Source organism: Pongo abelii, chromosome X (assembly GCF_028885655.2).
Source record: "Pongo abelii isolate AG06213 chromosome X, NHGRI_mPonAbe1-v2.0_pri, whole genome shotgun sequence".
Taxonomy (NCBI): Eukaryota; Metazoa; Chordata; class Mammalia; order Primates; family Hominidae; genus Pongo; species Pongo abelii.
In genome coordinates, this window is record NC_072008.2 from 41,305,447 (window position 1) to 41,593,804 (window position 288,358).

The 288,358-nt window shown below is 41.8% G+C and overlaps 1 protein-coding gene and 1 pseudogene across 12 annotated transcripts; both read left to right on the forward strand.

Moving 5' to 3' along the window:
* The first annotated feature begins 43,032 nt into the window (after positions 1-43,032).
* LOC100445822 (chloride intracellular channel protein 4-like) lies at positions 43,033-43,804 on the forward strand (annotated as a pseudogene).
* A 7,075-nt stretch (positions 43,805-50,879) lies between these two features.
* On the forward strand, positions 50,880-197,829 carry USP9X (ubiquitin specific peptidase 9 X-linked). Of its 12 annotated transcripts, none has more exons than XM_054544479.2 (46): positions 51,504-52,179; positions 84,981-85,172; positions 89,779-90,032; positions 95,279-95,424; positions 96,953-97,032; positions 100,367-100,479; positions 102,449-102,667; positions 106,269-106,384; positions 106,579-106,830; positions 106,906-107,044; positions 108,897-109,049; positions 110,122-110,226; positions 113,978-114,184; positions 116,537-116,673; positions 118,554-118,702; positions 128,549-128,636; positions 131,558-131,900; positions 133,178-133,273; positions 133,696-133,907; positions 135,684-135,924; positions 136,156-136,305; positions 137,530-137,650; positions 149,702-149,832; positions 150,090-150,368; positions 152,192-152,317; positions 153,673-153,798; positions 154,991-155,157; positions 161,937-162,045; positions 162,278-162,424; positions 163,053-163,199; positions 164,214-164,436; positions 166,786-167,006; positions 171,048-171,238; positions 176,276-176,449; positions 179,385-179,526; positions 180,727-181,480; positions 182,026-182,149; positions 183,163-183,388; positions 183,896-184,025; positions 188,179-188,364; positions 189,705-189,925; positions 190,012-190,100; positions 194,231-194,387; positions 194,545-194,805; positions 195,471-195,566; positions 197,457-197,829. In XM_054544479.2, exons 3-46 carry the CDS (start codon positions 89,937-89,939, stop codon positions 197,592-197,594), a joined length of 7,728 nt encoding a protein of 2,575 aa, XP_054400454.1. In that variant the 5' UTR covers positions 51,504-52,179; positions 84,981-85,172; positions 89,779-89,936; the 3' UTR covers positions 197,595-197,829. The 12 variants fall into 12 exon arrangements, with proteins under 12 accessions (XP_054400453.1, XP_054400456.1, XP_063577296.1 ...); XM_063721225.1 differs by having other exon boundaries at positions 118,569-118,702; XM_054544477.1 differs by lacking the exon at positions 84,981-85,172 and adding an exon at positions 53,685-53,733 and having other exon boundaries at positions 51,515-52,179.
* The last annotated feature ends 90,529 nt before the right edge of the window (positions 197,830-288,358 follow it).

Sequence of the window (288,358 nt, forward strand, 5' to 3'; positions counted from 1 at the left end):
TTTCAGCACATAACATCAAAAATATTCAAAGCTCTAGAAAGCTGCCACTGTGACTCATCATGACGCAGTCTGAATAGAACTGGCAAAAAGTACCTCTTATTTTTACAAAAAAAGGATATGTTTATTTCAGAAATACAGCATTGGTGAACAATCTGAAAATAAATGTTACTATCTGCCATATTAACAGAATAAAGGAACAAAATTATATGTGTCTCAAAATGCATTAAAAGTATTTGATACAGCTTCTACTCATGATAAAAATCCTTAGAAAGCTACAAAGAGACATAGGCTTCCTTAAAATGACACCGACAACAAACATACACAATGATAAAATACTGAAAGCTTTGAAATAGAAGCAAGACGAGGTTATCCACTCCACTATTTCATTGCCATTGTAATGTAGCTCCTAGTGAGTACAATGAGGCAAGAAAGAATAAACGAGAATGCATCATGTCTTACAAAGGAGCAATAACTCTCATTCTTTGTTAGAAGCATGATTGTGTATATGGAAAGTTGCATATGTGGAAGGTCACCAAAGTGCAGGATAAAACGTTAGTATACAAAATCAGTTGCATTTTTATATACCATAAAAAAATTAGGAAATGAAAATTTTTTTTTTTTGAGACGGAGTCTCGCTCTGTCGCCCAGGCTGGAGTGCAGTGGCGTGATCTCGGCTCACCGCAAGCTCCGCCTCCCGGGTTCAAGCCATTCTCCCGCCTCAGCCTCCCGAGTAGCTGGGACTACAGGCGCCCGCTACCACGCCTGGCTAATTTTTTTGTATTTTTAGTAGAGATGGGGTTTCACCGTGTTAGCCAGGATGGTCTCGATCTCCTGACCTCGTGATCCGCCCGCCCTGCCTCCCAAAGTGCTGGGATTACAGGCGTGAGCCACTGCGCCTGGTCAGGAAATGAAATTTTAAGAGAAATCATTTATAATAGCACAAAAGAAGCAAATACTTAAATCTATCATAATTGTGCAAGAACTCAACAGAGAAAGCTGTAAAATACTGTTGATATTATTAATAGAAATGCAAAGAAACTTACACCGAAAAACTTTATATTGTGAAAATATCAATTTTCCACAAACCTGCTAGATTTAATCATCTACATATTGTGTCTTTAAGGGGAGATTGGCTAGCTTATTCTTTTTTCTGAATATGAATTTTAATCCATAATCAGTGCCATTATTGAGAATATTAAGATGCTTTCATGTTGAACTGATTAAAACAGCATTTGGAATAGTAAATGACATGTAATGTATGAATAACCTCCAGCTGGCCGGGTGCTGTGGCTCATGCCTGTAATCCCATCACTTTGGGAGGCTGAGGAGGGTGGATCACTTGAGGTCAGGGGTTCGAGACTCGCCTGGGGAACATGGTGAAACCCCCTGTCTCTACTAATAATAAAAAAATTAACTGGGCATGGTGGCACTCGCCTCTAATCCCAGCTACTCGGGAGGCTGAGGCAGGAGAATCACTTGAACCCGGGAGGTGGAGGTTGCAGTGAGCCGAGATCATGCCACTGTGCTTCCACCTGGGTGACAGAGTAAGACTCTGTCTCAAAAAATAAAAATAAAAATTTAAATTAAAAAAAAAAACCTCCAGCTGTCTTTTTTCTTTTTTTTAAGTGTAAAAATTATAATCAACTATAATGAAAAGTCTTCAGAGGTATTCTCTGGGAGACTCAGGATTGAAGAGGCCAGAAGCAGAGAGCCAGCAGGTCCTAGGAGGTGGTCTACTACAAGATCTGGGGGCTCACCGCCTACTTGAAAAGATACAGAACTCCTGCCCTCAATAAATGAAAGGGAAGTTGAACTACTCTGCAAGTCAGTTTTCATCAGTATTCATTTTCTTTCGAATCGTTAAAGACTGAAGATGCCTGTTAAAATAGGTCTCTGTAATAATCCTGTAGGAAAAGTTTGCCAAGGTTTTCTGATTTTGAACCCAAATATTGCTTAAGCATCTGGGGCACAGCTCCAAATGTATTGAACTTGCTTCTCCCCCTTGCCAATGTTGCATGAGGCCCTTTTCAAAGCCATCTTAAGCATAACAGTACCAGTATAAACCAATCCACCAAGGCAAAGTTTTGTGGAAGAGCCTGGCAGGTTCCTCACCCTGTACCCATCCCCAATGCACCCCGTGACTCCACTCCCTCCGCCACTCCCATCAGCCTCTCATCTGCCACCAGAATGATTTTTTTTTCCTGCCTTCCTGTGGGTTGCTTAAACATTTTTTAGAATGCTATTTTGATTTAGCTTTCGTGTTCTTTGGGTGTATCTCTTTAATGGTTGCCCTAAGGATTGCCTTACATATATATAACTTATTCTACGGTTGTCAACATTTTACCAGTTTGAGTGAAGTGTTGAAACTTTACTTCTTTTTATAACTCTCAATCCTCCCCCGTTTATAATATAATTGTCTTAAATATTTCCTCTACATACATTGAGAACTACTGCATAAACCAAGATTATAATTTTGTTTCAATTGTCAAATATAATTTAGAAAACTCAAGAAGAGAACAAAAGTCTATTGTATTTACCCATGCTTTTGGCTTTATCATTCTTTCTTCCTTCCTGATGGGCCAAGATTTCTTTTTCTCTCATTTTCGTTTTGCTTAGAGAATTTCCTTTTGCTATTCATTAGGGCAAGTCAGCTGGCAACAAATTCTTTCAGTTTTTTGTCATCAGAGTATATCTTGATTTCCTTTTCGTTCCTGAAGAATATTTCGGCTATACAACTCTGCATTGAAAGTTCTTTCCAGCACTTGAAAAATGTTTTGCCATTTCCTGCTGGCCTTCATTGTTTCTGGTAAGAAGAAATCCACGTTCGTTCGAATTGTTTTTCCCCTATAGGTAACATGTTGTTTCTGTCTGGCTGCTTTCAAGATTTTTTTCTTTGTCTTAATTTTCAGAAGTTTGACTGTGATAGGCCTTGGCATGGATTTCTTTAGGTTTATCCTGTTTGGGATTTTCTCAGCTTCTTGAGCTGTAGGTTTATGTCTTTTGCCAAATTTCAGAGCTTTTAGCCGTAATTTCTTCAGTTCCACATTTTTCTCCTCTCCTTCTGGAACACCCATGGTCTGAGTATTAGATTTTTTGTTACAGCAGTCTCACATGTCCCTGAAGCCCTGTTCTTTTGTTTGTTTGTTTGTTTGTTTTTTAGTCTATTTTTTTCTCTGTTGTTCAGATTGGGTAAATTCTGTTTCATCCTCAAATTCTGATTCTTTCTTCTGTCTATATTCTGCTGCTGAGCACATGCCTTGAGTATTTTATTTCAGTTATTGCAATTTTTAGTTCAAAAATTTCCCTTTGGTTCTCCCTTATATCTTTGATTTCTTTGCTGAGACTTTCTACTTTTTTTGTTGTTTCAAGCATGTTTGTAGTTGTTCGCCGAAGCATTTTTAGAATGGCTGCTTTAAAACCTTGTCAAATAATTCTAGCAATTCTGTCATCTAGGTTAATTGTCTTTTCTCATTCAAGTTGACATCTTCCTGGTTCTCAGTATAACAAGTGATTTTTTTTTTTTTTTGAAACCAGAACATTTTGGGCATGATGTTGTAAGATTCCAAATATTATTTAAATCCCGTGTTTGAGCAGACCTCTCCTGCCTTACTATTGGCAGATGAAGGTGAAAGTCCAGGTTCTCCCCTCAGGGGGAGTGAGTGTGGGAGGAGTGTTCCTTGTTATTGGCAGGCAAGGGTGGGGATTCAGGCTCCCCATTAGGCTTCCATTGATACCATCCTGGTTAGGAGGGTTGAAGGTGTTTCATTATTACCTCTCTTGATGCCATCGTATCAGGGTGACCTCATTACCATGGAGCAGTGGTGAAAGTTCAAACTCTCCACTCTTCTGACACCACTCGAGAGAGGAGGGGGAGGAGTACTTTGTTACTGCCTGGTGGAGGTGGACGTCCAGGCTGCCCATGTGGTTTCCACTGACACAGGGAGCGAGGAGGCTCCTTACTCCCCAGCAGGGATATTCCTGCTGCCTTCCTACTCAGCCTTCTCTGACCCCACTGGGTGTGGGGAAGGGGTGGTGTGAGGCACATCCTTACAGTCTGGTAAGGGTGAAAGTCTAGGATCCCCATTTGGCTTTTGTCCCACAGGGTGGAGCCAAAATTTTTTTTCTGTCGTGTTTGCTTGCAGCAAAGTGATTATTGTCTAGAAGTTTTCTGTCTTGCTAGGCTGTCCTTTTCCTGGTCCTTTGGCTAGAAAGAGCAGACTTTTCTTGGAGGTTTTATGTTTTGTGTTTTTGTCTGTGGCTGTTGATGTTTCTAGGTTGCTGGCTTCACCAGCACCCAGTCAGGAAGATGTCAGACAAAAAGAAAATTCTGGGAATTCGCAGCCATGTTGTTCCTTGGGTCCCAAGGCCCCTAAATGACTGTGCCTTTTTCTCTCTGCCTTTCAGTCTTCATATGCTTATTTTACATAGAAAATCTAAGGTGTTGGCAGGCGCGGTGGCTCAAGCCTGTAATCCCAGCACTTTGGGAGGCCAAGGCAGGCAGATCATTTTAGGCCAGGAATTCGAGACTAGCCCGGCCAACATGGTGAAACCCTGTCTCTATTAAAAATGTGAAAAATAGCTAGGTGTGGTGGCACATGCCTGTAATCCCAGCTACTTGGGAGGCTGAGGCAGGAGAATCCCTTGAATCTGGGAGGCAGAGGTTGCAGTGAGCCAAGACCGCACCACCACACCCCAGCTTGGGTGACAGAGTGAGATTCTGCCTCAAAAAAACAAACAAACCAACAAACAAATCTAGGATTTTGAGCTGTACTTAGCAGGAGGAATAGTACATTTACTCCATCTTCTCAGAAGCAGAAGTCCCAAAGGCTGCCTTTTCACATTTCATCACAGCCAAGAAAGTATTACTCCACTCTGCTCTATGTTTGGATTTGGAAGGCCTTTCCTACTGTAAGGAGTCTATGTTGGAATGGGGAACTGTCTTAAAAAACAAATTATTGGGCCGGGCGCAGTGGCTCACGCTTGTAATCCCAGCACTTTGGGAGGCCGAGGCGGGCGGATCACGAGGTCAGGAGATCGAGACCACGGTGAAACCCCATCTCTACTAAAAATACAAAAAAAAAAACAAATTAGCCGGGCGTGGTGGCGGGTGCCTGTAGTCCCAGCTACTCGGAGAGGCTGAGGCAGGAGAATGGCGTGAACCGGGAGGCGGAGTTTGCAGTGAGCCGAGATTGCGCCACTGCACTCCAGCCTGGGCGACAGAGCGAGACTCCGTCTCAAAAAAAAAAAAAAAAAATTATTGGGTCTAAAAAAGAACAAACTTGAGGCCAGGCGCGGTGGCTCACGCCTGTAATCCCAGCACTTTGGGAGGCCGAGGCGGGTAGATCACATGAGGTCACGAGTTCAAGACCAGCCTGGCCAACATGGCGAAACACGGTCTCTACTAAAAAATATAAACATTAACCAGGCATTGTGGTGGGCGCCTGTAATCCCAGCTACTCGGGAGGCTGAGGCAGGAGAATCATTTGAACCTGGGAGGCAGAGGTTACAGTGAGCCGAGATCAAGCCATTGCACTCTAGCCTGGTTGACAAGAGCAAAACTCAGTCTCAAAAACAAACAAACAAAAAAGAACAAACATCAAAAACCTAAGCCCCTGCCAAAATTGTCTTGTCTCCCTGCTGTTAAGATTATGTAGGACAACAAATCCACGATTTTGGGGAGGAGATGATGAACCCAAGTCTGGGGGTTTTCTGCATGTTTTTTTTGAGAAGGAGTCTCACCTTGTAGCCCAGGCTGGAGTGCAATGGTGCAACCTCGGCTCACTGCAACCTCCTCCTCCCCGGTTCAAGCAATTCCCCCACCTCAGCCTCCTGAGTAGCTGGGATCACAGGCGTATGCCACCACGCCCAGCTAATTTTTTTGTATTTTTAGTAGAGATGGGGTTTCACTATGTTGGCCAGGCTGGTCTCAAATTCCTGACCTCAAGTGATCCGCCCACCTCGGCCTCCCAAACTGCTGGGATTACAGGCGTGAGCCACCGCACCTGGCTGAAAATGTAGTTCTTAAGTTTATATGGAAATGTAAAGGACCAAGAATATGAAAAAGAACAAAGTTTGAGAACTTACATTACCTGATTTCAAGGATTATTATAAAACTATTATCATCAACAGAGTATGGCATATAAATTAACAAGTAGAATAAAAAGCTAGAAATAGACACACACATATATAGTCATGTGATTTTTTACAAAAGCACCAAAGCAATCTAGTGGGGGAAGGAAAGTTGATGCAACAGATGATGCCATATGGAAAAATACGAATCTCAGCCTGTGCCTCACACCATATACAAAAACTAATCTGAGATGGATCACACACCTAAATGTAAATGGTAAAACCATATGTCTTTCAGAGGAAACCTCAGAAGAGTATCTTCATGATTTGGGATAGGCAAAGTTTGCTTAGCAGGTCACAGAAAACAGTAACAATAAAAGAAAACATTGATTAGAGTTCATCAAAATTTAAAACTTCCGTTCATCAAAAGACAACATTAAGAATATCGAGGCCAGGCGCAGCAGCTCAGATCTGTACTCACAACACTTTGCAAGGCCAAGGCAGGAGGACTGCTTGAGCCCAGGAGTTTGAGACCAGCCTGAGCAATATAGGGAGACTCCATCTCTTAAAAATAAATAAACAATGGCTGGGCGTGGTGGCTCACACTTGTAATCCCAGCATTTTGGGAGGCCGAGGCGGGCTGATCACTTGGGGCCAGGAATTCAAGACTAGCCTGGACAACATGACAAAACCCCGTCTCTACCAAAAATACAAAAATTAACCTGGGCGTGGTGGCTGTGCCTGTAGTTCCAGCTACTCGGGAGGCTGAGGTGGGAGGATCACTTGAACCCTGGAGGTGGAGGTTGCAGTGAGCCAAGATGGCAGCACTGCACTCCAGTCTGGGCAACAGAATGAGACCCAGTCTCCAAAAATAAATAAATAAATAAATAAATAAATAAATAAAATTGAAAGCCAAGCCACAGACTGGGGAAAATATTCATAGAATACATATTTGACAAAGCACTGCTATACAGAAAATATAAAGAACCTGAAAAATCAGTAATACTAAGACAAATGGCCCAACTTAAAATGGGCAAACAATTTGAGTAGACACTTCCTAAAAGAAAATAAACAAATGAACAATAAGCACATGAAAAAGTGACCAAGGTCATTAGTCACTAGAGAGATACATATTAAAACCGCATGAGATACCACTACACACCTATTAAAGTGACTTGACCACCCCAAATGGTGAGGATGTAAAGCAACAGGAACTCTCAAACCCTATTGGTGAAAATGTATAATTGTATAACTACTCTGGAAAAAGATCTGGCAGTTTCTTATAAAACTAAACATTTACTACACTATGACCCAGCAAGTCCATTCCTAGGTATTTACCCAAAAGAAATGAAAATATTTGTCTGTCCAGGCGCGGTGGCTCATGCCTGTAATCCCAGCACTTTGGGAGGCCAAGGCAGGTGGATCACGAGGTCAGGAGTTCAAGACTGGCCTGTCCAATATGGAGAAACCCCATCTCTACTAAAAAATACAAAAATTACCCGGACGTGGTGGCGCATGCCTGTAATCCCAGCTACTAGGGAGGCTGAGGCAGGAGAATCACTTGAACCCGGGAGGCAGAGGTTACAGTGAGCCGAGATCACACCACTGCCCTCCAGTCTCTCCAGCCTGGGTGACAGAGTGAGACTCTGTTTCAAAAAAAAAAAAAAAAAAAGAAAGAAAGAAAGAAAGAAAAGAAAAGATTTCTCTACACAAAGACTTGAATATGAATGCTCAATGAAACTTTATTCATAACAGCTAAGCCCAGGAAAAAACTCAGGTGTCCATCAATAGGAGAATGGATAAACAAGCTCTCATACATTCATACTGTAGGGAAGGCAAAATTTTACTTCTACCTTCTTTGGATCTCCAGCAGGGCCTGAGAATTAATTTGGCATAAGACAGATGAGCAAGAGAAAAGCATACAAATTTATTCGATATAAGTTTTCTGTAATACAGGTGACCTCATAATAAGGAAATGAAGACCCAAAGAACTGGCAAAACTTGGCCGTGTGTGGTAGCTCACGCCTGTAATCCCAGCACTTTGGGAGGCCAAGGCAGGTGGATCACTTGAGGTCAGGAGTTCGAGACCAGCCTGACCAACATGGTGAAACCCCATCTCTACTAAAAAAAAGAAAAAAATTAGCTGGGCGTGGTGGCGGGCACCTGTAATCCCACCTACTCAGGAGGCTGAAGCAGGAGAATCGCTTGAACCTGGGAGGCGGAGGTTGCAGTGAGCCGAGATCCTGCCCTTGCACTCCAGCCTGGTTGACAAGAGCGAAACTCCATCTAAAAAAAAAAAAAAAAAAAGAATTGGCAAAACCAAAATTCTTTTATACTGAGTTGAACAGAGAGGCAACTGTGGAAAAGTAACCAAAATATATGAGAAGATTAAAGAAGATCAGTTTGTACAGAATTCTCTCAGTCTCAACTGCCCATCCTTGATAAGAATGTTTCTATTCTCTTGATATAAAGAAGGCCATGCTCACATAATAATTTTATCTCGTATTTTTTAAAAAGAAAAGGGGGGATCAGAATGTCCTTCTTGCGTTTGCTGTTTTTCAAGTGCCTTTAACCCCAAATAGTCAATATGGCATGGTGACATATTTTAGGGTGACATGTTCTGAACTCCTTCAATACAATGGAATACTACACAGAGGGAATGAATTGCTGATAGAGACCATAACATGAAGAATCTCAAAATCATAATGCTCAGTGGAAGAAGCCTTACATAAAAGACTACATACTGTATGATTACATTTACACGAAATTCCAGAATGACCAAAGTAATCTATAGACGAAAAAAACAGAACAGTGATTGCCTCTGGTAGATGGGATGGGACAATGCTTGGGAAAGAACACGAGGAAATTTTCATGGGTGATGGAATTGTTCTATATCTTCATAGGGCTTTTGATCATATGGCATTTTTCAAAATTCAGTGAATATGCTCTTAAAATTTGTGTCTCTCGTTATAGGTAAATTTTATATAGAAGAAAAACTATAAACAAATTTTCAACTCTTATTAACTATTTGCCTGCGGAAGTATTTAGGGAGATGAGTACTGATGTTAACAATTTACTTTAAATGCATTAAAATAAGATAGACTAATGGATGGATAGAAGGATAGATAAATAAATAGATTAGTAAGAAAACAAATGTAGTGAAATGTGAATGCTAAAATCTAGATGATTTTATGAATGCTTGCTATAAAACTCAATGTTGCCATTATGTTTAAAAATTAAACGAAAATTTTCGACCGGGCGCAGTGGCTCGCGCCTGTAATCCCAGCACTTTGGGAGGCCAAGGTGGGCGGATCACCTGAGGTTGAGAGTTCGAGACCAGCCTGACCAACACGGAGAAACCCGTCTCTACTAAAAATACAAAATTAGCTGGGCATGGTGGCATATGCCTGTAATCCCAGCTACTCGGGAGGCTGAGGCAGGAGAATCGCTTGAACCTGGGAGGCAGAGGTTGTGGTGAGCAGAGATGGTGCCATTGCACTCTAGCCTGGGCAACAAGAGCGAAACTCTGTCTCAAAAAAACAAGCAAGCAAACAAACAAACAAAAAATTAAATGAAAATTTTTATAATAAAACCAGGCATGGTGACTTATGCCTGTAATTACAGCACTTTGGGAGGCCAAGATGGGAGGATTGCTTAAGGTCAGCAGTTCTAGACCAGCCTGGGCAACATAGAAAGACCCTGTCTCCATTTTTTATTAAAATTTTTTTTCATAATAAAATGTTAAGAAAAAAGTAAAAAAATTCAAAAAGAATATGTAGTAAAAAGTAAAGTCCCCCTTTTACTACTCACCCCAACCATTCCCCCCTTCCAGTAGCAACTACTACTAAGAGTTTGGTAGATATTGTTCCAAATCCTTTTCTTTAAATTTGCATATATGTATATGTTGAAATATATAGTGATCTTTTAAAAAACATAAATGGGGGGCCAGGGGCGGTGGCCCACACCTGTAATCCCAGCACTTTGGGAGGCTGAGGTGGGCAGATCACCTGAGGTGGGGAGTTCGAGACCAGCCTGACCAACATAGAGAAACCCTGTCTCTAACAAAAATACAAAAATTAGCCAGGCATGGTGGCGCATGCCTGTGGTTCCGGCTACTCGGGAGGCTGAGGCAGGAGAATCCCTTGAACCCGGGAGGCAGAGGTTGCGGTGAGCCGAGATCACGCCGTTGCACTCCAGCCTGGGCAACAAGAGTGAAACTCCATCTCAAAAATAAATAAATAGGATTATACTATTCACATATTAAGTAACTTGCTTTATTTACTTGACATTTTGTCTTGGAGTTTGTTTCATGCCAGCACATCTACATTGGCTTCTTTGTCTTTAACTTCTGCTTGCTACCCTATTCCCAATAGAAATGTAGGTTGCTTAAAGTTTTTTTGCTATTAAAAATTACTCTTCAAAAAGGCTGGGCCAAATTACCTACAAAATGACTATTTTTTAATATTGTGTGTATCAATGCCTGATTCCCCACACTTTTGCCAACACTAGATACTATCAATCTTTTTCATTTTTGTCTACATGATGGGTGAAAAATGTTTTGCATTTTCCTGAGAGTTGGTGAGATTGAGAGTCTTTTAATGTTTTATTGGCCATGTATGATTTTTCTTTTGTGAATTGCCTTTTCATATTCTTTGCCCTCTTCTCTATTGGATTTGACTTTTTCTCATTGATTCTTTATATATTCTGGATAAAATCACTTGTCAGGTATCATGTTGAAAATATAAAAATATTGTCTCTAGTTTGTGGTTTGTGTTTTTGTCCTTTCATTAACAAAAGTTTTTAATTTAAATTTATTCAAATGTATAAGCCTTTCTTTATGGTTTGCACTACTATGTCTTATTTAAGAAACTTCCCAATATCACAAGATTATAAAAATATTCTCTTGTAATTATCTCCTAAAAAGTTTCCTAGATTTTTTTTCTTTTCTTTTTCTTTCTTTCTTTTTTTTTTTTTTTGAGATGGAGTCTCGCTCCGGGCTGGAGTGCAGCGGAGCAATCTCAGATCTGCCTCCCGGGTTCAAGCAATTCTCCTACCTCAGCCTCCTGAGTAGCTGCAATTACAGGTGCATGCCCCCACACCCAGCTAATTTTTGTATTTTTAGTAGAGGTGGGGTTTCGCCATGTTGGCCAGGCTAATCTCAAACTCCTGACCTCAGGTGATCCACCCACCTCAGCCTCCCAAAGTGCTGGGATTACAGGCATGAGCTACCACACCTGGCCCCCAGATATATTTTCTAGGCCGACCTATAACCTGTATAGTTAAAAAAACAGGATGACATTGTGCATACTGCTTTATAACTTGTTTTGTCATTTAGCTATATATTTTGAACATCTTTTCATTTGAATAAATGTATCAGTAGTGTTGTGGGCGGGGTTTCCCAGGAAACAGACTCTGAGACAGAGATTTGTGTGCAGGAAGTTTATCAGGGAGTGCTTTCAGGATCAACATGTATGGGGGAAGGGAATGAGGTAGGATTAGACAGGAGGAGAGGTTAGACTGTGGTGCAGTACCAACAAGGGCTCCGGCTTTGTTGCTTAGAGGCCCTGCAATGCTGTCACAAATTGAAGAAAGAAGGCTGGGCCTTTATATACCCATGTCGTTTGATGTGAGCTGCCCCTGGGAAGGAGTGGGGGTGACATTGAGCAAGGCAGCTGACTTCAACTGAATTCAATTCCCAGAGGCAGATGAAGCCTGTAGCACTCCCAATAGCTGGGAGTCCTGAAGTGGGATCTGAGCCCTGCATTACAGAATCCACCATAGTTAGGGACACTATTGACTTCAACCAGCAGAAAACCCAACCATCCCTTGTTTCATAAATAGAAGTTAGTCTCAGTTAACAAGCCCTCAGTAGGTGATTGCTAGCATCAATGCTATCTATCCCTTTTATTAGGAAAACAAAAACTTTCTGAGAAATACTCGGTAGATTTATCTTTACATTTCATTGTCCATCCCTAGGTGCAAGGGAGGCTGCGAAAGTAGTATCAGAATTGTCAGGATTTTGTGCCTGGAGCAGTGAACACTGCTGCCCTGAACAGTATCCGGATTGTTAGTATAGAAGAGTATAAAGGATATTAGACATGCAACTAACAAAATAGACTTGTACAAAATTAGTTTGAATAGTTGCATATGGATTTAACTTACTAAAACAGTCTCCATATTGCTGGACACTCGGTAGTCCAACTTTTTGCTAGTATCCACCGTACTGCAATAAACACCCTAGATATTTTTCTCTTCTCATTATTCGTTGGGGATGAAATTGTAAACATATAATTGATGACAACAAAAAAAAAACAGGGGAATGGATCTTTGAAATAATTTTGCTGCAGATTACCAAGAAGTACCTTTGAAAGTCCCTACAAATTCATGTTTTCTCCTACAGTAAAAAAATTTCTTTTTTTTTGAGATGGAGTCTCGCTCTGTCGCCCAGGCTGGAGTACAGTGGTGAGATCTCTGCTCGCTGCAACCTCCACCTCCCGGTTTCAAGCAATTCTCCTGCCTCAGCCTCCTGAGTAGCTGGGATTACAGGTGCGCACCACCACGCCCGGCTAATTTTTGTATTTTAGAGATGGGGTTTCACCATGTTGGTCAGGCTGGTCTCAAACTCATAACCTCGTGATCCCCCTGCCTCAGCCTCCCAAAGTGTTGGGATTACAGGCATGAGCCACCATGCCCGGCAGTCCGGCAGTGAATTAAGAGGTCTATTTTTCCTCACCACATCCTCACTGTAGTCCCAGCTACTCAGAGGCTGAGGCAGGAGGATCACTTTAGCCCAGGAATTGGAGGTTGCAGTGAGCTATGACCACACCACTGCATTCTAGATTGGGCAACAAAAGTGAGACCCTGACAAAAAAAAAAAGAAAAAAAAAAGTATCTTTTTATTGTTTGTTTTTTGAGACGGAGTCTCACTCTGTTGCCCAGTCTGGAGTGCAGTGGCGTGGTCTCAGCTCACTGCAAGCGCCACTTCCCGGGTTCAAGCAGTTCTCTACCTGAGCCTCCTGAGTAGCTGGGATTACAGGCACCCGCCACCATGCCTGGCTAATTTTTTGTTTGTTTGTTTGTTTTTGTTTTTGTTTTTAGTAGAGATGGGGTTTCACTGTCTTGGCCAGGCTGGTCTTGAACTCCTGACCTCGTGATCCACTTGCCTCAGCCTCCCAAAGTGCTGGGATTACAGGCATGAGCCACCTTGCCCGGCCAAAAATATCTGTTTTAAATCTCATTTTGTGTAGACTTTTACTGTCCATATTTGCTAATTTTTGCACTGTAGTCGAAAAATGTGCTCCAGACTGTTTTGGCTTTTTGGAAAATATTGAAATATAGTAGACGTCTTCGTTCTTGTGCTGTGAGTGATAATTCCAACAGGTCTGAGTTGCTTTGCTGGTCAAGGCAAGAAACATACAAATTAATAATGTTTCCTGGCTGAGCGCAGTGGCTCACGCCTGTAATCCCAGCACTTTGGGAGGCCGAGGTGGGCAGATCACCTGAGGTCGGGAGTTCAAGACCAGCCTGACCAACACGGAGAAACCCCGTCTCTACTTAAAAAAATACAAAATTAGCAGGGCGTGGTGGCATGTGCCCGTAATCCCAGCTACTCGGCAGGCTGAGGCAGGAGAATCGCTTGAACCTAGGAGGCAGAGGTTGCAGTGAGCTGAGATCGCCCCATTGCGCTCCAGCCTGGGCAACAAGAGCGAAACTCCGTCTCAAAAAAATAAATAAATAAAAAATAAAAAATAATAATAATTTTCCCTTTTAGCTAGGAACCTCACAGGCTGGAAACATACAAATTAATAATGTTTCCTTTTAGCTAGGAACCTCACAGGCAGGATGGGGGGCGGAGGCGGGGGCCCACGGCAGAAAGATTTTCAGAGCATTTTGACCCAGTTTGATAGAATTGTTTATTGATAACAATTAGGTTAGCCGGCGCGATGGCTCACACCTATAATCCCAGCCCTTTGGGAGACCGAGGCGGGCAGATCACCTGAGGTCAGGAGTTACAGACCAGCCTGGCCAGCATGGCGAAACCTTGTCTCTAGTGAAAATACAAAAATTAGCCGAGTGTGGTGGTGGGAAACTGTAATCCCAGCTACTTGGGAGGTTGAGGCAGAAGAATCACTTGAGTGTATGAGGTGGAGGCAGCAGTGAGGTTGCAATGAGCCGAGATCTCCCTGCACTCCAGCCTGGGCGTCAAGGTGAGACTCTGTCTCAAAACAACAACAACAACAACAACAACCAAAAAGAAAAAACGACCAGGCGCAGTGGCTCGTGCCTGTAATCCCAACACTTTGGGAGTCCAAGGCAGGCGGATCATGAGGTCAGGAGTTCGAGACCAGCCTGGCCAACATAGTAAAACCCTGTCTCTACTAAAAATACAAAAAATTAGCTAGACATGGTGGCATGCGCCTGTAATCCCAGCTACTTGGGAGGCTGAGGCGGGAGAATCACTTGAACCCAGGAGGCGGAGGTTGCAGCTAGTGGAGATCGAGCCACTGCTATAGCCAAGATAAAACTATAATGCTACAAATCCAACAAAATAACTTGAATATTTCACTCTCTCTAAATATATGAATATATTATACTAAAAATGTTTGGAATAATTTTTAGTGAATATTATATGGAATATAATAAAAATCATTGATGTACCTTATCATTTTTGTACACATTATAGTCTTCGTGGAAATGTAAGTACTAAATATTTACTAGCTCAGAAAAATTCTATAAGTCCACATGCAGTTCAGGTTAAATATATAGAAAAATTAAATAGTCAAAAATGGTATTTGAAATATATGTAATACAGTTTTTAAAGTAACAAGTTATCATTGAAATACATAAAGTACACTAACTTAGTACTAAGAATGATGTGAAAATATATGGACACTACAGAAATCCACTTAGGTATATCTGTTAAAATAGTGAAGATTAAAAAGAATTAGGCTACCAAATGCAGATCACAATAGATAGAAAATGAACACTCTCTGCATAGTAGGTGGAAACATAATGCAGTATAACTGTTTTGTAAACCAATTTAGCAACACAAAAGCAGAACATGAAACTTTCCATATCTTTGACTTAACAAATCTCTGTGTGTCTAGCACCCTAAGATAAACCTACATCCAGCAAAACCTTCATACATAAAGATATTCATTGCGGCATTATTTATGATGATGAAAATTATAAGCAACTAATGTCCAAAAATTGGAGAAAGATTGATAAATGATGAAGCCATTACAACATTATGTAAACTACAGGATCACTATATAATGGAGTTGAATGAAGGTATAAAATAGAATAAAGATGTCTATAGGTTGCCATTAGGTGGTCTGTTGGACACGGCGTTAATTGAAGAAAGCAAGGTGCTGAAAAGGTGTATAGTAAGTTATCTTTTGGAACTACAGATATATGTACATATTTTCTGATATTTTTCCAAACAAAACAATGGAAAAATAAAGTAAGTAGTAACAAAAGTGGTTTCCTAAAGGTGGAGGTAAGCAATGTGGAACATACAAAGGTGAAAGCTAGAACTCTCTGAATGTATCTTGCTTTATATTTTTGCTTTGTGTAAAAGATGGCCCCCAAGAACCCCTACGTTGCGGTATTTACACCCTTGTGATGTCCCCTCTGACACTGTACCAGGGTTGATCTGTGAGACCGATAGAATTTGGCAGAAGTTACATCTGTTTTGTGTGTGGGGAAAAAAACAAAAAAACAGAATTTGGCAGAAGTGATGGTATAAAAATTTCCAAGATGAGATTCTAAAAGACAATGTAGCTTCCTTTTTACCCTGTTTCTCTCTCTTGGATCACTTGTTCTGGGAGAACCAGTTGCCTTGTAGAGCAGTCCCATGTGGCAAGGATCCAAAGCCCAACAAAACCATGTGAGTGAGCCCTGGCGGAAGCAGACCCTCCGGCGTTAGTCAAGCCTTACCACATCCCTGGCTGACATCTTGACTGCATTTCAGGAGGAGACCCTGAGCCAGGACCACCCAGCTAAGCCACACCGGATCCCTGATCCACAGAAACTGTGAGATAATAAAGGTTGGTTATTTTAAGCCGCTAAGTTTGGTATAATTTGTTATGCACTAATAGATGTTAGAACAGTAAGATTGTTGTAAATAATTTAACAACTGGGCCAGGCGCAGTGACTCACGCCTGTAATCCCAGCACTTTGGGAGGTCAAGGCGGGTGGATTGCCTGAGGTCAGGAGTTTGAGATCAGCCTGGCCAACATGGTGAAACCCCGTCTCTACAAAAAAATACAAAAAAATTAGCCGGCCTTGGTGGCGTGTGCCTGTAATATCAGCTACTCAGGAGGCTGAGGCAGGAGAATCACTTGAACCCGGGAGGCGGAGGTTGCAGTAAGCCGAGATCGCGCCACTGCACTCCAGCCTGGGCGACAGAGAGAGACTCTGTCTCAAAAATAATAATAATAATAATAATTTAACAACTGAATATAATCCAAAAGAAAAGAGGCAGTCATTAAAAATTGAAGACAAACTGAAACAAATTGAACCTGATTGTATATCAAGTTGGTGGCAAAACTACACATATAATAATGATTTCAAGTGATTCATGAACACAATATTTTTCCTGTACATCCTTAGTGGGCTGGATCCTAAGGACTAAAATAACTGCGAATAAATCTTAAATGGCATTTGGTGATCTAACTGTTAGTAATAACATTGGTATTGTTATCCTGAAACTATTTTATCTATATAGGGGAAGAAAGCAAATAGGTCATTATGTTAATATCATTAGGAACCAAGATTTTACACATGAGAGAAGAGATGCAAACACAAAATCAAAGAAATTAAGTAAAAACCCTTTAATCTTTAATTTAGGTTAGAAATAGCAGTATTTATTTATAATTTATTTTTATTTTGAAAAAAAAAATTCTTAGCTTTGTGGACTGAAAAGACCTGAAAGAAATGACAGCATGATAGCTATAAAGACCCAGCATCCATATCATAGTGAGTAAATATAATTTAAAACAAACAAACAATCAAGCAGAACTCCTTAGGGAAGTGGCTAATTCCAGTTCCCAGGCAGGAAATGTAAAAGATGAACTTGGAATTACTAGAAGTTAAGGGAGAAATTACAGATTCCAAGGGTTGTATGACAGTACTAAGGAGCCGACTTTTTAAGGTCCCTCACTGGTACAAGATGGATAATTTGAGCATCAGAAAGCATAATGAGGCGGGGCACGGTTGCTTATACCTGTAATCCCAGCACTTTGGGAGGCCAAGGCAGGCAGACCACTTGAGGTCTCGGGTTCCAGACCAGCCTGGCCAACATAGTGAAACCTCGTCTCTACTAAAAATACAAAAATTAGCCGGCCATGGTAGTGTGCGCCTGTAATCCCAGCTACTGGAAAGGCTGAGGCAGGAGAATCGCTTGAACCCGGGAAGCAGAGGTTGCAGAGATTCAAGGCCGCACCACTGCACTCCAGCCTGGGTGACAGAGAGAGACTCTGTCACACACACACACACAAAAATGACAGAATTGGAGCATCAGCTTTTATGAAGTATAGTCTAGGTTATGGAAATGCTTTATGTCTTGATGTAAATGGTGGTCACATAGTTGTACAATATGTAAATATTCATCAAGCTATTCACTTAATATTCATACATTATATTTTAGGTAGTTTAATTAATTTAACCTTAATTTAATAATTTTACCTCAATTTTAAAATTACACTTCAATTTTTAAAAATCTCCACTGTGGGGCTGGGCATGGTGGCTCACTCCTGTAATCCCAGCACGTTGGGAGGCCGAGGTGGGCGGATCATGAGGTCAAGAGTTCGAGACCAGCCTGGCCAACATGGTGAAATCCCATCTCTACTAAATACAAAAATTAGCCAGGCATGGTGGCGGGCGCCTGTAATCCCAGCTACTTGGGAGGCTGAGGCAGGAGAATTGCTTGAACCCGGGAGGTGGAGTTTGCAGTAAGCCGAGATCACGCCACTGTACTCTAGCCTGGGTGACAGAGCAAGACTCCATCTCGGGGGGAAAAAATATCCATGTGCCTCCCAATGAGGAAGTACACAGCACCCTATGAAATATGCTTGCCAAAAAATTGAACCTGAATCTAATCGAGTCTCCTAATGTGACTACCAGCTTATAGAAAATAAAGGGAAAAGAAGAACATGTTATATGATACCAACAGGATACAACCAGATAAATTTAAAATATGGGATATTCTATAGGACAAGTGACATGATTTATTCACTAAGTAAATGACATAACAGAGGAAAGGAAGTATGGAAGGAAGGCGTCTTAGCCCCTTTGTGCTGCCACAGTAGAATACTTGAGACACGGTAACTTATAATGAACAGAAATTTATTTCTCACGGTTGTGGAGGCTGGGAAGTCTAAGATCAAGACAGTGTCTTGAGCATCTAGTGAGGGCCTTTGTGCTGTGAAGGGCAGAAAGGCGAGAGAGTAAAAAGAGGACCTAACCCATCTTTTTATAATGAATCCACTCCTGAGATAACAACATTCATCCATTCATGAAGAGAGAGTCCTAATCTGTCTCCTGGACTAATTACATCTCATTAGGCCTCACCTGTCAATACGGTTGTTTTGGGGATTAAGTTTCTAACACATTCTTTTTAGCGGATACATTCAACTCATGGAAGAAGGATTATAGAGTAAAAGAGACTTAAGGGACATATTCACCAAAACAATATGTGGACATTGTTTGGGTCCTGATTCAACTCAGGCCAGTTCGAATTAACCCTCACAACACAAGAGCAAGTGGAGAGCAGAGTGCTCTCCGTCCTTCCCGCATGCTTCCCGCTTCTCTCAGTTTCCCCACCAGGAACATTTCTTCTCTCCACTCCGCCAACGCCCTGCCCGGGTCTACACAGAATCTAGTTAGTGGTTTTCCAGCATCACAGAACCAGCCTTGAGGCAGGCCCATCGGCAGCGCCAGCATGAGGTGAGCAGCACCAGTATTTTCAGTTTATCACATAGGTAGTAAAGCAGACTCCAGCAGGAAAGCAAGCTTCAGTGGCAGAGAAAGTCCTTGGGCAATGTAATGCAGGAGCTATAGCAGTTGGAAGTTGGGCCAGTGTGTGCTAAATTGATGAGAGACAACGGACAGGGGTAGGGGGCATGACAATGTTTTCTACACAGCCAAATGGTCGTTATAAAAAATTAATTTCTTAACTACATAAGCATTCATTATCCTTGAAAGACACTTTGCTCTTAAGCACAGGGCTAAAATTCTCTCAGTCACCATCCCCAATCCTTCTCTTCCTTCTCCCCAGACAGAGTTAACCACTATTATCAGTTATCATTTACATGTGCTTGTGTACATACTCAATGAAATATATATGGCATGGTTTTTTAGATTTTTTTATTTTATTTCATAGTATACATTGTAACTTGCTTTATTCAGTAAACAGTTTGTCTTGGAAGTTGACTATTCTAAATTATGGCATATAGATCCACTTCATTCTTTTTAACTGCTGCATAATATTCCCCAGTATGCATATGCCATGGTTTATTTCACTGTTGACCTGTGTTCCTTATTACAAAAACCCAGTGATTAATATCTCTGTCCCTGTGTCTTTGTCTCTGTTTAGGAGTGTCTCTCTAATGTAGATAGACAGTAGTAGAAATGCTGGGTCAGAGAGAATGTATATTTTGAAATTGCATTAGATGTTAAAAATGCATTCTCTAAGGCCAGGCCCAGTGGCTCACGCCTGTAATCCCAACACTTTGGGAGGCTGAGGCGGGTGGATCACTTGAAGCCAGTAATTCAAGACGAGACTGACCCACATGGTGAATGCCCATCTCTACTGAAAGTACAAATTATTAGCTGGGTGTGGTGGTGCACGTCTGTAGTTCCAGCTACTTGGGAGGCTGACACAGGACAATTGCTTGAACCCGGGAAGCGGAGCTTGCAGAGAGCAGAGATCGCACCACTGCACCCCAGTCTGGGCAACAGAGTGAGATTGTCTCCAAAAAAAAGAAAAAAAAAAAGAAAAGAAAAGAAAGGAAAAGTGTTCTCTAACCAGGCATGGTGGCACATACCTGTAGTCTCAGCTACCTGGTAGGCTGAAGTGGGTGATTTGTGGATGCCAGGAGTTAAGGATGCAGTGAGCTGTGATCAGGCCTGTGAATAGGCACTGCACTCCAGCCTGGCCAATAGAGCAAGACCCTGTCTCTAAAAAAAGAGAAAAAAATGTGTCCTCTGAAATGTGGTTCCAATTTACAAGTGTACCTGGAGAGCATCAGTGCCCTTTTCTTACTACAGTACTTCCGATAGCCGCCTTAGCCTACATTTCCTATCTGGCACCGCCCTGTACTGCTTTAGCAGAAGATAACACGGGGAGAGACCTGTTCGTCCCAACCACCCACAGACCACTGCACACCTTCTGCAGCCCCCTACAGTCCAGGGGGCCACCAGGGCAGAACTATTGCAATCCTGCAGGAAAAACCAACACCCTAACCTAGCCCTTGGAGTGGCAGCAGTGTCTGTGGTATCCAGCTGAGAGCAGAGTCTTACAGAGACTGTTGCAGTGGACTTGTTCCTAAGTATGTGTGACAACCCCTAGCAGCTCCTGGAAATAATTAGGTGCTTTTTGTGGAGATTTCAGGTTCTTTTTTTTTTTTCCTTTTTTGAGATGGGGTCTTGCTGCGTTGCCCAGGCTGGAGTGCAGTGGTGCTATCTCGGCTCACTGCAACCTCTGCCTCCCGGGTTCAAGCGATTCTCCTGCCTCAGCCTCCCAAGTAGTTGGGATTACAGGCGCATGCCACCGCGCCTGGGTAATGTTTGTATTTTTAGTAGAGATGGGGTTTCACCATATTAGCCAGGCTGGTCTCGATCTCCTGTCCTCAGGTGATCCCCCCACCTCAGGCTCTGGGATTATAGGCATGACCCACTGCACCCGGCCTTTTTGAGGTTCTTGCATGACAGGTGGCAGGGCAATTAGGTTTCATTTAGCTTTTGTTTTATGCCAGCAGTGGACATGGATGCCTGTGGGAGTGGCAGCTTGCAGGAAGAAAGCTAGACAGTTTCTATCAATTTCCCCTAAATAGGCCTGGGGCTGGAATCCACAGTGTCCTTTGCCATGTGAACTTCTGAAAAAACATTTTTTCCAGTCAGAGGTAACAGCAAAGGCAAAAGTGGTAGCATGTTTATTGTTAAAGGAATGGTAAGGAGGCTGGCTGGAATGGAGGGAGTGAGGGGGAAAGTAGGAAATGAAGTCAGAGAGATAATGATGGGGATTGGAGACCATGGCAGCCTTCTCAGATCATTTCCTGCCCAAGGGTTGTTTTACACCTTGAAGCGTTTTGAGAGCAGGCTCTTAGTTTTCTTTGGTAATTTGATTCCTTCAAAACCATAGAAGGCTTCAGATCTCTTTGCTTCCAGACGGTTCCATGTGCTGTAACCATGCCCAATGTTCTTTCCTAGACATAGTGGTAAAGTCTCCTTTATGTAGTATTTGCTTCACTGGTCCCGTGCTTCTCTCCCTTTCAAATTAATGGTGGCTACCTTGATGTCATCTCAAGCAACATGCTTTGGTGAGGACACCAACACCCTTGATCAATTTTTCCTTTAGGGCAGGGTCTCTCTGTTTAAGTGAGGGGTCTTATGGGCCATCGTGCCAAGGGGTCAAGCGCTCCCTAAGCAGCAGCAGCATAGTGACTGACACTATTGCAGCTCTTAGGCTGGCTTGCTACACTACTGTAGATTTGGCTGGTAAGAGGTAATGAGGCCATATGGATTTGGAACGGTATATTACTTATGGAGACAACGTAAGCAAGATCAGCATGGTGTCGGCTTCCCATGTCCTTAATCCCACAGGGTGTCATGGAACCTGAGGAGCCAAATGACAGGCCACTGGAGTGGTAGGTCACTCTGCTGCGAATAAGCCAGGTATAAACCATGGTTGATCAGTTTTGTGGAGTGCCTCAGAAACATGCAGCTGCACCCTAGCTCTGAGGTGGGGAAGGTGGAAAGGGTTGCCCTCCCCAAATGAAGGAGATAACAGTCTCCCACAAGATAAGGACAAGAAACTGCCTTGCAGCGGTTCCTTGTTTTCATCTCCCCTTGTTCCAGGAGGAATCAGGGGGCATTCTGCCAACACTCAGGTCAGACTGCAGCCAAGTCTCGCTCGTGTGGCCTACATGAAGATGTGCAGCGTCACCAGCATATCATGACAAAGCCTTTCCTGTACACTTTGTGACACAAAGTCTTTTTCGGCCTCCTCTCTTCTTATACGGGATATAGAAGTTGTGAGCTTTTCTAACCCTGTATCCCCAAATTTCCCAACTCTTTTTAATTTTTAGGTTCAGGGGTACATGTGCAGGTTTGTTTTATAGGTACATTACGTGTCATGGGGGTTTGGTGTACAGATTATTTCACCACCCAGGTAATAAGTGTAGTAACGGATAGGTAGTTTTTTGATGCTCATTCTTGTCCCTCCCTCTACCCTTAAGGAGGTCCAGGTGTCTATTTTCCCTTCTTTATGTCCATATAGACTCAGGGTTTAGCTCCCACTTATAAGTGAGAACATGTAATATTTGGTTTTCTGTTCCTTTGTTAGTTCACTTAGGATAATGGCCTTCAGCTCCATCCATGTTGTTGCAAAGGACGTGATCTGGTTCTTTATGGTTGCACAGTATTCCATGGTGTGTATGTACCACCTTTTCTTTATCCAGTCTACCACAGATGGTCTTTTAGGTTCATTCTATGTGTTTGCTGTTGTGGATCGTGCTGTGATGAACATGTGCATGCATGTGTCTTTATGGTACAATGATTTATATTCCTTTGTATATATACCCAGTGATGGGATTGCTGGGTCGAATGGTAAGTCAGCTTTGAGTTCTTTGAGAAATTGCCATACTGCCTTCCACAGTTGTCAAGTTAATCTATATCTCCACCAGCAGTGTATAAGCATTCCCTTTTCTCCACAACCTTTCAGCATCTGTTTTTTTTCTAACTTTTTAATAATAGCCATTCTGACTAATGTGTGATGGTATCTCATTTTGTGTGTGTGTGTGTTTCAGTGAGACTTAAGACAAGGTGGGCTTTGCTAGCTTTCAGGTCACTGTGGTTTTGATTTGCATTTCTCTAATAATTAGTGATGTTGAGCCTTTTTTCTTTCTTTTTTTTTTTTTTTTTTTTTTTTTTTTTTGAGACAGAGTCTAGCTCTGTCACCCAGGCTGGAGTGCAGTGGCACGATCTCGGCTCACTGCAAGCTCCGCCTCCCGGGTTCACACCATTCTCCTGCCTCAGCCTCCTGAGTAGCTGGGACTACAGGTGCCCGCCACCACACCTGGCTAATTTTTTGTATTTTTAGTAGAGATCGGGTTTCACCATGTTAGCCAGGATGGAGAGCCTTTTTTCATATGCTTGTTGGCCATGTGTATGTCTTCTTCTTCTTTTTTTTTTAATTTATTTTAATTTAAAGTTCCAGGATACATGAGCAGGACGTGCAGGTTTGTTACATAGGTAAATATGTGCCATGATGGTTTGCTGCACCTATCAACCTATCATTTAGGTATTAAGCCCCACATGTATTAGCTATTTATCCTGATGCTCTCCCTCCCCCTGCCTCGCTGTGTATGTGTGTATGTCTTCTTTTGAAGAGTGTCAGTTCATGTCCTTTGCCCTTTTTTGTTTTCTTTTTTTGAGAGGGAGTCTCACTCTGTTGCCCAGGCTGGAGTGCAGTGGCACAATCTCAGCACACTGCAACCTCCGCCTCCCAGGTTCAAGCGATTCTCCTGCCTCAGCATCCCAAGTAGCTGGGATTACAGGCGTGCACCACCATGCTTGACTAATTATTTGTATTGAGTAGAGACGGTTTCACCATGTTGGCCAGGCTGGTCTCAAACTCCTGACCTCAAATGATCTGCCCGCCTCGGCCTCCCAAAGTTCTGGGATTACAGGCGTGAGCCACTGTGCCCAGCCTCCTTTGCCCATTTTTAAATGGGGTTGTTCATTTTTTCTAGTTGATAAATCAACTATTCTTATAGATTATGGATATTAGACCTTTCTCGGATGCACAGTTTGGAAATACTTTCTCCCATTCTAAAGTTGTCTGTTTACTCTGTTGATAGTTTCTTTTGCCTTACAGAAGTTCTTTAGTTCAATTAGTTCCTGCTTGTCAATTTTTGTTTTAGTTGCAATTGCTTTTGGATTCTTTGTCATGAAATCTTTGCTAGGTCCTATGTCCAGAATGGTATTTCCTAGATCATCTTCCAGGGTTTTTATAGTTTTAGGTTGTACATTTACATCTTTAATTCATCTGGGGTTTATTTTTGTGGATGTTGTAAGGAAGGGGTCCTGTTTCAACCTTTTGCATATGGCTAGCCAGATATCCCACCAGCATTTATTGAATAGGAGTGTGGCATTATTTAAATGCTTTAATTTCTGCTTTTTTTTTTTTGAGACAAAGTCTTGCTCTTGCTTCACCCAGGCTGGAGTGCAGTGCCACAATCTTGGTTCCCTGCAACCTCCACCTCCGGGGTCCAGGCGATTTTCCTGTCTCAGACTCCCGAGTAGCTGAATTACAGGTGCCCACCACCTCGTCTGGCTAAATTTTGTATTTATGGTAGAGATGGCATTTCGCCATGTTGGCCAGACTAGTCTCCAACTCCTGACCTCAAGTGATATGCCCACCTCGGCCTCTCAAAGTGCTGGGATTACAGGCGTGAGCCACCACACCAGACCTACAGAATTATTTTGAATAATTGCATATGGATTTAACTTACTAAAACAGTCTCCATATTGCTGGACATTTGGTAGTTTCCAACTTTTTGCTACTATCCACTGAATTGCAGTAAATACTTTAGGAATTTTTCTTTGCCCATTATTTGTTCATGATGAAATGGTAAATATATAATTGTTAGGCAAACGGGATGGATCATGAAAGAATTTTGATGCAGATTATCAAGAAGTCCTTAAAAAAGTTCTACAGTATCCTCACTGTAGTCCCAGTTACACAGAAGGCTGAGGTAGGAGGGTCACTTTAGCCCAGGAGTTGGAGGCTGCAGTGAGCTATGATCACAGCACTGCACTCTAGCCTGGGCGACAGAGCAAGACTCCATCTCAAAAAAAAAAAAAAAAAAAGTGTTTTAAATTTCATTTTGCATTCACTTTTACTGTCCGTATTTGCTAATTTTTGCACTGTAGTCGAAAAATGTGCTCCGGACTGTTTTAGCTTGTTGGAAAATATTGAGATATAGTCAGTGCCTTTGCTCTTATGCTGTGAGGGTTAATTCGAACAGGCCTGAGTTATTTTGCTGGCAAAGGCATGAAACATACTAATTACCAGTGTTTCCTTTTAGCTAGGGCCCCACAGGCTCCAGGGGACCAAGGAATTTCAGAGCATTTTGACCCAGTTTGTTAGGATTATTCATTGAGGACCTTGAGATTGATGATTAGCAGTTGGTCTTGGTGTTACATACGCCATCTCCCACCCTCAGGGAGCTCTGCTGTTGAGTCTTGTTACATATCAGAAAAACAGCTAGGTATTACCAACTCCTAAATATATATTCACAATCAGTATTCACAGTATCAAATGTGATTGATGAAAGCTGCACCTCTCTGAATGTATCTTGCAAAGTACTTTATTACATATACCTTTTATGACCTAAAAATTACACTTTGTATATCTAATAAGTGCCAATTTTTTTTTTTTTTTTTTTTTTAAACGGAGCCTCGCTCTGTCATCCAGGCTGGAGTACAGGGGCGCGATCTCGGGTCACTGCAACCTCCGCCTCCCAGGTTCAAGCAATTCTCCTGCCTCAGCCTACCGAGTAGCTGGGACTACAGGCACGTGCCACCACTACGCCCGGCTAATTTTTTTTTGTATTTTTAGTAGAGACGAGGTTTCACCATGTTAGCCAGGATGGTCTTGATCTCCTGACCTCGTGATCTGCCCACCTCGGCCTCCCAAAGTGCTGGGATTACAGGCGTGAGCCACCGCGACCGGCTGCCAAAAATATTTTTAAAATATCACTCTGAAAAGTAAAAGAAGAAAGAAATCATTTTGCTCATCTAATGAAGAATGATGACACCTGAACTTAGAAACATGTGCCATAGCTATCTTAATAGGAAACATGGCACTGCTGTTTTGAAAACATTTAGGGACTATGTAGTTCATAAATAAAAGATCTGTAACTCTAGTTTATGTTTTCTTAGCAAAAAAGGGTTAACAGCTATTATTATAGCCAAGATAAAACTATAATTCTACAAATCCAACAAAATAACTTGATTTTAGTATCTCTAAATATATGAATATATTGTACTAAAATTTTTTTTGAACATTTTTAGTGAACATTATATGACGTATATAATAATCATTGATGCAATTTATAATTTTTGTACATATTTTAGTCTTGCATGGAAATGTACTAAATATTTACTAGCTCAGAAAAATATTCTATGGCCGGGCACGGTGGCTCACACCTGTAAACCCAGCACTTTGGGAGGCCAAGGTGGGCAGATCACCTGAGGTCAGGAGTTCGAGACCAGCCTGACCAATATGGAGAAACCCTGTCTCTACAAAAAACACAAAATTAGCCAGGTATGGTGGCACATGCCTGTAATCCCGCTACTTGGGAGGCTGAGGAGGAGAATTCCTTGAACCTGGGAGGCGGAGGTTGCCGTGAGCTGAGATCGTACCATTGCACTCAAGCCTGGGCAACGAGAGTGAAACTCCGTCGCAAAAAAAAAAGAAAAATACTATATAAGTCCACATACAGTTCATGTTAAATATATAGAAAAATTAAATAGTAAAAAATGATATTTTTTATATATATATAATATAGTTTTTAAACTAACCAGTTATCATTGAAATACATAAAGTAAACTAACTTAGTACCCAGCATGATGTGAAAATATATGTGGACTAAAAGAATACACTTAGGTATATCTGTTAAAATAGTGAAGATTAAAAAGAATTAGGCTACCAAGGGCCGGGCACGGTGGCTCACACCTGTAATCCCAGCACTTTGGGAGGCCGAGGTGGGCAGATCATCAGGAGATTGAGACCATCCTGGCTAACACGGTGAAACCCCGTCTGCACTAAAAAAAAAATACATAAAATTAGCCGGGCGTGGTGACGGGTGCTTGTAGTCCCAGGTACTCGAGAGGCTGAGGCAGGAGAATGGCATGAACCTGGGAGGTGGAGCTTGCAGTGAGCAGTCAGTGGAGATCGCGCCACTGCACTCCAGCCTGGGCAACAGAGCGAGAACAGATGAACTTGGAATTACTAGAAGTTAAGGGAGAAATTACAGATTCCAAGGGTTGTATGACAGTACTAAGGAGCCGACTTTTTAAGGTCCCTCACTGGTACAAGATGGATAATTTGAGCATCAAAAAGCATAATGAGGCTGGGCACAGTTGCTTACACCTGTAATCCCAGCACTTTGGGAGGCCAAGGCAGGCAGACCACTTGAGGTCTCGGGTTCCAGACCAGCCTGGCCAACATAGTGAAACCTCGTCTCTACTAAAAATACAAAAATTAGCCGGCCATGGTGGTGTGCACCTGTAATCCCAGCTACTGGAGAGGCTGAGGCAGGAGAATCGCTTGAACCCGGGAAGCAGAGGTTGCAGAGATTCAAGGCCGCACCACTGCACTCCAGCCTGGGTGACAGAGAGAGACTCTGTCACACACACACACAAAAATGACAGAATTGGAGCATCAGCTTTTATGAAGTGTAGTCTAGGTTATGGAAATGCTTTATGTCTTGATGTAAATGGTGGTCACATAGTTGTACAATATGTAAATATTCATCAAGCTGTTCACTTAATATTCATACATTATATTTTAGGTAGTTTAATTAATTTAACCTTAATTTAATAATTTTACCTCAATTTTAAAATTACACTTCAATTTTTAAAAATCTCCACTGTGGGGCTGGGCATGGTGGCTCACTCCTGTAATCCCAGCACGTTGGGAGGCCGAGGTGGGCGGATCATGAGGTCAAGAGTTCGAGACCAGCCTCAAAAAAAAAAAAAAAAAAATTAGGCTACCAAATGCAGATCACAACACAGAGAAAATGAACACTCTTTGCATAGTAGGTGGAAATGTAATGCAGTATAACTCTTTTGTGAACCAATTTAGCAATGCATAAGCAGAACATAAAAATTTTCAGCCAGGCGCGGTGGCTCATGCCTGTAATCCCAGCACTTTAGGAGACCGAGGTGGGTGGATCACGAAGTCAGGAGTTCGAGACCAGCCTGGCCAGGATGGTGAAACCCCGTCTCTACTAAAAATACAAAAAATTAGCTGGGCATTGTGGTGAGCGCCTGTAATCCAGCTACTCAGGAGGCTGAGTCAGGAGAATCACTTCAACCCAGGAGGCAGAGATTGCAGTGAACCGATGTCATGCCACTGTACTCCAGCCTGGGCGATAGAGCAAGACTCTGTCTCAAAAAAAAAAAAATTCATATATTTGACTTAATAAATCTGTATCTGTGAGTCTAGTAGTCTAAGATAATTCCACATCCAACAAAACTTTTATACAGAAAGATATCCATTGCAGCATTTTTATGATGATGAAAATTATAAGCAACTATGTCCAAAAATTGGAGAAAAATTGATAAATGATGAAGCCATTACAACATTATGTAAACTACAGGATCACTATATAATGGAGTTGAATGAAGGTATAAAATAGAATAAAGATGTCTATAGGTTGCCATTAGGTGGTCTGTTGGACACGGCGTTAATTGAAGAAAGCAAGGTGCTGAAAACGTGTATAGTAAGTTAATTTTGGAACTACAGATATATGTACATATTTTTTGATACTTTTCCAAACAAAACAATGGAAAAATAAAGCAGGTAGTAAAAAAAAGTGGTTTCCTAAAGGTGGAAGTAGGCAATGTGGAACACACAAAGGTGAAAGCTAGAACTCTCTGAATGTATCTTGCTTTATATTTTTGCTTTGTGTAAAAGATGGCCCCCAAGAATCCCCACGTTGTGGTATTTACACCCTTGTGATGTCCCCTCTGACACTGTACCAGGGTTGATCTGTGAGACCAATAGAATTTGGCAGAAGTTACATCCGTTTTGTGTGTGGAAAAAAAACAACAACAGAATTTGGCAGAAGTGATGGTATAAAAATTTCCAAGATGAGATTCTAAAAGACAATGTAGCTTCCTTTTTACCCTGTTTCTCTCTCTTGGATTACTTGTTCTGGGGGAACCAGTTGCCTTGTAGAGCAGTCCCATGTGGCAAGGATCCAAAGCCCAACAAAGCCATGTGAGTGAGCCCTGGAGGAAGCAGATCCTCCGGCGTTAGTCAAGCCTTACCACATCCCTGGCTGACATCTTGACTGCATTTCAGGAAGAGACCCTGAGCCAGGACCACCCAGCTAAGCCACACCAGATCCCTGATCCACAGAAACTGTGAGATAATAAAAGTTGATTATTTTAAGCTGCTAAGTTTGGTATAATTTGTTATGCACCAATAGGTCACTAATAGATGTTAGAACAGCAAGATTGTTGTAAATACACACCCACATATATATATATATATAAATGGAGTCTTACTCTGTCACCCAGGCTGGAGTGCAGTGGCAGGATCTTGGCTCACTGCAACCTCCGCCTCCCAGGTTCAAGCAATTCTCCAGTCTCAGCCTCCCGATTAGCTGGAATTACAGGCATGCCCCACCACACCTGGCTAATTTTTGTATTTTTAGTAGAGACGGAGTTTCACCATGTTAGTCAGGCTGGTCTCTAACTCATGACCTCGTGATCCGCCCACCTCAGCCTCCCAAAGTGCTAGGATTACGGGCGTGAGCACCACTGCGCCCAGCCAAGTTGTAAGTAATTTAACAACTGAATATAATCAAAAAGAAAACTAGAGGCAGTCGTTAAAAATTGAAGACAAACTGAAACAAATTGAACCTGATTATATATCAAGTTGGTGGCAAAACTATACATATAATAATGATTTCAAGTGATTCATGAACAAAGCATTTTTCTTGTACATCCTTAGTGGGCTGGATCCTAAGGACTAAAATAACTGCGAATAAATCTTAAAAGGCATTCCGTGATCTAACTGTTAGTAATAACATTGATATTGTTATCCTGAAACTATTCTATCTATCCAGTGGAATAAATCAAGTAAGTCATTATGTTAATATCATTAGGAACCAAGATTTTACACATGAGTGAAGAGATGCAAACACAAAATCAAAGAAATTAAGTAAAAACCCTTTAATCTTTAATTTAGATTAGAAATAGCAGTATTTATTCATAATTTATTTTTATTTTGAAAAAAAATTCTTAGCTCTGTGCACTGAAAAGATCTGAAAAGAAATGATAGCAATAAAGACCCAGCATCCAGATTATAGTGAGTAAATATAATTTAAAACAAACAAATATGCAGAACTCCTTAGGGAAGTTGCTAGTTCCAATTCCGAGGCTGGAAATGTAAAAGATGAACTTGGAATATCCTATCTTACCAGAAATTAAGAAAAAAATTAAGGACTCCAAGGGTTGTATGACAAGAATAAGGAGACGGCTTTTTAAGGGCCCTCACTGGTCCAAGATGGGACAATTTGAGCATCAAAAAGCATAATGACTGCAAAGTACTGTAATATTTACACATCAAGTATTTTAAAACTCCATGAGTTCATAATGACATCAATAATAAATACAACCTCACTGGTTACCTTTTGGAGGCTGCTGGAACATCAAGTCACTAATTGTATAATAGGCAAATAAAGGAAAAGAATCACATTTTGTTTTTCCGGGCAAACTATATTCAAGAGCATCCAGAAATGATAGGAAAGTTCTTCATTATGAACTAATTCAAGCTCATAAAAAAATGACAGAATTGGAAAATCACCTTTTATGAAGGATAGTCTGGGTTATGGAAATGTTTTGTGTCTTCATATAAGTGGTGGTTACATGGTTGTGTAAATATGAATATGTAAATATTTATCAAGCTGTTCACTTGATATTTGTTCATTATATTTTAAGTAGTTTAACCTTAATTTAATAATTTTGGCTGGGCACAGTGGCTCACACCTGTAATCCCAGCACTTTGGGAGGCTGAGGCAGGCGGATTTCCTGAGGTCAGGAGTTCAAGACCAGACTGACCAACATGGAGAAACCCTGTCTCTATTAAAAATACAAAATTAGCCAGGCGTAGTGGCACATGCCTGTAATCCCAGCTACTCGGGAGGCTGAGGCAGGAGAATCACTTGAACCTGGTGGCAGAGGTTGCAGTGAGCCGAGATTGTGCCATTGCACTCCAGTCTGGGCAACAAGAGCAAAACTCCGTCTCAAAAAAAAAATTAAAAAAAAAAGATAATAATTTTACCTCAATTTTCAAATTACACTTAAATTATAAAAAAATTTCCACTGTGGCCGGGCCCAGTGGCTCACGCCTGTAATCCCAGTACTTTGGGAGGCCGAGGGAGACAGATCACTTGAGGCCAAGAGTTCGAGAGAAGCCTGGCCAACATGGTGAAACCTTGTCTCTACTAAAAATACAAAAATTAGCCAGGCATGGTGGTGCGTGCCTGTAATCCCAGCTACTCGGGAGGCTGAGGCAGGAGAATCTCTCGATCCTGGGAGGTGGAGGTTGCAGTGAGCCAAGATCGCACCACTGCCTCCAAGCCTCGGTGACAGAGTGAGACTCCATCTCAAAAAAATAAAGAAAATTTAAAAATCTCCATTGTGGCCAGGTACGGTGGCTCACGCCTGTAATCCCAGCACTTGGGGAGGCCAAAGTGGGTGGATCACCTGAGTTCAGGTGTTTGAGACCAGCCTGGGCAACATGGTGAAACCCCGTTTCTACTAAAAATACAAAATTAGCTGGGCATGGTGGTGCGTGCCAGTAGTCCCAGCTACTCGGGAGGCTGAGGCAGGAGAATTGCTTGAACCCTGGAGGTAGAGGTTGCAGTGAGCCAAGATCGTGCCACTGTACTCCAGCCTGGGCAACAGAGTGAGGCTCCGTCTCAAAATTAATTAATTAATTAATTAATTTAAAAAAAAAGGTGGCCGGGCGCGGTGGCTCAAGCCTGTAATCCCAGTACTTTGGGAGGCGGAGGCGGGCAGATCACGAGGTCAGGAGATCGAGACCATCCTGGCTAACACGGTGAAACCCCGTCTCTACTAAAAATACAAAAAAAAAATTAGCTGGGCATGGTGGCAGGCGCCTGTAGTCCTAGCTATCGGGAGGCTGAGGCAGGAGAATGGCATGAATCCGGGAGGCGGAGCTTGCAGTGAGCCGATATCTCGCCACCGCACTCCAGCCTGGGCGACAGAGCGAGACTCTGTCTCAAAAAAAAAAAAAAAAAAAAAGGTCAGGCGCGGTGGCTCACGCCTGTAATCCCAGCACTTTGGGAGGCTGAGGCGGGTGGATCACCTGAGATCAGGAGTTGGAGACCAGCCTGGCCAACATGGTGAAACCCCATCTCTACTAAAAATACAAAAATTAGCTGGGTGTGGTGGGGCATGCCTGTAATTCCAGCTACTCAGGAGGCTGAGACTGGAGAATCGCTTGAACCCAGGAGGCGGAGGTTGCAGTGAGCCAAGATCACACCACTGCACTCTGTCTCGGGTGACAGAGTGAGACTTCATCTCAAACAACAACAACAACAACAACAACAAAAAACAAGTGTTCTCTAACCAGGCATGGTGGTACATGCTTATAGTCTCAGCTACCTGGGAGGCTGAAGTGAGTGAATTGCTTGAGGCAAGGAGTTAAGGCTGCGGTGAGCTGTGATCTCACCTTTGAATAGGCACTGCACTCCAGCCTGAGCAAGAGAGTAATACCCTGTCTGTAAAAAAAAGAGAGAAAAATGTGTACCTGGAGAGCACTAATGCCCTTCTCTTACCACAGACTTCCAATAGCTGCCTTAGCCTATATTTCCATCTGGCACTGCCCTGTACTGCTTTAGCAGAAGATAACAAGGGGGGAGAGCTGTACATCCCAACCACCCACAGACCACCGCACATCTTCTGCAGACCCCTACAGTCCAGGGGGCCACCAGGGCAGAACTATTGCAATCCTGCAGGAAAAACCAACACCCTAACCGAGCCCTTAGAGTGGCAGCAGTGTCTGTGGTATCCAGCTGAGAGTAGAGTCTTACAGAGACTGTTGCAGTGGACTTGTTCCTAAGTATGTGTGACAACCCCCAGCAACTCCTGGAAATAATGAGGTGCTTTTTGTGGGGAGCTGAGGTTCTTGCATGAACAGGTGGCAGGGCAATTAGGTTACACCTAGCTTTTGTTTTACGGCAACAGTGGACCTGGATGTCTGTGGGAGTGGCAGCTTGCAGGAAGAAAGGCAGACTGTTTCACTTTCCCCTAAATAGGTCTGGGGCTGGGATCCACAGTGATCCACTGGGATCCACAGTGATCCACTGGGATCACAGTGTGGGGCTGGGATCCACAGGGCCTGGGATCCACAGGAAAAACAGTTTTTTTCCTGGCAGAGGAATCAGCAAAGGCAAAGGTGGTAGCATGTTTATTGTTAAAGGAATGGTAAGGAGGCTGGCTGGAATGGAGGGAGCGAGGGGGGAAAGTAGGAAATGAAGTCAGAGAGATAATATGGGGATTGGAGACCATGGCAGCCTTCTCTGATCATTTCCTGCCCAAGGGTTTTTTTACACCTCGAAGTGTTTGAGAGCAGGCTCTTGGTTTCTTTGGTAATTTAATTCCTTCAAAACCATAGAAGGCTTCAGATCTCTTTGCTTCCAGACGGTTCCATGTGCTGTAATGTAACTATGTCCAATGTTCTTTCCTAGACATAGTGGTAAAGTCTTCTTTTTGTAGTGTTTGTTTCTTGGTCCTGTGCTTCTTTCTCTTTCAAATTAATGTTGGCTACCTTGATGTCATCTCAAGCAACAGGCTTAGGTGAGGGCACCACCACCCTTAATCTAATTTTTGCTTTAGGGCAGGGTCCCTCTAAGTGAGGGGTCTTTATGGACTACTGTGTCAAGGGGTCAAAAGCTCACAAGATAGGGACATGAAACTGCCTTGCAGCAGTTCCTTGTCCTTATCTCCCCTTGTTCCAGGAAGAATCGGGGGGCATTCTGCCAACACTCAGGTCAGACTGCAGCCAAGCCTCGCTCGTGTGGCCTACATGAAGATGTGCAGCGTCACCAGCATATCATGACGAAGTCTTCCCGTACACTTTGTGACACAAAGTCTTTTTCGGTCTCCTCTCTTCTTATTTGGGATATAGAAGTTGTGAGCTTTCTAACCCTGTATCCCCAAATTTCCCAACTCTTTCTTTTTAACTTTTAGGTTCAGGGGTACATGTGCAGGTTTGTTATATAGGTACATTGTATGTCACAGGGGTTTGGTGTATAGATTATTTCACTGCCCAGGTAATAACCAATAGGTAGTTTTTTGATTCCTCCCCTCCTCCCTCTGTCCACCTTCAAGCAGGGCCTGGTGTCTCTTGTTCCCTTTTTTATGTCCATGTGGAATCAGTGTTAACTCCCACTTATAAGTGAGAACATGAGATATTTGGTTTTCTGTTCCTGTGTTAGTTCACTTAGGATAATGGCCTCCAGCTTCATCCATGTTGCTGGGAAGGACATGATCGTGTTCTTTTTTAATGTTGCATAGTATTCTATGGTGTATATGTACCACCTTTTCTTTATCCATTCTACCATACATGGTCGTTTAGGTTAATTCCACGTATTTGCTATTGTGAATAGTGCTGTAGTCAACATATGCATGCATGGGTCTTTATGGTAGAATGATTTGTATTTTTCAGGGTGTATACCAATAATTGGATTGCTGGGTGGAATGATAAATCTGCTTTGAGCTCTTTGAGAAATTGCCATACTGCTTTCCACAGTGGCTGAACTAATCTACATTTCCATCAGCCGTGTATAAGCATTCCTTTTTCTCCACAACCTTTCCAGCATCAGTTGTTTTTTGCCTTTTTAATAATAGCCATTCTGAGTGGTGTGAGATGGCATCTCATGTTGGCTTTTTTTTTTTTTTTTTTTTTGACATGGAGTCTCGCTCTGTTGCCCAGGCTAAAGTGCAGTGGCGCGATCTCAGCTCACTGCAACCTCCGCTTCCCGGGTTCAAGCGATTCTCCTGCCTCAGCCTCCTGAGTAGCTGGGATTACAGGTGTGTGCCACCATGCCCGGCTAATTTTTTTTTTTTTTTTTTTGTATTTTTAGTAGAGACAGGGTTTCACCACGTTGGTCATGCTGGTCTTGAACTCCTGACCTCGTGATCCGCCCGCCTCAGCCTCCAAAAGTGCTGGGATTATAGGCGTGAGCCACCGCGCCTGGCCGTGTTTTTTTTTAATTTGACTTAAGGGCAGGGGGACTTTGGGGACTTTGGAGTCATTGTGGTTTTGATTTGCATTTCTCTAATAATTAGTGATGTTGAGCCTTTTTTCATGTGCTTGTTGGCCAGGTGTATTTTTTTTTAATTTAATTTAATTTAATTTAATTTGAAGTCCTGGGATACCTGTATAGCACGTGCATGTTTGCTACATAGGTTAACATGTTTCCTGGTGGTTTGCTGTACCTATCAACCCATCACGTAGGTATTAAGCCCCACATGCATTAGCTATTTGTCCTGATGCTCTCTCTCCCCTCACTTCCCTGTGGATGTATCTATGTCTTGTTTTGAAGAGTGTCTGTTCTCGTCCTTTGCCCATTTTTAAATGGGGTCGTTTGTCTTTTTTTCTAGTTGATTTAAGTTCCTTACAGATTCTGGATATTAGACCTTTGTCGGGTTCATAGGTTGTAAATATTTTCTCCCATTCTATAGGTTGTCTGTTTACTCTGTTGATAGTTTCTTTTGCTGTGCAGAAGCTCTTTAATTAGATCCTATTTGTCAATTTTTGGTTTTGGTGCAACTGGTTTTGGCATCTTTGTCATGAAATCTTTGTGAGGTCCTATTCCAGGATGGTATTTCCTAGATTATCTTGTAGGATTTTTATAGTCTTAGGTTTTACATTTAAGCCTTTAATCCATCTTGAATTGATTTTTGTGTATGGTGTAAGGAAGGGGTGGAATTTCAGTCTTCTGCATATGGGTAGCCAGTTATCCCAGCACCATTTATTGAATAGGGAGTCCTTTCCCCATTGCTTGTTTTTGTCAACTTTGTTGAAGATCAGATGATTGTTGGTGTGCGGCATTATTTTAACTCTTTTTTTTTTTTCAAGACGAAGTCTTGCTCTGTTGCCCAGGCTGAAGTGCAGTGGCACGATCTTGGCTCACTGCAACCTCCGCCTCCCGGGTTCAAGCAATTCTCCTGCCTCAGCCTCCCAAGTAGCTGGGACTACAGGCATGCACCACCATGCCTGGCTAATTTTTGTATTTTTAGTAGAGACAGGGTTTCACCATGTTGGCCAGGCTGGTCTCAAACTCTTGACCTCATGATCCCTCCACCTCAGCCTCCCAAAGTGTTGGGATTACAGGCATGAGCCACAGTGCTCGGCCTATTTTAACTCTTTATTTTCTTTCATTTCTGCTATTGAACCAGCCGGTTCTTGAGTCAGCTTTTCTCTTCATGTAATACCTTGCTAAATACAGCAAGTAACCATCAATACATACCTAAAATTGCTTTCTATCTTTTTTTCCCTAGAGTTATAGGCCCAGGAGACATTTGGTCTGACTTCTAATTTATTACAGGTGACATTTTAATCAAGAATTTTGCTGCTTTTTAACATGGCTCTCCATGTTGTATCCTCCAATATCAGTTTCGTCACTGCGCACTGGCTCAAATACAACACGTTTTGTTATTGCTCATCTTAAAGTATTATGTGGGTGAACAGGTCAATGGGGCAGCCTTCCTTCGTGCAATCATTGAGAAACCCAGGGTGACAAGAGCTTTGCTACCTTCAGCACGTGGCCACCAAGGTCATCCTTGGGGGTCGCATGCAGTCATCCCTACTGCAGCAACCTGTCAGAGGAGAAAAACATATAGGAATATGTTTGTGAGTTTTATAGGAGCAGACTAAAAGTGGCACGAGAAATTTGCTCTCATATTTCATTGCTTATAAAGCAATTTCATCATATGACTATATCTAACTGCAAGGGGAGGCTGGGAAACGTGTGCCTAGGAAGAAGAGGAAAGCATGGATCAGGTGAGGAGCTAGCCATCTCTGCCACGGGTGCCTTGGAATAGTGTATTGGCAATGAGAGTAGTGAGAAGTGGTAGGATTTCAGGTTTATATTGAAGGTAGAGACATCAGAATTTGCTGACTCCAAAGCTTTTGGACTAAATAATTGGAAGAATAAAAATGCCATATACTGATATGGTAAAAACTATTGAGAACTCAGTTTTAGGCATTTAATTTTTGAGATGTCTGTTAGCATCCATGTGGAGATGTCAACTAAGCAGTTGGATATGCAGGTCTACAGTTTAAAGAAATGGTCAGTATTGAAAATGTAAATTTGGGGGTCCTTAGTACATGGATGGTATTCAAACCAACTGTATACTAAATGCGAAACTATATATAACAATACTGAATTTCATTCACTCTACAAAGTGCAATTTCCTCACATCTTTGAAATTGGAATGCACTTTAGAACACTCAGCCTTCAGTTATGATTGGCAGTGTTTTCTTTCTTTGTTAGTGGCACATAAAATAATGATGTATCTACAATTGATGGCACCTCAGATTCAATGAAGCATAGTAATAATGGTAAAAAATGATAATGATAATATTGAGCACTTAATATTGTGGATGAGACACTGTGCTAAGCCGCTTCTATGATTATCTTTATATGCAGTTGTAATATAGAAAGGCTAAGAACACAGACACTGGGGCCTGACTGGGTGGGGTCTGTCTGAATTTTAGCTCTGTGCTTACTAATCACATGACTCCAGCCAAATGCTTTATCTATGCCATAGTTTTCCTATCTAAAATAAGATGATAATACCACCTAACTTACAGGTTTATTATAAGGATTAAAGGAATTAATACACATATAGTGCCTAGAACGAGGAATTAATACACATATAGTGCCTAGAACAGTGCTTAGCACATAAGTACTGAAATGATTTAATATTATTGTTAAAATATGTGAAAAGCATATGTAGGTCGGGCACAGTGGCTCAGGCCTATAATCCCAGCACTTTGGGAAACCGAGGGGGGCGGATCACTTGAGGTCAGGAGTTGGAGACCAGCCTGGCCAACATGGTGAAACCCCGTCTCTACTGAAAATGCAAAAAAATTAGCCGGGCATGGTGGCGTGCGCCTGTAATCCCAGCTACTCAGGAGGCTGAGGCAGGAGAATCGCTTGAACCTAGGAGGTGGCCACTGTACTCCGGCCTGGGTGACAGCGAGACTCCATCTCAAAATAAATAAATAAATAAATAAAGAGCATATATGTATGCATGTAAAAATTGACTATACTTATTTTTGTTTTTGTTTGTTTGTTTAAGACAGAGTCTCCCTGTGTCACTCAGGCTGTAGTGCGGTGGAATGATCTTGGCTTCTTCCTCCCGGGCTGAAGCCATCCTCCCACGTCAGCCTCCCAAGTAGCTGGGACTACAGGCATGAGCCACCATGCCCAGCTAACATCTCTTTACTTTTAATCTATGTCTTTATATTTAAAGTTGGTTTCTGTTAGATGACAAGTAGATGGGTGTTGGATTTTTTAATCTCTTCTGACAGTTTCTGTCTTGTAATTGGTGTCTTTTATAATAATTAGACATTGATGTTTAAAGTGACTGTTGATACAGTTGGATTAACGTCTACCATGTTTGTTACTGGTTTCTATTCATTATCCTTGTTCTTTGTTTTTTGTTGTTGTTGTTGTTTTTGTCTTACAATTTTTTCTGCCTTCTCTGGTGTTAGCTGAATGTTTTTTGTTTTTGTTTTTTGTTTGTTTTTCTAAACAGGATTTTGCTTTGTTGTCCAGGCTGGAGTGCAGTGGCATGATCTTGGATCACTGCAGCCTCGACCTCCTGGGCTCAAGTGATCCTCCTACCTCAGCTTCCTGAGTAGCTGGGACTACAGACGTGCACCAGCACACTTGGCTAATTTTTGTATTTTTTTGGTAGAAAGAGGGGTCCACCATGTTGGCCAGGCTGGTCTCGAACTCCTGGGCTCAAGCAATCTGCCCGCCTTGGCCTCCCAAAGTGCTGGGATTATAAGCGTGAGCAACCGTGCCCGGCCAGTTGAACATTTTATATGATTCTAATTTCTCTCCTCTCTTAGCATATCAATTCTACTTCTTGCTTTTCAGAAGTTGCTCTAGAGTTTGCAGTATACGTTTACAACTAATCTAAGTCCACTTTCAAATAACACCACCACTTGACAGGTAATACAAGTATCTTATAACAGAGTATTCTCAGTTCCTCTCTCACACCCCTATAACATTGCTGTCATTCATTTCAGTTATCCATAAGCTATACTGAATACTGCTAATATTGAATCACTGCTATTATTATTTTGAACAAACTGTTATCTATTAGATGTATTAAAAATAAAAATAAAATATTTTATTTTACCTTCATTTTTCCTTCTCTACTCCTCTTCCTTTTTTTTTTTCTTTTGAGACGGAGTCTCACTTTTGTCACCCAGGCTGGAGTGCAGTGGAGCAATCTCGGCTCACTGCAACCTCCGCCTCCCAGGTTCAAGCAATTCTCCTGCCTCAGCCTCCCAAGTAGCTGGGATTATAGGCGCCCACCACCACACCTGGCTAATTTTTGTATTTTTAGTAGATAGGGGGTTTCACCATATTGGTCAGGCTGGTCTCGAACTCCTGACCTCAGGTGGTCCACCCACCTCGGCCTCCCAAAGTGCTGGGATTACAGGCATGAGCCACTGTGTCTGGCCAATTTGAAACTTTTAGTAGCCTGCAGTAGAGTCGTTGGGGGTACCTCTTTAACTTGGCCCTGGCTCTCTTGATTCTAGAAAGCTCTGTGTGGAAACAGGGCCCTTTCACATGCTTTAGAGAAGCTACTTTAATTACTAAAAATGATTTAGAAGTTTAGCATTTTAGCAGATTTTTCTAAAATATTCCAAACAACTCTGTAATAGAGACTAGATTATAAATAATTCTCTTATAATTTTGTTTATACTGTCGATTTGAATATGCTTTCTTTTTTTTCTTTCCCCCGATGATAGGATAAGCATAAAATTCAAGACAGTTGCTGTCTAGAATATCATGTTCTAATTTAGTGAGATCCAAATTAATGATGTTATAGTAGATGAATTGGTAGCAAATGAGCATATTTGCTTATGGGCTTTAAAAGTGTTTACTTTTTCTGAGATAAGTAGTAATATTTCCAAATTAGAGTAGACTTTGAAGAAACTCTAGCAAAAGGAAGAGTTGGTTGAAAATCTCCCTTTTTACAAGACTTCTAGGCTAGTCAAGAAGAAATAACAGTGCTAAGGCAGAAAGCAGGACAGAACTGAAGCTTCTCCAGGCTGCAGTCATGTAGAGAATTTGACTTGATGTCTGACTTGAATTAGCAAATGGTTGGTCTGGGTGACTGTAGTGCAGTTTTGATTGTGAATATGGCTGGAAAATTTGGAATCCTCCAGACGGTATGTAGATATATATCTGAGATATACCACTGCTAAGGAGCAATGGATTTACTAGAACTAGCATAGGGTCAGGAATGAGGCATAATTTGTGCCACAAACTGGTGGTATCTTCTCCTGGGAAAATATGTACTTCTTAAGCCTGGATGAAATAAACACGATTTCGCTAGTAAAAACAAAAGGATCAAATTATTTTGCGCTATGGTGGTTTACATAAAATATATAAGGTACAGCCTTATTTTTTTTTGTTTTTTATTTTTAAAGAGCCCCAAAGATCTAAAAACTCTACAGTAAAAGGAGTGAAATCATACCTAAAACACTGGCTAACAGACTCTGGTGGAATATTAATAGTGATGCCCCCTGGGGTAAGGTAAGGTGGGATGCAGGGAGGCAGGTTGGCCTAGGGTCAGCTCTGGGGTCCCTCCAGCACTTTTCAGGTCTTACTCCTTAAATCTTTATTTTTATTTTTTATTTTGTTATTGTTGTTGTTTGTTTGAGATGGAGTTTCGCTCTTTTGCTCTTGTTGCCCACGCTGGAGTGCAATGGCGTGATCTCGGCTCACTGCAACCTCTGCCCCCTGGGTTCAAGCGATTCTCCTGCCTCAGCCTCCCGAGTAGCTGGGATTACAGGCATGCGCCAACACATCCGGCTAATTTTTGTATTTTTAGTAGAGACGGGGTTTCGCCACGTTGGCCAGGTTGGTCTCAAGCTCCTGACCTCAGGTGATCCACCCGCCTCTGCCTCCCAAAGTGCTAGGATTACAGGCATGAGCCATTGTGCCCGGCCCTGCTTTTTGTTTTCTTTTTTTTTTTTTGAGACAAGGCCTGGTTCTGTTGCTCAGGCTGGAGTGCAGTCGTGTAATTTTGATTCACTACAGCCTCAGCCTCCCTAGTAGCTGGGACTACTGGCACGTGCCACCATTCCTGGCTAATTTATTATTATTTTTTATAGTGATGGAGTCTCCCTATATTGCCTAGACTGGTCTCAAACTCCTGAGCTCAAGTGATCCTCCCACCTCGTCCTTCCAAAGTGGTGGTATTACAGGCCCTGGCTGGTCCTTGCTCTCTCAGCGACCCCTCCTCCTTTTTGCTCCTACCCCAGATTTCTTCTTAGGGTTTCCTGCAAAGCCATCCAGTTTGATGCCCAGGCCCTGGGGGCTCAGCTTCCACTACTTGGGCCTCTCAAGGTTCTTTTGAAAATCAGAATAAGAAAGATTTCATCTCATTGCGTATCTTTATTTCGTTTGGGTTTTTCTTGGCTTTCTAAATTGCTGGGGGGATTTTTAAAAATCTTTTTGTTTTTTAACTAGAGAAACTAACAAAATATACACAGATTCTCAAATGACACTACGGGTACCTTCATGGATTTGCCTTTAATTATTTATTATTACCTTATCCCTCTTCACAGGGGCAAACCCATGCTTTATGAAGCCTGATGCTTACACAATTATGGGAGCCTTCTTTGAAAAAAGAATTCAAAATTGCAAATGCAAAATTAGGTACAAAAGGGAATATTTACAATGAGAAATCACCACAAATGGCAAGATTTAAACAGCTGACAAATTAAACAGCGCAAAATCCAGGAAAAAAAAACCATGGTTGATGAAAATTTCTTTTTTTCTTTTTTTTTTTTTGAGATGGTGTCTTGCTCTGTCGCCCAGGCTGGAGTGCAGTGGTGCCATCTCAGCTCACTGCAACCTCCGCCTCCCAGGTTCAAGCGATTCTCCTTCCTCAGCCTCCTGAGTAGCTGGGACTACAGGCATGTGCCACCAGGCCCGGCTAATTTTTTGTATTTTTAGTACAGACGGGGTTTCACCGTTTAGCCAGTATGGTCTCTATCTCCTGACCTCGTGATCCGACCTCCTTAGCTTCCCAAACTGCTGGGATTACAGGCGCCACCTCGCCTGGCCTTTTCTTATTAATGATTTAGAAATGTTTATTCAGCTTCACAACTTGTTGGTAATATCAAGTACTTTTTGTTTTGTTTTGTTTTTTTTGAGATGGAGTCTTGCTCTGTCCCCCAGTCTGGAGTGCAGTGGTACAATCTCGGCTCACTGCAAGCTCGGCCTCCCGGGTTCAAGTGATTCTCCTGCCTCAGCCTCCTGAGTAGCTGGGATTACAGGCGCCCACGACCACGCCCAGCTAAATTTTTTTTGTGTTTTTAGTAGAGATGGGGTTTCACCATGCTGGCCAGGCTGGTCTCGAACTCCTGACCTTGTGATCCGCCCAACTCGGCCTCCCAAAGTGCTGGGATTACAGGCGTGAGCCACCGCGCCCGGCCAATATCAAGTAAGTTTTTAAGATGATCAACTTTGGTCGTGCGCAGGGCGTGGGGAGGTGCTGAGGAGCCGAGGCCGCGGCCAGTTAGACGCCGTACTGTCCAGCGAGCACTACGGCGGGAGCCGGCAGTCGGAGTAGCCTTGGAGCAGGAGCAGCAGCAGCAGCAGCAGCCGCAGCCGTCGCCGTTTGCGGAGCGCAGCCGAGCCGGCAATGGCGTTGTGGATGCCGCTGAACGGGCTGAAGGAGGAGGACAAAGAGCCCCTCATTGAGCTCCTCGTCAAAGCTGGCAGTGATGGTGAAAGCATAGGAAACTGCCCCTTTTCCCAGAGGTTCTTCATGATTCGTTGACTCAAAGGAGTTGTATTTAGTGTCACAACTGTTGACCTGAAATGGAAGCCTGCAGACCTTCAGAACAGCTCCCAGGACCCACCAACCATTTATAAGTTTCAACAGTGAAGTCAAAACGGATGTAAGTAAGATTGAGGAATTTCTTGAAGAAGTCTTATGCCCTCCCAAGTACTTAAAGCTTTCACCAAAACACCCAGAATCAAATACTGCTGGAATGGACATCTTTGCCAAATTCTCTGCATTTATCAAGAATTGAAGGCGAGAGGCTAATGAAGCACTGGAGAAGGATCTCCTGAAAACCCTGCAGAAACTGGATAAATATCTGAATTCTCCTCTCCCTGATGAAATTGATGAAAATAGTATAGAGGACATTAAGTTTTCTACACGTAAATTTCTGGATGGCAATGAAATGACATTAGCTGATTGCAGCCTGCTGCCCAAACTGCATATTGTCAAGGTGGTGGCCAAAAAATATCACAACTTTGATATTCCAAAAGAGATGACTGGCATCTGGAGATACCTAACTAATGCATACAGTAGGGACGAGTTCATCAATACCTGTCCCAGTGATAAGGAGGTTGAAATAGCATATAGTGATGCCAAAAGACCCACCAAGTAAAATCGCATTTATGAAAGAGATGTCTTCGTGTCCTCCCCTAAGAATATGCTTTTCCTAACAGGCTACTCTTCTTCTTATAGAGTAGAAATTGTATTTTGCACGAACATGTAGTTATTGAGGATTAGGATCAAGGATAGATAAGGTATAGTAGTTATCTTAAAATATACACTCCTTGACCGGGTGCGGTGGCTCATGCCTGTAATCCCAGCACTTTGGGAGGCTGAGGCGGGCAGATCACCTGAGGTCAGGAGTTCAAGACCAGCCTGGCCAACATGGTGAAACCCCATCTCTACTAAAAAAAAAAAAATTAGCAGGGCGCGGTGGTGCGCGCCTGTAATCCCAGCTACTTGGGAGGCTGCAGCTGCAGAATCGCTTGAACCTGGGAGGCAGAGGTTGCAGTGAGCCGAGTTCACGCCACTGCACTCCAGCCTGGGAGACAGAGCGAGATTGCATCTCAAAAAAAAAATATATACACACACACACACACACACACACACACACTCCTAAGCAGTATTATTTTAAAATCCTTTTACCCTGCCTACCTCTGTACCCATGTTCCCCTCTTTTTAATTTGGAGACACTCCACCACAAACTTTTCACTTTAGAGGTAGCTTGCCATCTCTCAGGAGCCCTCACCATTGTGTCCATTCACTGTGTGTAGATGGCAGAATTTTGAGGTGCAATGTCTGTTTAAATAGTAGCTACGACTTTATCAGGCAACCCCAAACTGGTGCATAATGCATGGTATAAGGAATATTTATGTATTTTTTGGATTTTTGTAATATTTAGCGCAGGGTGGAGGGCTAACAGAGGAAAGAGCTCCGTTCTTCAAACTAGAGTGATGAAAATTCACTCTGAAACTCAAAGTATTTTCTTTTCTTTTTTTTTTTTTTTGAGATGGAGTCTCGCTCTGTCGCCCAGGCTGGAGTGCAATGGCACGGTCTTGGCTCACTGCAACCTCCTCTTCCCGGGTTCAAGAGATTCTCCTGCCTCAGCCTCTCGAGTAGCTGGGATTACAGGCACCCACCACCGCGCCCGGCTAATTTTTGTATTTTTAGTAGAGATGGGGTTTCACCATCCTAGGCAGCCTGATCTTGAACTTGTGACCTTGTAATCCACCCTCCTCGTCCTCCCAAAGTGCTAGGATTACAGGCATGAGCCACTGCGTTTGGCCCAACTCAGAGTATTTTCATTTTGGATATTTATTCTCTTGTTTTTTATTAACCCAGTGATTACACTTGGCCACGTTCGAGGAAGGCATGTCCATTGTAATTTTGATGATGACAGAATTATTATTTTTTTTGTAGAAAGACAGATACTACTTTATCAGGGACGTTAGTCAAATCAAATGGAAATCGGTAAATGGACAAAAGCTACCTAGTTAAAAGGATGATCCGACAACATGCTTTAACCCCACTGTATGTGGAAAGAGCATAGCTTAAAATCTTGAGAAATTTGGACCATAAAATTTTCATGGTAGACAGTTCATGCAGTATATAAATTGGCATAATGGAAATAATCTGATTTTATTTTTACAACTAACAAATCATTCCCCTTCATTTAAACACCTTTTGTATTTACTTCAATGAGGAGATTGGAGTCTGAATGGAATGTCTTACTGTTTTCCAGGGGATTCTGAGAAAGTTTTGTATTCAACAGTTGGAAAGTTCTCTACCATTCTAGTTGATAAAACTTCCCTTTTTTGATGTAGATGCAGATTTTCTATACAGTTCTGTTGTCTTCTTTTACTACGATTGTTAACTTTTGTGATAAAATTCAAATAAGATTTTATTTCTTGGTAATTTTGACTTTCACAATTTATCTTTAAATCCTTGAGCAATCTGTTTATAATTAAGAGATTTCTGACATTTATTCTTACACTAAGTGGATCAACTCTAGGATTTAGGCATGTTAACTTTACTTCTGTTGTGTTTTGAATCTCTCCAGAGTTGCATGTAGATAGCATTTATTTCTGTGCACTTAAACCTATTTAGAAAATATCTACAAAGTAAAAATGGAGAGGAAATAGAAATGTATTTTTTCATGAAAATTCTGATGCAAATTTCATCAAGTTTAATGATTCACCAATTTCTTACATTAATTTGAATTAAGCATTTAATTCAAAGAGAGGGGAGCATTCATTATTGATATATATGGGCTTTTAAAAACTCCATCCTTTATAAATAGTCAAAGTTTGGGCCACACAAATTATATTTTCATCATGGAAAAAATTCAACTTCTCAAGCCATAATGTTGAACAGAATTGGAGTATTTTCTTTAGAATTTCTTGAACAGGCAAATGAAAGCTTATTATAGCATGCATGTATTTTCTTTTCTCTTTGGAACATCAACACCAGTATATTGTTGGCAGCTATTGTATTAAAAAAATAAAGTATATTTTCACTATCATAAAGGATTCTTTCCCCCTCTCATGAAAATAAACAACAACTTGGGGTAAAAAAAAAAAAAAAGATGATCAACGTTGAGACAACTGTCAAGTTTCTTTCACACATGGGCTGCAAGTTTTCAAGACTTTTGTGCAGTTACTAGTATGAAATAGTCTTTGAGTTGATGACACTTCTAACTAGCTTATCCTCGATGTTCTCCTTCTAATGTCAGTGGTATTGATTGGTGACTAAGCCCCATGTACCATGACTAAGACCAGGAAGACCAGGTAGCTGGTCCCCTTTGAGTGGGCACATACATGGTAGTTTTGCTTTAGATTCCTTTATGTCCCCAGAACTCAGGGATGATCCAAGGCTGGGGCTACTCTTGCTGTCCTTACAGGACTCTGCATCCAAGTCTTTGGCTGGGAATAGGTCAGTTTCAGAGAGATTCCCACAGAGCAGGAGGGACAGACTACTTCTAAGCAGGTTGTTAGGCACTGGTGTCTAAAATTTGGTCAAATATCCATGAACAATAGCACATTATCAACTGTGATCATTTAATTATCTCTTGTTCTCCCTAGCTACATTTTCTGCCTGTTGTCATAAAGATTAAGTGGGACCACCTACTTAGATTTTTAGTTATCGTATTTTTATATTAAAAATAGTAACTCATTGTGGACTTTGCTCATTCCATTCAATCACAAAGCCTTCTCTAGGGAACATATTATCAAAGGTCCCTCCTCTTCTATTTTAGTTTGGCCATTAGCCCAGAAAGTACTTCCACAGGTATGAAGCATATAACCCCTTGCCTATAGAACTTTAAAATTTGTACCCCTGAAAATATTAAATAATATCAATTTATCCAGGAAAATTTGTCTATGTTGTTTAAGATAAGTGTCCTAGTAAACAATGAGTATACTTATCAGATATTTCTGGGGCAGGGGGAGTGGGGAGAGAGAGCAATGAGAAATTTCAGGAGGAAATGTAATATAATAAGGTTTTGCCCTAATGAAGCAGAACCAGGAAGTTAAAAAAAAATTACAGTTTGAAAACTAAAGGACAGGTGTTAGAAAAGAGAAACCCAAACAAAGGAAGAAGAAAGACCTGGACTATATGGATTTTAATTTAAGGAGTTGCACTGTGATAATAAATTTTAAAAATAAAAATTCTTTTAACTCAAAACTGTTTATTTCCTATCCCATTAACTAAGTGGAAGATCTCAAAAGGGGGCAGTCCTGTAGGCCAAATCTACCCTGGGAGCCAAGGTGCACCCTCTGGGTAGCTCGAGAGAGCACAAGGCATCAGTTGGTGGTGAGCTTGACTTGAGAGTTGAGACTAAAACGGCTGGTGAGAGTGTAATGTGTAGCCTAAACCATATGAAATTGTATTTGGCTGGATTTTCTTTTCTTCATTTTTTTTATTGTAAAATACAGATAACTTAGAATTTACCATTTTAAGAGTACTATTCAGTGGTATTAAGTACATTCGCAATGTTGTGCAACCATCACCACTTTGCATTTCCAGAACCTTTTTCATCATCTCAAACAGAAATTCTGAACCGATAAAACAACTCCCTATTACCCTCCCCCTAGCCCCTGGTAGCCTCTATTCTACTTTCTGTCTCTATGAGTTTGACTACTTTAGGTACCTCATATAAGTGGAACCATACAATATGTGGCCTTTGTGTCCAGCGTCTTTCACTTAGCATAATGTTTTCAAGGTTCATCCATGTTGTAGTATGTATCAGAGTTTCATTCCTTTCTAAGGCTGAATAATATTTCATTGTGTGTATACACCAAATTTTGTTTATCCATTCATTTGTTGATGGACATTTGGGTTGTTCCCACATTTTGGCTATTGTGAATAATGCTGCTATGAACGGTGGTGTTCAAGTGTCTGTTACAGTCCCTGTTTTCCCTTCTTTGGGGTATATACCTAGGAGTGGAATTGCTGGGTCATATGGTAATTTTATGCTTTTTGAGAAACTGCCATGTTGTTTTCCACAGCAGCTGCACCATTTTACATTCCTGCCAGCAATGTAGGAGGGTTCCAATTTCTCCACATCCTGGCTGGACACTGTATTATTATTATTTTTTTGGTTAATAGCCTTTCTAATGGGTGTGAAGTGGTATCTCATTGTGGTTTTGACTTGCATTTCTCTAATGACTATGATGTTAAGTGTCTTTTCATGTGCTTATTGGATATTTACATATATTCTTTGAGGAAATGGCTCTGCAAGTCCTTTGCCCATTTTTGACTTGGGTTTTTCGTTTTGCTGAGTTGAGTTGTAGGAGTTTTTTATAAGTTCTGGATATTAATGCCATATCAAATATATTATTTGCAAATATTTTCTCCCATTCTGTAGGTTGCCTTTTCACTCTGTTGATAGTGTCTTTTGATGCACAAAAGTTTTTAATTTTGTTGAACTCCAATTTATTTTTTCCACCTGTGCTATTGTCATATCCAAGAAATTATTGCCAAATCCAATGTTGTGAAACTTCCCTGTCACGTTTTCTTCTAAGAGTTTTATAGTTTTACCTCTTATGGTTAGGTTTTTGATTCATTTTCAGTCAATTTTTGTATGTTATGTGAGGAAAAGATCCAACTCCATTTTTTTGCATATATATATATCCAGTTTTCCCAGCACCATTTATTGAAAAGACTATCCTTTCCCTCATTGAATGGTCATGGCACCCTCGTGGAAAATCAGTTGATCATATATGTTAAGGGTTATTTATGAGCTCCTTATTCTATCCCATTGGCGTATATACCTGTCCTTATGCAGTATAGTTTCATAGTGAGTTTTGAAATCAGGAAGTAGGAGCCCTCCCAACATTGTTCTCCTTTTTCAAGATTGTTTTGGCTAGTGGCGAGATGGGGGGGAAACTCCTTATCTGTATGAATTTTAGCAACATCTTGTCAATTTCTGCAAAAAAAAAAAAAAAAAAAGCCTGCTGGGATTTTGATACGGATTGCATTGACTCTGTAGATCAATTTGAGGAGTACTGCTATCTTAATATTATGTCTTTTAATCCTTGAATATGGGATTTTTTTTCATTTATTTCAGTCTTTAATGTTTTTCAATGATGTTCTGTAGTTTTCAATGTACAAATCTTGCATTTCTTTTGTTAAATCGATTTTTAACTTTATTGATTTTGATGCTATTGTAAATGGAATTTTAACTTAATTTTCAGATTGTTTATTGCTAGTGTGTAAAACTACAACTGATGTTTAAATATTGATCTTATATCCTGCAGTTTTGCTGAACTTGCTTATTGGCTTTATTTTTTTTTTATAGTGGATTTCCCAAGATTTTCTATATATAAAATCATGTCATGTGAAAGTAGCGATAGTTTAATCGTTCCTTTCTTATCTGGATGCCTTTCATTTCTTTTTCAGGCTAGAACTGCAAGTACAATATTGAATAGAATTGGTGAGAGGGGACATCCTTGTTAAAGGTGCACTTTTGATAGGGTTAAAAGACCAGTGTTCAACACTTTCCAATCCTGACTTTGGGTAAATCATTTACCCTTTCTGTTTCCTTATCTAAAATCGAAGATAACAGCCTACAGTGTACACGGGTGGTCGTGTCTGCTTTTTAGAAGCCCATGAGCTAGTGGGGAAGCAAATGATTCATGGAAATAATTATAAAAACAAGGTAACATATGCTAAGAGTTATTAGGGCTATGAATGATGTATCTTAGATACCCTATTAGATAATTTTGTGGTGAAAAATTTGTAAACAATCTTGTGCTAAATAGAGAAATGGTTTAAAAATTTAAGATACCAGTAACTTGCTTTCACTGTCACCTAAATTAGTTTGGTTCCATTTTTAACAGTCTTTTATTACAAACTGATATAATCATAGCATAACTAAATTCAATCCTCTTCTCTATAAAATAGATCTCGGTTTGTAGGGTTTTACTATGATTTTGCATGCCATTTGATGTCCACAGGTTTTTTTTAAGTCAAAAGGAAATCTGTAAATTAGGAACTGTTAATTTCCTCTTCATTTGGGCATCCTAGGTAGACTGTATAGAATTGTTCCAAGCACCCCATTAATTCGAGATTAGCCTAAGTTTTTCCCATGCCTGCACTTTGGAATATAAACATGTAGAAAATAGTCCATGACACAGCGGATGGGTTCATAAGTTTCTTCCGGGTTCTAACACCGAATCGTGCTGATGATCTGGCAATGGAGGCTAATCTTGCCACATCAAGTGCGGCCTATTCGCTAAGCCGTCTGGGGCACTTTATAATTTTTTTCTTTGCTGGTCTGTTTGAAGGGCTCTTATGGCCAAAAAGGTGGTCAGTCCCGTCAGTTAGGGTGTGAGGACGCCTAAACGCTTTCAGGTAGTGATGCTGCATGATCGTGTGAAAGAGTTTCTCAGAGCACCTCCCTCGCGGGGTGGGGAAAAGGACCTCACTCCCCACGCCCCCTCCTTCCGCTGCAGGAGATAGCCACACCTTCCCCCTATCGGCGCCAAGCAGGTGGCCAGGCCCTCGGGACCTCGCGCCCCCGCAGCCAGTGGCCCGGCCAGCTCGCGCGTCACGTGACGCGGGTCAGCTGCGCCGCCGGGACCTCCAGGCACCGCGGCGGCGACCGCCCAGCGCGTGGTCTCCGGAATCTCATCTTTCCGCGCCCCTCCCCCCACGGTCCCGGAAAAGGGGGAGGCCGGTGACGTCATCATCCGGGTTCTTGTCGGCGGGGCCACGGTTCACAATGGAACAAAAACAAGCGGCCCGAGTCAAACTATGAGCGACGCGGCTGCGGCTCACGCGATTAACCCTGTCGTAGCCACACACCCCGCCAGTCCCTGCCGCCCAGCCCCTCTGGCGTGGTGTGCCAGATCTTTTCGGGCCTCCCTTCCCCAACTTCGGTCCTAGAGCCACGTCTGCCCTCGTTCCGCTCCTGAGCCGAGGGGCATGGAACAGGATTTCTGGCGGTAGCACGACCCTGAAGGGGCCAGCCGGAAGAAACGGTACTGCGCGAACAATCTTTACCGCATTGTCTTCCCCTCCCCCACCCTAGCTCTCCGGGTTCCCGGCGGCTCGCGCCCAAGCCCGGCCCCCTCAGCGGCTTGCGCTGCTTTCCCAGCCTTGACCGCCCGGGGTGGAGGGAGAGAAGAGGGGGCAGCTGAGCGGGAGGGGGCTGGGCAGGAGCAGGGGGAGGGCCGAAAGGAGGGGCCTGAGAGGGGCGGGCCGTGACGGGGGCGGAGAACTTCGGGTCTTGGGCGGCTCTGGGGCTAGTGGGAGTCTGCGCCGCCGCCGCCACCGCTGCTGCCGCCGTAGCCGCTACCGCCGCCGCCACTGGCCGAGCGGTTTTTTTTTTTTTTGGGTTGCCGGATCCGCCATATTGACGAGGACGGGCATCCGCGGCTGCGGACGCTAGTCTCCGCCGCCGCCGGAGCCGCAACCTCCCCGCACCCGGCCCCGTCAGGGCCTCTGTCGCGCCGAGCCCCTCCCCGCCTTACACAGCTCCCGGGCCTCGCGGGAGCCCGCCGCCGCCGCCTCTCTCTCACGGGAGGCGGCCGCCTTAGCGCCCAGTGCTTGGGTCGGCGCCGGGAGCGAGGAGCGAGCTGCTTCAAAGCCACCAGGCCTGGAGCGGGGACAGAGGCGGCGACTAGAGGAAGGTGAAGCCGTCGCTGCAGGAGGAGGAGCAGGAGGAGGTGACGCAGGAGAAACGCACCGCCCGGAGCCCGTCTGAGCTCAGCGAGAGCCCCAGCCTGAGGGGAGAAGGGGGAAGAGGGCTGTCGCCGGCCAAGGAGGAGGAGGAGGCGGGCGCGGCGAGGAGCGAGTTCCGGCGCCGGTGTGCAGCGTTTTGGTTGAGACGCCCGCAGCCCCGAGCCCGGCCGCCACAGCCTTTCGATACACTTTGTTGCCGGTCACCCCCGGGCCTGGGATGCACCCAGGGTAGGTCTCGTCCCGGGACTGAGCCCCACCGTCGCCTGGTGCCTCCCGCCTCCGCGTGCCCTGGTTGTGAGAAGACGTCTGTGTCGTGCGGTGAGTGGCCAGCTGCACTGGGGCGACGCTCCTTCCCGGGGCCAACAGCTGGATGTGGGTGAGGGGAGGAGGGCGAGGGGGGTGTGCGTGTGTGCGAGCCTCTTCCCTCGGCGGCTGCCGGCCAGGCCGGGGCTTCCCCGTTCCCCCTCCTCCGGCCCGGGCTGGGCGGGCGCGCGGGGCCGTGTTGTGTGTGGAGCCGGTGTCCCGAGAGCGTGTCTGTGTGTTTTGGACTGTAAGGGAAAATGGCTGACGGCTCCGTCCCTCCCCCTCCTCCCCCTTCCCGTCCTGTCTGGGGCCGAGTAGGAGGATGGAGTCTCCGGGCGTGGCGGGCAGCCCCCCCGCCGTCCGCACCCGGGGGCCGGGTCGGTTTGGGGGCTGGCCGCCCCCCGCCCGGCGGCCGCTTTCCTACCCAGTCTGGTTCCACTTGACACCAAACGCCATTACTGAGGTGGAGTGATTTGGAGCCGGGGAGCTAGGCCTCGGCTACGCCTGGCTATCAGGCCTGAAGACTTGTCCGCCTCCCCCCACCCTCCCGCGATAACCCGCAGTTTCTCCCCGGCCCTGGACTCCTGGAGTCGGAGCTGGGTTATCGGCCTCCTACACCTCCTTCGCCCCGCTTTATTTGCAGAGGGCCAAAGCCATGAAAGGGGTTTTTGAATGCAGAAATCGCTTCCAAGCTAGCTTGGACCTATTACCTTTCTATTTTTAACTGTTTCTGCAAATACTAGCATGTGCGAGTTTGGTAGTGATCAGATCTTCAGATTCTTGTGACGTGAGGCTTAGGGTTGGATAAATGGCTGATTTTTCATTCATTGTGAAATAAGTTAAAGAGTTATACAGCAGGTGTGTAGATGGCTCCTTAAATTATTTGTGTGGATTTCTGTAGCGACTAGAACTTACACGAGAATTTGCAAAATTTCTAGTAGAACCTGCTTAAATTAAGCATGTTGTTTTTTGGAAGTTCCATAGTTATAACGTTAATTGAATTTACACGGTGCAGTTTACAGGTGTATATAATTGTTTCAGATTGTCTTAATTTAAATAAGCAAGTTGTAGGTATGGGTTAAATATTCATGTTTTATTTTTCGGGGAGAGAAGTATGTGTACTGTTCTTTTACCTGGAAGCCCATGAGTCCCTAAATCTACCTAACGTTTGTATACTTTCACTTTTGAGGAAGAATGATTTGGGGTGCATTGATTAGGAAACTTTCCAACAGGTACTTAACCCTCTCGGAGCTGATTACCCTTAGGTAAGGACTTCTTAACCATGACTAGCTTGGCTGGTTAGTACACTTGAACTTAAAAATAGAGACTACAAACTCTTCTTTAGATCTCGCTCGCCTTCTAATTCGCTGGGCTGCCATTTTGGTTTCAGCAAATGCCTTCAAATTCTTGAAGAGTTATGTATTAAATATAAAAAAGTGTCAACATTCGTTTTCTCAATTTTTAAACTCATGTGCTGTGTCATACATCTAACTTTAACCCTTTAAACTTTATCGTTCCAGCTTTTGGGTGGAGTGAAAGCTTGAAGTATTTGGAATTGGTGTTCCACAGGTGAACTCAAAATGTCTTTGGTATTTTACTGTTTTGTTTTCTCTAATTTAAAAATAGGACGTTTGGACTATATGAATTCTCTCTACCCCTTTTCTTGTATTTTTTTGCGTGAACATGTAACTTGTGATTCTGGTTATCAACGTTCTCATGTTTCTTTTGTTTGCTGACCTTGGTAGTTTCTGAGAATTTCTGGAGGGAGTAATAGCACCAGCCACAGTACATGTGAGAATCTTGTTACTTCAGGAAGGAACTTTGAAAGGCAGATTTTACCTTTCACCAGGTTATTGGGGTCTCTGGTGTTCCATAGTTCTCATGGTTTTTTTTGTTTGTTTGTTTGTTTGTTTTGTCTGGAGTGCAGGCTGGAGTGCAGTGGCACGATCTCGGCTCACTGCAACGTCCACCTCCCGGGTTCAAGGGATTCTCCTGCCTCAGCCTCCCTGGTAGCTGGGACTACAGGCGCGTGCCATCACGCCCGGCTAATTTTTTGTATTTTTAGTAGAGACGGGGTTTCACCGTGTTAGCCAGGATGGCCTCGGTCTCCTGACCTCGTGATCCGTCCGCCTCGGCCTCCCAGTTCTCATGTTTTATCTATGGGATGCTCAAGTAGGATTTACTTTAGATCTTTTTTCTTCCAGAGTCTTGTTTTTAATATCTTAAGGTATGAGATTTCTTTGCTATCTTCTCAGAGATTTTTCTTTGACATGGTGGTAATAATGCAGCTTATGGTTTTGAAATGGATGTTTGTCATGAATTTGCCAATCATCCACTTCTTGATTAGTTCGTCACACAACAAGCGTCTTTGAGCTTATTTTTATTGAATAAGATAAATTTCTAACGTTTTAGTTTCAAAATTTTAGTATTAAAACTAATTTTTGTTTAAAACAGATATAAGAATTAGTTATTTGAAATATCTAGCAGTGTGTGTTAATGGATTAGTGTTCCTGTAAGTCTTTTGGGCAGTGAAGGTGAGGGGGGGGTCTTATCCTGAGATTGAGTTAGTTGATTTTTATTCTGAAAGAACGTATTACTTTTTATGGTAGCCTACGTTATGTTTCCCCTCTTGTAGGTATGTTTTCTGAGTCTTGAATTGTTTTTCTTTTTTTTCAAAAAGGGGAAAAACCGGATTTTAGTTTTCATTTGATTCTTTTAGGAGCTGTGTTTTTGAAAGCCATCCTGTTTATTGCTAAGTTCTTGTATTATTTTAATATAGAGTTTAACGTTAATATTTTGGAAAGAGTTAGTGCATTGGACCTCAACCGTGACTGGACATGAGAGTCACTTGGCGGGGTTAAAAAACAACCACAACAAAAAAACTGATCCCTGGGTTCCACCCCCAGAGACTGATTAATTGGTCTGACAGGGAGCCTGGGCAAAGGTATATTTTAAAAGCATTGTGGATGATTCTTACATGCATTTGGAGTTGAAAACCACTGGGCTATTGTTTTTATCATGTTGTTAGAACTTTCAAGTGGATAAATAAGAAAATGGATTTTTTTCTCAATTGTTTTCAGTTATTAGCATGATTATCATTTAAGCATTAATTGTCTGTCAGCACTGTTAAGCATTTTCCATTTATTGCCTTACGAGATGGGTCTGAGGTCTGTCAGGTTCAACCAGTGGTGCTTCAACTACTGTGCTATGTTGGTGAAATGACACTGATTGCTATTTTTAAAAAAGCATTTAGAGCTTTTGGTTTGTTTCTTGTACCAGAGTAAGTTAAGGTATAGTTTAGTTTTTTAAGACTATCAAGATAGTCTCCAATTTGATAAATATCTTGGTTGCCCAAGGGAGATGTTAAAAGCTATGTGGCAAATAGGTTTCTCCCCTTGCATATATCTTCCAGCGTGCTCAGGGTGATAGTTTAGTTGGTGCGTTTATGACAAAATATTACACAACATTCCTAAAAGGTGTAGAAACTATGCATTTGTCTCCTAGTAATTTATTTAAATGATCCCACAAATTACCATTTAGTATCACATGAAATTCTGTTATCTCAGTTTGAGAATTTAGAGTTTTATTTGTCTTAGTCAAAATCAGTTTGAATTTTGTGTTGTTTTGGGATTGATGTATAATTGTTTTATGGAACGAATGAAATAACGGTAACAGACATTTATTTGGACTTTCTGTCTCTTAATCCTCTTGGTCCATTGGACCAAATTCTGCATGGTGGGGGGATGGCAGCGGGGAAGCCTATAGGAAGGAGTTTAGGATCTATGAGGTTTTTTTGTGTGTGTGGTTTTTTTGTTTTTTTTTTTTTTTTTGGAGACAGATTCTCACTCTGTCACTGAGGCTGGAGTGCTCACGGTTGACTGCAGCCTCGACCTCTCCTGGGCTCAGGTGATCCTCTCACCTTAGCCTCCTGAGTAGCCGGGACTACAGGTGCTCCCATGCCTGGCTATTTGTATTTTTTTTTTCTTTTATGGAGATGGGTTATGCCTTGTTGCCCAAGCTGGTCTTGAACTCCTGGGCTCAAGCTGTCTGCCTACCTGGGCCTCCCAAAGTGTTAGGATTCCCAGCATGAGCGACTGGGCCTGGCCCTATGAGCATTCTTAGTGTGACACGAGATTCCCCAAAGATCTTTTTGTTAAATTATAGAAAATGAGACTCTAAGGATCATGAAAAAAGTTGATGTAATAAGGAAAGAAGACTTAAAACTTCTAACACTTACTTATATTGGGCATTGAATTTATCATTTATTGTAGATTACAAAGTGATGACCATTGTAATATACTTTTAAGGAATAACTTGTGAAAAAGTATATTGTTAGGATGAGATCGCTTACCTAAAATTTATTCTTCAAACATACCCGTGCTAAATCTTGGTGTCTTCAACGTGTTTATACACACATAACCTTATATTTGGCAGCAAATGGATTTTCAATTTTATTCTCAATCACTGCCTAACAAGGATTTTCTACCACCTCTGTGTATCAATCATTTGTGGAGCTTTTTCAAAATACATATTTGCTCTATAGGTGAGTCTGATGTGTAACCAGGGTTTTTTTTTTTTTTGCAGTCTCTTTTAGGGGAAGGGGAGTATTGAGACCCTTTGCATGTCATGTGTTCCACCATTAGGCAGCAGTACTCTTGCTTGAGTTTCGTTTTGTTAGTCACACAGTCAAAAATTCCAGACTGAAACACAAAAATGTAGTGAAAAGCTCAAACACTAGAAGAGACAGGGATTCCACACTCACATGTATTATATACAGTATATGTGCACATATATATCAAATTTATTGTCACTTAGCACCTTCTTGGTGTTACGGTTCCAGCTCTACTATAAACAATATCTGTTAAGACATTTGTTTCCTTTTTAATCCGTTCAACAAATACTTCTGGGGCATCTGCTATGTGCTAGGCACTGTTCTAGAGATTACTGTTGTCTAGAAGCTAACATCAAGTGAGGTGGGCTGGACTAGCTGATCTCTAAAGTCTTTAGTGCTAATTTTCTGGCATTCTTTTATGTACCTCGTAGGAGAGATTGGATTAAGTTGTTATTTAAAAAAACTTTGTTATGGTATATGCCAATTGAATTTTTTTTGTCACTTTAAATAGAATTTCATTCTGAACTCCAGTTTTCTCCAGTGAGCCCAAATGTCAAGTATAGTAGAAATAGGTTCTTTTGGAATTCTTGGCATACTGGCTTTAGGAATAGCTGTACTTCTGATGCTGTTAATTTTTGACCAGAAATTACATACTTTGGTGTCACCCCTTACTCCTGCCATTCCTTTGCTGTATTGATGCTCTGTTATCTCTATACAGTGTGTTTTTCTATTTAATTTACTTTGTTGAGGTGTTTCGATTAATTTTGTCCTCACAATTCTATCTTTAAGGTTAGTGGCTTTCATTCTAAGTCAGTGATAATATCCTTAGCACCTAGAAAGTGCCTGGCATATAGACATTTAGTAACTGTTGGATGAATATAGTTTATCACGTTCTTGCTATTTTACTTATTTTTTGCTAAATCTTTTTACTTCTTGGAGTCACTTGTCTTACTAATCCCATTACAATGAGAAGTCCTGGAAGAGATCTCAATTCTTTCTAGTCAGACCCTTCATTTTTCGGATGAGAAAAATGGCTCAAAGAGGTGAAAGGTGAAGTAACTTGACCAAGATAGCATGCCATAGACTACCTTCTTTATGAAGCTATATCTATATGTGTCAAATCACATTAATTATTAAATTCTCTGTAGTCACTCATAAAATTAACATTAAACTGTCTCCCTGGTAATGGATAATAAGGCCAGGGATTCTGTCCTTTACCTTTGTATATTACAGAGCACCTAGAATAATACTGTTTATAATAACCATTTGATTACCTGAATGGGAAAATCTGGGGCAGTATTTAACTTGCAGTACCTCCAACCTCTTGTACAGATTTGATGCATCTTCATTTTATGGCACCCTACAGTTTATTCTTATTAATCATGTGAGCTTTGAACACCATGTTAGTCAACCATAATCAAAGGAATTGTTTTCCTTGGGATGAGTTTGAGCTGGTGATCTTGGATATTAGATCCCATCTTCTACAGAGCCTGTGAATTGGGTGGAAAGGAAAAAGGGAGTGGGGAAGCCTCCTGTTAGTATCCTTTATGTCCATTTTATTCCTGCTGACTTTGGTGGCTATTGAGAGTTATAAGTTGAGGCTGTTGGTTACATCTCTCATATCTAGTCTTTTCTGTTAACTGGTTACTTAGAACTCCTAAGTAGGGCTGCTCATTATTAACTCGGACCCCAGAGAGCATGGAAGTTATCGTATGGTATTGAACTCACTTCTACCTAACATTTTTTTCTTTCTGGTCGAGGTGTAGTGTACAAAGTTTTGGTTGCTCTGCTTGGTAACATCTCTGGAGTTCAGAGCACAGGGATCAGTAAACTTTTTCTGTAAAGGGCCACATAGTAAATACTTTGGACTTTGTGGGCTAAGAGGCAAAATTGAGGACATTGGGTAAATTTTTTATGGGTGAAATAAAAAATATAATTAAATAGTTATGTATAACTTAGGTCTAATGAGAAAAACAATTTGGTGTGTGTGTGTGGAGGGGAGGTAATACAGTATTTTGCTTTATTGGGTGAAGTTCAGTGTTCCCTGTCATCAAATTGATCGCAGACGTTCTGTGTGAAATCCATTCTTAGCTTGTGAGCTGTACAAAAACAGGAGGCTGGAATTGGTCTGTTACCATAGTTTGCCAGCCTCTAGTTAAGAGCAGTGATTTTTTTTTTAAGCGGGGAGTCTCGCTGTCACTCAGGCTGGAGTGTGGTGACGCAATCATAGCTCATTGTAGCCTGGAATTCCTGGGTTCAAGCCATCCTCGCACCTCAGCCTGCCGAATAAGTAGGACCACAGGCCTATGTCACCTCATCTGGTTAATTTTTCTTAGAGAACAGGGGTTTGGTTGTGTTTCCCAGGCTGGTCTCAAACTCCTGGCCTCAAGCGATCCTCCTGTTTTGGCCTCCCAGTGTTGCTGGGATTATAGGCCTGAGCCACTGTGCTTGACCTGCTATTTGATACACTATATGTTAACAACTCTGAACCTCCTTTCCTTAAGTCAGGTTCAAACTTCTGTACATTAGCTGATGAAAGGGATTTCTTTTTATTGCAAGGTGGTATTGCCTGAGAATAGTTTGGTTTCAGCAGCTTTGCTGTATTTGTACGGCAGTATCTTGTGTTAATGTGCAAGTTCAGATGTATTTTGCCTTTTTATAAGAATGAGCGGAAAACAAAAAAGTAAATGGCGCGATCTCGGCTCACCACAACCTCCGCCTCCTGGATTCAAGTGATTCTCCTGCCTCGGCCTCCTGAGTAGCTGGGATTACAGGCATATGCGGCACCACACCCGGCTAATTTTGTATTTTTAGTAGAGTCGGGGTTTCTCCATGTTGGTCAGGCTGGTCTTGAACTCCTGACCTCAGGTGATCCGCCTGCCTCGGCCTCCCAAAGTGCTGGGATTACAGGCGTGAGCCATGATACCTGGCCTACGTGGAGGTCTTAAATATCCTTGAGACAGAGGAAACTGGTTAGGGATATGAATCTTAAACTTTACTGGATTAGGTTGTGCTCATTGGTTAGGTTAGTTGGCTTTGTTCAAATAGTGAAATAATTAGAATGAAATAGGAATTAAGTGAGGCAAATGTATGATGAAGTTTATATTTGAAAGGTGAGGGTGTAATTAGAAATAAAATTTTCTGTACTCTGTGAATGGGAAAAAACCCCTAAAAACATGTGACTGTTGTTTTTGAAATTTTTGACTTCTCTCACATTTTCGGGAATATGAAAGGAGGATACTGGCCATGTACAGCATTTGTCCAGACTTTTGAAAATATAGAAAATCTCATTTACTCATTTAATTAGTGTGTATATTATCTGTTTACTGTGTTCTTTGTAGATACAATTAATTACCCAGGATTCTTAAGAGTTGACTTGGAGCATGCTGAGCTGAGGCAAGAGGGATTGTGGGGCCAGACTGAGTGTTGGAGGAGGAACCTACTGTAGTGACTACAGGTGTATTTCTTTTTTCTTTTTTTTTTTTTTTTGAAATGGAGTTTCACTCTTGTTGCCCAGGCTAGAGTACAATGGCGTGATCTCGGCTCACTGCAACCTCCGCCTCCTGGGTTCAAGTGATTCTCCAGCCTCAACCTCCTGAGTAGCTGGGATTACAGGTGGGTGCCAGTATACCCGGCTAATTTTATATTTTTAGTAGAGATGGGGTTTCACCATATTGGCCAGGCTGGTCTTGAACTCCTGACCTCAGGTGATCCACCTGCCTCGTCCTCCCAGAGTGCTGGGATTACAGGTGTGAGCCACCGTGCCCGGCGTGTTTCTTGTCTGATGTCAGTGCATGTCGTTATCTGAGCCATATCAATGCCAGCTGAGGATTGCTTTGTTATCCTTGGTGCATTATGGGAAGGAGAATCATGTCAGTGATACCTTACTGTGATTGAGTTGAATTCATTGATTTAATATAGATTCAGTTAGTATGCCTTATCCATAATGTTTGGGATCAGAAGTGTTTCCGACTTTGTAATTTTTTCCCCATATTTTGGAATATTTGGAATATTACTTGCGGGCGAGTGAAAATTCAAAATCCAAAATTTGGGGCCAGGCGCGGTGGCTCACCCCTGTAATCCCAGCACTTTAGGAGGCTGAGGCGGGCAGATCACTTGAGGTCAGGAGTTTGAGACCAGCCTGGCCAACATGGTGAGACCCCGTCTCTACTAAAAATACGAAAATTAGCCAGGCATGGTGGTGTGCACCTATAATCCCAGCTACTCAGGAGGCTGAGGCTGGAGAATCCCTTGAACCTGGGAGGTGGAGGTTGCAGTGAGCCTAGATCGCGTTACTGCACTCCGTCTAGCCTGGGTGACAGAGCGAGACTCCGTATCAAAAAAAAAGTTCAGATTTTGGAGCGTTTTGGATTCCAGATTTTTCAGATAAGGGATGCTCAACCTGTGCCATTTTAGGCACCAGAGGGTATATGAAGATGATTCTCTACTTTCAAGGCTCTGAAGTATGGGGAGCCAGACAATTATACAGTGCAATTACAGCTGTATTAAATGGAGGTGTGAAAAGTGTAGTAGGAGAGATGGAGAAATCATTGTCTGGCATTGGGTGAGGTCTTCAAAGATGCACTATTTTCATGGCCCTATTAATTAGAGCAGGGACTTCCGGGCAGAGGGATCAACTTGAGATCAGGCAGGGTTTTTTAACCCTATTGACAGTTTGGGCCAGATAAGTCTTTGTTGTGAGGTGCTGTCCTACTCAGCCCTGGTTTCTACCCACAAGATGCCAGTGATATAGCCCCTACCCCACTCATATGTCTTCAGACATTGCCAGTTGTGCCCTGGGGGCAAAATTGAGAACCATTATTTGAAATGGAGCAATGCAAGTGTGAAAGTATAGTGTTTTCAGAGTAAGAACTAGGAGGAGAGTGTGCAAGGAACACTAGAGATACTGGGAGGGGAGGGGTTATGGGAGGTGGGACTGAAAGGTAGTTTGAGTGAAGCTAAAATTACAAGGGGTGACCTTGAGTGCCATGTTAGGACATTTGCCTTTTACTGTTAAGGTAATGAGAGATGTACTTTCAAGTTTAAGTGAAAGGAGACATTAGATTTGTGTTTGTTTTTGAAAGACAATTCTGATGGCATTCATGGCAGATGTGTTGGAGAGTTGGGTCTCGGGGGATTGAGATGGTATTTTAACTGTTCTTCTGAAAGATAAGAAATAATGATTAGGGAATGGAATAAAGGAAGGAGATCAGTGGGGTGCTCCCATGGTATGAGGGAGGTGCTGCTAATTTGAGTTTGGCTTTTCTGCCACAGAAAAGCTAAAAAGCAAAACACCTCTATTGTCTTCCCTTTCAACTTTTCCTGCCACCTCCAATTCCCTTTCCTCACTGAGAGCTGCTGTCTGTTGAGGTCTTGTTGAAAGGTCATTGAGAGAAAGGAATCTGGGTTACAGAATGACTACTCTCTCAATGTGGTTCCTTAAACAGTGGATTATCAAAGCACAAGTGTCATCTTCCTCCCACCCCCACCAAGGGGTTAGACTGGCATCCAGAGAGCATTAATTGTAGCCTCTCCTTGGTTTGTGTAGATGTTATTTTGCCTTAAAATACTTTGATATACAAACATAGGTGAATAATCTGATCGTTTAATTGTAATTATTTCATTGCTTCCTATTTTGGAGGTTAGCTTTACTATTTTAAGTGAGAATGTAGTCAGTGGAAGGGTACTGGACTTGGAGTCACAAGATCTGTGTTTTATTTTTTTATTTTATTGATTTTTTGAGACAGAGTCTCGCTGTGCCGCCCAGGCTGGAGTGTAGTGGTGCGATCTCAGCTCACTGCAACGTCTGCCTCCCGGGTTAAAGTGATTCTCCTGCCTCTGCCTCTCAAGTAGCTTAGGATTACAGGCACCATCACCCACGGCTAATTTTTGTATTTTTTGTAGAGATGGGATTTCACTGTGTTGGCCAGGCTGGTCTCAAACTCCTGACCTCAGTTGATCAGCCTGCCTTGGTCCCCCAAAGTGCTGGAATTACAGGCATGAGCCACCGCGCCTGGTCAAGAGCTGTGCTTTAGTTCCAGTTACCCAACTCCCTGTGTTAAATCACTTAGCTAACCTCTTGGGTCTTCATGACTCTGTAAAACCAAGATGTTGGGCAAGAGGTGAGTTAAACTACTACTTTTTTAAGTTCTTAAATTTTATCTTTATTCCTAGAGATGTGGAAAAATCTATAGAGAAGAGAAATTGTCAAGTAAAGGAAAATAGAGAAGGTAAACACTTCAATGGGTTTAGAAGTTGGTTATATTCCTCCATTTACTTGTCAATCCAACAACTTGAATGTCTCCTCCCCCTTGTTTCTCCTGTGTGTGGTCTGAAGGGCTTTATTTTATTTAGAATCCTGTGGGTTAATTGTGCTTGGCCCACAGCTTGTACTGTGAATTTAGGGACCATAGACTTTGTAGCCAGGGGTATAATTTCTTTGTTGGCAGAGCAACTTAAAGTTTGGTTAAGTTTTCATCTGCAGTCTAGTGCTTTAATAACATAACTTGCTAAAAAGTGATATAGCCTGCTAGGGGAAATAGTATTTAGGGGGAAATTATTTTTTCCGAATTGAAGATGAAAATACACAGATAAATACAGTAACGGTGATTATTATCTGGCACAGATGGTTTCAGAGAAAATGTTGATACCTCATTTCTTATTTTACTGTAAGACAACTAGCAAAAGAAGCTTATTTTGTTTCTTAGGTGAGTCATTCTCAAACTTCTTGGTCTCAGGATGCTTTTATACTCTTAAATTATTGAGGATCCCAAAGAGCTTTTTTTATGTGGGGTTACAGCCATTGATTATTTACTGTATTAGAAATGAAAACAGACATTTAATAAAGTTATGTATGCTTTCAAAAGCAACAAAACCCCACTGCATGTCAATGTAGTTATTTTTATGAAAAATAACTTCCAGAACAAAAATTAGTGAGAAGAGAGGCATTGTTTTACATGTTTTACAAATCTCATATCTGGCTTAATAGAAGACAACTGGATTCTCTGCCTCCTTCTGCCTTCAATCTATTGCGATATAATACATCATATAGCCTTTGGAAGAACTCCATAGTACACTTGAGAAAGAATGACAGTGAAAGTGGCAAGTAAAGTCTTACGAAAACAATTTTGACCTCTCTGACCTCTTGAAAGGATCTCAGGGATCTTTGAGAACCAGTGTCTTGGACTGCCAAGAGAAGATGTGATGTTATCTTTTGAGTGGCTTATCTACTGTAAATTTTATTTTAACTGAGATATATAACTTACAGTAAAATGCACAAATATTAGATTGTATAGCTTGATAAATTTTTAGAAAATATATACATCTGTGTAGTCAGTCAGATCAAGATACAGAATATTTCCAGCACCCTGGAAGGTTCCCTTATGCCTCTACCTCCTCCCCGTAAAACCCCAAATACCCTGACCTCTTTTATTTTTTTTTTTTCTTGAGATGGAGTCTCACTCGGTTGCCCAGGCTGGAGTGCAGTGGCGCGATCTTGGCTCACTGCAGCCTCCACCTCCTGGGTTCAAGCGATTCTCCTGCGTCAGCCTCCCAAGTAGCTGGAATTACAGGCACACACCACCACACCTGGCTAATTTTGTATTTTTAGTAGAGATGGGGTTTCGCCGTGTTGGCCAGGCTGGTCTCGAACTGCTGACCTCAAGTGATCTGTTCACCTTGGCTTCCCAAAGTGCAGGGATTACAGGCGTGAGCCACCGTGCACAGCCTGACCTCTGTCTTTTAATGAATATAAGTTATGCCTATTTTTGAACTTCAGATAAATGGAGTAATACACTATATACTCCTGTATCTGGCTGCTGTTGCTCAACACATGATCACTAACTGTCTTTTTCTTTATTGTTTTTTTGAGATGGAGTCTTGCTCTGTTGCCCAGGCTGGAGTGCAGTGGCGTGAGCTTGGCTCACTGCAACCTCCGCCTCCCAGGTTCAAATGATTCTCTTGTTTCAGCCTCCCGAGTAGCTGGGATTACAGGCGCCTGCCACCACACCCGGCTAATTTTTGTATTTTTAGTAGAGATGGGGTTTCGCCACATTGGCCAGGCTGGTCTCGAACTGCTGACCTCAGGTGATCCGCCTGCCTCAGCCTCCCACAGTGCTGGGATTACAGGCGTGAGCCACTGTGCCCAGCCAACTTCGTCTTTTTCATTACTGTATAGTATTGTATTAAATACATGATTTATTTATCCATTCTGTTGGATTGAGGTGGGTTTTTTTTGTTTGTTTTGAAACAGGGTCTTGCTCTATCACTCAGGCTGGAGTGCAGTGGTGTGATCACAGCTCATTGCAGCCTTGTCCTTCCAGGCTCTAGCGATTCCTCCCATCTCTGCCTCTCGAGTAGCTGGGATCACGGCCACATGCCACAATGCCCAGATAATTGTTTTTGTTTTTTTTTTTTATAGAGATGGAGTCTCACTATGTTGCTCAGGCTGGTCTTGAGCTCCTGGGCTCCAGCAATCCTCCTGCCTCAGCCTCCCAGAGTGCTGGGATTACAGGTGTGAGCCACTGTGTCTGGCTGACATTTGAGATTGTTCACAGTGTTTTCACCAATATAAAGAATGTTGCCATGAACACTTTTGTATGTCTTTTGGTGGTCTTTTGCTGCATATCCAGGATTGGAATTGCTGGTTTATAGGATACATATGTGTTTAGCTTTAGTCAATACTGCCAAACAGATTTCCCAAGTAGTTGTACCAGTTTAAACTCCTGCTAGCAGTAGGTCGTGTTGCTCTTCCTTATCAATACTTAGTATTATTATCAGTGAGTGTTTCTAATTTTAGCCATCTTGGTGGAAGTTTAGGAATATCTGGTGGCTTAAATTTGTATTTGTGTCTAGTGTTTAGAATACTTTCACATGCTCACTAGTCATTTTACTGTTTAACTCTTGCTTACCTATAAAATTTGAAGCTTGGCTAATAACATCTTTTGTAGCTCAAAATCACTAGTTGAATGAATTTTCTGAAATGAGGCTTTTAAAAATAAACTTAATTGGCTGGTCATGGTGGCTCACGCCTGTAATCCCAGCACTTTGGGAGGCCGAGGCAGGTGGATCACGAGGTCAGGAGATCTCCTGACCAACATAGAGACCATCCTGACCAACATAGTGAAACCCTGTCGCTACTAAAAATACAAAAATTAGCTAGGCTTGGTGGCACATGCTTGTAATCCCTCTTCTGAGAAGTCTTTAATAGATACTCTCTACCCGCTTCTAATTTACTCCCTTTCCAAGCTTTTTATTAAGGAAAAATCAAACATACACAGATGTAGATAAACTTCCATTTGCCCATCAATCAGCTTCAACTCATGGCTAGTCTTTTTTACCTACCCCCTTCCATTTTGATGCAAAACCCAGACAGCATTTCATCTTACATATTTCAGTATATCCCATTCTAATTTAGATGTTTTTTCCTTGGTGCTCACATTGTGCTGCTCTATTGTAAATTATAAGTTCAATGTAGTTCTTACATATTCTCTTATTCTGCTTTGTAAACTTCTCACAGGTAACAGTCACTAACACTTAACACCTGAGTGTGAGGATCTATAAATTGCTTCAGCTGCATAAATTCTTTATATTGTTACAACAGCTCTAAAAGGTAGATATTACTGTCTGTGTTGTATATATAAGGAAACCAAGGCACAGAGGTTGAATAACTTGTCCAGCTTGTACACCTAGTTAAGTGGTAGAACAGGAATTGAAACTAAGGCAGTTTATCTTCAGTCTTTAGTGTTAACTACTGCATTACATAATGTCTGAGTAAATGAGCACTCTACTGCATGTAAGTTCCTTCAGTCGTCCTTTTTAATTAGCATTTTTTCCTTGTTAATTTTGCCTACTGTCTTGCATTTGCCAACGGCAAACAGGTATTATTTGCCCTTTCATAAAATCTAGCTAAAAGGGCCCTTAGCATGCAACTCTCTTACTTTTTATTTATTTAAAAAAAATTTTTTTTTTGAAATGGAGCTTTGCTCTTGTCACCTGGGCTGGAGTGCAATGGCGCGATCTCAGCTCACTGCAACCTCTGCCTCCTGGGTTGAAGCGATTCTCCTACCTCAGCCTCCTGAGTAGCTGGGATTACGGGTGCCCACCACCACTCCCAGCTAATTTTTGTATTTTTAGTAGAGATGGGGGTTTCACCATGTTGGCCAGGCAGGTCTCGAACTTCTGACCTCAGGTGATCCACCCGCCTCAGCCTCCCAAAGTGCTGGGATTGCAGATGTGGCCAACTCCCCTGTTTTAAAGATGATCATCCCTTGCTTTTAGCTGTTCTGCTTCTAATTTTATATGTGATATTCTATCAAAAAATTGCTGACCTCTGGTCTTTTTGTTTAATAATAGTGTCTCTATAATTATGGGGAGAAGGTACCACATACTGAATTTAAATATTTTCGTGTTTTATATACTATATTTTAAATTTTTAATGTTTTTATTTTTGCTTTAACACTGTATTTGAAAATTTCATTTGCAGTAACTCGATACAGCTTTTCACTTTAGATTTTTCTGTTTTGAGTATTAGCCCTTATGGTGTTATTTTGAGTGTTCAAATCTTTAGGATTAATTGTGCAAAGATATAAAGACTTTAGAGGAGCCAGCCAGGTACGGTGGCTCACACCTGTAATTTCAGCACTTTGGGAGGCCTAGGCAGGCAGATCACGAGGTCAGGAGTTCAAGAGCAGCCTGGCCAATATGGTGAAACCCAGTCTCTACCAAAAATACAAAAAAAAAAAAAAAAAATTACCCGGGTGTGGTGGCACATGCCCGTAGTCCCAGCTACTTAGGAGGCTGAGGTAGGAGAATCGCTTGGACCCAGAAGGTTGGCTCACTGCAACCTCCACCTCCTGGGTTCAAACAGTCCTCCTGCTTCAGCCTCCCTAGTAGCTGGGATTATAGGCGTCCCCCACCACGCCTATAGCAAAGATCACACCACTGCACTCCAGCCTGGGCGACTGAGCAAGGCTCCGTCTCAAAAAAAAAAAAAAATAAATAAATAATGACTTTAGAGGATACTACTTCTCAGATCTTTCTTAATGGAATTTGTGTATGTAAAAGTATTACAGAAACAACCCAAATGTCCATTGTCCATCAAGTGATGAATACATAAATAAAATATATAATGGAATATTATCTGTCAATGAAAAGAAATGAAGTAGTGATACATGTTACAACTTGGATGAACTTTGAAAATGTTATGCTTAAGTGAAAGAAACCAGTCACAAAAGACCTCATATCACATGATGCCATTTATATGAAAATAGATTAGCATGGGACTGAGGGGAGGTTGGAGGGAAGGGAGAATGCTATTAATGTTATGAAGTTTCTTTTTGGGGGTGATGAAAAAATAATCTGAGATCAATTTTGGTGATAATTGTGCAACTCTGAATATACTGAAAACCTTTGACTTGTACACTTTAAATGGATGATTTGTATGGCATGTGAATTAGATCTCAAGGGTGTTATTTAAAAAAAGTTAAATATAATTTATAATGATAATCTCATTGATCAAACATAATTTGAAATTCTTTGGTGTACTTTTTCAGATTCTTTACATTTATGACTTAACCAATCTAGTTTTGGAAGATACAGGCAGAAAGAACACCCAATGGAGGCACATAAAAAATGTTATTAGACTGGGTGCAGTGGCTCATGCCTGTAATCCCAGCACTTTGGGAGGCGGAGGTGGGCGGATCACTTGAGGTCAGGAGTTCAAGACCAGCCTGGCCAACATAGGGAAAACCTGTCTCTACTAAAAATACAAAAAATTAATTAGCTGGGTGTGGTGGCACACACCTGTAATCCCAGCAACTTGAGAGGGTGAGGCATGACAATTGCTTGAGCCCAGGAGGTGGAGGTTGCAGTGAGTTGAGATCACGCCACTGGACTCAAGTCTGGGCGACAGAACGAGACTCTGTCTCAAAAAAAAAAAAAAAAAAAAAAAAAGTTAATTATTAATACTGCCTTGTCTAAAATGTCATAAATGAAATGAGATCTTTGTTTTCAGTGTATTGGGTCAGCATTTCATGATTGGGTTAGTAACTTAGAAAAGTTAGATAATTTTGACAAAAATTGGTAAAAAGCTGTTAACAGATAACTTTGAGTTTATCTTTTTTTTTTTTTTTTTTTTGAGATGGAGTCTTGCTCTCTCACCCATCCTGGAGTGCAGTGGCACAGTCTTGGCTCACTGCAACCTCCATCTCCTGGGTTCAAACAATCTCCTTGCTTCAGCTTCCCTAGTAGCTGGAATTATAGGCGCCCGCCACCACGCCCAGCTAATTGTTGTATTTTTGTAGTAGAGACAGGGTTTCGCCATGTTGGCCAGGCTAGTCTTGAACTCCTGACCTCAGGTGATCCGCCTGCCTTGGCCTCCCAAAGTGCTGGGATTACAGGCTTGAGCCACCACGCCCGGCCTAACTTTGAGTTTATCTTAACCTGTTGTTTCAACAGAGTAGATTGATAGTTAGGCATACCCGCATTCTGTAACATTTGATGTGACTTATGTCTAATATTAAGTCAACATTGCTCACCTATTGGCTGATTTAGGGACTGGGATTTATCGGAACTTCACAGCCTTTGTAACGATTAAAAAAAGGAGTTAAAAAAGATGTTTTCTTTTTAAAATAAGTCTTTTCGTTTTGATGATATTTTTCAACATTAGTACATGCATTTTTGGATTATCCGGATGACTGCCTCATAATCAAGAACCGTTAACATCATTTCAGTACTTATGTTAGCTTAATAATGTGTTGGTGCCAAGGGCAAATGATGTCACAGGGTACTATGTGTATAGAGTAGTGTAATCATTGAAGTAGAAGTAGGAACATATGATGGTGGTATAGCCATGCAAAACTCGAACCCATGCTTTAGCATTCAGTAATACACTGCCATCTGTCACGTTATATTAATAGTTTTATTTGTATTCCATTTATAAATTTATTTTGGTTTTAGTTATAAGAGCAGTAAGCATAAGGAATTTAATCCTAATTTCATTTCTGCATTTATTTAAGCAACATTAAAATAGAAAGTGATTAAATTAGTTTTTGAAAATTGTGTTATGATAGAACCAGAATTTGCAAGCTTACTTAATATTATTGCTGGAAACCTAGCATTTGGCATTAGGTGATTGGAACTGAGACTGCAGTTTTGTATTTACTAGGTTATTTCTCTATTTATGAAATGGGAAATATATTTCTACCTAAAAGGGTCATTCATTTGTTCATTCTTTCACTCAACAGATAATTAGTAAGTTGTGTAGCACCACATAATTTTATCTCATTACTAGTTTAATTTTCCCTACTGTCAAATTTTCTTTAGAGCCAGCACAAAATCTGATAGGAATATTATGCTATGAATTGTCTTCTAGAGGATAAGATACCACCCCCACTCCCCCTTTTTTGAGACAGATTCTCGCTCTGTCACCCAGGCTGAAGTGCAGTGGCGTGATCATGGCTCACTATAGCCTTGAACTCCCAGGCTTAAGCCATCCTCCTGTCTCAGCAACCCCAGTAGTTGGGACTACAGGTGACATGCTACCACGCTGAGCTAATTTTTGTATTTTTTGTAGAGAAGGATTTTGCCATATTGCCCAGGCTGGTGTGCTGGGCAATTCCTAGGCTCAAGTGATCTGCCCACCTCGGCCTCCCAAAGCGTTGGGATTACAGGTGTGAGCCACTTCACGCGGCCTGTACCTTTAACTTGAAATTTACTTTTTAAAAAATAGGACAAAATAATTTTAAAATGTGGTAGGATTCTGTTGTAATGCAATGGAATAACAGCTATATCAGTAAAACTGTTGAGGCTGTTCATTTATTTAAAAATCAACCTAAGCAATTGTGATATGTATACCAGGAGCAGAAAATTCTGATAATTTATAGTTGGGAGAATAATTTTCCTCTGGGCTGGTCTAGAGATTATATTTATAGGGACCCTATGAAGATTCAAAAATAAGAATTGTCAAGAGGGGATAATAATCAGCATTTCAAGAGAGGAATAACCAGAACTTGTTAAAACACCTGCTCTTTACTGGGTCCCTCCGTGTGTCTGGTACTTCACATACATTCTCCTATTAAAGCTTTTCAACAGTCTCTGGAGGTATTAGCCATCTTGAGAGAAAAAAAAAAAAAGATACCTGGAGTTAGAACATCATCTGTTGTCGGCCTGTCTGCTATGTTGCAATATATGCATTGCTGAAAACCTCATAGTCTGCAAAAATCAGGTACCAAAACCTAACAATGTGTATAGGGAAAAATGGGCTTAAGAGTAAACTGATCATTTCAAAGCTATGTTAGTTTGTAATTAGAGCACTAACAAAACAATAAAAATTCCAGTAAAATAGCACAGTTTTAAAGATCCTAAATTTCTGACAAACTACAATAAATATAGGACTTGAAAAAGGGTAGCTTGATGGAAGGGGCAGGTATAAGGGGGAGGGTTGGGGTGACTGAGTTAGGGAGACAAAGCTAAGATGCATAAATATCAGGTGGAACTGCATACATACCTCTGAGACAGAGCATGTGGCCAGACTAAGCCAAGAAGAATAATGTGGGGCTAGGGGGTGGTGGTGATGAGCATCTGGTTCAGACCTATAACCCCCAACCCCATGCTGCATTCAGCTTCTGTTACTTGTGGGTACAAAACATTAATGTATTGGGGGAAAAGTGGCAAGCACTATTCTACTTTGTGAATTTGACGACTCTAGATACCTCATAAGTGGAATCAAAATATTTGTCCTTTTGTGACTGCTTTATTTCAGTTAACATAGTGCCCTCAAGGTTCATCCATATTGTAGCATGTCAAAATTGCCTTCCTTTCTAAAGCTGGATTATTTTCCATTGTTTGTATGTATATTTTATTGACACATTCATCTGTCAAACGGATACATAGGCTTCCACATTTTGGCTATTGTGACTAATGCCGCTATGAACATGGGTGTACAAGTATTTGTTCAAGTCCCTTTCAGTTCTTTTGAGTGTATACCCAGAAGTGGAATTGCTGTATGTATCATATGTAAATTCTGTGTTTAACTTTTTGAGGAATCACCATATGTTTTCCACAGTGGCTGCACCATTTTACATTTCTTCAGCAGTGCACAAGGGTTGCAGTTTCTCCCCTTATCCTTGCTATCACTTGTGTTTTCTGCCTTTTTGATTATAGCCATCCAAGTGATATCTCATTGTGGCTTTGGTTTGCATTTCCCTGATGGCTAATAAGGTTGAGTATCTTTTCATATGCTTATTGACCATTTGTAAGTCTTACACATTCAGATCCTTTGCCCATTTTTCAATTGAGTTGTCTTTTTATTATTATTGAGTTGTATGAATTCTTTGTGTATTCTAGATACAAGTCCCTTACTGGATACATTATTTGTAAATGTTTTTCTTGTAATTTGTGGGCTGTGGGTTGTCTTTTCACTGTTTATAGTGTTCTTCGGAGCACAAAAATTTTAAAATTTTGATAAAGTCTCATTTAACTATTTCTTTCGTTGCTCCTGCTTTTGGTGTTGTATCTGTTAGAATCCATTGCCAAATCCTAGGTCATTAAGATTTACCCCCATGTTTTATTCTGAGAGTTCTATAGTTTTTTTTTTATCCTACATTTAGGTCTTTGATGCATTTCATGTTAATTCATGTTGTTACTGGGAAACATTTCTATATGTAGTAGGCTTAACAATGAATTATATACATGTTGTTTTACACAATGCATTTTAAGTCAGTTAAGAGAAAGGAGAAATATGCAGTCATACTGTTTTCTTATAATTGCATAATTGTATTTACCAGTGTTATTTCACTGAGGATGTGTCTTGTCATGCTCCTCCGGTTGTCATACTGGAAGTTGATTTCTGAATTAATTTTTTTTTTTAGACAGAGTCTTGCTCTGTCACTCAGGCTGTCTTGCTCTGTCACTCAGGCTGGAGTGCAGTGGCGCGATCTTGGCTCACTGTAACCTCCACCTCCTGGGTTCAAGCAGTTCTCCTGCTTCAACCTCCAAGTAGCTGAGATTACAGGTGCCTGCCACCACGCCCAGCTACTTTTTTGTATTTTTAGTAGAGACGGGGTTTTGCCATGTTGGCTAGGCTGGTCTCAAATTCCTGACCTCAGGTGATCCACCTGCCTTGGCCTCCCAAAGTGCTGAGATTACAGGCGTGAGCCACTGCGCCCGGCCCTGAATTCATTTTTGAAATAAATTTGGTTGATAGTTTTCTTTCTTTCTTTTTTTTTTTTTTTTTTTTTTGAGACAGAGTCTTGTTCTGTCGCCCAGGCTGGAGTGCAGTGGTGTGATCTCGGCTCACTGCAACCTCTGCCTCCTGGGTTCAAGAGATTCTCCTGCCTCAGCCTCCCGAGTAGCTGAGATTACAGGCACCCGCCACCATGCCTGGTTAATTTTTGTATTTTTAGTAGAGATGGGTTTCACAATGTTGGCAAGGCTGGTCTCAAACTCCTGACCTCGTGATCCACCCGCCCTGGCCTCCCAAAGTGTTGGGATTACAGGCGTGAGCCACTGCGCCTGGCCAATTTTTGTATTTTTAGTAGAGATGGGGTTTCACCATGTTGACCAGGCTGGTCTCAAACTTCTGACCTCGGGTGATCCACCTGCCTTGGCCTCCCAAAGTGCTGGGATTACAGGCGTAAGCCACTGTGCTTGGCACGATAGTTTTATTTCTTTCAGTGCTTGAAGAATGCCATCCCACTGCCTTCTGGCCTTCATGTTTTCTGATGAGAAATCAGCTGTTGGTCTTACTGATGATCCTTTGTATGTGGTGATGGATGCACTTTTTGCTGCATTCAAGATTGTCTTTGTATTTGGCTTTTGACAGTTGATGATGTTTCTCAGTCTGGATCTTGCATTTATCCTGCTTGGAATTTGTTGAGCTTCTTGTGTGTGTAGATTAATGGTTTTCATTAAATTTGGAGGCAGTTTTTGATTATGATTTCTTCAAATGTCTTTTCTGTTCCCTTTTCTCCCGTTTCTGGGGCTCTCATTGTGCATATGTTGGTTTGCTTATTTTGTCACACATTTCTCTAAGGCTCTGTGCATTTTTTTCTGCTATTCAGATTGCTTAATCTAACAGTCTGTATCTTTGCTGATTCTTTGTTCTGACAGCTCATCGGCTGAATTTTTCATTTCAGTTGTTGTACTTTTCAACACCAGAATTTCCATTTGGTTCTTTTTGTTGTTAAATTCTGTTAGTCTCTGTTTGTTTAGAAATTGTCATATTTTACTTCTTTAAGCATGGCTTCCTTTAGTTCATTGAACATAAGCATAAGAACTGTTTTTGAGGTCTCTGCTACGTCTGGACCTTCTCAAAGTCAGTTTCTTTTGCCTACTTTTTTTCCTGTATGTGGGGCACACATTCTTCTGTGCATGTCTTAAATTTTTTTGTTTAAAACTGGACCTTTTATATAATAAAGCAACTTTGGATACCCTACACCTCTAGCAGCTTTGTTGTTTTTTGCTTCCTTATTTATGTAGTGACTGGCTGAACTATTTTAGTGCCTACCCCTCAGCCTGTGATGTTGCTCTTCAGAGGGTGTAGCCTTAGTCATGCCTGGGATGACGGTCATTTTAGCAAGGCTTTGTGAGTTTCTGTGATCTGTCTGTTAAACCTCTCTCTGTGTTGGTATCACATGCACATATTAGCCTCTACTAATTGCCTACTGATTGATCTGTTGTTTTAAATGACGCCTTGGGACATAAATTGCCCCACAGTCTGATCCAGTTAAATTCTCATGCTTTCCAGGGGTAAGTAATCTTCGAGGCTGTGTCTGAGGTTTGTTCTGACCCCAGGAAGGTTCTTCTTAGCTTTTATTTCCCTGGTTCTGTCTGGTAAGCTGCTAGCTGAGTAGTTTAACTTGTTGCTGTCCACCACAGGTCTTTTGATAGCTGCTTATTACCATGATCTCTCCTGTTTTCTGTTGTTTTCCAACACACCCTCAGGCAGCATATTACCATATTGTTTCAAATAGTTCACTTTAAGACAACTTCAGAACTCTGTTCTTATGGCCTGCCTTTCCCCCTGGGCAAAATCTTTACACCACTGCTTCAGAACTGGGTTGGACTGTGGCTCACTTCTCAGAGTGACACCTCTGCTTCTTGAGCAGGGTGATTGGCTTTGCCTGCCATGGAATCTTGACTCTGAGTGAGGTGGGGTGGGGGCCATTAGGACCACGCTTTTCTTGACTTGGTGCACCTGGGGTTAAGAGCGTCTGCCTCACAAGTGGGGCCTAGCTGGAAAAAAGAGCTCCAGAATTCTTAGCCACTCTTGGTGCAATAGAGCCTCTGCAACTCAAAGTTGGGGATGATGAGAAATGCTGCCTGCCTTTCCCTCCTGGGGTGATACCATCAACTGGGAGCTGGGTCGGGGGAGGTGTGTTCTTGGCCGTTCTCACCTGGAGTGGAGCTACTGTCCTGCTGAGCTGGCTCAAATGCCGCAGACTGTCCTTACTGAGATATGGTAGATTTTCTTAAATAAATTATTTTTTCATTTGCTATATGCCCTTAGGACAATTTCCAGAGGCTTTTAGTGTTTTTTTTGTTTTTTAAAAAAATAATTTTCACCAGTTAACGATTGTTTCACTGGGGAGAGCATTTACGGAGCCTTTGATGGCACCATTCCAAAAGTTATTTTTAATGTAAAATTACTCAAATTGCCTACAGCCACTTAAAAATTTGTGTTTGAGAATGCTTTGGAAAAGATGCTGAAGTTTATATGTATGTAAAAGCTTCATTACCTTAATTGTGTACGTATAACTTGACAGATGCTCGATATGGAGGAGGTTTGAATAAGGGTGTTTGGCCAATTACTGAGCATTTCTAAAAGAATAAATTTCTGCTGCCACAAAGAATTTTGAATGCAGGATGCAGTTCTGTTGCAGTGACTTGTAGGAAGTTATTCATAGGAAGTAGCCATGGATGTACACAGTAATTTAGTGACGAAAATCAGGAGTCTGTAAGGGTGTGTATGTGTGTGTAAATAGTGTTGGAAATAAAATACGAGCATTTAGCTCAAGTAACATATTTGAATTTAACAAAGATTAATTGGACATCTTTATTTGCATTAACCTGAATTATTGATTGGATTTAAAGCTGTCTAGAAGTAGCATCACACTGGGGATGGGGAGGGCAGGAAACCTGTGCTTAATACAGTTATCTTGACTGGCTTTGTGTATAATTTATCATAATGTGTGATAAGAATGATAAAGTCTGTGCAAATGATAATGGCAGTGCCGGTGGAACTAGGAAAAGAAAAGCTTTTTACCTTTGAGCAAAGGCCACATTTTAAAATAACTTAGGGATGTTTAGGTGTATAGCTGTGGGCTCAACTATTAAAAATAACTTACTGTATTTCAGACTCCTTAACATGAACCTCCCCATTTAATACACTCTCTGTGTCAGAGGGAGAGATCCCCAGACTTCTCAGCCACTCCTGTCTGTTTGAGAAGCATTCTCAAACACCCCCCCCCCCCCCAGAGAAGGGGCCTCATTTCGTTGCCCAGGCTGGCCTCAAACTCCTGGGCTCAAGTGATCCTCCTGTCTCAGCCTCCGGAGTAGCTGGGGCTATAGGTGTGCACCACCACACCCAGCTAATTTTTATAACATGATTTTTTATTCCATATATCTGAGGAATACAGCTAATTGTGTCTTAGTTCCTTGATGTGTACTATAACAGTGACAAAGATACTTAACATGCAGAAATCGTGAATTAAGTGAAAAATCCAATTTTGTGAAACATGTTTCTGCATCAAAAACTAAACAATTTGTCTTGGGAGTGGGGTTATGGTGAGATTAATGGTAGTTTTCCCCTCCCTTTTCTGGCATTATTGAAGTATGGTGTGATAGTTAAAACTGTAGGACACTGGCACTTGTATTGTCTGAGTTTGAATCCTGGCTCCTACCACTTTGACAGCCTGTAGTCCTCTGTCCCAGTTTTTTTACTCATGAAATTGGGCTGATAATAGGGTTGTTCTAAGGATTAACTTGCTTAGAATAGTGCCTGAGACAAAATAAATACTTAAATGTTAGCTATTGTCACTATTAATGAGGAAAATGTTATTTAAAATTTGAGGTGTGTCAACCTGGCTGCACTAGTATTGAACTTGGGAAATGAGAGACAAAGTTGGAAAAATAAGTTAAAGGCTGATTATGAATGACCTTGAATATGTACCAGATGGAGAAGAGAAGCCATTAAAGGTTTTAGAGATTGAAAGTGTTGAGATTAATTTAGCATTAATATACTGAACGATTGGTATGGTAGTGTGGATGCTAGCTAGGATGCTGTTAAAATAGGAGTCTAGGCTAGAGTGGTTTGAGTGGGAGTGGAAAAAACATTGGACACATAAAAGAAGAATGAAGGAGATGGGAAGGGAGAGATTTGACTTTGTTTTTACTGTATTTCCTCACACCCCCAATTGTAGTTTTGAGCACTGCTATAGACTGAACGTTTGTCTCCACCCCTCCACCCCACAAATTCATATGTTGAAACCTAACCTCCATGTGATGGTATTAGGAGGTGGGCGTTTGGGAGGTGATTGGGTCATGAGAGTGGAACCTTCACAAATGGGATTAGTGCCCTTGTATTAATAAAAAGAGACCCCAGGGAGTTCCCTCACTCTTTCTGCCTTGTGAAGATACAGCAAGAAGATTGCTATCTGTGAACCAGAACGAAGGCCTTCACCAGACACTAAATATGCTTGGCACCTTGATCTTAGACTCCCCAGCCTCCAGAACTGTTAAGTGTTACTTGAGCCACTCACTATGAGCTTTTGTTACAGAAGGGGCTAAGAGAAACACCTGTTGTTTGCCAATGAATCCTTGGGATTCAGTGATGAGCAAAGCTTGCATAGCTTCTGCCCTTAAGGAGCTTTTATGTTTTAGTAAGAAGATAAATTCACACAGGTGCTGTGAGAAAATAGGGTAGCTGGCTCCTAGAGCCTAGGATATGAGTACTTGATGAATCCTGAGTCAGGAGAGTTGGGAGCTGATGAATTAGTATGGGTAAAACTAAGCAGACTGCTTTGTTCAGAGGCTCTCAGAGGTGACATGAAGGAGCACCTTGTGAAGGAACAACAAGAAGGCAAATTGAACTGGAGTTTGAACAAGCTTTGGCTGGGGGTAGCTGCAAGATGAGGCCAGAATTGGGTGTTTGAGGGCCTTGTAGACCATTAGATAAATATTTTGATCTTCATCCTGGTCTTTGAAGGTTTTTTTTTTTTTTTTTTTTTTGAGACGGAGTTTCGCTCTTGTTGCCCAGGCTGGAGTGCGGTGTCACGATCTTGGCTCACTGCAACCTCCACCTCCCGGGTTCAAGCAGTTCTCCTGCCTCAGCCTCCCTAGTAGCTGGGACTACAGGCATGCACCACCATGCCCGGCTAATTTTGTATTTTTAGTAGAAATGGGGTTTCTCCATGTTGATCAGGCTGGTCTCGAACTCCCGACCTCAGGTGATCTGCCTGCCTTGGCCTCTCAAAGTGCTGGGATTACAGGTGTCAGCCACCGCGCCTAGCCAGTCTTTGAAGATTTTTAAGCAGTGCTATGACATATTTTGCATTTCAGTAAAACTCATAGTGATGATTTTTAATACCAAAAGAACAAAACAATTGTAGGAATGGATGCAGGCCTGACAGTCACTGCTTTCAAAAGAAAGCTCAATCCCTTTTCCCTGTTGTTTCCTCTTCTCCCCGTTTGAATTTATAGAGAACAACAGAAGATTCTATAGAGAACCTTCATGGTATAGTTGGAAGAGCCAAGGGTTTTAGAGTCTTAACGGAAATTATTGTGATCTTGTATAAGCTCAGTGTACTTAATCTCTCAGCTTCTATTTATGTCTGTTAAATTGGATTGATGGCTGTATGAGATAGGTATTATGATTAAATGAGATTATACAAATAAAGCACCTACTGTTGTGCTTGATACACAAGTAAGTACTTAAAACTTTTCAAGAATAACATACAAACTAAGATAGAACTGGAAAGGAGCCACAGAGAACCTTTGAATGAAATGGAACCAACAAGTCCACAAAAGAAAAAAAATCTTTAGCATAAATACTGAGACCTGTTTCGCCTTGCCCACAGAGTGGTTATGGACCATAGTGTCTAAATATAATTGATTGTGAGGTGTATGCCACAAGTAATTATAAGCAGTTAATAATTAGTTAAAATAGTAATGTTTGCAAATGAGATTACCTAAAAATATTAGAGTCAAGATTATCCCCTTAATAATTATTTTCACTCACATTTCATGTGTTTTCGATTGAGGCACCAAAAGAACCCTTGAAGTCCAGCATTACTATTAATATTTGCTGTTTTTATTTTGTGTTCTGCTTTATACAGTTTTTGTTTTTTGGCAATTTCTCTGTGTCCATAGAAGTGTGTCAAACCTGTGATAACCTTATTTTAGTGTCCTTTCTCATGCTGTGGTAGAAAAACTGCTGTGTAGGATACTTTTTCTTCTAGACAACAATGCACTAAAATTTTGTCTTTAAAAACATAATTGAATCTGTCATAGCAACAGCGTGTTCAATTTAAAAATTCAAAAAGATCTAAACTTGGCTTAAAAATAAGTTTTTTTGTTGTTTTTATTTGAGACGGAGTCTCGCTCTGTCGCCCAGGCTGGAGTGCAGTGGTGCGATCTTGCTCTCTGCAAGCTCTGCCTCCCGGGTTCACACCATTCTCCTGCCTCAGCCTCCCAAGTAGCTGGGACTACAGGCACCCGCCACCATGCCCGACTAATTTTTTGTATTTTTAGTAGAGACGGGGTTTCACCGTGTTAGCCAGCCAGGATGGTCTCCATCTCCCGACTTGTGATCTGCCCGCCTCGGCCTCCCAAAGTGCTGGGGTTACAGGCATGAGCCACCACGCCTGGCCAAAAATAAGTATTTTTGTACTCTAAAATGGTGGGCATTTTGAAAGAAAGCTTAGCTGAAAAGATGCTGCTTACTGGATTGTAATAAACATGAAACAATTGATTTATACATTCACATTATAATTTTAAATCAGTATATAGTTGACCCTTGAACAACATGGGTTCAAACTGTGTGGTCCACTTACACTGCAGATTTTTTTCAATAAATATATTGGAAAATATTTTGGAAATTTGTGACAATTTGAAAAAAACAGGATAAACCGCATAGCTTGGAAATACTGAAAAATTTAAGAAAGAGGTGTGTCATGAACGCGTAAAATACATGTAGATTCTAGTCTATTTACTACCATAAAATATACATAAATCTATTATAAATTTAAAATTTATCAAAACTTAATGCACACAAACGTTTTTATAGACCACATGTGGTGCCATGTGCAGTTGAGAGAAATGTGAACAAATGTAAAGATGGATTAAGTCATAACTGCATAAAATTAACTAGTACATTCTCTACTACTGTAATTTCATAGCCATCTCCTTTTGCTACTGCGTTTAGTTTGTTGTAAGTATCCGATGAAAATATGTGACGCTAATCTCTGCATGAGCAGTTCATCTCTCCAGTAAATGGTCTATCGTAGTAAAAAATGATCTCTCATGTTCTCATGTATTTTTCATCATGTTTAGTGCAGTACCATAAACCTTGAATGACATTACGGGACTCATGAAGTGCCACTAGTGGTGCTGGTGAACAGGTTCCCAAGAAGCAGAGAAAAGTCATGACGTTATAAGAAAAAGTTGAATTGCTTGATAGGTACCATAGATTGAGGTCTGAGGTCTGCAGCTGTGGTTGTCCGCCATTTCAGATGATTGATCTTGTAAACAGATGATGTATTCTTACTGTATTGGTAAAAACAGTACACTACTATAAATACGTTTTCTGATTTTCTTCTTTCCTTTTTTTCTTTTTCTTTTTTTTTTGAGACAGTGTCTCACTCTGTCACCCAGGCTAGAGTGCAGTGGTGTGATCTTAGCTCGCTACAACCTCCACCTCCCGAGTTCAAGCGATTCTCTGCCTCAGCCTCCCCAGTAGCTGGGATTAAAGGCGCACACCATCACACCTGGCTAAATTTTTTTTGCATTTTTTATTAGAGACGGGGTTTCACCATGTTGGCCAGGCCGGTCTCAAACTCCTGACTTCAAGTGATCCGCCCGCCTCAGCCTCCCAAAGTGCTGGGATTACAGGTGTGTGAGTCACCCCACCTTCTGATTTTCTTAACTTTTTTCCTCTAGCTTGCTTTATTGTAAGAATCAACAGTATTATAATACCTGTAACAAAATATGTTAGTCGCCTCTTTATGATCAGTAAGGCTTCTTGTCATCAGTGTGCTGTTAGTAAAGTTTCTGAAGAATCAAAAGTTATTTATGGGCCGGGCGCAGTGGCTCATGCCTGTAATCCCAACACTTTGGGAGGTTGAGGCGGGTGGATCACGAGGTCAGGAGTTTTAGACCAGCCTGGCCAACATAGTGAAGCCCCATCTCTACTAAAAATACAAAAATTAGCCCGGCATTGTGGCACCTGCCTGTAGTCCCAGCTACTTGGGAGGCCGAGGCAGGAGAATCACTTGAAACCAGGAGGCAGAGGTTGCAGTGAGCCGAGATTGTGCCACTGCACTCTAGCCTGGGCAACAGAGCAAGACTCCCTCTCAGGAAAAAAAGAAAAGAAAAGAAAAAGAAAAAAAGTAGTGAGGTCTGGTGCCCTCTACTGGTGAAGGCTAAGTATAGCATGTTGTACAGTTAGGTCTCTTGTCTCTAGTGAGTCAAATATTTTAAGAATGGAAAAACAAGGGTTATAGATGTCAGTTAAACATAGAAATTTGAAAGGAAGAGAAGTAATTCCCTTTGATTGTTGGTACATAAAACCGGAATAGGCAAAATTCACAAGTCAAGATAATTTCCAAGTCAAGATAATTTCCATGTATGAGCTTAAGGATGATCTATCAAATTGTTTTCTAAGAAACTCATTTCACTTTGATGTCCAGTAAAGGAAATAATCTGGTAGGGGGTTGGAGTTGCTGTTGCTTGTTTATTGTCTCTGTCCCCAGTCTGTAATGTTCCACAAAAGCAGAGATATTTGATGCACTGTGTACTTCCATATATTCTCCTATGATTAGAACAATATGTGGCCCATTGCAGATGTTCAGTACACAATTTTTGAATGACTAAGCTTTGAGTTTTTATTTAAACATCTTTTTTTTGGATAAAAAGAAAAATTGAGAGAAGAAAATCTTAAGTATCCTAGGATCATATATAGAATCAGAGGATTTCAATGTGCTGTATAAAAGGAGAGAGATTCTGGAACATAGGGCAAATTTTAGTAGAGTTGTGATAATGACTAGGTAAGAAAGGATAATTCTTTGTCCCAAAAGGGATTTCTCTGGTATTAAGGCCCTGTGTGAAAGCTGCTGGAGAAATTCAGTTCTGCAAAGTTCAAAGTAAATGGTTTGCTGTTTATGGAGTGCTAGATTACTTAATACAGTCCAGCCTTTATCTAGGTAAAGGTGATGCTTTTCCCATTGTGGAAGATGTTAGGATGCTAAGTTTGAATATGAAAAAGTGTTGTGTGTCGTAGAGGCAATCAAATCACCATTTTGGTTGTATTTCCCATTGCAGAAAATTAAAGATGCGTTCTGTTTGTATAATTTTGTTTTTATGAAATAAAGCATAAAACTTCATGTGGTAAATTTTCATACTGTGATTCATTGTATTTGAGCATGCCTATAGAAAGTGATTGTTACTGTGTCAAATATTGAATGATTTGAATAATTACTAAGTTGTTCAGTTGTGTTTAGGATACTGCTGCTTCGACTTGGTAGAGAGCTTGTTCTAGCCCTGCTAGGTATGCCTAAATCTCTGTGACATAAAAGACAGGCTCTTTTAGAGTTGTGAGACTGCTACTTGAAATCAAGCAAAGCTGTGTGATTCCCAGCTGTTTCCACCACTTGAGTATTGAATAGGATTTATTAAGAAAAGTAGTGGTGTTATTCTTGGATAACTTAGTTGTATCTGTGATAAGTTTTTTCCCCCACTCAAACCTTTCCAAATTATATCTGAAGGTAATATTTTCAGATTCATTCCTCAAATACTTAGGAACTCTGCACAGTACATTGTAGAAAGGGAAAAGAAAATTTACATTTTTTTTGAGAATTACTGTGCTTGCTATTTGTGAGACTCCTTTTGTTAAAGCAATTCTCATGGCTTTCTTTTTTTTGTGTGGGTAATAGCATCTCAATTTTAAATACCTGGAAAAAGAATGAGAGAGGTTGTTACTTTCTTTTTAAGATAGGCAGATTGTAAGTGACAGAAATTGGATTTTGAATGAGTTATGTTTGAATCCAGAAATTATTGTTAATTGCTCCATGCCTATTTCCTGCTCTTTATCTTGCATCTTAGTGTGCTGAGGGAAAGGGATCGAATTCTTATGTGGTAGTAGAGAGATGCAGCAGAGTATGCTATGCTGAGACCTGACATACCTGCTCAGCAATACCGGAAATACAGAAATGAGGACAGCTTGTCGGGTAGAAGAAACAGAAATCAAGAGCTAGAAAGGCGAGACTGTATAAGAGACAGGGATAGCAAGCAGCTTGAGGCTTTGCTGATTGAGTGTCCTGTCATAAGCAGAAGACGATTTAGTTCTGTGGTCTTAGAGAAAGGTGTTTTGAGAGAGGAGTTTCACACTGCCACTTTTCCCATTTATCTTAGTTATTTTGTTTAAAGGGATAGTCCCTTAGTTATCCACATAATACTTTTGTCTAGAATAATTTATACCATGATTTTTGCCAGATATTTCTGATTTGTCTATAGATGGAGGGTTACTGAATTCATATAGATGGAAGGATATTGTGCATAAAAATATGAGAATATAATTTTGAGGTATTTTAGCTCAAATGATCTCCAAATGCTAAAGAACTGCAAGGTAAGGGAACAGTGAGTACTCTATATACAATTTTACTGTGGGAAAATATACATAAAATTTACCATTCTAACCTTTCTTTTTTCTTTTTTCTTCTTTTTTTTTTGAGACGGAGTTTTGCTCTGTCGCCCAGGCTGGAGTGCAGTGGTGCGATCTCGGCTCACTGCAAGCTCTGCCTCCTGGGTTCACGCTATTCTCCTGCCTCAGCCTCCCGAGTAGCTGGGACTACAGGCGCCCGCTACCACGCCCGGCTAATTTTTTTTGTATGTTTATTAGAGGTGGGATTTCACCGTGTTAGCCAGGATGGTCTCAATCTCCTGACCTCGTGATCCGCCCACCTTGGCCTCCCAAAGTGCTGGGGTTACAGGCATGAGCCACCACGCCCGGCCCTTTTTTCTTCTTTTTTGAGACGGAGTCTCACTCTGTCATCCAGGCTGGGGTTCAGTGGCTCCAACTCGGCTCACTGCAACCTCTGCCTTCCGGATTCAAGCGATTCTCCTGCCACAGCCTTCTGAGTAGCTGAGATTACAGGCGTGCGCCACCACGCCCAGCTAATTTTTGTATTTTTAGCAGAGACAAGTTTCACCATGTTGGTCAGGCTGGTCTTAAACTCCTGACTTCAGGTGATCCACCTGCCTCAGCCTCCCAAAGTGCTGGGATTACAGGCGTGAAACACCGTGCTCGGCTGATTTTAACCATTTTTAAGTTTGCAGTTCAGTGGCATTAAGTACATTCACATTGTTGGATGCTTACCATCATCCATTTCCAGAACTTCTCTTCTTTCCAAACTGAAATGCTGTACCCCTTAAGCAATAACTCCCCATCCCCCCAGCCCCTGGCAAACATCATTCTACTTTCTGTCTCTACAAGTGTGACTAATCTGGGTACCCGTGTACGTGGAATTATGCAATATTGTTCTTTTGTTAATGACTTATTTCACTTAGCATGATGTCCTCAAGGTTCACCCATATTGTAGCACCTGTCGGAATTTCCTTTCTTTTTAAAAAATACTAAATAATCCACTGAATGTATGTACTGAATGAATTTTGTTCGTCCTTGGATTGCTTCCTGGAAAGACTTTTAAAAGAGACACAGTATTGGCTTAGTAGACAAGGTGATCTCCCCGGCCCCCTACTTGCCCCACACTGGGGAATATATAGTCGCTAACCTCATCACTCTCAGGAGGAGATGGTAGGGAGTGGAGGTTGTATTTATTTTCGGGAAAAAAAAAAAACAGACTCCCAGGTGGTGCTGATGAATCCATCTCTTCCTACCCTTTTGTGAATAATTGAATCTGTGTTCAAGATTCCCAAGTTTTGCCTGAATTCTAGACGTGTAGAGCCAACTCTCTAGTGGTTTTCACCTCAGTTTCAGTGTTCAGAACTGTACGAACTGCGACTCTACCCCTTTCCTTGGAAGAGAAGTGGACGGGAAACCTGGAGTCCAGGATTATATAAGCCAAGGAAGCTCAGAGTTTCAAGAAGGGAAAGGTGGTCAGTGTCTAATGATGAGAAGAGGGCAACCAGGATGAATATTGAGAAGCAGTTATTTGATTTGTCAGTAAGTAGAACATTGATCTGTGGACCTTCTTCTCATGCTTCCCCTAATGCACATACTCAAAAGCTTTGTATGTAATTTTTTAGGGGAATTAATCTTCAAGCCCATCCCTACATCTCAATTAAGACCTTCTGGCTTAAAGCAGTTTCAGTTTTAGTAGCTTTGGATGGAGCCAGGTGATGAAAGAGAATGGACAAAGTGAAAGATGAGATGGGCAGGGCATGGTGGCTCACATCTGTAATCTCAGCACTTTGGGAGGCCAGGGAGGAGAATTGCTTGAGCCCAGATCTCGTGACCAGCCTGGGTCTCAAAACAACAACAACAACAAACCCAAAATTTACAACTTAACCTACTTTGTCTTCATCACATTTATTTAAAAAGAAAGAAAAGGGGGAAATGGAGACAGTCTTATGACTTGTGAGAAAAGGGAAGGGCAGACACTGGTGATTTTCAGTAGGGAAGATTCAAGCACAGGCTGGGAAAAGATTGATTGGGGATGTTGATGATTGGAGCATCATCCTTTGGAGAGGGTATACAGTGGGATCATGACCCCAGGCTGAGGGACAAGAAAAAGAAGAAACTGGAGCAGATTTGAAGTAGACAAGAATAAAGTTGAATTGGTTAGCTAATATTTTGAGTGCCAAGAAAATAATCATTCACATATTAGCCAGGTGTGGCAGCACGAGCCTGTAGTCCCAGCTACTCAGGAGGCTGAGGCAGAAGAATTGCTTGAACCCGGGAGGCAGAGGTTGCAGTGAGCCAAGAATGTGCCACTGCACTCCAGCCTGGGTGACAGAGCGAGACTCCGTCTCAAAAAAGAAAATAATCATTCACATAATTTGTCAGCAGACCCAAAGTGGCTAAGGAAAAAGATATGCAAGTTTCTCAAGGTTTTGAAAATTGTCTGCTTCACGTAACACTCTTTGTAATTTAGGGTGTATAAAATGGATAACAAAAGCGAAAGAGGGACTGCTTAAATCAGATCTTTTCATTTCTTTTCCACTTTATGTATTTAAAGAGCTTCTATGTCTTTAGACTCACCAGTAGTTGATAGTATCAGTCTTAAACTTTGTTTTGCTTTGCCAGTTTGATCAGTGGAACAAATTTTGGTTTTGTAATTTGCATTTTCACAATTACTAATGAGGTTGAGAGGCAAGCTAGTGTAGCATTTAAGAGCTATGGACTCCCTGGGTTGGAATCCCATTTTGCCACTTAGTACTTACTGATACAGGTAATTTACTTTTGCTCTCTGTGCCTCCCTTTCCTTACCTGTAAAGAGGGGTGATACTAGTTCCTACTGTATACATTTATAAGGATTACAGTGCTACAGACAGTGCCTAACATGTGAAAAGCTCTATTTTAAAATTACGTCTTATTTCATGTATTTATTAGTCACTTCTATTTCTTTTTCTGAAAAGTCTATCTTCATATCCTTTGTCTGTTTTTCTGCTGAGGTGTCTTTATTTTGTAATTTGTTGGACATATATAGTTGCAGATATTTTCTTCTACTCTGTTTGCTCTTTAATTTTTTCAGAGAAAAATCTGACTTCTCCCTGAAGCTTCTGAATTTTGCCTAGAGGAGAACATATCTTTTTTTTTTTTTTTCTTTTTTTTTTTTTTTGGTGACAGAGTCTCGCTCTGTTGCCCAGACTGGAGTGCAGTGGCGCTGTCTCGGCTCACTGCAAGCTCCGCCTCCCGGGTTCACGCCATTCTCCAGCCTCAGCCTCTCCGAGTAGCTGGGACTACAGGTGCCTGCCACCATGCCCGGCTAATTTTTTGTATTTTTAGTAGAGACGGGGTTTCACCATGTTATCCAGGATGGTCCTCGATCTCCTGACCTCATGATCTGCCTGCCTCAGCCTCCCGAAGTGCTGGGATTACAAGCGTGAGCCACCGCGCCTAGCCGACATATCTTAAAAATCAGTTTTTGTGTGTGCTTTAGTCGTTTTTTTTGTTTTTTTTTTTGAGACAGGGTCTCGCTGTGTTGCCCAGGCTGGAGTGCAGTGGCCCCATTTCATCTCACTGCTACTTCCGCCTCCTGGGTTCAAGTGATTCTCCTGACTCAGCCTCCTCAGTAGCTGGGACTACAGGGATGAGCCACCATGCCTGGCTAATTTTTTTTTTTTTTTTTTTTTTTTTGTATTTTTAGTAGAGATGGGGTGTCACCACATTGGCCAGGCTGGTTTTGAACTCCTGACCTCAAGTGATTCGCTTGCCTTTGGCCTCCCAAAGTGCTAGAATTACAGGCGTGAGCCACTGCGCCTGATTTTAAACATATTCCTCTAGCACTTCCTATAGTTGTTTACATTTTCATCATTAATCTGCCTATAATTTGTGTGTATGTCAGGTGGTGGCAGGGGTTAAAATATACGTCAACTTTTTTTTTGACAATGATAGAGAACTTGAAGAGGAAGAAGTCTTAGAGTCAGATCTGAATTAGGGTCTGCTCTGCATAACTTGGGCAAGCCCCTGCTGTCTCTTATTTTTGACTCTGTAAAATGGAGATAATACTCAATTTCTGTGCTGCATAGACTGGGTATGAGAATCAAGTGAGTTGTGGCAAAGCACTTGGAAACTTCCTGCAGTGGCTTGGTAACCTAAGTGTCTGGTGAAAAATACTTGGGTATTAATATTACAGAAGCAAGCCACAGGTAAGTTTTATATACCATGGTATACATTTGGTTTTGAATGTCTTAAGCCAGGTCATAATTAGAAAACTTAGAAATGAAACTTTGCAATGCTTGTGGGAAGTCTCTCTCAATCTCTTGAGAGCCAGTGAGTTAGAACCAATCAGTTAAGTTTCTCTATCTGGTGGCACGTTAGAGTCATTCACTGGGGGAGATTTTTTGCAAAGTACTGATGCCTAGGCCTTACTCCCAGATATTGTAATTTATTTCATCTGGAGAGGAACCTGGGCATCAGTGTTTTAAATCACTTCAGGTGATTTTATTGTGTAGCTGAAGAGGGCTACTGATCTAATGAATATAGAATTGAGGATTTGGTAGCATTCTCCTATACTTGTTTGCTGGTCAGGTTGTAAAGAAGAGTTCCCTGTTCTTAAACAGTTGTGGCCTTGTAACCCTGTTATGGCTCTAGGAGTGGCTGGAGCCAAAACCTTGCCAAAGTAGAGAGCTGAGATCATCTGACAAATTCAGTTGTATTGGAGTGTTATGTAGTTTGAACCCTCTTAAAATTTTGCCAGAGGTGTTTGGGGGTTTTCAGGGTTTTTTGTTTGTAGGGGGTGGAGAGAGCGGGGAGCTTAACAGAAATTTGTTCTCTCACAATTTTGAAGGCCAGAAGTCCAATATCAGTGTGTTGGTAGGTTTGGTTTCTTCTCTGGCTTGCAGGTGGCCACCTTTTTGCTGCATCTTTACGTGGTCTTTACTCTGTATGCGTGCACCCCTGATGTTTCTCTCCAAAGCATTAAAGTTTATGTTAAAAGTACTTAGAAGCTAGTTTAAAAAACCATTTATAATGCCCTAGTATCAGTGATAAATGTTAGTTGTGCAGCCTTCCTTGAAATGTTTTAAAAAATCACTTTGTAGTTTGTCTTAGTACACATGTTACTGAAACAGGAGAGTTCCCTGACTCCCTCACAGGATGTGTGACAGGGTGTGGCTCATTTATTCCTCTTATGGGAAGGGGAGCACACAGGTGAGCAGGTACAGGAGCCAGGGTGAGCGCTTTTGGGCTCCAGTCCCACAACAGTGTCTAGGAGTGTTACAATGCTCCTTTAGCCCTGCTGTCCCAGCATAAGTGTTAAACAGCTCAGAGAAGAGTCAGTGTGACAGCCTTTTTGGGTTCCCGTATTCAGGGCATCCCGAGTTCTTTTCCTGCGTCCAGGAAGAATCAGGTCACAGGGACTTGAAGGATGGTGAATGTGGGGATGTTATTGAGTGGTGGAGGTGGCTGTCAGTGGGATGGGGAGCTGGAGAGGGGTTGGAGTGGGAAGATGGTCTTCTCCTGGAGTTCGGCTATCTCACAGCCAGTCTCCAGCTGCCCCCAGCTTGAACCTCCTCTCCACCTTTAGACACTTCCTCTCTACCTTTAGACACACTTCCTCTCTTCTCTCCTTCTCTGCTGTGCTTCTCTGCCACTCTTCTGCTTTTGGAGCCTAGGGCTTGGGGTTTATATGGGCACAGGATAGGGGTGCGTGGCAGGCCAAAAGGGAACACTTGGGCATGAAAACAGGAATGCCTGTTCTTATTTAGGGCTGCAGGTCCAGGCTTTGAGCCCTCGCCAGGGACCCCACCCTCATACCTCTTGTCCTTATTCTTACAGTATAATGAATGCATCAACAAATTGAAAACAGATAGTTTTTGCCATTTCTTAATTTAATTAAAATGACAGTTAAGTACTTTGATATATTGCCTTTGGAGTCATTTCCAGGAGGCTATATTTATTTGTTTTCTTGGTATAATGGCCGGTGTACCAATTATCAGTTTTAAGTTAAATGTAGTATTAATGAAACTTCAGCTTTTTAGTTTCTCTTCTTGTTTGTATAGCCCCTTTTTCCTGATTAGATTCACTGGTGATACTAAATTTGAACAGTTCCATAATTCATGTTTTTTATATCAAACCAATTACTTTTTCCCCTTTCTATTTGTAGGTTATGCAATGGTCTCTGCAAGATGGTTTATTCTTGAATTGGACCTTTTTAAGACTGACAAATGCTGGTACTTCATCTTCTATAAGTGGACTATAATTTCTTTTCTCAAGACAACTACATAAGCAGACAAAATTGCAAAGATCTGCCCTGTGTCGAGTATGACAGCCACGACTCGTGGCTCTCCGGTCGGAGGGAATGACAACCAGGGCCAGGCTCCTGATGGACAGTCTCAGCCCCCCCTCCAACAGAATCAGGTAGGATGTTGAAGATACTAGTTAAAGCTACAGTGGGGCTGGACTCAGTGGTTCACACCTGTAATCCCAGCACTTTGGGAGGTTGAGGCAGGCGGATCACTTGAGGTCAAGAGTTTGAGACCAGCCTGGTCAACAGGGTGAAACCCTGTCTCTACTAAAAATACAAAAATTAGCCGGGTGTGGTAGTGTGCACCTGTAATCCCAGCTACTTGGGAGGCTGAGACAAGAGAATCGCTTGAACCTGGGAGGCTGAGGTTGCAGTGAGCTGAGATCGCGCCACCGTACTCCAGCCTGGGTGACAGAGCGAGTCTCTGTCTCAAAAACAAAAACAAAAAACCTACATTGATAGGTCTACTGTTGGGGTACTAAATGATGGAACATGTTCTAAATAATTTGTGAAGCAACTGTTATTTTAAGTTTTGATTAGCAAAAGCGAACAGGTTTGGCGCGGTGGCTCACGCCTATAATCCCAGCACTTTGGGAGGCTGAGGCAGGCGGATCACAAGGTAAGGAGTTCGAGACCAGCCTGGCCAATATGGTGAAACCCCGTCTCTACTAAAAGAAAAAGTAGCTGGTTGTGGTGGCACGTGCTTGTAGTCCCAGCTGCTTAGGAGGCTGAGGCAGAAGAATCCCTTAAACCGAGAGGCAGAGGTTGCAGTGAGCTGAGATGGCGCCACTGCACTCCAGCCTGGGTGACAGAGCAAGACTCCATCTCCGAAAAAAAAGAAAAGTGAACATAGGTCTTGCATAGTAACAAGAAAGCTCAAGTGGTGTAGATGGTAATACTTGAGTATGTAGTCCATCTTTTTCTGGTGGCTTACGCTGTCAGTCATTAAAATTAACTAAGCCATGTGTCAATTCTAAGGGGGAAAGCATTAAATCATTCAGTGTAGCCTGTGATTAGCATTGGACCCATCGTAAATCATGACACCACTTTCTACCCCATAAATACATACAATTGTAAATTGTCAATTTACAATAAGATTATAAAAAGAACATGGACCCAAGTCATGTTGCCTAGCATTCAAATTTCAGCTTTGTACCATACTTGCGTTATGACTCTGGGTTAATGATATAACCTCTAAGCCTCAGTTTATCTGTACAGTGAGGGTAATAATAGTGTAACTACTTCATGGACTGTTAAAAGGATCAATTGAAGTAATGCTAAACATAGATTTTGGTATTAAAAGTTTTATGCTGGCCTCAAAACTCATAGGGTGTATCTCTTTCTGTTCTCTGGATGAATTTATGCGAAGTTTATTATTTCTTCATTAGTTGTTTGGAAGATTTTACTGGTGGACCCATCTGGCCTGGGGTTTTATTTATGGAAAAGTTTTAATTGAAGATCCATTTTTTAATTTGGAGATGGGGTCTTGCTCTTTTGCCCAGGCTGGAGTGCAGTGGCACGATCTTAGCTCACTGCAACCTCCGCCTCCCTGGTTCAAGCGATTCTCCTGCCTCGGCCTCCCGAGTAGCTGGGATTACAGGTGCGTCCCACCACACCCAGCTAATTTTTGTATTTTTAGTAGAGATGGGATTTCACCACGTTGGTCAGGCTGGTCTCAAACTCCTTACCTTGTGATCCGCCTGCCTTGGCCTCCCAAAATGCTGGGATTACAGGCATCAGCCACGGCACCCGGCCGATCCATTTTTTTTTTTTTAAGTGGAGGAATTTTTTTAATTTTTAGTGTCTTTTGGTAAATTGTGGTTTTCAAGGAATTGGTTTATTTCATCTAGATTTTCATATTTGAGGTAAAGTTGTTAATGACCCTTTTTATTATCTTTTTTGTGTCTTGGGGCCTATGGTAATGCCTCCTTATTTCTGATACCACTACCAATGTCATTAAACCTTCTAAAAACAACTCTCTTGGCTTTACTCCCTCCCCCCACACTCCTCCCGCCAACACACACACACACACACACACACACACACACTCTCTCTCTCTCTCTCTCTCTCTCTCTCTCTCTCTCTCTCTCTCACACAGACACTCTCTCTCTCTCTCTGTTCCTTTTGCTTACTTTGGATTTGGTTTGCTGTTCTTTTCCTCCTTTCTTGAAATGGAAATTTAGATAATTGATTTCAGTTGTCTTTTCTAATATATACAGTTTTACATTGGGAAGTATTAAATTGAATGACAAAACATTAAAACTTGTTGATGTGCAGCTCACATCACAACTTACCTTCTATAGAGGGTAAGAGGTAAGTTAGTTGAGGTGTGTAAATGATCACAAACATGCTGCTTCCAATTATTACATGTTTATGTAGAGTCGGGTAAGTTTTTAGGCAGAAGTATTATTTTGAAGTTTTTATGCTATTATTTGGGGATAAGTTCTTACTGTCCAGCTATTACAGATTAGATATTCTATTGTAAGTAGTATAGAAAAGAGCTTCTGTCTGTCTCTCCTTTTTCCTCTTTCTCTGCCATTTTAGAGAAGTGAACAAGTCGGGGTTTTTTCCTCCCCCAAATAAATGTGTCAGTTTTATTCCTTTTCCTCTCTAGTTCCCGTTTTCGAGACATAAAATATTAAAGTGTATGGTCACAGGTCTTGGACAGAGTTAAGTCCTTCCTGTGACATAAATTTGTTAGCCAGTATTCAGGTTTTTAAAAGCGTAGTCAGAGGTTTGAGTTGGATGCTAAAGATTTCTAATTTTACACCAGAAGCTAGTAGTTAGAGTTCCAGTATCTTTCCCTCTTTCTTTTTCATTTTATACCTGCATTGTCCATGGAATTCTAACCTCTTTTGCAATGTTTCTGACTTGCATGGCTTTAGACAAAAATCAGACCTTTTATTTAACCTTACTCTTATTTTAAGGTGTACTTGTTGATTTTTAGAGCTCTTGGGTTTGTGATATTCAACGTAATATTCTATGTCTACATTGTGTTCTTTTTCTTCTAAAAACTTTACATTTTTAAAGATGACTGGTAATTTAAAATAACAAAGGAATGAAACAAATTACATTATTCCTCACTCTTACATTTTGTTTTTCTCTACTTTTTAATGTTAGGATTTTATTTTACAAGATATGACACGGTTGTACCAAGAAGCGGCAACCAAAGTGTTAATCACTGTTCAATTTAGGGCTCACTTTTTGGACATGCTTTTTATGTGCTGGCATAAAGGGAATTTCTAAAATCAGATTTTTCACTTAATTTTTTTTAAGCATGCCTTTAAAAAAAATTCTCTTAGAGAATTTTAGGCTTTAGTGTGTAGTAAAACTCGATAATGAAACAGCCTTGGCAAGAGGCACCGTGGGATGAACACTCTTGGATGTGGTTGCTGGGAGGGTGCAAATTTTCTGGAATGAAATTTGGCAGTATTTGTCAGTGGCCTTCAAAGAAATCGTTTATACTGTTGTAGTAATTATATATCCAGGATCCCATCCTAAGGAAAAGTTGAAGTTCAACACAAAGGTTTATATATGAGAACATTAATTACAGCTATGTTTATGTTTGTTAGCGGTAAAAATTACCAAATACTAAACGTCCCTTAATTTTGTTTAATTCATGCAATATTATATGGCCATTAATATTTTTTAAGATTCTTAATGATCAAAAAATTGAATACCTAGATGTATTGAATGGAAAAGGACACAGACTTATGTATAATTCCAGTTTTATTGAACATATATATGGACAGTTTTTATTTACTCTTAAAGATTACAAGGAAATATCGGTGTTTATAGGTGTGGAATTACAGGTGTTTTAAATTTTATTTTTTATATTTTCTATGAGCATGTGTAAACTACCTATGTATCAGGGGGCAAGGAGTTAAAAAATAATAAAGCAGGCTTCCAGAGTTACATACTTCATATCAGACATTTTTGTTGGACTTGTAACACTTGACTTCTGTGCTGTAGTTTCCTTTGCCTTGAGACCAGCTCTGTGGGCACCTGCACAGTGTTCTCCATCTTAAGTAGAAGTTCACCATTTAGTTACTAATTGACCATATGAGTTCATGTATGAACTTTGTGAGTAAAACATATTAATGCTGGTAAACTCATCTGTCTTCGTGCAAGTGCTTATTTATGCAACTCTTTATTTTACAACTGTTCAATAGGTGCTTGAATGATAAAGCGAGCGGCCCGTTTCTCTTAAAGGGCCATCAGCCTACAGTGAATAGAAAATTCAAGAACACATAAATAAAAATCAGTTTAAAATTTAGGTTAGTTTCATTTTGAAAGAGAAAATACCACTTGCTTTCTGAATTAAGAGTAAAGGTCATAAAAGTTCATTCACTTAGTTGTGAAAATATTATGCACTGCTAAAGCAGAGGGGAGAGAAAGACATGCTAAAAATGAGGAATGAAAGAAGTGAAAAATAGCCACATTAGTTGAAGGTGATGTTACTTATTTACGAACCATAATCATGAACTTCTAAATAATTGTTGTTTGGATAATGGTTTGGGTGTAGGGAAATTATGGAATAATTACATTTTCTCCCTTCAAATAAAAAGCAGAAGTTATAAATTACTTAATAATGTATAAAATGTGATGTATCATATTTGTAGAATAATTTCTGTCACGGCTCATATAATGGGAAATGTAAGCAGAGAGGCAGTACACATTATGATTAAGAACACAAACTATTTAGACTTTGATACAAATCCTGAGTATAGAATTTGAGCTGTGTGATCTTGGGCTACTTATTGTCTGAGTTTTTTTCATCTATTAAATGGCAGTAGCATGCTTTATTAGGTTGTTGAGGATTAGATGAAATTATTTTAAAGCACAGTAGTACAGAGATGGCCTGAAACATCATAAACTTTCAATTGTTTTATCTTCTGTAAAAATTACAATACAGTTGTCCCTTAGTATTCATGGAGGATTGGTTCCAGGACCTCTTACCACTTGGATAGCCAAATTGGTGTATGCTCAAGTCCCTGATATAAAATGGTTTAGTATTTGAATATAACTCATGCACATCTTTCTGTATATACTTCACATCATCTCTAGATTACTTATGATGCCTAATACAGTGTAGATGCTATATAAATCATTATTATGCTATATTGTTTGGGGAATAATGACAAGCAAAAAAGTTTGTACATATTCAGCACATAGGCAATTTTTTCTGAATATTTTCGATCCAAGGTTGTTGGTTGACTTTGCAGATGCAGAGCCCATGGATATGTAGGGCTATTTACAAAATTTTTAAATTTGCAATGCTTGTCTGTGTTGGTGTTTGGATTACTAGTTTACATATGTTATAGAAACTTAAATGTGGAATGTTTAATTTTTAATTAAGACTTCATCGCCTGATTCTTCCAATGAAAATTCCCCGGCAACTCCCCCAGATGAGCAAGGTCAAGGTGATGCCCCACCACAGCTTGAAGATGAGGAACCTGCATTTCCACATACTGACTTGGCCAAGTTGGATGACATGATCAACAGGTGAGTTGGTGCGTAACACACAAGAAAGAGAGCAGACAGGAAAGTAACCCCACTGCCTCCTTAATAGTCTTTATAGCTTCGTCGCTGCCAAGTGCTTTATAACCCATGATTCTTAGTAGATTTAATAAATGAAAGGGAGTGACAGTGTTAGTAAAAATTTCACATTAATGATCATGACCCTAGTTGGTTTGTTTCCGAAGTAAAATTGTATGTTCAGTTTCCCTCTTGGAGAGTTTATGAAGTTTTTTTCTCATTGGTCTCTTGGTTGCTGGATGACTTTCATAATTTTTGGGATGGCCTGAGGTAAATCAGGTCATGAGGACTCATATATTTATGAGAATACATTGTGTGATTCTGGCAGGTGCCTATAGTAATGGTATATAATGAATTATGTTTTATGGTGGTCCCTGACCATTCTCTATAGCAGTGATACCATAGCAGAAGGTTGTATTGTTTGTTGCTTTTCCATACTTGTCTGGTGGTTGGTGATTGGTAATAAAATACTTCTTAGGCTGAAGTTGCATATTATTAGCAAGTTCTCGGGGGAGAAAAATACAAATGATTTTTTTTTTTTTTTTTGAGATGGAGTCTCGCTCTATCACCAGGCTGGAGTGCAGTGGTGTGATCTCGGCTCACTGCAACCTCTGCCTCCTGGGTTCAAGTGATTCTCCTGCCTCAGCCTCCCTTGTAGCTAGGACTACAGGCGCGTGCCACCATACCCAGCTAATTTTTGTGTTAGTAGAGATGGGGTTTCACCATGTTGGCCAGGATGGTCTCGATCTCTTTTCTTTTTCTTTTTTTTTTTTTTTTTCTTTTGAGACGGTGTCTCACTCTGTTGCCCAGGCTGTAGTGCAGTGGCACAATCTTGGCTCACTGTAACCTCCGCCTCCTGGGTTCAAGCGATTCTCCTGCCTCAGCCTCCCGAGTAGCTGAGATTATGGGCATGTGCCATCACACCTGGCTAATTTTTGTATTTTTAGTAGAGACGTCATTTCACCATGTTGGCCAGGCTGGTCTCGAACGCCTGATGTCAGGTGATCCTCCTGCCTTGGCCTCCCAAAGTGCTGGGAGTAGAGGCATGAGCCACTGCTCCCGGGCAACCCTGTCTCTTCCCAAAAAATAAAAGGGGGGGGCAGGGCAATGAAGAGGTTTATCATAATGTCTCCTTTGATCTGAATCCTGAAAGAGCACTTCCCTATGAATTTTAACAAAAATATCCATGATACCTAATTAGTTAATATTTGATTGTTATAATAGTTTTATATCCTAAGTTATCAAGATAATTTAGTTTTCTTCCCTCTCTTATTGCTGTATCTTTTGACAGTACCTGTAAAAATTTATAGAGACAACAGATGGTGCTTAGTCCCACAAAGCAGATATTCTGCCAACCTTGTCTTAATATTTTAATGTTATTTTAATATTAATATTAAATATTTTCATAGCAAGATAATTATAATTAGTAGCTCATTTGTAGTGCCTCTTTTAGTGTACAACCATTAAGCATGTTTTTATTTGGTAAAACTTTTAGGCCTCGATGGGTGGTTCCAGTTTTGCCGAAAGGGGAATTAGAAGTGCTTTTAGAAGCTGCTATTGATCTTAGTAAAAAAGGTAAGTTATATGTTTTTATGCTTTCTATAATGTATGCTACTAGATGTATTTTTACTTTACCCCAAAAGTGGATGAAGTGGATTTGTTTTCCTCCATCATAAACACATACTACAGCTTGCAAGCAGGGGCTCATATCCTTTGGACATTCTTAAAGGATGTTTGTGAACTCTCTGAAGTTACATAAAATTTATGTATATTTGTATTTCTAAGGAGTAGATTCATTGTTTCGTCGGATTTGCAAAGAGGTTGTCACTCAGAGGTTAAACATTTTTAATTGAGGGTCTTACCTGTTATGGGAAATACTATACAAAAGAACATTTTACAATTAAGTACTCTATAAATGATGGATGGTATGATGGACTCCAGACATATCTGTCCCCTGCCCTCCTTGTAATTATCTTGAGTCATTTCTGTCCTCAAAATATGTACTGTGTAAGTCTACAAATTATTTACACTTGCCCTTTGACTGCTTTACTGAAATGACAGTGAATTAGGTTGTGTGGCTCTTTGTACTTAGTAAAATTTTATCTAGTAAAATCTTCATTCAGGTAAAAATTACCATTTCATTAATATTGTACTTCTGAAATAAACTGTCTCGCTTACATGTTTGTAAGATAGGGTCTTGCTTTGTCACCCAGGCTGGAGTGTGGTGATGTGATCATGGCTTACTGCAGTCTCTACCTCCTGTGTTCAAGCGATCATCCCACCTCAGCCTCTTGAGTGGGATACAGGCATGCGCCATCATGCCCACTAATTTTTTTTTTTTTTTTTTTTTTTGAGATGGAATTTCACTCTTGTTGCCCAGGCTGGAGTGCAGTGGCGTGATCTTGGCTCACTGCAACCTCCACCTCCCCAGTTCAAGCGATTCTCCTGCCTCAGCCTCCCGAGTAGCTGGGATTACCGGCGCCCACCAGCTAATTTTTGTATTCTTAGTAAAGACGGGGTTTCACCATGTTGGCCAGGCTAGTCTCGAACTCCTGACCTCAGGTGATCCACCCGCCTTGGCCTCCCAAAGTGCTGGGATTATAGGCATGAGCCACTGCGCCCAGCTAATCTTTTTTTCTTTCTTTCTTTCTTTCTTCCTTCCTTCCTTCCTCCCTTCCTCCCTTCCTCCCTTCCTCCCTTCCTCCCTTCCCTCCCTTCCCTCCCTTCCCTCCCTTTCTTTCTTTCTTTCTTTCTTTCTTTCTTTCTCTCTCTCTCTTTCTCTTTCTTTCTCTCTCTTTCTTTCTTTCTTTCTTTCTTTTTTTTTGTAGAGACAGACTGGTTCCCCAGGCTGTTCTTAAACTCCTGGGTTCAAGCGATCCTCCCACCTCGGCCTTCCAAAGTGCTGGGATTGCAGGCGTGAGCTACTGTACCCAGCCTTTTTTTTTTATTAATACACAGGAAAGGTGTGATTTTTCTCTTAAAGAATCGGAAGATGAAGTCTCAGTTTTTGTTAAACCAACAAAAGGAAATCTGGTGTTTTTACTCAGTTGTCCAGAAAAAAAGCTTAATGCTGGAATTAATCTTTTTTTTTTTTCCCCCAATGACTTTGGTCTACTTAAGGTGCAGTTGAATCATCTAACAGAGGACTACCATTGTAATAACTTTCAATTCATTTTTTAAGATATTGCAGATTAAAAAGCAGTAACATTTCATTTTCTGAAATAGGATAGCTATGAATGTGTTATAACTAACAGTAGGCACTATCACAATTGAAACTGATTATTGTCAAAATTAACATGATTAGTACTTTAAGTTCAACTCCATGGCAAGGGAAAGTTTGATTTATCTTTTAATAATTCCCCTCTTTTGTTTAAAGAACATGTCCTTATGCCTCATTAATCTTGTAGAAATAATATCCCAAAGTGAAAATACAATACATGGACAGGTTACAGTTGTTTTCACCACTCAAAATTTTTTGTTCTTTTACACGTTCACTAATTCATCAAAATTTTTTAAAGAAAATATCTTTTTTATTTTAAAAATGTTTAATTTTTATGGGTATATAGTAGGTGTATGTATTTTGGGGTAATGAGATATTTTGATACAGGCATACAATGCGTAATAATCACATCAGGGTAGATAGAGTATCCATTACCTCAAGCATTTATCCTTTGTGTTTCAAACAATCCAGTTTTACTCTTTTAGTTATTTTAAAATGTACAATTAAATTATTTTTTTACTGTACTCATTGTTTTGTGCTATCAAGTAACTAGGTCTTCTTCTAATTTTTGTACCCATTAACCATCCCGCTATTCTTTACGTCCGTGAGTTCAATTGTTTGATTTTTAGATCCTGCAAATGAGTGAGCACATGTGATGTTTGTCTTTCTGTGCTTGGCTTATTTCACACCATGGTGACCTTTTGTTCCATCCGTGTTGTTGGAAATGACAGGATATCATTTTTTTTTAATGGCTAAATAATACTCCATTGTGTATATGTACCACATTTCCTTTATCCATTCATCCGTTAACACGTAGGTTGGTTCAAAATCTTGGCTATTGTGAACAGTGCTGCATCAAACATAGTAGTGCAGATATTGCTTCAATATACTGATTTTCTTTCTTTTGGGCATATCAGCAAATTTTGGAAGACTTCTTTGCTAAGCATGTTCTAAGTCCTGACTGTAAAATGATGGATAAACACTGATTAATGGTATTTCATTTAATAGCATTGACATTCAGTGGACGTGTATTCCTCCCTCCACCATATTTTTTTTCTGAGACCACGGTTATTTTTGACAAGTTCCAAATTTTTAAAAGTTTAAATTACCATCTCTTTTGTACTATCAATCAAATAATACTTTCTATACAAATTGAATAGTTTTTATTTTGTCATTATGAGTTACAGATTTTCTTTGTTTGGAAGCACATTGCTCTATTGCCTTTCTAAAATGAGGTGAAATTAAGCAAAGATATAAAGAAACAGAGACACTGAGATAATTGAGAGAGGCTAATAAGGAAGACAAGACATAATTCATTTTATTTGATCAAACACAGAATAGTATAAGGATATTGATGCTAAATGAATGATTTATGAACAAAATAAGATTTTAAAAATTGGGAAATGTTTTTAAGTTCGAAGACTTATTTTCCGGGAGCAAAATACTATTTAAATTTGCCTCTTCTCGTGGTGCTGCTGATGACCATTTTGTGTTTAAGGCTAGTGCCATAATTTGTAACATTTTCAGTTAGTGTTAATATTACTCGGTTAATCTACTTTTATGCAATTAAATATTTGTTAGCTGCCGGTGAAGTTTCCAGTTATTTATTACCTTTTATTGTATACTGGACAATGTAAAAACAACCACATAAATATTTTGTTTGCATTAATTTTTCTCCCTTTTTCTTAGGCCTTGATGTTAAAAGTGAAGCATGTCAGCGATTTTTCCGAGATGGGCTAACAATATCATTCACTAAAATTCTTACAGATGAAGCAGTGAGTGGCTGGAAGTTTGAAATTCATGTGAGTCTTGCATTTGACTTTAAAGGATCAGATTTACATAGTGATGCCTGTGAGTGGGGAGAGGTATATGTGTGTGTGGCTGTGTTATTTATTCTGTTATAATTGAATTAAAAGGTCTAAAAATTAAAAACTTAAAAGTGTTTATAAATTAAGTCTCTTGAAGGCCGCATGGTCATTTAGAATAAGCATGAGATTTAGAGTTAAACTTGGGTTTAATCTCTCCTCTGGGATCTCAAGTGTCTGTGACCTTAGGCAAGTCATCACATTTCACTGAAAATGTAATGCTATCAATTGTAAGGTACATCACTGTTTTATGGACTATTAAGGAAGAAAAACACCCAAGATGGGGCATTTCATATACGTCTGGGACACCAAAGGGTCAGTGTAGAGGTAAATGAGAAATGAACTTGCTATGCAGAAAGGGACAGCAAAAAACCCTGCATATCTCAACCTTGGCACTTGGTGGAGGGAGGGAATAAAAAAAGAAAAGTGAAAGTCTACACCACAAGCCAGTATTTAAACAGTTTCGTAGTCTGAATTCAAATTATAGTTGTGATACAAAAAGCCCTTAAGTGGAAAATGTAAAGTGGTCTCAGGTCGGTAGTGCCCCCAAGTGACTAGCAGAAGCAAACACAATTCCTCTCTGCAAATACCTTCCATTTAGGAAAATAGTAATGTATTGTTCATTGATTATAAGATAGAGTCAGATTCCAGAGATCTTAAAAAGTGAAAAAAGTATATGTCTCAGACTGATAAAATGCCATAACTACTCTAAGTCTCTGTTGCTTTTGTTTTTTGTGTTGTTTTCTTTTCCCCCGAGACAGAGTCTCGCTCTGTCTCCCAGGCAGGAGTGTAGTGGTGCGATCTCAGCTCACTGCAACCTCCATCTCCCAGGTTGAAGTGATTCTCCTGCCTCAGCCTCCCGAGTAGCTGGGACTACAGGCGTGCGCCACCACGCCTGGCTAATTTTTGTATTTTTAGGAGAGATGGGGTTTCACCATGTTGGCCAGGCTGGTCTCAAACTCCTGTCCTCAAGTGATCTGCCTGCCTCAGCCTCCCAAAGTGCTGGGATTACAGGTGTGAGCACCCATGCCCGGCCTCTGTTCTTTTGTATACTTTGGAAATGGTCATAAGTTGTCAAGCAGATAATATTTTTGTGGCCTATAACCTATTTCCCAAATATGACCATAGCATAAAAATTCCACATTTTCTGATTTAACATGTAATTTTATAGGTGTAGAAATGGAAACTTTGGAAGTGGCATCAGACTTCTGCATTTGACATTTAGCTAGCAAATTTATCTTGAATGATTGACATATTGTTTATTTTATTTATTTTTATTTTTTGAGACAGTCTTGCTCTGTTGCCCAGGCTGGAGTGCAGTGGCACCATCTTGGCTTCCTTGGAGCCTCTGCCTCCTGGGTTCAAGCTATTCTCATGCCTCAGCCTCCCGAGTAGCTGGGACTACAGGCACATGCCAGCACACGTGGCTAATTTTTGTATTTTTACTAGAGACAGGGTTTCACCCTGTTGGCAGGCTGATCTCAAACTCCTGGCCTCAAGTGATCCGCTCTCCTCAGCCTCCGAAAGTGTTGGGATTAACAGGTGTGAGCCACTGCGCTCAGCCTGACATATTGTTTAGACTCTAGAATTGCTGCCTCTCGTGTACAAATTCCACAGAGAAAAAATAGTAACTTGCATCTTACCTGTGGACGTAGAGCAGGAATAGATAACTTATGGTGCCTCTTGTATTTTTTAAGCCATAGCAAATGGCTTTTGAAAGTACCATATAAATTATGAAGTAAACAAATTCTAATTTGTCCTTTGATAATCAGTTTGATCTCAATATTAATGATTAGAAAAATGGAGAGATCATTATTTGTTAGGATATGATTAATATTGGAAGATATTTCTATTTGAAATTGCAGTGTTTTGATCTTGTAAATCGCCTTTCCCCCTTGTATAACAGAGGTGTATTATTAACAATACTCATCGTCTGGTGGAGCTATGTGTGGCCAAGTTGTCCCAAGACTGGTTTCCACTTTTAGAACTTCTTGCCATGGCCTTAAATCCTCATTGCAAATTCCATATCTACAATGGTACACGTCCATGTGAATCAGTTTCCTCAAGTGTTCAGTTGCCTGAAGATGAACTCTTTGCTCGTTCTCCAGATCCTCGATCACCAAAGGTGTGTTGGTTTGTTATTTTCAAAATTAAATAATACAATTGTTTTGTTCTGACACAGAATCTTCAGTGATCTGTATTTAAAGTGTGACAATGAAATAACAATTTAAATGAAAATACACACAACCAGGAGCCTTTTTCATAGCTTTGTCGTTCTAGTTCTTTTTCTGCATGTATAATTACCCCGTAATTATACGTCCAGCCTCTTTAGAAGTAGTCATAATTTAGGTTAGTAGGAAACAGACTGTATTTTTTCTTTGAAATAGAGTAGGAGATTACTTCTTTGACCAAGGACTCAATTGTTGTTCTGCAGGGCCGTGATCATTTTAGGCATTCTAAGATTTTGACTCCAAAATCAAGTATATCCTCTAAATACCTAATAATACATCATAAAATTACAGAAATTGTTAATGAAATCAATATAGTAAATCTTCCAAATCTCACTTAAATATATTCTGTACATAAATGTAAGTTTTCTATATTGGTGTAAACAGACTGTACACTTTAAAAAATTTATCCCTAAACGCTGCTTCTTTTAATAAGTATTACCTAATTTTAAAATTTTAGATTTTAGGGAGACATTTTTAATATTATAGGTCTTGTACAAATTTCCCTTCCAGCCAGAAAAATTTTAAGTCATACATTATGCAGAACTTGGTTTATTTTACTAATAAGCCGAAATTATCAAAAAAATGTCAAACTTGAGATTTTCTGCTATTTCCCAGTTCATATAGTTGCCACTAGGTGGCTTATTTTTGCTTGAATAGATCAGGTTAACATCTAAATAATGGCAGTCTTCAAAATGAAAATTTATATCTATACCTGTATTTCTTTTTAAATTTTACTTTTTTTTTTTTTTTTGCTCTATGTGCCAGTAATCCACAACTTAAGAGATTCACAGGGAACAAAACTTGATTTAACATGGCTAAATGTAAAATTTTTAGATGACTTCTGGTTGAAGATAGTTTTATATCTTTGAAGTATAGTTCTTGCTATTAAACTTATACAGTATAGCGATTGTGAGAGTGTTAGCCTTTCAAAGCCTTCAAGAGTACAGTTTTTAAAAATATAGCCCAAAATATAGTTGTGAATCAAGGAGAAGCATATTCTATGGAATTACCTACACATTTACTTGCTATTGAAGTAAGAGAAATTTTATCATACAGCTAAACAGGTCTTCTATAAGCTTTTAAAAATCTGATTAAAAGGGGACATATTTGACAGCATCTTCAACCGTGTCCTAGTTGAATGCAGATGTCATGATATAATGAAAAATCTAAGAGATATGTAATAGCCTCCATATGGTTTTTTCTCCTGTTCTCCAAAAGTGGTAGTGGCAAAATTCAGATCATCAGACTTAGTCGATGGAGATAAACTTTCTAAGCTGTAGCTTCACTTTCGGATACTGTTTGTAATGAGTTTCATTTACCTTTGAGAAATTTGAGTTACAGAGCTTAAAAGTGTTTTATTGGGAATATTTTGGAGCCTTAATACTTAATCATTCTCTGGAGCTTTTGGTAGGTCTTCTGTTCTACTTCAAATTCTCTCTACACCCCCTACCCTCCTGGGACATTGAACCTCTGTGGCCTCAACTTTTGATCCATGACAAAGCTAAAGCTGTCAGGACTATCTCTCGGAGTGTTTCCTAATCCCCATCTTCCCCCAAGATGTTTGAAGATGTTTAAATGAGATCATTTATTCAAACATTTAAAATATAATAAAAACTTCATTGGTTACGACAAAAGGTCTCAGGTGAAATTCACCCTGCTATCTTTGAGAAAAGGAACTTGTGGCAATAGAAAACTATGTGGAAAGCATATGGTGAATTGTAGGCTATGTGGTCATTTTGAATTTTCCATTTAGGGCGACTGATCTTTCTCTGCCAGTCTAGAAAACTTAGAGCCAGAGAAGGAAGGCTGTTGTTGGCAGCTGCTGAAGCTAGCCTATTAGCCTCAGTTTGAAGCACTCTATCTGAATATTCCCAATTGTTTAAGCGTACATTGCAGCCAAAGAAATACAGAAAGATTAGCTTTAGACTAATTCTTTACTGTGTCCACACCTGCTGTTTTATAAATATTGTATGTAACTATCAAGTATATCAATCTAATAGTCTCATTATAGTTGCTGAAGAAATAAAATATATTACATAATGAGCATGTACTTTCTTACAATTGCTGAATGACAAAAGGGATCTGGTGAATTAAGTACTTGAGTTGTAATGGTTTTGAATTAGCCTTTCATGACTAAAAAGGTAGGAAAACACTATTATATTGAAATATGATAATGGGTTTATTAGAGAACTTAGTTCATTCATATTCTTTTAAAACCATATAAAAAGTAGCAGTAGGCCAGGCAAGGTGGCTCATGCCTGTAATCCTAGCACTTTGGGAGGCCAAGATGGGTGGATCACCTGAAGTCAGGAGTTCAAGACCAGCTTGGCCAACATGGTGAAACCCCATCTCTACTAAAAATACAAAAATTAGCTGGGTGTGGTGGTGTGTGCCTATAATCACAGCTGCTTGAGAGGCTGAAGCAGGAGAATCGCTTGAACCCTGGAGGCAGAGGTTGCAGTGAGCTGATAATCGCACCATTGCACTCTGGGCGACGAGAGTAAAACTCCATCTCAAAACAAAAAAACACACACAAAAAACTAGCATTAGCTATCATATTTTCTCTTTAAACAAACATTGGACATACAGCCATTTAGCATCTTTACTTTTTCCTGTATATTTTTAAAAAATAGCTGTAGAAATTATTTTTGCTTAAGGCTTAGAAGAGAAATTGTCTATTTTGCCCCTGGTTTTCCAGTGGCTTCTAAAACATGGCCTAAATTTTAGAAGGTGGCAAGGTGTGAAAGGTTTTCTTAGGTACATTAATTTCTACATATATTTGATTCTTATATTTATATAGCCTTTTAATTCGTTTTAGGTTTTTACATACAGACAGGCTTTTAGCCTCACAACTGTTGTCTGTGCCAGCTGTATGGTACTTTGAGCTACAGCTCTTTCTTACACAGTTCATCCTGTTGCATGGTGTTGCTTCTAAGATAAGGAGAACTGGGTGCAATTTATATAAGCAAAAGTATCAACCAGCATATTCTACTTAGGAACAATAGATACTAGTACCAGGCCTTAGTTTTTAATTGACAGTTGACTCTCAGGCTATTAGTTACTGTGTTTATAGGGAAAGTTTAATGTTTTACAACTAAACAAGAAGTAGATTCAAAATCCATTACCAAGTAGCTTCTTCTTAACTCTCTTGAAGTCTTTCTGCCTCCTGAAAATTATTTTAATATAAAAGACTTTCCAGTAATTAGAAGGTATTCATTCTTATATGGTGGGATATCTGAAATAGGAGCATGTCTTCTAATTCCTGTTCACCACTTACATTGGTACAAACAGAACTATGCCCCAGTGATTTAATCTATACTTGGTAGGTATACTGCTTCTGTCTCACAGATGGAATTACTATGAACAAAATGCAATGTTTTGTGGTCCTTTGAAAGATGATTTATTTTATTGAATTTACTATTTCTAGTATATTTCAATAAGGCTTTAGTGCTTTTTACCCCTTAAAGTAAACTTTTTTCATTAATTGTGTTACAGGGTTGGCTAGTGGATCTTCTCAACAAATTTGGCACTTTAAATGGGTTCCAGATTTTGCATGATCGTTTTACTAATGGATCAGCATTAAACGTTCAAATAATTGCAGCCCTTATTAAGTAAGTTACGTTTAAAAATCAATGGTTTGTGCACCGTAGAATTGCTGGTTTTTGCTTCATAAAAATTGAGTTTTTCAAGTGTGGTTTCTTCAACTAATAACTTGTATTTTTAAAAAGTAATATAGAGAGTTTAGTCCTAAATTGATTTTAAGAAATTGCGTATTTACAGGAGTTTTGTATCTTTCTTATTTCAGACCATTTGGGCAATGCTATGAGTTTCTCACTCTTCATACAGTGAAAAAGTACTTTCTTCCAATAATAGAAATGGTTCCACAGTTTTTAGAAAACTTAACTGATGAAGAACTGAAAAAAGAAGCAAAGAATGAAGCCAAAAATGATGCTCTTTCAATGATTATTAAATCTTTGAAGAATTTAGCTTCAAGGGTTCCAGGACAAGAAGAAACTGTTAAAAACTTAGAAATATTTAGGTTAAAAATGATACTTAGGTAAGATACTTACCTCTTGAAATAATTGTTAATGCCAATTTTAGAATCATACTTATCACTGGATTTTTCTTACAGATTATTGCAAATTTCTTCTTTCAATGGAAAGATGAATGCACTTAATGAAGTTAATAAGGTGATATCTAGTGTATCATACTATACCCATCGACATGGTAATCCTGAGGAGGAAGAGTGGCTCACAGCTGAACGAATGGCAGTGAGTCTTTCAATTCTTCTTTATATGAATAAGAATCTACTTAAGACGAGAAATTAGAATAGCTCTAGCTAAAAAAATTAGTAATAGTAACATTTTAAAGTAAACTGAAATTGGGAGGTGTTTTGATTTATAACTGTTAATCCTGAGAACTTTCTGAAATAACATAGTTTATTATTTGGTAGTGATATGGGTAGCTTTAAAACATCTTTGATAAACTTAGTGATGAATGTGGCATTCTGAAGTAATTATTAGTTTGTTGGAGAGAGGGAAGTTGGTTGAAATGGAGTAGGTAGAGTTGATCTAGAAAATGGATTGGGTAGTATCTGGTACCTTATAAAGTGGCCTATTGTTCATTTGACCATTTACAGTTAAATGTTTTAAAACAGGAAATAAAATTAGTAGAATAAGATCTATACAAATTATTTTATCACGATTTTGAGAATTTTATTTTGAAAGCCCTTATTTTGACCTTGAAATTTTATGAAACTTTATGTACCATAGCTATTTTGTATTATATTGTTTTGAAATGAGTAAGTATGCCATTTCAGTTACAGTGCCAATATTTTTTGAATGTATATGTGTAACAGTCCTGGGGAAACATCTGTAGGAGAACTGTCTTTGCCCTCAAGGAGCCCTCACTTTAATAGGGGAGTTAGTGATTAGAGTGTGTTAAAATGCATGTGGAGACTGCTTAGATACTGCCCTGTGTTAGGGGGTCAGGTGGTAGACATCTGGTTTCATACGTATGATGTACGTATCTGCCTCATGGAAAGTCCAGCACAGAGCTATTCAAAGTGTGCTCTGAAGACTGGTGCTGGTTCTTGAACCAGTCCTAGATAGGACAGAAAATGGCATTAAGTGTTTAGAAACTTTCATTGCAGTTTGACATTGCGACATTTTTATTGTGTTTTACAAAAGTATGTGTGGCTCTGCAGTGGCTCACGCGTGTAATCCCAGCACTTTGGGAGGCCGAGGAGAGATTGCTTGAGGCCAGGAGTTTAAGACCAGCCTGGGCAACAAAGCGAGACCCTGTCTCTATATTAAAAATATATGTGTATATATGTAGAATAACATAAAAACAAATATCTGCAACAGATTAGACATTAAAAACTGGCTCTTTATCAGCTGAGACATGTACTTCTCTAGCACATTTTGGGCCTAACTACTTTTTATTCTCAGCTAAATACTGCAAAATCATATAGTATGGATTACTCCCTGTTTGAATCATGAGTTAGCACTTTATTCTGTTGCTGAAGATTAAATGAATGCTAGTTGAGCAAGCTAGCACAGTGTTACAGAAAAACAGACTGTGGAAGCATATGACTTGATTCATATTCCAATTCTAGCATCTGTGAGCCTGTTTACATTTTGTAATAGAATAATGTATCTCTTACTAGGATTGTTTGGAAAATTAAAGAGATAATGGATAAGCAATAATAGTGCCTAGCACATGATAATTGTTAATAAATAAAAGTAAAAAATAGAGTGTCTTTTTACCCAAGGTCAAAACATAATTCTGTGGCAAAATTGGGATAAAGAATCCAAAGATCCTAAAATTGGTCCTGTACTCACCCTTCCATGGTGATTGTGTACTTAAATAATATTTTTCTGAGTAAATGCTGGAGTGTAGAATCTTTTTAATTTCGGTATTATTTATGGGAGCATTTCTGTATGTGCAAAATTGTTATAAAATTTCATAATTTTCCATTAAAGCAACACATAAGTATATTTTACCAGTATTATATTTTGTAAATGTTTTGAATTTCCTTTTATTATTTAATAATAGTGTGAGCAATTAGGAAAAAATTGTTTTAATTTCTGCTTTCAAACACATTTTTGAATTAACATTTAGGAATGGATACAGCAGAACAATATCTTATCCATAGTGTTGCGAGATAGTCTTCATCAGCCACAATATGTAGAAAAGTTAGAGAAGATTCTTCGTTTTGTCATCAAAGAAAAAGCTCTGACCTTACAGGATCTTGATAATATATGGGCAGCACAGGTAAGGAATTTAAGATGATGGCTATTTAGTTTTTAAAATAAAGATACTAAAAACTGAAGAAATACAGTAGCTGTCATGAAATGGATGCAGGCTTGTATTGTTTGACTTTGAGAACGTTTAAATGCTTGTTACCCTGCCAGGAATCTTTTTGAAATAACCAATAATCTTTTAAAAATAAAAATATTCTTTTATCTGTATTTGATAAAGGTTGAGAATTTGTCAGTGGTTTTAAATAAAGATGCAAACAGTAAAATCATAAGGAATGTCTATTGAAAGAGAGTAAAGACATCTGTAATTGGTGTCTTCATATATTTAATAGAAAGCAAAAACCTCCAGTGTCAGGAGAATTAAATCACTTGATTATTTATAAAGACCTGTAATAATTATTCCAGAGGATTTATAACTCTTCAGAAGGATTAGTAACCTTTTTAGTTTTTGAGTTGGAAACTACAACTCCTTCTATTACCTTAATGACAGTTTTCTAATCATGGATTTCTTGGGAAGCATTATTGAGTTGTAGATTATAAAGCTTTGTTTTTTTAGTCTATAAAAACCAAGAAAACAGCTTTGCCTTTGAGTGCGTAAGGTTCCAGTTTTGAAACAATATTGTTAGTGTGCCTTATTTTTGTATTTGCAATATTAAAATTGTCATGTTAAATAAATTGTATTAAAGGTTTGTATGAACCGCCAAAGTACACATTAGCTGTATTTATTATATCATGAAATTAAGTTGCCAGGTTTTAGATGGCAGTTCTAAAGCATTTTATAATGTTAGAATTTTTTTTTTTTTTTTTTGAGATGGAGTTTTGCTCTGTTGCCCAGGCTGGAGTGCAGTGGCTCAATATCAGCTCACTGCAACCTCGGCCTCCTGGGTTCAAGTGATTCTCCTGCCTCAGCCTCCCGAGTAGGTGGGATTATAGTCATTTGCCACCGTGTGGGCTGTGTTAGGAATTTTCTTGTGTTACGTAGTTAAATGAAGGAGATAGGAGTACTTTGTCAGCAAGCTGTATACACTACTTAATCTATTACTCAGATTCTAGTGCATTGTGATTTTGTTTTTGTTTTTCAATAGGCAGGGAAACATGAAGCCATTGTGAAGAATGTACATGATCTCCTGGCAAAATTGGCATGGGATTTTTCTCCTGAACAACTTGATCATCTTTTTGATTGTTTTAAGGTAATTGTTAACATAGCAAAATATTACCATTCTATTTCAAATAGAATTGATTAATTAGATCTGTGAATTACTTTTAGCCAATAAATACTTAAATAGAAATCCCATTAAACAGTCTCTGGTGTGAAGGAATTGGCCATTGTTTTCTTTTCCAACGAGAACTTGATGTTCATTTTCTTAATAGCCCCCATAATGGAAACTCAGGCTATCACTTTCTCTTTCTTTCCCCTGGTAGTTTCTATTTTAGTTACAGGTTCAAGCAAATTGTAGGACTACATGGAAGGATGATTGGCTGCAATAAACAGTAAGATGAAAGCAAGAGAATATCAGTATCTTGGTATTCTGGGGTCATATGTACAAGCAAAATATGAGTTAATCAAAATGTAACTCATAAGGTAGCCCAAGAACTCCTCCTACAGTCATATCTGCATTGATGCCATCATGTTGGTTTTTGAGGCCATGTTTTGTAACATCTTTGATTAGTTGCCAGGGTTAGGTTTGTGAAAGCTCAAGTGGTTAGTGAATTTGTGGATTAAGAACATAAAAACTTTTTGGCAGTTTGCACTAAGAGGTGTTCTATTAACAACTGGCATTAGATCAATAGGTCACCAAAGTTTCTTGTTAAAAATAATAATTATACTGACTAGTGGGAACATAAATTGCTATAGCCACTTTGGAAAATACTTGGTATTTCTGGTAAAGTTTAAGATTCTCATAACTCATCAGTTTGACTTCTGAATATACACTTGAGAAACTCATGCCTATGTACACCAGGATACGTGTTCAGCAACACTTGTTAGCAGAATTACTTGTAATAGTGAAAAAACCTGCTATGTAGGATAGAAAAACATAGAATAGATAAATTATGGAATGTTCATACAGTGCAATATTTCACGGCAATGAAAGAGGAACTCAACCATATGGATGAGTCTAATAAACAGAAGGTTGAAGAAAGGAATAAAGCCACACAGTAATTAATACACCTTGATTACGTTAATGTAAAGTTCCGAAATGGGCACAGCTGGTTTCTGGGATGTTACTTGCCGTGTATTATTTTTTACCTGGGTACTAGTTACACAGGTGTTCACATTGTGTACTGTAATAATGGTATATGCTCGTACTTTTCTAGATATGTATTTCACAGTAGAAGAAAAAAATACCATTTTTACTGGCTTCCATCACAGACATATTAAATCAGATCAGTAGGTACTGAAGCCCAAGAGTCTGTATTTTAAGCAAGTTTCACAGATAAGTCTTAGGGACATTAAAGCTTTGCTTTATGGAAAAATCGCTGCCTTATGGAAAATTTTATTTTGAAGGGAACAATTATTGAGTGAATCTTTTATGTGGTTTTTGTATATTTTGTTTCTATACATGTAAAAGCAAAACTTAAATACTTTTTCCATCCATTGAAGTATATCAAAGGCAGCTGAGGAAATAATAGAATTGGTCATCATGGGCACTGTAAAGATAAAGACTTCCGAAATGATGATACGTGACCAGTGATGCCTTTGATGAGAGAAGGAAAAAAAGGGGTTGTTATTATATCTGCTGTATCCCCGCTCTTCTCAGGATAGTCTAAATACAATAATGGTCTAAATATAATAATAACTCTTCATGTTCTTCCCCCTTTGGCTTAACATATGTTTATTGAGCACTTGTCATTTGGTAACAAGCACTTTTTTTCCAAGGTGTTGGTAAATCTGGCAATTCTTATGGAGTGTTGAAAGTTTCTGCTAAAGATGATTTTGAAAGGAAGCAATGAAGTCTGAGTCACCTTGTGGTTCTTTGCAGATTGCAACCAAATGATTCCAACCTTCTGGGTTAGACTTTGCTTTATGTACTTGGCCTAGAGCCTAGGTTTTAAACATTTGAGTTCTAAGTAAGTTTCATATCTTTGCCAGCACTTGTTCTTGTCAGAGTTCTGAATTTTTGACAATCTTCTCGGTGTTTGAAATGTTACCTCATTGTGCTTGTGCTTTTAGTTTTTATATCCCTTGATCAATAATGAGATTGAGTATCTTTCTGTATATTTTTTGAGCTATTTGCCTTTTTTTTTTTTTTTTTGGTGAATGCCTGTTTAAGTCTTTTGCCTGTTCCCCCCTCCCCCCTCCGTGGCATTATTTGTATTTTTTTTGGATTGTAGTTCTTGATATATTTTGAATGCTAATCCTTGTCAGTTCAAGAGTTACAAATAATTTCTCCCAGTTTGGTTATCTTTTTCACTCACTTAATGGTTGTACTGGTTGAACAGATGTTCTTAATTTCTCCTTTTCATGTAGTTTGTATCTCTAAAAGATGAGTACATGAAAAAATTCACGATACCATTATCTACCTAAAAACAATAATTCCTTAATATCATAAAATAGTTTTAAAACTTCCAGTTGTCTTAGATCATACATCTTCATTTTAGAAGTGAGTTTTAATCAGGATCCTGGTGCAGTCCATGTGTATGTCTTTTAAGTCTCTTTGAAACTAGCTTCCTTCTTTTTTACTTTCCGTGCAATTTATTTGAAGTAACTGGATCGTTTGTTGCCTTGGTGTCTGTCAATAGTTTTGATACAGAAGGTTTTTTTTTTTTTTTTATTTTACTAGAGCATATCTTAAGTGGTGGTGTGCTTTTCCTTGAGGAGGAATACCTAGTTGTCTCTCTTTTTATAATGCTAGCCAGATGTTTTTAATTGTAATCTGGTATTTTAGCCTTACATTCTTAGCAGTTGTCATATTCCTTTTGTTATTTTGTGTAGGCTGGAAGGAAATAAAAATAGGCATTCACATCATCTTTGAAGATGTACCATATTAGTAATTCCATTGAACTGATCTTCTCTCGTTAACTTAATCGTTCTTTTTTTTTTTTTTGGAGACAGAGTCTCACTCTGTCACCCAGACTGGAGTGCAGTGGCGCGATCCCAGCTCACTGCATCCTCCACTTCCTGGGTTCAAGCAATTCTCCTGCCTCAGCCTCCCAAGTAGCTGGGATTACAGGCATGCGCCACCACGCGCAGCTAATTTTGTATATTTAGTAGAGATGGGGTTTTACCATGTTAGCCAGACTGATCTTGAACTCCCGACCTCAGGTGATCTACCCGCCTGGGTCTCCCAAAGTGCTGGGATTATAGGCGTGAGCCCCCGCGCCCGGTCAGCTTAATCGTTCTTCTACTGTTTGATGTTAGGTTCATTTCAGTTTATTTTCTAATAAACACTGATTAGCAACTTAGTCCATTTGCTGCTGCTATAACAACACCACAGACTGGGTAATTTATAAAGAACAGAATTTTATTTGGCTTATGGTTCTGGAGGTTGGTAAGTACAAGAGGCATGGTGCCAGCTTAACCGTGAGTTTTGGAGGGGACATTCAAACCATAGCAGTAACTTTACTCATAAAGCTTTTCCCATATTGCTTAGCAGCATCCCTGGTCTCTACTCACTAAATGCCATTAGTACCCTGCCCTTCCCCAAGCATGATAACCATGTTGTATTACAGTACCATTTTAGAGGTTTTAAAAAAATGTATTTTAGAGTTTTTAATTGGGTGTCTTCTAAATTGAAATAATGTATCATTTATTTTTCTTTTTTGGAATTTAACTCTACCCTATAAAAAAATACCAGGCTAACTATATTTTCAGATCTCACTTGAATAATTCTGTGCTTAGCTACGTTGCTTTTGATGAATTTGAATATAGTTAACCTGGTCACAATTTATGAAGTGGTGACTAAATATGTGTTGTTTTCATGTCACTTAATTTTTTTCTAGGCCAGTTGGACAAATGCGAGTAAAAAGCAACGTGAAAAGCTACTTGAGCTGATACGTCGTCTTGCAGAAGATGATAAAGATGGTGTGATGGCACACAAAGTGTTGAACCTTCTGTGGAATCTGGCTCACAGTGATGATGTGCCTGTAGATATCATGGACCTGGCTCTCAGTGCCCACATAAAAATACTAGATTACAGTTGCTCCCAGGTAAGAGTGTACTGCTTTGCTCACTTTTTGTGACTTTTCCCCTTCAGTTAGGATGGCTTAGTTACAGGATAGTTCTGTGTTACTCTGACATTGTTAGTTTTTAAATGATCTTCCGGAGTTGACTTTTTTTGTTCATTAGTCTGCTTTCCTTAGGATCTGTACATCAAGGTTTTGTGACTCATCTGAAAAGCATTTTAGTCTCCTTGGGAGAAAGTATAAACAGAACAGATTATACAGTGGTGGCATTATCAAGTGTATGGTTCTGAAATGCCAGTTTCGAATAGAATTCGAATATTAAAGCTGATAGGGACTTCAGAGGGAAGAGAAATTAGGTTTTCTTTGCTTATAGGGAAGTTAAGAAAAATTAATAGAATTTCCTAACCATTGAAACATTTAGTGCCTCCACAATGAGCAAATCACACAGTTTCCCTACATTCTAATTTGTGGCATGTGTATTTTTTAACACATGGTAAAGTGAACATTGCTGAGCAATTTCTCACATGTTAATAAAACTATTTGTTACACTGATGAACTGATATTTAGATAAGAGCCAAGAAAAGCTCAGGAAGGTGTATTAATGTAGATACTACTCAGGTTTTGACTATGTTTACTTGTGACAGTTCGGTAAGTATTTATTCAGCAAATTAAATAGTAATAAGGGCCTTGAGTATAAATTATTTCATTAAACCAAGGGTCCTTCTTGAATCAAGGGTCCTTCTTGAATCAAAGCAGTACATTTGCTATCAGGGCTTTTAACTAGTAACTTCTCTTAAATATCTATTAGTATCAGTGCCTGGCATAGTGATGTACACATTCATTCATGAATAGTTACTGAGTTTCACTGAATTTAGTAGACCGTTGCCTTTTTTCAACTTCAACTTTCATTTATTGTTTGGGAAAAAATTTTTAAAAGTCATTTTCCATCTGCCACCTTTGCCCTTCTGCTTGCCAAAACTGTTGTCAAAGTGTACATTTGATCATAAATGTACACACTATTAAACCCAGCAATTCTACTTAGAGAAATTTCTTATCAGAAATAATGAAAAAAGATACAAAGAGATACCCACAAGGACATTCATTAGTGTTTATGGACGTGAACATGTGGAAGCCTCCTGAATAATTACTTTTTTTTTTTTTTTTTTTTTTTTGAGACGGAGTCTCGTTCTGTCGTCCAGGCTGGAGTACAGTGGCGCGATCTCGGCTCACTGCAACCTCCGCCTCCCAGGTTAAAAGCGATTCTCCTGCCTCGGCCTCCCCAGTAGCTGGGATTACAGATGCGTGCCACCACACCCAGCTAATTGTTTTGTACTTTTAGTAGAGACTGGGTTTCACCATGTTGGCCAGGCTGGTCTCGAACTCCTGACCTCAAGTGATCCACCCGCCTCGGCCTCCCAAAGTGGTGGGATTACAGGCATAAGCCACAGCTCCCAGCTGTGACTAATTACTAATAGTTTATACAAGGTTCGATTATGGCGCCATTAAAAGGATTAATATCACTTAAGAGTATGATCCTAATTTTGCTGCCAGAAAAGGAATATCTGTGTATTACAAAATAACCCCAAACTTGAGGGGTTTCAGGAAAAAACAAAAAAACAAAAAACTCCACAAAATTGTTTTCCTTTCCCTGTATGCAAAAGTAAAACAATCCGAGCTTACGAAATTGTTAGGCACACAAACTTGCAGTTCTGATTACTACTGACTTTAGGGGAAGAGGTGAAGTAACTAAGGTTTGAGAAGTAAAATACCATAATTGAAATAATTTCGAGTTTATAACATTCTTAATTTTTAACAGTTTATATCTGCCTCTGTCCTTTTTCTCTCCTTGTATGTGTGTTTCTTTATTTTGATTTTGGTGATTATTTTTAAATGTAGTTGTCATTCTATTTATTTTCTTAGACAAATATACATTTTTTGTGTTCTTCACTGTACTAAAAGATGGCCCATTTAGAGTAAGTCAGGGTCTTGTTATGTATTAATTCTGGATTTTATGATATGATAGAATCTCTTAAAATACTGGCTAAATACCTACCCTCTGGCAAATTTGGAAAATCAAACTTTCTGTCAGTGTGCCTAATACTTAGGATCTGTAGTGTGTACAGATATATTTCAGTCCATATAATACAAAACTTTTATAACAGTGCTGGGCTTTTTGGAGTTCTGGTAGTAAGTGTGAAATAAAAACAAACTTAAAGCTTTTATTATTTAAATTAAACTCTTTACTGTAATTACAACATGATGCTTGTATTGCTAATCTTAAAAGAAAAGCTTTTATTTTATAATTCTCAAAATAATTTGAAAATAAAATTCTCCTGAGTATTGATCTATTTAAAACATTGAAATCGTTTGTTTAAGGACCGTGATACACAAAAGATCCAATGGATAGATCGCTTTATAGAAGAACTTCGCACAAATGACAAATGGGTTATTCCCGCACTGAAACAAATTAGAGAAATTTGTAGTTTGTTTGGTGAAGCGCCTCAAAATTTGAGGTAAGACTTTTTAACATAGAAAATTTCAATACTTAAAATTTATGTACTTTATTGAAAAGAAACAGCATATTGGCTGGCAAATGCAAATTTTTAAATTAGTGGAGTGAGAAGAGGCTATATAAGAAGTGTTTGGAACAAAAGAATCCTTTATTATATCTACCTCCTTTGTTTTATTAATGAGGAAGTAAGCCACAGTTAAGTGATAAATCTCAGAATCAAGATAATATTGCCTTTGGGTTCTTGGTTCAGAATTATTATTATATACATACTATATTTCCAGCAAGTATGCCAAGAAGTTTCATAGCATGTCTTTAAAGATGGATTAGACCACAAGAACATTTAAATTGATGAAAGATGGTAAGATACAGCTTCATAATTTTTAAACATTTATTTTAGCTAAATTTCTTTTTAATAGCTGTCTTTATACTATCTTAGGTGTCAAATTCTGGTTACTGAAATAATTTGTCCTATTTTCTGGTAATACAGTTGGAACTGATAACATGAAAAGGAAAAATAATGTGAAGAGAAAGAGAGCAGGGTGCAGTAGAAGGAATATTCACAGTGGAGTCAGGATTCCTAGGTGTGAATCTTGTGTCAAACCAGTAATTTAATCTTGTAAAAATTCTGTAAAGAATCATGTTTGGCCCGGTGCAGTGGCTCACCCCTATTATCCCAGAACTTGGGAGGCCGAGGAGGGCGGATCACCTGAGGCCAGGAGTTCGAGACCAGCCTGGCCAACATGGCGAAACCCCGTCTCTACTGAAAATACAAAAATTAGCCGGGCGTGGTGGCATGCGCCTGTAGTCCCAGCTACTCGGGAAGCTGAGGCACTAGAATCGCTTGAGCCCGGGAGGCAGAGGTTGCGGTGAGCTGAGATTGCAGCACTGCATTCCAGCTTGAGCAACAGAGTGAGACTGTCTCAAAACAAAAACAAAAACAAAACAAACCATAAAACATGTTTTCTTTATATGTAAGATTAAATGATTGCCAGGATCCTTTACAGCTCTAGATTACTATAATTATACCTCAGACAGAAATAGAAAAGGTCATGTATATGTCTATTTAAACAGTTGAACTGTCTTACTTTTTTCCCCAAGGCTAGAAAAAATTAGCAAATTGGAAAAGTTATAGAGATAAACACTGTAAGAAATTGAGACATATATCTCGTTAACAATAGTATTTATTTGAGGGGCATATTTTGAGTATGTTTGACTCATCGTACGTATTTCGGCCTTTCTCAAATGAATGCATTTATCTTTCGAAGTAAACAGAGTAGTTCACATACTCTTTCAAGAACAGTGGCCTTGTCTCCCCTAAAATAGTAGTAATGGATGTGAAAGTTGATTGGTTTCAGTGAAGGTAGCAAAACAGATTAGGGTTTCAATGAAGATAGCAAAACAGATTAGTCTTTGTGGTGACACCTGTGGGCAAACTTGGCTACAAACAGAGTGTCCCAGGATGTTTTCTTAAATAGCTAATAAGAAGAAAATGCTAAGAGCATTTTCTTTGATTAAATTCTTCCTCACAACTGTAGCATAATCTTTGTGATGCTAGTCTTGCAAAAAATGTTTCTATTTTATAATTTTGGGAATAATTACATAACATAAGTGCTTTGGTACAATTATGGTATAGACATCAGTCATTGAGGTAGACTCCCATTTGGTGAAGTTGGAGAATACTGGTGGATGCTTTTTGTGTAAAATAATAATGTAGTAAATGTCTTATCTTTTGAAGAGTTTAAGTTGGTTGTGATATTTTCATTAAAAGAAGTAAATGTACAAAAGTATAATTTTTAAGTTTTTACATCAGTAGCTAAGAATTTAGATAGTACGAACTCTTCTGATTACAACAGAGTTTAATTGCCTAATTATATTGTCAAGTTCTTCTCGTTTCAGTCAAACTCAGCGAAGTCCCCATGTGTTTTATCGCCATGACTTAATCAATCAACTTCAACACAATCATGCCCTAGTTACTTTGGTAGCAGAAAACCTTGCAACTTACATGGAAAGCATGAGACTATATGCTAGAGGTACGTATTGTAAGCTAAAATAAACTATGGGAAATAGCAGTGACCTTTTTTTTGCATTGATTACCTTAGAAGTATAAATCATGTTCCTTTATGGATTTAAGATCCACTATTACTCCCAACTCTTAGACATCCTAAACTCTAGGCCAGCAGTTTAAGAGTCTTCACTAAGTGCTTGCCTTCCCCCATTCTCTTTGTTAAATAGATTTTTCTTCCCTGCTTTGGGAGCTCTGCCTGCCTTTTTTATGATGGATTGCTACCTTCTTAGGAATGTACTTGGCTCATTTTCAACCTTTATGTCGTTTACCACCACCTTTAGCTTTTTAAAAGGAAACTTGTTTTGTCTAAGTCTGTTCTTACATTATAGTTCTTTTATAATGCCAAGCCTATGTTTTGTAAGTGCTTCAAGACTCCATCAATTTAAAAAACATAAGAGTAGAGATGAGAGGCTAGCTATAAGAATCTAGATGTTTACATTGGCATTCAAAGTGTGAAATTGTTTGAACATGTTTAGGATAAAGTTTCCTGTGATTTCAACAGATCCTGATTGTAAGACTTAGCCTGCCATGTGTGGAGCCCTGTGTCAGTGCTCTTTTGCCCTTTGACAGTTATGTCAGTCTGTGTGTGCAAGAGTAGGGATGGCTTCTCAGTATATACTATTCCTCTTCTGTCTTATGACAAATTCATACCCCTTTCCCCATTGATACTTTGTTGTTTCAAGTTTGTTTCCAAAGCAGTATATAAGAAAATACTATATTACCAATGTTAGTTATAGAGTTAAACATACTGATTACTCAACTTACCATTCGTTTAACATGTTAGGTAGGATCTGCAGAAGCCCATAGTGTATGTTAAAAATGAGAATATTTATACTACTCATTATTTGAGGAGTAGGCTTTTGACACTATTGAATAAAATCCTCTGGTGCTTATGAATTACCAGATTTTTGCTTAATATTTCTGTACATTTCCCAATGAAATTCAGATAAACATAAAAATTAAGCAACTCTTCTGATACTCCCAGTGATAGTGTTGACTCTTTATTCTTCCATTTATCCCCTCGGGACCAATAGACTGTTAGAGCTAGGCAAGCAATCTAAGTGTTAGGCAGCTGATGAGCAACAGACAGTGATCTTAGCATTTTAGTCCTAGGTTCCTTCTAAGCAGTATAATAGAATGATCAAGGCAGTACAGCCATGTGATTTATGTTCTATACCAAAGGTACTCAAAATCAGTGAGATAAGAGAGAGGTTTATGTGTAGTATACCCCCAAGCATTTGGGTTTAGTATATTATGATTATAATCTCTTCCTGGTGGTACAAAGCCCTCATGGTTGCCGAGGGCCTTCCCCCAGAGTGGAGCCATATAATTCATATGTGCTTTAATGCTAATTTTTATTTACTTCATTTGCATGTGGTGTTTAATTTCATTGTCAGAGGTCAGGAACCCTGGTGTCTCACTAGGGTTTTTTCTGCTACATTTTAGTACAATTCTACTTGAGTTATCGCCTCATCTCAACTTCGTTATCATAGGAATGATTACATTCTTCAGTTTTTCCTCCTTATGTTGTCTGTATATCTGCAAACTGAGAGATGTGAGTCTACATAGTCAGATTGCCTAGGTCTGAAACATGACCCAAACATATTAGCTGTATGACTGTGGGCAGGTTAGTTACACTAGAATAATGTCTGGCACATAGTAAATTCCCCTCTGAATTTTAACATCATACCTTTTTTTTCTCCTAACCTTGGTACCTTTTCTTCTTCCAATTTATTACACTACTCTTGGTTAATACTGATGAGTCTGGAGATACTTAAATATGGGGGTGGGGGCAAATAATTTTTAAAACTAGTAAAATTCTTCTATTAAAATAAACTTTTTACAACGTTAAATCACTTCTATGGTAACATCCACTAACATTTCTAAATTTGCAATTCTAAAGTAAATTATGGTTTTTGCCTCTATAATAAAAGTGATAGACGAATCCCGTTAGCTATGAGGCATTAGGTTACTCGGCATGATAACATCAGGCTTCCACAGTTTACTGATAATCTCAATTTCTGATAACCATTTTACTGATGGTTTGTGCTGCCTGTATTTTATCTTCACTAGCATCTTTAGCTTTTGGGGGAAAAACATTTCCTCAGTAAGCATGATCAGCTGATTTTACCTCCTATAAACATTATTTAGATAAAAGAATGAACTTAGTAAAATTCTCTACAGTATTTACTCATGTTCTCACTACAAGTGTTTTCATACACTGGTACTTACTTAAATTATTCTTTAAAAGTTTCTCATATGCATACAATGAAGTATAAACCACCTTTTAGTTTTCACTCAAGTTTTAACTCATTGGTAGAATAGTCATTCTACTGACTTCAATACTTACTGAAAGTTTAATTTACCATTTTTTCTTGTTTCCGGATAGAGTTGGACAACCCAACTTCACTGCAGGTCAGATTTTTGCACTCTGTTTACTTAGGACTGCTAACCTTCTGTTACTTCTTCCCGGTCTTTTCCATCCAACAGTAACAGTTTTTAGGAACGTTTTCCACACAAAAAGATTCTTTATGAGTGTCATTCATCAACAGTGCTGTGTTAGGATGCAGATCCTGTGCTAGATTTTCTCAGTTCGGACTCATTCCTATACATCAACTATGAAGTACTATTAAGTCTGTGTGGCTTCTCTGTGGTTTAAAAATAATTAAATATTATCCATTTTGTGAACAATTTATACCTTCTTGGAGAAACGGCTATTTCCAGGCCTGGAACAGGGAAGGTACCACGTGATCCTTGACCATCCTATTCCAGAAAGTAAGAAAGTGCTCAACGATCATGTTGACATGTCAATAGGACACAGGAGTTGGCTTTCACTGGCCATAATTAGGTCAAAATTAGTAATGAAAATAAAATATGAAAATACTCATGTAAACAAAAATGCCAACTAACAAATGAAGAGTATATGATGAAAATAAACCCAAGGGGGTGAGGATTTTCACGTCTGGAATGGCAGAGTAAAATGTTCAGCAGAACTTAACAACCATTTAAGCAGAGAAAAATATAAATAATAGTCATTTAGAGTACCTGAAAATTGTCCTAAGGGAGTATAGCAAATGGGAAAGCACTCAAGAAAATCTATTAAATCTGCAAAACAGCAAGAGTCTGTAGCATTTGAGCCACAACTTGTTCTGTTCTCCCATGTTCAGATCCAGCTTTCTTGTGTGGAAACTCTACTCCAGGCAGGTGTGACTAAGAAGCAGGGGCTCCTTCCCTGAGGCTGCCAGTCTAGGGCTGTAGTTTGACCACATGAGGTGCAGGCTACTGGCATTTCTGATCCTTTTCAGTCGTATGTGGCAGAAGCTCTGTTCCAGGCAGTCAGGTCCAAGAAAACTGAGACTCCCTTACCCCGTTCAGTGCCTACTTGTAGGATAAATGCTTTACTTAAGACATGACAGGCTGAGAATACTGGGGCTCTGATTATCCCCAACCTGGCTTGCTCACAGGGTGGAAATTATATGTCAGGGAGTGCAATCTGAGAAAATCAGAGTTTGATCCCACACACCCAACACCAGCACCTACTCTTAAGGCAGGGATATCATTTTGGGAGAAGTTAGCTGCTGTCCTCCCTCTGTCTCCTGAACAGTAACATAGATGTTCTGTCCAGATTGAGAGAGAAGGTGTGAGGATGCTGTGCTCAGCAGTTGTGCTTGAAGGGACCAACTTTCTTTGGACCAACCAAGCTGTGCCTAAGGGTATTATCACAAATGGAGATTTGGGTGATGAAGAATTAGGAGAGTGCTTGTGGCTCCCTTGTATCAGCATGGTATCAGCAAGTCACAGGATGAGCAACCAGAAATTTAACAGAAAGATCTAGATAAAGAGATGGCCTCTTGTGATCACAGTCAACCCTGGGGGTCAAGAATGCTACGTGTATGCATTAGGCTGCACCTAAGCAGAAACAATCAGAACTGGACACGGGACAAATTGAAAACATTCCCCAAGCTTCCTGTCAATCAGTCAGCAAAGGGTGAAAGCCTCACCAGTACAGTGGACTTAAATACAGCCCTGACCAAACAAAGCATTGGGTGAATAATAAGCTACCCCGACTCAGGGGCAACTCTTAGGAAGCCAGACGTGAAAATTACATGTATCCCTGGCAGTCTGGAAGACTTGCTGCATCCTTGCTGGAGTGATTGAGAAGGGAACAAGCAAGCTACTAGTCTCCGAATGAACATAGGACAAAAACAAACTTTTTGAGTGGTGTTGATAGCAGCCTCCAAGCCACACAGACATCCAGTGGTAAAGGGTAAAAATCTACTAGTCAAGGAGGCTTAAACACAGCGTTTGGCCAATAAGGGGCTTATACTGACCCAGGGGCAACTCCTAGGTAGGCAGGCTAAAGGATTAAAAGGAGGAGGAAAACATTGGGGCAGAGCTGTTGGAAGCTGTGCACTGTGAGGGAAATAGACTATGAAGTCTGTTTCCCATAGTCATAGCCCAGTCACTATTTCCCATAGTCATAGCCCATATTTCCCATAGTCATATTTCTATTTCCCATAGTCATAGCCCAGTCGCTAAACAAGCAAGCAAACAGGTGGGGGAAGGGAGATCAGTATTCAGGTTGTTGTTGAATATCTAACATGTCCAGATTTTGATGACAAAAATTGAGGCATGCAAACAAATGAGAAGATGTGACCTGTAGACTGACACAGAGACTGCCTTTGAAGGAGGCCAAATGGAGGGCTTTGCAGACAGACTTGACAGCAGACTTGAATTACAAATATGCTCATAGAACTGAAGAAAACCATGTCTAAAGAATTTTTTCAAGTGTGATGACAATGTCTAATCTAAATTAGAGGATAGTAAAGAGAAATTATTTTTTATTTTAAAAATCATGTAGAAATTTTGTACTTGAAAAGTATAATAACCAAAGTGAAATATTCATAAGAGGGGCTAAACAATAGATTTGAGCTGATCAGTGAACCTGAAGATAGATTAGTAGAAATTATGCAATCTGAAGAACACAGGAAAAGTGAACAGAATCTCAGGGAAATATTGGGTACCATGAAGGGGACCAACATTAATTTTAATGAGAATACCAGATGAATGAGAGTGACAGAAAGAGACATAGTCACTGAAAACGTCTCTAATTTGATGGCAGACAAGAAGCTTAAAAAAGAACTGCAAATAGGGTAAATGCAAAGAGCCCCAGACTGAGACACATTATAGTCAGAACAATTGGAAGGTGGTGAGAGAAAAACGAGTCTTCCTGTACAAGGAAACCCCAATAAAAATTAACAGCTGACTTCTCATCAGAAGTCAGCCTGAGGCCAGAAGGCAGTAGGACAGCATATTCAAAGTGCTGGGGTTGGGAGACAGACATGACAACCAAGAATTTTACATTCAGCAGCACAGTCTTTAAAATCTGAAGGCAAGCTGAAGATATTCCCAGATAAACAAAGACTGAGAGAATTTGTTGCTCTAAGACTTGGCTTACAAGACATCCTAAAGGAAGTAATTAGGCCCAAAACAAGTGACATCAGACAGAGTGTTCCAAATTTGCAGGAAAAAAATACTTGAATACTATAAACCAGCTGTCCCCAACCTTTTTGGCACTAGGGACTGGTTTTGTGGAAGACAGTTTTTCCACGGACTGGGGGGTGGGGGGCTCATCTCCTGCTGTGCAGCCCCGTTTCTAACAGGCCACAAACCTGACAGACGTCTGTGGAATACTCCATCCAACAATAGGGAAACTACTAAAAGCACATATCATCTTAATAGATGCAGAAAAAGCATTTGTCCAATCCAACCTCTTTTCAATATAGAAAGGCTCAAACTAGGAATAGAAGGGAACTTCCTTACCTGATCAAGACTGTCCCAAAAAACCCACAGCTAACATCATGCTAATTTATGGTAAAAGACTGGTTGCTTTCCCCCTAGGAACAAGAATGAGACAAAGATGTCCACTCCAACCACTTCTATTTAACATTCTGCTTGAGGCATTAGCCATGGTAACTAGGCAAGAAAAAGAAGTAGACAACCCAATTAAGAAATGGATGCAAAGGATCTGAATAGAAATTTCTGCAAAGAAGGCATACAAATGACCAATGAGCACTTGAAAAGATGCTTAGTATTATTAGTTATTAGCGGAATGAAAATCGGAACCACAGTGAGATAATGCTACTTCATACCTACTAGGGTGACAAAAAAGACAACAGTAAATGTTGATGAGGCTATGGAGAAATGGGAGCGTTCATATAGTCCTTGTGGGATTGTAGAGTGGCACAGCCACCTTGTAAAATATTAATCGTGGAATTTACCATATTACCCATTCCCAGTTACATACCCAAGTAAAATGTATACATAAATCTGTACAACATGAATGAACTTTGAAAACGTTATGCTAAGTGGGGAAAAAGTCTGTCAGAAAAATACCACATATTGCATGATTCTTTTTTTTTTTTTAGATGAAGTCTTGCTCTGTTGCCCAGGCTGGAGTGCAGTGGCCCCAACTCGGCTCACTGCAACCTCTGCCTCCTGGGTTCAAGTGATTCTCGTGCCTCAATCTCCCGAGTACCTGGGATTACAGGCACATGCTGCCATGCCTGGCTAATTTTTTTTTTTTTTTGTAGAAACAGGGTTTCGCCATGTTGGCCAGGCTGGTCTCAAACTCCTGATGATCAGCCTGCCTCGGCCTCCCAAAGTGCTGGAATTACAGGCATGAGCCACTGTGCTCAGCCATGATTCCATTTTTATATGAAATGCCTCAGACTTAAGCAGGGAGAACAAAGGGAGAGGGTGATTTGTACAGGGTTTCTTCTTGGGGTGAGGAAAAATGTTGTAGACTCAGATTGTGATGATGATTATACAACTCTACTAAAAAAATTGAATTGTATTTAAATGGATAGATTTTGTGGTACTTTATGACTCAATGTTTTTTTTAAATGAACTTTTAAAATAAGTTCTAAAATGGGCCCTAGAAAACTTGCTGTTTATGATGACAAGAACCAATTTGTTAGTCTCAGCCATGATTCACCACCTCTTCCTACCTATTTTCATAGACACCTGAGTAATTTAGTCTCATCTAATTCTTCCTGCTGTTTTCAGTGGGATATTTGCCACCTAGACAATATGAGTCAAAAGTGGATTATCCTCCTCATTTGACTGCTAGCTAACAAGTCCAGGTATTTGTTTTGAACTGAATATTTACTACTAAACTACCAATTATATATATATATAAATTTGTCTTGACAGCTTGGAAGCTTCTCTGTAGTAAGAGGGCCTCTTCATTCCTATTTAGCGTAAAGGTATCTTATTTCTTGACTTTTATTGATTAGCTGTCAGCTGAATGTTTCCAAAGTTCTACTCTTTGTGCAGGGTCCCAGTTCTTCATGAGTAAGGTGTTAGCACCTAAACAAAAAAAGGGAGGTGGGTTGTTAGCTAAAACTAGTGGGCAAAAGTTTAACAAAATAGTTACATGGTCTCAAAGTCTCTTTCCACAAATTACTTATTAATTACAAAGAGCAAAATAGTATCTTTACAGTAGAGAAACCTGCCTCCCTTCTGTGTTTACTTGCCACAATGCTTAGACTGATCTAATTATGAGGAAGTGATGGAAGCCCAAATTGAGTGACATTTCAACAAAATTGGCTTCCAGTTTTCAAAAAGGTCAAAGAACACAAAGGATGATTAATTCTGCAGATTAAAGAATAAAAAGTCATGAGAACCAAATGCAATGTATATTTAATCTTGGGCTTTGTAGAAAAGATGTAAAAGGATGTTATTGGGAAAATTAATGAACTCGAATATGGACCATGGATTAAATCAGTGCTCCTCCGAGGGGGTGGAGGTAGCTATTTGACAATGTCTGGAGCTGTCTTAAACTGGGGTTGAGGGGTGGGTAGAAACCTGGAATGTTACTAAGTAACCTATAGTGCAGTCCTAAACAGAACAGTCCTGTACAACAAAGATTACCTGGCTAAACGTCAATATCAATAACGGAAACCCTGGGGTAGATGATGATAGTATTTTACTAGTGTAGTTTTCTTGTTATTTGGAAATACTCATTGAAGTATTGAAGGGTAAAAGGACATATGTCCAACTCTCAAATGGTTTAGAAAGATTATGCACACACGTGTATGTGTGTATTTTTTATATGTGGCAACTAATGAAGCAAATGGAGGAAGATGTAAACAATTGGTGAATACAGGTGAAGAGTATAAGAGAATTCTTGCGTGTGTGTGTGTGTGTGTGTGTGTGTGTGTGTGTGTGTGTGTGTGTGTGTGTGTGTGTGTGTGTGTGTGTGTGTGTGTGTGTGTGTGTGTGTGTGTGTGTGTGTGTGTGTGTGTGTGTGTGTGTGTGTGTGTGTGTGTGTGTGTGTGTGTGTGTGTGTGTGTGTGTGTGTGTGTGTGTGTGTGTGTGTGTTACCCAGGCTGGAGTGCAGTGGCACAATCTTGGCTCACTGCAACGTCTGCCTCCCGAGTTCAAGCAATTCTCTTACCTCAGCCTCCAGAGTAGCTGGGATTACAGGCGCCTGCCACCATGCCTGACTAATTTTTGTATTTTTTAGTGGAGACGGGGTTTCACCATGTTGCCCAAGCTGGTCTCGAACTCCTGACCTCAGATAATCCGCCTGCCTTGCCATCAAAGTGCTAGGATTACAGGCGTGAGCCATGGCGCCCGGCTTTTTTTTTTTTTTTTTTAAAGAGACAAGGTCTTGATGTTGCCCAGGCTGGAGTACAGTGGTGCAATCATAGCTCACTGCAGCCTTGAACTCCTGGGCTCAAGCCATCCTCTTACTTCAGCCACCACACCTGGCTAATTTTTTTTTTTTTTTTTTTTGAGACAGGGTCTTGCTGTGTCTCGAACTCCTGGCCTGAAGCAATACTACTGCCTGGGTTGGGCTTCCCAAATTGCTAGGATTACAGGCATGAGCTAAAACTTGATTTTCTTTCCAGTTTCTTAAGAAAACCTCTTGAAGTAGTCCTTTAAGTCCCAATCTCTGATGAAATACACATTCATGAAAGTAGAGTGTTTATGCCTGTTTGAATATTCCAATATATGTGGAATTAGAAAGTAGTTTGGTCGTAATATATGAGGCTTTTTTCTTTACCAAAGCATCAAAACCAAATATGTTTCCAGACATTATGAATGTCCCATCTTTATAACACATCAAGAGTTTGTTCAGAGAAGAAACATCAATGTTTTGAAGAATTTGATTACTGATTTCCAAAGGAGCTTACATAATTAGAATCTTTAACAATAGCTTGCATATACCATAGGGTCTGGGATCTGATATGGAAATATAGTAATTAATGCTGAAGGAAAATGACACATTCTGGACATTAACATGGTAATGGTGACAATTGTATGATAACTTGGTCATGTAGAGTAGCATCTTGTGTTACCCTCACTTCTTAGGTGTAAATCAGTAATATTTATTTTTATACCAAAATAATTTTTTCTTCATGAAAACACCTTTCAGTATAACAGGTAAGAAATTGAAGAAAAAAATTTTGTTTCCCTTATCAGTTCATAGACCGCTTAGGTCGGTCTTAGGCTGCAATCATGAATTGCTTCATTGTGTGTGAAGGTTGCACAAAGGGGTTGTGCTGAATAATTATTTTCGATAGCACATTTAACAGATTATTTTGTTTTGGTTATGTAACAGGAAAGTATTTTTGTGGGGAAAACAGGAGATGGACAGAAACCACCAATTGGTAGAATTTAGGTTGCCTTTTAATGATAAAGGATTAATGACATTTTAACTGGCCTAATTTCTTTGGTTGAAGTCAAAGCAGTGATTTGGGTTATCCATGTGTATAATGCATGGTTTTTTCTTAATTTGCAGACCATGAAGATTATGACCCACAAACTGTGAGGCTGGGAAGTAGATATAGTCATGTTCAAGAAGTTCAAGAACGGCTTAACTTCCTTAGGTTTGTTTTATACAATTAGTGTTGCTCTCTTTAAGAAAAAGATAAGGAATACAGAATGAATAGACTATATAGCTTGGTCTTTGTTGGGTGGCCTTTTCCCAAGTCATATAAGACATTTCCCTGTGTTTGTTACTAAATACTTTAAAATGATTCGCTGAGTTTTAACTTTGTTGCAATATTTTAAGAGAACATATTTTAACCTTTAGAGTTGACTTCTGTTCTTCCTATCTGTTTATGCTGGAAATAATGTTTATTTTTAAAGGGCAAATTCCCATATTTTGACACAACCAGAAGGAGGACTATACTGACTTAATGATATCATAGACACTAAGGAAATGGGGGCAAAAGGCTGCTAGACCAGCACCTCAAAAGAGTGGTTGGAGTCCTCTGGTGCCTTGTTTATTCTAACAGTGGCTGACAGGCAATCTAAAGTCATGTGTTAATAATATCATTTCTGATTGGCTTGAGGGGAAAAGGTTTATTAAGATAAAATGTAGTCTAGGGCTGGATTTTCTCTGCAATATTTAGCTTTTGGTGATCATACACTTACAGATGTGCAAAGTGCCTTTGTTAAAAATTTTGATGGTCAGGCACGGTGGCTCACACCTGTAATCCCAACACTTGGGGAGGCCAAGGCAAGCAGATGGTTTGAGCCCAGGAGTTCAAGACCAGCCTGGGCAGCATGGCAAAATCCCATCTCTAAAAAAAAAAATACAAAAATCAGCCAGGCATGGTGGTGTTCACCTGTAGTCCCGGGTACTCGGGAGGCTGGAGTGGGAGGATCACTTCAACCTGGGAGGCGGAGGTTGCAGTGAGCTGTGATTGCACCACTGCACTCCAGACCCTGTCTCAAAAAAAAAAAAATTTTTTTTTTTTAATGAGAGGTTCCTTCTGAATTCAAAAAACCACATGTAGCAAAAGAGCTTGTTTAGATTACAAGTGTGCTAACAGAAATGCCCAGATTATCACTGCTTCTTGAAGTCTATTTTATTTATTTATTTTACTTTTTTGAGACGGAGTCTCCCTCTGTCGCCAGGCTGAAGTGCAGTGGTGAGATCTCAGCTCACTGCAACCTCCACCTCCCAGGTACAATTCTCCTGCCTCAGCCTCCCAAGTAACTGGGACTACAGGCATGCGCCATCACGCCCAGCTAATTTTTGTGTTTTTAGTAGAGACGGGGTTTCACCATGTTGGCCAGGATGGTCTCTATCTCTTGACCTCGTGATCTGCCCGCCTCGGTCCCCCAAAGTGCTGGTATTAAGGTGTGAGCCACGGCGCCCGGCCACATTTATTTTAATAACATATTCTGGGGAGTTTTGTCCTGGGCTGTGTTAATTATGGATTTCTATTTATTGAACTCTGTGCTTATTTATGGAGAAAATTTTAAGTAGCTATATAATGATTTTGAGGAAAAATGTCTACCATATTTTAAGAAATTTGGCATTTGTTTAAAGTGCATTGTTTTTTTTTCTGTGCGTTTTGTTTTTAACCACCTGGATAGAAGGACTTGCCTCCTCCCCACATTGAGAGTTACTGCCATAGTAAGCAGTCGTTACTGATTGGCATGTGTTATATGTCTCTTAGGTTTACTAGAACAGAAAAGTGGTTTCAAGCCCTTTTGCCATTTTAAAGTTTGGAATCAGAGAAACTATTGTAGTTTCTACTCTGTTAGTACCTCTGTATGTGAGCTATAGCAACTAACTCAAGGAAGAGGAACCTAACTTTAATGCCTGCTGTGTGTTGGGCCTGTGCCAGACACTTTATATTTACTCCGAAGCAACACAGTGCAGCAGGTGTTACTCCCATTTGATCAATAAGAAACCCAAGATTCCAATGGCTTAAGGTAGCTTGTTTGAAATATCACAGCCAGTATATGATGGAATTGCACTACTCAACTAGGTCTCTTTTACTTAAGTCTGTGCTCTTCCTATTAGACCAGTAGTTTTTCAAACTTACGTAGGAGCTTTAGGGCTTCTGAGTTAAGTTCCTTGAAGATTTCTGAACAAGCAGTAGGAAGTTTCCCGATTTTTCCTTTCTTTTTCCTCTCCCGACAACTGGTGCAGCTCTACTTTTTAAAATATATATCAGATTCCAAATGGGATTTTCATTTGAAGAAGGGTCTATGCCATCTTTAGAAAAAAAACAAAAAAAATGGAAAACCTTTGAAAATTTAAGCAGTTATAACTCATAAATATTGATGGATTAGTTATTTGTGAAAGTCACTTGATTGAATACCTCATTTTTCAATGATGCCATATAAGCAGGATGCTAAGTCTTTTTTGTTGTTGTTGTTGGAGACAGGGTCTCACCCAGGCTGTAATGCAGTGGCACAGTCTTCGCTTATTGCAACCTCCGCCTCCTAGGTTCAATTGAGTCTCATGCCTCAGTTTCCCCAGTAGCTGAGACTACAGACATGAGCCACCACACCTGGCTAATTTTTATATTTTTAGTCAAATGGGGTTTCACCATGTTGGCCAGGCTGGTCACAAACTCCTGACCTCAGGTGATCCGCCCACCTCAGCTTCCCAAAGTGCTGGCATTACAGGCATGAGTTACTGTGCCCAGCCTAAGTCTTTTATTTTTAACTCAAGCTACTAAACATGCTTCTTTCCAAAAGTCTGGTTTCAAAGACTAAATGGTTAAAAGTTCAGGGACTGAATCTTTTATTCCTAATTCAGCTAGCTGCATTTCAGGCACAAAGTGGGTGTTCAGTGTGTGCTTGTTGAATTAATTAATATCTAGTGGGGATTTTTTTTTAGTACCAGATAAAAGTAGAGAAATAGGTTATTTTGAAAGAATGAATATCTTTTTATCTATAGTTAAAATATAATGGTGATAAATGTATTTTATAGGTAATACAGATTGCCTTTCAGGATAAAAATTACATAAATCTAATTGCCAATTTTTTATGTTTTTTCAAGATTTTTATTGAAGGATGGCCAGCTGTGGCTATGTGCTCCTCAGGCAAAACAAATATGGAAATGCTTAGCTGAGAATGCAGTTTACCTTTGTGATCGTGAAGCCTGTTTTAAATGGTATTCCAAATTGATGGGGGATGAACCAGACTTAGATCCTGATATTAATAAGGATTTCTTTGAAAGTAATGTGCTTCAGCTTGATCCTTCTCTGTTAACTGAAAATGGAATGAAGTGTTTTGAGCGATTCTTCAAAGCTGTGAATTGTCGAGAAGGAAAACTAGTAGCAAAAAGGAGAGCCTATATGATGGATGACTTGGAGTTAATAGGATTAGATTACCTTTGGAGGGTAAGTCAAAAGTACGAACTCTGTAAATGGTGTCTGATGTACTTTTTCATATACGTAAGGAATTGTAATTTTGTGTATAAATTGTGTATTTTACTCTGATGTTTGTCTCAGGAATTTGGTGTAGTTAGGAATTGTTCATTTTTATTATGTCACTTGTCAGTGGGCTTTTTCTTCTCTCTTCCTCTCCCTCCTCCTGCCACTGATGTTCCTTTTGTCTTAGCTTAGTATCTGTGTATTCCATAGATGTGCACTAAACATACAAATCTTACATTCCTCCCCCGTGGATATTAATGTTCCTTCCCGATTTTTCATTCAGTGTCGATCTGTTTCCTCCTCTTCAATGTTTAACACTAAAATAGAGGACAGAAGAGAGGACTTGTGTTTAGTATAGATTATGAGTATATGCTTTATTGGCACTGTTTACCTTGTGATATTTTTAAATACCTGGGGGAATAAAATACTATCTTTTTAAGGCTAATCTTTCTATTTTTATAGTACTAGTATATTATTCCTATCGTTAATCTGACCTGTTATACAGCAGTTTATATTGTTTGGATGTCTCAAATATTTTCCTGCAAACCATAGATGAAGATGTTTATTGTGGCATTTGAGTATTTAAAAGCTTTTAATTAAGTATGTGGTTTTCAACATTGTTTTAACAGCAGAAACACATCTTAAAACTCAAAATTTGCACCACACTACAAAATGTAAACTGAATTGAACAAGGAAAATATGTTTTCTTACTTGGTCTCCCCATGCTTACCCCCCTTTCCCCTCCCCAACCCTTTTATAGGGGCCAACACTGAAACACTTCCTCAAAGTCCCCTAGGGTTCTGAACATAGTTTGGAAACCACTAATGTAATTAGATGAGTGATAAAGATTTATAGAAACTAGGGGTGGAGTAGTCCTTTATGCTAAACTGTGTTTCATGTAATCTCTTATTTCCTGTCAACTAATTTGAATTTCTTCTTGAGTGTCTGACTTGGTTATCAAGATATTAAATTATAGGGTTAAATAATAGTGGTCAAAGCATATTTTGTTTTTACAAAAATGTACCTTTCATTCTTAAACAAATTATTCAGAGACTTTCATTTTGCATTTATTACCCTTTCTTTTGGTCTGTGCTTCTCACTTAATTTTACTTGATTATCAAAGTCAACTTACCATTAAATCATTGAATAGTGTGTTTAAGATAACTGAGGATATGGTTTGAATTTAAATGCCCAACAAAAATATATGTTGAAAGCGATGAATACTTTTATCATTTTGAAACCAGGTCGTGATTCAGAGTAATGATGATATTGCCAGCAGAGCTATAGATCTCCTCAAAGAGATATACACAAACCTTGGTCCAAGACTACAAGTCAATCAGGTGAGGATTGATGTGCATTAAAACTTCCATATATAATTCTTTCAGCCCACATTTCTCTTATACAAAAGAGAAAAAATATTATCTAAATGAATCTTGCCTTGATAGTTGTCTTGAAGTGATTGGGTTATTTTTAATATAACTATTTATTATATGTTGAAATGGCAAAGAAAGTGTGTGAATTCATTTTGATGCTAACACCTAATCCTGAAGTTCACTTTTGACTAATTTATATTTGTTAACTTATGTAATGCTAGCTTTCTTTTAATGAACATACATTTTATTATTATATGGATTCTCTACTTAAATATGACTGTTGTTAATTGAGTGCTACAATTAGCCATTGCCATCTTTAATTGGATTAATATTTGGTTTTTACATTTTAAAGCAATTTTAACTGTGTTTATTTGGCCCGATATTTGTAGGTGGTGATCCATGAAGACTTCATTCAGTCTTGTTTTGATCGTCTGAAGGCTTCCTATGACACGTTGTGTGTTTTGGATGGTGACAAAGACAGTGTTAATTGTGCAAGACAGGAAGCTGTTCGAATGGTTCGAGTATTAACTGTTTTAAGGGAATATATAAATGAATGTGACAGTGATTATCATGAGGAAAGAACAATTCTCCCTATGTCGAGGTTTGTGAATAACTGATATATTGGTGCTAATTCTTAATTATTTGATATTTTCCTAGCCATTTGGTAAAAGGAGAGCAGAAATTTTTCTCATTTGAAAATTGTTGTCTTTGCCTGTTAAAAACATTTTCATTTTGTATAATTTTTTTTAATAACCTCCCCCACTCTCCCATTTGGTTTTGTTTTGGTTTTTTGGGTGAGGCATTCTTACTTAAGTTGTTTTCTAGTTTTCTTTTTGTCTTTGACATTATGACTCATTAAGTGTTGCAGTGATATTTTGTAGTTGAAGTGTTTTTGTTTATTTGTTTATTTTGAGACAAGGTCTTACTCTGTCACCGAGGCTGGAATGCCGGGGTGTGATCATGGCTCACTGCGGGCTCAAGCAACCTTCCCACCTCAGCCTCCCAGGTAGCTTGGGCTACAGGCACAGGCTACCACACCTGGCTATTTTTTTTTGACTTTTTGTGGAGGTGGGGTTTCACTACATTGCCCAGGCTGGTTTCAAACTCCTACGCTCAAGCAAATCCTCCTGCATTGGCCTCCCAAAGTGCTGGGATTATAGGCGTGAGCTACAGCGCCTGGCCTGTAAAGAGCTCTTAAAAGCTGCCTTGCATGGCGTATAACAAATATTTTCAAATGGTGTTTATAGTTTTGGGATGTTTTGTATAGTCAACGCCATCTTTTTTTTAAAAAAAGTTTTGTTTATTAACCATGAAATTATATACAGTTGCTTCTTGAATATGATTTTTATTTTGTATTTTACTTTAAAAAAAGGTATTATACCAATATAAATAGCATTTTGGAGTGAATTTTGATACGAAGGCTTTTTTCCAGAAAAAAAATAAAGTGCATTGTGGCATTTTTCTTCGTGCTTTTAACAAAATGTAAAACGACCTTTTAAATGTAAAAGGTAAACTCTACCTTCTTTTTTTGAATTTTTTTTTTTTATTAATACAAGGTCTACCTATGTTGTCCAGGCTGGTCTTGAACTCCTGGACTCAAGGGATCTTCTTTGCTTGGCCTCCCAAAGTGGTGGGATTACAGGCATGAGCCACTGCGTCTAGCCAACCTTTTACATTTAAAAATAGTCTTAGTTGGGCTTTTACAGCATAACAATAAGCGTTATATCTTGGTTTTAATTTCTTTTCAGTAGACACCTCATTTTCTGCAACCATAGATACAAGACTAACAATAGAATATGATTATGTTTTTAAATATTATTTATATTTGTAGTTAAAAGGAGCAATATTTTTTTTTCTTTTGCATTTCGCTCTTGTTGCCCAGGCTGGAGTACAGTGGTGCAGTCTCGGATCACTGCAACCTCTGCCTCCCAGGTTCAAGTGATTCTCCAGCCTCAGCCTCCCAAGTAGCTGGGATTACAGGTGCCCACCACCAAGCCTGGCTTATTTTCTGTATTTTTAGTAGAGATGGAGTTTCACCATGTTGGCCAGGCTGATCTCGAACTACTGACCTCAAGTGATCCACCCACCTCGGCCTCCCAAAGTGCTGGGATTACAGGCATGAGGCACCATGCCCGGCCTTATTTTCAAGATACTGAAAATAATACAGGTTGAGTATCCCTAATCCAAGAAATCCAAAATTTGTCTGGTCCCAGACATTTCATATAAGGGATTCTCAAGCTGTATTAAGTATCTTTAATTCACATCCTCTTGTTTAATAAGAAAATACTCAGTGTTAAATCCCCAGCATTATTTTCTTGGCAACAAAATTTCAGAGTCTGCTGAATATGATGATGTCTGTCTTTCTTTCTCCCCCCAGAGCATTCCGCGGTAAACACCTCTCTTTTGTAGTTCGATTTCCAAACCAGGGCAGACAGGTTGATGACTTGGAGGTATGGTCTCATACAAATGATACAATTGGTTCAGTACGACGATGTATTCTCAATCGTATTAAAGCCAACGTAGCCCATACAAAAATTGAGCTCTTTGTGGGCGGTGAGCTGATAGATCCTGCAGATGATAGAAAGTTGATTGGACAATTAAACTTAAAAGATAAATCGGTATGTATGTATAGTTAACAGATTTTTAAGTAAAATCAAACCGAGACTATCGTTTAATCAGTAAATACTAATTGAGCATTTGTTATGTTTGGGACTGTGTTAGGTGTTAAGAGTTATAGCATTAAAGTATAGCATGTAGTCTTTCGGATTTTTTGGTTGGTATATCACTAAGTTTTGTGTTTTGTGTATTTTTCCTTGTTTTTGATATTAACATAGTATATCATTTTTCAGCTTATTACAGCCAAACTTACACAGATAAGTTCCAATATGCCTTCAAGCCCTGATAGCTCTTCTGATTCCTCCACTGGATCTCCTGGAAACCATGGTAATCATTACAGTGATGGTCCCAATCCAGAAGTGGAAAGCTGTTTGCCTGGAGTGGTGAGTAGATACAGTTTTGAACTACTGTATGTAAGGCATTATGCTAGGGTTTTTGAGAATAAAGTATACAGAGTGGTTCTTTCTTTTCTTGAGGAGCTTACAGTTTAATGAGACAAAAAAATAACTATACAGTTAACCACCAACTTCAGAATGGATCCCTCTAGGAGGTAATTGTAACACAGTTGGAATTTAAAACATAATTTCCCCATAGGTATAGTATTGTTACTTTTACATAAAATTAACCAATTAGAGTTTAATTATAACACTATTGGATGTATAAATTTAGAGGAAAACAGTCATCCCTCGTATACGTGGAGAATTGGTTCCAGGACCTCTGCATATACCCAAAATGCTGCAGATGACCCTGTGCAACCAGATATACAAAAAGTTAGCCTTCCATATACTTGGGTTTTGCTTCCTGGAAATACTGAATTTTCTGTCCACATTTGATTGGGAAAAAAGTCTGCATGTAAGTGGACCTGTGCAGTTCAAACTTGTGTTGTTCAAGAGTCAGCTGTATCACTTTCTAAAATTTATACCACAAAACGGATAGTTCTTTTAGAACTATATATGAGCTGGGCATGGTGGCTCACACCTGTAATTCCAGCTACTGGGGAGACTGTGAGGCAGGAGGATTGCTTGAGCCCAGGAGTTCTAGGCTGCAGTGAGCTGTGATTGTGCCATTATGCTCTAGCTTGGTCAACAGAGTGAGACCCCATCTCAAAAAATATAAATAAATGAAAACAAGAATTATGTAGGAAAATACCTGTAATCTTTATCAGATTGTCAGTAACATATAGCCAAAGAAACCTTTTTTAAGCTCTCCTTTCGCCCCTCCCCACAGAAATTTTAATGGTTACAATAGTAGTAGCCACTCCAGTGTCAGGAGGATTTGGCTCTCTAAAACAACTGGATTAAGAATTTGGTAGTGGGCATGGCAGCCTTTTGTTATGTCCAGAGTCTAAATTGTATATGTGAGAGAAATGGTTTAATAGAACAGGAGAGGAGCTATCACAAAAAAATGACTGGAAGTGTCTTGATGATGTATTTGATCTGCACTATTAAGGATTTGTAGGGGTTAAAAGATGGGAAAGTCAGACTATTTCAAAGAGTAGAAATTTCATAAGTAAAAGTATAGGGATTAACACAGAGAATCTTACTTAGGGAGGCTTTTATAAAACGGGAGTAAATAATTGTAATTATTTTGTGTATTTTATATTCTAGATAATGTCACTGCATCCCAGATACATCTCTTTTCTTTGGCAAGTTGCAGACTTAGGTAGCAGCCTAAATATGCCACCCCTTAGAGATGGAGCAAGAGTACTTATGAAACTTATGCCGCCAGGTAAGAATTTTTAAATGATGATCAAGTACTTGCTGGACAATAAAGGAGTATATTAGCAAATTCTGTTTCTAAATGGACCATGCTTTTTGGTATAGACTACAACAAGAGTTGACAGATGACAGCCCACAAGCCACATCAAGCCCCCTGCTTGTTTTTGTGCATCCCAAGAGCTATATTTTTAAGTGGCTACCAAAAAAAAAAAATCTAGAAGAATAATATTTTGTGATACATGAAAATTATAAGAAGTTTAAATTTTAGTGTCCATAATCAAAACCAGGCTCATCTGTTTACATTCTGTCTACATGACTGCTTTCATCTTAAAACAGCACAGCTCAGGAGTTGTGGCAGAGGCCATATGGTTCACAAGCCTAAACTACTTAACTTTCCTGGCCCTTTCAGAAAATGTTTGCCTATACCTGGACTATAATATGGGTCATGTGTCATCTGCGGTATTGTTCCTTTTTTATCCTTAGAAACAACCACTTTCAACTTCTCACTTTTGCTTTAGTATATATATGTACCATTATGTCTGGAGTGTCCTCATACAGCTATTTCTTTGTTACTTACAGGTATATACTGATTTTCTGCTGTGTAGATGAAAACTTAACTGTTACACACCCCCACATCCTCCCAGTATTTGCTTAAATCCAGATTCAACATTTATGTTTCCAAGATTGTGTGAAATGTAGTTCTCTAGATTACTGACAACTTTTATCCTGGATTTAATAATTTCCCTTTTATTTTCCTGATTGTACACCTATCACTTATTCTTCCCACATACTTTTTTTTTGGAGATATTTTTTATCTGAATGTAGGCAAACTATCTCATTTGATTAATGGTTTGTGTATAGAATCCTAGGTGTGAAAATGTATTCCTTCTAGTTGGTGGCATTGCTGATGAGAAGACCAAAGTCCTCTTGGTTTGTATTCCTTTGCATGTGACCTTTGTTTCTGGAAGTTTTGGTTTTATCCTTACATTTTTGAAATATTATGATGTGCCTTAGCGTTAGATCTGTTTTGTGGTACGTCACCTGTGGGCCTGGAGATTTCCTCAGTTGAGAGAGATTTGTATTCTTTGATAGTTTTCTCACCAGCATTTTGGATTTTGTGTGTCTTTGAAATGTCTAAGTGTGATGGTGAATCTACTAGATCTGATTTTACCTTTTCTCTCTTCCCTTCTCTCTTTAATCTTATTCCATCTTTGGGGTGGCTTCTTTAACCTTTTCCAGCTCTTCTGTTGACTTTTCCCCTCCAAATATTCTAGTGTTAAAATTTCAAGACCTTTCTCTCCCTAGTGATCCTTTTCCATAACAGGATTTTATTTTTCACTAACACATTCTTGCGTTTATGTTCTGATATATGTGTGTTCCTTTAAAACCTAATGTTCGGCAAAATTATGCACTAAAAATAGGACTTTTGGGGAAAAAGTAGCGTTTTGGCAGATCATTCAAGCCTATACAGCCTAAAAATTTTTTAAATGTATTTTTTGGAAATATTTACAATCTTACAGAAAAATGAGAAGTATAATTCAAGAACACTTGAGAGTAAGTTACTGGTTTTTGTAGTCCCATTGCCCACCAAATACTTTCCCTACAAACAAGGATATTTGTCTGTATAAGCAAAATTAAGCCATCTATACCAGGAAGTTAATGTCAATTCATTACTGCCATCTACTTAGCAGACCCTATTGAGTGTTTTCAGTCATCTCCTTCACAGCAAAAAGATATAGTTCAAACTCAGATATAGTCCGCCCTCCATATACATGGATTCTGGATCTATGGATTCAACCAACTGTGGATCAAAAATGTTTGGGGGAAAAAACATTGTTCAAAGTTCCAAAAAGCAAAACTTGAATTTGCCACATGCTGAGTACTGTGTTGAATCCACACGAATGAAGCTATGTGTAAGCATTGTATTAGGTGTTACAAGTACAGTTAGGTACCGGATAATGACATTTCAGTCAGTGATAGACCACATATACAATGGTGGTTCTATAAAATTATAATACCGTATTTTTACTGTACCCTTTCTATGTTTAAATACACCAATACTTACCATTGTGTTATAATTGCCTACAGTATTCAGTACAGTAACATGCTTGTATGGGTTTATAGCTTAGGAGCAATAGGCTATACCATATATAACCTAGATGTGTTGTAGGCTGTATCATCCAGATTTGTTGTAAACACACCCTATGATGTTCACACAATGATGAAATCGCTTAATGATGCATTTCGCAGAACATATGCAACACGTGACTGTAATCTGGAGATAATTTATACAGGAAGATGTGCATAGGTTGTATGCAAATTCCACATCATTTTATATAAGGTATTTGAGCATCTCTGGATTTTGGTGTTGGGAAGGTGGATCCTGAAACCATCCCTGCACCCCCACCCTCCATGGATACCAGGGAATAACCGTATTGCATTTAGTTAATGTATCTCTTTAGTTTCCTTCTGAAACAGTTCCTCATACTGTCTTTAACTTTCATGACCTTGACTCTTAAAGATTACAGGCCAGTTAATTATAGAATATCCTTCAGTTTAGATTTGTTTTATCATGATTATATTCAGGTTATGTGTCTTTGGCAGAAATACCACAGAAGCGATGTTCTGTTCTTCTCAATGCATCCAGTCAGATAGTATGTAATTTCAATTTTTCCCATTACTGACGATGATCACTGTGATCATTTGAGTTTTTTCCTTGCTTCCCCACTGTAAAATTACCCTTCCCTTTAAAAGTATTTTGGGCCAGGCACAGTGACTCATGCCTATCATCCCATCACTTTGGGAGGCCGAGGTGGGCAGATTGCTTGAGGCCAGGAGTTCGAGACCAACCTGGCCAACATGGCGTAACCCTGTCTCTACTAAAAATACAAAAATTAGCCGGGCATGTTAGCGTGCACCTGTAATCCCTGCTACTTGGGAGGCTGAGGCTGGAGAATCGCTTGGACCTGGGAGGCGGAGGTTGCATTGAGCCGAGATCATGCCACTGCACTCCAGCCTGGGCGACAGCGAGATTCCGTCTGAAGAAAAAAAAAAAGTATTTTGTGCAGAGGTACTTTGAAAATATTTATACTGTTCCTCATCAGGCTTTTTATTCATTCGTTTATATCTGTATGAAATCATGGTCAAGGAGTTATAATCTGTTACTATCATTTATCTTGATGCTGAAATGATCTCTAGTTTTGGCCAGTGGGAGTCCTTTCGGACTGTTCTGTGTTACTTTAATATGTTCCCATTATTCTTTCAGCACTTGTATTCTCTTTGGCTCAAGATGTTTAAGATTAGGTCAGGTGTAGTGGCTCATGCCTATAATCCTAACACTTTGGGAGAGTGAGGCAGGAGGATCGCTGGAGCTCAGGATTCATGACCATCCTGGGCAACATAGCCAGACCTCATTTCTATTAAAAATTTCAAAAATTAGCCAGGTGTGGTGATGCACACCTGTAGTCCCAGCTACTTGGGAGGCTGGGGTGGGAGGACCACTTGAGCCTGGGAGATGGAGACTGCATTGAGTTATATAATCATGCCACTGTACTCCAGCCTGGGCAACAGAACAAGATGCTATCTCAAAAAAAAAAAAAAAGGTTCCAGATTAACATCCTGTACCCTCTCTGCCCCAGTCCTGAAATTGGCTGTTTCTCCAAGGAGGCCTACTTGATTTATTTTCCTGGAGAATGGTATTTAGAAACCAGGATCTGGACATTTATTGCACTCATTGCTATTGATGTATTGTTGCTCCCTGGCTCTCTAAGGAATGTGTGTATGTGTATCCACATTTAAGTCTATTACTATACACACACACACACACACATATATATGTGTGTGTATGTTTTTACAAAACCATGGGGTCACACGACTTTCTCCCATCTCAGCCTATCAGTTTCAATCTAGTTTTTTTGTAATTTTTTTTTTTTGATACAGAGTCTCGCCCTGTCACCCAGGCTGGAGTGCAGTGGCGCAATCTTGGCTTACTGCAACCTCCGCCTCCCTGGTTCAAGGGATTCTCCTGTCTCAGCCTCCCAGTAGCTGGGATTACAGGCGTGAGCCACCACGCCTGGCCAAACTCTCTTTTCTGACGACGAAAAACCTGGCTTCTGTTATCCTCTCACTTATTTTCCTATTTAATCAGTTATCTCCAGCACCCCCCCACCCTTTCTTTGAATGCAGGAGGACTCTTGTCTCTGAATGTTGGGTCTCTACCCCAGGGACACTCCTCGCTCTCCTTGAGTTGAATCTTTATGCTGAGCTCTACCCACTTGTTGGGCTCCCTCCTTCTCCTTCATGGTCTGTAATTCCCAACATAGGACTACCTTTAAAACTTGCACACAGTTTAATTAGAGCACTCATAAAATGATAATTAGTATCCTCAGAGATAATTTGGACAGTCCAGGCAGGTACTTCAGTGTGGCTGAAGGCTTCCTTAGGAGATAATAAAAAGACAAAACCAATACAGAGGAAATGCTGACTTGACATTGCTGAGATACAGTGCAAAAGAGTGGAGCTCTGAGATAGGTGGGCTACCATTAAGATAGGCACAGGGGGAAGTAGAACCTGCCAAGGTCCATGAAAGTCTAGTTTAGGATTGTATCTCACAAGATGAGCTCTTGATGCAAGTATTCACTTTAAATTTTCCTTTAAAAAGAAACAGGCTTCTGCTTACACATCTATCAAGCTGAGGGGGCTTTTTGCTTTGCTCATTTTAATTTTTTTGTTGAAGATTAACAGTTCTGCTGTTCTTCTGGCTACTGTTGCCTGGAAGAAATCACACATGAACAAACTCACCTTCTGCATTATACTGACATCATTATATTTGCCATTTGATTGTGAGCTAATTGGGGTTATAGAAACATGTGCTATAGCATAACAGACTGTAATTATTTCTCTCTAGGCTATTACTGATGGATATTATGTTTTCTTCTTTTTCCAGCATCATCTTTTACTGTCCTTGAGGTTTTTTTTAACTAGCTTTTTATATTAAAATAATTTCAAACTGTTTACAAAGAATACAGATAGCTCCCAAATTCAGTAATTTAATCGTTTGCCGTAGTGATGGCAAAAGTTTCCTAACATTTGGAGAGCAAGTTGTAGACAATCATCTTTTTGTCCCTAAATAGCTTAGTATATGTCTTCTAAAAACAAGGATGTTCTCACTTACGTTAACATAGTATTATTCAAAATAAAAAAATTTAGCATATACAGTAATATCATCTAATCTACAGACCATTTTCATATTTTGACACTTTCCCCAGTATTGAACTTTATAACAATGTTTTCTGGTTGAGGATCTAGTCCAGGTTCATACATTGCATAATTATTCGGCATCTCTTTTAGTTGTCTTTAATCTGGAATAGTTTCTCAGTCTTTGTCTTTGTGACTTTGTTTTTGAATAGCACATGTCAGTTGCGCTGAATGTCTCTCATTGGGTCTTATCTGTTCTGATGATTATATGGAGGTTGTACATTTGACAGAGTACTACTTGTATGTTGATATGTCTAAGAGCATCAGATTGAGAGACACATGTCACTGTGTCCTTGATGACATTAACCCAGATCAGTTAGTTGATAGCTGCCAGGTTTCTCCTCTAAAGTTAATATTTTTTCTTGCGTAGAGAGATGCTTTGAGACTTCGTAACTATCTTTTTTCTCATCAAACATTTGTTTTATCATCTATTGTGATTGTGGCCTAAATGTTTTTACTGTGATGGTTGCAAAATGGTAATTTTGTTTTAACTTTGTCATCCTTTTTACATTTATTAGTTGACATTCTATAAGGTAGTGCTTTGTTTTCTCCCCTTTATATTTGTCATATATGATCACTCTTATGGATTTATTTTATTAATTGGGTTATAACCATTGTAATGGTTATTTATTTTGATGCTCAATGGTCCTAGGTATGGTCAGTGGAAGCCCCTATAGGTTAGACCCAGACATACAACCTCAATTTTTTTAAGGTACTTTATTGTACTTTATTACTTTCTGGTATGAGAAGATGTTTCAAGCTTATCTATAGTATTTCCTCTGCCCCAGCTCTGGAATCTGCCATTCCAGAGTTTTTAGAAGGAAGGGTATTTAGAAATCAAAATCTGAGGTTTAAGTCTTTTTTTTTTTTTTTTTTCGAGACGGAGATTTTGCTCTGTTGCCCATGCTGGAGTGCAGTGGCGTGATCTCAGCTCACTGCACCCTCTGCCTCCTGGGTTCAAGTGATTCTCCTGCCTCAGCCTCCCGAATAGCTGTGATTACAGGCACCTGCCATCATGCCCGGCTAATTTTTATATTTTTAGTAGAGACGAGGTTTCACCATGTTGGCCAGGCTGGTCTCGAACGCTTGACCTCAGGTGATCCACCCGCCTCGGCCTACCAAAGTGCTAGGATTACAGGTGTGAACCACAGTGCCCCTGCCAAGTCATCCTTATTTCATTCTAATTGTGGTAAGGTGATATCTCATTGTGGTTTGGATTTGCATTTCCTTAATGATTAGTTATGTTGAGTGTGCTTTCATGTACATGTTGGCCATTTGGATGTCTTCTTTTGAGAAATATCTATTCAAGTCTTTTGCCCATTTTAAAAACCGGATTTTTTGCTGTTGAGTTCCTTATATATTCTGGATATTAACCCCTTGTCAGATGCATAGTTTGCAAATATTTTCTCCAATTCTGTAGATTTGTCTTTTTGTGGTCTTATTTCCTTTGTTGGGTAGAAGCTTTTTAGTTTAATGTAATTTCGTTTGTCTTTGTGTTTGTTGCCTGTGCTTTTGAAGTCTTAGCCAAAAAGTCCTTGCCCACACTAATGACATGAAACATTTCCCTTGTGTTTTCGTCTAGTAGTTTTATAGTTTCTGGTCTTACATTTAAGTTTTTAACCCATCTTGAGTTTATTTTTACATATGATGAATAATAGGGGTCTAGTTTCATTTTTCTGCATATGTATATTCTGTTTTTGCAACACCATTTTTATTCAAGAGATTGCCTTTTCCCCCAATGTGTGTTCTTGGCACCTTTGTTGAAAATCAGTTGTTTCTGATTATGGATTTATTTCTGGGTTCTCTATTCTGTTCAATTGATCTGTGTCTATTTTTGTGTCAATACCATGCTGTTTTGGTTACTATTGCTCTATAGTAAATTTTGAAGTCAAGTAGCTGATACCTTCAGCTTTGTTCTCCTTACTCAAGATTGCTTCGGCTATTTCGAGTCTTTTGTAGTTCCATATGAATTTTAGGAGTGTTTTTTGTATTTTTTTGTTTTACCTTGCAGATTCAGCTCAAAGGATGTTTTTTCTATTTCTGTGAAGAATATAATTGGTATTTTAATAGAGATTGCATTCAATCTGTAGATTGCTTTGGGTAATGTGGACCTTTTAACAATATTTGTTCTTCCAACCCATGAACATAGAATATTTTTCCATTTATTTGTGTCCTGTGTTCGTTCTTTCATCAGTTTTTTTTGTAGTGATCTTTCTCCTCCTTGCTTAAATTTACTCCTAGGTATCTTATATTTTTGTAGCTATTGTAAGTGAGATAACTTTCTTGATTTCTCTTTCAGAGAGTTTGCTATTGGCAAATGGAAACACTACTGAGTTTTATATATTGATTTTTGTATCCTGCAGTTAACTAACACAGGTTCACGCTTGTACCAGTCCAGCTTCCTAGTCGTCTTCCATTCCGTATTTGTATCTCTACAGCATCCAGCTTCCTAGTCGTCTTCCATTCCGTATTTGTATCTCTACAGCAATGAGAAATCTGAAACCTGAGGGAGTTGGAAAGGCTTCTTAATCAGTCTTCAGCCTCTGTCTTTGGGCCTTGGAATCATTTGTGCCTTCCCAAGTGTTTGTTGTTTTCGTACCCTTGGCTTTTCTCAGATTTAGTGGGGCATTAATTTATAGGCACCCTGTTCTCCTTGCCTTCACAACAAGCACTTCTTGGTTCAGCTAAACCAACTATCTATCCCCATCTTCACTACACCTTCAGTAATTTGTTGACAGCGGTTTAATGTGTTGCTTCCTCTTCTGTTTTTATGTTCTTTTGAGTTTATGTATTTTTATATTCATTCATTCTCATTTTAGTGGGGTTTGGGGATGAAGTACTGATAAATATAGTTCAGTACACCATATTTAGTTGACACATAATTTTTAAAGCTGTCTTCTGCTTTTATTACCTCCATTTTCTAAATTAAACACCTTGTTGGGCTTCTCATCTTGCTTTGCAATTATTATGGGACAGAAGCATTTCACATTAGATTCTTAGCTAAGGCTTCTCTCAAAAGATATATTTCATTCTTGTCTGTTACATCGTTTAGAATTTACATAGTTTCATTTGCTAGTATTTCAGTAATAGTCCTTGCATTGCTTTACTGCAGATTCAACCTTCACAACATACTGTAGGAACACAAACCCACCACTGAATCCTTGATCTTGTGATTGGCGCTTAATGCCACCAGATGGCAAGCATGAGCTCTTGTCAGACAGTTAAGGCAAGAAACTTGAAGTGGGTGCTTTTTTCATGTTTTATATAATGAAACTAGAATACCTAAATTTGAAACAGCCAGCTTTTGAAAAAGCTGGTAATGGTTGTATTGCAGCAGAAAATCATAAGCTTTGGATTCAAATGGACTTGAGTTCCAATCCTGCTTCTCATTGCTACTCTATGGCATTAAACATAAGTTTCATAGTTTATTAGAGCTTCCTTATCCTTAGAACTGGGATAATGATAACTTTTTTGTGTAATTGCAGGGATTAGATGAAACAATGTATGGAAAACCCCTAGCCTAGTGACTGGCACTTAGTATTCATTAAACATTAAACCGCTTTGTCACTTCCTTTTCTTAGAGCTCCTGCTTCCTTTCTTATTTAAGAGTTTGTGTCTAAAACTTGGTAATACAATCTTTTGTAAAAGTCTGTTGTAAGCTCTTAGCACTGATAAACTCAACTTAAACCACACGTCATCCCTATAAGGTATAGTTAATGACTAGGAAAAAAGCTAATGATTCTATCTTTCCCCTCCATTTAAGATACATCCAAGAGTGCACAAATGCTAAATGATCACCCAAATGTTACACTTCTCTTCATTCTGAATCTTTGCCTGAAGCCAAGTGCCCATGTTGTGATTTGCTGTTAAACTTAAAACTTCTGCAGTCTTCTCTATATGTAATACCATCTTTTGTAAAAGTCTGTTGTAAGCTCTTAGCACTGATAAACTCAAACCACACAACATACCTATAAGGAAATTATTAATTTTATCTGTATTTTAAAGACGGAGAAACTGAAGCACAGAGAGATTGTTAATTCACCTGGGACACATAGCTTAAATGCCATTTCTCGTTTCTTTTTTTTTTTTTTTTTTTAAAGAGAGAGGGCCTTACTCTGTGTCCCAGGCTAGAGTGCAGTGGCATGATCCTAGCTCACTGTAACCTCAAACTCCTGGCCTCAAGTGAGGCTCCTGCCTAGGAGTAGCTAGGATTACAGGTACACACCAACCACCACACCTGACTTTTTTTTTTTTTTGAGATACAGAGTCTCACACTGTCGCACAGGCTGCAGTGCAGTGGCACAGTCTCTGCTTACTGCAGCCTCTGCCTCCTGGGTTCAAGTGATTCTCCTGCCTCAGCCTCCTGAGTAGCTGGGATTACAGATGGATGCCACCACGCCCAGCTAATTTTTGTATTTTTAGTAGAGATGGGGTTTCACCATGTTGCTCAGGCTAGTCTTGAACTCCTGACCTCAAGTGATCTCCTCACCTCCGCCTGCCCGAGTGCTGGGATTATAGGCATGAGCCACTGCGCCCGGCCCACACCTGGCTTATTTTGAAAATTTTTTTGTAGTGATGGGGGTCTTGCTGTGTTACGCAGGCTGGTTTTGACCTGGGCTACAGTGATCCTCCCATCTTGGCTTCCCAAAGCTTAGGTATCTTTTCAAAAGGCTAGAAAGAAACCAAAATCGTCATAAACTCTGGATAACAAGATTATGACTGGCTTAAATTTTTCTGGCTTCCATTTTTTATAAAATGTAACACGTATATAATCGGGGATGAATGTGAGAGCTGGAATGGCCACTGAGTGTTACTTTGATTCAGATCTCTCAAATGAGTAAACTATAATTCAACACCATTAAATGATTTGCTTAGAATTCACCACTTCTGACCGGGTCACGCTGGTAATCCCAGCACTTCAGGAAGCCAAGGTGGGAGGATCGCTTGAGCCCCTGGAGTTTGAGATCAGCCTGGGCAACATGGCATAACTCTTGTCTCTACAAAAAAATATGCAAAAATTAGCTGGGCATGGTGGCACACGCCTGTGTTTCCCAACTACTCAGAAGGCTGAGGTGGGAGGATCACCTCAGCCCAGGGAGGTTCAGGCTGCAGTCCTCACGCCACTGCACTTCAGCCTGGGTGACAGAGTGAGACCCTATCTCAAAGAAAAAAAAAAAAAATCCACCACTTCCTTTTCTTGAGCTCTTTTTTTTTTTTTTTTCCCTCCTACTCCCCTTTGCCTCCATCCTTCACTCAGAATATTTTTAAGCCAAGCAAGATACTGTGAGATACAGTGGTTAAGCATATGAATTGGTTTGCTTTTAGGGAGTAATTTGACAATGTGTGTCAAGTCTTTGGGCATTATGTTCAACTTCTTTATGCTTGCAGGGTTTTGCATCGTGAAAATTATAAAAATTCAGCTGCTAGGATCTTTGATGTTTAAAAAGGTGAGGGGAGGTAAAAACCTAAATGCCCAATAATAGGGATTAAACTGGTAAAATAATATTGTCATTTTAATAATCAGATAAAATGATATAGGTGAATATTCAATGACATGAGAAGATATTTATAAATACTTTATTATAAAAACTTAATATTTTAATTGGTTACATTATATGTCGCTATCCTTTCAGAGTAGAGAGAAGTGACAGTTTCAACACAAACTGAAAAATTTGTAAGATAATGGCTGCTATTTCTAGGCCTGTAAAAATTCATTTACCGAAAGAAAATCATAGTTTTTTTTTTTTTTTTCCTGGAGACGGAGTTTCGCTCTTGTTGCCCAGGCTGGAGTGCAATGGCGCAACCTCGACTCACTGCAACCTCCGCCTCCCAGGTTAAAGCGATTCTCCTGCCTCAGCGTCCCGAATAGCTGGGATTACAGGCGCATGCCACCACGCCTGGCTGATTTTTGTATTTTTAGTAGAGACGGGGTTTCATCATGTTGGTCAGGCTAGTCTCAAACACCTGACCTCAGGTGATCTGCCTGCCTCAGCCTCCCAGAGTGCTGGGATTACAGGCGTGAGCCACCGCGCCCAGACCTATTTTTCTTTTCTTTAAAAGAAGCTTTTACTTAAAAAAAAAAAAAAAAAAAAAAAATTATCAAGATTTTTTTAAATCATAGGGCAGTTACCTTAGATCATCAAAATACTTTCCAAGGTTGATTGACTATTAATAAAGTTGGAATATTTAGTAGCTAATGCTTAATTGTATTTTGGGATTATCTTATTTTTCCCCCACTATGTCTTTTCACTGTAATTTAAAATTATGTTTTAATATTATGACAAAAGGACAAACGCTCTGCTTGCTTTGAGGTGAACCTACATAGGCGCTCATCTTTTTTTGCTGTTTGCTTTTTAGGGTTCATTTTCTTGGGTATCACTACATTTCTTTCAGTGAAGCAAGCCAGTTAGTATATAGTGTCGGGGCAAACAATAAAGCGGTTAGAGGGAAGAGTTTATAATTTTTTTCTTGTTATTTTCAGTCAGAACTACTTCTTTTTGAAATGTATTTTTTTCCATCTCCAGTGGCTGAGAGGAGAGTATCTTGATTTGAGGTCCCTGAGTAGCAGATGCTTTGTGTTGAGAGTAACTGATTAAAGAGCCCTGTTTTTTGTTTTTGTTTTTGTTTATTTTATTTTTTTTTCTTTTTTAATCATTCCAGGTCTTGTCATGTCTTACGAAGTTTGAGCCTATAGCCCAACTGAGTGGACTGTTATTCCATATTAGTATGGTCTTCAAGATATCAAAAGTTAAATATGTATGAACACATGAATTACATTTTCACACGGTCTCTTTTTTTCCTCCAGATAGCACAACGATAGAAAAATTAAGAGCTATTTGTTTAGACCATGCCAAACTTGGAGAAAGCAGCCTTAGTCCATCTCTTGACTCACTTTTCTTTGGTCCTTCAGCCTCACAAGTGCTGTATCTAACAGAGGTTGGTTTTTTGTTTTTTTTTTTCTTTGTTTTTCCTTTTAAATTTATTCTGTGTTCTTTAAATTTGACCTTTCATATGGTAAGGTGAATGATTTGGGTAAAATTGTAATGAAATAGTTTTGAAATGAAATATTAATTTGAAATAAATAATAGTGAGATGGTCAAGAGTTTCTTGGCACTGACAATAGTACAAATAGAAGTTATTTTTTTAAAAAATCTTTTAATACAGCCCTCTCCCCCTCTTCTCTATTTTTCCAGGTAGTCTATGCCTTGTTAATGCCTGCTGGTGCACCTCTGGCTGATGATTCCTCTGATTTTCAGTTTCACTTCTTGAAAAGTGGTGGCCTACCCCTTGTACTGAGTATGCTAACCAGAAATAACTTCCTACCAAATGCAGATATGGAAACTCGAAGGGGTGCCTACCTCAATGCTCTTAAAATAGCCAAGCTTTTGCTAACTGCCATTGGCTATGGTCATGTTCGAGCTGTGGCAGAAGCTTATCAGCCAGGTGTAGAAGGTGTGAATCCCATGACACCGGTAATACAGACTTTTTAAAAATCCTTTTATAATAGTAGATAGCAATTTTTAAAGTAAAACTAATTAGTATTTTAAGTGTAGAGTTCAAGGTTGACTCAATGTTCAAAGTACCTTATTTCAGAGGTTTTCTTTATGATGTTTGTATTAAAAGTGCAAATACTTTTCGCTGACAGCTGATAATCTGAGGGTAGTTTCTCCCTGCCCACTTAAATCTTGCTTGACTTTCATTTATTTTAAACCTAACAAAAACTCCATATGAATCTCTTATTTACTTGTGCCTGGCAGATATATAAAGACACATTGTAATAAGAGATATAATTGGTTTATCTTGTTGCTTGTTTCCCTTCCCACCTTGGGCTTAAACCCAAGTTCTGAGCTTATTCTGACTTGGTTTCTGCCTTGGTGGCATTCTTGATCCATGTCACAAAAAATTCTCAAGACATGCCAGAATTTGATACTTATTTATGAGAGATCAAACTATGCATTTAATTCTAAGTAAAATTTTATAAACATCATAAATGATTGTTTTACTAAGTTACTGATAAGAAGGTAAAAACTTCAGGGATAAAGATTTTCTTCTTTAGAAATGGCTTAGGTTTCAATTGTGGAGATCAGAATGTTGATATTTATGGTAATGTCACATATAGTTGTTTTAGCTATGATAATATTGTGGTTATGTTTAAAAGGAAGAGCCCCCTATATTTTTGAAGTGATTGCTGAGATACTTCGAGGTGAAATTATATGATATCTAGGATTTGCTTAAAAACAATCCTGGGGTGGAGAAGTGATGGAAAGCAAGGGAGGATAGTCAGATTAAACAATTTGGTTCACTGGCGATAATTCCTGAAGCTAAGCTAATATGTACATGGGAGTTAATTATACTACTTTCGACACTTTGGTGTGTGTTACGAATTTTCTGTAAAAAATGGCTTAAATTTTATATTGTTTTGTATCACAGGTCCCATCTTTGTTAGGATTTTTTTTTTTTTTAAGTAGTTCTTATTAGGTAAGTAAAAAGGCAGCTTCTTGTTAGGATAAAAACAGGTTTTTGTCATGATCCCTGACGCAGATGCTTAATGAAGTACACAGAAAACAATTACATGTTTCCACTTTCACCTTTCTTCAATACTTATTCAGAGAATGTGCCACTATGGATACAGAGGTACATAGTAACCTCTAATCTCAACGAGCTCACAGTAGGGAGCCCAGTGCAAACTTAGTAAAAATAATATTGTAGAAATATTTACAGTATATATATAGGAGGGGAGTTACAACTTGAAGGCAGTCAGAATTACCTCACTAACAACTACTTAATGAAATTAATCTGTCATTGATTTAACAACTTGATTGTAGTATTAAGTAAAAACTAGGGTACCTTTCATACATTAGTCCTCTTACTGCTTTTTCAGTATTCCTTAATTTTTCTTTTTTTTTTCCAAAGCAAAATGTGGTAACAATGGGGAATAGAAGCAGGGTCTGCCCAAGGCATGTACATAAAAGATGTACAATACTTTACTGAGTCTCTAGAAGAGAACCAGTCTATTTAGTGTATCATTATCCCTTGCAAGTTAAGCTGAGGCTAGATTTAGAGACATGAGTTGATTGCTCTAGAATGGGGATTTTCAGACATGTGGCACTACAGTGCACAAGAAAGAGGAAGCCCACTTTGTTGGCAGTGCTTTTTGTGTAAGTTGCCACAGGTTCTATAATACGTATATGCAAGAAAGTCGTTCTGCGGGAGTGGGTGATGAATGAAGAGCAAATGGTTAGGTCTGGTTATGTGCAAATTATTTACTCCAAATAAAATGGTTAACTTTTTTCAGATCAACCAAGTTACCCATGATCAAGCAGTGGTGCTACAAAGTGCCCTTCAGAGCATTCCTAATCCATCATCCGAGTGCATGCTTAGAAATGTGTCAGTTCGTCTTGCTCAGCAGATATCTGATGAGGTTAGTTTTATCAAGACTTCTGTCACAGTTTTAACTTTCCTAGGCCCACTTACTTTAATCACTGTCTCATTCTATAGATAATGTCCCCTTAATATCAGTTTTGTCTACTATTAATATTAGTACTTTCTGTTTTTAATCAACTTTATGTATAATAAACAGCATCCTTTTAAAGTATACAGATTGGGTGATTTTTTTTTTTTTTTTGAGACGGAGTCTCACTTTGTTGCCCAGGCTGGAGTGCTGTGGTGCCATCTCGGCTCACTGCAACCTCCACCTCCCAGGTTCAAGTGATTATTCTGCCTCAGCCTCCACAGTAGCTGGGATTACAGGTGCCACCCCCACCCCCCCATGCCCGGCTATTTTTTTATTTTTAGTAGAGATGGGGTTTCACGATGTTGACCAGGCTGGTCTCGAACTTCTGACCTCAGGTGATCTGCCTGCCTCAGCCTCCCAGAGTGCTGGGATTACAGGCATGAGCCACCATGCCCGGCCCAGATTTGGTGAATTTTGACATATGTGTGTGAAACCACTGCTGCGGTCAAAACCGAATGTTTTCATCACTCTTTATGCCCTTTTGCAGTTTATTCTTTCCCCAGGTAACCACTGCTCTTTTTGTCCCTAGAGAGTATTTTTTGTCTTCTGGAGTTTTATATAGATGGATTATAGTGTGTGTTCTTTTGTGTCTGGCTTCTTTCACTAAGAATAATGACTGAGAATTACCTGTGTTGTGTGGATTAATAGTTCATTCCTTTTTATTGCTAACTAGTACCCATTATGAATATTCCACGTTTTGTTTATCCATATACTTGGTGAAGGACAGTTGGATCATTTTCCCTTTTTGGCTGTGAATAAAGCTGATGTAAACATTGTGTACATGTGTTTGTGTGAACATAAGTTTTCATTTTTCTTGGATAAGAAACTACGAGTGGAAAGGTTGTCATCTTTGTAGTATTAAAATGTAATAGTAAAGAGCTAGATAACTTGGGAAGCGTACTTTGTTGTATTGCTGTTTAAAGGCGGGGAGGTGGGGAATAAGCCAGGTGCAGTGGCAGATGCCTGGACTTCCACCTACTTGGGAGCATGAGATAGAAGGATCTCTTGAGCCCAGGAGTTCGAGGCTGTAGGGAGCTATGATCACGCCACTGTACTCTAGACTGGGTGACAGAGCCAGAGGGCCCCCCAGCCGCCACCTTTTTTTTTTTTTTTTTTTTTTTTTAAGACAAAGGCAACTTGGGAATTTAAAGACAATGGTACTACACAGTAATTCCTATTTCCTTTACAAAGTGAAACATTTTTGTTTTTCTAAACATAATTTCACTCTCTATCAACAGTTCTATTTACTCGTTATCTTGCAGGCTTCAAGATATATGCCTGATATTTGTGTAATTAGAGCTATACAAAAAATTATCTGGGCATCAGGATGTGGGTCTTTACAGCTAGTATTTAGCCCAAATGAAGAAATCACTAAAATTTATGAGAAGGTAAGAATTATCACAGAACTATATTCCTTGTAAACAAATGTGTCTTAATTGTGCATGTGGTTTGATTTTTATTAGCTTTGCTATTTTTAAAAATTGGATCACTTGCATCTTAATGGTTGAAAATTAATTGATAGCTATGTTGAGAATATGGTAAAATTTTACTTTGAAAATGAAGTACTTAAGAATCCTGCCATGGGGCTGCTTTTTAAATGAAATTGCCTTTTGCTGCTTCTTGTGGGGGTCAGATATAATTGTCTCATACTGAATTTGCTTTATCCCATTCTCTTTTTTCTTTTATCATCTTTCTGTCCTGTGTAAATTTTGGTTTGTCAGTTATGGTATGGCATTTAAGTGTTTTTATTTGATTCTCTTAAAGCAGTCAAAAATAAGTGTTAGCCAATTAGATATCATTCCTGACCTTCTATTAGATTAAGCAAATTATCTACAGAAGAGAAGCTGTGGTTGGCTTTTTGATTTATCATGTGTACCTGCCCCTGATGCTACATATTTAGAAGGAGAAATTGAGTTACAGGAACTTCCCTGGCTTGGTAGAGCTTCTTTTACATGGCCAACATCACCCTAATTTGCCCAGGATATATGTTGATGTTCCATAGTGCCTGTCTGGCACAGCCCTGGGTATTCATTCAGCTTATTAACTGAATACTTATTCTGTTTCAGGCATGTACTGTAGTTACTACTTTTTGATTAATAAAGTCAGATTAGAATTCATTAGGTACCTCCCCCAAGCATATTTTAGGTTGTAAGCCTTTGAAACCCTTCCTGAATAGTTGTCAAAGACAATTGATTTTGAATAAAATGGCATAATAGGCAAGCAACATAATGGAACTAGTCAAAAGTACCTAAGTGCTATGCCACAGTGGTTCCTGAGAAAGGATTGGTTGTTGGTTCAGAAGTAAACAACTCAGAAAGTCTCAAAAAGATAGATAGTGTGCTCAGTGTGCTCCTTCAGCCCTCCTTAAGACATAGGAAAATACTGGAATTAGACTTTATTTTCTATTATAGTCATTTCCAGACTATTCCAAAGGGGCCTCAAGAGTTAACATGCAGCCATGGAGAGGCTGAGGCCAGGTGGTTTAAGTGAGCAGATGAGTTTTAAGCACTAACTAGAAGTCGTGTGAGATTTTTCTTAAATACTTCTTTGGGTAATTGGTTCTTGATTGTAATTTTACAGACCAATGCAGGCAATGAGCCAGACTTGGAAGATGAACAGGTTTGCTGTGAAGCATTGGAAGTGATGACCTTATGTTTTGCCTTGATTCCAACAGCCTTAGATGCTCTTAGTAAAGAAAAGGCTTGGCAGACATTCATCATTGACTTACTATTGCACTGTCACAGCAAGTAAGTATCTTTTTTAATTGTAAGAAACTTACTTTTTGTAAATGGAGTGAATTAATTTAGGCTGGCAAAATGTGTCCCAAAAATTAAATATTTATTGTCTCTATGGCATATTGGTATTGAGGACAATTTTATTATTTAAGAGTGTTTTGCTTAACCTAAATGTTTGGTTTTAGTCTCTGCAAATGCCAATATTAATTGTCAAAGCATGATTTTTTTCTAATCTTAGTATTTAGTTTTACCTAGGAGGTATATAGATTAGCCTATTTCTAAAAATCTAGTTCACAAGATTTAAATCATATAGGACATTAGCCTCCTATCTTAGATTCCTAGATGCCAGGTTTTTTAAAGCCAAACAGAATTTGATATGAAATTTGTAAGACAGGGTCATTGTAAGAACTTTTGCAGTTTACACTGATAATAAAGATCAGTTATAAAGCTCATGTTTTCATTTCAAGAGCATTTAATCAGTGGCAGTAATTTTGTTTTGGGTTTCTTTTTCTGCAAGTCAGTCATATTTGTAGAAAATGTTGGTTTCCATCTTCTATCAATCTGATCCTGATCTTCGTATATGGTAACTTTATTAACTTGGGCTCTAATTTGTGTCACTGTTGTATGTAATTAATCTGTTTTATCTGTATTTTGTGAAAAGACACAGAGTATGTTTACTTTCATCATTCCATCACATGCCATTCAATAATGACAAAATTCATTGATGAAGGGTTGATGTAAAGTCACAATAAGCCATTTGTTGAAATGAAGCACAGTAATAATTAAAGTTTTAAAAATGTACATGCTGTAGGGGGTAGGGTTCAACTTGCCCACTCGAGAGGATGTAGAGTCTGAAGTGGGAATGTCACTTTAGAGTCTAAAGTGATTTAGTGTGAATATCACCTATTTTAAGAAGGTCCTTGGGTAAGTTCTTTGAAGAAATCCAGTCCAGCCTATTCAGAAACTCTTAACAGGATCCCCACAAATCGGGTTGGGCGTGCTACCTCCTTGAGAAGACAGTTCTGCACATTGGAAAAGATAAGTAGGTTTAGTAAGTCTAGTTCCATTTAATGATGCATACGTGTGGGAATAGTGAGGATAGGAAAGATGATTAGCCAACAGTTTTAATGACGTCAAACTTGGAGGGTAGCAAGTTTGTTATTCTATGTTGATTTTTAAAAATCTTAAATTAGGAACTTATTTCATCTCTTAGTCTAATAACTATTAAGGAACTTGATTTAACAGGGTTTTTTTGCCCTCTACCCTTTATGAAAATTACCCTTATGTAAGTCAGAACCATTTTGCCCCTCTCTTCCCTGAAACTTGCATGCAGTGTGGTAAAGTACTGTAAAAAGCATATTATCTCATTATGTCACCATATTGTCTGCAATAATAAGGAGGGTGTTCTAAGTTAGGATCTTTTTGAGTTTTAAGTACCTGATTTTTATAAATATCTGAATACCTATGTAGGTTCAAAATCCATTATTTCCCGTTAGTAAGAATTTGTCAGCAAGTCCGACTTGGACATTAATTATTGGCATTAATATTATAAAATCTGAATCCCCAGGCTGGGCATGGTGGCTCACGCCTGTAATCCCTGCACTTTGGGAGGCTGAGGCAGGTGGATCACTTGAGGTCAGGAGTTCCAGACCAGCGTGGCCAACATGGTGAAACCCTGACTCTACTAAAAATACAAAAAGTTAGTTGAACATTGTGGTGGGCGCCTGTAATCCCAGCTACTTGGGAGACTGAGGCAAGAGAATTGCTTGAACCCGGAAGGCGGAGGTTGCAGTGAGCCGAGATCGCGCCATTGTACTCCAGCCTGGGCAATAAGAGTGAAACTCCATGTCAAAAAAAAAAAAAAAAAAAAAAAATTCTGAATCCCCAAATACATACTGGCCCCAGGGGTTTCAGATAAGGATTGTGAGCTGTGTACAAGTCTGCCCCTCAGATGGAGTTTATAATCCTATAGTAACGTTTAAGCGTAGTTATTTACAAGGTACTTCTCACTTAATCCCTATAGCAACTCAGAAGTAGACTTTGCTGGTGGAGAGGCCCAAGGACTGTAGAAATTAAATGACTAACAAGGGCATAATGATCACTAAATGCTAACACTAAGACTGAAGACTGCCTCTTGAGTTCTGACATTTCTGCCACACAAATTGGGCTCTGGGTGTAATTATAATCCACCAGGAAATATGCGAATCCCTACCTATGTGCTTGGCAATTAAAACCAAAGTCAAATAAGGCAGTTCTTGCACTCAAGGAACTTTGAGACAGAAATTGGTGCTATAAAAGGTAGAATACTTTGAGAATTGGAAAGGCAATAACTTAGTTTCTACCTGGAAGGAGCAAAAGTGAAGGTTTTGTGCAGGATGTAGCATGTGAGCTCATGTTGGGTAGGATTTATATGTGCATAAAAGTAGAAGATGGTCATTGCCAGTGTGCTCTCTCTCTCCCTTTCTCACTCCCAGTTATGTGGCTTTTACTTCATGTGTCTTTGAACTCCATACACTTTCCTCCTCATGGTCTACCCTGATCTAAGCAGTCTGGACCCATTGCCTGGACAATTGTAGTATCCTTGATCTTCCCACCTGTAGTGTTGTACTCTTCTAATCTGTTGACTACACGGCAAGCAGAGTGATCTCTAGAAAATATGATCATGTTGCTTTCCTGCTTAAAATCTTTCCATGTCTTCCCATTATCTTTGAATTAAGTTCAAACTTTTAAATTTGGCTTATAAGCACTCCATAATTTGGTCCCTGCTTCTACTCATTCAGAAGTTTCAACTTAAATGCCACATGTTCTAGTAACTTTTCCTTATCCCTAATCTAGGAAAGGTTTCCTAGACCTGTGTTCCTGTTAGATGGTCTGCTTCCACATCATGACACTGACCTTATTTTATTGTAATTAGTTGCAATGGATTTAAATCCTTTTAGATAAACGATATTCTTTTCTGCTGTTTCCACAGCCTGTTGTTTTATTCTCTTTCTAGTTAACTCACTTATATTACCTCTCTGATCCGCGAAAGCATTTGACTTTGCCACTCCTGGGATAGTGCTTTCAGAGCAGAGCTGAATATTTGGTTTAATGTTTAGAAAAGGAGTCAAGGATAATACTGTACAGGAGGTTAGTGGGAGTCAGTTTGACAGAAGGCCTATGGTGCTAAGGTCTAAGCAGTGTTTGATGTTAATGTGGTGTAGGCAGTCTCATGTATATGTTTGGTAAATATTGATCAAATACCTATTGTGTAGAAGACACTACCCACTGTGGATATGGCAAAACAGACAAAATCTTAGCCTTCTAGGAGCTTACATGCCAAAAGGGATGGGGGAAGAGAAGGCATACGAGAAGTATATCAGATAGGAATAAGTGCTATGGGAGTGAAGTAAAGCAGGAAAAGGGGCTGTGTAGTACAGGGCATGAGTGGAGTTCAGTTTTTTATAGGGTAGTTGAAGACTTCACAAAGGTGATAGCTTTGTTTAGAGGTCACCTTTTATCATTACCTTTCAGAGCAGAGTAATAATCCATGTGGCTCATGGGGAAAGTATATTTTAAGCAGAAAAAACAACAGATGTATATGTCCAGGCATGTCAGGAACATGCCTAACATGTGAAAGAACAGCAGGGAAACTGGAGTGGATGGAACAGAGGCGGTAGGGGACGGGGACAGTTGTAGGGAGTAAAGTCAGAGAGGATAACAAACACCCTATGAGGGTTTTTATAGGTCATTGTGAAGACATTGACTTTGACCCTAAGTGAGATGGGAATCTTTCAGAGGGTTTTAAGCAGAGAAATGATGTGCTCCACCTTAACTTTGTAAGTTTATTCTGGTTAAGAATAGTATGTAGGATAGCAGGAAAAGCAAGCTATTTTATGAATTTAAATAAAAGATGACAGTGGGCTGCGTGCAGTGGTGGCACATGGTTGTAATCCCAGCACTTTGGGAGTCCAAGACAGGAGGATCACTTGAGGCCAGGAGTTCGAGACCAGCCTGGGCAACATAGTGGGACCTTGTCTCTAAAGAAAATAGAAAAAATAAGCCAGGCATGGTGCACATGCCTGTAGTCCCAACTACTCAGGAGGCTAAAGTGGGCAGATCACCTGAGCCCAGAGAGGATGAGGCTACTGTGAGCCCTGATCGTGCCACTGCACTCTAGCCTGGGTGACAGAACGAGACCCAGTCTCAAAAAACATTTTTTTTTTTTAGCTGGATGTGGTAGCATGCACATGTAGTCCTAACTACTCAGGAGGCTGAGGTGGGAAGATTGCTTGAACCCAAGAGTTTGAGGTTACAATGAGCTAGGATGTTGCCACTAAACAGCCTGGGTGACAGAGGGAAACCCTGTCTAAAATAAAAGGGAGTGACTATTGTGAAGATAGAGGCAACAGGATTAGTTGACAGAAATGTGTTTCTTTTGAAGCACTATAGAAGTCTGCATTTGCTCAGGGAAGTTTTATCAGGTATTCACGAGCATCAACTTTTTATTGCCCCTCATATTTGGGCTGTATACCTAGCTCGTTGAAAAATTAGTAAACCAAAGCAATGGGAATAACATATACTTTTGAAAATCTGGTTAAGTTATGGGCTTGCTCCCAGAAAAGTAGATACGCCTGCCTTTGGTTTACTTGGGTTCCCCCCAAACTCTACCTCCAAAAATTTTAGGGGCTTCTGAATCCCTCTGATTTATAGGCCTATGGACTGTTTTCAGAAACCTAAGATACCCTCTAGGGAGGGAGGTTAGTACACAGAATGTATGCTGTCAGGTCCTTTACACTTGTACTTTAAGTTCTGAGGGCTGGGCTCAGTGACTCATGCCTGTAATCCCAGCACTTTGGGAGGCCGAGGCGGGTGGATCACCTGAGGTTGGGAGTTTGAGACCAGCCTGACCAACATGGAAAAACCCCGTCTCTACTAAAAATACAAAATTAGCCAGGTGTGGTGGCATATACCTATAATCCCAGCTACTCAGGAGGCTGAGGCAGGAGAATTGCTTGAACCTGGGAGGCGGAGGTTGCAGTGAGCCGAGATGTTGCCATTGCACTCCAGCCTGGGCAACAAGAGCGAAACTCTGTGTCAATAAATAAATAAAAATAAATTTAGTTCTGAGTTATCTAGTAACTAGCACAAAGACAGAAATGTAGTTATCCATGAAATGCAGTTTGTGATGTCTGTAAGATATTCACAAATGCTTAGCAGGTACTTGTTGAGCATCTTCCATGTGTCATACATTGTTCTAGGTGCCATGACCTTTGGCATCAAGAAAGCCCCTACCCTGAAAGAGCTTACTTTGTAATGGAGATAGACTACACATTTGATAACTGGTTCTTGAGCTCCTTTTATACGCCAGTTACTATTCTAGGTTCCAACGGCACAGTGTTAATTAAATAGATGATGTCTCTGCCCTCTTGGAGCATTTTATTCTAGTGAGATCTATATAGTACATAACAGTTTTTTAAAAAGACAGATTCATGATTCCCAGATCTGAGAATCATGAGACAAGGTTTTCCCAAGGGTCATCAGAGAGGAAATATGGTATTGTGATTCTCAATCTTTCTTTTTTCTTTCTTTCTTTCTTTCTTTTTTTTTTTTTTTTTGGAGATGGATTCTCGCTGTGTCACCAGGCTGGAGTGCGGTGGCGTGATCTCAGCTCCCTGCAATCCCCGCCTTCCGGGTTCAAGCAGTTGTCCTGCCTCAGCCTTCCAAGTAGCTGAGATTACAGGCGCCCACCACCACGCCTGGCTAATTTTCGTATTTTTAGTAGAGACGGGGTTTCACCATGTTGGCCAGGATGGTCTTGACCTCTTGACCTCGTGATCTGCCCGCCTCACCCTCCCAAAGTGCTGGGATTACAGGCATGAGCCACCGCACCCAGCCTGCTGTTCTCAGTCTTTAGTGCACATCAGATAGACCTGAAGAGTTTATTAACACATTGCTGGGCCCCACCTCCAGTATTTCTGATTCAGGAGGTCTGCATTGGAGCCTGAGAATTGGCATTTCTCACAAGTTCCCAGATAATGCTGATGTTGCTGCTCTGGGGACCGTGCTTTTGGAACCGCCAGTATGGTATAAGGCAGCAGTCCCCAACTCTTTTGGCACCAGGGCCCAGTTTCATGGAAGACAATTTTTCCATGGATCAGGGAGGTAGTGGGGGATGGTTTCGGGATGAAAGGATTCCACCTCAGATTATGAGGCATTAGTTAGATTCTCATAAGGGGCACATAAGCTAGAACTCTTGCATGTGTAGTTCAATAGGGTTTGCGCTCCTATGAGAATCTAATGCCACTGCTGATCTGACAGGAGGCGGAGCTCAGGCCATAATGCTCACTTGGCCTTCTGGCCTGGGGTTTGGGGACCCCTGGTATAAGAGACATCTGTCACAATAGCCTTACTGTGGTTACTACAGAATTTCCACAGAGCTGTTGTGCAGAACCACAGTTGAATAAAAATTCCGTGGAAGGCCAAAAAGATGCATAAGGTTATTGTAGTAGAGCATTTGGTATATAGGGGAACATTTCCAGCCTGTTCCAAGAAAGAGGTGTTAGAAGGTGGTATCCCTCAAACTCTTAGTGTCAATTTGAGGTTATAGTCCTGGATATACAGCTTAAGTTCATGTATTATGTGGTGTTGGCTTGAGTGCTTGGTGTGTGTAGGTAGGGTAATCCTGTATCCTTACTATTAATTTATCTCCCTTTTATACTCCCCCACCCTTCCTCCCCAAGAGGGAACAATGTTACAATCATTTTTTAAAATGGAAATAATGTATTAAATGTGAAACATTTTTATTTCAGAACTGTTCGTCAGGTGGCCCAGGAGCAGTTCTTTTTAATGTGCACCAGATGTTGCATGGGACACCGGCCTCTACTTTTCTTCATTACTCTACTCTTTACTGTTTTGGGGGTGAGACTTTTTAAAATATGCTTATCAGTGTGATTCATTCTTTAAGCAAGAAACATTCAGAAATTTGTGGTTTTAGCTTGCATTAAAGTTAGGACAGTCTATATTTAATAAATGAATTACTACTTAATTTCCCGTACTGTGGTAGTCATCTTCTTTAGTTAACTCTGGGTTTTTTAAAAAGTGGATTTTGAGGATGGACATGTAAATTGATATCATTCTACTTTGTTTCCAGAGCACAGCAAGAGAGAGAGCTAAACACTCAGGCGACTACTTTACTCTTTTAAGACACCTTCTTAATTACGCTTACAATAGTAATATTAATGTACCCAATGCTGAAGTTCTTCTCAATAATGAAATTGATTGGCTTAAAAGAATTAGGGTAAGTTGCAGTTAATACTTCATTTATATGTCATTATTAGTAAATAGAATGTTTTATTGATGATTTATATTTTTTGAGCATTTTGGTTAAATGGAAAACTCCAAAGATTGATAAAAGGGACCAAAGAATGTACTCTGCATCGGTGGATGTTAGTAACCTGTGGTTCACAAAATTAATGCATACCTAGTTTTGTAAAATGAATTGCTTACTTGACACTTGAAATACTGATATTCAGCTTCTTTTATTTTAGCATTTTGGGCCTTTTTGCAAATTCTCATTTTTAAAAAAAATATTCTTGAATTGTTTATGTCAAAAATGAGTCTGATAGAGCAGAACTTTCTGTCATAACATCTGATACTTTTTACTTCGGCAGAATGATACAAGAATTTATTTCTGAAGAGATTTGTAGTTTTTAGCCTTCAAATTAGCATTTCTTCTAGTAGTTCATAAAGCCAATTTCTAGAAAGTTCTGAAGAAAACAAAGTTGTTTGAATGGAAAGACTTAAGGAAATTATCTCATATCCCTCCAGCTCTGTCTCGTTCTGGCTCCTCTCTCCCTCTTTACCTCCCTTTCGTAAGCTAGACATTTGATTTCTTCCCCCCCCAACCCACCCCCCGCCTTTGGCAGGATGATGTTAAAAGAACAGGAGAAACGGGTATTGAAGAGACGATCTTAGAGGGCCACCTTGGAGTGACAAAGGAGTTACTGGCCTTTCAAACTTCTGAGAAAAAATTTCATATTGGTTGTGAAAAAGGAGGTGCTAATCTCATTAAAGTAAGTTCTGTGTTCTTGGTTGTAAGCTACATATCATAACCTTCTAAATATTTATAATCAAATTTAATTAATTTACAGTAGTATCATGTCTTTGTACTTTCTTGATCTTTTCTCTTTTTTAAGAATCTTTATCAAATTTACAGTAATTTAAGAAATACAGTTATGCCTTACTTTATTCAAGAGACATTTCTAAATTTGTATTTAAATAAGATTTCATGGCTGGACTTGCTGGCCTCATGCCTGTAATCCCAGTACTTTGGGAGGCTGAGTCCAGTGGATGGCTTGAGCCCAGGAGTTGAAGACCAGCCTGGGCAACATGGTGAAACCCTTTCTCTACAAAAGAAAAAAAAAAACTGCCAGGTGTGGTGGCGCACACCCATGGTCCCCAGCTACTTGAGAGGCTGAGATGGAAGGATCACCTAAGCCCAGGAGGTGGAGGTTGCAGTGAGCTGAGATCGCACCACTGCACTCCAGCCTGAGGAACAGAGCAAGGCCCTGTCTCAAAATAAATAGATAAATAAATAAGATACTTTATAAAGTAATTGTTGTTTAATTTTTCTCTTTGGAAAATCTGATTTGTTAATTTCATTTAATGAGGCAAACCTCTGTTTTGTAAGAATGCATCTTGTATATCTTTAATGAGTTTTTTCATACATGTAGTAACACAAGGAAACAAAGTTTCATTTTTGTACATTTTATTTCTATTCAAAATGGGTTTAATTTGCTATACACTTGATTAAAGGAGCAAACATTTAAAATAAAAATTTTGATAAGTACTACATTCAGTTCTTTCTTAATATTTACAAATTTATTTAACCTGCGAAATTAGGTATGTTAGTGATAGTAAATAGTGTTTTGAAGGAAGATCTTTTTATCAGAAAATCTGAGTTTTCTGAGATGTAATGAGATCTTAAATTCAAATGAGTAATTTTAAAATGATTTACTTACAAGAGACTTTTTTTTTCTAAAAATATATAGCATTGCTAATATGTAATCCCTTTTTCAACTTTTTAGGAATTAATTGATGATTTCATATTTCCTGCATCCAATGTTTACCTACAGTATATGAGAAATGGAGAGCTCCCAGCCGAACAGGCTATTCCAGTCTGTGGTTCACCACCTACAATTAATGCTGGTTTTGAATTACTTGTAGCATTAGCTGTTGGCTGTGTGAGGAATCTCAAACAAATAGTAGATTCTTTGACTGAAATGTATTACATTGGCACAGCAATAACTAGTAAGTATTTTTAATATAATGTGATAATTGATCATTTCAATGTTTCAAAGTTGTTTTCCTGTTTTTCTTTCAGAAAATATTTCCAACTTACATATTTCTTTCAGTAACTAGTTGAAAATTTTTAGTGAATGAATGTACAATTAAGACCATTATAGGCCGGGCACGGTGGCTCAGGCCTGTAATCCCAGCACTTTGGGAGGCCAAGGTGGGTGGATCACCTGAGGTCAAGAGTTTGAGACCAGCCTGACCATGGCGAAACCCTGTCTCTACTAAAAATACAAAAATTAGCTGGGCATTGTGGTGCACGCCTGTAGTCCCAGCTACTCAGAAGGCTGAGACAGGAGAATTGCTTGAACCCAGGAGGTGGAGGTTGCAGTGAGCCGAGATCGCGCTACTGCACTCTAGCCTGGGTGACAGAGCAAGACTCCATCTCAGAAAAAAAAAAAAAAAAGAAAAAAGAAAAATAAATAAGACCATTATAAGCAGACCACCTTGTATAGAAAAAAATTCAAACATTTGTTAAATGGCATCCTATAAGTGGTGTCGCCATTTGGTAAGATAAATTTCATCTCATGAAACCTGACATAAAATTCAAACTCCAGATTAAAAAGTAGCCAAAGTAAATGCCGTAGAGTATAGACGTAAAACTTTATTTTATTTATTTATTTTTTTGAGATGGAGTTTCGCTCTTGTTGCCCAGGCTGAAGTGCAGTGGTGCGATCTCGGCTCACTGCAACCTCTGCCTCTCGGGTTCAAATGATTCTCCTGCCTCAGCCTCCCAAGTAGCTGGGCTTACAGGCGCCTGCCACCATGCCTGGCTAATTTTGTATTGCCACCATGCCTGGCTAATTTTGTATTGCCACCATGCCTGGCTAATTTTGTATTTTTAGTAGAGATAGGGTTTCACCATGTTGGCCGGGCTAGTCTTGAACTCCTGGCCTCAGGTGATCCACCTGCCTCGGCCTCCCAAAGTGCTGGAATTACAGGTGTGAGCCACTGCACCTGGCCCAGACTTAAAACTTTAAATTGCATGTATTGGAAAACCTTTCATGTCCTCACTTAGAAGTTCCTTAACGTTATGAGTTCGAAGAAAATCTGGCTTTGAAGATTAGAATGTGAGAAGTTACCATTTTAGTGCACCTTATTTATGTTCTCATTTAATGCCCACACCAGGCGCATGAATAGGCTGCAGATTTCAGACCTTACAGATAAGGAATTGAAGCTGAAAAGGGCAAGGGCAGTATAAAATATTAATAACAGAAAAAGCAGAAATAAGCATAATTGGTGCTGTTTTAAGAGAAAATCGCTATTTAGAACACTTAAGAATATAATTGATTATAGTAAATCTTTAAGAACATGTCAAATTACTTTTTGATGTGTTTCAGAATGTTTGGAAGTTTTAAATCTCAGGAATTTCTGAATAAATTGATTGCTTAAAAGGTTAGACCTTTAGCTGTCCTATCAAATCTATGTATTGTGAGAATTTTTGTATTTTTTTTTTAACTTAATGGGGGTTAATTTTTTAATCACAGATTGGGGTATAGTACAACGTTTGCATCGTTCCCTATCTGCCATTGTTCCCCATCTGCCATTGTTCCCTGTCAACACATAAATATTTACCTAATTCCGTTTTTAGCCATGCAGTTTGGTATGATATAATTAACTGGTCCCCTAGACAATGATACTTAATGTTGTTTCCAGGTTTATACTAGGTGGAGGGAGATAGGAAGATGTACAGTGATTTACAATTATCACAAATGGGCTGTCTTGCTTGCTCCTCAAAATAGCATTATAGATATCAGGAAAGCAAGTGTTACTTTTATTATTACATTTACTAGGAAGAAACAGAAAGTCACCTAAAGGTGGGGAAAAAAAAGAGGTGATAAGCATCAGAACCAGGATGTGAGCCCCTGTGGTTTTAGGATTATTTAAAACTGAGAAAATTATAATGTGTTGATATATTTAGATAACATTTCATTCCTTGCCAAATTTGAAGGCAAAAGTATCAAATATTAAGAAAGTGAATAATGGCTAAAAATAAAGATGCAAGTAAAGTTAGCATGTAGACATTAGCGTTATACTATCTTGTACTTTTGAGACTGCCATAGAAGCAACATCATATAAAACGGGTTTGTGGGTGATTGGATAAGAAGCTGCACAGTGGTGCCTGTTGCTGTATATTTTAGATTGTTGGAAGATGAAGTGCAAACTCAGAACACTGCTTCAGGTTGCCGTAGGGTTAGTGGAATTATGGGTGGTAGAATTATTGCCAGGGTTGCTTTGTCAGCATAATAGTTTGAAAGGACAAAATGGCTGTGTTCATGCTACAAGAATCTTTTCTTCTCTCAGCTTGTGAAGCACTTACTGAGTGGGAATATCTGCCACCTGTTGGACCCCGCCCACCCAAAGGATTCGTGGGGCTGAAAAATGCCGGTGCTACTTGTTACATGAATTCTGTGATTCAGCAACTCTACATGATTCCTTCCATTAGGAACGGTATTCTTGCCATTGAAGGCACAGGTAGTGATGTAGATGATGATATGTCTGGGGATGAGAAGCAGGACAATGAGGTAAATTTGAGTTACCATTTCTGTTTTCTGTGTTTCAAGTTATGATACCAGATACTATACTCTCTTGAGAGAGTATTATACTTTCATCAAACGTGTTGAAGTATATTTGAAAGTTAGGGATGGGCCGGGCACACACCTGTGGTCTCAGCTACTCAGGAGACTGAGGCAGGAGGATTGCTTGAGCCTGGGAGCTTGAGGCTGCAGTGAGCCATGATCATGCCACTGCACTCCAGCCTGGGTTACAGAGTGAGACCCTGTCTCAGAAAAAAAAGAAAAAGTAAGTAGGGATGGACTTCTTCCAGCCAGCATGAACTGCTACCTCTTAACATAGTATAGTTCTCACTACCTACCAGAATTTAAACTGCAGTTGATTTTTAGAATGGTTTGTACGTTTCTAAAGCAACAGTTGGCCGGGCATGGTGGCTCACACCTATAATCTCAGCACTTTGGGAAGCTGAGGCAGGTGGATCACCTGAGGTCAGGAGTGCAAGACCAGCCTGGCCAACATAGTGAAACCCCGTGTCTACTAAAAATACAAAAATTAGTCGGGTGTGGTGGCACATGCCTGTAGTCCTAGCTACTCGGAAGGCTGAGGCAGGAGAATCACTTGAACCCGGAAGGTGGAGGTTGCGATGAGCTGAGATGGCACCAATGCACTCCAGCCTAGGTGACAGAGCGAGACTCCATCTCAAAAAAAAAAAAAAAAAAAAGCAACAGTTAATGTACTTATGTTTTTTTGTGTAGAGTGTTTAGTATAATTTGGGGTTTGTTTAATGGTAAGAACCTTCATTTTTAATAATAGTTTTAAATTTTTACTTTTCTATTTCTAAATTTTAATTTTCTATTTTGTGCCAAGTTATACAGTATCTGCCAATTTCACTGTCTGTGCTTGCTTTTAGGTTACTCTTTGAATTTCCCTTAGATCATAGCTCTTCTTGATTAGGAAACAAACTTTCCCTACTTTAAATAGTCTCACATAGTCTTGTGGCAAAATTTAGGCTGCCTGCTGAGTATCCAGTGCAGTATAAAGCAGTGAAGAAGTTGAGTTGTAGTGGCGAATCAGAATTGACATAACTGTAAGATAGCTCTTTGAAGAAGAGCATATGGCAAGAAGACTTAAGTTGTGGTCATGTTTCTGCTTACCATATAATATTTCCTTGGTTTTACTTTTCCTGTTTATAGTGATAGTGGGAACTGAAGAGAGAAGCCAGAGTATATTCTAATTGTAGTAAATGGTTCTTTTAATTCCCTCCCTTCAGTTGCCAGAACTGATTTTGCTCTGAAGAAGTAGTTTATCAATTGGAGCTTCTGAAACATCTACTTGCCTCAACTCTTCCCTAGACCTGCTGTGCCAGATGGTCTAGGGATTGGGGTCTGAGCACTTTTACTTTTTAAAAAAAGCTTCATAAAGGACACTTATACCCATACCTGATTAAAAATCACTGCTCTGGGAAAAAAATGTAATTCAAATTCCAGTTCTGGAGCCCATCATATACCTGGGATATTGAGTTAAACACAAGTAGATATAGGTAATTGTACTGGCAAGAAGTAAATGAGGCATACAAAATATAATTACAATTTCAAATAAGGTGTACCACTTTTACTCTCATGGTATCCTCTGCTCCATGTTGTCTCTGCACCCCAGTGTACTGTGGGAGTTTTTGTGGTGTTTTTTGGGTTTTGGTTTTTTTTGGCTTATGTTTTTGTTTCCATTGTTAGAGTATAAGTTTCTCATGGGCAGGGACTGGTTGTTGTCTATTTCTATATCAGAGTGATCAGATACAATTCAGGGAATATTGAAAGATAGTTAAATGTAAAAACAAATTCTTCTTTGTAGCTGCTGTATGATTATGACCTTTAGGAATTCTGTCTTCATGTTATATCTTACACCACTACTTCTGTCTTTTTTTAAAATTGTGGTAAAATACATGTAACATGAAACTTACCATCTGTTTTTAAATGTGCAGTTGTCCTATTAAATACATTTACATTGTTGTACACCATCACCACCACCCATCTCCAAAACTCTTCATATTGCAAAACTGAAACTGTAGCCATTAAGCTACTCCCCATTCTCCCTCCCCACAGCCTCTGGCAACTACTGTTCTTTTTGTCTCTATGATTGACTACTCTACATACCTCATCTAAGTGATCATATAAGTGAAATCATACAGTATTTGCCTTTTCATAGCTGGCTTATTTCATTTTAAAGTCTAAGTAATATTCTATTATATGTATATACCACATTTTCCTTATCCATTCATTTGTTGATGGACATTTGGGTTGCTTCCCCATTTGAGCTATTGTGAATAAGGCTGCCATGAACGTGGATATACAAATAGCTGTTTGAGGTCCTGCTTTCAATATTTCCAGGTATATGCTCAGAAGTGGAAGTACTAGATCATTTGGTGATGCTATTTTTATTTTATTATTTATTTTATTATTTTTTTCAGACAGAGTCTCACTCTGTCACACAGGCTGGAGTGCAGTGGTGCTATCTCAGCTCACTGCAACCTCTGCCTCCTGGGTTCAAGCGATTCTCCTGCCTCAGCCTCCCGAGTAACTGGGACTACAGGCACGCACCACCACACCCCACTAATTTTTGTATTTTTAGTAGAGATGGGGTTTCACCATGTTGGCCAGGCTGGTCTCGAACTCCTGACCTCAGGTGATCCACCCACCTTGGCCTCTCAAAGTGCTGGGATTATAGGCGTGAGCCACCATATACAGCCAAATTTTTTGAGGAACTGTTTTCTAGAGTGACTGCACCATTTTACATTCCTACCAGCATTGCACAAGAGCTCCAGTTTCTCCATATCCTTGCCAACACTTGTTATACTCGCTCGTTCTGGTAGTTGACACCCTAATTGAGTGTGAGGTAGTATCTCCTCATGGTTTTGATTTGCATTTCCCAAATGGTTAACGATTTTGAGCATCTTTAGCTGTGCTTATTATTGGCTACTTGTTCATCTTCTTTGTCTATTTTTAAATTGAGTTGTGTTGTTGAGTTTTAAGAGTTCTCTGTATGTTCTAGATATTAACTCCATATCAGATACGTGATTTGCAGATACTTTCTTTTGTTGCCTGTACCTCTGATGTCATATCCAAGAAATCACTGCCAAATCCAGTGTCTTGAAGCTTTTGCCGTATGTTTTTTTTTTTTTTAACAGTTCTGTGGTCTTAGCTCTTACATTTAGGATTTTGATCCATTTTGAGTTAATTTTTGTATGTAGTGTTTCATAAGGGCTCAACTTTATTCTTTTGCCTGTGGATTATCCAGTTTACCCAGCACCATTTGCGGAAGAGTACTACAGTCATGCACCACGTAACAATGTTTCAGACAATTACAGACCATATATATGACAGTAGTCCAAGAAGATTATAATGTTGTATTTTTACTGTACCTTTTCTATTTTTAGATGCACAGATTCACCGTTGGGTTGCAGTTGTCTACAGTATGTAGTACAATAACATGCTGTACAAGTTTACAACCTAGGAGCAATTGGCTATACCATCTAGGTTTATAGGTACACTCTGATGTTCACATGACAAAGTCACCTAATGATGCATTTCTCAGAATTTATCCCTGTCATTAAGCAAATAATGACTATACTGATATAGGTATATTTTATTGACAGATCTGAGCATTTTATGTACAACAGCTACACAAAGGATATATTATCCCCATTCACACATAAAGAAACTTGAAGCCTAGAAAGTTTAAGTAGTTTTTACTTGCTCAAAGTTACTTGGCTTATAAGTGGTAGAGCCTGCATTTGTGTCTAGTTCAGTCTAAATTACTATGCTAACGCTACACTATATTATCTTATCTCTCTTATACATGGTCAGGGTTATTTGGTTATGATAACTAGTATGTGAAATGGTGGGGATAAACACTAAATACTAAAAATTTATAAATTGAAAAGTGTTTTGGAAATGAGCATAATAGGAATACAAATCATTTGTTCAATAACTGCTTGGCATTTGTCTCAATGTATTTTATTATACTTTAGCTCATTGGTGTCAATTTTTGGTTTCTAGAGCAATGTTGATCCCAGGGATGATGTATTTGGATATCCTCAACAATTTGAAGATAAACCAGCATTAAGTAAAACTGAAGATAGAAAAGAGTACAACATTGGTGTCCTAAGACACCTTCAGGTCATCTTTGGTCATTTAGCTGCTTCTCGACTGCAATACTATGTGCCCAGAGGATTTTGGAAACAGTTCAGGTAAACTATGGATGGACAGTAATAGAGATACTTCTTAAAATGAACATCTCAATACACTAACATTAAACCTCTAAAAGACACGTTGGAAGGCATCTTTTTTTAAGCACTGGTAATAGTCAAACTGTCCTCAGTTGGGTAGGTTTTTTGTTTTTCTTTTTTTTTTTTTTTTTTTTTTTTTAGGTCCCCTTAGGAAGAAGTAGAAACTGGCATAGTAAGGAAGGGCAACGTCCTTTAGTATCTTAACCATATTATTAACTTTTTATTAGGAAAACATCTAATAAATACAGAAGTAGAAAAAGTAGTATGAACCCCTGTATACTTGTCACCCAACTTCAGTAGTAGTCAGCTTGTGGCCAGCCTCATTTAATCTATATTCTTACCTATTTTTTTTTCTTTTTCTTTTCTTTCTTTCTTTTTTCTTTTCTTTTCTTTTCTTTTCTTTTTTTTTTTTTTGAGATGGAGTTTTGCTCTTGTTGCCCAGGCTGGAGTGCAGTGGTGTGATCTTGGCGCACTGCAACATCCGCCTCCCAGATTCAAGCGATTTTCCTGCCTCAGCCTCCCAAGTAGCTGGGATTATAGGCACCCACCAGCACGCCTAGCTAATTTTTTGTATATTTAGTGGAGACGGGGTTTTACCATGTTGGCCCAGACTGGTCTCGAACTCCTGACCTCAGGTGATTCCCACCTCAGCCTCCCAAAGTGCTGGGATTACAGGTGTGAGCCACTGTGCCCGGCCCCTACCTATTTCTTTCTAGATTGTTTTGAAGCAAATCTTAGTTCCATCTATAAATACTTAAGTATGTGTCTGTAGTGTCTGTCTCAAAACATGATCATGATACCATTATTTTTTTTTAAATTGCTTAATATCAAATATCTCTGTCAGTGTTTGAATTAACTGAGTTATCTCATGATTGGTTTTTACTGATTTTTTTTAAAAATAAGATTCAATTGAGGTCCATTTACCACAAATGGTTGATAATGATCTTGATTATTCATCTGTTCCTTTTTTCCCTTTACAGTTATGGGGGAATTGGAGGACAAATAGTTTAGCCTGTAAATTTTCCCACGGTCTGAATTTCGTTGATGGAATCCCTGTGGTGGTTTATTATTTTCTGTTTTTCTTGGTCACCTGCATCTTCTATAAACACCTTGTGAGATCTAGAGGCTTGATCAGATTGTGGTATTATTTTTCTTTTCGTGGAATGGATAGGCAAGGCTACTTCATAGGGGGTAATGTTTATCTCCATGAGGAGTGACATATAAATAATGTCTGTCGTCTTACGATGTTAACAGCAGTGAATTATTATTATTATTTTTATTTTTTTCCTGAGATGGAATCTTTGCTCTGTCGCCCAGGCTAGAGTATAGTGGCGTGATCTCAGCTCACTGCAACCTCCACCTCCTGGGTTCAAGCAATTCTGCCTCAGCCTCCTGAGTAGCTAGGGTTACAGGGGTTACAGGCGTGGGCCAACCATGCCCGGCCAAGTTTTGTATTTTTAGTAGAGACGGGGTTTCACCATGTTGGCCAGTCTGGTCTCGAACTCCTGACCTCAGGTGACCCGCCCGCCTCCCAAAGTGCTGGATTATAGGCATGAGCTACTGCTCCCCCCGGCCTCTTTTTTGTTTGTTTGTTTTTTTTTTTTTTTTTTTTTGGAGACAGAGTCTTGCTCTGTTCCCCAGGCTGAAGTGCAATGGCTCGATCGTGACTCACTGCAACCTCTGCCTCCCAGGTTCAAGCGATTCTTCAGCCTCAGCCTCTCAAGTAGCTAGGACAACAGGCCCACCACACCCCGCTAATTTTTTGTAGTTTTAGTAGAGATGGGGTTTCACTGTGTTGGCCAGGCTGGTCTCAAATTCCTGACGTCAGGTAATCCACCCGCCTCGGCCTCCCAGAGTGCTGGGATTACAGGCGTGAGCCACTGCACCCAGCCGATTATCATTATCTTAATACAGTATTTCTTCAGGGTTATAAAATAACAATATTTTATTTTTTCATTTAATAGCTAGAAAAGATCTATAAAGGAAAAATTGTCCTTACCATTTTCTTTTAAGTTAGAAAACTCAGATTACATTTTTTATCTTGTTTCCTTTGATTTTAAGTCAGTACTACGTCATGCACTGTGCTAAAATAACTACAGTACAACCACGTAACTCTTACTGTGTATGAAAAGGGGTATAATTCTTTACAGCAGTGAGGTTTGGTTTGTTTTGTTTTGCAAGTAATCCTCCTTGGAATCCCTTCAAGGTGCTTCCCGGCCACCTGAGAGGAGGGGGGAACGAAGGGTCACTGATACTCTGATCCGCCTTCCCTTCTTCTGACAAAGCAGTATAAATTTCTTTTCTTCCCCTAACTAGGCCCTCTGCTTACTCTGTACTAGTGTCTTGCGTGGACCACCCCCCCTCCCATCTCTCATTTTGCTTTTAGTCCCATCACCCAGCATACCATTCTCCCTCCTCTCTGACTATTTCAGTTCTGTCTTTCCCTAGGTTATTCCAATTCCATCTCTGCCTTAAGGCTATTTTAGCATTTCTGTTTATGCTCTTCCAAATTGAAGAACACAAACAGAGGCTTATACTGGGTTTTTGTTTGTTTTTTTTTTTGAGACAGAGTCTCACTCTGTGGCCCAGGCTAGAGTGCAGTGGTGTGATCTCGGCTCACGGTAACCTCTGCCCCCTGGGTTCAAGCGATTCTCCTGTCTTGGTAGCTGGGATTACAGGCGCCTGCCACCATGCCCAGCTAATTTTTGTATTTTTAGTAGAGACCGGTTTCACCATATTGGTCAGGCTGGTCTTGAACTCCTGACTTCAGGTGATCCACCCGCCTCAGCCTCCCAAAGTGCTGGGATTACAGGCGTGAGCCACTGCGCCCAGCTGAAGCTTACACTTTTTAAACTTTCGTCTTGTCATTCAGTTACAATTTTTTCTCTTGTAATGCCTTTGCTTTTTTGACTTTTCAGTTACTGCCTGTGCTAGTGGAGCTCGGTTTGTATAGACTAGCACTTTGGATTATCCACACTTTAGACATATAATCTACTCTTGATACAAGCGGGTTCGTTAACTACACTTCCTCACCCCACTTTTTTATTTTGAAAAGTTTCAAACCTACAGAAAAGGTGAAGAAGAGGTATAATTATCACCTTTATGTTATATTCTTTATGCGGTTTTACTAATTAACATTTTGCCATATTTGCTTATCTTGCCATATGTGTACTTGGTTTTTGGTTTATTTTTTTCTTAAGTTTTTGTTTGTTTGTTTGTTTTTTGTTTTTTTGAGATGGAGTCTCGCTCTGTCGCCCAGGCTGGAGTGTGGCACGATCTTGGCTCACTGCAAGCTCTGCTTCCTGGGTTCACACCATTCTCCTGCCTCAGCCTCCCGAGTAGCTGGGACTACAGGCGCCTCCCACCACGCCTGGCTAATTTTTTGTATTTTTAGTAGAGACAGGGTTTCATTGTGTTAGCCAGGGTGGTCTTGAACTCCTGACCTTGTGATCCACCCGGCTCGGCCTCCCAAAGTGCTAGGATTACAGGCGTGAGCCACCGTGCCCGGCCTTTTTTCTTAAGTTGATAGTTAAGTTGCAAACATGATGCTTCACCCCTTCATACTTCAACATATAACAGATCATATATCAGAATAAGGCAGTTTTCCTATTTATGAATAATACAATTATATCCAAGTAATATAATAACGATTTTTAATCTCTAATATTCATCAGTGTATATTCCGATTTCCCAAAAATGGTCTTTATAACTTATCTTTCTATACCAATCTGATACTCATGAAGGAATCACAAGGATTTGGCTGTTAGCTCTTTAGTTGCCTTTTATGTAACATAATCTCCCTAACTTGTGACGTATCGCACTGAAATTTTTAAAGAGTCCAGGCCAGTTGTCTTGCAGAATGTCTTTTTTGATTTGTGTGATTGTTTCCTGATGATTAGCTTTATGTTAAATGTTGAGGGAGTGGGGGCAATAAAACTACATAATTGATGTTTTGTGTTTCTCACTGCACTGTATTGGGAGGCATGTGTTATCCACTTAATTATAAGTGATACTAATTTTGATTTCTTGGTGTCTTAACAGATCTCTCCTTTATAAAGTGTACCTTTTCCCTTTTGAAATTAGTTGATTACATGTTTGAAAGTTTGAGGAGTTGAGTATGGTTTGAAAGTAAATAGAATGGACTGGTGTAATTTCCAGTAATGAAACAAGCTGATTTTTAACAAATAATATATTTGACTTTAAACTTACTATATACAAATTTTTACTTGTCTAAAATATAATAGAGATCAGATTATTTGCTATGTAGAAAAGGTTTTACAAAAGTATAAACACAGTTCTTGCATACTTTAAAATGTCATTTCTTGCTTAGAACAAATACACTTAAATTCTCTATGTACATTATTCTGTATATACAAAATCAGGTATTATTGATAGTTTCCAGGAGTGCCTGAGTTTTAGCAGTATGAGTTCTCATTTTGTGGTATGTAGTGATGGTGTCTTTTCTTAAATTACTCAAGAGATTAACTCTAGAACAAGTTAAACCTTTCTCTCTTCACTTGGGAAAAAAATAAATTTAAGAGTAACTAGATCTGATCTTTTTATTATTTATAATCCAAAATTTAAGCAAAATTAAAGAAATAAAATAGTGATTGTAACATCCACATAAGAGTGAGATCCACCACCTCATCTTAATAGTATCTTTAATTGGATTCAAAATGCATGCATGTGCCATATCACCTGAAGCAACCATCCTTCCTGGTGCTATACTATCCATCAATTACACCACTAGTTTCGTGGCAGTTCTTTGCCACTAGAGTACTAGTTTTACTGTGAGGCTCTCTCTCTTACCCCACTACATTCTATAGGGAAAGCACATTCTTTTTTTTCTACTTTTTCCATGTAGTTGAGGAATAAAAATCTCGGTTTTATATCCTGTTGTTTGTGGTCTTGTTGCTTTTTTTTTCCCTGAAAAATATAGTTGTATATATTGTTCTGTGAATGTTACATGTTACATGTTTTATTTCATTCATTTCTTAGGCTTTGGGGTGAGCCTGTTAATCTGCGTGAACAACACGATGCTTTAGAATTTTTTAATTCATTGGTGGATAGTTTAGATGAAGCTTTAAAAGCTTTAGGACATCCAGCTATGCTAAGTAAAGTCTTAGGAGGTTCCTTTGCTGATCAGAAGATCTGCCAAGGCTGCCCACATAGGTAAGTACTAATTACGCATTGAAAGTATATGTTGTACCATGTATATACTAACAAAAATAAAATTTTTACTAGTACTTACATACAAAAGTGGAGTATATCACTGATTACTAAATACCTGAAACAGAATGATTTATATACTGTGCATACCTTACTGCTGTGGGGCTTTTTTTTGTTTTTGTCAGTTAACTTTTAGTTCCTTCTACTCTGCCTGATCTCTTAGCCATTTTATTATATTATACTCTTACAGTCTCTTTCTTCCTTTCCTTTCCTTTCTCCTTTTTCTTTTCCTTTCTTTTTTTTTTCTTTCTTTCTTTTTTGAAAGAGACAAGGTTTCTCTTTGTTGCCTAGGCTGGAGTTCAGTGGCATGATCGTAAGTCATAGTAACTTTGAACTTCTGGGCTCAAGCAATCCTACTGCCTCAGCCTCTCAAATAGCTGGGACTACAGGCATGTGCCACCACACCTGGCTAATTTGTAAATTTTTTTAGAGATCGGATCTCTTGTTGCCCAAGCTGGTCTCAAAACTCCTGACCTCAAAATCAGTCCTCACACCTCAACTTCCCAAAGTGTTGAGATGACAGGTGTGAGCCACTGCACCTGGCCTACTCTTATATTTTTTTACAGAAGATTATTCATGGGGAAATAAAATGGCATTTTGCATATAGCTACAGGTGTTACTTATAAATTTGCCCTTTATCTTAGAACTTGAGTTATTATAATAGTGTAAATACAGTAAGTTTAGAAGATAACAAAGCTGTGGTAGTATTTCCTATACAAATGAAATAATGACTTTTAAAATAGCATTGATTATTGTCATTATCTTTAAGGTATATTTGTATACAAAACATATCAAACCTATTGTTAAAAAAAAAGATTTTACAAGAAAAACATTGACAAAACAAATTGACTTGAAAATTGTTTAAGGACTTCTATTAGAAATAGTTAATGAGTTCATTACTGATAAATATACATGCCTGTCATATGGAAATTTTACTTTGGGACTTGTTATAATATGGATTAATGTTGATTTGCAATCGTTTTTCACCAAAATGTCACAGTAAGATAGTATTTTCTACAATCCAAACTGTATTAAAATATAGTCATGGGTTGAGTACACATGTGGTTTGTGGGGGTGTTTTGTTTTTGATTACCAGGAGATGATTGGGGGAGAGGTAATATTATATAAATGAGAAATTTCTAGCAAGTTATAGTCTTACCACTCATTCATAATTAGGGAATATACTTATTCACTTAGCCTAGGCAACTTTTAGTCCTTTTGAAAGGCCTTTTATATTAGGTGAACAATAAAATAAAATTTTAACCTTGTTTTTAATTAGTGATAAAAACAGTCAACTTTGGGGTCGTTTGTTCATGTCACTTCTCCTTAGTTTTAGACAATTCTCTAAATTATTTGGAAATCACTGGTTTTCTTTGGCAAGTGAAATGTCAAAAGATTATGGTCTTGAACTCAGATCCTTATACCTGATCAACAGCTAAACTAGTCTTATTTTTTTAACTAGCTGGGCATGGGGGTGGACTCCTGTAGTCCCAGCTGCTTGGGAGGCTGAGTCAGGAGGATCGCTTGAGCCCAGGAGTTAGAAGTTCCAGTGAACTGTGATTATGCCACTACATTCCAGCCAGGGTGACAGAGTGAGACCTCACCTCATTAAAAACAAACAAGAAAGAAACTCTACTTTGAGTGCCCATATGACCATTCTGTTTTTCACTCTCAGTGCTGTATTCATTGAATTACACGAATCTTTGTGTTACAAGATTTTGCCCAACTGTAGGCTAATATAAGTGTTCTGAACACATTTAGGGTAAGCTAGGCTAAAGCTATGATGTTTGGTAGGTTGGGTGTATTAAATGCATTTTCAGCTTATGATATTTTCAATTTATGATGGGTTTATTGGGCTGTAGCCATTTCATAAGCAAAGAGCATCCGTAGTTGCTGCAGAGACCATATGCTTCACAAAGCCTAAGCTATTTACTATCTGGCCCTTTACAGAAAGACTTTGCTGTCCTCTAGTGTTAGAACACCTTCTTTTTATAGGTGTTGAAGAATATCCTCCTTTTGAAGTGTAGTCTAAGATCTAACTTTTTTCCCTCTATGGGCTGTTCACTGATTATATAGTAGCAATTTGCTTAATACCTGCTTTATATTCCATTCATACAATTTATAAATGCCTTTGTGTACCTTTTTTCCGGAGTTTAAAATTCCTTAAATAAGGGACTTATCTTAAACATTGAATATCCCTCAGTGCTTTTACACATAGAAAGCACTCTCAGTCTATCCGTTGAATGATTTAATGGTTAATAATGTATTCCTCACATCCCTTGTTTTGCATTTATGCATGTGTCTCACCAGAAATTGGAAAGTCTCTTTGGTTAGAAAATGACCATAAACTGGGATTCCAGCTCCTTCTCAGGTTGCTAATCCTGTACTCATTTGTGTGTTCAAACTTTTGCTTTACTAAGGCTTCCATCACAGAAAAGAAAGAATATATAAAAATTTAGCTTATTCGTAGTTTATTTTTCAGAACTTAATAAATTCATGCTTTGGCTTCAGCATGAATTACTGTCTAAACAGACAACACTAGAAGCAGCATTGTATACTACAAAGAGATTAAGCTGTGAGCCCAGACAGATTCAACTTTAAAATACCATTTCACCTAATAATCTTGATCAAGTTAACTTTTTTATTGCTAACATTCTATGACTTACAGGTTTCGCATTATAAAAACGGCAAATGTATGGGTGCAGCACACGGCACATGTATACATATGTAACAAACCTGCACGTTGTGGACATGTACCCTAGAACTTAAAGGATAATTTAAAAAAAAAAAAAGGCAAATGTAGTTTACATTAAGTCCATAACTAAATAAATGTTTGCAAAACTAAGGGATAAATCCTTTCTTTTTTAATCGTTTTTAGGTACGAATGTGAAGAATCTTTTACGACCCTAAACGTAGACATTAGAAATCACCAAAATCTTCTTGATTCTTTGGAACAGTATGTCAAAGGAGATTTACTAGAAGGTGCAAATGCATATCATTGTGAAAAATGCAATAAAAAGGTACGGGCTGTCCAGTTTTGTTTAATTTTGATTACATTTAATGGATTTAGAAGAAATTGGTTTTTTTGGTTCATCCTCACAAGTCACCCTATTTTTATTTCCTCCTACTTTGGTATAGTGGTAGCAGAGAAGGTAGTCAATATGATAACTAATAGAAGGTTTGGCAAGGAAGGAAAAAAAGTAGTGCCAAAGGGGCTAGGTAAATAAGATAAAAATAGGTAAATAAGAGTGAATAATTTTAAAAGTCATAACATGATAGCACATTCTCTTATATAAGTTACACAGACATTTTCCATCTCTACCGAGAAACAAATTGCCATTGAACCCCTCAAAGATACAGAGCTGATAGAGGAAAACATTTCTCCTGTCATGTCCAGGATTAGGATTACTTGTCAAGACCAAAACATTTGCTGAAACCATTAATTACTTTATTGAACCACATAAGATTTCTTTTAGACTAGTCAAGTGGCCCATAAGATTTCTTTTATCACCTATATTATAAAACCATTTATTTTGGAAACTTATTAGCAGTTCTTTGAGAGAGATGATTCACACGCATTATAGTAATGAGTAAGGTATATCTTTGGGAGCTCCCAAACCCTTTCACCCTCAAGTCACTTGTGTTGTTTTGGCCTTATGCACCACTTAGAGAAGTCTTAAAGTTTAAAGATTGAGATTGTGGGCTGTAAAGCCATACTGCCTGCCACCTGCAGCTCCTGAGACCTGAGGCAAGTTACTTGACGTCTCTGTGATTACTAATTTTCATCTTTAAGGTTCAGTAGTACACACTTGAGAAGGTTGTAAGGATTCGGTATGTTTTTACTTGTGCAGCACTTAGTATATTACCTGGCATCTTAATTGCCCAACAAATATTAGCTACTCTTATTGTTATTGTAGTTCTTTGGTTTGTGCATAGGAAACCACCTTCGTGGGAACAACAGTAAACATCAAACAGGTAATAATGGCTAGATAACAATGACAGAAACCAGTCAACAGCTTACCATTTGCATATTATTAATTTCAGCATTTAAATCAGCTGATAGGATTATCTTGATTATGCTCATTGTCATATATTTGTTTATACTTAAAAATTCAGATAAGTCTTAACATCATTTAAAAGTTTGCTTGGGTTTTTTTTTTTTTTTTTTTCTCCTGTGGATTTTAATAGAACATCTGGTAACTTTGTCTTGTTTATTTTAGGTTGATACCGTAAAGCGCTTACTGATTAAAAAATTACCTCCTGTTCTTGCTATACAACTAAAGCGATTTGACTATGACTGGGAAAGAGAATGTGCAATCAAGTTCAATGATTATTTTGAATTTCCTCGAGAGCTGGACATGGAACCTTACACAGTTGCAGGTGTCGCAAAGCTGGAAGGGGATAATGTAAACCCAGAGAGTCAGTTGATACAACAGAGTGAGCAGTCTGAAAGTGAGACAGCAGGAAGCACAAAATACAGACTTGTGGGTGTGCTTGTACACAGTGGTCAAGCGAGTGGGGGGCATTATTATTCTTACATCATCCAAAGGAATGGTGGAGATGGTGAGAGAAATCGCTGGTATAAATTTGATGATGGTGATGTAACAGAATGTAAAATGGATGATGACGAAGAAATGAAAAACCAGTGTTTTGGTGGAGAGTACATGGGAGAAGTGTTTGATCACATGATGAAGCGCATGTCATACAGGCGCCAGAAAAGGTGGTGGAATGCTTATATACTTTTTTATGAACGAATGGACACAATAGACCAAGATGATGAGTTGATAAGATATATATCAGAGCTTGCTATCACCACCAGACCTCATCAGATTATTATGCCATCAGCCATTGAGAGAAGTGTACGGAAACAGAACGTACAATTCATGCATAACCGAATGCAGTACAGTATGGAGTATTTTCAGTTTATGAAAAAACTGCTTACATGTAATGGCGTTTACTTAAACCCTCCTCCCGGTGAGTATCAAGAGAGTTTAGCTTCTTAGTAATAAAGAATAATTTCTAGTAGGCGTCAACATGTTTAAGTTCATAAAATTAATGTTTTCACTTTAAATGAGTCTAAATTGCCGGGTGTGGTGGTTCACGCCTGTAATCCCAGCACTTTGGGAGGCCGAGGTAGGTGGATCACCTGAGGTCAAGAGTTCAATACCAGCCTGACCAACATGGTGAAACCCCATCTCTACTAAAAATATAAAAATTAGCCAGGCATGGTGGCATGCACCTATAGTCCCAGCTACTCCGGAGGCTGAGGCAGGAGAATCGCTTGAACCTGGGAGGTGGAGGTTGCAGTGACCCAAACTGGTGCCGCTGCACTCCAGCCCGGGTGACAGTGAGTCTCCATCTCAAAAAAATAAATTAAAAAAAAATGGGTCTAAATTAAAGTAGCCTGAGAGGGGTTCTTAACAAATTTAGGACTTCTCAAAATTAATGGAAATGCAGACTTGTTTGAAAATGGGGTTGGAAAATAAAAATGTGTTTTTATATCTGCATTTTATTTATAGGGCAAGATCACCTGTTGCCTGAAGCAGAAGAAATCACTATGATCAGTATTCAACTTGCTGCTAGGTTCCTCTTTACTACAGGATTTCACACAAAGAAAGTAGTCCGTGGCTCTGCCAGTGATTGGTACATTGCTTTGGATTTTCATTCCTATTATACTAATGTTTGGTTTGGTTCTTTAATAGATTGCTTTATGTTTTTCTAAACCAAGAGAATTTTGTTTGAAGTTTGGAATATAGAATAAAAACTCTGGGTCACAATAGAGAAATCATATTAAAATAGTTACTTAGTCTAAACATGGCCTTTTGTTATTCAGAAGCTGACTTCTGCTTTTATTACCTTGTATCATATCTTTGACATCCCTGCACCAAAGACTACAAGATGAGACTGGGGGACAGTGACTCACAGCTGTAATCCCAGCACTTTGGGAAGCCAGGGTGGGAGGGAGTTCAGGACCAGCCTAGGCAACATAGTGAGACCCCCATCTCTTCAAATAAGATTTTAAAAATTACCCAAGTATGGTGGCGCACACCTGTAATCCCAGGTACTCGGAAGGCTGAGGTGGGAGGATCGCTGGAGCCTGGGAGGTTGAGGCTGCAGTGAGCCATGACTGTGCCACTGCACTCCAGCCTGGGCAGCAGAGCAAGACCCTGTCTCAAAGAAAACCAAAGATTACAGGATGAGACTGAAAAGTGTAAGCTACTTATGAAATTTATTAGGTTTTAGCTTACCTAGATTGAATTCTGACACCGATTGAAAGGGTAAAAAATTAAAATGGTTTTCTTAAGTTTCTAATTGTGAAAGTATAGAGGCCATTATAATACATTGATTTAATAATTTTTACTTACTCATTTCAGGAATATGTCAAGATAAGGGGGTGGTATTTTGTCATTGAACCTAGGAAGAGTTTGTTAATGGATTTTTAGAGGACAAGCTTTCACCTGTTTGGTAACTCTGAGAGAATAGACCAAGTCATAGTATTTATCTATTGTTTTAATATTAGAAGCAACCTTTGCTGGTTGTCTCTCCAGCAGTAGAGGAAGATCTTTGTCTTTTTTTTGGTTCAATGAGACTCATCCTTTTACTATAGAGAACAAGTTATTGAGTTAATAGTCATAGGTTTTTTTGTTTTATTTTAGGTATGATGCATTGTGTATTCTCCTTCGTCACAGCAAGAATGTACGTTTTTGGTTTGCTCATAACGTCCTTTTTAATGTTTCAAATCGCTTCTCCGAATACCTTCTGGAGTGCCCTAGTGCAGAAGTGAGGGGTGCGTTTGCAAAACTTATAGTCTTTATTGCACATTTTTCCTTGCAAGATGGGCCATGTCCTTCACCTTTTGCCTCTCCTGGACCTTCTAGTCAGGTAATTGCACAGCTTTCTTTCTAAATGATGAGATATTTACAAATAAATTGTGTTTCCTGGAAGTCGAAGTCACAAACATATGTGCATCCACTTGATATGTTTACCTAACAGAAACACACACACAATATGATGTCAGTGAGTTTCATTTAATATTACTGCATAGCAATGAATAGTAATTATTGGCTCTTTAAAAATGTAAGAGAATTTTTTCAGTTCAGTTACATGCAGTAGCTTAATTATAAGTTTACTGTTAAATAGATTTTTTCCTATTTTGAAGGTTTTTTAAATAGTCTTAGATTTTTTAAAAAATTACAAGTGTGAAAAATTATAATGAAATCCACCTCTGATCTTCATTCCCTTTCCCAAGAAGCAAAATAGTTTAGTTTGTGTGATCAGTCCTTCCATAAATGTATGCCTGTATCAGCATATGTGCATGTCCTTTTTATGCAAGTAGAAGTATACATATACCTTGTTGCTGTAAAACAGGTAATGTTTTATCCTTTACAGGCTTATGACAACTTAAGCTTGAGTGATCACTTACTAAGAGCAGTACTAAATCTCTTGAGAAGGGAAGTTTCAGAGCATGGGCGTCATTTACAGCAGTATTTCAACCTGTTTGTAATGTATGCCAATTTAGGTAAGAATTTAAGTTTTTCAGAATTCTGTTTTGATGTATCATATTAAATTGTGAAGTCATTTAGGTCAAGTGATGAAATATAATCTGATCTGAAGTAGAAACAATTTCCCATAAAACCTGTTGTGAATTTTATCTGAACATGGCACTTTCAACTTTTACTTTGTTTATGCATGTGTCTTTGTAGTAGACACAGGTCAGAATCTGTGTTTTGATTTTTTTTTTTTTTTTTTTTTTTTTAAATCTCCTAATGCAGTGGTGCCAAATCTGGCTGCTTTTGGAAAATACTGGTTTCTAGGCCTCTTCTCACACTGATTGAATCAGCATCCCCAAAGCTAATGTCAGGGAATCCATGTTTTCAAAGGGGTCCCCAAATGGTTGTGATACTCACCAAATTTAGATAGCAGACTTGGTCTGTACATAAGTTTTTGTTTAAGTAAACTACAATTATGGATAATATAAATATTCGCTTAAAATATTAATTTAGGGGCTGGGCACAGTGGCTTATGCCTGTACTCCCAGCACTTTGGGAGGCCAAGGCAAGAGGATTGCTTGAGCCCAGGAGACCAACCTAGGCACCATAGGGAGACCCTATCTCTACAAAATAAAATTTTAAAATTAGCTGGGTGTAGTGGCATATGCCTGTAGTCCTAGCTACTTGGGAGGCTGAGGTGGGAGAATCACTTGAGCTAAGGAGGTTGAGGCTATAGTGACCCGTGATTGCACCACTGCACTCCAGCCTGGGCAACAGAATGCTTTTTGTCTCCAAAAAGCAAAAAGCAAACAAACCAAAAAGTCATATATCCAAAATGAAGTTCTATATCCAGGCATACCTGTCATTTCAGGTTTTTTTCTGTGACCCGTGATTGCACCACTGCACTCCAGCCTGGGCAACAGAATGCTTTTTGTCTACAAAAAGCAAACAAACCAAAAAGTCATATATCCAAAATGAAGTTCTATATCCAGGCATACCTGTCATTTCAGGTTTTTTTCTGTGACCTTACTTAATCACCATTGGATCCATGGCCCTTTTAACATAAGGGAGATTGTAGTTTTCATTTGTCTGTTTAATTTGTCTTCTTTTCCCTTACCTTTTCCATAATTGCAGATATTTGGGTATTTGTAGATGAGAAAGAGAATATTTATTACACAGACAAGCATAAGTGGAATCTGTATTTCAGACTTAAAAATGCCAAAGTTAGACATTCAGAAAAATCCTATTCTGTTCAACTCTTCTTTTAGATATTGCCTGTTCACAAAGCACACATCATTGTTCCATAATGTAACCTACTTGTAAAATTTTCCTGCTGAAAAATACTGTAGGGCCTGTAAACCTTAATATGAAGTCCTTAAGATCAGATATGCATTGGGATTGAGAATTGTTTGGATTTAAGAAAAGCAAGGCAGTGCATATATCAACATCTCTATAGCAGGGTCTGAGACAACAACTTACAATTGAACACATTAATATTTCTACAGTAAAATATGAATATTTATACTGAAGGGAGAAATAAAGACTATAAGTAGCCTTTAGTCAGTTCGGGCTAGGTTATCCCACCAAACACATTTTGACACCAACTTAATGAAAAACTGTGTTGGGCTGGGCGAGGTGGCTCATGCCTGTAATCCCAGCACTTTGGGAGGCCGAGGCGGGCAGATCACCTGAGGTATGGAGTTCAAGACCAGCCTGGCAAACATGGTGAAACCCCATCTCTACTTAAAAATACAAAAATTAGCAGGGCGTGGTGGCGGGCACCTGTAGTTCCAGCTATTCCAGAGGCTGAGGCTTGAACCTGGGAGGCAGAGGTTGCAATGAGCCAAGATCACGCCACTGTACTCCAGCCTGGGCGACAGGGCAAGACTCCGTCTCAAAAAAATAAATAAATAAATAAAAATAAAAATAAAAAACTTGTTATAATAATAGCTTTTGGGCCGGGCGCGGTGGCTCACGTCTGTAATCCCAGCACTTTGGGAGGCCGAGGCAGGCAGATCACGAGGTCAGGAGTTCAAGACCAGCCTGACCAACATGGTGAAACCCCGACTCTACTAAATATACAAAAATTAGCCGGGCATGGTGGCACATGCCTGTAATCCCAGCTACTCAGGAGGCTAAGGCAGGAGAATCGCTTGAACCTGGAAGGCGGAGGTTGCAGTGAGCTGAGATCACACCACTGCACTCCAGCCTGGGAGACAAAGCGAGACTCCATCTTAAAAAAAAATTAAAAATTAAAATAGCTTTTGGAATCTTAGGATTTCAGATAAGAGGTTGTGGACCTGTTTTTATTATGTTTTTGGGAATATGGCAATAAATAAGATTGCCTAATGGGATATAGAAGCAAAAAATGTAGTTGCCATAAAATATGTTAATAGCTGTAATAGGGAAAATGCAAAGTGCATCATGGGGGGCATGGTACCTGAAGGGATTTGGGGAGTGCAGAAGACTTAATGGGGAACGTAACGTGGGAATTGGTTAGTTGAGCTTTCCATCTAGAGTGTGAACAGCAGATGCAAAGACTTGATAAACTTGGCGTGGCTTATTGGATGGGATGAAAATTGTCCAGTCGGACTAGAATTGATGTAAGATGGGAATGGCAGGAGTTTCTGATCATGCAGTTCTAATAGGCCTTGTGAGAGAGACTGAGACATTGGATGAGCCATTGTAGGGTTTTGAACAGATAATACCATCTGGAAAGAGCACTGTGGCCACAGTGTGGAATGGATTGCAATGGAGTAAGATCCCAGAGAGTGTTTAAATGATCTATAGACATAAGATCATTGTGACCTGTACTGGAGAACTGGCAGTGAGGGAGATACAAGTGGACAGATAGATATATGGTGTTTTTTATAAGAAGTGGAATAAGTGGATTTGGTGATGGGATATTCAGAGAAGGAGGGGACAGGGAAGAGATGTGAAGAATGATGCCCAAAATTCTAACGTGAACAACTGTGAGTGGATGGATAGTGGTACCATTTACTGAGGGGAAACACAGGAGGAGAAACATGTATGCATGGGAAGAAAGGGGTGAGTTCAGTTTGGGTAGATTGAGTTTGAGCCTGTGTGACACCCAAATGGAGATATACAGTAGAACAGTAATTTGTCTTGAAGTGTTTTTGAATCATCTGAATGAAAATATCTAGAACATTAAAGCCGTGAGCGTGGGCTTGATCATCCAGGGAAATCAGTGTGAGAAGATAGCCTGGCATGGGAACTTGGAGAAACATCAGTTTTTAAGAGACAGGAAGGAGGAGTCGCAAATAAGAACAAAAAGAGGTAGAAAGAAAATCAGGAATCCAGGGAGGAAGAAGTGGTTATGGTTTGAGAACTGCTCCTTAGCTTATTACCGTGAAGAGGGGCCGAAACCAAATCGGCATGGGTTGAGGAATAGAAAATGAGAAAGTAGAGAGACCAAATGTAGGTATCTTTTTCAAGAAGTTTGGCTGTAGAGGAAAGAAGAGAGGCAGGCAATTTATAAAAGAGTTCATTTAATACAGTTATTTTGTTGTTTTCATCCTCCTTACAAATGAGGGTTGCAGTCTTGGTTAGTCCCTTTAGACTCTCCAGGCTGTAGAAAGTATTCGTCTTCTGGTCGGGCGTGGTGGCTCATAATCCCAGCACTGTGGAAGGCCAAGGCTGGCAGATCACGAGGTCAAGATATTGAGAACCACCCAGGCCAACATGGTGAAACCCCATCTCTACTAAAAATAAAAAAATTGGCATGGTACGTGCCTGTAGTCCAGCTACTGGGGAGGCTCAGGCAGGAGAATTGCTTGAACCCGGGAGGCAGAGGTTGCAGTGAGCTGAGATCACGCTACTGCACTCCAGCCTGGCAAGAGAGCGAGACTGTCTCAAAAAAGAAAGAAAGCGTTCGTCTTCCTTACAGTGAGCCAGTGTGATTGGAATGTCATAGTCATAGTCACTGTTGAATAGTGTTAATACTTATACTCAATGGGTGAGTTTTCCTTTCTAGTAAAATAATTCTCTGAATGCTAAGTAAAAGTGATAAAATTACAAATCAAAATTTTTCTGGTCATAAAAATTATAGACAAGATATTTTGTATAACTACTTGTTTTATTCATGAAGCCCTTGCCATCTTAATTTTTTCCTCATATTTTTCTCCCTCTCTTTCTTCTTCCCTTCACTCCTTTTTGTTGTAGGTGTGGCAGAGAAGACACAGCTTCTGAAATTGAGTGTACCTGCTACCTTTATGCTTGTGTCTTTAGATGAAGGTCCAGGTCCTCCAATCAAATACCAGTATGCTGAATTAGGCAAATTATACTCAGTAGTGTCACAGCTGATCCGCTGTTGCAATGTCTCTTCAAGAATGCAGTCTTCAATCAATGGTAAATTTGAATGCTCCATTCTTTACACTAGTTTTTTTTTGTTTGTTTGTTTGTTTGTTTTGAGACGGAGTTTTGCTGTTGTTGCCCAGGCTGGAGTGCAATGGCATGATCTCGGCTCACTATAACCTCCGCCTCCCCGGTTTAAGCCGTTCTCCTGCCTCAGCCTCCCAAGTAGCTGGGATTACAGGCACCCACCACCACGCCTGGCTAATTTTGTATTTTTAGCAGAGATGGGTTTTCGCCATGTTGGTCATGTTGGTCTCGAACTCCTGACCTCAGGTGATCTGCCCACCTCGGCCTCCCAAAGTGCTGGAATTACAGGTGTGAGCCACCATGCCCGGCCCTCTTTACGGTAGTTTTTAAATGCTGCTGGGCATATATAGTACTAAGAGTCTGGAGGAAGATTTTTGCTTTGGAATATTTTAGCCCTGTGCCTTTTTTACGTGTTTAATGGGGATCTTTTTTCTGTCTCCTTGTGACGTAGGTTGATACCATGTTTATGAAATAGTTTAAGAATTAACTTTTTAGGCTGGGCTCAGTGGCTCATGCCTGTAATCCCTACGCTTTGGGGGAGGCCAGGGCAGGAGGATCACTTGAGCTCAAGAGTTTGAGCCTGAGCAACATGGCGAGACTTCATCTCTACTAAAAATTAACAACAAAAAAGTTGGCTGGGTGTGGTGGTGTGCATCTGTTGTCCCAGCTACTCAGGAGACTGAAGTGGGAGAATCACTTCGGCCCAGGAGATCAAGGCTGCAGTGAGCTGTGGTCACGCCACTGCACTCCAGCCTAGGTGACACAGTGAGACCCTGTGTCCAAAAAAAAAAAATTAACTTTTTATATTTAGATTTTGCATTTTTACATCTTGGTATATCTGTCTGATCATTATAATGCATAATGTTAGTTTCTTCGTTGTGCTTAGGAAACTTGATTTAAAATGTTATTTCTCTAAAATAAAACATTTGGCCAGACGTAGTGGCTCATGCCTGTAATCCTAGCATTTTGGGAGGCCAAGGCGGGTGGATCCCTTGAGGTCAAGAGTTCAAGACCAGCCTGGCAAACATGGCAAAACCCCATCTCTACAAAAATACAAAAAAATTAGCCAGGCGTGGTGACGTGCACCTCTAGTCCCAGCTACTCGGAAGGCTGAGGCAGGAGAATCACTTGAACCCAGGAGGTGGCGGTTGCAGTGAGCTGAGATCGCCCCATTGCACTCCAGCCTGGGCAACAGAGCAAGACTCCATCCAAAAAAAATAAATAAATAAGCTGTTTTCTGTCGTGAAAGTTGTGTATTATTATTGTGGAGAAGCTTATTTTTTATTGGTGACAAATCTGTATTCTAGGTAATCCTCCTCTTCCCAATCCTTTTGGTGATCCTAATTTATCACAACCTATAATGCCAATTCAGCAGAATGTGGCAGACATTTTATTTGTGAGAACAAGTTATGTGAAGAAAATCATTGAAGACTGCAGTAATTCAGAGGAAACCGTCAAATTGCTTCGTTTTTGCTGCTGGGAGAATCCTCAATTCTCATCTACTGTCCTCAGTGAACTTCTCTGGCAGGTAAAAGGAAAATAACATTTGTATGTTTATAATTTGATTTGTTATTCCTTTCATTAAGTTACTCACCATGTCTTTCTTGTTTTTAGGTTGCATATTCCTATACCTATGAACTGCGGCCCTATTTGGATCTGCTTTTGCAAATCTTACTGATTGAGGACTCCTGGCAAACTCACAGGTGGATACTCTTTTTGTGACTGGAAACAATTAGGCTTGCCCAGGCGTTAGAGTTAACTGAAATTGACAGTCACCACATTTTTTTTTTTTAACCTATTGGAGTTCTAGTGAATGTTGTATCTTAAACCTAGGACAAGGGTAAATAACAAGTTCTCCCCCTTTCCTCAGAATTTTATTCCCTTTTTTATTCTTTTTTCTCACTGCCTAAGTTTCATACTTAATAAGCCTGTTTCTTTAGAATGACTTTTTTAATTAAGGAGGAGCTAGCTTGGGCATTTGGTAAATATTTGAATTTCATTAATGATGCCCGAGGATTATTTTATGATTAGATTACATTTGTTTTAGAAATAGTCACTTGAAGTAACTTAGTCATTAGTCACATGAAGTATAATAGTATATGTAAAAAGTCTTTAGGTAAGTACGGTTTCCAGTTTTCATGGTATTTATATTCTGTAAAGTCGCCACAGACACTGAGTTAGCAAATACTGAACCATTACTCCTAGGAGGAAATACAGAATTAGGTTTCTATAAGCCTCTGTTTACATTTTTATCAACCAGTCAATACATAACCTTGTTTTATGTGTGTTTCTACTTAAAGTCATTTAATACATATTGTTGACTCATAAAGTTCACAGTCAACAGCTCTGTAACTTAAGCCTGAACTTAAGCTTCTCAACACATTCTCCATAAGGCACATCACAGCCTTCTCGTGGTTAGGAACATTAGATAGCACTTCAACATTATATACTTGGGGGTCATTTTAAACATAAAAATAACCAACAGAAGCACAAATATGTGGAAAATGTGGCACTAAATACACCATGAAGAAGGACACTTGTTTACAGCTTAAGCTGAAACAAGACAGAATGACACTCTTTTGGACTTCAGCTAGGAACCTTTGTGTTGGACAACTTGATATTTTTGCTGCTCTGTATATGTCCACAGATGACCAAGAAAGCACCTTGATGATTGATTTTGCAGTTATAAATAAAGTTTAGGAAGTAAGCAAATTCACAAATGTGGAATTCATGAATAATGAGGGGATCAATTATAATTAGTTTTTATGAGAACTTTTACAATGTTAACTTTTTCCCCCCATAAAAACTAAGGTTATCCAGCTTAACTGGCCCTCAAACTTTCACTAGAATTTTTCTATTTGTTTTTGGGGTTTTTTTTGTAGTAAAAGTTGAATATATTATCTTTAATCCCAAGAGTTATATAATTGATGATAAATTATGGTATTAGTTGACAGCACTGCCAGGTTTTAGAACTTCCCTTCCCACATGGAAGATAGTATAATAGTTTGTTTGGGAAAACAATTCAAAGTCTATGTTGCAGTTTGCCTCCCATTTGCCAAGGTAATAAAACAAACTTAAAAACAAGTTCTGTAACAACAAAATGCTTAAAGAGAAGTTACAATCTGGAGTTTTAGTGGGGATTGCGAAAGCCAGAATTTGCAACTTAGTATTTTCAAATTATCTCCAAATTTACCATAATAGATTTCAAACAAATACTGTAAAAATAGCATTAAACCAAAAATCAATTTTTGTGAGACACAAAAGATAGTAGCTCAGAATTATAGTCATTTATTCAGGCAATATTCAGTGCTCTTCTAAATATGTTCATAGGATTTGAAAGCTTCTTTCAGAGTGGATTTTAATGAAATCTAACTTTTACTATTTTCTTTTTTAAAAATGCTATATTTCTGGGCACAGTGGCTTACCCCTGTAATAAGCACTTTGGGAGGCCAACGCAGGAGAATTGCTTGAGACCAGGAGTTCAAGGCCAGCTTGACCAACATAGCAAGATTTTGCCTCTATTTTTTAAAAAAAGAAAATACTGTAAACACTTACAGTTTTAAACCAGTTAATCACATCTTAGCTCTTGTTTGATTAGAGCAAGTGATAATGGCAAAGACATACGTGCTAGAATAAATGTGGGAATTACACTTTTGTATAATCAGATTAGTAAGATACTGTTACATGAATCACTGGCCCAAACGTGAAAATAATTTTCTCATAATGAGCTTTTAGTTCATTCAGTAAACAATATTCAAATATTTATAGAGTGTCTACCATGTGCCCAGCACTGCTTGGCATCAGGTAATAAGGCAAGTGAAAGATAGTATTAATAAAAATGGCATTTGAGGACAGTTGATGCTAATGGGGAGAAAATATGATGCGGCAGAAATAATGATTTAGCACTTCATTGTTACTTGAAAAAACTGAAGGTAAAAGCAATTTATATGTAGTGTTTCAGATGAAACAGCAAGAGGGCCTGAACGTGGTTGATTTGTCTGAAATGATTAAGCTTTGCAAAATTGTTGAAGTAGTCTGTTTTGTTTGGAAATCATGAATGCATTTGATGGAGGAAAAAAATCTTACTTTGAATTTAAACATACTATTAAGTAAAATACATAGTGTACATTAGAGTCTTTAAATTCTCAGTGTCCAGGTTATGTTTTCTAATTGAGGTAAAATTTACATAACAAAACTCACCATTTCGAAGTATACAATTCAGTGACTTTTAGTACATTTACAATGTTGTATAGCCATTACCACTATCTGATTCCAGAACTTTTTTTTTTTTTTTTTTTTGAGAGGGAGTCTCACTCTGTTGCCCAGGCTGGAGTGCAGTGGCGCAATCTCGGCTCACTGCAAGCTCCACCTCCCGGGTTCACGCCATTCTCCTGTCTCAGCCTCCCGAGTAGCTGGGACTACAGGCGCCCGCCACCATGTCCGGCTAATTATTTGTATTTCTAGTAGAGACGGGGTTTCACCGTGTTAGCCAGGATGGTCTCGATCTCCTGACCTCGTGATCCGCCCGCCTCGGCCTCCCGAAGTGCTGGGATTACAGGCGTGAGCCACTGTGCCCATCCCAGAACATTTTTTTTTTATTACCCCAAAAGGAAACCGCTACCCAATTAAGCAGTCACTCACCATTCCTTCTAGCACTAGCAACCACTAATTTGCTCTCTGTCTCTGTGGATTTGCCTCTTCTAGACATTTCGTAAAAACGAAATCATGCAATTTGTGTGTCTGACTTCTTTCACTTAGCTTAATGTTTTCAGAGTCCATGTTATAGCATATATCAGTACTTTATAGCTGAATAATATTTCGTTTTATGGATATAGATATACATCACATTTTATTTACTGGCACATAATCTTTTTAACACAAAAGAAACAAGGCATGTTTGTGCTCCTACAATCATGTTTTAAGTTAGTTATTTCAGGGAAAGACAGGAACTAGTTGGCTGTGTATTATTACTCTGTTGTAGTTTGGGAGAAACTGAAATGAAATCCTGTGTTATTGGCAAATCAGCCAAATTGTACTATTGCCTGTCAAAATGCTTTGCCTGCCATGTATTCTCATTATTAGAATTCAAATACTGTACCTCCAAATTATGTCACTGAATCCTAACTTGCCTTCAGAGATGCAGTTTTGTAAAAGGTATTGATGTGTAGCAAATTACCCTCGACTACAGCAGTCATAAACTTAGTTATTAACTTTTTTAAAGTTTGCATTACTCTTGAGTGTCCTGAATTCACTTCAGGTAACGTGTTTAAATTACATACATGGCAGAATTATTTTGGATTGGTAATAAGTTAGTAAGAGCGCAGACTCTGGAGTCACACTGCTCCGCAGCTGTATAACCTCGGCAAGCTGTGTAACTCTGTGCCAGTTTTCTCACCTGTTAAAAGGTTTAATAATAAGGCCAGGCGCAGTGGCTCATGCCTGTAATCCCAGCACTTTGGGAGGCCGAGGCGGGCGGATCACGAAGTCAGGAGATCAAGACCATCCTGGCTAACACGGTGAAACCCCATCTCTACTAAAAATACAAAAAATTAGCTGGGCATGGTGGCACGCACCTGTAGTCGGGCTGAGGCAGGAGAGAGGTGTGAACCCGGGAGGCAGGACTTGAAATAAGCCGAGATGGCGCCACTGCACTCCAGCCCGGGCCGTCTCAAAAAAATAAATACATAAAAAATAAAGGTTTAATAATAGTACCTATTGTCTAATGTTAGATTAAATGACTGAAAGACATTATTGAGTGGCACATAGTAGGTACTCAGTATATATTAGCTATTAGATTTTAGATGTTTTTATTTTATATCTGGTTCTCTTTCAGAATTCATAATGCACTGAAAGGAATTCCAGATGACCGAGATGGGCTGTTTGACACAATCCAGCGCTCTAAGAATCACTATCAAAAAAGAGCATACCAGTGTATAAAATGTATGGTAGCTCTATTTAGTAACTGTCCTGTTGCTTACCAAATCCTGCAGGTGAGGATTTTTTTCTTATAATTTTGTAGAAATCTTAATCAGAATTAAGGATTCTGTTTTAAAAGAAGAGAATCATGAGAACTTGGAGTTGTCATTTTAAGTTAACTTTGAAGTATTCCAAATCCTCTTATCTATATGGTTTTATTTTCTTTTGCAGGGCAATGGAGATCTTAAAAGAAAGTGGACCTGGGCGGTGGAATGGCTTGGAGATGAACTTGAAAGAAGACCATATACTGGCAATCCTCAGTACACTTACAACAATTGGTCTCCCCCAGTGCAAAGCAATGAAACATCAAATGGTTATTTCTTGGAGAGATCACATAGTGCTAGGATGACACTTGCAAAAGCTTGTGAACTCTGTCCAGAGGAGGTAAAAAAAGCCACCAGTGTGCAGCAGATAGAAATGGAAGAGAGCAAAGTAATTCTTTATTTTATAGGCCAGTGTTTATGTATTAATGATATTATTAAAAGATTATGTTGAAGTTTTGGGTTTTGAAAAATGTTTATTCGGCTGGGCACGGTGGCTCACGCCTGTAATCCCAGCACTTCGGGAGGCCGAGGCAGGTGGATCACCTGAGGTCAGGAGTTCAAGACCAGCCTGGCCAACATGGTGAAACCCCATCTCTACTAAAAATAGAAAAATTAGGCTGGGCGTGGTGGCAGGCGCCTATAATCTCAGCTACTTGGGAGGCTGAGACTGGAGAATGACTTGAACCCAAGAGGCGCAGATTGCAGTGAGCAGAGATCATGCCAGTGGGCTCCAGCCTGGGTGACGAGTGAAACTCCATCTCAAAAAAAAGAAAAGAATGTTTATTCTATGTCATTTTAAGCTAACGAAGGGAGCCTTCTTTTGGAGAAATTTCTGTGAAATTGCCTGAAATGTAGTAGTTCTGAGAGAATGCAAATCAGGTTTTTTGTTTGGTTTGGTTTTTTGTTTTTTCCCCAAGTTCTTTATCTGCAGTAAAAGAAAAGTTGCTAATGGGTCAGTTTTGTAGATTTTTAAAATTTATTTCAAATAGAAAAAGTTAAAAATAAACTTGAGTTTGCCTACATAATTTTTTATCTTGAAATATTCAAAATTAGGAGCCAGATGACCAAGATGCTCCAGATGAACATGAGTCGCCTCCACCTGAAGATGCCCCATTGTACCCCCATTCACCTGGATCTCAGTATCAACAGGTAAACAGGAGTCAGTTTGTGGTTTTATCCCCTAGAACTAGGTTTTATGCTTAATTTTAGAGGATGGCTCAATTGTTTGTTGTGACTACAAAGTAACAAGTAGGATTATCTAGACTAGCTTTGGGAACATGATCAGAACAGGGATGGTTTGGAGTGGGGGTCATGGTGTAACATGTTTGAACTTAACCACAGTAGGGTTTTCCTTGTCAAGAAGGTGTCCTTCTTGTGCTCTAGTAGTTAATAAAACTGTATGAGAATTTATGTCAACATAAAATGATCATTGTTTAGTGCAAAGGATTGTGGTGACATTTCCTGTGAGGTAAAATCTTCACCTGGATTCCAAAAACATTATTAAGATATGGCAATGAAGCAAGAAGTCCTTGGTTACTTAGCCACAGGTTTCAGTGATGGTAAAAATCACTGGAAAAAAAAGGATTTGGGTAGATTTCCATAGGTGATTAAAGTAAATCAACTAGTAAATAAATAGCAAAAGAAATAAGATGAAGAAACATTCTAAATGATAACTTTTTCTTTCTGAAACCAAAATGTGACTAAATCCGCTCTTGTGAGGCAGTGGTACTCAAACTTGAACAGGCGTGAGTCTCCCTGAAAGGCTTGCTCCAGCAGAGAGATGCGGCGTGAGTCTCCCTGAAAGGCTTGCTCCAGCAGAGAGATGCTACCCCAAAGTGTCTGATTTCATAGGTCTTCAAGGGGCTGGAAAATGTACAAGTTCCTAACAAGTACAAGTACAAGAAATGTACAAGTACAAGTACAAGTACAAGAAATGTACAAGTTTCTAACAAGTTCCCAAGTGATGCTGCTGGTGGTCCAGGAACCATACTTGGAGAAACATTTCAGGCATTCTTTCTTACATTTCACTGTGTACATAGAAGCAAACTTGAATAGTTAGGAAGTACACATTCAGCATACTTATTTTCATCTATAGAAAGTAAAGCCTGGCCAGGCGCGGTAGCTCATGCCTGTAATCCCAACACTTTGGAAGGCTGAGGCAGGTGGATCACCTGAGGTCAGGAGTTTGAGACCAGCCTGACCAACATGGATAAACCCTGTCTCTACTAAAAATACAAAATTAGCCGGGTATGGTGGTGCATGCCTGTAATCCCAGCTACTCGGGAGGCTGAGGCAAGAGAATCTCTTGAACCCAGGAGGCAGAGGTTGTGGTGAGTCGAGATAGCACCATTGCACTCCAGCCTGGGCAACAAGAGCGAAACTCCCATCTCAAAAAAAAAAAAAAAATTAAGCCTAAAATCTTGGCTTGGCTGATGGAGCGTGTACAGAAAAATGAGAGCACTGTAGGGTTCAGACATTTTAAAAGGTTGAGGAACCAAATCCACAAGGAAGGTTAACTCTTTGACCCTGAGAAAGCTCTTATGTTAATCATGCCTGGTTACTTTATCATCTTGAACATTTTTCTGTTTTTAATCAGCATTATTGTGAGTTCAGGGTTACTGCTCCTGTATATCTTACATCATGGTTAGTCAATCGGATTTAGCATATAGAAGAGTCAATAGATGCTCATAGATCATTCTCTGAAAATTTTTTACCAAGAGCAACAGTGGGTTAATCCTTTATTTTCCAGACTTGAGTCTAAATAATTTTTGGCACTAAAAATCACTTTGGCCAAAGATTTATGTGGACCTACACAATCACTGCTCTTACTCAGGGTTTTGGGGTTTGCATTTACACTACGTTTTTCAACCCTTTTTTTGTTTTTTTGTTTTTTTTTCTTTGCACTATAGTAGTCCAAGGGTATTTACAGAGTAAGTCCCAAGAATAAAAGTATACATTTCCAGAGACTTCAGACCATGATTTTGAAGTTGTTTTACTATGTGAAAAGTTTTAACATGCAGATCTCTTCTCCTTTCCCAGAATAACCATGTGCATGGACAGCCATATACAGGCCCAGCAGCACATCACATGAACAACCCTCAGAGAACTGGCCAACGAGCACAAGAAAATTATGAAGGCAGTGAAGAAGTATCCCCACCTCAAACCAAGGATCAGTGAAATGCACATAATTAACTGGTTCCATCAAGACTGTGCACCCAGGCCTTACAGTCCAACCTTTTTCTGTGTCTGGCTAATATTTAAAACTAGAAAAACTATTCCTAATCAACATGGAGTGGAGAGTTTATTCACTGTCTTATCTGCAGAAATTTGCTGTCAATATATAACCCGCCTGCAGTGGAAAGTGTATAGTGTTTTGTAATAAATGGCCTGATGCTAATGTGTAAATGGCAAAGGTGTATATAGTATATTAATGTTGACTGTTAATTCTTAAGAAACTTTTTTCTTGATGAGACTCACAGATCTACACAAACTACAAAAGTTAATTTTCTTGTTATACCCACTGCACTCTGCAACCAGTGTTGCCTGCCTCATGGCAGTTGGATCAGCTCCTTTACAAAAAAAAAAAAAAAAACCAACAACGGCAACAAAACAGAGCCCATCCATGTCAGCCACACCAATAGTTTCATGTTAATTCTTTGCCACTGGAGTCAATTTTGCTATGAGCAATGTAAGGCTGGTAACCTTTAAATTATTTGGTTGATGTGGAAAATTGGTGATGTAACACTGTTTCTAGATTTTTTTCATTGCCTTTTTATTCTGATATTAGGTTAATCACTTTGAAGCTATAGTTATGCTGTAACATTTAGCATGGCTTCACACCAAGTTAGTGTAGCCAATGAGGAAAAAGTTACCATAATGACAGCAGTTGTCCGAGAAGTGACAGCTGTATTACTCAGAGCTTTTACTTCTTACACCTAGAATATTAAAATATAAAACAAGGGGAGAAATGTGACAAACAGGCTATTTTCAGTTGCACATATGTTTCTTATATATAATGTTTGACAGTTCAATCTCTGGGTGGGATAAAGAACACTTACGTATCAGTAATGGGAATTTTTAAAGATTTAAAACAAATATGCAAAAATCTGCTATGCCAAGATGCTGGAGCATAATAGAAGACTGTATTTGGTGTGCTTGTTTTGTTTCTTTGGTAGAGTTTATTAGGTGAATCTTCTAAAACTTTCCTTCTGTTGGATCCCAGTGACGTGGAAGTCATCAGAACCCCACGGTACTTGGAGTACCTCTCTGCACCAAGATAGCTGGCTGATTTTCTGCTCAGTCACAATTTTACTTGAAAGCAAGAATTGTCCTAGCTCCTTTTCCATTATTCCAAAACGTTTAACGTTCAAAGCAGGGTCTCATTAAAAAAACTACTGGTTAATATAATTGAGATATCACAATTTCAGAATAAACATTTGATTAAAAATAAGGAACTCCTCAATTCATACTGTATTTAAAAGAGAATTGGTAACTTGAATGTGTGTAATTTTTTGGAACCTGTCTAAAAACCAAATACCCCTGCAAACAGATACAGCCCACCCTATTCTATTTAAATATTTTGCTGTTTTATTTTATAGAAATTATTTTGCTGAATTCACAAATAGAACTTGATTTAAGAAGAACTTTTTGTCCTGTGTTGTGTTTTTGTTTTTTTTTTTTTTGGTTACTTTTTTTTGTCCTTTTTTTTTTAAAGAGGACTGCATATTAAAATTCATTCTGTGCATAGCATGCCTAGGCATGACACTGATTCAGGATTTCAGTCACATGGAGTTTTTGTGCACAGAAAGATTTGACCTTTGGCCCTCTACTGAAGATTTTGAGAAATCAGGATGTTGACACTGTAAAAGTTTCCTAACATAATCTTGTACTTTTTGTATGTTTTTATATACATGTATATTTAATGAGCACAAGCTTGGTTGTATTTTTTACAATTTGGTTAATAGGGAAATGTTTTGTCAAAAGGCTACACTTGGAACTGAACAAAGCAGAAACAAAATTGAGCATTGCATTATTTTGTGATTAAAAGGGGCAGGTATTTAAGATAAAGCTTTGGGTATCTTATTTGTAGTACTCTATAGTCAACCCGTGCTTCTAGGTGTTCCTGTAGGACATTTTGACACCAGATAGTTTTTACTTTGAGTGAAAGTCACACACGGTGTTTGCAATTCCAACTGATTTTTCTTTTGTTTTTATTTTTTTGTTGTTCTCCTCTTTGAGATGGAGTCTTGCTCTGTCACCCAGGCTGGAATGCAGTGGCACAATCTTGGCTCACTGCAACATCGCCTCCTGGGTTCAAGCGATTCTTCCACCTCAGCCTCCCGAGTAGCTGGAATTACAGGCGCCCACCACCACGCCCAGCTAATTTTTGTATTTTTGTAGAGACAGGGTTTTACCACGTTGGCCAGGCTGGTCTTGAACTCCTGACCTCAGGTGATCTGCCCGCCTCGGCCTCCCAAAGTGCTGGGATTGCAGGTGTGAGCCACCGCACCTGGCCCCAATTGATAGTTTTTTAATTTAAAAGTTCCTCAATTCCAAGCTCTTTAAACGAGTGAAATAGGTTAACTTTATTTGGATGAGTTAGGTGTACCATCTCACCATCTGAGAGGAGATTTATATATTTCCTGCTGCTCCTTAACAAAATATGTAATGTACTTAAAAACTTTAATGACTTCCTAGTTGAGAAAAAACTTGACATATAAAAGGCTGTGAATTTTTCTGCTTGGAGGAAGAGCCCAACCTTGGTTGCTTTGAATTTACAAGCCCCCTTGTGCCAGTTGAGGGGCTTGTGAGTCATTTTTGTCTCCATTTGAGGAAGAGTGGTCTGTGTTGTGACTAGGAGCAAGGGAAAGTGGAGTTATTTTTGTTTGTGCAAATTATTTTCTATATTTAACTCAAGTAAGCATTAATGTATAACCAGAAATTTAAAGATGCATGTTATTGCAAGAGCAACATAATGGTGATTTTGAGGTCTTTTTCTGAACACAAGTGGCACGTTTTAAATTTCAAGTCTTCAAAGTGCCTAAGGATTATTTAGTTCTCCCTCAACTGATTTTTTGAGCCATATATTTCCTATTTTAAATGTTTGCGGATTCGCCAGTCTTCCTTTGAAAGAAATAGCCCCCAGAATTCTAAATGACATGATTATAGAAGACAGTAGAATGTGTTACCATAAAGACTGAAGATATTTTAGTTGTAAAACCATGTGAACAAGGGCTTTTGCCCTGTTGTATCTAAGTATTTCAGTGCACAACTTGTTAAAACCATGTTGCTGCTGTTTCTAAGCCCTCCACCAACTGAATTTTCATGTTTAGCATTGTAGAGGCAGAAATAACATACTAGGTTTTTTTTTCTTTCATTGATTTTTCTCCTGGTGATAATTTCCCAGCCTTGTGTCTTTTAGCTGTTGTGTATACAAATTTAGAATTATTAAAATGTTTTCTATTTTTTTCATGATTAACTTAGTGAATAACTTAAATCCTTAATCCTCTTAGTGGTTAGAAAGATGAGGAGACTTTTTTGACTTACGTTTGTAAATGAAAACAAGTCTGTGAATATTCAGATAACTACTTCAAAGTAATTCAGTTTTTTTATTAGTATTTTTCCAGCTTATGTTTTCCCATGAGCTATTTTACTTTGCTGAATTTTGTGGTTAATTTGGTGGATATATCCTGCCTTATTTAGGATTATAGCTGGATAAGAAAATTGCCTTTTCATTGTAAGTGCCCAGTTTTGGTCTCTAGTTTGAAGGTACTACATACTGCCGATAAAGGAAAACACTCCCCTACACCCCAGTTTTTGTGTTACCAAGAAAAAAAAAAAAAACAGCATTGGTTTCATAGTAGGACTCAACCAGAATTGGTCCTACATATATGTGAGTGTTTAGTTTTTGCAAATAAGGTTTTTGAGTGTGATAAAACACTACAGAAGTGCTAAGTGTATTGAGAATTTGCTGCTGATTGTATTTATAACAATTACTTTACGTTTGCAGAAATTTAGCACTTTCCCTCCAAATTTATAGGTGTAAGAGAAGCGGGGGCAAGGTGCACCACATTTTAAAACTGCAAATGTGTGAAAATTTATTTTGAGATTCAGATTCCTAAAAGGAAATTTCACCACCCAAGTCATGCACTTCTTAGCCTTTTACAAGCCAACAGACTGACATGAAGATTGTTCACAGTTCCTAAGATTTAGCACATATACAAAAATAAAACTTTATAAATTCAATTTCGGTTTTCCCTTTATTTATTAATACAAGATTTCTAAACAAGGTAGAAGTGTAATAGAGCTGAAGGGAATTTTTTAAAGGGAAATGTTTATGAGGAATTCAGCCATCATTGTGTATATCCAAAGTGGATTCACACCTAAGGACCTCAAAGAAATGAGTTGTGATCTAATTGCAGACTTTATAGTTAAAACTAAGATTCAACAAACTGTGGTGTTTCACAGTTCTCTTAAATTGGAAATAAAGCAGACCACATGTTTTGAGGGGAGCCACAGAAGTGAAAGTTCAGTTAACTCTCTAGCAAGTTCCATCTGCTGTTTAGTGTCTAGAAATAGCTCTTTGTTGTCATGTCCCAGGGAAATTAAGATTTCCACAGAAACCTGGCGGTGCTTTCCTAAAGTTGGGTTACTTCAAGAACTGCAAAAAGACAAATCTCAGATTTTCACTGGATTTAATTTCACTGATTTTTTTTTAATAGAAAACTAATACTTAACTTTTCTGCAATTTAGAAAACTCCCTCCAGTTGGATTAGACTGTATTTTAAGTATTTTTAGCTACGTGAGTACATCTAACTGAAAATCTACATCGCCGCCAGTATTTTGAATTGCTTCATTGTAATCTGATAACTTAGAGATAGGCAAAAAGTTGACATCTTTATTTTTATCTATACCTGAAAGTTTAGATACTAAAGTTGGGGTTACATAAAACGTTTCAGTAACTTTAGGGAGGTAAAATCTCAAGAGAAATTTCTTAAATTACACCAAAAAACTTTCTAAATAGAATACATTTCAGAGCCATTTAAATAAAGGTTGATTATTTTAAGGTCATTCTATTTAAATGGTCAAAAGAGTAAAATAGGAATCATTTTAGCCATCTGAGAAAACAAGTCTCGTTCTGATCCATTAACATTAGACAATATACTGCATTTCAACAAATCCAAGATGCCATTGGTTACAAGGCGCCTCAGCAAGCAAAATTACTGACTTTCATGGATATTAAAACGTGGGATATCCCATCTGGTAGTAATCCTTGTCATGACAAATGTCTTTTCACATCTGGAAATAGGTTTTTGTCGTGGGCTTTTCTCACATTGCTTTTTTTCCATTAGTGGAACTTAGAAACCCTATTTTTATGTGTAATTGCTAACAAAGCTGGCCAATTTACAAGTTTATGAAGAAATGGCTTGATGGAACTGAACCTTTGAGGAGTCACCAAATTGTTAATGAAGTGCCCTGTGTGAGCAGTCTTCTTGAGATAGTTTTGTATTGTAGCTTCCGGTTTTCACATACATTATAGTTAAGACATCAAGTGGACTTTCTTGCTCTGCCAGTATGGTTCAGCTGCCCTGGACTAGTCTCTGCCTGTCAAAACACTCCCTATGTTAGAAAATGAGTTATTGAGGCCAGGCGTGGTGGCTCACGCCTGTAATCCCACCAGTTGGAAAGGCCGAGGCAGGTGGATCACCTGAGGTCGGGAGTTCGAGACCAGCCTGGCCAACATTGTGAAACCCTGTCTCTACTAAAAATACAAAAATTAGCTGGGTGTGGTGGCGCATGCCTGTAATCGCAGCTACTCAGGAGGCGGAGGCACGAGAGTAACTTGAACCAGAGGCAGAGGTTGCAGTGAGCCGAGATGGGGCCACTGCACTGTAGCCTGGGCGACGGAGTGAAACTCTCAAAAAAAAAAAAAAAAAGAAAGAAACTGGCTTCTGTAGCCTTCCCAGCGCTAGCCAAACTCCTCAAAGGTAAGCAAGTGGGGGCCTCCTTGCAAGATAGTAAGAATTGTGTTCATTTTCTATTTATATTCAACCCTATAGATGTGCTTAAAAACAAAGTATTCCAAATAGGTACTTTTGGATATTGGAACATTTTTTTCCATAGAGTCCTTTTTAAAGCAATTCAGCTGCATGAGGAATAGAAATGTATTCTTAACAGTGTTGCTGCTGTGTCTCTTAAATCACTTGCCATTAATTATCTTATGTTCTCATCTAATTCTTCCCCCACCCATTAAAACATTGGTACACCTTTGGAGTTCAGAAGTAAGGATGATTTTGGCTGGGTCTTAATTCCCATGCTGCTGGGACCAGAGAAGAAAGGATATGCTTCATGGAGGTTCAGAATTGCATTCCCTTCTGACCCACCAACTACTGCCTGCACTATGGCTGTTAGCAAGAGGAAGCATTTGCAGGATGTCAAGGAAATGAGTCAACATTTAGGGCACATGGTATGTTGAGGGAAAGTCCTTCAGAATCCATTTTCCTCAGGTGTCTATATGTTTAGGATGTGGCCCTTATTTCTTGATGTAAACTAGTATGTTCTGCTGGGTGATTAAGGAAACAACTTCTTCAGGCTGTGTTTAAAATCAATCAGAAACCCAGATGGGACTGCTTAAATTTGGTAAGTTAGTACCATTAAGTTGGGTTTTTTGTTTTTTTTTTTTTTTTGAGACGAAGTCTAGCTCTGTCAGCAGTGGCGCAATCTCGGCTCAGTGCAAGCTCCACCTCCCAGGTTCACGCCATTCTCCTGCCTCAGCCTCCCGAGGAGCTGGGACTACAGGCACCCGCCAACGTGCCCGGCTAACGTTTTTGTGTTTTTAATAGAGACGGGGTTTCACTGTGTTAGCCAGGATGGTCTCGATCTCCCGACCTTGTGATCTGCCCACCTCGGCCTCCCAAAGTGCTGGGATTACAGGCATGAGCCACTGCGCCCAGCTAAGTTGGTTTTAAATAAGCTCTTGGGTTGTAGTTAGCCTTTTCTATTGCTCCAATATTGGATTTTTTATTTTTCATTTTATTATTTGATTTTTGAGATGGAGCCTCGCTCTGTTGCCCAGGCTGGAGTGCAGTGGCGTGAGCTCAGCTCACTGCAACCTCCACATCCTGGATTCAAGAGATTGTCCTGCCTCAGCCTCCCAAATAGCTGGGATTACAGGCGCCTGCCACCATGCCCAGCTAATTTTTGTATTTTTAGTAGAGACAGGGTTTCACCATGTTGGCCAGGCTGGTCTCGAACTCTTGACCTCAGGTGATCTGCCCACCTCATCCTCTCAAAGTGCTGCGATTAGAGGCGTGAGCCACTGCACCCAATCCAAGATCAGAATTTTTGTCTAACAGAAAAACAAAAACCAAAAATTCAGACTTGCACTAAAATGGTAGCAGGTTTGCCTTACTAATGTCCACTGAAGCTTGGTTTAGTAGGTTAGTAACGTTAAGTGCTAGATAAACTGGATGTTGGGTTGTTGTTTAGCACTTATCAGCACAGCGTTAGACACTGATATTAGCAGGCCTGGCGCGGTGGCTCATGTCTATAATCCCAACACTTTGGGAGGCCAAGGCGGGTGGATCACCTGAGGTCAGGAGTTCGAGACCAGCCTGATCAACATGGTGAAACCCTGTCTCTACTAAAAATACAAAAATAATTAGCCGGGCATGGTGGCGGGCACCTATAATCCCAGTTACTCTGGAGGCGGAGGCAGGAGAATTGCTTGAACCGGGGAGGTGGAGGTTGCAGTGGGCCAAGATGGCACCATTGCACTTCCCCCTGGGCAACAAGAGCAAAGCTCCATCTCGAAAAAAAAAAAAAAGGAAGAAAGTCCATAAGCCCCACCCATGTTCAAAGGGAGGGGCATCTCACATTGGCCGGGCCTGGTGGCTCACGCCTGTAATCCCAGCACTTTGGGAGGCCGAGGCGGGCGGATTACCTGAGGTCAGGAGTTCGAGACCAGCCTGACCAATATGGAGAAACCCTATCTCTACTAAAAATACAAAATTAGCCAGGCATGGTGGTGCATGCCTGCAATCCCAGCTACTCGGGAGGCTGAAGCAGGAGAATCGCTTGAACCCGGGAGGCAGAGGTTGCAGTGAGCCGAGATTGTGCCATTGCAATCCAGCCTGGGCAACAAGAGCTAAACTCTGTCTCAAAAAAAGAAAAAAAGATAAAAAAAGAAATGGCTACAGGATGTCCCTCGCATTCTGTGTTTTTGTCTCTAGAAAAGGGTGATAATGTAACCAAGAGTGACACTTATATTATCAGGTGCTTTTGAGGAGTAATAATTTATCAATATGCAATCCACAATTTAGGCTTTTAACTGCTGTTCCGCTATGCTGAAGTGCAATGGGCAATACTCATCACAAAAGCAGCTTAGAGCTGTAAACAGAAAAGAGGAATTACTTTTAGGGAAGCTGGTTTAACTGTACAAATTTAAAGTCAAGAATTAACTTAAGATTTAAGGCTAGAACTAAAAGAAAGCATATATAATGTCATACCTGAATCTCCTACTAAATTCTGAAGTTTGGCATTAGGTTGGTTTGAAAACAGTTGTTAAAACGTGGCCTTCTGGCCTGGCGCAGTGGCTCACGCCTGTAATTCCAACACTTTGGGAGGCCGACGCAGGCGGATCACTTAGAGTCAGGAGATCGTGACCAGCCTGGCCAACATGGTGAAACCCCGTCTCTACTAAAACATACAAAAATTAGCCGGGCATGGTGGCAGGCGCCTGTAATCCCAGCTACTTGGGAGGCTGAGGCAGGAGAATCGCTTGAACCCGGGAGGTGGAAGTTGCAATGAGCCAAGATCACGCCATTGCACTCCAGCCTGGGCAACAAGAGCAAAACTCCATCTCAAAAACAAAACAAAACAAACAAAACAAAAAACAAAACAAAAACTTGGCCTTCTAAATTTGACTAGTGAATGGGGGAAAAGTCAAGTAAGGTTTGTTTTTTTATTCTGAATTTGTTTACAGATGTACCGTAGCTGAAATACAGTGTTACATTTTGTGTCTAGATTAAAATAAAATACAGTTGCCTAAAGTAATATCCCATATTTTAAATTATGCTATACATTAATTGCAGTAGTTTTTTTCACCCCACAGTAGTTCTTTGCATGCATTTAGCGTGAACTCCTATTGAGGAGCAGCTTTTGTTACAAATTCGATGTGGGATTACAACTTTGAAAACTGAAATACGCCTTTTATTTTTTCGTAGCTCTGATTTGAACCTCATTTGAAAGTAAGTACATTGAAGATTTATACTAACATATTTCCAGTGGCTGAGATCAAGTGTTATAGCCACTACTGTGAATGAAAAGAAAATGTGCTAATGTGCTGTACAAAACACACGGGTCCCAGGAAGAAAATAAAATAGCAGCCCATATTTTCAAGTGATAGCAGGTTGTACCCTGACTCAGCACCAATCCATCCGAATCCTTTAGCAGCTTTAAAATGTGGATGTCAGCCGGGCGCGGTGGCTCACGCCTGTAATCCCAGCACTTTGGGAGGCTAAGGCGGGCGGATCACAAGGTCAGGAGATCGAGACCATCCTGGCTAACACGGTGAAACTCCGTCTCTACTAAAAATACAAAAAATTAGCCGGGCGTGTTGGCGGGCACCTGTAGTCCCAGCTACTCGGGAGGCTGAAGCAGGAGAATGGCGTCAATCCAGGAGGCCGAGCTTGCAGTGAGCCAAGATCACGCCACTGCACTCCAGCCTGGGCGACTGAGCAAGACTCTGTCTGAAAAAAAAAAAAAAGGAGGTGAGGGTGGCCATCACAACTGAGGCACAGGTTCTACACGTGTGAAGTACACTTTGCCTTAAATTGTGTTCTCTCCCAGTTGCTCTCTTGATTTGAATATGGGTGATTGAGTCCAACTTGACCTCTGGAAAGCTCATCACTCCAGGCACACAATCATTAATCATGTCTAAAGTAAATGGTTTGGAGAAATCCTAGTGTCAGGCATATCCTTGCTGGGGTTTTCTGGATGTACTCAGTGTCTTTTTTATAAGAAAAGCCAGCTTTCTTACAGACCGTTGATGCAACTCTCACATTTAAAAAAAAAAGAGGGGGGCGGGGGGCGGACGCTGTGGCTTACACCTGTAATCCCAGCACTTTGGGAGGCCGGGGCGGGGGGGTGTGGATCACCTGAGGTCAGGAGTTCGAGACCAACCTGTCCAACATAGCGAAACTCCGTCTCTACTGAAAAATATAAAAATTAGCTGGGCATGGTGGTGGGTGCCTGTAGTCCCAGCTACTCAGAAGGCTGAGGCAGGAGAATCACTTGAACCTGGGACGTGGAGGTTGCAGTGAGCCGAGATCGCGCCACTGCACTCCAGCCTGGGTGACAGCGAGACTGTCTCGTGGAAAAAAAAAAAATGTCAACCAATAAAATCTGTTAGCTTAGAATTAAAATGGAAAAATTGGTAAGTTTAGGATTGCATCGTTACCTGGATAGGTGGATGCAACCCAAAGTGGTTGGTTGGTGCTGTTGGCTTTTCAGTTGCTTCCTTGTATTTACCCTTTTCTTTTCTTTTCTTTCTTTCTTTTTTTTTTTTTTTGAGACAGAGTTTCACTCTTGTTGCCCAAGCTGGAGTGCAATGGCGTGACTTTGACTCACTGCAACTTCTGCCTCCCAGGTTCAAGCGATTGTCCTGCCTCAGCCTCCTGAGTAGCTGGAATTACAGGCATGCGCCACCACACCCAGCTAATATTTGTATTTTTAGTAGAGACAGAGTTTCATCATGTTGGTCAGGCTGGTCTCGGACTCCCGACCTCAGGTGATCCGCCCGCCTCAGCCTCCCAAAGTGCTAGGATTATAGGCGTGACCCACCGCGCCCAGCCAATATTTACTCTTTTCTTTAATATTTTATACATTCAGATTTTGAACATATACACGTTTAAGGAATATTATCTTGCCCAACTCTGGTTACTTTTCTTTGTATTTTGTTTGAATTAATTTTCATTGAAAATGATTGGATTCTTTGCTGTTGCAGTGCTCCTGTACACTTGAACTTGGTTTCCTTTTCCTCATGGTACAAAGTCAAGGGTAGCAAGGGCTGCAGTGGCCCTTAAGAAAGGACTGGAGGCCAGGCGCGGTGGCTCACGCCTGTAATCTCAGCACTTTGGGAGGCCGAGGCAGGTGGATCACCTGAGGTCAGGAGTTCGAGACCAGCCTGTCCAACATGGTGAAACTCTGTTTCTACTAAAAAAAAAAAAAAAAAAAAAAGGATTCTGCGAAACTTTAAAAATACAGAGAAATGGATGGGCTCAGTGGCTCATGCCTGTAATCCCAGCACTTTGGGAGGCCGAGGTGGGAGGATCACGAGGTCAGGAGTTTGAGACCAGTCTGGCCAACATGGCAAAAATCCGTCTCTACTAAAAATACAAAAATTAGTCGGGCGTGGTAGCGCATGCCTGTAATCTCAGCTATTTGGGAGGCTGGGCAAGCGAATGGCTTCAACCCAGGAGGCAGAGAGGTTGCAGTGAGCCGAGATCCAGCCACTGCACTCCAGCCTGGGCGACATTTCCCCCATCCTCCATTCCATTCCCTTCCCCTACACCAGAAGCAAGCACCGTCATGATTCAATGTGTATCCTTCAAGCACAGTTTTTAATGGTGCCCAGCTTTGCTGACAGATGGCCCATTCAGGACGCCACATCAACCCTAAGATAGGGACTTCACAGGGAAAACTGGAAGTGGCGTTTCTCCAGCAAAAGACCAAGAGGATCTTACTTAGAGAATTCCAAAACAAAGAAAATAATCTGCTGCTAACATCAGGGATACTGCTAACATCGTGTGAGCAAAATGGCTGTAACAGAGTATATCCTAGACAAAGGTGTCAGAGTCCAAAAGGAATTGACAATGTTTCTTCAGAAGTGGTCATGAGGCCCTGAGTTGGAAATGGGGTCTCCACGCACGTGGGATATGACATGGCTGCCTCCCCCAAATTTGTGGAAATAAGATTTCTAGTCATCATAGGTTTTTCTCACCTATGGTTTGAGTCGTATGAGCAAGAAAAGGATGGTTTTTGTGTCTGTTAAGTTTTCCTTTTAGAAAAGAAAAGTACCGAGGCCCAACTTCGTGTAGAGCCTTGCCTTGTAGGGGACTTTGATTCTGCCCAAGACAATTCCTCCAGCATTAAGCTTGGCATCCCAGCAGCCCAACTTTACAATCTTCCCTGAGCAAATAATGACAAATGAAATAGCACTTTAAGCCATCTGTTCAAGTTGGTGCATTTTGCCTCTGGTGTTTATAAACCTGCTCCAATAAAAAGCAAAAACAAAGCCCAGAGTTTAGCAAAAAGCATGGTTGGGTGAGCAGCCAAAAGCAATTTCCATCTCAGAAAGAAACACAATTTTATTTTTATCTAAGATGTTTTGGTAATGTGCGGTTTGCTTCAGAACAACAAATGTGGCGTGTCCTGGTATCTTGAAGCATCTCTCCTTATTTGAAGAAAAGCAAAGAAATGGGAGGAATGTGGGGAGGATCATAACTTTGTGATTGTGTGTTTATGTGTAAGCTTGGCTTTGTTGCTGAAATTAGCAATAAGGATCTTCTGGAACATCTGCCTATCTAGTTCATCAAATGATTCTTCATAATGCTTGGGGGTGATTTTCAGGGCTGACCAATGGCGGTTAGCTATACTTTTTGTTTGCTTTGGGGAGTTTCAATGGGGATTTTTTTCTAATGATTTGCTAAATGATATCACAAGGTAGTATTCTTTTGTCTTGTCTACGGAATATCACTACAAAAAGACTGGAGTATTTAGTTCTCAGCAAGCAGTAGGATAGCCCTAATCCCCATAACCCTATGAGGTACGTGAAATATCCTTATCTTACTGAAGAAATTTCAGCTCGATGGGCTTAAATATAATAACTTGTCTGGGGTGGCTCAGCAGGACGAAAGATAAACAGGAAATTATTATTATTATTATTATTATTATTATTATTATTATTATTATTATTATTTTGAGACAGAGGCTTGCTCTATTGCCCAGGCTGGAGTGCAGTAGTGCGATCTCGGCTCACTGCAACCTCCGCCTCCTGGGTTCAAGCGATTCTCCTGCCTCAGCCTTCCGAGTAGCTAGGATTACAGGCATTCGCCACCATGCCCGGCTAATTTTTGTATTTTTAGTAGAGACAGGGTTGCACCATGTTGGCCAGGCTGGTCTTGAACTCCTGACCTCAGGTGATCTGCCCGCCTCGGCTTCTCAAAGTGCTGGGATTACAGGAGTGAGCCACCGCGCCCGGCCTTAAATCATTTTTTTTTTAAATTTATTTATTATTATTATACTTTAGGTATATCTCCCAATGCTCTCCCTCCCCCCTCCCCCCACCCCACAACAGTCCCCAAATCATTTTTTAACAATGAAAATCCATTTTAGAATTAAGGTCTGGCAGACAGTTCTGTTTAGTCTTGTTATGGTAAGGAACATTCTTGCCTGAAACTGCAAGCACTAAGGAAGTGAATTGTGAAGTCTCTGTAACCTATGTCTGTTCCTCCTCTGCTATTTGACATCTTGCTAACTCCACTGGTTCTGTTAAGTCCTTCCGCACCAGGAATAATATCATACTGGTAACTCAATTAGTACTTTCTCAGGGATTTGAACCTAGGGCGTTTGACTCCAGAATGCAAACTCTGGTGCCTCAGGATCGAATGGATCAAATTCTTTGTATCATAGCTTTGGTCACCTAGGGCCAATGTGAATGATTTACTCAACAGATATTTCAACCACACAATAATTTGAGTTCTGATCTCTATGTATTAATAAAAGTCCACCTGATAACACATAAGCACTTGTTTTTGTAATTTTTTTTATTTTTTATTTTTTGAGATAGAGTCTTACTCTGTTGCCCAGGCTGGAGTGCTGTGGCACGATCTCAGCTCACTGCAACCTCCACCTCCTGGGTTCAAGTGATTCTTCTGCCTCAGCCTCCTAAGTAGCTGGGATTACAGGCGAGTGCTAGCACGCCGGGCTAATTTTTGTACTTTTAGTAGAGATGGGGTTTCTCCATGTTGGCCAGGCTGGTCTTGCGCTCCTGACCTCAGGTGATCCACCCACCTCGGCCTCTCAAAGTGCTGGGATTACAGGCGTGAACCACCGCGCCCAGACAATTTTTGTAATATTTTTTAAAAGCCTCCAAAATGAGTGATTTCCAGCAGGCTTGCTCTGGGCTTCCTTAAGGACCTCTGAGGAAGCCCTTGCTACCTGGAGACAGCAGCTATTTTGAGACTGGCCTTTGTAGCCAAACCTTAGAAACCTTCTGAGTTCTGACTGAAATGTACAATTGGCAATGTATTAACGACTAGCAGAATTCTTTTTTTTTTTGAGACGGAGTCTTGCTCTGTCGCCCAGGCTGGAGTATAGTGGCACAATCTCGGGCTCACTGCAACCTCTGCCTCCCAGGTCCAAGTGATTCTCCTGCCTCAGCCTCCCGAGTAGCTGGGGTTACAGGTGCATGCCACCACACCCGGCTAATTTTTCATATTTTTAGTAGAGATGGGGTTTCACCGTGTTAGCCAGGATGGTCTCGATCTCCTGACCTCGTGATCCACCCGCCTCGGCCTCCCAAAGTGCTGGGATTACAGGCATGAGCCACCGCGCCCGGCGACTAGCAGAATTCTTAATAACTTGGTTTCCTGTATTGGATCAATATAAGTCTACGTGGTTGATCAAAGGGAGAGGAATGAAACATACTTTCAATAAATGGTTTTGTGCCATTCTATTTATCTATATCTTCAGCCTGTTAACTGTTAGGCTGAAAAATTAGAAAGCTGCCTCTATATAACTAATTCTCAACTATGCCAGATATTAACATCTTAGTAACTAGAAAGTGGCACTGCTTTCTCATTAGCATAAATCTACTTCATTGCACAGACATTCTACCCTGGACGAAAATACATGTCCTGCCCCCACTCCCATGGGATTCAAAGCTATTTTCACTTGGAAAGAAAATAAATGCAGCCCGTAAGCATATTTTTCCCTAAATTGGCTCTTGTGGGGGAAAATTAAGTTTGCTCACCATTAATACAGAAATTTCTAGAAGGTACAAGAGGTTCTGATTTGAGCAGTATGGTTTCTCATTAGCCAAAGACCCCATAGATGCCTATGAAGAAAACTGGAAAGAATAATTGAAGAAGAAAACAAAATAACCAGATGGGATGCTCCCAGGGGTCCCTGGAGGAGGCACTTTGGAAGTGGTTTCTAAACACTGGGTTGGTCCCCAGACCTCATAATCCTTGAGGATTTTGTCTGGTCAAAATGATGCAGAAGGAGAGATTGGGACAACAGAGTAAGATTTTCATAAGACTGATTTTGCTCTATTTAAACAACTATCCTATGAGATTATATACCTTTGGATCTTTTTAAAAGAATTTTTCACAGAGATGGGGTCTCACTATATTGGCCAGGCTGGCCTCGAACTCCTGGCCTCAAGTGCTCTGCCCACCTCCGCCTCCCAAAGTGCTGGGATTACAGACGTGAGCCACCGCGCCTGGCCTCCTTGGACTCTTTTGAAATTCAAATGTCTTTCCTTATATGAAATGACGGTGATAGTTGTGGTTGTTTGTTTGTTTTGAGACAGAGTCTCCCTCTGTTGCCCAGGCTGGAGTGCAGCAGCGAGATCTTGGCAATCTCTGCTCCCGGGTTCAAGTGATTCTCCTGCCTCAGCCTCCCGAGTAGCTGGGATTGCAGGCACGTGCCACCACACCCGGCTAATTTTTGTATTTTTAGTAGAGACAGGGTTTCACCATGTTGGTCAGGCTGGTCTCGAACTCCTGACCTCGTGATCTGCCTGCCTTGGCATCCCCAAGTGCTGGGATTACAGGCGTGAGCCACCGCGCCCGGCCTGTTTGTGTTTTAATTCCCTAACTTGGCACAACAAAAAGTTGGCAAACCAAATTGGTTCCTTTTTTTTTTGTTTTTGATTTTGCTTCAGAGTCTCACTCTGTTGCACAGGCTGCAGTGCAGTGGCGCAATCTCAGCTCACTGCAACCTCTGCCTCCCGGGTTCAAGCCATTCTCCTGTCTCAGCCTCCCAAGGAGTAGCAGGGACTACAGGCACATGCCACCACACCCAGCTAATTTTTGTATTTTTAGTAGAGATGGGGTTTCTCCATGTTGGTCAGGCTGGTCTCGAACTCCTGACCTCAGGTGATCCACCCGCCTTGGTGTCCCAAAGTGCTGGGATTACAGGCATGAGCCACCGCGCCAGGCCAGGTCCCGTTTTTTAAAAAAGTGTATCAGTTTGTGAAATTTGAGATATCTGAGAGCAGCTCATCTATGGCATCTCAGTAAATGTTGGATTCCAAATGAGGCAAGGTGGAACGGGGCCCCTAGTGTTCACTGACACAGCAAACGTAGGGTCAGCAAACGACAGGGTAGAGCAGAGAGGACAGACGTGAGTTTATTTTCTGTAGCTAAAGGACTTGACAAGTCAAAGAATCCCTGGCCATTAAAATCCAAGGAGTAAATACACCAACTCATGTACCTTACACTGATATAAGCTGCTCACTGATGTGAGTGCCCAGGGAGGGTTCATTCCCTGCATGTGGATTTGGGGAGAGATTCTCTTCTCCCCAGGGCCCAGGGACTGCCTTTTCCAGAACTGGCCATCACAATTTGCCCATCTCTCTTGGCAAAGAAGGACCACCTTGGTCTGCTTGTCCAGGCAGGGCCTCCACAGACAGTCCCCTGCCCCCACATGGTCTCCCCTCCTCTTGCTTCCTGCCCTGGCCTGGGTAGACTGGCCGTGCTGGGAGGAAAGGTGGCCCCTCATCATCTCCCCAACCCACTGTCCTGGGCCGTGGCCTCCATGTCCCACACTGTCCCACCCTCCACTCAGTTGTCATGCAAGAGAGTAAGTGAGGATGAAAATATGCAAAATTGGCCGGGCGCGGTGGCTCAGGCCTATAATCCCAGCACTTTGGGAGGCCGAGGCAGGTGGATCACTTGAGGTCAGGAGTTCGAGACCAGCCTGGCCAACATGGTGAAAAACCATCTCTACTAAAAATACAAAAATTAGCCGGGCATGGTGGTGGGCGCCTGTAATCCCAGCTACTTGGGAGGCTGAGGCAGGAGAATCACTTGAACCCGGGAAGTGGAGGTTGCAGTGAGCCAAGATTGTGCCACTGTACTTCAGCCTAGGAGACAGAGTAAGACTCTGTCTCAAAAGAAAAAAAAAAAAGAAAATATGCAGGATCACATTTGCTTCCCCACGCCCTTTCACTGCCCAGCATTTCCTCCTGTCTTTGCCTCGTCCATCCTCTCATCATGGCAGCAGCCAGGCCAGTCTTGTTCTTTGCCTTGGGGATGTATTAGCAGAAAGTAGAGGAAAAGAGGCTGCTTCTAGCATCCAAGTTTTAAAGGGCCTGGCCCCTGACAGGCAACAAAATAACTCCAAGTGGACCCTTGACTTGAGGCAACACCTGGTGAGTCCGGGCACGTGGACCTTTTTCTGGTGCAGGCACGTGGACCATCTCTCTTGGACCAGAAAAAGGTCCATGTGCCCGGACTCACAAGGGGGTAAAAGGGTGAGGGAAGATATGCAGGCCCAGAACAACTGCTCACAGCCCAGCTGGCAGAGGGTGCTAGACCCAGAGGGGCCTGCAGATGAGGGCCAGACACAGCCGCAAAGGCGCGCGTGCCTCCTTCACAGTTGCCAACAGGTGGAAACAGCCCAGGCATCCATGAACAGATGAATGAGTAAACAGAATGGGGCCTATCCATACAATGGAATATGACTCAGCAATGAAAAGGAAGGAAGCACTGACGCATGCTGCAACATGGATGAACTTTGGAAACAGGCTGAGTGAAAGAAGCCAGATACAGGAGGCCATGGTCGCATGATTCTATTGATATAAAACATCCAGAATAGGCAAATCCATAGAGATGGAAAGCAGATTAGTGGCTGCCAGGGGCTGGGAGAGGGGAGAAGGGGAAGTGACTGCTAATGGGCAGGGGTTTCTTTTTTTTTGGAGAAAGGAAAATGTTCTGGAACTAGATAGTGATGATAGTTGCACAAGATTATGAATGCACTAAATGCTACAAATTGCACACCTTAAAATGGTTACAATGGTAAATTTTATGGTATGTATATTTTACCACAATAAAAAAAACTTTTGGCCAGTGCACTGGCTCACATCTGTAATCCCAGCACTTTCGGAGGCCGAGGTGGGTGGATTGCTTGAGGTCAGGAGTTCCAGACCAGCTTGGCCAACACGGTGAAACCCCGTCTCTACTAAAAATACAAAAACTTAGCCGAGTGTGGTGGCGTGTGCCTGTAGTCTCAGTTACTCAGGAGGCTGAGGTAGGAGAATCACTAGAGCCCGGGAAGCAGAAGTTGTAGTGAGCCGAGATGGTGCCACTTCACTCCAGCCTGGGCAACAGAACAAGACTCCATCTCAAAAAAAAAGAAAGAAAGAAAGAAAGAAAAGAAAGAAAGAAAGAAAGAAAGAAAGAAAGAAAGAAAGAAAGAAAGAAAGAAAGAAAGAAAGAAAGAAAGAAAGAAAGAAAGAAAGAAAGAAAGAAAGAAAGAAAGAAAGAAAGAAAGGAAAGAAAGAAAGAAAGGAAAGAAAGGAAAGAAAGGAAAGAAAGAAAGAAAGAAAGAAAGAAAGGAAAGAAAGAAAGAAAACTTTTAATGGTGAACATGGTTAATTATATATTTTACCACAATAAATTAAAAAAAAATTTTTTTTGAGACAGGATCTCATTCTGTCACCCAGGCTGGAGTGCAGTGGTAGTGCAATCTCAGCTCATCGCAACCTCTGCCTCTGGGGCTCAAGCAATCCTCCCACCTCAGCCTCCCGAGTAGCTGGGATTACAGATGTGTGCCACCATGCCCTGCTAACTTTTTTTGTATTTTTTGTAGAGACAGGGTTTTACCATGTTGCCCAGGCTGGTCTCAATCTCCTGAGCTCAAGCAATCTGATTCGCCTGCCTTGGCTTCCCAAAGTGCTGGGATCATAAGTGTGTACAATTAAATTATTATTGACTATAGTCACCCTATTGTGCTATCAAACACTAGATCTTATTTATTCTATAAATACTAGATGCTATTCTATTTTTTTGTACCCATTAACAATCTGCACCCACTCCCACTACCTTTCCCAGTCTCTGGCAAGCGTCCTACACTCTACACAATAAATTTTTAATTTAAAAAAATTTTATTTTTTATTTTTTGGTAGAGATAGGTTCTCTCTATGTTTCCCAGGCTGGTCTTGAATTCCTGGCTTCAAGCTATCCTCCCGCCTCAGCCTCCTAAAGTGCTGGGATTACATGCATGAGCCACTGAGCCCAGCCTCAATAAATATTTTTGTTTGTTTGTTTTTTGAGATGGAGTCTCACTCTGTTGCCCAGGCTGGAATGCAGTGGTACGATCTTGGCTCACTGCAACCTCCACCTTCCAGGTTCAAGTGATTCTCCTGCCTCAGCCTCCCAAGTAGCTGGGATTACAGGTGCCTGCCACCATGCCCAGCTAATTTTTGTATTTTTAGTAGAGATGGGATTTCACCATGTTGGCCAGGCTGGTCTCGAACTTCTGACCTCAAGTGATCCACCTGCCTTGGCCTCCCAAAGTGCTGGGATTACAGGCATGAGCCACCATGCCCGGCCACCTCAAATTTTTTAAAAAACATGTGCCTTCCCCTGCACATTGCTCCAGGGATGTGCACACACACCCTCTGCCTGGCACACCACAGCTGACAAGGGCTGACAATAGTTAATTTCATCAGAGTGCTTTTCTCACCTAGATCCTTCGTTTCTGCCTCCTCACCACACTCCTTTACCCACAAACAGTGGGAGGGGAGCCCTGGACACTCTCAGCTTCCTCCTGCCCCCGAGTTCCAGCGATCAAAGATAAAATTGAAAACATGAGCTATGCCCACTGCTCCCTGGTGGAAGGCAGCCACCTTCTGAGGAGGTCCCATGGGAGAGTGAGCCCCCTCCCCGTGCATAACCTGACCCCCAAATTGGGGCTCTTCAGACCTCATCAGATCCTGCACAGGCCCTCCAGGATAGGTGCTCGGGATGCAGCAGCTGGCCAAGGCACTGTGCCTTGTTGTCTAGGTGGTGTGCTCACCCGGGCTCCCAGTCCCGCCTGGTCACAAGCATCCCCGCATCAACTGATGAACACCCCTGTCCAGCAGGTGCCAGACACCCGAAATCAAGAGGAGCGTCCTGTGCTTCAGGAGCCTGAGAGGTGGCAAAGTCCCCGGGGGAGGCGTGATGGCACATACCTCTGCAGGGGCCAGGGCCCTGAGTCCCCGGTCCCCATGGTGTGTTTCTGTGTGAAGTCAGTGGCACGGCCAGCGCCGTGGTCATATTACCTAGGCCACAGCTGCCAGGCCTGCAAGCTCTTTCCTACTTCCCTTAGGTGCCCAGACCCAAAGTCAAGAGGACCTTGACCCGTGGGGGTCGTGGGTAATGAAAACCGTCCTGCGAACTTGAACTTCACTAGGGAGGCGGCGCTCTCTCTGCCCCGGTTCTATCACGCGCATCCGTTAGGAACTAAGCGGCACCTGCGCGAGGCTAGGCTTGTTGACATATTTCTTGCTGGCGGCGTCCTCTCGCGTGGAGCACGACTGCGCAAAGCGCCGACAGTTCCCAGAGCGAGGACGGCAGTGAGACTCCGAAGCCCTCTTAGCAACCAAGCCCGTGCAGCTGCCCTCGCGCCGGGACTGCAGCCTGGTCTTCCGAAGTGAGGATATGCTGCCCTCTAGAGGCCGCGGGGTGACATGGCCCATGAGGCTGTCCGGGCAGGGTGGGTTCGGGTGGGAGGAACCAAGGTGGACAAGCCTCGAAGAAAGAGATCTGTTCAAGGTCACAGGGAGTCGGGGCTCATGCGGAGGCACAGATCCAAGCTGTCTGTACTGGGCCCTTTGGTATTCTGTTGGCTCCTGTTTTTTTGTTTGTTTGTTTTGTTTTTTGTTTTTTTTTTAGATGGAATCTTTGTCGCCCAGACTGGAGGGCAGTGGCGCGATCTCGGCTCACCGCAACCTCTGCCTGCTGGGATCAAGCGATTCGCCTGCCTCAGCCTCCTGAGTAGCGGGGATTACAGGCGCGCGCCACCATGCTGGCTAAATTTTGTATTTCTTAGCTTTTTTTAAGCTTTTTTTTTTTTTTTTTTTTTGAGATGGAGTTTCGCTCTTGTTGCCCAGGCTAAAGTGCAGTGGCGTGATCTTGGCTCACTGCGACCTCCGCCTCCAGGGTTCAAGAGATTCTCCTGCCTCAGCCTCCCGAGTAGCTGGGATTACAGGCGCGTGCCACCATGCCTGGCTAATGTTTTGTAGTTTTACTAGAGATGGGGTTTCACCATGTTTAGTAGAGATGGGGTTTCACCATGGTCTCAAACTCCTGACCTCAGGTGCTCTGCCCACCTCGGCTTTCCAAAGTGTTGGGATTACAGGCGTGAGCCACCGTGCCCTGCTGCCCTTGTTATTTATTTATTTATTTATTTTTTAGATGGAGTTTCACTCCTGTTGCCCAGGCTGGAGTACAATGGCGCGATCTCAGCTCATCGCAACCTCTGCCTCCTGGGTTCAAGTGATTCTCCTGCCTCAGCCTCCCGAGTAGCTGGGATTACAGGCATGTGCCACCACGCCCGGCTAATTTTGTATTTTTAGTAGAGACGAGGTTTCTTCATGTTGGTCAGGCTGGTCTCCAACTCCCAACCTCAGGTGATCCACCCGCTTCAGCCTCCCAAAGTGCTGGGATTACAGGCGTGAGCCACCGTGCCTGGCCCTGCCCCTTTTAATTTTTTAAAAAGAAAACAATCCCGCCGAGCGCTGTGGCTCATGCCTGTAATCCCAGCACTTTGAGAGGCCGAGGTGGGCAGATCACCTGAGGTCTGGAGTTCGAGACCAGCCTGACCAACATGGAGAAAGCCCGTCTCTACTAGAAAATACAAAAATTAGCCGGGCGTGGTAGTGCATGCCTGTAATCCCAGCTACTCGGAGGCTGAGGCAGGAGAATCACTTGAACCCGGGAGGCAGAGGTTGCGGTGAGCCGAGATCGTGCCATTGCACTCCAGCCTGGGCAACAAGAGCGAAACTCTGTCTCAAAAAAAAAAAAAAAAAAAAAAAAAATCCTCATTTCTGTAATCTCAGCACTTTGGGAGGCTGAGGTGGGCGGATCACTTGAAGCCAGGAGTTTGAGACCAGCCTAGCCAACATGGTGAAACCGGTCTCTATTAAAAATACAAACTTAGCCAGGTGCGGTGGCGAGTACCTGTAATCCCAGGTACTTGGGAGCCTGAGGCAGAAGAATCCCTTGAGCCCAGGAGGCAGGGGCTGCAATGAGCCAAGATCATGCCACTGCCCTCCAGCCTGGGCAACAGAGTGAGACTCTGTCTCAAAAAACAAACAAAAAAACCTCTCACACACTCATACATACACAGAACTCATGAAGCTTAACCCTCAGAGCCCCTCATTTGCAGAAGACCCTTCGGGGCCTTTAAAATGGGATATATTTCACATATAGTTTTCACATATGTTTTCACATATAGTTATTATTGGCCATCCTGGGGTAGGAATGATCTGATCTGCCCACCTGGCCTCATGATACTATGCACTATAGCAGCTGGGACTGGGCTGGTGGAGGAGCAGCAAGGTTTGGAATGTACAGAGCCAGAAGTTAATCCGTGGAAAATTCTTCCAACCATCAAACATGAAAACTTGTAAACAGATCAAAATGAAAGTTTTTCCTCTTAAGAATATAATCAGGCTATGCGTGGTGGCTTACGCGTGTAATCCCAGCACTTTGGGAGGATAAGGCAGGAGGATCGCTTGAGCTTAGGAGTTTGAGACCATCCTGGGCAACGTAGGAAGACCCTATCCCTACAAAAAAAATTTAAAAATCAGCCAGGTGTGGCGGTGCATACCTGTAGTCCCAGCTACTGGGGAGGCTGAGGTGGGAGGATCACTTGAGCCCAGGAAGTCAAGTCTGCAGTGAGCCATGATTGCACCATTGCACTCCAACCTGGGTGACAGAGTGAGTGAGACCCTGTCTCAAAGAAGAAGAAGAAAAAAATATATATATATATATATTCAATAATGCAGTAATATAATTGCAAACTCACTATATGATGAAATTATTTTTCCAATATTTCTATATATAACCAATAGAAACTATTCTAACATCCAAGAAGTAAATTGTACCAAAATATTTTTTCAGATCATACCAAAAGAGGACGAGATAAATTTTGAATAGAGGTAATATATGGGCTCTTAGATTATTAAATAATCTACTTAATAAAATAAGTGAAATACATGAACACAGTAGGAAAACATTTACATTTTGTGCAGATTTGACTAAAATACTGTCATTGATAAAGATAACATAAATCTCATAATAGACTAGACCTCTACAGCAAGAACTGGAGGTCAAATTGTTTCATGAGTATTGCCAATTTAGAGTATTTAAGATTAGTTCCTGAACATGAAACCTTGATATGCCCTGAAAACTAGAGGTTTTCCCAAATTTGACAACAATCCTAAAAATGTGCACAGAATTATTAATTATGAAAATGTAAAGCTGAAATTTTTCTAAACTATCAATAATGAAAACCAAATTTCTATCAACCATGTTAGAACAAAAACTGAACTATCTATCTTTATTTATTTATTTATTTATTTTTTGAGACGGAGTCTGGCTCTGTCACCCAGGCTGGAGGGCAGTGGCACTATCTTGGCTCACTGCAACCTCCGCCTCCCGGATTCAAGCGATTCTCCTCCCTCAGCCTCCCGAGTAGCTGGGATTACAGATATGCACCACCTCCTATGCCCGGCTAATTTTCGTATTATTAGTAGAGATGGGTTTTCACCATGTTGGCTAGGCTGGTCTCAAACTCCTGACCTCAGGTGATCCACCTGCCTCGGCCTCCCAAAGTGCTGGGATTACAGGCGTGAGCCACCACACCGGGCCAAAAACTGAATTATCTTTCTATCCTCTCCCTAGAAAATATTATAAAGTTGTGGTCATACGAAAAGGTGATCAAAGAGTATGCAGCCAAAAATTACAGGGGGAAAAAGCGCCATTGAGGTTTGTTAAGCAGTTAACAAAACTTTGTTAGTTTTCTGAACTATATGAAATTTGAGGTATTTCTCAGCTTTGAAAACATTGTGAATTGTGTTTTCCTTCTAATTCTAAATAGGCATCCCTTTCCTACCTAATTTTGCATTCACATTTTGTGGTTTTTAAAACATTTTTATTAAAATTTTTTTTCTTTTAAATAAAGACGAAATCTTGCTAAGTTGCCCAGGCTGGTCTTGAACTCCTGGGTTCAAGCAATTCTCCTGCCTCAGCCTCCCAAAGTGCTGAGATTACAGGCGTGAGCCACTGTGCCCGGCCTGTGTTCTTTTTTTTAAAGGGCTCCCCAAAATTGTATAATCTTTAGGGACCACAAAACCTGGATCCACCCCCATGCATGCATGCACACATGTGCACACGCATGATCGCACATGTGCATGCACCCCAACGCACACATGTACACATATTCCAGAAAATTCATAGAATCACCAAATTATCACAGATTTATTCAAAGCTTACTCCAAAGAGAATTATTTTTGCTAATTAAGTTAACTTTACTAATTAAACTAATTTTCCCATTGGTTCCCCCAGTACCTTCTGTTCCTTTAGCGTCACCCCCAAAGAAATTGCAGAGGACGGCTTTGGGCCATTATCGCACAATTCTCTCAGACAGAAGGGGTGGTTTTCCTTCCTCTTTCGTCTGTCTGGTATTTTAAGATTGTCATCATCTGTTATGCGAAAAAAAAAATCAAACTTTCATTTTTATGTTAATTTCCATGAGCGAAACTTTCATTTTGTTCTACTGACATTTATAGAAATAGGTTTTTTAGAAGTCTGTTACTCAAAGTTAAGTGGATGCAACCTGAAGAGGGGTACCTCGTCCCCTGAAATCTATGATAACATCCTCCTTGGTAGGGAAGTTCTGGTCCTATGTTGGGATTTTTGCTGACCTAGAAGAGGAAATATAAGAGGCATACGGGTATGCCAGATGGTGAAAAATAGGTTTACAGCACCAAAATAGTGTTGTTTCTTTTTTATTAAAAACTAGGCTAGTATTGAATGCCAGAAGGCACGAAATCCAGCACTGAGTAAGAATCTCCACATTTAGCATTCATCTTGGCACGCATGACAAGGCAGGGGACAGTGGGCGCCCCAGCCTGGTGGGGGGCACTGCTGCAGGCTGGCTTCTGCGGCACACAGGATCTGGGAGGTCCGAGGCTGGGAAGGCCAGCTTGGCCCCCGTTCCCCATCCCCACCACCGTCAGACTGGAAGTCCGCAGCTCTGTACTCTCTGACTCACCGCATCTCTTTCATACTAGATTCTAATGTCCAAGAACCAGGAGGGCTGGAACCTTGACCTCCAAGAAGTCCTAGCTTCTTCAGTGTCATTGTTGGTAACTGCCATCTTTAAAAGTTTCCCCCAGGCTGGATGCGGTGGCTCACGCCGGTAATCATGAGCCACCGCCAGATTGGGAGGCCGAGGTGGGCGGAACACTTGAGATCAGGAGTTTGAACCCCGTCTCTACTAAAAATACAAAAAATTAGCCGGGCGTGGTGGTGGATGCCTGTAATCCCAGCTACTCGGGAGGCCGAGGCAGGAGAATTGCTTGAACCCGGGAGGCAGAGGTTGCAGTGAGCGGAGATCAAGTCACTGCACTCCAGCCTGGGTGACAGAGCGAGACACCGTCTCGAAAAAAAAAAGTTTCCCTCAAACCATTAGCAACCAGCCTCCTTCGAGCTCTCCAATTGATGAGAAACTAGAATTCAAGAGGGTTAGGCTCTTCGCCAGCAAAATCCTTATCACCTGCATCATCTCTCTCTGAGTCGGGTAGCTTTTGCTGCAAAACCGACCCCCACAAAGCTTAGGGCCTTAAAACACCAACATTTTGTTGTTGTTGTTGTTGAGACAGGGTCTTGCTCTGTCACCCAGGCTGGAGTGCAGTGGCACGATCACGGCTCCCTGAAGCCTTGACCTCCTGGGCTGAATCGATCCTCCCACCTCAGCCTCCTGAGTAGCTGGGACTACAGGCACACACCACCGCACCGGGCTAATTTTTAATTTTTTTGTAGATACAGGGTCTCCCTATGTTGCCCAGGTTGGTCTTGAACTCCTGGGCTCAAGCGATCCCCCCACCTCAGTCTTCCAAGTAGCTAGGACCACAGACATGGCCAGCTAATTTTTTGATTTTTTGTAGAGATGGGGTCTTACTGTGTTACCCAGGCTGGTCTTGAACTCCTGGGCTCAAGCGATCCTTCTGCCTCCGCCTCTCAAAGTGCTGGGATTATAGGCATGAAGCCAAAACACCAACTGTTGATTTAGCTTTTGCTGCTGCCAGCTAGCAATCTGGGCTGAGCTCAGCTGATACACATGGCTCCCACCTGAATCTAACAGACTGGCTGCGGAAGGGCTGGTCTGGAGTGACCTCAGCTGGTCGGATCGTCGTTCGTCTGCCTGGTCCTGCATCCCCAGCAGGCTAGCCCACGTTTGTTCATAGGGAGGCGGCGGGGTTCCAGGAGAGTGAACAGAAATCGCAGAAATGCTCAAGGTCTCTTGCCATTGAGGCCTGGAGCAGGTACAATGTGAAGTATTCAACCGGTCAAAGCAAGTCCCAAGGCCAGCCCAGGCTCAAGGCCTGCACCTCTTGATTCAAAGAGCTACCCTGCATTGAGAAGGAGTGGGGGCACAGGAGGGTAATTATTGTAAATAATGCATTGTAAAAATTGTATTTTTTCTTTAAAAAGATTTTTTTTTTTTTTGAGACGAAGTCTTTCTCTGTCACCAGGCTGGAGTGCAGTGGCACAATCTTGGCTCACTGCAACCTCCGCCTCCCGGCTTCAAGCAATTCTCCTGCCTCAGCCTCCCGAGTAGCTGGGACTACAGGCGCACGCCACCATGCCCAGCTAATTTTTGTATTTTTAGTAGAGATGGGGTTTTACCATATTGGCCAGGATGGTCTCGATCTCTTGACCTCATGATCTAACCACCTTGGCCTCCCAAAGTGCTGGGATTACAGGCGTAAGCCACCATGCCTGGCCTTAAAAAGATTTTCTTGTGATAAAATATCCATAAAATTTGCCATTGTAACCATTTTTATGTATACAGTTCAGTGGCGTTAAGTACATTCTTAATGCCACTGAACTGTATCTAGCACACGATCATGGTTCACTGCAGCTTCAACCTCCTGGACTCAAGCAATCCTCCCACCTCAGCCTCTCAAGTAGCTGGGACTACAAGCTAACACCACCATTACCAACGAATTTTTGTATTTTTTGTAGAGACAAAGTCTCCCTATGTTGCCCAGGCTGGTCTCGAACTCCTTGGCTCAAGCAATCTTCCCACCTTAGCCTCCCAAAGTGCTGGGATTATAAGCACGAGCCACTGTGCTCAGCTGCGGATGAGTTCTTGTTCACCTTCCTACAAGGCGCCATGTTTTCATCCCTCTGGAACCTCCCCATGCCCCATCTTCTTGGCCTTTTATAGAGACTTCATTGGATAGGCATGAAGCATGGACATCCATTTAGAAGTGTGATTGGGCAGGGCATGGTGGCTCACGCCTGTAATCCTAGCACTTTGGGAGGCTGAAGTGGGTGGATACCCAAGGTCAGGGATTCAAGACCAGCCTGGTCAACATAGTGAAACACTGTCTCTACTAAAAATACAAAATTTGTCGGGCTTAGTGGCGTGTGCCTGTAATCCTGGCTACTCAGGAGGCTGAGGCAGGAGAATCACTTGAACCCGGGAGGCGGAGTTTGCCGTGAGCCGAGATCACTCCATTGCACTCCAGCCTGGGCGACAGAGCGAGACTCCGTCTCAAAAAAAAAAAAAAAAAAGAAATGTGATTGGACAAAAAGGATATGATCTAAGCCTAGCAAGGCCTGTCTGTTCAGATTGGCCTCTCTGTGCGGCATTCCCTCCTCCCGGGTATGGGGCGGGATCTCTTCTGAAATGGAGGTCTTATAACCTATGCTGAAGTCAAATAAAATATACAGATAAATCTGAAATTAAAACGTTTTATTTGGGAAGAAAGAATTGCAATTCAGAGCATATATGCAGACTGTCCGGTCTTCGGTATGTCTGAAGAACAAAGAGAAGGTTAGAGGTTTTATAGAAAGGGGAAATGTTACATATTGCTCTTTGAGGAAGCTCATTGGCACTAGTAAGGTTTCAGAGAGCTGGCAAGCAAGCTCTGATTGGAGAGTGATGGCAGTGGGTAGAACTAGTCTTAGAGTTGCAGCAGTTTGCTTCAGAAGCCATGAGATAAAACTGGTTTCAAGGCCAGGCATGGTGGCTCACACCTGTAATCTCAGCACTTTGGGAGGCTGAGGTGGGCGAATCACTTAAGGTCAGGGGTTCAAGACCATCCTGGCCAACATGGTGAAACCCTGTCACTACCAAAAGTCCAAAAATTAGCCAGTCACGGTGGCAGGCACCTGTAATCCCAGCTACTCGGGAGTCTGAGGCAGGAGAATAGCTTGAACCCAGGAGGTGGGGATTGCAGTGAGCCGAGATCAGGCCACTGCACTCCAGCCTGGGCGACAAAGTGAAACTCCATCTCAAAACAAAACAAAACAAAAAACTGATTTCAGGTCATAGCAGGCAGTTTCGGCAGCCAGGCTTGCAGAGAATCACATTTTTGGAGCAATGTTATGTGCCCTGACTGCTTCCCCCTGACCTCCTGACTCTGTTTCAGCTGGGTATGTCAAGAATGACCCAATTCGTATGATCTTTTCTTTTCTTTTCTTTTTTTCTCTCTTTCTTTTTTCCTTCCTTCCTTTCTTTTCTTTCTTTCTTTTTCCTTCCTTTCCTTTCTCCCTTCCCTTCCCTTCCCTTCCCTTCCCTTCCCTTCCCTTCCCTTCCCTTCCCCTCCCCTCCCCTCCCCTCCCCTCCCCTTCCCTTCCCTTCCCTTCCTTTCCTTTCCTTTCCTTTCCTTTCCTTTCCTTTCCTTTCCTTTCTGTGTGTCTTGCTCTATCACCCAGGTTGGAATGCAGTGGTGCAATCATGGCTCACTGCAGCCTCTACCTCCTGAGCTCAAGCAATTCTTGGCCTCCCAAGTATCTAGGACTACAGGCACGTGCCACCATGCCCAGCTAATTTTTTGTATTTTTTGTAGAGATGGGGTTTCACCTTGTTGCCCAGGCTGGTCTCAAATTCCTGGACTCGAGTGATCCATCCTCAGCCTCTCAAAGTGCTGGGATTACAAGCATGAGCCACCACGCCCAGCTGAAGTATGATCAACTTTTACACCTACAATCACACAAGATAGGCCAGAGAATTTCTTTTTCTTTTCTTTTTTGAGACAGAGTCTTGCTCTGTCACCAGGCTAGAGTGCAGAGGTGCGATCTCGGCTCACTGCAATCTCTGCCTCCTGAGTTCAAGCGATTCCCCTGCCTCAGCCTCCTGAGTAGCTGGGACTACAGGTGTGCACCACCACGCCCAGCTAATTTTTTGTATTTTAGTAGGGACAGGGTTTCACCTTATTGGCCAGGATGGTCTCAATCTCCTGACCTTGTGATCCACCCACCTCGGCCTCCCAAAGTGCTGGGATTACAGGGGTGAGCCACCTCACCTGGCCAGAGAATTTCTTTATAGCCAGCTCCAAGACAGGTAATTTATAAAGAAAAGAGGTTTATTTGGCTCAAGGCAGGAGAATATTAGAGTATATTTTAGTTTCTAAGGTACTACGGTTTGGCTACTCAATCCCTCCAAATTTCATATGGAAATGTGGCCCCCAGTATTGGAGGTGGGGCCTGGTGGGAGGTGTTTGGGTCATGGGGGTGGATCCCTCGTGAATGGCTTGGTGCTGTCCTTGCTGTAATGAGTGCTCTCTCTCTCTTGCTTCCTGTCTCTCCATGTGATCTGCACATGCCATATCCCCTTCCCTTCCGCCACAATTAGAAGCTTCCTGAGGCCTCACCAGAAGCAGATACTGGAGCCATGCTTCTTGTATAGCCTACAGAACCATGAGCCAAATAAACCTCTTTTCTTTATAAACTACCCAGCTTCAGGAATCCCTTTACGGCAATGCAAAAGAACTAAGATATACAGCCTGCCTTGGAGAGAAAAAGGAGCAGGTGAAAGGAGGGCAGGAGAAGCTCAGAGAGAGAGAGATTCTGTTTTCTGAGGCCTAAAGCACCCCAATGTTATGACAAAAGACTGTCTTTCACCTTTATGGCTCTGAAGGCTGTTCTGAAGCTGCTTCAGGAACTAAGGACAAAAGGCCAAATGTTATTTATTTATTTATTTATTTATTTTTTATTTCTTTTAAGATGAAGTCTCACTCTGTCTCCCAGGCTGGAGTGCAATGGTGTGATCTTGGCTCACTGTAACCTCTGCCTCCCGGGTTCAAGCAATTCTCATGCCTCAGCCTCCAGAGTAGCTGGGATTACAGGCGCCTACCACCATATCCAGCTATTTTTTTTGTATTTTTAATAGAGACGGGGTTTCACCATGTTGGCCAGGCTGGTCTTGAACTCCTGACCTCGAGTGATCTGCCTGCCTCGGCCTCCCAAAGTGCTGGTATTATAGGCATGAGCCACTGCGCCCGGCCCAAATGCTTTTAAAATATATACCTATTGTTTTAGTCACTTAGGAAATAACAAGGGCTATGGCACTTATCAACCAGGAAGTGTGAACAAAAACCAATATAAATATATCATAACATCACAACATCCAAGCCCAATGTGCCATTACAATGTTGGCTGGAACATCGTGCACTACTTATAAGAATGGGCCTTGGCCAGGTGTGGTGGCTCATGCCTGTAATCCCAGCACTTTGGGAGGCTGAGGCAGGTGGATCACCTGAGGTCGGGAGTTCGAGACCAGCCTGACCAACATGGAGAAACCCCATCTCTACTAAAAATACAACATTAGCCAGGTGTAGTTGTGCATCCCTGTAATTCTGGCTACTTGGGGGGCTGAGGCAGGAGAATGGCTTGAACCCGGGAGGCAGAGGTTGCAGTGAGCTGAGATCATGCCATTGCACTCTAGCCTGGGCTACAAAAGCAAAACTGCATCTCAAAAAACAAAACAAAACACCCCAAAATGACTGAGTTCTGGGAGCTTCTGAATATCTGCACGCGTGGAGGTTCCTGGAGGGTGGTACACCCGGAGGGGGCATGGAAGCTCCTCGCCCCTTCCCCCATACCTTGCCCTATGTATCTCTTCATCTGTATCCTTTGTAATATCCTTGATAATAAACTGGTAAATGTGTTTCCCTGAGTTCTGGGAGCCCCTCTAGCAATTTTTTTTTTTTTTTTTTTTTTTTTGAGATGGAGTCTCGCTCTGTCGCCCAGGCTGGAGTGCAGTGGTGCAATCTCGTCTCACTGCAAGCTCCGCCTCCCGGGTTCGTGCCATTCTCCTGCCTCAGCCTCCCAAGCAGCTGGGACTACAGGTGCCCGCCACCACGCCTGGCTAATTTTTTTGTATTTTTAGTAGAGACGGGGTTTCACCGTGTTAGCCACGATGGTCTCGATCTCCTGACCTCGTGATCTGCCCGCCTTGGCCTCCCAAAGTGCTGGGAGCCACCGCACCTGGCCCCCTCTAGCAAATTAAATGAACCAAAGGAAGGGGTGGTGGGAACCCCAATTTATAGCTCGTCGGTCAGAAGCACAGGTGACACAACCTGGGGCTTGCCATTGGCATCTGAAGGTGGGGGCAGTCTTGGGGACTGAGCCATCAACCTATGGGATCTGAAGCTATCTCCAGGTAGAGAGTGTCAGAATTGAATTGAATTGAATAGAATTGGAGGACACCCAGTTGGTGTCCAATGCAGAACTGATTGCTTGATTGCTGGTGGGGAGAAATCCCCACATATTTTGGGGTCACAGAAGTCTTCTGTGTTGATTGTTGTGTGAGACCAGAGAAAAGACAGTTTGTGTTTTTTCCACTCAGACTTTGGCTTGCTAGAAAACAAATAGAGAGGCCGGGCGTGGTGGCTCATGCCTGTAATCCCAGCACTCTGGGAGGATGAGATGGGTGGATCACCTCAGGTCAGGAGTTTGAGACCGGTCTGACCAACGTGGTGAAACCTCGTCTCTACTAAATACAAAAAATTAACCAGGCATGGTGGTGCATGCCTGTAACTCAGCTACTCCAGAGGCTGAGGCAGGAGACTCGCTTGAACCCGAGAAGTGGAGGCTGCAGTGAGCTGAGATCGCACCACTGCACTCCACCCTGGGCAAGACAGAGTGAGACTCTGTCTCAAAAAAAAAAAAAAGAAAAAGAAAAAAAAAAGAAAAGAAAAAAGAAAAAGAAAACAAATGGATGCCCCAGCTTGGAGTTCATTGCCGTGCCTGCTCTAGCCCCAGCAGAGGCTGTCCTGGACTCAGCGTCAGCGGTGCAATTCTTACTGCATTGATTTAGTGAGCATGACTTAGCGATCACTCAGACAACTGCTCACCCACGTGAGGATGGTGAAAAAATGACACTGCAGCCAGCGTCAGAAGTTTCGTTTTATAAGCAGTCGTGCTGTGCTGTGCTGGCAATGGTGCCCTATGGTTACCACTTTCTTACAGAGCTCACAGAAGGTGTGCTTCAGCTTTGGGATGCTGAGATGAATGGGCTTTGGAGAGAATATGACAGTTAAAAAAAAACACTTCCGTTTTTAGACATGCATATTTAGCTGTTTGGGAATGCAATTGTTTCCTTCTTGAATGTCAAATATAAGAGTGCTACAGGCTGGGCACAGTGGCTCACGCCTGTAATCCCAGCACTTTGGGAAGCTGAGGCAGGCAAATCACTTGAGGTCATAAGTTTGAGACCAGCCTGGCCAACATGGCGAAACCCCGTCTCTACTGAAAATACAAAAATTAGCCGGACGTGTTGGGGGGTGCCTGTAATCCCACCTACTCAGGAGGCTGAGGCACGAGAATCGCTTGAACCTGGGAGGTGGAGGTTGCAGTGAGCTGAGATCACGCCACTGCACTCCAGCCTGGGTGACAGAGTGAGACTCAGTCTCGAAAAAAAAAAAAAAGTGCTACAATCACCTGACCATATTTGTGCTGAAATCCTGTTTCTTAATGTCATTCCCATTCCATTTCGTTGAGATTTGTAACCGAAAGAGGGTCAGGTTGCTTGCCACTTGCAGAAAGAAGCCAAAATAAGAGCAAGGTGTATTAAAAAGAAAGTAAATTTCATTATCCGTTGCTAGCAAGGGGAAGGCTGGCCAGAATCCTTTCCAAAAATTGCCATTTTCCAATTTCTGGACAGGGGAGGCCCTGGTTTAAGAAGAGGGGCTTGGACTGCAGAAGAGGCACAGGGGGCTAGGAGGTAACAGGTGGCATGTCTCACTCCAGTGGCTTCTTTTGAATTATTGTTCCATCTGCTGAAGGGGCCAGCATCATCGTGAGTCCACCCAGTTTACAAATCAATCGCAGTCAGTCTCTAGCTGAGAGTGAACTCCAGCCTTGAGGTAACCTCCTGCTGAGGAGAGAATTCCAGGGATATCTGGTCCGTGTCAGAATTCAGCTCTGGAAACTTCTAAGGAAATCTATAACCAGATAAGTGAGCATGGTGTGAGTTTAGCAAGCATCCAGGTAAATAAGTGTGCGTGACACATGAGAGCATAAGGTTGGAAAGGGAAGGGCGTTTGAAAGCGCGTTTCCTAAGACCAAAGAAAACACACCTGCAGTTTGTCTCAAAGCTACGTCTTGAGACTGAGGAGAAAGGAGGAAAGGAAAACAAGTTTTTAAAACACAGTTTGAAGCTAAGCTGAGTCTCACTCTATCGCCCAGGCTGGAGTACAGTGGCGCAATCACGGCTGACTGCAGCCTCGACTTCCCAGGACCAAGTGATCCTCCCACCTCAGCCTCCTGAGTAGCTGGGACTACAGGGATGAACCACCACACCTGGCCAGTTATGTATTTTAGTAGAGACAGAGTCTCACCATATTGCCCGGGCTGGTCTCGATCTCCTGGGTTCAAGGAATCCACCTACCTGAGCCTCCCAAAGTGCTGGGATTACAGGCGTGAGCCACCCCACCTGGTCTCTTTTTCTTTCTTGTTTTTAAAAGATATCTGAAATTTAGCTTTATATTTTGGCCAGGCACAGTGGCTCACACCTGTAAACCCAGTGCTTTGGGAGGCCGAGGCAGGAGGATTGCTTGAGCCCAGGAGTTTGAGACCAGCCTGAGCAATATAGTGAGACCCCATCTCTACAAAAAATTAACAAAAAGTTAGCCGGGCATGGTGGTGTGCGCCTGTGGTGGCCCAGCTACTCAGGAGGCTGGAAATGGGAGGGTCACTTGAGTCCTGGAAGCCGAGGTGCAGTGAGCTATGATCACGTCACTGCACTCCAGGTAGGCAACAGAGACCCCGTCTCTACAAAAAAGAAAAAAAAATGGTCACAGCCATGCATCAGCAGATGTCCAATAATTCCAATGATAGCTGTAATAGTAAGAAAATGACAGGTCCGGCTGAGCGTGGTGGCTCACACCTGTAATCCCGACACTTTGGGAGGCCGAGGCCGGCGGATCATCTGAGGTCAAGAGTTGGAGACCAGCCTGGCCAACATGGTGAAACCCTGTCTCCACTAAAAATACAAAGAATTAGCCAGATATGGTGGCGGGCACCTGTAATTCCAGCTACTCAGGAGGCTGAGGCATGAGAATCTCTTGAACCCGGGAGGTGGAGGTTGCAGTGAGCTGAGATTGCACCACTGCACTCCAGCCTGGGCAACAGAGCGGGACTCCATTGCAAAAAAAAAAAAAAAAAAACAAAAAAAAAAACGACCGGGCATGGTGGCTTACAGCTGTAATCCCAGCACTTTGGGAGGCCGAGGCGGGTGGATCACAAGGTCAGGAGATCGAGACCATCCCAGCTAACAGAGTGAAACCCCGTCTCTACTAAAAATACAAAAAAAAATTAGCCGGGCATGGTGGCAGGCGCCTGTAGTCCCAGCTACTCGGGAGGCTGAGGCAGGAGAATGGTGTGAACCTGGGAGGCGGAGCTTGCAGTGAGCCAACATCGCGCCATTGCACTCCAGCCTGGGTGACAAAGAGAGACTCCATCTCAAAAAAAAAAAAAAAAAAAAAAAGAAAATTAAAAAGAAAATGACAGGCTAGGCGTGGTGGCTCACACCTGTAATCCCAGCACTTTGGGAGGCCCAGGTGGGAGGATGGCTTGAGCCCAGGAGTTTGAGACCAGCCTGGGCAACATAGTGATATGGTTTGGCTGTGTCCCCACCCAAATCTCATCTTGAATTCCCACATGGGATGTAATTGAATCATGGGGGCAGGTCTTTCCCATGCTGTTCTCGTGATAGTGACTAAGTCTCACAAGATCTGTTGGCTATAAAAAGGGGAGTTTCCCTGCACAAGTGCACCTCTCTTTGCCTGCTGCCATCCATGTAAGATGTGACTTGCTCCTCCTTGCCTTCCTCCATGCTTGTGAGGCTTCCCCAGCCATGTGGAACTGTAAGTCCAATTAAACCTCTTTCTTTTGTAGCTTGCCCAGTCTCTGGTATGTCTTTATCAGTAGCGTGAAAGCGGACAAATACATATAGTGAGACCCTATCTCTACAAAAAATACACACATTAACTGGGTGTAGTGGCACATACCTTTGGTCCCACCTATTTGGGAGGCTGAGGGGGGAGGATCACTTGAGCTCAGGAGGTTGAGGCTGCAGGATTGCACCACTGCACTCCAGCCCGGGAGACAGAGTGAGATCCTATCTCAAAGAAAAAAAAAGAAAAGAAAAGAAAAGAAAAACAAAAAAGAAAAACAAAAAAAACAACATGTCCTTAAGGGAGCCCTGAGATGGCAATTCCCTCTGTTCTCCAGGTGGCAGGGCAGGGGCCCTGGAATAGTCAACTCCAGATGTTTCAAGAGGGCACCCAGTGTGGTAGAGTCTGGCTGTGTCTCCCACACTCCTCACAGGTGGTGAGCACGAGTGACCAACTGGCCAAGGAGGGCTCTGCCATTAGACACTATTTCAGTGCCCCTTCTCATCATGGACAAGGGTCCACAGAACTGCTGGGGGCAGAAGGTTCTTCCAGGTTCCCAAAGGCTCAGGGCAGATCAAGGTGTGGCCAACAGATAGGGATGGGAAGAGGTGGCCTGGTAGGGTGGTACCTCCACACCATGCCCTAAAACACCATCACCACACAGATCAGAAACCTCTATCTTTTTGTGGCTGGTGTGTAATTTTTTTTTTTTTTTTTTTTTTTGAGACGGAGTTTCGCTCTTCTTGCCCAGGCTGGAGTACAATGGTGTGATCTCGGCTCACTGCAACCTCCGCTACAGGGTTCAAGCAATTCTCCTGCCTCAGCCTCCCGAGTAGCTGGGATTACAGGCATGCGCCACCACGCCCAGCTAATTTTTGTATTTTTTTTAGTAGAGACGGGTTTTCTCTGTGTTGGTCAGGCTGGTCTCGAACTTCCGACCTCAGGTGATCCACCCACCTTGGCCTCCCAAAGTGCTGGGATTACAGGTGTGAGCCACCACGCCCAGCCTGCTGGTGTGTAATTTTATGGTGCCCAAGCCAACTGCAGCACGGCTGCTCTCATAATGAATGTACCTCTGCAAATTAGACCTTCATCATTGTTTTGAAATGTCTAATAGGAAAAGATATGTTCAGATTCAAAATCCATTCACATTACATAAGAAATGTAAACATTCCACTTGTCCACAAAAGAAAGAGCTGCCAGATTCTTAGTTTTTTTGTTTTTTCCAGACAGGGTCTCACTCTGTCGACCAGGCCGAAGTGCAGTGGTACTATCTCGGCTCACTGCGGCCTCTGCCTCCTGGGTTCAAGTGATTCTCCTGCCTCAGCTTCCTGAGTAGCTGGGATTACAGGCACGTGCCACCATGCCTGGCTACCAGGTTCTTTAAGTATAATTTCAACTGTTGCAAAATTGTAAATGGATGATAAAAAATGTTAAACGTTAATTTGTGCGAACACAACTTCTCCTTGATGGTAGCTATCAAGCATTTGAAGTTGGTCAGGCGCGGTGGCTCACACCTGTAATCTCAGCACTTTGGGAGGCTGAGGCGGGTGGATCACCTGAAGTCAGGAGTTCGAAACCAGCTTGGCCAACATGGCAAAACCCCGTCTCTACTAAAAATACAAAAAGTAGGTGGGCGTGGTGGTGTGCATCTGTAGCCCTAGCTACTCGGGAGGGAGAATCGCTTGAACCTGGGAGGCAGTGACTGCAGTGAGCCGAGATCGTGCCATTGCACTTCAGCCTGGGCAGCAGAACGAGACTCAGTCTCAAAAAAGAAAAAAGTATTTGAAGCGTTCAGCAGTTCAGCATAAGTCCAGGTCAGAAATTGCCACTGCAAGCATAAAACCTCATATAAAGAGTTTTGTTACACTCCTTGGTATTTACCCAAACGACTTGAAAACTTATGCCTACACAAAAATCTGCACACAGATGTTTATAGCAGCTTTATTCATAATTGCCAAAGCTTGGAAGCAACCAAGATGTCCTTCAGTAGGTGAACGGATAAATAAACTGTGGTACAGCCAGACAGTGGACTAGCACTAAGTAGAAATGAGCTCTCAAGCCATGAAAAGACATGAAGGAAACTTAAATGCATACTATCAAGTGAAGGAAGCCAATCTGAAGAGGCTATGTGCTGTATGATTCCAACTACTGTATGTGACACTCTTGAAAGGGCAAAACTGTGGAGATAGTAAAAAGATCACTGGCTTCCAGGGGCTAGCCGGGAGGGAGGGATGAACAGCTGGACCACAGGGGATCTTTAGGGCAGTGGAAATACTCTGGGCTGGGCACACTCGCTCATGCCTGTAATCCCACCACTTTGGAAGGCTGAGGTGGGAGCATTACTTGAGCCCAGGAGTGTGAGACCAGCTTGGGAAACATGGCGAGACCCTGTCTCTACAAAAAACAGAAAAATTAGTGGGGCATGGTGATGTGCGCCTGTGGTCCCAGCTACTTGGGAGGCTGAGCTGGGAGGACCACCTAAGCCCAGGAGGCAGAGGTTGCAGTGAGCCATGATTGCACCACTGCACTCCAGCGTAAGCAACAGAGTGAGATCGTGTCTCAAAAAAACAAAACAAAACAACAAAAAAGAGAAAATACTCTGTATAATACTATGATGCTGGACATACATAATCATACATTTGTCCAAACTCACAGAATGTATAACACCAAGAGTAAACCCTAACGTAAACTGTGGACTCTGGGTGATGATGATGTGTCGATGCAGGTTCATCAATTGCAACAAATATACCACTCTGGTGGGGGATATTGATAATGGGGGAGGCTGTACCTGTCGGGAGTCAGGGGGGTATATGAGAAATCTCTGTATCTTCTGCCCACTATTGCCATGAAACTAAAACTGTTCTAAAAAATATAAAGTCGGCTGGGCATGGTGGCTTACACCTGTAATCCCAGCACTTTGGGAGGCTGAGGTGGGCAGATCACCTGAGGTCAGGAGTTCGAAACCAGCCTGGCCAACATGGTGAAACCCATCTCTACTAAAAGTACAAAAATTATCTGGGCATGCCCGGGTGTGGTGGCTCATGCCTGTAATCCCAGCACTTTGGGAGGCCAAGGCGGGTGGATCACCTGAGGTCAGGAGTTTGAGACCACCCTGACCAACATGGTGAAACCCCATCTCTACTAAAAATACCAAAACTAGCCGGGTGTGGTGGCAGGTGCCTGTAATCCCAGCTACTCAGGGGCTGAGGCAGGAGAACTGCTTGAACCTGGGAGGCGGAGGTTGCTGTGAGCCGAGATCGTGTCATTGCACTCCAGCCTGGGCAACAAGAATGAGACTTTGTCTCAAAAAAAAAAAAAAAATTAGCTGGGCATGGTGGTATGCGCCTGTAATCCTAGCTACTCAGGAGGCTGAGGCAGGAGAATCACTTGAACCCAGGAGGTGGAGGTTGCAGTGAGTCGAGATCATCCCACTGCACTCCAGCCTGGGCAACAGAGTGAGACTCCGTCTCAAAAAAAAAAAAAAAAAAAATATATATATATATATATGTATATATGTGTGTGTGTGTGTGTGTGTGTGTGTGTGTATATATAGTTTGGTTGGGCACGGTGGCTCACACCTGTAATCCCAGCACTTTGGGAGGCCGAGGTGGGCAGATCACTTGAGGCTAGGAGTTCGAGACTAGCCTGGCCAACATGGCAAAACCCTGTCTCCACTAAAAATACAAAAATTAGCCAGGCATGATGGTGGGCACCTGCAATCCCAGCTACTTGGGAGGCTGAGGCAGAAGAATTAGGATTGCTTGAATCTGGGAGGTGGAGATTGCAGTGAGCTGAGATCCTACCACTGCACTCTAGCCTGGGCGACAGAGCAAGACTCGGCCTCAAAAAATAAAAATATAAATAAATAAATAAATAAATAAAATTAAAGGCCGGGCGCGGTGCCTCACACCTGTAATCCCAGCACTTTGAGAGAACGAGGTGGGCGGATCACCTAAGGTCGGGAGTTAGAGACCAGCCTGACCAACATGGAGAAACCCCGTCCCTACTAAAAATACAAAATTGGCCAGGCGTGGTGGTGCATGCCTGTAATCCCAGCTACTCGGGAGGCTGAGGTGGGAGAATTGCTTGAACCCAGGAGGCAGAGGTTGCAGTGAGCCAAGATTGCACCATTGCATTCCAGCCTGGACAACAAGAGTGAAACTCCATCTCAAAAAAAAAAATTAATTTATATATATATATATATATATAAAGTTTATTAAAAGGAAAAGTTATGGGTTGGGTGTGGTGGCTCATGCCTGTAATCCCAACATTTTGGGAGGCCAAAGTGGGAGGATCACTTGAGGCCAGGATTTTGAGAACAGCCTGGGAAACATAGTGAGACTCCATCTGTACAAAAATTTTAAAATTTAGCCAGGTGTGATGCTGCATGGGTAGTCCCAGCTACTCGGGAGGCTGGGGCAGGAGGATCACTTGAACCTAGGAGTTTTAGGCTGCAGTGAGCTATAATGGCACCACTGCACTCCAGCCTGGGCAACAGAGTGAGACCCCCATCTCAAAAGAAAAGGAAGAAAGGAAGAAGGAAGGAAAGAAGAAAGAAAGAAAAGTTATGTTGATGGAAGCAAACTACAATAGATTGTTGAAAGGCTATTGGCCGGGTGCAGTGGCTCACGCCTGTAATCCCAGCACTTTGGGAGGCTGAGGCAGGCGGATCACTTGAGGTCAGAAGTTCGAGACCAGCTTGGCCAACATGATGAAACCTCGTTTCTACTAAAAATACAAAAATTAGCCGTGGTGGCGTGCACTTGTAATCCCAGCTACTCAGGAGGCTGAGGCAGGAGAATGGCTTGAACTCAGGAGGCAGAGGTTGCAATGAGCCAAGATCACACCACTGCACTCCAGCCTGGGTGACAAAGCCAGACTCTGTATAAAAAAAAAAAAAAAAAAAGCCACAAATTCCTCTCATCCTAGTGTGCATACCATTGTGCAATCTCTGCCATTCATTCGTCCCATCCATCACTGAGGCTTATTTCTCCCCCTCTCCATTCTCCCTTCACCTCTCTAGTCTGGGCTGGCTTTGTGACTTGCTTTGGTTAATAGAATGGGGCAGGAATGACTCAGGACTCTCACAGGTCAGGAAGTTTGAAGCTTCTGCCTTGATTATCTTAGAAAACTCTAGGTGCCATATAAGGAGGCTCATCTAGCCTATTAGAGGATGAGGGGCCATCTTAGACATTTTAGGAGGAACTCCAGTCAAAACTGGCAGAGGAACTGCCCAATCCAATCACTGGAATGGTAAGAAATAGTAAACTATTGTTGCTTTGGGCCACTAAGTTTTGGGGTGGCTTGTTACACAGCCAAGCCTAACTAAAGCACAAGCTCAATTTATCATATCATTAAAAAATAAAAATATGCCAGGCACGGTGGCTCACGCCTGTAATCCCAGCACTTTGGGAGGTCGAGGTGGGCGGATCACCTGAGGTCGGGAGTTTGAGACCAGCCTGATCAACATGGAGAAACCCCGTCTCTACTAAAAATACAAAATTAGCCAGGCGTGGTGGAGCATGCCTGTAATCCCAGCTACTCGGGAGGCTGAGGCAGGAGAATCTCTTGAACCCGGGAGGCGGAGGTTGTGGTGAGCCAAGACCATGCCATTGCACTCCAGCCTGGGCAACAAGAGCAAAACTCCATCTCAAAAAATAAATAAATAAATAAATAAATAAAATTAATTAAATGAAAATATATAATGGGGGGGAGTAGGTGAGGATATAGGTGAAAAAAATTGACCCTACATTGGTAATTTTTTTTTTTAAGACATGGTCTTGCTTTGTTGAAGTGGCAAGGTCACAGCTCACTGCAACCTCCTGGACTCAAGTGATCCTCCCACCTCAGCCTCCTGAGTAGGTGAGACTACAGACATGTGCCACCATGCCCAGCTAATTTTTAAATTGTTTTATAGAGATGGGGGGGCGGTCTCACTATGTTGCCCCGGCTGGTCTCGAACTCCTGGGCTCAAGTAATCGGCCTGCCTCTGTCTCCCAAAGTGCTGAGATTACAGGAGTGAGCCACCACACCTGGTCTACATTGGTCATTGTTGAAGGTGAGGATTTGTTATCTACTTATCTACTTTTATGTATGTTCGAAATTTCTCATAATAAAAAGTTAAAAAAGCAAAAAAGGGGGTTGGAAAGATTTCATTAGAAAATGTTATATACATGCTTGGTATTTCACACCTTTCCTAATAGTCTGTATTTAATTTTCTTTTTATGTTGCTTTTTGTTTTTAAATTTTTACCTAGTTAACTTTTTTTTTTTTTTTTTTTTTGAGACGGAGTCTCGCTCTGTTGCCCAGGCTGGAGTGCAGTGGCGTGATCTTGGCTCACTGCAAGCTCCGCCTCCCGGGTTCACGCCATTCTTCCTCTTCAGCCTCCCGAGTAGCTGGGACTACAGGCGCCCGCCACCACGCCTGGCAAATTTTTTGTATTTTTAGTAGAGACAGTCCCGTGTTAGCCAGGATGGTCTCGATCTCCTGACTTCGTGATCCGCCTGCCTCGGCCTCCCAAAGTGCTGGGATTACAGGCGTGAGCCACCGCGCCTGGCCCCTAGTTAACTTTTTTTTAAAAATTTCCTCCTTTTCCTTTTTTTCTCTTGAAGTTGAAGCCTTGGAGGTGCTTTTCATTCAGTTACAGAAAGCACCACCCCAGCTTAAAATATATTTAATTTTATTTACAGGATTACATAATATACGGAAAATGAAATACATGTTTTTCCCACCGGGTCCCATTTTGACTCCCCCAGTACCCTCCAGTTCATCCCGGAGTGCTGTAGAAATCTATACATTTCCTGGATGCCTCAGGAGGTGGAAAAAAAAAAGGCAGGGAGGGAGCCCAACTGACTCTACATCCAGAAACCTCTCTCAAGGCAGCTCGCGCCCCCAGGCAGGATTCCAACAGTGCAGAAGCCCCCAGTCCCCAAGTCCGGGGTGGCAAGGACGTCCAGCCTCCCCGGGGAGCCACCTTGGCCCTCCCTCCCTCCTGCTGGCTGGGTGCCGCGCTGCGGGGCTGCTCAGGTTGGTAACTGTGCAAAGCCGGGGCCCGCCTGCTGGACGATGGGGGTTGGGGGGGTGGGGGTGCTGCGAGGTGCGACAAGGCTCTCCCTCGCTGCAACCACGGAAAAGGCGGGTCAGCCTCCATTACAAACCGCTGTAGGAGGGGCCAGAAGCTTGGCTTGGCCAGACCCGGCCGTCGTTGAATCCCTGCATCCATCTTGCCCAGGTCCCCTGCTGAGTCCCCCGCTGGGCTGTGATCGTTGCGGATTTAAACACCACACTGTGGAAGCGGAGATGGCCCCGCGTGCACCCCTGAAGTGAAGGGGCTCGTGGCAAATGATGCGAGGGGACAGCGGCCAGAGCAGACCCCGGCGGGGTGGCCCTCCCGGGAGGTGGCTGAGGGTCCCCGGCTGCGGGGTGAGGGGCGGGACCGGGAGGCACACCCTCCGTGATCGCCACCAGAGGCCGCCTGGAACCCGAGTTTCAACCTCCCGGTGGATCCTGTCCCCGCTTCCTAGCGATGTTTGCCATGACTGCTGCGAGTTCTCCGACCTCGAGGCCACTCTCCTTTCCTTCCAAGGACTCCCAGAACCGGCGGAGGGAGGAGGGGGTGAGGGAGGGGGGAAAGAGGAGGGAGGAGGGAGGGAGGAAGGTGGCGGGGAGAAGAAGAGAGGGAGGGAGGAAAAGGAACGAACTCGTTGGCCTGTCGCCTCCGCACTGTAAGATTCTGGCACCCTGGGTCCCGGCCCCCTCTCCTGGGGCCAAACGTTCCGGTTCCCGATGCCAGGCTGCAGAAAAAATGAGCACACTGAACACGTGGACTAGCACATAAATAAGGTTATTACCTCCTTTTTATTTTTTGCACACTAATTAATAAATAAACTACTGCAACGGAAAAAGAGAAAGCAGGCAGAATGCAAACAGCCTCTCGGTGGCTCTGTTATGTAAGAGGGAGGCATGGAGGCTGCTTGGTGGTCAAAGAATTCCTCCAATGCCCGCTCCAAAGCGGAGCCCTGCAACGGCCTTAAATCAAAAGGAAAGCGGGTGTCAGCAGCAAGCACAGAAAGTCCGGCCTAGTTCAGCCAGGAGCTAACACAATATTCCTGCTGGGGTGGGGATGGGGGCACGACTATTACAAAACTAGGGCCCCCTGAAAGCGCCCTGCCCCACCTAACACACACATTCACTTCCTTGCAGGTTTGCGCTGCAGGCAGCTTCCACTGAACCATACCCGGACCTCCACCCCCCATGACCAGAGCTGCTGGGGCTGGGAGCAGGCACCTGCCCCAAGCACTGGGCCACCAGCGTCCCCTTGCCCAGGAATTTAGGATTGGGGTAGAGAAAGGGAAAACAGTGTCTATGGAAAGCGGGAGATCATCCTGTGTAAATAGGGGAGCTGGGGAGAGAGAGGCCACAGGGATTCTGCCTTCCGCCTCACTGCAGCATCCTCCCAGCATCTGTAACCATCCCTGTCTTCCGGTTCCCGAGGCACCTATGACCTATAACGTCCTTCTGGGGCTCAGTGAGCTAGAAACTTCTGTTACTTGCATCCAGCAGAGTTCTAAATAATATGCCCTCAAAACCAAGCTTGCTTTCTCATTTTACTTTTTTTTTTTTTTAAATAGACTTTATTTTTTTCGAGCAGTTTTAGGTTCACAGCAAAATTGAGAGGAAGGTGCACAGATTTCCCATATTCCCCCCTGCCCCTGCACAAGCACAACCTCCCCCCAGCAGCATCCCCCTCCAGATGAGCCTGTATGGACACATCATTATCACCCAGGAGCCACAGCTGACATCAGGGTTCACTGCTGCTATGGTACATTCTGTGGGTTTGGACTAATGCATAATGCCACACATTCACCATTATAGTGTCATACGGAGTATTTTCACTGCCCTACAAATCTGCTGTGCTTCACCTATTCACCCCCCCTCCCCACAACACCTGGTGGCTGCTGAATTATTTTTCACCTTCTCCATAGTCTTGCTTTTTCCAGAATGCCATATAGTTGGAATCATACAGTATGCAGCCTTTTCAGATTGGCTTTTGCTTAGTAATTCCTTTTACTTTTGCAGTAAAAGTTTCCTGCTTACATTTTCCCAACCCTTCTCTCATTTAGTGTATGGTACATACACGGTACAACACATCTTCCAATTGAGGAAAAATCTCATTTCAGGCCTACAAAAAAATTAGAATCAAGCGTTTTTCCTTTCAGAAAAAGGAAATTCACATTTGTGGAAAACTTGAAATGAGAGATCCCAGCATTTCTATTTCCAGCCATAGTGCAACCTGTCTAAAGTGTTCTCTGATTCATCTTCCAGAGAGAGTTTTAAACATCTGGGGAAGCATGCGCAGAAGAGCGGTTTCTTCACCCAAGGATGGCCACGACCCTGTGGCCTGGCACCCATGGCACGGTTCTGAGGGCTGCCCCCCTCTGCCCTGGCAGCGTGATTCCATCTGCCGTGATGAGAGTCCAGTGGTGCTCTGCTTCGAAGCAAAGCCATGGAGCCCTGTTGCAAGAGCACCTGCAAACACTCATCGCCTCCTTATTTCTCCGGAGGTCATAATCATTGTGCCATTGGCAGGTGTTTCTCTCACTTAATCCCCACTCTGTCTCTGCAACATTCTCCCATCAGCCATAATAACAGCAACAGCAGTTTAAATGTACTGACTGTTGATAATGTTCCGGGCACCTTCCTTTTTTTAATTTAATTTTTTTGAGACGGAGTCTCTCTCTGTCACCCAGGCTGGAGTATAGTGGTGCGATCTCGGCTCACTGCAACCTCCACCTCCCGGGTTCAAATGATTCTCGTGCTTTAGCCTCCTGAGTAGCTGGAATTACAGGCACTCACCACCACGTCCAGCTAATTTTTGTATTTTTAGTAGAGACGGGGTTTCACCATGTTGCCCAGGCTGGTCTTGAATTCCTGACCTCAGGTGATCCACCTGCTTCAGCCTCCCAAAATGCTGGGACTACAGGCATGACCTACCGCGCCCAGTCTCCAGGCACCTTTCTAAGGGCTTTATTTTTATTTATTTACCTCTTTTTTTTTTTTTTTGACAGAGTCTCACTCTGTCACCCAGGCTGGAGTGCAGTGGCATGATCATGGCTCACTGCAGCCTCAACATCCTGGGCTCAAGTGATCCTCCCACCTCAGCCTACTGAGTAGCTGGGAGTACAGGTGACACGTGCCACCACACCTGGCTAATTTTTGATGTTTTGCAGAGATGAGGGTCTCACTATGTTGCCCAGGCTGGTCTCGAACTCCTGGGCTCAAACCATCTTCCTGCTTCGGCCTCCCAAAGTGTTAGGATTACAGGCGTGAGCCACTGCACCCAGCCTAGCACTTTTATTATTATTATTGTTGTTGTTGTTGTTGTTATTTTCTTTCTTTCTTTTTTTTTGAGATGGAGTTTTGCTCTTGTTGCCCAGGCTGGAGTGCAATGGCACGATCTCAGCTCACCGTAACCTCCACCTCCTGGGTTCAAGCGATTCTCCTGCCTCAGCCTCCCGAGTAGCTGGGATTACAGGCATGCGCCACCACACCCGGCTAATTTTGTATTATTAGTAGAGACGGGGTTTCTCCATGTTGGTCAGGCTGGTCTCTAACTCCCGACCTCAGGTGATCAGCCCACCTCGGCCTCCCAAAGTGCTGGGATTACAGGCATGAGCCACCGCACCCAGCATTTATTATTATTATTTTCTTAGAGACGGGGTCCCACAATTCTTCTGCCTCGTCCTCTGGAGTAGCTGGGACTATGGGTCTGCTTCACTGTGTCTGGCTTATTCTCATTTTTCAAGATTTAGTTAACTTGCTCAATATCACATACTAGTTGGGAGACAAAGTCAACACAGGTGGATCACTTAGCAAGGCAAATGGCTACAAGTCCTGTTTAATAAAGCACACATTCAGTCCAAGAAAGTTGAGGCCACAGAGTGTATGATGTAGTTATCTATGGAAAGGTCCCTAAAAGTAAGTGGTGAACCAAGTTTTGAAGATGTTCCATGATCAGGCATCCAACGGGAAGCTAAAACAATTTGCTGCAGATGGCCCGACTGACCATGGACCCTGGGGGTCTGTGTGTGATTCTCTTATCTTGGATTGCGGGGGCTCCAAGTCTATTTGCCAAAGACTTTTCTTTTTCTTTTTCTTTTTTTTTTTTTTTTTTTTTGAGACGGAGTCTCACTCTGTCACACAGGCTGGAGTGCAGTGTCACGATCTTGGCTCACTGCAACCTCCACCTCCCAGGTTCAAACGATTCTCCCACCTCAGCCTCCAGAGTAGCTGGGATTACAGGCAGGTGCCACTGCACCCAGCTAATTTTTGTATTTTTAGTAGAGATGGGGTTTCACCATGTTGGCCAGGCTGGTCTTGAACTACTGACCTCAGGTAATCCGCCCACCTCAGCCTCCCAAAGTGCTGGGATTACAGGCGTGAGCCACCGCCCAGCTATTTGCCAAAAACTTTTCAAGTACTATCGGCCAAAGTGGCAGAGCAGCTTGTACCAAAGCCTGCACTGCAGAGCTGTCAGTTGCTCAGAACTGGCAATCTCTGGTCTACTGGGCAATTGGGTCAGAGTAGCTCATTAGAATGGGGTGTGTGTTGCCTCCAAAATCCAATGACACCAAACATTGTGCCTCTTCCTTTTTTTTGAGGCAAGGTCTCACTCTGTTGCCCAGGCTGGAGTGCACTGGCACAAACATGGCTCACTGCAGCCTTGTCCTCCTGGGCTCAAGCAATCCTCCTGCTTCAGCCTCCTGAGTAGCTGGGAGTACAGACGTGTGCCACCACACCCAGCTGATTTTTTATTTTTTGTAGAGACAGATTTTGCTATATATTGCCCAGGCTGGTGTGCCTCTTTCTTCTTCTTTTTGTTTTGTTTTGTTTTTGAGATGGAGTCTCGCTCTGTTGCCCAGGCTGGAGTGCAGTGGCACGATCTCGGCTCACTGCAACCTCTGCCTACCAGGATCAAGCGATTCTCCTGCCTCAGCCTCCTGAGTAGCTGGGACTACAGGCACGTGCCACTACGCCCGGCTAATTTTATGTATTTTTAGAAGAGACAGGGTTTCACCGTGTTAGCCAGGATGGTCTCAATCTCCTGACCTCATGATCCGCCTGCCTCTGCCTCCCAAAGTGTTGGGATTACAGGCGTGAGCCACAGCGCCCAGCTGCCTCTTTCTTAATGGTAGGTGGTACCGCCTGTCTTTCACTTTGGCAGTGACACCCCACCTTCCTCGAGGTGGTGGGAATGTCTGTAGGTGAATAGTGAATTCAGTTTTTGAAGAACCCATCAGAAAGGTGAGGGAAGGGAGGGAGCGGCATTCCAGGCAGAACAGGGCAGAGGCAACGCAATGGAGCTCAGCAGATTACAAAAGAGGAACTGTGGCAGGGCGTGGTGGCTCATGCCTGTAATCCCAGCACTTTGGGAGGCTGAGGCAGGCGGATTGCTTGAATCCAGGAGTTTGAGACCAGCCTGAGCAACATGGCGAGACCCGCATCTCTACAAAAATTTTAAAAAGTAGCTGGGTATGGTAGCTCATACCTGTAGTCCCAGCTATTTGGGAGGCTGAGGTGGGAGGATTGCTTGAGCCCAGGAGGTTGAGGCTGCAGTGAGCTGTGACTGCATTCCAGCCTGGGTGACAGAGCGAGAACCTGTCTTAAAATAAAAATAAAAATAAACAGTTTAGGCCGAGTGAGCCACTATTATCTGTTAGGGAAGGGTGAGAACCCTCCCAAATCCAAGTTCCCAGACACCTGCCAAGGGCCACCCTGGTACACAGGCCTTTCTCAGGAGGACAGCCAGGCCTGCTGTGTCCATTCTTTTCTGCACAACCTGTTTTCCATGGGCCCATGAAGAATGTGCACAAGATGGTCACTGCAGTGCTGTTTGTAATGGCAGGGATCCCCAGGCGATTAGGTTGCCTGTCTCAGGGACTGTGGATAGGTAGATGTCCATCCTAGAATCCTAGACCTTTTTTTTTTTTTTTTTTTGAGACGGAGTTTGGTTTTGTTACCCAGGCTGCAGTGGCGCGATCTCGGCACACTGCAACCTCCGCCTCCCAGGTTCAAACGATTCTCCTGCCTCAGCGTCCCCAGTAGCTGGGATTACAGGCGCATGACACCACGTCCAGCTAATTTTTGTATTTTTAATAGAGACAGGGTTTTGCCATGTTGGGCAGGCTGGTCTCGAACTCCTGACCTCAAGTGATCCGCCCACCTCAGCCTCCCAAAGTGCTGGGATTACAAGCATGAGCCACCGTGCCCGGTCCAATCCTGGACCTCTATCATGCAGTAATTAAAAGCAATGCATTCGGCTGGGCGCGATGGCTCACGCCTGTAATCCCAGCACTTTGGGAGGCTGAGGTGGGCAGATCACCTGAGGTCAGGAGTTCCAGACCAGCCTGGCCAACATGGTGAAACCCTGTCTCTACTAAAAGTCCAAAATTTAGTAGGGCATGGTGGCAGGTGCCTGCAATCCCAGCTACTCAGGAGGCTGAAGCAGGAGAATCACTTGAACCCGGGAGGCGGAGGTTGCAGCGAGCCGAGAACATGCCACGGCACTCCAGCCTGGGCGACAAGAGCGAGAATCTATCTCAATAAATAAATAAATAAATAAATAAATAAATAAATAAATAAATGCAATGCATTCTATGTATACATAGTAACGTACACACAGTAATGGAAATAGATCTGAAAAACTTAGTCCTTGGTGAGAGAAAGGTGAGAAACAAGGTGAAATATATAACCCAATACCATTAATGTAAACTTAAAATACATACATACAAAAATACATGCATACAGGTGCCACTGATAAAAATTTCAAAAGCAGGAAAACTAATCTATGTTGTTAGGAGTCCCATAGAAATTACCCTATGGGCACAAGGCGCTTCTGGAGTGCTGGTCATTCTCATTCTTGAGCTGGGCACTGGCTACATAGGTATATTCCCTTTGTGAAAATGTATCTAGCTGTACATGTATGATACATGCCTTTTTTTCCATAGGTATGTTACATGGCTATACCACTTACATTAACATAAAAAATAAATTCATGCAAAATAGCAGTATTCATTTTGCAAGTGCATATATGAAAGAACGAATATACAACAAAACAATTGTCTGTGGGGGGAGGGGTGAGTGGGAAATGGAAATCAAATGGTACGCACGCGTGCGCATGCACAGACACACACACACACACCCACGCCTTATGTGGATCAATGTTGTTAATATGCCACAAACAGAGAAGTATTATGAATTTGACCCTCTGCACCTGAGGTTAAAACAAAAAGGCACGATTCAGAACACACACACCTTATGTGGATCAATGTTGTTAATATGCCACAAACAGGTAAGTATTATGAATTTGACCCTCCGCACCTAAGGTTAAAACAAAAAGGCACGATTCAGAAGAGGTCTACTGGCCAGGTGCGATGGCTCATGCCTGGAATCCCAGCACTTTGGGAGGATCGCTAGAGCCCAGGGGTTCAAGACCAGCCTCAGCAACATAGGATGACCCCATCTCTACAAAAAAAGTAAAAAAAATTAGCCGGGCATGGTGGCGTGCACCTGTAGTCCCAGCTACCCGGGAGGCTGAGGGGGGAGGATGGTTTGATCCAGGGAGGTTGAGGCTGCAGTGAACTATGATTGTACCACTGTAATCCAGCCTGGGCGACAGAGCAAGATCCTTTCTCAAAAAAAAAAAGAAAAAAAAAAAAAGAAGAAGGCCGGGCGTGGTGGTTCATGCCTGTAATCCCAACACTTTGGGAGGCCAAGGTGGGCGGATCACCTGAGGTCAGGAGTTCAAGACCAGCCTGGCCAACATGGTGAAACCTTGTTTCTACTAAAAACACAAAAATTAGCTGGGCGTGGTGGCGGGAACCTGTAATCCCAGTTGCTCGGGAGGCTGAGGCAGGAGAATCACTTGAACCAGGAGGCAGAGGTTGCAGTGAGTCGAGATCGTGCCACTGTACTCCAGCCTGGGTGACAGAGCAAGACTCCGTCTCAAAAAAAAAAAGAAAGAAAAAGAAGAAAAAAGAAAACCTCTACTGGTGATTCAGAGGTACCCACTGGAGAACTTGGTTTCTCTGGTTTCTTTGTGCTGTTTCAGTCTGTCTCCATCTCTCTAGTTTCCTATGGGGCTAGTGACCCCCATGCACACTCTCCCTGACCAGGAAGAGCTCCACGGCTTACCTAGCAGGGCTGAGATCCCACAGGGCCTGCCAGGCCCACCTTCCCAAGTGCAGGGGCTGCTCAGGTCTATGACTACCCCTGATTGAGGGCGTTAGCAAGGAGGAAAGATGCACTCTAAGCAATCAGGGGAAAGACTTTAGAGAGCCTTGCAAGTGCTCACACTGGAGCATGCATCAGAATCCCCTGGAGGGAATTCTGGGCCCAGAGTTTCTGAATAAGGCTGGGGTGGGACCTGAGAATCTGCATTTCTATCAGGATCCCGATGCTGCTGCTGGTCCTGGTCCCTGCAGGTCACCGTGAGAGCCAGGGATGCTGAGAAGGAAGAGGGGAAAGGCAGCTGAGGGCCTTTTCTGATTAGCAAGCTCTCCTCCCCGGGGCTTTCCCTGGGTTTCAGAACAAACCTCAGCTCTGGCTGCCCCTAGCTAAGTGGTGAGGGCCGACAGGGGAGCTAATCCCCACAGACAGTGCTGGAAGGTTTGCAAAGGGGAGACATGCGGGCTTTCGATTGTGAAACTTGGAGACATCAACACTCAACCTCTTTTTTTTTCTTTTTGAGACGGGGTCTTGCTCTGTCACCCAGGCGGGAGTGCAGTGGTGTGATCATAGCTCACTGCAGTCTCGACCTCCTGGGCTCAAGCAATCCTCCTCCCTCAGCCTCTCAAGTAGCTAGGATTACAGGTGCATACCACCACATCCAACTTTTTTTTTTTTTTTTTTTTAATTTTGTAGAGACATGATCTCACTCTGTTTTCCAGGCTGGTCTCAAACTCCTGGCCTCAAGCGATCCTCCCAAAGTGCTAGGATTACAGGTGTGAGCCATCATGCCCAGTGCAACACCCGGCTTCTGCAATCAGCCGCTCCCTCCATCCCATGCAAGAGGCAATGGTCTGAGCTCTCAGTTGAGAAATGTGGGCCATAGCCAAATTCACTAAGGTGGCAGTGTCAGGGAAATGAGTGCACAACCAAGAAGCAGCCTCCCTCAGTGAGTACATGATGACTCCCCTAAAAAGGTTAGCCAAGGTCTAGATCAGGCCTCCTTAACTTTTTCACACAAAGGACATGATAATATTTGTACGATTTATTTGGCAGTGTCTACAAGAGGCTTGGTAAAAATAGACTATTACATTTTCTTTATAGTATATAATTACGGTAATAAAAAGTATTGGAGATTACATAAATACTGAATTTGGCCCAGGCACGGTGGCTCACACCTGTAATCTCAAAACTTTGGGAGGCAGAGGTGGGCGGATCACCTGAGGTCAGGAGTTCGAGACCAGCCTGGCCAACATGGCAAAACCCTGTCTCTACTAAAAATACAAAAAATTGGCTGGGCGCGGTGGCTCACGCCTGTAATCCCAGCATTTTGGGAGGCCGAGGCGGGCGGATCGCCTAAGGTTCGGAGTTCAAGATCAGCCTGGCCAGCATCGTGAAAACTCATCTCTACTAAAAATACAAAAATTAGCTGGGCATGGTGGCAGGCACCTGTAATTCCAGCTACTCAGGAAGCTGAGGCAGGAGAATCACTTGAACCTGGGAGGCAGAGGTTGCAGTGAGCCGAGATCGTGCCATTGCACTCCAGCCTGGGCAACAGAGTGAGACTCTGTCTCAAAAAAAATATTAAAAAAATACAAAAAATTAGCCAGGTGCGGTGGTGCGTGCCTGTAATCCCAGCTACTTGGGAGGCTGAGCCGGGAGAATCACTCAAACCAAGGAGGCAGAGGTTGCAGTGAGCCAGGATGGCGCCATTGCACTCAAGCCTGAGCAAAACTCCATCTCAATAAATAAATAAATAAATAAATACTGAATTTGCATAAAATTCAAATAAAATGACTATGACATTTACAGTTATCTGTATCTTGTGGCAGGCCTGCAGCGGTTCACATATTCTGGTTGGGAAGGTCTGCTCCAGAGCCCACTGGCCCAAGAGCAGGAAGCTGAGAGCGTTCCACCTGTCATGGACAAGAGAGAAGCCTGGCCAAAGGGTCCCCATGTGGTGGTGTATTATTTATCTATGGCTGTGTAACAAAACTTAGCAGCTTAAAGCAACAATAAATACTTATTATCACAGGATCTGTGGGCCGGGAATGTGGGCGCAGCTGTCAGGGTCTCTCTGGAGGTTGCAGTCATGCCTGGCCTGCAGTCTTGAAGACTCGACTTGGGCTGGAGGACCCACTTCCAAGATGGCTGACTCACATGACTGACAAGCTGGGGCTGGCTGTTGACTGTAGGCCAGGCATGGTGGCTTACACGTGTAATCTCAGTACTTTGGGAGGCCAAGGCAGGAGGATGGCTTGAAGCCAGGAATTCGAGACCAGCCTAGGCAATATGGTGAGACCCCATCTCTATAAAACATTTTAAAAATCTAGCAGGGTGGCTGGGCGCGGTGGCTCACACTTATAATCCCAGCACTTTGGGAGGCTGAGGTGGGTGGATTGGCTGAGGTCAGGAGTTCAAGACCAGCCTGGCTAATATAGTGAAACCCCATCTCTACTAAAAATACAAAAAATTAGCCGGGTGTCGTGGCAGGCGCCTGTAATCCCAGCTACTCGGGAGGCTGAGGGAGGAGAATCGCTTGAACCTGGGAGGCTGAGCTTGCAGTGAGCCAAGATCGTGCCATTGCACTCCAGCCTGGGTGACAGGAACAAGACTTCGTCTCAAAAAAAAAAAAAAAAAAAAAAAAAAAATCTAGCAGGGTGTGGTGGCCACCACACCTGTAATTCCAGCACTTTGGGAGGCCGAGGCTAGTAGATTGCTTGAGCCCAGGATTTCAAGACCAGCCTGGGGGCCAAGCTGGGTGGCTCACACCTGTAATCGCAGCACTCTGGGAGGCTGAGGTGGGCAGATCACTTGAAGCCAGGAGTTCAAGACCAGCCTGGCCGACATGGTGAAACCCTGTCTCTACTAAAAATACAAAAATTAGGCCAGGCAAGGTGGCTCACGCCTGTAATCCCAGCACTTTGGGAGGCTGAGGTGGGCGGATCACTTGAGGTCAGGATTTTTAAATATAAATTATTTTTAAATATAAAAAAATTAGCCGGGTGTGGTGGTGCTACTTGGGAGGCTGAGGCAGGAAAACTGCTTAAACCAGGAGGCGGAGGTTGCAGGGAGCTGAGATCGCACCACTGCACTCCAGCCTGGGGGACAGAGCGAGACTGAAACAAAAATAAAAACAAACAAAAATTAACTATGGGTGGTGGCGTACACCTGTAGTCCCAGCTATTCAGGAGGCTAAAGTGGGAGGATTCCTCAATTCCTCACCACACGGGGCTCTCTATAGGGCTGCTCGAGTATCCTCACAGCGTGGCAGCTGGCTCTCCCCAGAACAAGTGATTCGAGAGAGAGCAAGATGATGTGAAAGGAAAATAAAAACTCACTGGGACCTCAATTCACTCTGCCAAAAAAAAAAAAAAAAAAAAATGAAGCTGAAAGCTGAGTCATGCAAGAAGCTGCTTTTCCTTTTATTCCTAAGCAGATAGCTACAAATAAAAGGTTAAATACCTCTACAGGTAGCTACTCTATGTTATACCTTATCTTGTGGAAAGTGGTGATTACTGAGTGCGAGATGAATACATAATTGACTATTCCTCTACTTGCTCCTTTTCTCTTGCAAGATGTGGATTCAGTAATGTGACCATACCCTCCCTCTTTCTCCTCCAGCCTGCTTTTCCCCTTTGAATACCGAAGCCCTCAAAATCATCTTTGGAGAAAGGCACAGACCACTAACTGTTTGTGTGACTCATGTTTATTTCTTCCGGGCATGTCCTTAACCTTGCCAAAGTAAACTTCTAAATTGATTGAGACCTGTCTCAGACACTTTTTGGTTTACAGTGTAAACAAACTGCAATGTCTGTAACGGGCTACCTTCAGAAGTCACACTGTCACCCTTCTGCAGTATCCTATTGATTACACAGGTCAGCCTACTGAACTAGTGAACACTGAGATGTGAGGATCATTTGGGGCCTTTTTTTTTCATTTTTATTTTTTTTGACAGAGCCTTGCTCTGTCACCAGGCTGGAGCGTAGTGGCTAAATCTCGGCTCATTGCAACCTCCACCTCCCAGGTTCAAGAGATTCTCTTGCCTCAGCCTCTCGAGTAGCTGGGACTACAGGCGCCCACCACCACACCTGGCTAATTTTTTATATTTTTGGTAGAGATGGGGTTTCACCATGTTGGCTAGGCTGGTCTCGAACTCCTGACCTCAAGTGATCCACCTGCCTCGGCCTCCCAAAGTGCTGGGATTACAGGTGTGAGCCATCGTGCTCGGCCATTTGGGGCCATCTTTGCAGCTGCCTACCACAGATGGCCTCTGGAGAATGGCAAGGGCTCTGAATATGTAGCCCAGCTGGCATGAACTATTGCTCTGGGCTATTCTTCTTCCCCAACTCTAATTTTGTGCTTGCTATACTAGCTAGGATTAGGTGTGGCTCATAAAACAAAAAATCAATTAAGTGGTTTTAAAAAGATAGATAAGGCCAGGCGCGGTGGCTCACGCCTGTAATCCCAGCACTTTGGGAAGCTGAGGCAGGTGGATCATGAGGTCAGGAGATCGAGACCATCCTGGCTAACGTGGTGAAACTCCGTCTCTACTAAAAATACAAAAAATTAGCCAGGCGTGGTGGCGGGCGCCTGTAGTCCCAGCTACTCAGGAGGCTGAGGCAGGAGAATGGCGTAAACCCAGGAGACAGAGCTTGCAGTGAGCCGAGATCACGCCACTGCACTCCAGCCTGGGCAACAGAGTGAGACTCCATCTCAAAAAACAAAACAAAACAAAACAAAACAATAGATATTTATTTCTCTTTCACATAAAAGACCAGAGAAAAGTCTCAAGAAGCTCAGGTCGGTTCTTTCTAACTTTCTACCTTTTCACCCACAGGACATGACTTCCATCCTTAAGATCACAAAATAGTTGCTGGAAGCCTACCATCACACCCACATTTGAAACAGGAAGTAAGAGAAAGGCCAGGGCCAAAAGGCCTTTCCTAGCAACCCTGTGTCCGGAATTGGTGGGTTCTTGGTCTCACTGACTTCGAGAATGAAGCCACAGACCCTCACGGTGAGTATTACAGTTAAAGGCGGTGTGTCCAGAGTTTGTTCCTTCTGATGTTCGGATGTGTTTGGCGTGTCTTCCTTCTGGTGGGTTCGTGGTCTCGCTGGCTTCAGGAGTGAAGCTACAGACCTTCGTGGTGAGTGTTACAGCTCATAAAGGCAGTGCACACCCAAATAGTCAGCAGCAGTAAGATTTATTGCAATGAGCAAAAGGAAAAAGCTTCTGCACTGTAAAAGCAGCTTGCCACTGCTGGCTTGGGCAGCCTGCTTTTATTCCCTTATCTGGCCCCACCCACATCCTGCTGATTGGTCCATTTTACAGAGAGCTGATTGGTCCATTTTGACAGGGTGCTGATTGGTGTGTTTACAATCCCTGAGCTAGACACAAAAGTTCTCCAAGTCCCCACAGAGCATTGATTCGTGCATTTACAAACCTTGAGCTAGACACAGAGTGCTGATTGGTGCATTCACAATCCCTTAGCTAGACATAAAGGTTCTCCAAGTTCCCACCAGATCAGCTAGACACAGAGCACTGATTGGTGCATTTACAAACCTTGAGCTAGACACAGAGTGCTGATTGGTGTATTTACAATCCCTTAGCTAGACATAAAGGTTCTCCAAGTCCCCACCAGATTAGCTAGATACAGAGTGCTGATTGGTGTATTTATGAACCTTGAGCTAGACACAGGGTGCTGATTGGTGTGTTTACAAACCTTGAGCTAGACACAGAATGCTGATTGGTATATCTACAATCCCTTAGCTAGACATAAAGGTTCTCCAAGTCCCCACTAGACTCAGGAGCCCAGCTGGCTTCACCTAGTGGATCCCACACTGGGGCCACAGGTGGAGCTGCCTGCCAGTCCGGCGTCCTGTGCCCACACTTCTTAGCCCTTGGGCAGTCGATGGGACCAGTTGCCGAGGAGCAGGGGGCCGCGCTCCTAGGGGACGCTCAGGCTGCGCAGGAGCCCACGGGGCGGGGGCGGGGGCGGGGGCGGGGGCTGAGGCATGGCGGGCTGCGGGTCCCGAGCCCTGCCCCGTGGGGAGGCAGCTGAGGCCAGGCGAGAATTTGCCGTTGTGCCAAGGCGGTCCGGCACTGCCGGGGGACCCGGCACACCCTCCGCAGCTGCTGGCCCGGGTGCTAAGCCCCTCACTGCCCCGGACCGGCGGTGACGGCCGGCCGTTCAGAGTGCGGGTCCCCCGAGCCCATGTCCATCCGAGCTCGCGCTGGCCCGCAAGCACCGCGCGCAGCCCTGGTTCCTGCCAGCGCCTCTCCTTCCACACCTTCCGGCAAGCTGAGGGAGCCAGCTCCGGCCTCGGGCAGCCCAGAAAGGGGCTCCCACGGTGCAGCGGCGGGCTGAAGGGCTCCTCAAGCGTGGCCAGAGTGGGCGCCGAGGCCGAGGAGGCGCCGAGAGCGGGCGAGGGCTGTGAGGGCTGCCAGCATGCTGTCACCTCTCAACACCATCCATCAACTTTCACTTACATCTCAATGGTTGTCCCCATTCAGCTGCAAGGGAGGCTGGGAAACATCATTTTCTTGTCTGGGCACAATTCTGTCCCCAATAACATAGGGGGACTGTTAAGAGAGAAGGGGAGAAAGGGGATCAGTTAGGCATGTCTACCATTTTGCTAAGCAAACTTCCCACACAATAATTTGGTCTCCCCAGCTCCTTTATTTACAACAGGAGGGCTCTCAATGGGGAACCTTGATGCTCTGTGAAAGCAGGACGTGAAGGCTAAGGTAGGGTTGTCAGCTGCCTGGCTGAGTTTGAAGGTGTGCTCCAAAAACACACAGCAAAGACCAGCAAAGACCAGCAAATACTGGGAGACTTATGGTTTCCAAATACTTAAGGAAATCTCAATCCATTCATTAGCTGACCACTAAGCTAACCCAGTGGACTTCAGTGGCCACACATGACAAAGAACACACAGAATTAGTTCAGAAGCAAACAAGAATAGACAGTAGTAACACAATGCACCCTGGAGGGGGAGAGAATCTGATTTCTAGAGTTATTCCATAATATTTCAAGGGTCCAATTTTCAGAAAGTTTATGGGACAAAAAGAAACTGAAGTGATGATAGTTGCAAACATCTGTGAAAATACTAAAACTACATAATTGTACACTTTAAATGGGTGGATTATATGGTATTTTTTTTTTTTTTAAGACAGAGTCTTGCTCTGTCTCCCAGGCTGGAGTGCAGTGGGATGATCTCGGCTCACTGCAGCCTCGCCTCCCAGGTTCAAGTGATTCTCCTGCCTCGGCCTCCCTAGTAGCTGGGACTACAGGTGCCCACCACCACGCCTGGCTAATTTTTGTACTTTTAGTAGAGAGGGGGTTTCACCATGCTGGTCAGGCTGGTCTTGAGTTCCTGACCTCAAGAGATCCACCTGCCTGGGATTCCCAAAGTGCTGAGATTACAAGCGCAAGGCACTTCCCCCGGCCAGTGGTATGTAAATTATAAAGCTGTTTAGAAAAAAAAGAAAGTGGGTCCGGGTGTGGTGGCTTACGCCTGTAATTCCAGCATTTTGGGAGGCCAAGGCAGGTGGATCCCTGAGGTCAGGAGTTCCAGACCAGCCTGGCCAACATGGTGAAATCCCATCTCTACTAAAAATACAAAAAATTAGCTGGGCGTGGTGGTGGATGCCTGTAATCCTAGCTACTCAGGAGGCTGAGGCAGGAGTATGGTTTGAACCCGGGAGGTGGAAGTTGCAGTGAGCCGAGATCACGCCACTGCACTCCAACACGGGCAACAAGAGCAAAACTCTGTCTCAAAAAAAAAAAAAAAAAAAAGTAAAGAAAAGAAAAAAAGAAAGTGCCTCTTTGAGAGGTCGAGGTGGGCAGACTGCTTGAGCCCAGGAGTTCAAGACCAGTCTAGGCAACATGGTGAAATCCCATCTTTACAAAAAAATACAAAAATTGGCCAGGCATGGTGGCTCATGCCTGTAATCCCAGCACTTTGGGAGGCTAAGGCAGGTGGATCACTTGAGGTCAAGAGTTCAAGACCAGCCTGGCCAACATGGTGAACCCTGTCTCTACTAAAACCACAAAAATTACCCAGTCGTGGTGACATGCGCCTGTAATCCCAGCAACTTGGGAGGCTGAGGCAGGAGAATCACTTGAGTCCAGGAGGTCGAGGTTGCAGTAAGCCGAGGTCGTGCTCCTGCACTCCAGCCTGGGTGCTACAGTAAGACTCCGTCTGAAAAAAACACACATTGAGCAAAAACGCAAGATACAAAATAATATATACTACATGATTAGATTTCTATCTAACTGTAGAAAAGACAAATGTAATCTAGAGTGACAGCAGATCAGGCCAGATATGGTGGCTCATACCTGTAATCCCAGTGCTCTGGGAGGCCAAGGCAGGAGGATTGCTTAAGGCTGGGAGCTCATGATCAGCCTGGGCAGCATAAAGAGACTCTAATGTTTATTAAATAGAGACCATCTCAAATTAATTTTTAAAAAACAGAATGCCTGGGAGGTGCTGGGGAGACTTGTAATAGAGTTATGTGACAGCTGTCAGTGGTTTGGGTCATAGGAAGGAGAGAGGCTGTACTAAGGACATTATTTGGGTTTGATTTTTTTCAAGGACAGGGGAGATACGGATCCTGTTTACAGCCTGTGACAGTGATGTCTGGTGAAAGAGAGAAAGAAAACCTAAGAGGGACTTGTGAAATCAAGAAACACCCAAGAGACAGGGAATGAGTAGGATGGGTTCAAGGGCTAGGTCAGCCTTGGGAAGGTGCATGACCACTCAGCCAGTCTGCTTCAGGAAGGATCTGATGGGCACATGGAGACACACACACACACACACACACACACACACACACACACACACACACGTGTGAAGGCAAGGCCAGTTCACTAGGCCTGGGAAGAGGAGGCCCCAGTGAATTGCTCTGTAGGAGCCTGGGGCTGGGGGAGAGCCATGTCTTTGAACCTGCTCTTAGGAAGAGCAGGGAGCCGCCTGGGATTGTCAGGCATAGAGCTGGAACTTATTAATCAGTGATGAAGCCAGTCAGCGCGTTTATGGATTCTACCCTAGCAACCTGGGAGCAAAGCAGAGGAATAAACATTTCAAATGCCAGTTCCCTCGCAGTCCCCTGGACCGTGCTGGCTTCTCCCTGCAACACAGAATGTCTGGATGGGACTGTCCCTGGTGGGGTGGGGAGGTTGCTGTCCAGATGAGGCCTGGCCTGTGCCCTCCAGCAAGGTGCCCACCTCTCAAGGGCCTCTGCTTGTGTGTGTCTCAACTGCTGTGCACTTGGCCATCTTAGACCCCTGGCCAGGCCCTAGGTATGTGTGGCGGTAGGTGGGACTGGATGCAGGGTGCATCTCCTGTGTTCACTGCCAGCCTCCAAGGTCCCTTTGCTCAAGGGGAAGAATGGGCAGAGGTTGCTGGGAGTCAGCTTCCTCCGGAGCCCTAACCTTTCATCTGCTTCTCAGTCATCCCCAGGGATTTACACGAAAGCAGAGCCCCTGCTCTGAAGAAGGAAGACTCTTCCCTGAGGTGGCTTTCAGCCAGAGCCCCAGCACTTTTTATGCTTATCTGTCACATGACGTCCTCCTCTGTTTAGTTTTTTCCACCTTTAATTATCTTATTACTGCAAGATTACATGCTTATTGTCAGACATTCAAACTATGTGGAAAGGCTGGGAATGGTAGCTTGCGCATGTAATTCCAGCAATTTGGGAGGCTGAGGTGGGCGGATCACTTGAGGTCAGGAGTTTGAGACCAGCCTGGCCAACATGGTGAAACCCCGTCTCTACTAAAAATACAAAAATTAGCCGGGGGTAGTGGTGCACACCTGTAATCCCAGCTACTCAGGAGACTGAGGCAGGAGAATCACTTGAACCTGGGAGTCGGAGGTTGCAGCGAGCCAAGATCATGCCACTGCACTCCAGCCTGGGCGATAGAGCGAGACTCAGTCTCAGAAAAAAAAGCCAAAAGCCCCACAAACTATGTGGAAAGATCCTTTCTATAGATAGATAGGCGTGGTGGTGTGCATCTGTAATCTCAGCTACTTGGGAGGCTGAGACAGGAGAATCGCTTGAACCCAGGAGGCAGAGGTTGCAATGAGCCAAGATTGTGCCACTACACTGTAGCCTGGGCGACAGAGCAAGACTTCATTAAAAAAAAAAAAAAAAAATTAGACCAGGCGTGGTGGTTCACGCCTGTAATCCCAGCACTTCGGGAGGCCGAGGCGGGTGGATCACCCGAGATCGGGAGTTTGAGACCAGCCTGACCAACGTAGAGAAACCCCGTCTCTACTAAAAATACAAAATTAGCGGGGCATGGTGGTGCACGCCTGTAATTCCAGCTACTTGGGAGGCTGAGGCAGGAGAATCACTTGAACCCAGGAGGTGGAGGTTGCAGTGAGCCAAGATCACACCATTTCACTCCAGCCTGGGCAACAAGAGCGAAACACTGTCTCAAAAAAAAAACAAACAAAAAAAAAGAAAAAAATTAAAAATAGAAAAAATATATAATTTACCATTTTAAACATTTTTACTTGTCCAGTTCAGTGGCATTCAGTACATTCACATTGTTGTGCAACCATCATGACCATCCATCTCTAGAACCTTTTCATCTTCCCAAACTGAAATTTTGTATCCCTTAAACACTAATTCCCTATTTTCCCCTCCCCACTAGCTGCTGACAACCACCATTCCATTTTCTGTCTCTATGAACCTAACTATTCTAGAGACCTCAGAGAAGTGGACTCATAATATGTGTCCTTTTGTGTCTGGCCTCTTTCACTTAATAGAATATCTACGTTTCACTTATGTTGTAGCATGTGTCAGAATTTCCTTCCTACAAAATTTATTTTCTACAAAAAATAAACAAAAATTAAAAATACAAAAATTAGCTGGGTGTGATGGTGCATGCCTGTGGTCCCAGCTACTTGGGAGGCTGAGGTGGGAGGATTACTTGAGACTGGGAGGTCAAGGCTGCAGTGAGCTGTGATTGTGCCACTGTACTCCAGCCTGGGTGATAGTGAGACCCTGTCTCAAAAAAAAAAAAAAAAAGTCCTTCCTTTTTAAGCCTGAATAATATTCCATTGTATAGATGTATCGCACTTGTTTACCCATTCATTCACTGATGGACATCATTTGGGTTGTCTCCACAAGAATGTATTCCTTTTTTTTTTTTTTTTTTTTGAGACAGTGTCTCACTCTGTCACTCAGGCTGGAGTGCAGTGATGCAATCTCGGCTCACTGCAATCTCTGCCTCTCAGCTTCAAGCAACTCTCCTGCCTCAGCCTCCCTAGTAGCTGGGATTACAGGCAACTGCCACCATGCCTGGCTAATTTTTGTATTTTTAGTGGAGATGAGGTTTTGCCATGTTGGCCAGGCTGGTCTCAAACTCCTGGGCAATCCACCTGCCTCGCCCTCCCAAAGTGCTGGGATTACAGATGTGAGCCACCGAGCCTGGCAAAAATGTATTCTTATATGAAAGAATATCAGTGAATCTTGTTGATTCTCACTCCCAAAAATTCGTTGGATGGTTTTAATTCCTGATTGACACAGAAGAGCCCAGCAGGCAGGCCCTCTCTCCTTCCATGTCTATAATCAGATGGCTTCTTAAGCCAGGCCCCCCTCTCACATTCTGGATCCTGTGGTGCTTTTTGCCTCTGCACCTTTGTCCCACTAATTTTGCCTTTCTTCTGGCAGTTTCTGTTGCCTAAAACTCTCTTTGTGCTCCTTCCTGCCTAGCCATTCCCTTCCTGGCCCCTGGGACTAGGCCAACTCTCCCCTCACCCAATCACTCCCGGCTGTTTGTATCTAAAGCAGTACTTTGCAGATTAGCATGAGATTTACCTCATTGTGTTATTTTGACTTCCCAACTAACTGTAGACACCCCTTTTAAGGTGCCCTTGTCTGGCATTCTCCCTGGCTCTAGGTTTGATACTGGACACAGTCATTTATGGAGGGCTTGACTCCATAGGATCCTGAAAGCCTGGCCAAGCAATTTAGACTCTGTGCTAGTGGGACATTCTTAAGCAAGGCAGTGACAAAACCAAGCAGTATTTTATGCAGATTTGTGTTGGGGCAGGAGAGTAAACTAAACTAAATGCCCTTTGCAAGCCCTACAAACTGTGGCTTTCTCTCCATATCTGGTTAATGCTCCCTGTCTTATTAATAAATGGACAATATACATTTACTGCACATTTGCAGCTGGTGTTCAGAATAATGATTACAAAGTCATTGTGCAGGCCTTGTGGCACAAGACTGGACAACAGTCAGCATGGTGGAGAGGAAAATTTACTGAAGAGATCTGAAAAATCACATGCAATCGCTATGAACAGCTTTATGCCAATTAATTTGGAAAACTAGATGAAAGAGACAATCTTCTAGATGTACAATAACTAAATCAATTAAGAAATGGGATATCAGAATAACCAATAACGCTTTTTAAAAATACGAAACAGAAAGCCAAAAATCTCTCCCAAGGCCCCCACCCTACCTCCACAAAAGAAAGAAGAAAGGAAGGAAGGGAGAAAGGGAAAGAGGGAGGAAGGAAGGGAACCAGGTTCAGACAATTTCGTGGATGTGTTTTACCTAATCTTCAAAAAATAGCAAATCCTACCTAATGTAAATGGTTACAGAAAATAGAAAAGAGGGCTGGGCGCAGTGGCTCACGCCTGTAATCCCAGCACTTTGGGAGGCCAAGGTGGGTGGATCATGACGTCAGGAGTTTGAGACCAGCCTGGCCAACATGGTGAAACCCCGTCTCTACTAAAAATACAAAAATTAGCCAGGCACGGTGGTGCACACCTGTAATCCCAACTATCTGGGAGGCTGAGGCAAAGAGAATCGCTTGAACCTGGGAGGCAGAGGTTGCAGTGAGCAGAGATTGCAATCCAGCCTGGGCAAGAGAGTGAGACTCCATCAAAAAAAAAAAAAAAAAAAAAAAAGAAAAGAGAGGAAGCTGCCCAATTCATTTTATGGAGCTATTAGAATCCTGATATTCGGTCTACGGCCATACCACCCTGAATGCACCCGAACCCACCTGATCTCGGAAGCTAAGCAGGGTCAGGCCTGGTTAGTACTTGGATGGGAGAATCCTGATATTAAAACAAGAAAGTAGAGTAATAAGATAAGAAAGAAATAGGCTGAACTCACTTATGAACAGAAATTTAAAAATCCTAAATAAAATAATAGCAAATTGAATCCAGCAGTGTGTTAAGACACTAAAACATGGCCAAGCAGGATTATTGCAAGAATGCAAAGATGGCTCAACATCAGCAAATCTACCATGACATTCACTGTGTTGACAGAAGAAAACAGAAATAACACTGGTATGGGCATTAAAAGACAGACTTAAGTTCCATCTCTGCTCTGCCATTAACTAGCTGTGTAACATTTTACCTCTTTCCTATCCCCACATGGGTTCCCCGGCTCTTCCCTGAGGAGGGGAGCACAGCATTGACAATCAGTCTGCTCCTCTCCCTGCCTCATTTTCTTCATCAGTAAAATGAAGAAACATTCGAATTCCATGATTTTGCAGGCTTTGTGAAGGAAGCATGATGGAGTCCAACAAACAGTGAGGCAAATTTGCTGTGTAGCTGGGTCCTGGCTAAGTCATTGCATCCGTATTGCTGGTGGCTGCCTCAGAGGAGATCAAGCTGGCAGTGCCACCCTGCGGCCTATTGGGAAGTGCATAAAAAGCATAGACACCACTAGGGCAGACTGCAGACCAGAAGAAACACTCTGTTACTAAATACAGTGGTGGATGAGGGAAGTCACCATCACCACGTGAAGTAGTTTTAAACATAAAACAAAATCTTTGGGAGCTGAGGTGGGCGGATCATGAGGTCAGGAGATCGAGACCATCCTGGCTAACTCTACTAAAAATACAAAAAAATTAGCCGGGCGTGGCAGCAGGCGCCTGTAGTCCCGGCTACTGGGGAGGCTGAGGCAGCAGAATGGCATGAACCCAGAAGGCAGAGCATGCAGTGAGCCGAGATCGTGCCACTGCACTCCAGCCTAGGTGACAGAGTGAGACTCCATCTCAAAAAAAAAAAAAAATCAACTCTGCTCAAGCCTCTAGATCTGCATTATCCAATTCAATAGTCACTAGCCACATGCGGCTATTTGAATTTAAATGAATTAAAATTAAATAGACCGGGCACGGTGGCTCAGGCCTGTAATCCAGCACTTTGGGAGGCTGAGGTGGGTGGATCACTTGAGGTCAGGAGTTCAAGACCAGCCTGGCTAACATGGTGAAATCCTGTCTCTACTAAAAATACAAAAAAAAAAAAAAAAAAAAAAAGGCCGGGCAAGATAGCTCACACCTGTAATCCCAGCACTTTGGAAGGCTGAGGCAGGTGGATCACCTGAGGTCGGGAGTTTGAGACTAACCTGACCAACATGGAGAAACTCAGCCTCTACTAAAAAATATATAAAATTAACCAGGCGTGGTGGTGCATGGCTGTAATCCCAGCTACTTGGGGGGCTGAGGCAGGAGAATTGCTTGAACCCGGGAGGCGGAGGTTGCGGTGAGCCGAGATCATGCCATTGCACTCCAGCCTGGGCAACAAGAGTGAAACTCCGCCTCAAAAAAAAAAAATTAGTCGGGCATGGTGGCAAACGCTACCATGGAGGATGAGGCTACCAGGTACCAGGGAGGATGAGGCTCGAGAATCACTTGAACCTGGGAGGCAGAGGTTGCAGTGAGCTGAGATCACGCCACTGCATTCCAGCCTGGGTGACTGAGACTCTGTCTCAATAAGTAAATACATAATTAATTAACTTATTAAATTAAATTAAATTAAATTAAATTAAATTAAATATGCAGGTCCTCAGTCGCACTGGCCCCATCTCAAGTGCTCATAGCCACACAGGATGAGTGGCTACCATATTGAAGGATGCAGATATAGAACATCTCTATAATTGCAGAAAGCTCTATTGGATAGCCCTGCTTTCACTCTAACTTCCAATTTACGGAGAATATCAAGGACAGAGGAACACGTGAAACTGCACCATGAGTGTGCACTAAGCAATATTCAGGCAATGAGAAACTCTTATGGACAAACTATTCAGTTTCTTTAAAAACAACAAATTGCAAGAAAAAAATGAGATGGAAGGTAAACCTACAGACTAACAGACTTAAGAAACATATCAGCCAAATGCAATATATGGACTTATTTGGATCTCGATTCAAACAAACTATTAAAAATGTATAAGATGGCCAGGGGCAGTGGCTTGCTCCTGTAATCCCAGCACTTTGGGAGGCCGAGGCAGGTGGATCACCTGAGGTTAGGAGTTCGAGACCAGCCTGGCCAACATAGTGAAACCCCATCTCCACTAAAAATACAAAAATTAGCTGAGTGTGTGTTCTGTGTGAGAAATGTGAGAGGGGAGAAGAAAAGACACACACAATATCTTCAAGGGTAAACAACCTTTATCCCACGTAAATGGCAATGCAGATATAATAGGCAAATGATATAACAAGCAAATTGCAATGGGAAGGGGATAAGGGAAAAGATATATATATATAGCTAGCTAGCTAGCTAGATAGCTAGATAGATATACACACATATATATATATATTTACACTCACCAGACTATGGAGGATTCACCACCAAACCAGGAAGCAACAGCCTGGGCTCCAGAGTCAGACACTACACTCACCAGACTATGGAGGACTCACCACCAGACTGGAAAGCAACAGCCTGGGCTCCAGAGTTGGCCACTCATCAGTGCACAGACGAGGAGAGGTCTCATGAAGCTTCGGTGCAGTCTGGGACCCTCTTTTTGTAACGAGTTGTTTAGCATGAGGCCCAGTCATGAGGGCCCTTTGTGACTGGGCTCAAGGACCACAAAAAGGTCAACTTGTTTTTGCGATTGTCTGTTGCTTTTTTCTTTTTTTTTTTTTTTTGAGACGGAGTCTCACTGTGTCACCAGGCTAGAGTGCAGTGGCACTCACTGCAACCTCCGCCTCCCGGATTCAAGTGATTCTTCTGCCTCAGCCTCGCAAGTAGCTAGGATTACAGGCATGCGACACCACACCCAGTTAATTTTTGTATTTTTAGTAGAGACAGGGTTTCACTATGTGGGCCAGGATGGTCTCCATCTCCTAACCTCGTGATCTGCCCGCCTCCTCCTCCCAAAGTGTTGGGATTACAGGCATGAGCCACCGCGCCTGTCTGTTTTTCAATAACTAATGTGTAGGAATAGATTGAAATAGAGATTTCTCTGAAACACTACAGGATGAATGCCTCAGGGGGCTCACACAAACTGTTCTGGGACTTGGTGACTATTGTTTGTGCCCATGTTCAACTGAGTTCAAGTTTAATATTTAACTTTTCTGGCCGTGCATCGTGGCTCACACCTATAATCTCAACACTTTGGAAGGCCGAGGTGGGTGGATCACCTGAAGTCAGGGGTTCAAGACCAGCCTGGGCAACATGGTGAAACCCTGTCTCTACTAAAAATACAAAATAAGCCGGGTATGGTGGCGCGTTCCTGTAGTCCCAGCTATTTGGGGGGCTGAGGCAGGAGAATTGCTTGAACCCGGGAGGTGGAGGTTGTGGTGAGCTGAGATCACACCATTGCACTCCAGCCTGGGCAACCAGAGTGAAACTCGGTCTCAAAAAAAAAAAAAAAAAAAATTAATATTTAACTTTTCCTCCATAGTGTGGTGGCACATGTCTGTAATCCCAGCTACTCGGGAGGCTGAGGCAGGAGAATCGCTTGAACCCAGGGGGTAGAGGTCGCAGTGAGCCGAGATTGCACCACTGCACTCCAGCCTGGGGGACAGAGCGAGACTCTGTCTCCAAAAAAAAAAAAAAAGTATAAGACAATTAGGAAAATGTGAACGCTGAGTAGATACTTGATGATATGAAATAATTATTGTTATGGTGAGTGTTAATGATACTGTGGTTATGTTCTTTTATAAAATTCTTTAGCTCTTAGAGCTATCTTTGGAAAAATCTACAAATGATACGATATCTGGGATTTGCTGCAAAGCATTCTGGACATGGAGGAGTGGGTGAAGGTATGGAGGCAATAAGATTGGCCATCGGTTTTTGTGTTTTTTTGTTTTCGTTTTGAGACAGGGTTTTGTTCTGGGCTGGAGTGCAGTGGTGTGATCACAGCTCACTGCAGCCTTGACCTCCTGGGTTCAAGTGATCCTCCTGCCTCAGCCTCCTGAGTAGCTGGGACCATAGGTGCATGCCACCATGCCCAGCTAACTTTTATTTTTGTAGAGATGGGGGTCTTGCTATGATACCCATGCTGGTCTTGAGCTCCTGGGCTCAAGCAATCCTCCCTCCTCAGCCTCCCAAGGTGCTGGGATTACAGGTGTGAGTGACTGCACTGGGCCAGCCATCAGTTTTTGAAATGGGGTGAAGAGTACAATGGGGTTTATTTTACTGTTTCTTTATTTGGATATACGTTGAAAATTTCCATAATAAAAAGTTTTAAAGGCTGGGTATGGTGGCTCACGCCTATAATCCCAGCATTTTGGGAGGCTGAGACGGGTGGTTTACTCGAGCTCAGGAGTTCAAGACCAGCCTGGGCAACATGGTGAAACCCCGTCTGTACAAAAAAATGCAAAAAAACCCCACAAAAAAACAATTTAGCCAGGTGTGGTGGCACACACCTGTGGTCCCAGTTACTTGGGAGGCTGAGGTGGGAGGATCACTTGAGCCCAGGAGGTCAAGGCTGCAGTGATCTGTGATTGCATCACCACACTCCAGCGAGGGTGATAGAGTGAGACCCTGTCTTAAAAAAAAAAAAAGTTTGAAAATGTTCAAATAAAAATGTGTGCATAAGTATGTACAGCTGCTTTCCTGGTCACACTACATTTACCATAGAACCGAATCCAAGATAGAGAAGACGGATGTTCCAGGATGGCTTGCCCATTGTAGGTGGACTTCCAGCCACTTGGCCAACTGCAAGGAAAAGGAGAGAAAGAAAAGGGAAGTTGGGGCCGGGCGCGGAGGCTCACACCTGTAATCCCAGCACTTTGGGAGGCTGAGGCAGGTGAATCACCCGAGGTCAGGAGTTCGAGACCAGCCTGGCCAACATGGAGCAACCCCATCTCTACTAAAAATACAAAAATTAGCCAAGCGTGTTGGCGCTTGCCTCTAGTCCCAGCTATTCGGGCGGCTGAGGCAGGAGAATTGCTTGAACCCAGGAGGCAGGAGTTGCAGTGAGCTGAGATTGTACCGCTGCACTCCAGCCTGGGTGATGGAGCAAGACTCTGTCTACAGAAAAAAAAGAAGAAAGAAAAGGGAAGTTGGGATGATGATGAGAAGAGAGGGGAAAGGAGGTTGTGGAAAGGGAATTCTACATGATGAGAGAAGCAAACCAGAAGGGCCCAGAGGAGGGTGCCTGGGACAGTGAGATGCCTGGAAATGCACGAGGTTGGAAAGGACCTTACCGGGCTCCATTGCACAGCCCTGGGATGCCCTCCCCCTCCCAGTTTCTTCACCCAGAAGCCTCCATCTACTTTTTGAACACGTGACTCAGACTGTATGCCCACTGGGACCATATGCCCACAGTGCATGCACACTGTGTGCCCACAGAGACTCTGGGAGCACCGCCCAGATAACTGGGGGCCTCTTTCACCAGTTCCGCCTGCCAGTCCCCTAACTCCTCCAGTGGCTGTTGCTGATGGTTCACACCTGTGACCCTCTACAGAGGTTTGCCCTCAGATGATTGGAGCCACTCAGACCCAAGGTGCTCTGGAGCTAGGCATCTTCAACCACTGATTGGTATAGAGGCATACAGTCTCCTTTCCCTGGCTTCAGCGCAGAACAGATTCTGAGATCCAGTGTCTGCTCCAGAGCTCCCTGTGGGATCAGGCCTGAGGCTAGACTCCTGGAACCACATCCTTGCTAACCTTCTTCTCTCCTCCTCCTCTCTCCTCCCTCCTTACAGCTTCCTGCTGAGAGCACCTCCACTCAATAACTGCCACTTGTGCAAGAACCCGTGTTCCAGGCTCCACTTTTAGGGAGGCTTACTTGAGACAGAAGGTGGGGTAGGCACACAGTTTGTTTTTCTCTGGGTAGTCACACTCAGAACACAGTGTAGAGATTATGCAGAGGCAGAGACCAAGTCTCATACGTATTTCTTTCCTCCATCTGACCTGAAATGATTAAAGCCAAAAAGATCCTGGCTTGAAGTGCCCACTGGAAAGGATGTGCAAGTGCTGGAGCTACTGGGCTACGAAGGAAGCTGTCTGGCACCTTGGTCTAAGCTGTGTAGGAAAAAGAAAAAAAACAACAACAACAAACCAGAAAACCTAGTTCTGTGGATTGTCACACCCAAGCTAAGCCACTAGAATTCAGCTTGGGGACCTCTTTGGCTGATTGCGGCCTGCAAGTTTTCTTTTTTTTTTTTTTGAAGCGGAGTCTCGCTCTGTCGCCCAGGCTTGAGTGAAGTAGTGCCACCTCGGCTCACTGCAACCTCTGCCTCCTTGGTTCCAGCGATTCTCCTGCCTCAGCCTCCCGAGTAGCTGGGACTACAGGTGCGTGCCACCATGCCTGGCTAATTTTTTTTTTTGTATTTTTAGTAGAGACAGGGTTCCAGCATGTTAGCCAGGATGGTCTCGATCTCCTGACCTCTTGATCCACCTGTCTCAGCCTCCCAAAGTGCTGGGATTACAGGCGTGAGCCACAGCGCCTGGCCCTTTTTTTTTTTTTTTTTTTGAGACGGAGTCTTGCTGTGTTGCCCAGGCTGGAGTGCAGTGGCATGATCTCAGCTCACTGCAACCTCTGCCTCCCGGGTTCAAGCGATTCTCCTGCCTCAGCCTCCCGAGTAGCTGGGATTACAGGCACCCACCACTACACCTGGCTAATTTTTTTTTGTATATTTAACAGAGATGGGCTTTCCCCATGTTGGCCAGGCCTGTCTTGAACCCCTGACCTCAGATGATCCACCCGCCTTGGCCTCCCAAAGTGTTGGGATTACAGGTGTGAGCCACCACACCCAGCTGCCTGCAGGGCTCACACCTGTAATCCCAGCACTTTAGGAGGCCAAGGTGGGTGGATCACCTGAGGTCAGGGGTTCGAGACCAGCCTGGCCAAGATGGAGAAACCCCGTCTCTACTAAATATACAAAAATTAGCTGGGTGTGGTGGCACATGCCTGTAGTCCCAGCTACATGGGAGGCTGAGGCAGCAGAATCGCTTGAACCTGGGAAGTGGAGGTTGCAGTGAGCCAAGATCGCATCACTGCACTTCAGCCTGGGCAACACAGCAAGACTCCATCTCAAAAACAAAAAAAAAACCGGGCGCGGTGGCTCAAGCCTGTAATCCCAGCACTTTGGGAGGCCGAGGCGGACAGATCACGAGGTCAGGAGATCGAGACCATCCTGGCTAACATGGTGAAACCCCATCTCTACTAAAAATACAAAAAAAATTAGCCGGGCGCGGTGGCAGGCGCCTGTAGTCCCAGCTATTCGGGAGGCTGAGGCAGGAGAATGGCGTGAACCCGGGAGGCGGAGCTTGCAGTGAGCCGAGATCGCGCCACTGCACTCACTCTAGCCTGGGCGACAGAGCGAGACTCCGTCTCAAAAAAAAAAAAAAAAAGTAATCACCAGGGTATTTCAGAAGAGGGTGTTACATCCACCAGCAAACTGGGGGAGAATCATGTCTTGAATGATTCTGAGACTATGTCTAATGGGGATTTCATTAGGGTTCTGACTGTGAAGACGCTGCTTCAGAGATTGTGGGGGATGTTCCTGCAGTTCAGAGGGCAGAGTCTAAAACTGAGAGCCAGGAAGGTACTAACCATGTGTCAGGCAGATGGGGGCTAGCTAAAGAGTGAAGGGGTCAGGGACTGGGTAGCCAAGGGTCAGGGTCAGGTTTAGCAGGCCCAACAGGAGGTCTTGAGCTAGTTCTAAGAATGTTACTGGAATGTTGTCTATGCTTGACTCATCCATAATGAAAACACTACTTTTATTGAGTCTTCTTTAAAATCCATTCAATGGGCTGGGCATGGTGGCTCACGCCTATAATCCCAGCACTTTCGGAGGCTGAGGTGGGCAGAACACTTGAGGCCAGGAGTTCAAGACCAGCCTGGGCAACATGGTGAAACCCCATCTCTACAAAAAGTATAAACATTAGCCGAGCGTGGTGGTGTGTGCCTGCCATGCCAGCTCCTCAGGAGGCTGAGGCAGGAAAATCACCTGAGCCCAGGAGGCAGAGGTTGCAGTGAGCCGAGATCACGCTACTGTGCTGCAGTCTGGGTGACAGAGTGAGACTGTGTCTCAAAAATAAATAAATAAATAAATAAATAAATAAATAAAATCCATTCAGTGGACATTGCCTGGATGTGGTTAATTTTGTGAGTCAACTTGACTGGGCCACAGAGTGCCCAGCTATTTGGCTAAACATTATTCTGGGTGTTTTCGTAAGGGTGTTTTTGCATTCGATTAATGTCTGAATCTATCGACCCAGCAAAGCAGATGGCCTTCCCTAATATGGGTGAGCCTCATCCAAGTAGTTGAAGGCCTGAATAGAACAAAAGGGCTGATATCCCCCAAATAAGAGGGAATTTCTTCTTCCTATCTTCAGGCTGGGACATTGTTTTTTTCTGTCTTCAGACTCAGACTGAAACATTGGCTCTTCCTGGGTCTCCTGCTTGCTGACTCACTCTGCAAATCTTGGGCCTTGTCAGCCTTCATAATCATGTGCCCCAATCCTACTGGTTCTGTTTCTCTGGAGAACCCTAATATGCTGGATAAATAAACAACTCCATTCCTGTATAAATACTCCAGTGGGCCCCGTGATTTTCAGCTCAGTCTTAGGTAATAGTCTCATAGATCTTCAAAGGCACAAATGTAGCCTCTCCCATAATTAGAATAACCAGTCTAAGAGATTCTTTATAACTTCTCCTCTCCCCAACTCTGGCCTGCTTCCAGTTGGAATCCTCCAGCAGGAAGTGGGCAGGAAGTGGATGTGGCTGGCTTCCTATTTCTCCACCTTGTACTTCCTTCTGCTTCCCTCCATCCCTACTAGCTTCTGAGTGTGGGGAATGGGTGGAGGGCGGAGTGGTAAGGGAAGGGGCAAGGCCTCCCTTGGCCAGGTTCTCTCTGAGCCTGGCAGGTGTCTAAAGCTGACTCTCTGTCCCCTGGGAGTTTTCATGGGCTCTTCAAAGATTCTCATGGCTCGGGGATCTCCCAAGCTTGTGAATACAGAGGCATGAGTGTCACCTTCCTCAGCCTTGGGCACTGGGCAAGTACCCTCTGGCTTCTTTATGCTAAGGCCTCCCCAGCTCCCAAAAGTCCTCTTGAGCAGCCTCTCAGACAACTCTAGGGAGGCTGCCTCCTGTGGAGTTAAAGGTAAAAGACAAGTTTTCTCCCAGTGTGCTGTGGAAGGGTCGGGTGATTCCAGTGTGGCAGTACTCCCCTGTCTTGGCCACCATGGTAGTGATCCATGGTAGCCGTCATTTACCCTTTATTTATTTAGATTAAAAATTTTATCTAAATTTAATCTAAATATTTATTTAGATTAAAAATTTTTTTTTTCTGAGTCAGAGTCTCACTCTGTCACCTAGGCTGGAATGCAGCGGTGCGATCTCGGCTCACTGCAACTTCTGCCTCCTGGGCTCAAGTGATTCTCCTGCCTCAACCTCCCTAGTAGCTGGGATTACCTGCGTGTGCCACCACACCTGGCTAATTTTTGTGTTTTTAGTAAAGACAGGGTTTCGCCATGTTGATCAGGCTGGTCTTGAACTCCTGACCTCAAGTGATCCACCCGCCTAGGCCTCCCAAAGTGCTGAGATTACAGGCGTGAGCCACCACGCCCAGCCCATCATTTACCCTTTAGAAGTCCCAGGTGGGAGTTGACTCCAGTCTACTTCACCACAGCCTGCTTTAGTCTTCTCAAGCGTGGGTCTGACAGGATCCCCCATGATTCTAGACAGCGGCACCTCCCTCAGTGTCATGAGCACCTCTCACTCTGGCCCTGGGGCTTCTTTGTGGCTGCCTGGGTTGGGAGACTCCACCTCAGCATTCTGAAGCTTGTGCAAACACCCCGAGGGCAACCCTTGGCTGAGTGGGGCTGGGAGCCATAGATAAATACTGTCCTGTTCCACCCTTCAGGCAGAGAATTCTGAGAGTCTTTTACATGGCCTGGGAAAGTCCCCAGTGATAGCAAGCCCCAGTTACCTACAATAATGAGGAGCTTGGATCAGCTTTCCCTCCTCCCCTGTTTCACTCTTTCCTGTCCCTCCTTCCTGTTCCTTGGGACCATTCCAAGAAATCAATTAACTGTAAAGAAGCCCTCCTTTGAGGGCCAGGGTGGGGAGAGTGGGGGTGAGGAGACAGGCTCAGACGGATCCCTCATTAGACTTTGGTTAAGAGGTAAAACCTTCCCACATACATCCTTTCCCATATAACCTTTCATTTTAAGGGCTTGGGTGGGGTCTTAGACACCGCAGCTACTACCCCTTCCCCCTAAATCTCTTCCTCTATTTCCCCTTTCTCGCTCTCTGACCTTTCCTATCTTTGATCTGGCTGAGACCCTCCAGAGTCGCTGAACAGGCCCGGGAACCATTTCTTTTGTAAATCTATATATGGCGATTTGGCACCTGACTCCGAAATTTCACATTTATTGTAGCTCAGTATCTCTGTAGAAGCTTCCATTTTTATATCCTGTTACACACTGATCATTCCACCCAGAGTTCCTCTTCCAGAAAACGCTGACACCTAGTTTTTTTGTGTCTGTTACACAAGTTCCAGTTTTCCTGCCATCCTGGTCCATCCCTCTGGTCCTGTTCTGAGCTGGGTTACTAACGTCAGTCTGAAAATATGCCCACTCCCTGCCCACTGCCAGCGAAGCCAATGAGGCACACTCCACAAAAGACCTGACTGGCAAATAGTCGATGACTACCTCTGCCTGAATACTATGCAGCTATAAATGCAGCCTCATCTTGTCCTCGTTTTAGCAGCCACATCATCTGGCTACGTAGTAACTGCTGATTCCTATTTCCTAATGCCTGCCGGACATTTCCACTGGGATGTCTTCAGGCTCCTCACATTAATAAGCCCACGATAGCTCATTATGTCGTCCCACAGAGCTCTGCCTTATGTATTTGTGGTCTCGGAGAATGGAGTCACCCAATCTCCCAGGCTAGCCACCTCAGAGACCCTCGTAAAGACTCCAGCCCCTCCAGCCTCCCCATCCAATTCCACCTCTCCCCGGTCTTCTGGGTTCTATAACTTGAACGAGTCTCCAGCCCCACTACCTCAGTTCACGTCCCATCACTCCAACAGCCTCCTATCTGGTACCCCTCTGACCTCCAAGGGGTCTTATCTTTTTCTGAGTCGATTCAGATCTTGTCGCTTTTTGGTTTAGAAACTTTTGTGGCCTTTCCATCGGCCGTATGAGCAGCTAGCTTTCAGTTCACAGGTGAGAACTATAATAAAAGTATCCACAAATCAGCTCTAAGACCTTTCCTCAGCCTCAGCTGGGGCACATATACAACACCCCTGACCTTCCTCTAAGGTCACGATCTTGGGTCCAGTGGGACTAAGGTTTGAAGCTCTACTTTCCTCTTCATTTCTGCCACCAAGTCTCTGAATTCCTGCCTCTGACAGTAACCCCGTGACTGTGGTTCTTCAGTCTCCAGTCATTACTCTCGGCTCTCATCATTCTCTTCCTATATTGAGTCAGGTTTCTCAATGATGACTGCCTGCTATTAATTTTCAAAGTCCCAAGCATCCTGCTGGCTGCATCCAAATAACAGTCATCTGAGTATATAGTCCCCAGTCCCCTGGGAAGCAGCAAGTGGCCAAAGCTCATTAAGAAACTACAGAAGTGGCCTGCATTCACTCTTCCTACCTGCTTTGAGGGCAGGATTCCAGAACACAGCGATCTTCTCCACCCACTCTTTTCAGTTGTTGATGTTGTCCTGAGAGACTCAACTCCGGCACATCAGAGTACCTGCATGAGTCCATTGATATTCTGAGGACAGGCCCCACCTGCTCTCGGAGTGGTCAAAGGGCTGGTGGTGGGGGAGAAGGCCGGGGACCCCAGCACCACTGGAGAATGTGCCAAGAGCCAACCAAATCAGCCGGGTGCGGTAGCTCACGCCTGAAATCCCAGTACGGTGGCAAGCGCCTGTAATCCCAGCTACTCGGGAGGCTGAGGTAAGAGAACTGCTTGAACCCAGGGGTCGGAGGTTGCAGGGAGCCGAGATCACACCACTACACTCCAGCCTGCGTGACAGAGTGAGACTCCATCTCAAAACAAAACAAACAAACAAAAAAACAAGAGCCAATCAAATCTATATACAGGGTGGAAGCCACCCAGACTGTGGATGAACAGTTCTGAACTCCGGGCCTATGAACCCCTAGGTTGTGAATCCCCAGATTAATTATAGGTAAAATCTGATAATATATATACTGGCACTTCTGGGAAGAAGATCCACAATTCTCATCACATTCTCAAAGGAGTCTGTGACACAAATGAGGTTCAGGAAAGGAGAACAAAGTGGCCCTACAGAACGATTATTTTGTTAGAATATGTTTCTTCCTGATTACAAAAACAATCATGTTCATTGGAAAATTGGAAAATAAGACAAGCACCAAGAAGACTGTAAAATCAGCCCTGGCTGGGTGCAGTGGCTCACGCCTGTGATCCCAGCACTTTAGAAGGCTGAGGTAGGTGGATCGCCTGAGCTCAGGGGTTCGAGACCAGCCTGAGCAACATGGTGAAACCTCATCTCTACCAAAAATACAAAAAATTAGCCGGGGTGGTAGTGCACACCTGTAATCGCAGCTACTTGGGAGGCGGAGGTGAGAGGATCACTTGAGCCTGGGAGGCAGAGGTTGCAGTGAGTGAAAATGGCACCACTGCACTCCAGCCTGGGTAACAGAGTGAGACCCCATCTCAAAAATAAATAAATAATTAATTAATTTTAAAAAATCAGCCCTGATTCTATCATCCAGAGAGAACTATGTCAATATTTTTGTGTGTATCCTTCCAGTCCTTTTTCTGTGCATACATAAACACACGTTATCCTTCTAAACCTGGGGAAGATGCTCCTTTGTGATCTGCTTCCGTCTACTTAAGATATCATGGACAATTTTCCAGGTCATTAAATATCCTTCTACAACTTTAATGACTTAGATCAATTCATAGTATTCAGTCATTTCGGTGCCTTATTTTACATTGCTTTCCGGTATTTTTTGCTATTATAAATAATGTTGGAAAAAATATCCTCTTACATACACTTTCTAAAAAAGAGATGAGGGATCTCACTATGTTGCCCAGGCTGGCCTTGAACTCCTGGGCTCCAGTGATCCTCCTGCCTCAGCCCTCCTCATAGCTGGTACCTACAGGCATGCACTATCGTCCCTGGCTTTACATACACTTTAAAAAATATTTCTTTGTTTTCTTTTAATACAATTCTAGAAGTGGAGGGGGTTTTTTTTGGTGGGTGGGAATTTTTTTTTTTTTTTTTTTTTTTTGATGGAGTCTTGCTCTGTCTCTCAGGCTGGAGTGCAGTGGCGCGATCTCGGCTCACTGCAACCTCTGCCGCCCAGGTTCAAGCGATTCTTCTGCCCTAGCCTCCTGAGTAGCTAGGACTACAGGCACATACCACCACGCCCAGCTAATTTTTGTATTTTTAGTAGAGACGGGATTTCACCACGTTGGCCAAGATGATCTTGATCTCTTGACCTCGTGATCCGTCCGCCTCAGCCTCCCAAAGTATTGGGATTACAGGCGTGAGCCACCGCGCCTGGCTTTTTGGGATTTTTTGAGACAGAGTTTGCCTCTGTCACCCAGGCTGGAGTACAGTGGCGCGATGTTGGCTCACTGCAACCTCAGCCTCCTTGGCTCAAGTGATTCTCCTGCCTCAGCCTCCCGAGTAGCTGGGATCACAGGTGCGTGCCACCATGCCTGGCTAATTTTTGTATTTTTTGTAGCGATGGGGTTTCTCCATGTTTGGCCAGGCTGGTCTCAATCTCCTGGCCTCAAGTGATCCGCCCGCCTTAGCCTCCCAAAATGTTGGGATTACAGGCATGAGCCACTGTGTCTGACCAGAAGTGGAGTTTTTGAATGACAGAGTATAAACACTTTTATTTAAGGATTTTGTATTGAAAAACTATTCTCCATAAAGTTGACTGCAATTTATTCTCCTACCACCAATTTATGAGAATACTCACTCCCTTGCATCCTCTTGCAACCAATAGTTGTTGGGTGTTATCTTTTCAGGAGGAGGGAGGGGAATGTTTTCAATCTGGTAGGTAATATAGCACATTTCAGGTTTTACTAAAGCCCTGTGTGGAAGCCGGTCAGGACTGCAGCTGTCGACTACATGGTTAACATTGCCTGAGTAGGCCAGGTGCAGTGGCTCACGCCTGTAATCCCAGCACTTTGGGAGGCCGAGGCAGGCAGATCACCTGAGGTCAGGAGTTCGAGACCGGCCTGACCAACATGGAGAAACCGTGTCTCTATTAAAATTACAAAATTAGCTGGGCATGGTGGCGCATGCCTGTAATCCCAGCTACTCGAGAGGCTGAGGCAGAAGAATTGCTTGAACCTGGGAGGCGGAGGTTGCAGTGAGCCGAGATCGCGCCATTGCACTCCAGCCTGGGCAACAAGAGCGAAACTCCGTCTCAAAAAAAAAAAATCACCTGAGAATTTTCCCCAGAGTTTTGGCAACCCTCTGACAGGTGCTATTCAATAGAAGATGGCTCTACTTTTCTTTGCCTGCGTAGCAGACCTGGAGACACGGCAACAGCTTAATTTCCAGGCAATGACTAGTTTAGAGTCCATGAGATTGAGTGGCAGCAATAAATATTTGGTGGCTCTTTAAAAAGAAAAGATTCCCTCCCCTCGCCCCGGTTTAAGTCAAAATTTCTTTCTTTCTTTTTTTTTTTTTTTGAGATGGAGTCTCGCTCCGTTGCCCAGGCTGGAGTGCAATGGCACGATCTTGGCTCACTGCAACCTCCGCCTTCCCAGGTTCAAGTGATTCTCCTGCCTCAGCCTCCTGAGTAGCTGGGATTACAGGTGTGCACCACCATGCCTGGTTAATTTTTTTGTATCATTAGTAGAGACAGGTTCTGCCATGTTGGCCAGGCTGGTCTCAAACTCCTGACCTCAGGTGATCTGCCCACTTCAGCCTCCCAAAGTGCTGGGATTACAGGCGTGAGCCACTGCGCCCAGCGTAAGTCAAAATTTCTATGTCTTGTGACAGTTTTAAGAATTGTGGCTCATCCCTTGGCTGGGCGCGGCGGCTCACACCTGTAATCCCAGCACTTTGGGAGGCCGAGGCAGGCAGATCACGAGGTCAGGAAATCGAGACCATCCTGGCTAACACGGTGAAACCCCGTCTCTACTAAAAATACAAAAAAAATTAGACGGTGTGGTGGTGCACAACTGTAATCCCAGCTACTCGGGAGGCTGAGGCAGGAGAATCGCTTGAACCCGGGAGGTGGAGGTTGCAGTGAGCCGAGATTGCACCATTGCACTCCAGCCTGGGTGACAGAGCAAGACTCTGTCTCAAAAAAAAAAGAAAGGAAAAAAGAATTGTGGCTCATCCCAAAGCCCCCCTGGCATGCACCAGTTTTCTGGATAATTTGAGGAAAAATGAGCCTGTGTGAATAAAAATTATTCATAATTAACAAATATCTGCCTAAAGACACGTCTTATTCTACACAGCGGACATGTTGGGGACTCCAGAAATTTGCATGTAACTGAAATCCTATTTTTTATTAAAAAATTCTTTTAAAATTTACATACAACTTAAATTTCTCTATGTTTAACTTCTCTAGGATTACCCTCAAAAGTAAGCCCAAGGCCCAGCACCGTGGCTCATGCCTGTAATCCCAGCACTTTGGGAGGCGAGAGGATCACTTGAGCCCAGGAGTTCGAGACCAGTCTGGGCAACACAGTAAGACTCCGTCTCTACACAACAAAAAATAAAGTAAAATAAAATAAAGCAAGACCAGGGTGATTCTTTTATAAAGTAAGTAATAATCTATGTTGCAAATTCACATTTTTGCCTAGCTAGAGTGCTGGAAGTCACTTATTCAGTTAATTCACTCACCTAACATCGTTACCTCACATAGGGTGCCTAACACTGTGTTCAGAGTTGTAGAAGGGATTTTGATTTTTGTTTTGGGTCTCAGTCTTGTCCCTTGGGGCTTTTTTTTCTTTTTCTTTTTCTTTTATTTTTTGAGACAGAGTCTCACTCTGTTGCCCAGGCTGGAGTGCAGTGGTGCAGTTTCGGCTCACTGCAACCTCCGCCTCTCGGGTTCAAGCAATTCTCCTGCCTCAGCCTCCTGAGTAGCTGGGATTACAGGCGTGCGCCACCAAGCCCAGCTAATTTTTGTATTTTTAGTAGAGACGGGGTTTCGCCATGTTAGCCAGGCTGGTCTCAAACTCCTGAGCTCAGGTGATCTGCCCCCCTCGGCCTCCCAAAGTGCTGGGATTACAGGCATGAGCCACCACACCTGGCTATAGGGCTTTAATGAGGAGTGTGGCAGAGTTCCCTGAGCCGTGCCCCTACCATGCTGGGCTTGTGGACAGGCAAGAGTGGGTGTCACAGGCTGGGTGTACTGCTCTCCCTCCTTCCTGCTGGGGGCACTGCTGCTGTCACAACTCTTCCCTCCTCTTCCCTTTGGGTACCAATAGCTGAAGGGCACAGCTGAGGGAAAGCAGACACATGTGGACAATGACCCCAGAGGTCACCAGCCCAGATAGCAGTGATCCCAACTTGGCCAGTGATGTTAACCAGCAGTTTCTGTTTAAGTGGAAAATAGTTCCTAAAGGGAAGCTCCTGCCCTTCCGTGGTTCACAGTAGGGCTAAGGGTTAGACTGGTGGAGACAGCATGGCATAGGGAAAAATAGCTCAGTCCCAAACCAACACAGAGCCTGCCTGAAATGCCCGCATTGACTTTGCTTTTCAGTATTTCAATGTCATGCACAAAATCCAAGTTCATGATGTGTGTAGCTCAATGGAAAGAAGCAAATGAGCAGGCAGGAGTCAGATACAAATGGGGTGTGTCCACGAAATGTCATTTTGAAGTTTGTGGTTTGGCATTTGGAATGCATTTTCCTAGAGGAAAACAGAACTATGTTAAATGGATATTAGATTCCTAGACTAGACTTCAAAATTCTGTATAACTCATAACATGGCTAAATACCCTCTCTGGTTTGTTTTTGTTTTTTTCTTTTTTTGGGATGGAGTTTTGCTCTTGTTGCCCAGGCTGGAGTGCAGTGGCGTGATCTCGGCTCACGGCAACCTCCATCTCCCGGGTTCAAGCAATTCTCCTGCCTCAGCCTCCTGAGTAGCTGGGATTACAGGCATGTGCCACCACGCCTGGCTAATTTTGTATTTTTAGTAGAGACAGGGTTTCTCCATGTTGGTCAAGCTGGTCTCGAACTCCCGACCTCAGCTGATCTGCCCGCCTTGGCCTCCCAAAGTACTGGGATTACAGGCTTGAGCCCACCGAACCTGGCATATACCCTCTCTTATAATGAAAAATTAGTAGTAAACAAAATGTCAGTTTGTAATAATAATTTTAGAAAACAAAGAAAAACAATTTCCGAACAGAAAATAAGAGTTTTGGCCAGGCACAGTGGCTCACGCCTGTAATCCCAGCACTTTGGGAGGCCAAGGAGGGCAGATCACGAGGTCAGGAGATCGAGACCGTCCTGGCTAACACAGTGAAACCCCGTCTCTACTAAAAATACAAAAAAATTAGCTAGGCATGGTGGCGGGCGCCTGTAGTCCCAGCTACTCGGGAGGCTGAGGCAGGAGAATGGCTAGAACCCGGGAGACGGAGCTTGCAGTAAGCTGAGATTGCGCCATTGCACTCCAGCCTGGGCGACACAGCGAGACTCCGTCTCAAAAAAAAAAAAGAAAAGAAAAAAAAAGAAAGAAAATAAGAGTTTTTATTTATTTATTTTTTGAGACAAAGTCTTGTTCTGTCACCCAGGCTGGAGTGCAGTGGCATGATCCTGCTTCACTGTAACCTCCGCCTCCTGGGTTCAAGCTATTCTTGAACCCGGGAAGGGGTTCAGGAGGCCTCAGCCTCCCGAATAGCTGGGATTACAGGCGTATGCCACCATATCCAGCTAATTTTTTTGTATTTTTAGTAGAGACGGGGTTTCACCATGTTGGCCAGGCTTGTCTCGAACTCCTGACCTCAAGTGATCTATCCACTTCAGCCTCCCAAAGTGCTGGGATTACAGACATGAGTCACTGTGCCTGGCCAAGAGTTTTTATTTATCTGAAACACTAGTGCTTATAGAAACCAGACCTCATAGAAAAGGAAGGAAGAAGCCATTAACTTTTGGGAAGATTTTGATCAGGTACTTCCGGGAACTTTCAAAATTTAGGGCTTGAAATCATTGGTTCTTTTTGTCTAATTTTATTTACAATTTATGGCCTTTCTTTTTAAAATACCGCTGTATAACTAAAACCACTTTGATTTAACACCAGCAGTGATCAGAGGGTAGGGTTTTGGAGTTAAAAGCAGGAGAGATTTTACTGAGGTAAAATGAAATATTTTTAAAAATTTACCAAGTACTGGTTGGAAAGAAGCCATAGAAGATAAAGATAAAAGGTGAAAGTGGTCGGGTGCGGTGGCTCACACCTATAATCCCAGCACTTTGGAAGGCAGAGGCAGGCAGATCACCTGAGGTCAGGAGTTTGAGACCAGCCTGGTCAACATGGTGGAAACCCGTCTCTACTAAAAATACAAAAAAGTTAGCCGGGCATGGTGGCGGGCACCTGTAATCCCAGCTACTTGGGAGGCTGAAGCAGGAGAATCGCTTGAACCTAGGAGGCAGAGGTTGCAGTGAGCGGAGGTTGCACCACTGCACTCCAGCCTGGGCAACAGAGTGAGACTCCGTCTCAAAAAGAAAAAAAAATGGTGAAAGTGGACACGAGTGAAAGAAGACTGTCTAAGGTTAATTACCGTGCCCTGAGTGGTGAAAGATGGCGGTGAGCAGAGAGAATGGTGAAGGTAAGGAAGGCTCAGGCCCGCCAGTGCCCTAAGCATGAAGAATGGTTCTATAAGCACTCCTGAGAGCTTGGGTGCCTTACCTAGAGTGTTGAGGAAGGGCTAGAAGGCACTGTGTGTATCCAGCCATTCATATTTGAGACCTGCTTTAATGCCTGGTGTTTGAAACTTAGGGCGTGTGTGCTCTGTAGTACAAGACTATAGGAGCTAATCTCTAAAGATGGCCACCCCGCAATGGATTGCTATTCATTCCTTTGGATGCTGGCTGACCCTGGGACTTGCTTTTTGGCTAAGAGAATCCCTTGGACTGATACTGCATGACTTCTAAGGCTAGGTCCTAAGAAGTCTTGCAGCTACCACCCAGATCTCCTGGAACATCATTTGCTCTAGGGGAAGCCAGCTGCTATGCTGGCTTAGGGAAGCCCAACTACTCTGATGGTTACCCTGTGAGGAAGCTGTTTTCCAGCCACTCCAGCCACTCCAGACATGTGAGGAAAGAAGATTCAGATAAGTCCAGCTTTATCCACCATCTGACCACAACCAAATTCAGATGCTCAAGGAAGAACTTCACAGCTGAGCCCGTTATCCCCGAGAACTGTGAAGAATAATAAATAGGCTGGGAGCGGTGGCTCACGCCTGTAATCCCAGCACTTTGGGAGGCCAAGGCAGGCGAATCACAAGGTCAGGAGTTCGAGACCAGCCTGTGCAATATGGTGAAATCCTGTCTCTACTAAAAAATACAGAATTTAGCGGGGCTTGGTGGTGCGTGCCGGTAGTCCCAGCTACTCAGGAGGCTGAGGCAGGAGAATTGCTGGAACTCGGGAGGCAGAAGTTGCAGTGAGCCAAGATTGCATCACTGTACTCCAGCCTGGGAGACAGAGTGAGACTCCATCTCAAAAATAAAAAACAAATAAATAAATAAATAAATGAAATAGTCATTCGAAGCCACTGAATTTTGGAGGTGGCTTTTACACAGCAATAGCTAACTGGAACTCGGGTTAAGCCCTAAACTTGCTTTCCTACCAAGCTAACCAGCATTTCCGTTCCATCTACTCCCATGAGGATGTGTTGACCCACTCCAACCTGCTTAGTGGGAGGGAACATCAAGAATCTCCCAGCATGCCAGACGCAGTGGCTCACACCTGTAATCCCAGCACTTTGGAACACAGAAGTGGGAGGATCACTTGAGCCCAGGAGTTCGAAACCACCCTGGGCAGCATAAGGAGACCCTATCTCTACAAAAAAATTTTAAAATTAGCCGGGCATGGTGGCCGGCATCTGTGGTCCCAGCCACTCAGGAGGCTGAGGTGGGAGGATCACCTGAGCCTGGGAGGTTGAGGCTGCAGTGAAATGTGATCCTGCCATTGCACTCCAGCCAGGGTGACAGAGCAAGAAAAAAAAAGAAAAGAGCAAGAAAAAAAAAAAAAGAATCTCCTAGCACACTCAGCCTTCAGACCTCAATTAGTTTCTCCTTAAATCTTACTCACAGGCCCTTTGCTAGGTTAGAAGTCTAGAGATTATAATTAAGAAAAAGAAATAAGTCATAAAGACCACGAGCTCTTGAGTGAGGTTCATCCTGGAAAGTAACCAAGGTAACATTAGCTACTTGTAGCAGTCTGGTGGGGCAGCCTTGGTGGAACCTGGAGGTAATTCTGGGCCAATGATCCAGAGCTGACTGAAAAATTGTTTCCTATCTCTATAGTGAAAATTTCTTATGTTTCTGTATCATGTCCTTTTTTTTTTTTTTTTTTTTTGAGAGACAGAGTCTCACTCTGTTGCCCAGGCTGGAGTACAATGGTGCGATCTCTGTTCACTGCAACCTCCACCTCCTGGGCTCCCCACCTCCTGAGTAGCTGGGATTACAGGTGCCCACCACCATGCCCAGATAATTTTTGTATTTTTAGTAGAGATGAGGTTTCACCATGTTGGCCAGGCTGGTTTTGAACTCCTGACCTCAAATGATCAGCTCGCCTCGGCCTCCCAAAGTGCTGGGATTACAGGCGTGAGCCACCGTGCCCAGCCTCTATAGTGTCTTCTAAGAACCAGTTGCTTCTAGAGAAACAGAGCAGTGCAGGTGTCTGTTTGTTTTTCAGAGACTAGCTTAAGGAACTGGGTAACGAAAGACCTTCTGGGCACATTGCCGGAGATTTCTTGTGCTGTGGAAATGACTTGAACAGAGCAGTCATTTTCCAGATGAGTTGTCAGTGGGTTGTTGTTGTTTCTTATGACAAGGCTGGTAGACTCATGGTTGAACAATCACACAAATTCAGTCAGTCATGGTAACACAGCCACTGAGGTGATGGAGTTTCACTAATTCCTCCCTGTGAGAAAAATGAAGCATGTGATTATGTTAGACGAACTGATAAGACCCAGAGTTTGAAGCCAGGGGAGGTGTCTCATGTCTGTAATCCCAGCTACTTCAGAAGCTGAGGCAGGAGAGTCCGTGGAACCTGAGATCTCAAGACCAGCCTGGGCAACATAGAGAGACACTATGTCTTAAAAACACAACAACAATGACCGGGCACAGTGGCTCATGGCTCACGCCTGTAATCCTAGCACTTTAGGAGGCTGAGGTGGGTGGATCACTTGATGTCAGGAGTTCGAGACCAACCTGACCAACATGGTGAAATTCCGTCTCTACTAAAAATACAAAAAAAAAAAAAAAAAAAAAATTAGCTGGGTGTGGTGGCACATGCCTGTAATCGCAGCTACTTGGGAGGCTGAGGCAGCATAATCACTTGAACCCGGGAGGCGGAGGATGGAGATCGCAGCATTGCACTCCAGCCTGGGCAACAAAAGTGAAACTCCGTCTCAAAAAAAAAAAAAAAAAGCACAACAGCAAGAATAAAAATAAGACACAGAATTTGTCTGGGGGTCAGTGCTCCCTATGAGGTTGATAATCAACAGCAGTTGCTTTCCTCCGCCTACCTGCAATGCTGTCATGAGGCACAGATGGCACTCAAAAATGTTTGCCTAATGAATGAATCTATGACTTAGAAGTCCTGAAACTGAGTAGCTTGGAGTCAGGTAACCCACAGGGATCCTATAAATAGCAAGACTGAAAACAGCTCCATTCATGCAGTAATCGAGTTACACCCTAGCTAACTATACGGGGTGTCCATGCAGTCTGGAAACAGGCAAAAATATAGAATGTCATCAAGAACATCTTCAGAAAATAAATAGTGGGCTGGGTGCAGTGGCTCGCACCTGTAATCCCAGCAATTTGGGAGGCCGAGGCAGGGAGATCACTTGAGGTCAGGAGTTCAAGACCAGCCTGGCCAACATGATGAAACCCTGTCTCTACAAAAAATACAAAAATTAGCCGGGTGTGGTGGCAGGCGCCTGTAATCCCAGCTACCTCAGGAGGCTGAGGCACAAGAATCGCTTGAACCCGGGAGGCAGAGTTTGCAGTTTGCAGTGAGCAGGGGTGGCACCCTTGCACTCCAGACTGGGCAACACAGCAACACTCGGTCTCAAAAAACAAAAACAAAAAACGACAACAAAAATGGTAATAGTACGTGCATTTCCAGACTTCACAGACACCCTGTATGTTAACATCAACCATCTCAGATCTTTGACTGGCTTAGTCTCAAGGATGCGACAAATCCTTTGGTTTTCTGAGGCTTTGTGCAAATTCCTGTATGGCATAAACTCTCTTGTCAGTGCTGCCCAGGGGCCTCCCACAGGGAGGAACTCAGAATTGACAAAGTTGACTGGGAGTCCAGCTGTGACAGCCAGAGAAGCCGGCGGGCAGCAGCGCGAGAAATGGATCACCTCATTCCAGTCCTTCCCCAGCAGCACTGGGCTGCGGGGCCAGAGGCAATAATGGCAACAGGGAAGGCAGGAGCAGAGGTGGGGCCGATCCACAGAACAAGGAAGGCCCTGATTCCACCCCCACGCCGCTCTCACCCAGGTCTTTCTGGAGAAACAGTTCCCCTAACGGGACTTGCCTTTCTTTTCTCTCAGCTTCCCCAGCCAACCCAATAAAGGGTCACCTCAGATTGGAGGACCTGGGAGAATCTTCGTCACTTGTCCTTGTGATGAGGTCAAGAAATAATAGAAGGGCCGGGCTTGGTAGCTCACGCCTGTAATCCCAGCACTTTGGGAGGCCGAGGTGGGCGGATCACCTGAGGTCATGAGTTCGAGACCAGCCTGGCCAATATAGTGCAACCCCGTCTCTACTAAAAATACAAAAAAAAAAAAAAAAAAAAAAAAAAAATTAGGCCAGGCGAGGTGGCTCACGCCTGTAATCCCAGCACTTTGGGATGCCAAGGCAGGAGGATCACGAGGTCAGGAGTTCAAGACCAGCCTGACCAATATGGTGAAACCCCATCTCCACTAAAAATACAAAAATTAGTTGGGCGTGGTGGTGCGTGCCTGTAGTCCCAGCTGCTAGGGAGGCTGAGGCAGGAGAATTGCTTGAACCCGGGAGGCAGAGGTTGCAGTGAGCCAAGATCATGCCACTGCACTTCAGCCTGGGCAACAGAGTGAGACTCTGTCTCAAAAACAACAACAACAACAACAACAAAAATTAGCTGAGCATGGTGGTGCACACCTGTGGTCCCAGCTACTAGGGAGGCTGAGGCAGGAGAATCGCTTGAACTTGGGAGGTGGAGGTTGCAGTGATTGCACCTGGAGATTGCACCACTGCACTCCAGCCTGGGCAATAGAGCAAGACTCTGTCTCAAAGAAAAAAAAAAAAGAAAGAAAGCATACAAGGAGGTTGTGATCGTTAATTAACTACCAAGTAAGGAGGCTTTCCTGCTATTTAAGGTAGGTTAATGAAAGAGCATAATTGGCCAATAAAACTTTGGGGAAAATAGTAAAAAGGATACTCTAGCATGGGTGCAGTGGCTCACGCCTCTAGTCCCAGCTACTCTGGAGGCTGAGGCAGGAGGATCGCTTGATCCCAGGAGGTTGAGGCTGCAGGGAGCTATGATTGCACCACTGCATTCCAGCCTGGGTGACAGAGCAAGACTTGTCTCAATGACAACAACAACAAAAAAGAATGTTCTAGCATGTACAATGCCAACTGGTTTATGTTTCTAGACACTATGTTAATCCTCCAGGATCCTCAGAAAACACTTCACCCCTGGCTGGTCCGAGAGCAGTGGTGTTTACAACTAATTGATCACAACTACTTACAGATTTCTTTGTTCCTTCTCCATTCCCACTGCTTCACTTGACTAGACTTAAAAAAAAAAAAAAGAAAAGAAAAAAAGAAAAAGAAACAGAAAAAGAAAACACTTTACTCCAACATTTGTCAGAATAGTTTTACCAAGGAGGAAGGCAATGATGATTTCTATGCCCAGGAAGGAAGGGGAAGGAACCTGTATTGGGCCTTTAAAAGAAATACGCTCCCACTATTACCACCATGAAACAATCACAAAAGATTGAAACTTTAAAGGCACATTTGAAGCTCTACATATATTTTAATGGCTGCGAAGTTCTCACACATCATGATGTAAGAAACAGTTTTAAAAGAGACAGTGTGGCCAGGCGCGGTGGCTCATGCCTGTAATCCCAGCACTTTGGGAGGCTGAGGCGGGTGGATCACCTGAGGTTGGGAGTTCGAGACCAGCCTGACCAACATGGAGAAACCTCTTCTCTACTAAAAATACAAAATTAGCCGGGTGTGGCGGGCGCCTGTAATCCCAGCTACTCGGGAGGCTGAGGCAGGAGAATTGCTTGAACCCAGGAGGCCGAGGTTGCAGTGAGCTGAGATTGTGCCATTGCACTCCAGCCTGGGCAACAAGAGTGAAACTCCATCTCAAAAGACAGAGAGAGAGAGACAGTGTGGGCTGGGTGCGGTGGCTCACCCCTGTAATCCCAGCACTTTGGGAGACTGAGATGGGTGGATCACTTGAGGTCAGGAGTTCAAGACCAGCCTGGCCAACATGGTGAAACCCTGTCTCTACTAAAAATACAAAAATTAGCTGGGCGTGGTGGTGGGTGCCTATAATCCCAGCTACTCGGGAGGCTGAGGCAGGAGAATTGCTTGAACCCAGAAGGCAGAGGTTGCAGTGAGCCGAGATTGAGCCATCGCACTCCAGCCTGGACAACACAGTGAGACTCCATCTCAAAAAAAAAAAAAGACAGTGTACATAAAGAAAAAACAAAGTTGCGAGTCAGAAATACTGACTAGTTTCTTTTTTAAACTTTTAATTTTGAAATAATTATAGATTCACAGGAAGTTGCATAACTATAGTACAAAATCAAAACCAGGAAATTGCCATTGGTACAATCCACAGAACTTATTCAGATTTTGCCAGTTTTACAGGAGCTCATTCGTGTGTGTGTGTGTGTGTGTGTGTGTGTGTGTGTGTGTGTGTGTGTGTGTCCCTATGCAATTTTATCACATGTAGGTTGCACCACATCAAGATGCTTAACTCTACCATCACCACAAAGCTCCCTTGGGCTGTCCCTTCATAGCCACATCCACTCCCCTCCTCCTCCCCCATCCCTAATCCCAGGCCACACTAAACTGTTCTCCATCTCTAGAATTATGTTATTCAATGAATGTGATATAAATGGAATCATGTGACATGTACCCTTTTGAGGCTGTTTTTTTTCCCACTCAACATAATTCCCTGGGGATCCATCCATATTGTTGTTTGTATCAATAGCTCATTTCTTTTTCACTGCTGAGTAGTATCCCATGGTATGGCTGTATCAGAGTTTGGTTAACCATTCATCCATCGAGCAACGTTTGGATAGTTTCTAGGCTTTGGCTATCACAAAGCTGCTGTGAGCATTTGTGTAGAAGTTTCTGTGTAAAAATAAGCTTTCATTTCTCTGGTATAAATGGCCAAAAATGCAAGTGCGGGGTTGTATGGTAAATCCGTTTTTAGTTTTAAAAGGAACTGCCATGGCTCACGCTTGTAATCCCAGCACTTTGGGAGGCTGAGGCAGAAGGATGGCTTTAGGCCAGGACTTCAAGAGCAGCCTGGGCAACACGGTAGTAGATAGATAGATAGATAGGTAGATAGGTACATAAATAGGCCCAGCCCAGTGGCTCATGCCTGTAATCCCAGCACTTTTGCAGGCCGAGGTCAGGAGTTCGAGACCTTGAGGTCAAGAGTTCGAGACCAGCCTGGCCAACATGGCGAAACCCTGTCTCTATTAAAAATACAAAAATTAGCCAGGTGCGGTGGCACGCTTGTAATTTCAGCTACTAGGGAGGCTGAGGCAGGGGAATTGCTTGAACCTGGGAGGCAGAGGTTGTAGTGAACCAAGATCATGCCACTGCACTCCAGCCTGGGCAGCAGAGCAAGACTCTATCTCAAAAATAAATAAATAAATAAATACATAAATAAATAAATAAACTGTCAAACCATTTCCAGAATGGTTGTACCATTTTACGTTCCCACCAGCAATCTACAAGTGATCCAGTTTCTCTGCGTCTCCAGCATTTGATGTCACTATTTTTTATTTTTGCCATTGTGATAGGTGTGTGGTGATATCTCATTGTGGTTTTAATTTGCATTTCCCTAATGACTAATGACAGTGAGCATCTTTTCACATGCTTAATTGCCATCTGTATATCCTCTTCAGGGAAATATCTGTTTATGTCTTTTGCCCTTTTTCTAATTGGATTATTTATTACCAGTAAGTTTTTTTTTTTTTTTTTCTGAGACGGAGTTTTGCTCTTGTTGCCTAGGCTGGAGTGCAATGGTGCGATCTCGGCTCACTGCGACCTCTGCCTCCTGGGTTCACGGCATTCTCCTGCCTCAGTCTCCCAAGTAGCTGGGATTACAGGCATGCACCACCATGCCTGGCTAATATTACTGATTAGTTTTGCGAGTTCTTTATATACTCCAGATGCTAGTCCTTTGTCAGATATGTTATTTGCAAATATTTTCTCCCAGTCTTTGTCTTTTCATCCTCTTAACAGGGTCTTTGGCAGAGTAATTTTTAATTTTGATGTGGTTTCTCCTTAAAGGTTAAAAAATAATAATGATCTCAGGCCGGGTTCAGTGGCTCAGGCCTGTAATCTCAGCACTTTGGGAGACCGAGGCAGGTAGATTGCTTGAGTCCAGGAGTTCCAGACCAGTTTGGGCAACATGGCGAAACCCCATCTGTACAAAAAATACAAAAAAAAAATTAGGCATCTATGGTAGCATGTGCCTGTGGTCCCAGCTACTTGGAAGGGTGGGGTGGAAGGATCGCTTGAGGCCAGGAGTCGGAGGCTGCAGTGAGCTGGGATCATGCCACTGCACTCCAGCCTGGAGTGACAGCGAGACCCTGTGTCAAAATAATAAAAATTAAAATTACAAAAATAATAAT

Coding starts and splice junctions, on each gene's coding strand:
- USP9X (XM_054544478.2), top strand. CDS start 89,937: ATGACAGCCACGACTCGTGGCTCTCCGGTCGGAGGGAATGACAACCAG. Junction 118,703..128,548: donor CATGAGACTATATGCTAGAG/GTACGTATTGTA, acceptor CTTAATTTGCAG/ACCATGAAGATTATGACCCA. Junction 153,799..154,990: donor TCACTAAAATTTATGAGAAG/GTAAGAATTATC, acceptor GTAATTTTACAG/ACCAATGCAGGCAATGAGCC.